This window comes from Colletotrichum karsti, assembly GCF_011947395.1.
Source record: "Colletotrichum karsti strain CkLH20 chromosome Unknown Scaffold4, whole genome shotgun sequence".
Taxonomy (NCBI): Eukaryota; Fungi; Ascomycota; class Sordariomycetes; order Glomerellales; family Glomerellaceae; genus Colletotrichum; species Colletotrichum karsti.
Genome location: NW_024065904.1, coordinates 1 through 249,603, shown reverse-complemented (window position 1 = coordinate 249,603; position 249,603 = coordinate 1). Strand labels below are relative to the sequence as shown.

Here is a 249,603-nt window from a genome sequence, read left to right as displayed (position 1 = left end):
GTGTTGTCGGTTGCACAGCTGAGCAGATGTCCCCCGAGTGGTGTTGTCCTCCTCCGACGATGATGGAAAGAAATGAGGCGACTGCCGTCATACGAAGCACCAGCACCAAAGAGGGGGGTGAGGAATCAGCCAGACTCCCGTTTGCGTCTCCACTGGGAAACAATTTCCAAGTTTCGGTCCGGTCCAGACAGACTTCTTCTTCTTCTCTTCCGTTATCCGTACAATCCGTTCCTCCACGTGTCGAACATGAGCATGAACCTTGGAGCAAGCAAAAGAGAAAAGGGTTCAGAAGCAGGTTCTTCCTCCCATGAACATGTGCGACGAGGAGGGGATAGTGGTTATGATATGGGGGAATGGATGGAAAAGTGGCCTACGAAAACAAGCACCACCTTGACGTGACGATGGCCACCTGAACCTTACACACCGCACGCCTTTACAGATATTCCAAGGTCATCCACCTCTGGACCGCACACCTCCCCCCCTCCTTGGCTAGGGACTGCCTGACTTGCAGGTGATTAGGGTGGGAAGCCGTCTAGATTCTGCATGGATCTTAGCCGTCCACCGCACTCGATCCCTGCAAGCCACACGAGACGGTGGGAATTCAAAAGAGCAAAGTCGGACTGCCCGCGAACCTCCATTTCCTCTCTCTACTCCGTATCACTGCAAAAAGTCCGGTTCCCCTACGTCGCCTTCAGTGGTCGGTCGTCGGCCTGGCACTCACTTTCCTGGTTCCTCCCGCCGCCGCGCACAACGACACCCGGGGCTAAGGCAGGGGTCCTCCACCCCTGATTTATGAGATGGGCATGTCAAAGAGGACGCATAGTTTTTAATCTTCATCCGGGGAACAGACAACAAAAGCCACATGGGACGGCCAGGCAAGACGCGGAACGGAAACATCCATGGAGCCACCTCCCGAACGACTGATGAATACGTACGATTCCCGAGGAAAAGAAGAAAGAAGACGGGCGGGCGGGCGGGCAACGACAACAACAGTCGCAATCGCTGACACTCTGCCCATTTTTCCTTTAATCAATTTGACAGCGGCGGTCGACCAGGGGGCAGACGACGTGCGAAACCCGACCCTGGCCGTCAACTGAAGCTCGTGAATGCTCGTCAAGGTTTCTAATGAATGATCTCTGCAGGCAATCGCCGGGGCCCCTGAGGGAGTGTGGAGGAATCTTTGCCTCTTACGGCAGAAGACGGTCTCATCGGGGATGATCAGCAACGCCATTCACTATAAACCCTGGCATCACAGCCATAATTCATCGTCGTCAACCACCGCAGACGGCAGCGATTTTGGGGGCGTTTCTTTGCAAATTTCCAACTTTGATTCAATGTCAGGTTCAGCTCGGGTTTCCAGACTTTTCGACGCCGGTCGCCATAGTCGAGGCACTTGTTGGCAATAGCTTCACCGGAGCATCGGGTGGCCGCACCCATGGCCAGACAACCACTAGTTTTGTTCCCTCGACAATCGCCCGGAACTAAGATCCGTGTTTAATAGAAGCAGAAGCGTACGCCAGGGACATACCCGTACCTCTCTATTCGCAGGCTCTAGCCGTTAGGGCATTGCTCCTTTGGCCGGCGAAGAGGCGTCTTGCTCGTCCGCTTCCGTCCTGGCTCTGTCTCAGAATTCCCCAGCATCGGCCGTAGTGGGCGACCTATCTTTTGAAACGGCCTGATGCGGGACGGCCAAGTTGCCAACCTCGGGAGATCCACCGTTTGGGAGGATGCCGGTGGTGACAGGTGTTGAGCTGAGAAGCCCGCAACCCGGTGGCAGCACAACATAAACAAGTCCTGTGGTATTATGCAAACGCTCTTCTCCTTCAGCAAAGATGGCTACGCACGAAGGCGACCCGCTGCCAGCTCAACATGTTGCTTCATGGATTTCCCGTCTCGTTCTGCGATCCCGCCCTTTCCGAACCCAGCAACATTGCGAAAGACATGGGAACAATCCACCACAGGTGGCCTTGGACGCCCCTGAACCTGGTCGATGACGGGGCCTTACGACTGCTCCACGTATTCTGGAATGTCTCTCTGGACGAGGGGCTAGACCATTGGTCTGCTCTGTGCCTCCGTGTCCACCGCCCATTTGAGCAAGTTGCTGGATTGCCAGGAGACGATGGCGTGGCTGAGATGCTTGCTCAGGACTTGGGAGCAATTTACGACTGCTCGCCAGTCTCAGTCGTACTGCAAGAAACAACCGAGTTTGCTAGTAGCAAGTACCCGCCAAAAGCAAGTCTGAGAGATGCCGCCGCCCAGCCTAACTTACCGGCGGACTGTTTGCCAGTTTGTGCTAAGAGTTGGGGGTGCGGAAAAGCAACTTCCCGATCGAATCGACCGCTGCGCTGGCGGCGCGCCGTTGGCGATGGAAACAGTCCATCATTGCAGCCCCCCAATGACTCGTTGCGTCGTCGAGTGCAGAATATTCTGTTTGGAGTTGAGTGGGAGGGGCAGCGCATCAGCAAAAGCAAAAGCAAACGGAATACACTCCGTTCTGCGACTCGCAGCACTTGGTCTGGCGTTGCTGGTGTTCGTCGCTTATTACAAGTATTACGGGCTTCATCCAGCGTTTCCACGTAGGCGGTCCAAATCGTCGGGTCTTCGCGAACAAGCCTCCTTTTGGACAAAAGGGACCGCCTACATTGGGTTAGGCGCAAGTCTCGTCTCTTGACCATTCGTCTTTGGGCGGACACGGACATCACGGCAGTGTCTTCTGCAGCTCACAGACCTCTCGGGGTGCATGTCAATTGATCCGCCATCCCATCTCTGGAGTGGTCCGGACGAAGCTTGCGACGATCTATCCTATGTCCTCACTGACGACTTTATGATATTGACAATAAGCTTCTCGCAACAAGGCAGAGAATCTGCAAATCGCATTCTGAATTTCCAATAGTCTTTGGGGAAAAGACCAGGAAGGGTAGAGTAGATCGCCCTCTGCTGGGGCACGACAAGGTATGTGATGACAGCTTGGCTTTCACCCACTTTGGCAAGAGCAATTCGGTGGGCATTGTGGGATTGGGGATTGACCTTGTGCCGACATGGTCGCTGGCACTCAAGGCTGCATGCAAGCGGCGAAGCCAAACCTCCACCAACCTTTGAGGTGGCTATTCCATGCTTGATGATGTATTCGGGCTGCCTTGGCGTCCGTGTACACTTCCCATCACGAGCCAGACAAGAAGTTTTGCCGAGGGCATCCTGGGTTGCCAAAGGAGTTGGCCGTTAAGAAAGCAGGGAACCATTGTCAAAGGCAGCCTCCCCGAGAAAACAAAATTGGACGCACCGTTCCTTCGCGGGCGTGTCATGCTCCGAGCTGAGGCCAAAGCCAATGGCGCCTCAGCCGGGCAAATATCTTGAAGAGACAGGGAACGTGCGAACACACCATCAGTATCCTAAGCCAATAGTCTGCGGCTGTCAAATTGTGCGACTAAGAACTCTGCGGTAAAGATTCAACCATATTTTCAGATAAGGAACTGATGGTTCAAACGTTGCGCAAACACGCAGCGTCTTCTTTCCCCAATGTGCTGACTTGGGAAGTCAGAGGATTCAATGGTTTGGCCTTGGGGGTCCCCTGGAGAATCGATGATGGGCCGCATTTCGCTTCTCTCGATTGTCCATCAACGGTGAGATTAACGACCAGAAGGGGCCAAGGCACCCGACCGGGATACTATGGCCACATGATTAAGAATTGGCCCTGTCAATAATAGTAGCAGCCTGTGGTGATGATACCCACATTGCCCCAGAGGAATCTGACCTGGCAAAGTGCTAACACGCCATGCGGTGAACGGGCGTTGCGATCTTGACAGCTGAACGAATTGGGGACAATTTTGGGATGCCCACGGTTCTCCTTTCAGACGGTCTATCCGATGGTGAGGCGCATTACCTGTCAACGATCTGCGTCAGTGCGACGACACGTCAAAACATCAGTTGAAATTGAGAGAGACGGACCTCGATTGTTGGGGGACCAAGCGGCCAGCCAACTTGATCACCCTCAGGGGCGGCGACATTAAGCATGAAAGCGACTCTCTTCCTCGTGCAGAGAACCTCGACCGAAAGAGAGAGACAAAAGAAAACGCTGGCAGGAGAGACACCTCCGTCGTGAGACAAAACTCGGATGCTGCAAGCGTGGCAAAGACCTGGAGACGGTACTGGAAAGTCTAATTCAACGCATCGCCCATGTCAGCTTTCGGAAGTCCAAAAGCAAATGTCTCGAGATATTTTATGGCCGGCCGGCAGCGGTCATCAGTTCGCCTCATGAACCGCCGATAGAAGCCCGTCGGACGGCTCCCGCTCGCCGGCTGAAAAGTTTGACGGGGCTTTGGCCTCCCTCCGTCATCGCAGCACGGATGGTCTCTTTTCCATCTTGGATTGCAACCTCTCCTCCCTGTTTCCCCCCGGCAGCTGCAACCCTTCGAAGAGAAGAAGAGTCGACGATCCAGATCCAAGCCCCGCCTACCAAGATCTGTAGTGGACGAGGCGAGCGTCAGCCCCATCGCAACGTCGTTTCGTCACCCTGTTCATCGTCTTTTTTGCAATATCGCCGATACACGATTCGTCCGGATCCCGCAGTACGGCCGCCAGGATTGTGGGTTTTCGCAATCAGGACTTGAAAGAGGCAAAGGCATTCCGGTAGGACACAGCCTGCCGACGCAGTAGTAGACGATCCTGCAGACCTGCATTGCAGTGCATGCAGTTGGAAGCGAGCTTTGCCTTCGGCAGCCGGGCTACTCAAATTTTTGCTTTTTCCTTCCAGACTGCACGAACTTGAGTTACTAGGCAGTCATCATTCGAATGTCGACCGGTCGACTCGATGAGGATCAGACGTCTTGCGCCGCAAAGTTTTATGCGTAAAGCAACGCAACGCAACCAACCTCCACCTCTTACAGTTCCGCCCCCAACGCTGATCCCCCAATGATGCATATGCGTATCGTTGCAAAAGCAATGAAGGTTAAGATAACCGCTCCTTGTGCCCCCAAGCCCCGGCCTAGGTAGCCAGGTTGGTCATCCGAGCTCGGTTCGCACCTTGCGCAAGACGCTTGTTGACCGTATCTTGTCCATATCCCCTTCACTTTTTTTCAGACCCCTTTGCTGCACCAGAACGGGTCTCTCTCATGCCTGGATGTAACAGAATTCGAGCATGCCCTGTCAGCCCAGCCCGCTTCGCCAGTCTGTTCCTGCTCCCCTGGGCCGCCTCTATCGGTCGATGTCCCGTCTGAAAGCTCCACCTGCAAAGGTCTGAGTTCCACGGCCCATTGCCAGTTATGTTGTTACACGTCCGTCCCCGGCTCTGGACGGTGTCTCATGAAGCATAACCGGTTTGCGGCATATTCGCCAGCATCTAAGCTGCCCGAGCACAGCATCTCAGTCAGGGCAAACAGCCCGGTGAGTCCTCATGCGAAAACAACCATCCGAAACGACGGGAAGTTCTTCTTCTGCTGTGCCACACAAGCGTGTGGGCAAGCCTCAGCGCGGGGGCTTGTTGGTCAGACAGGCCGCATGTAAGGCCCCCGCCGTGCGGCCATCGGTACTCCGGGAGATCTCGCCATGTACGATGGCTGATTGATACCACCCGACTCGACGCCGCCCGCTTTGCGTACCCCGGCCTCACCAACCAACCTCTTAGACGCTAGACGAGTCGAAGCAGTCCGCCCCCGCTCGCCCGCTTCATGGTGGGGGATCGAAGCGGCCTTCGACCGGGCTCGAATGAAAACTTTGAACGTCGCCTCGAAGCGCCCCCGCACCCGGTGTTCCAGCTGGCGGGGTAGATATCGCGAGAAGGGAGGCCGCGGGGAAAGTTGTCATACGAGAAGTTTCGACTTTGCCGAAGTCGTGGCCCAGCCGTTGGGCTTTGGCTTAACTGCCCGGATGCTGGGTGCCTGGTCTGCGTTTCCAAACTGCCTGCCGGTTTCCTTGGTTTTAAGCTTGATGCTTTCTTTTGTTGTTTGTTTCGACTGGCCCTTGCCGAGTCTGGGCGCAATGTAAGATGTCTTGCATACGAAATGGGATATGTTCCTTGCTGGTATCAAGACAGACCTCATTGCTCTTAGACCGCAGTTAGAGACTGCAGTTGGAGACCTATGATAGAGAGGCGCGAGGACGTCTACTCATCTAGACTCGGCAAATCAGCAGCGGTGACTTCCTCTGCTTCCGAATGGGCTCAGTGCAATTCTTATCTCAGCCAGGGTCCAGACGGACCAGTGACATCCTGACATGACTGCAGCAGTGCAGTGCAGGACGAGTTGTCAGTGGGGCGTAAGACGAAGTCGTCTTACTGGTCAGCTTCAACCTGGGCTCTCGTCAGCACTCGCCAGCCTTTCTCAACCGCATTCTTTGCTTCCTATGTGAGGCAGCTGACAGGCTTACGACGAGAAGCTGTCGCGATCTCCTTCTTGAGTACGCGAGCGCCGAAGTAGAACGCAAGCGACGACATGGCGGCCGTACCATATCAGTACGCCCCTCTTCAGCATCCGGAGTCGATTCGAATCCTTGTCTTGCACCCAGCGCCTGATAGAAGCGCACCGGTCGAGTGCACTTTTCTGGACGTTTGTCCTGTTTTACCACACATAAGAGAATGGAAATGCAGATCTGATATACCGTGGGATTGCTCCGCCGAATGCTTCGACGATGAAGGGTCCAGCGATTCTGACGTGGACGATGCCGAGTTCCAAAGCACCCAGGGCGATACTGAATCACAAGGTACCGAGGGCGATACTGCGCCGCAGAGGAAATGGCATGAGACCATAACTCGGCCTTCGGGTTTCCCAGAGTATGAAGCCGTGTCATACACTTGGGGGAATGCTTCAGACCTGGTACCCGTCGTATCAGGATCATTCAAATCCCAAGCCATGGTCACCCGCAACTGCTTAGAGGTTCTCCTGAGCCTCCGAAATCGAAACTCGCAGCGTTTGCTATGGATCGACTCTCTTTGCGTCAACCAAGAGAACGTGTCGGAAAGAACGTCACAAGTACGCTTGATGGGACGCGTGTATGCAGCTTCTCACCGCGTCGTCGTCTATCTCGGCGAGGAGACACCATCATCTCATCTCTTATTTGAAGAGTTGAAGCTGGCAATGTCCGCGCCTCGAGTATATCATACGCACTGGGGACAGTACGTGCCCGATCTGCCAGAGCCGGGACCCAAGGTCATCCATGCGATGGAAGAACTCTTCGAGAGGCCTTGGTTCAAAAGAGTTTGGGTTCTCCAGGAGATACGCAACTCGAGATTATCGACATTACCCGGTGCGATAGTCATGTGTGGCTCAGCTCAAGCACCCGCAGAAGTTTTACGTGCCTGTGCATTTGGGTACTGTGGGAATTTGGTTACAGCCAATTGCCCGTTGGCTTTGAGACCACTTAACCAAACTCCTTTGACGGTAAATCTGTGGTCTTCGCTCCTTTGGAGTACCCCATGCTTGGCTTCAGACCCCCGGGACAAGGTCTTTGCTCTTCGTGCTCTGTTCAAAGTGGAAGAGCACATCCATCCTTTTGAAGTTGTGGAGGATGTGGCATCAGAACTTGACTCGATCATCGACTATACCGTCACTACAGAGCAAGCCTTTACTAACGTTGGCCAATTCCTTCTACGATATGAAGTTGACCTCTGGCTCCTTACAGCCGTCGTTCGCCCTCATGGCATGAACATGCCTTCGTGGGCACCGAATTGGCAGGAGCCTTTGCCGAAATGGCGCCTTCCACATTGTCAGCAGAACGAACTAGAACCGGACAGGTTGTCATATCAAGGGAAAAGTTCCCACCTACGGCGATACGAGTGCGACTGCTGCAGCTGGGGCGACCACCTCGTCCTTCGGGTCACGGGCTATATGATATCCCACATTCAACATCTAGGTGCTCCGTTCTCTTTCGAGGATTTATCAGATGCAAGACAACAGATTGAAGAGATTCTGAGCATTACAACTTCGCACGCGGACGATAATTTAAAGTCGACCACAGTCCACCCAAGTCTCTCGACGCCAGTTCTTCAAGGTATGGAGGTCTCAGTCTTCAATACCGATTCCTTCAAGGTGCTGACATTTCCAGGCATTCGTAATTTAGAGTACAGCTGGGCTGACATATTGAATCTATTGCTACGGGTGAGACCCTTCGGAGTTACCCAACTTTGTGCTGCAAGAAGCTCACTAGACTTGAGGGCCCATGGTACTGGACTCCGGAATATGATGACGAAGTGAACGAGGTTCTGGCGGAATCACTGCAGGACTTTTGCCTCTTTCGAGATTCCAGAAATCAAATAGGTCTGGTCCCCAAAGAAGCACTTCCAGGCGACAGGCTGTGCTTCATCGTGGGCGCTTACTACCCCGTTCTCCTTCGACCCCGGCCTTCTGGTCATGGTATGTGGCAGTTTGTCAGCGGTTTCTGCTCAGTAGGAACAAAGGATCATTGGAAATTCGAATACTGTGATTTACCATCTGACGTGGAAGAGGAAACCATACATATTTGGTAAGGTCAACATTTGAGGAATAAGAAGATGTCGGACCCTGGAGGGTTGGTGGGAAGTTCTGCACGAGTCCGTCGGAACCAATTTGCAACTAGATGCCTCGTTAAAAAAGCAGCTTTTGGGTCGGCAACACTACACAAATTTCTCACCATTTTCATTAATGCAAACGTGATACTACGACTTTGATGCCATGCCTACATATTCACTGGTGAAAATGGATACCAAATTCGTAACTGAGCGCTTCATATTTTTCAGGCTTAGGCTTCGAAAGGATCCAACACATGGATGTTTGTTGATAAGACAGAGATGCGATCGATGATTGGCGATCCCTCGTGCACACCAACCGGCATCCCTTCAAGGGGCGTTCCGGCTATGCAGCTGGCCAAACACCCCGCATCAGCCGCGGGGTAGGGATGCAACACCGTTATCAGGGAGTGAGGCACAGGTGAACCTCACCTGACCTCTCACTCAAGACCAACATCATTCCAAACCGCGGTCGCGATGAAGTTCCAAACCATCAGCAGACTCACGTTCCTCGTTCAAGGTGCCTATTTGGCTACCGCGGCGTACGCGGACGATGCCCAGAAACCTCTCACATCGGGAGACTGTCTTCCAGCGCTGAAATACGCGCCGGAAATTGGAAGTCGCCAGTGTTTTGAGAATTTGCCCGGGTTACGAGCCTTCAGCAGAACGGTCTCACTGACACGGCATCATGATGTTGAATCCTGTGCTGAGTTGTGTGGTCGTCTTGGGTACTCGCAGGCCGGGATCAAGCATTTTCAGTATGGACAACGCGTTCTTCAAGATTTCCTCCTTCATGTTGCTAAAGCCATTCTAGAAACCGACTATGTGTCTGCGGAAATGAGATCAACATCAAGACGAACCAGATCGCTGATACAGAGAGTACTTGTGATGAGTCTGGACTCGAGTGCAAAGTGTCGCAGATACCATGCGACGAAGAAGATATGTGAGTCTTCCGATCTCATTCTCCCTTGTCAAATCTCGAGACGCACTTGGCCGTCGAATGCTCACAAAGTTTAGGATTGAGGTTTATGAGATTCGGAACCCAATTATCAATGAGAAGGCCGGTAGCAGTTTCCCGGATTGCGCGCGTGAACCTCTCTGCTCCCACGACGTGTGCGATGCGTCGCTCTCAGATAGGGATCGAGCCGCGGCGCTGGTGGCAGAGCTGACGATTTGGGAGAAGCTTGACAACCTCGTCAACGAGGCGCCTGGCGTCCCCCGGCTGGGTATTCCCCCGTACGAATGGTGGTCTGAGGGTCTTCACGGAGTCGCGTCATCGCCGGGAACGAAGTTTGCTTCGGAGGGGAAGTTCAGCTATGCAACTTCGTTTCCGCAGCCCATCGTTCTGGGTTCGTCGTTCGACGACGAGCTGGTTAGAGCTGTGGGGGATATTGTGAGTAAGGAGGCGAGGGCTTTCAGCAATGTTGGAAGGTCTGGACTCGATCTATACGTAAGTCACTCCTGGTTATGTACGGTTGGGGGCATGCAGCATTTTGACGAAAACTAGTCCCCAAATATCAACGCCTTCAAAGATCCTCGCTGGGGACGCGGCCAGGAGACACCTGGCGAGGACCCTTTCCACCTACAGAAATACGTCTCGGCCATGCTCACAGGTTTGGAGGGCACCGACCCTTCCAAGAAGCTCATCGCCACTTGCAAGCATTACGCCGCCAACGACTTCGAGAATTACAACGGCGTCGATCGTGCTGGGTTTGACGCCAATATCACCACCCAAGACCTCTCGGAGTACTACTTACCGCCCTTCAAGACGTGCGCTGTCGAGAAGAATGTGGGGTCCTTCATGTGCAGCTACAATGGGATTAACGGCACGCCGCTGTGTGCTAATTCCTACCTGCTGGAAGATATCCTTCGGAAGCACTGGGAGTGGAACGGGGAGGGGCAGTATATCTCGACTGACTGCGATTGCGTCGCGCTCATGGTCTCATATCATCACTACGCCCCTGACTTGGGACACGCAGCTGCCTGGTCGATGAAGGCCGGGACGGACCTAGAATGCAACGCGTTTCCCGGCTCAGAAGCCCTTCAGTTGGCCTGGAACAACTCTCTCATTTCCGAGAAGGAAGTCGATAAGTCGCTCACGCGCATGTACACATCCCTCGTATCAGTCGGGCTATTCGATTCCGCCAAAGAAGACCCTTTACGCTCGCTGAGCTGGGACGACGTCAACACCAAAGAAGCGCAGGACCTCGCGTACCGAGCAGCGGTCGAAGGAGCCGTTCTCTTAAAGAACGACGGCATTCTCCCGCTCTCGCTCGAGTCTCCCAAGAAGTACGCCCTCATCGGACCCTGGGTCACTGCCACGACGCAGATGCAGGGCAACTACTTCGGTCCAGCCCCGTATCTGATTTCTCCTCGCCGAGCCGCGAAGGATTTGGAGTTGGACTTCACTTACTTCCTTGGGTCGCGAATCAACAGCTCCGACTCGTCGTTCAAGCAGGCCATCAAGTCAGCGGAAGCGGCGGACGTCGTCATCTTCATGGGCGGCGTCGATAACACGCTGGAAGCGGAGACTCTTGACCGCAAGACTTTGGCCTGGCCCGAGCCGCAGCTGAAGCTGATTCGCGCTCTTTCAGATGTCGGCAAGCCGCTTGTTGTTCTTCAATTTGGCGACGGACAGGTTGACGACACGGAGCTTCTCGCCAACGACTCCGTCAACGCCATTCTTTGGGGTGGGTATCCTGGGCAATCTGGCGGCAAAGCCATCCTCGACATTGTCTTCGGTCGCGCGGCGCCTGCTGGAAGATTGTCCGTCACGCAGTATCCAGAGTCTTACAACGAAGCTGTTCCGTCGACGGATATGAACCTCCGACCTGTGCCTGGCAACTCCGGTCTTGGGCGGACTTACAGGTGGTACACCGGGCGGACGCCGGTGCCCTACGGATTCGGGTTGCACTACACAAAATTCAATGTGGACATGAGCTCCAAGATGGGACCGCTCGTCACGAGAACGGATCAAGCGGCCGTGATCGACGACGAAGAGGACGTTGCTGGTATTCCAAGCTGGCAGGTAGACCTGAATAGACGGGTCATTACCCTGACAGTCTCAGCTGAGAACGTGGGAGAAGTCACGTCGGACTACGTGGCGTTGATATTCCTGCGATCTGAAGCCGGGCCGGAGCCACGGCCTAAGAAGACGCTTGTCGGATATACGCGTCTTCGGGATATCAAGCCCGGCGAGACAAAGCAGGAGGATGTTGTCATCACGATGGAGCGGCTGGTTCGCGTTGACGAGCTCGGGAACCGGGTGCTGTATGAGGGTTACTATGACTTCTCGTTGGATATTGATGAGAAGGTTTCGCATGGGTTCTTGGTGGGTGGTGACCCGTGGGTTTTTGAGAAGTTTCCGCAACCAAAGGAGAAAGAGACGAGAGATGATTGAAGCTAGGCATTACTGTATTAGATGTGATACTCTCTACAAAATCAATGGCAGCTGTAGTAGCTTTTCGGTTTCCTTCACGGCAACTCAGATTTATACTGCATTGTGGTTCAGATGAAAATTACAACCACTGGAAGTAGGACTCAGGATTTCGAAGTAATAAGCTCACATTAATGCTCAATGTATCGTTTCTGAGACACGATATTCAAGAGGCATTAAGACATTCACGATCACATATGGGAAGAGACGTTTGTGCGTTGAAACCGGCAACTATATTCACAGAACCAGGGACTGAGAGCCCCTGGTGCCTTTGAAAGTATTTACAAGAATTGTGTACTTCTCAGTACTCTGCAACCTCGGGCGTAACCCTCGGTTGACAGCAATAGCGCTCTCTTCATTTCCACTGCATAGGTAACGAAACCACTTAGAAGGAGAGGGTCTGGCCGGCGGTGCCGACGACGGCAGCCTTGACCTTGGCGGAGCCAAGGAGGGTGTAGGAGTAAGAGGGCTTGGTGAAGGTACCCTTGGGGGCGTCGTTGGTGGAGCCACCGAGGTCGACGTCGTTGACGACAGCGTAGCCGGTGGACTTGGAGTCGAGGAAGGTGATGGCCTTCTTGGTGTCGGAGAAGACGGAGGACTCGATGAGGAGCTGGGCGCCCATGCGGGTGTTGACACCGGAGGTCTCGAGCTTCTCGGCGTAGTTGTTGAAGATGTGGACCTTGCCGAAGCGGACGGAGGGGTTGCGGGAGCCGACGTTGGAGAAGTGGTTGTTGGCGTAGGTGACCTCGAGCTTGCCGGTGTCCTCGGAGGCGTTGGAGTCGGAGTGGCCGACGAGGGAGCCCTTGTAGTGGTCGTGGAGGTAGGTGTTGGAGACGGTCACGGCCATGGAGGCGTGGGTGATGTCGAGCAGACCATCGTAGTAGTCCTTGCCGTTGTTCTTGTCGGAAGACAGGTCGCAGTGGTCGACCCAGACCTTGGAGGAGGCCTGGATGCCGATGGCATCACCGGCGTCGGCCTTGACCTTGGAGATCTTCATGTTGCGGACGATGACGTTCTCCTGCTTGTTGATGTACAGACCGACACCGGTGAGGGAGGAGCCCTTGGCACCGATGATGGACTTGTTGGAGCCGACCTTGACCTTCTCGGATCCGGTGATGGCGCCGTTGACGACGATGACCATCTTGTCCTTGGAGGTGGCGGCGGCGGTGAACTGGGCCAGGGTGGAGACGGTGGTGGTGGTACCGCCGGAGCCACCGGTGGTGCCGGCACCGAAGCCGACGTCGCAAGCGTCGGTGATGGAGGCACGCTTCTCGACGGTGCGGGGGTCGACGGCGGCGCCCTCGACGACGGTGGGGGTGGGGGTGGCGCTGGCGATGGAAGCCAGGAGGGCCAGGGAAGAGGCGATGCCGGTGAACTTCATCTTGACTGTTGTTTTCGAGCTGTAGCTTGGCTAGTTGTTGTGGTACGTGGTTTCGTTGAAAAAAGAATGTGTTGACGGTCTACGTCGAACGAAGGTATGCAGTGAGAGATTGAGGTAGGGAATGAATGCAAAGAGCGCGAGAGCTGAAAGACTGAAGAAGTGAAGCGGGATGAGGAGCAAGAGAAAAGAGTGGTATGAGGCTGGACGGAGGAGGCTCTTAAGTATTTCTCTGGACGTCGACGACGGAATCTCTTGGCTAAGCTTCTGCCGCCAAGAGCCAAGACCATCTCTGTAGAAGCTTAGGCACACCCTCACTGTCTTTCTTCCCGAAGACTTCTGTTTGGCTGGGCGCTTGCGCATGCGTGGTCTCCTTGGTCTTGGTCCGGGATCATGGTGGTGCCAAGCGGAACCATACCGAGGAGGCTCTTTGGGGCCATTGCAACGCTGTCTTGGCACTTGCGTACGTCCTGGACCTGGACAGGGCGGGCAAATGATGGTGATCCTTGGCGGGGGGTGAAGGGATGTGAAGGGACGTCGTCAAGTGACTTCACATATCACGCAGAAGTGGTGGTACATTGCATCGGTCTGAGGAAGATGGGGTTTGTACACTGTGCCTACGATCCCGGCGAGGAAGACTTGTTCGAAGGGAGGAACGTGTCTGTGAATGACACGTTGGGAACGAAGCGGTCTCCCGGGCCCCGATCTTGCTCGAATCGCACGAATGAGAAATCGAGCATGGGACGGAGGAATGGACATGTGGTACGAGATGATGGTGGTTCGTTTGTTTAGGGGAAACGAGACCAGGAGGTGTTTGTCGATATTGATCAGGCAGACTAGGCCAGTAAGAGCGAGTTGACGTTTGGAAACGGACCGGGGGCCAGGGATGTGGGCTGTGGCCAACGGCGAAATGAAGTCAGGGGATGAATGATGGGATGAGATGGCAGACATGGGGTTCCGAAAGGGCGAACGACCTCGAATAACAAGGATTCTAGACGGGCTGAGCCAGGGTCTCGCAGGAAAAGGTTTTTTCTGCTCACTCGAAAGCGGCAAAAGGGGGCGGCTCGGGGAGAGGCCCAGTACCACGGGTGGAGATGTTGCTATTGATCGAGGCTCAAGAACCATATCGGAAGAAGGCGATTTCGTTATCCGAGGGGCTTGTCAGGTGCGATGGGTATCAACATCATTGATTGCACTACAGCGGTCAGTCAATAGTACGCAATATTGCAATTTGTTGCGGGCTCGGAAACTCGACAAGATGGAAACCGGACTTTCGCAAAAGCAACTCGATTCTGTCGGTTTCTCCATAGAACCTCCCACTTGCCGCGGGGTTCCAGCACCAAAATAGCTGTCGCTTAACGATAATCGACTGCTACGCCGCCGGTTGAGCGAGTTGGGCGCTGTAGACTAGCAGAATCGGGAAGTCAGGTGTCCCTGTCGTGGCCGCTTCTGTTGCTGGCCGTCCACGTTCGGAGGAGGTCCCGGGAGGTGGTCCGGGTTTGGAGCGGTCGAGAGGTCGGGGGTCAGGGGACCGAACGGGAATGGCGGGTGGAGCCATTGCTCCCGGCGTATATTAAATTTAAAATCAGGTAGAGTTGTGGGGGCAAGGATCTGTCTCAGATAAGGTATTTTCTCCGTCGGTAGCGTCAACAACTCATCCTCTCACTGTTCGCCTTCTCGAATGTACTCTGCAGCGGTAGAGAGTACGGAGTACAGAGTACAGAACTGATTCAGCGGATAGATGACTCTCTGACGCATTGCCGATTTCCTATTGCTGCGAAATTCACAATGCGGGAGCCGCGTGGAATCATTTCTTTTCCCCAGATATTCAGGTTCAGGCCGTCGCACCAGTACGCGCCACGATGCAGGTTGAATGCATATGTCACAGCTGTCAGTCGGCCAACGCGGCGGCGGCTACGGTACACGACTACACTACACGTCTGCTTTCGTCCGTCGTTAGACGACAACGAGATCGTGGAGTTTAAGGTGGATACAACACGGTATTTCAGGAGATTTTCTGTCTCCCTAGCTTCCTGAGCGCTCGAAAGAAACCAACGACTGCCGGAATGCCGACTTGACGGCCGGATGCTGGGTGAGAAAGGCGCGCTAACACGATTGACGAACACTCAAGCAACCAACGGCTGCCGCAATTCCGTCTTTTGGTGGGAAAGACGCGCTAAAACGAACCCTCAAAGAAAACAACGATAGCCGGAAATCCGAGTTGATATCCAAAGGCTGGCGCTAACAGGACTTTAGAAGTTTTAACAACGACAGCTGTGTTCGGGGCGTTCGGAGCTGCTGGCCGGACCCGGAATACTGTGCTTCTGGCGGGAAGCTCTTTTCAATTGAGTTCAACTCCGCACAGTCCGCATTTGTACCTGATACCTTTGTTGATGATTTCTACCCTGGCTATTGTTGCTCCCTCGTAACTTGAATTGGTCTGCCGGTGCTTTCGGGGCGCGCTCGTTCTCGGGCTGCTTTGCAGCGCGCGCGTGGAGAGACGACACATTGCTCATTGGCGGCGTTACACGGGATTTGTCGAGCATGACGGAGCAGGGTCGGAAATTGAGGGGGGAGGCGAGTCGCATATTGCTACCGTCGTCACTCACGGTCAGGTACCAACAGCTTCCAGACTCGTGTAGTCCCCCCTCGAGGCTCGGCGGCAGAGCACTTGGCAACTGGGCACACCATTTCTTGGGACTATGGAAATCGGCACGGCAAAGTCTTGTCGTTTTCTTGGTCCCTGCCTACGCTACCATGGGCATGTTTCTGGGGAAAAAAGACGACGCAGCTTATCATCCCATTTGCCGGCTCCTGTCCAGGTACACTACCATAGCTTATTCTGGCGGTGGCTCCAACTTTGATCATCTTAAGAACGCCCGTTAATGCTCAACTGCGACAGGAGGCAGGCCCTCTCTCGCCTCGAATACATAGGGCGTCGCTCGGTACGTAGCCGAATGATGTTCCCTGACTGATGTTCATAGGACGGGAGAGCGCCCATATCTCCTCTCCCTCGGACTCAACCCACCGGCCCAAGCTCCACTATCCAGGGGAATATTGGACGACCTCCTCCTGTTCTCGGCCTGACATCAGATGCACCGGCTCCTCTCAGAATGAGTATGACTGAGGCGCGGTCGGTCAACCATCAGCATCGAATAAGGCGCTTCTTCCATTGCAATGCCATCATTTCATGCCGAGGTGCTTAGTTAGCCAAGAGAGCCAGATTTGATGAATCGTGAAACTTGGAAATTGTGCCATTTGACGACTAAGGTGATGGAACGTGCCCCTCTTTACGGAGTACTCCTTTATTATATCCCCAATAGTCATATCCGGCTCTATGCGCCGCCCGCCCTGCCCTGCACAATCTATTCCATCTAATAGTCTCTGTCCAATACGTAGTAGACATTATTACAAACGCAATACCAGCGGCGGAAAAACTAACGTGCGCAATTAACCTCGTGCTCCCGCCGCCTCTCACCGCCCCCACAAGTCTGCACACCACCACGCTTCTGAAGCTCTGAATGCAATGACACCCATCATCATCACTGCCGTGCCGTGCGTGTGTTTTCCCCAACATCATCGGCGCGTTCGACGGTCGTCGTTGGAATGATCGATGCGCCAAGCATTTCTGCCAAGACGGATATCTCGGGGAGTTGGCGGTTTCGACCCCTGGGAGTCCCAAGACCATCGAGAGCTGATCGTCTTGGCCCAGCCAAAAAACGCCAATCCTTTGAAGAACCGAAGCCCACGAGGCCCGCCAAGAATGCTCCCGAAGTGGCAGGCTGGATGGGCCTGGGCGCCAAGAAAAGAAAAGAACCCACGGCCAACAGACGGGTGCCACCCCCGATTAATTTTGGAATATTGGATCACGACTCCATGGTATATGGATGACTTTCTCCGTTCAGTGGCCGCCCGTATGGGATCCACCGGGGCGGCGGGATTCGGTTTGCGACATGGTGACGCTGGCTTTCGGGCATCGGAGCGCTGTTGACGAGAGCAGGTCTGTATCCGTATCCCTTGGGGATTCGTCATGGCCCCTTTTCCATTTCGAACTCTTGATGGGTGGAAATTCGATGTCCGTTGATGCGGCTTCCGAGTCTCCTCCTGACCGCCACGCATCTCATCCTCGTGATGGCCGATCTTCGCCCTGACAAAGTTCGATTTGCCCCAGGGCTTCCGACTACACGATCATGCTGCATCTTGAGAGCAGAAGTGTCGCTTTCGTCCGTGACGTGAGTCAATTATTCGTCTAATTCATGCAACACTGAAATCCAGCTCATTGCTCATCTCGCCGGAGTCTTTCCCTCCGGCGATGGCGCGCTCGATTTGTCCGTCTCGTTGTCGGTCATCGTGCCCGAGGTCTCCTGACCGGCCGCGAGGTTCGGGGTCATGTGTCCGGCTCCCGGGGTTTCGAGACATTGTGACTGGCGGTACTCCTCCTCGAGCTGCGCACGCTCTTCCATCGTCAAGTCGCTCTTCGCCTGCCCGATGCGGACGAGAGCGTACAGGACCAGCGCGACGCCCGCGACACCGACCGCCAGCCAGAAGGCCGTCTTGTAGCTCTGCTTCGTACCCAGGTGGCTCGTCTGACCCACGGCCACGTCGCCCATGCCGAGGAAGAAGCTGATGCCCAGGAACAGCAGACTGTTGATGAGTGCTCCGGCGAGGCCCTGCCTGTGGGCGGGTAGATTGGTCGTGATGAAGACGTTGCTGACGGTGTAGGTGATGTCGATGCCGATGGTCGCGCAGATCATGGACGGGAACACGTAGGCCCAGTAGTTGGGGTTGTCGGGAATGATGGCGAAGAGAAGCACACTGATCAGGTTTCCCGTTCCGGAGATGGCCAGCAGCACGCGGCCCGGCAGCAGGTGCAGCGTGAAGCCACCGACCGTACCGATGACGAGGCCGCCCACGATCATGGGGATGTACCAGACTGCCGTCAGCAGCGGAGACATGTGCAGCACCGTCTCGATGTAGAAGCTGGAGTAGAAGAGGAAGAGACCGAAGGTGCCGTATGCGAAGAAGAGGGCAACGGAGAGGGTCTTCATCGACTTGGGCGTGAAGAGGTCGGCGGGCAGGAGAGGGTTGGTGGCCACCTTGGCCTCGACGTACCACGCCGCCACCAGCAGGGCGACGCCGAGGACCAGAGTGACGATGATCTGGGGGCTCGCCCATCCCTGGGGTGCGTGCGAGCTGTCCGTGATGGCGTAGACCAGCAGCAACAGGCCCGGCACGATGGTCGCGACACCCCACCAGTCCATGCTCGTCTCCTGGCGCTTGTCGCGGAAGTCGTTGGGGATGGTCAGGAACGACACGGCGGCGATGATGCCGAGGACGATGCTGCCGAGCCAGAAGTACCAGCGCCAGTTGAGGAACTGGCCCGACACGCCGCCGATGAGGATACCGAAGAAGAAGCCGATCGGGGCGAAGGCACCGTACAACGCGAAGACGAGGTTCTTGCGCGGACCCGGGCGGTAGATCTTCCCGAGCAGCATGATGCCGGCCGGGAGGTAAGCAGCGGAGCCGACACCCTGGAGGGCTCGACAGACGATCAACATGAGGTAGTTGTTGCTGAAGGCGGCGATGAGGCACCAGATGAAGAACCAGGCCAGGCCGATGTTGAAGACGTAGTAGCCGCCGTACATGTCACCCAATCTGCCGAGCGGCAGCAATAGGGCGCCGGTGACGAGCGAGAAGACGCTCGAGGGCCATGTCTGCGAGGCCGCGGGAATGTCCAGCTCCTCGGCGAGCGGAGGCAGGATGATGTGGAAGCCACTGACGAAGTATTCCTGCGACAGGAGTCAGTATCGAGCCCGAGCAGCGGCTACTTCTGGGTGAAGCTTACAGCCATCAACATGGATCCTAACAGGGAAAAGCAGAAGCCGAGCTCGCTCCATTGCGACTTGAAGACGGCGGGGCGTTGTCGGCCGAGAAACTCGACATCGAACTCGGAGGCGCGGCCGCCGGAGCCGGCGTCCCGCTCGGTGTCGACGCGGGTCATCGGTGGTAGGGGTCTTGGTGAAGGAAGGGTTCGTGTATTCGGTATATCGTCCTATCTGTTATGACGTAGAGGGGAAGAAGAGTGTCTGCTAAGGTAGGTAGTCATAGAAACACAATCGTTGACAAACATGAAAAGGGAATCTATGTAGTATCCCAGCCGGAGGACCGTTACGGGACCCTCCGATGGCTAAATACTAACATTGCCGAGCAGTCGGCCATTGAGGTTCGAGTCACTGATGCAAAGAATTTCTAATCGGTCGCCATTGAGGTGGAGAAAAGAGAGCCAAGAGCGTCAGGATTTGCAAGACGCCCACGCCCAAGGCTGGCAAACCCCACGCCCACGCCGCCAGACACACGGGCCGGGATGGGGCCATTGACCCCATCTTCCGCCGGAGGAGAGAACCTCTGGCGCAACGGAGCCTCACAAGGCGGCGGTTGGAGTGGGCATGGCGTGTGTCTTGGCTTCCTTTCTCGGCCAAGGTGTGTTTGTCAAGACGCGTTTGAGAAGCACGTGTAAGAGAAGAAGCAGAAGCCGGTTGGCGTTGCTGTCTGCAAATGGAATCTGTAACACTAGATCTGTGGACAGTTTGCGGTCTACCAGCGCGGACAAAGGCGAGGCCGAAGGGTGATTACGAGAAGAGAGCAAGTTTCACCGCGTATTTTGCCTCTTTCGGGCAGCTCAGGGCGCCAAAGCGTCGTGGACTGAGGACCTGGAATGACGCCCTTTGTGATGACACAATGAAAATGGTGAATCTGGGGCATTTTGAAGCTCCTTTGATTCCAGACCTTTCCCGAGACATCTCTTTTTCTGGAAGGCGGTGGCTGATGCTGTTTTCTCTTTGGCTGTTGGCTTGCAGAAGTGGGGGTGGTGGATGCCGGAATCGGATTAGCCCGTGTAGAGGCGCTGAGCTAATTGGTCAGGACGCTTGTCAAAAACGTGACCTGACGAATCAGCCACCAACCCAAGACTTGGACCGAGCGTCAGTGTTTCCACCTTCGAAGAAATAATTATGGGGGCCATATGCACGTCTTGCTTCTTGGTTTCCCAATACGGCCTAGCGTACAAGCCACCGGACCGGGACCCACGACGTGCCCCGCGCTCTGGCGGTGCCATCGGCCGCCGAAGATTCCAACTGCTCTCCGATCCAACTGCAGTCCATCTGATTTTCTCGGATTCCACATCCCGTCACCCTCACCGTCACCGTCCGCCACTGTCAGAACGCAACGCTTTCTCTGACGACCTCAGCCCGATCTTTCCTCTCATGTTCTGACAGACTGACAGACGCCTACGGTAACGGTCTCCCGCAGATTCCACACACCACCCCTCGATTACCAATCTTGGACAACCCGACGTCGACCTGTCATGCATGTATTGATGGCTTTTATCTCAATCAAGGCACTATTTGCGCCAACCGATCCAGTCCCCGGTCACTTCAACGTCTGCCCATAGCTTTCTCATCCCTCAGCCTCTAACTATCTCGGTGCTCACCTTACCTTCCCCGGCCCTGCCTGCTTGTTACGTTATCATTACCACCGCAGTAACCTACCTTAATTACACCCCGTAGGCTCAAGCTGTGAACCTGCAGCACCTGAAAGGAATCTTGGTTGAGGCTGGGCGAGCCCCCAACCGAATCTACCATCCGTCGTGTCATCCATCCCCCCCCCCAAAACACCTTGATAGCCCGCGTCTGCAATGACCCGCATCGATATGCTGAATGCCCCGACAAAACCATGTCACAACTGCCGCCGTCGCCGCCTCCGCTGTGACCGCTCTTACCCGCACTGCCACAAGTGCACCGCGGCCGGCCAGGAGTGTCTGGGCTATGGCAAACTCTTCCGCTGGACTGAGGGCGTCGCGAGCCGAGGGAAGCTGGCCGGAAAGTCCACCATCACATTCTCCTCCGGCCCGGAACCGTCACCCCGCGTGGCTGAGACCGAACCACCCGCTATCACCACCGCCGCCGCCGCCGTCGCCGCCCCGGACATTCGGACCCAGGACACTCCGGCGACCTTCTCCTCCGGAGACAACAACGCCCTCGTCGTTTCCGCCGCCCGTCCCGGGCCCCAGTCGGCCCCATGGTCCCTCGTCGATCCTCTATTCCAGGATGTGGAGCTTCACTACCGCCACTACCTCTCCTACTGTACATCTCACTCCCCCCCGTCTCCTCCCTTCCTGACCAACCTCTTGGGACCTCACGTCCCGATAGAGCAGGCAAGCTAACCGCCTCGAACAGTCACCACCCGCGTCTGCAGGGATCTCGTCTCCTGGGACGTCCCGGACCGCAACCCCTTCCGCTCCCTCGTCCCGCTGACCAGAGCCCACCCGCTACTGCAGCACATCATCGTCGCCGCCTCGGCCGCCCACATGTCCAACCTGTCCCGGGCCGTGTCTTCGGATTCCGTCGCCGACCACAACGCCCGCCAGGCCCTCACCGACGCCCTGGTCGCGAAGCACAAGGCCCTTCGTCTGCTCTCGTCCGCCATCCAGGACATGGGCAACAGCGGTGGCGTAGGCGGCGATGTCGTGTTGGCTGCTGTGCTCTTCTTCGTCAACGTCGAGCTCATCGAGAGTGGCAGGAACGGGTGGAAGCCACATCTCGAAGGCGCTGGTCGGATCATGGCCTTTCTGCCGCCCGTAGGCTCGGCGGACGAGGCGTTGAGGGATTATGTCATGTCCGACTGCTTCATGTGAGTTTCCCGTGTGATTATTGTTGTTGTTTGGATTTGGTGTGTCTGATATTGGGTAATGAATTATCTAAGCTAAATCCTCTCGACCACAGATATTACATCTTGGCCTCGGCTTTCAACACCTCGCCGCCAACCGCCGCCAAGTCGTATTACCAATCCGTACAGGCGTCTTCTGTCCTTGGCAGGGCCGCCGCGAACAGCTATCTGTGCTGTCCGCCTGACATCCTGCAGATCCTACTCACTGCCTCGCAGCTGTCCAATAATGCCGGAGACGACCCCGAATCCACGGCTTTCGTATCCCAGGCCGGAGCACAGCTCCTGGAACAGGCCTTGGCTTTTGACATTGACAAGTGGGCGTACGAGCAGCGAGAACTCTCGTACCTCAAGACGATTCCGGTCGAAAGCCGCATCCACGCCGGCTCAGCGCATCGCATCGCCGCTTGCCTGTACATCCTGCACAGCGTCCCGGCTGTTTCCAGACTCGTGTCCGTCCGTCGCGAGGAACTGGACGCCGAAATGTTCTACCATCTTTCTTCCATCTCCGACGAGGACCCCAACTTCAAGGCTACGTGCTGGCCGTCTTTCATAGCCGGCGCAGGCACATCCGATCCCGAGCAGCGCGCGTGGATTCTCGATCGCCTCAAGAGGTTGATGGTTGCGACGCCTTGGGGGTTCATCACAACCGCCATGGACACTCTGCAGACCATTTGGAGTTTGGAGGAGTCGTACGACCCAGAGACCAAAACTGAGAGGAGTTGGGTGCAGAAGCTCAAGTCATCGGACCTGAACTTCCTTATCGTGTGAAGGGGGAAGATCGCGTCTATAGTCGGGGACTCGTAGCGACGGCGAACTGTCCACCGGCGTCGATGAAGTTGAGCTTCCTCTCACCGAGCTGCTTACTGCGAACCAGCGTTGGGGTCTTCACGGTGTCTGTGGTGGCCAAGCCGGTGTTGTAGCTGGCCGAGAAGCCCCAAGCACGCAGCTCGCCTTCCTTTGAAATGGTATAGCAGTTGTCAATGCCTGCTGCGACAAAAACGGCTTTCAAGTCTAAATTGCCGAGGTCAGTTCGAGAAGTCTCCAAGGCGGGACTGAAACACTTACCGGGAACGACAGTTGGCACGTTCAGCACGCGAGGTCGATCTCTGGAGTCGAATATCATATTCTGCTTCGGCACGTCGTCGAGCGGCAGCCCCATCTGTCCGTCGTCACATCGGCCCCACACCAGCACATCACCCTCCCGAGTACAGGCGATGGAATGATGTAAACCACAGCCAATTTGGGTGATTGAGTGCTTCTCGAGGCTCTTCACAACGGTCGGAGAAATGACGGTGGTAAATCCCGTATCCTCGCTGGTGGAAATGCCACACTGGCCGAAGTTGTTCAGACCAAACGCCCAGACTTTTCCGGCGTTGTCGATGGCGAAGCTGTGGTGTGACCCCGCGAAGATCTTGGTCGCCTTGTTCTTTGGCAGCCCTACGCGTTGAGGGACCAGGGTCTCGAAGCGCCGACGTGCCATGATGCGTCTCCCAAGCTCGTTTTGCTCTCCGGAACCCCACGCCAGAACGTTCCCGTCGTTGGTGAGCGCGAGGATGTGGTTCGAACCGCCGGCAAGCTCTTTGATGTCTTTGAGACCGGGTATCAAGACAGGCAAGCGCTCCGTCGTCTTGGGTGGCTTTTCATGGAGGAACCCGAAGTTGCCATCTCCGCCCTATCAAGAGTTAGTATGTGTGGACTTTTTCAAAATCACCATGGCTACCTACAGCAAAGCTTCCCCAGCCGTAAACGTTGCCGTCCGTAGTCAGGACAAAGCACGCGCTATTGGTTGCCGCGACTTGGGCCACATCGATGTCATGTTCGAAATCGATAATGCCCGGTGTACTCTCGAAAGCATCCAGCATAGGCTCGTCGTCGTCCTCCTCCTCTTCAGCTCCAGAAGGAGGCTTCACCCGCCCCAGCGCACCATCGTCGTTGACGCCCCATGTCAGCACCTTCCCGTCGTGGGTGAGGGCGACGCAGTGCATGCCCCCGACGGCAACCTGCACGACGCCCACGGACTCGGCGTCGAGGAGGTGGTTCAGGCGCGGTCTCGGAGCATTGGTCTGATTTGGGCCGAGGCCTAGCTCGCAATTTTCGCCGCTTCCGAGGACGAAGACGTCGAGTCTCGTGGTGGGTCGTTTCGTGGGTGCTTTGGTGGACTTAGTGTCGTTGTTGTCGGGTTTGGTTGGGGCTTTTTGCTTCGTGGTTTTCGTTTGCGCCTGTTTGGTGTAAGTCGATGTTTCATGCTGTTTGGGGGAGAGCATGTACCTTGGACCGGGATGGGAGGGAGGTCTCCATTTTTGCGTATACCAATCTTGACTTTAGATACTCTTGAACCGAAGCTCGGAATTGTGTGTATTGCAAAGAAATAAATGTTGCCTGATTTTCAGGAAGAATTTATATGGTTCTGATTTGTATGGCAGTCGCGGACCGCGAGACCTGTAGGCAGCTTATCTCAGCAGGCTTAGTCACATCTTCCCTTGTGCAGCTGGTGCCTGCTGGTGCCTGGACGAATTGCCCAATCAGCGCTTCTTCCTCTGCTGAAGGGTCTTGGTGCAGGACAACGAACCGATGAATTTGTCATCCATCACGCCTGCACTTGACAACATTACACAGAGGCCTGTCTAATACATAATCCTCATCAATTCACGTCCTGTTCTCGAGTGACGTGTTCTCGAGTGACGTTTCTGTGAACTGAAAGACTGGTTTCTGTGGTTTTATGCAGTTCACGACCTAGGAAGCTTCAAATCCAAGACACGTATAGCGTCAGCCGAGACATCACACAACTGGAAGATACCTATTATACTGCTTCAGATACATATGTTCTTCCCAATGCCCAGAGACAATCAAACACCAGTTGAAAAGTACCCAGAGTCCGGGACCGGCGCCCGGTCCAGCTTGAAATACCCCGGCTGCAACTTCTGGAAAACCTGCTGCGGGTCGTACTTGGCCGAGATGCTCTTCAGCTTCGCCTTGTTCTCGGCGCCGTAGCTGCTAATGACATCCTGAAACTGACTGGCGTAGTTCATGTAGATGTAGTTGTTGTCGACCCCCCGAGCCTTCGCCTCCGCCGTCACCTGCTCCAGGATGTCCGACATGAACCGGTACACCGTCGCGTCGTCCTCCTTGTTGTCCCACATGGCGCACAGCTGGAAGATATAAACGGGCCCGTCTTCCACATCGAGACCCAGCGGGTTGCCGCCGTGCTTCCTCATGTTCTCCTTCTGCGGTGTCGTGATCCCCTGCGTCGCGAGGACGGGAATCATCCCGGGTATGTCCGCGACCTTGTCCACGTTGTCGTAGAACAGATCCCTCGCGAACTCGAAGATCGCCGGGTCCGCCCTGGTCGTGATCATGTAGTACACCTCCCGGAGCCCCGGCGGGCTGTCCCCCATCGTCTCCCGGCCCCACTCGTGCAGCACCCTGTTCTTGGTCGTGTCGGCGACGGCCTCGATCGCGTCGAAGCCGGACCAGATGGTCGCGTTGCCGCCGTCGGGCTCCGCGTAGTACAGCGCCGGGATCGCGAACTTGTTGCCCCCGTCGTACGCCCACACCACGTACAGCCCGGCCTTGGGGTCCGAGGCCGAAGCGGCGAGGATGTCGGTGTACGCTTTCGAGACCGCCGGGAACTTGTCCTCGGTGTAGGTGCGGGAGCCGCCCCACATCAGACCGCCCGGGAGCGGGACGGTCCAGAGGTTGAAGCTGACGACGAGGCCGAAGTTGTTGCCGCCGCCGCGGAGGGCCCAGTAGAGGTCCGGGAACTGGGTGGGCGTGGCGCGGACGATGGCGCCGCTTGCGATGACGACCTGTGAGATTGTCAATAAGGAATCCATTAAGGGTTGGTTGGTGTTTGGACTCACGTCGAAGCTCTCGACATTGTCGCAGGCCCAGCCGTAGAGATTGGAGAAGTAAGAGATTCCGCCTTGAGAAGACGTTAGCACAGGTAACCACGGAGCATCTTCCAGGAGCTCTCACCTCCGGTGGTCAGTCCTCCGACACCGATGTTATAAAGACGGCCTCCCACGACCGTGACATCGGACTTTGTGAGCTCCGCAAAGACCTCGCCCCAGATGTTGCCGGGCTGGATGGAGGCGACCATTTTGTCGGCAGACAGAGCGACGCCTTTCATGTTCATGAACGAAATCGTGATCCCGCCCTCGATGTTCGAGGCACCGGCCATGGCGGCGTGTCCGCCGCTCTTGGCCGCGAAGGGACATTGCGTCAGGCGGGACAATAGGACCACGATGGAGACCTGCGCCGGCTTCGAGGGCTTGACGATGCAGTACGGCGTCACCTCGGCCTGGTTCGAGGACCAGTACGAGCCGGTGAAGTTGGCGAAGGACGCCTCGTTCCTGGTCTCGACGGCGTCGTCTCCGAAGACGAGCTTGAGTGAGTTGCACTGGAGATGTTGATTAGCAGAAGCACTTGCGAGGCGGCGAGGCGGATTGAAACTCACGGCGATGGAGCAGCCCAGCTCGGAACGCTTGGTGAGGTCGCTTAGGCCGGGGAGCTCGGCGACGTCGACTCCTTGCTCTAGGAGTGCCTCGGTGATGTTGAAGTCCGATGGCTCGATCACGGATGCGACGTCCGTTGGCTCTTGGGCAGAGACCAAAGCGGCGCAGCCCAGCGCGGCGAGGATGAGAGACTTTGGTGCTGGCATGCTGGCTGGCACACTATTCTTCACGAGCGGGAGAGAGGCGGGCAGTCAGAGCTGGCACGCACTGGGTCGTCGACGTTGGGATGCGGTCAATTTATCACGTCCCGTTGGACACCCGATGAGGAAATGTCCTGCAGCAAGGTTACTCTGCAGGGTCCCCCGTTTTCCCTTGTATGGAGCAATTACGGCTGGCATATGAACATGCAGGACTAGACAGAATATTGGTCTGGGGCTTCTGCTTCTAGCGAAGCTTTGCCAACATGAGCTATCAACCTCCACTGCTGTCGCGTTTTTGGAACCCATGGTGGGAGATTGAGCCGGGTGAGTGGTTTTCAGAGCTCGATACTCTGATACACCACGCCAAAATAAGTTCAGTTCTTGGTCTTGGTATACTAGACATGCCCTTCAAATGAGGCAAATTGTCCGTAGAGATTCCCAGCGAGAGCCGCTAATTGGAGCGCATTTATCATCAACGGTAAGATTGCAGTGTCCTCTTGAACTAGCAACCCGGTCACCGGAGTTCCTATCCGACTTCAAGGGTAGGGCCAAGACATGCGGGATCTCGGTTCTATGCGCGAAGAACCAACAACAAAGATATCGACGAATCGGTGCCCCTCGAACCATCACAATGTGGGGCCGGACTGGGAAGTCATTCAGGGGATGATACTTTCTTCTTTCCTTTGGCTTTGCTGTGGCGTGATTGAGAGGAGTAGTAGCAGTGGGAGGGACTTTGGTAAGCGGTCCAGAGCTCGCCTCGCTGCTGAGCGCGTTGTAGAAGGATGAGTATGTCGTGGACACTTACAACTTTTCGGATACGGACCGAACAACCTAATCTTGGAGCCCGGACCTCGAGTGGGCTGATGGTGGGTATGGGGGATGTGCAGAAGTCCATTACACCGGATCCAAGTCTTCACTGCTTGCGCATGTAAGCCGGGCTCAGATCGAGTCTTCGTTTCCGTCTGTACGGATAACTCAGGATGTCCCCTTCGACTGCCTATCACGAATACAGCGTGGTACTGGTGCGGCGGCAGACATCTCTTCAGCGATGCCAGGATGCACGAGGACAGGCATCAGATCCACCTCGACCCCGGCTTCCAGGTTTGCGTAAACCAACAAGCAAGATTCCAACTCGAGGATCCTGATGCCCCTGCTTCGTCTGCGACAACGGCAGACATCTAATCACCGCGGACGTGATCCATTGGTCCGCTAGACTGCTGTGCCGCCGACGAGCTCTAGTTTTCCCAACTTGTGTGAACTCTCTGTGCGATGAGATGCCAGGAGTCCTGGTAACCTCCTCCCCGGTGCCGAGACACAGTATCTTCCAAAAGAACCATTGGAAGACTTTTCGTAGATAAAGACAACGAGGAAGAATGAAAAAATCCGCCCCCGTAAGGTGTAAGGTGAAGTCTCGATACCCGTCCTGCTCAAAAACACTGCGGCCTCATGGACGACTCAAGACCGTCGCCCGTCTCGACCCCCGTGTCGAGGGCCTCAATCCGGAACACGGGCATCGCCCTCATCGTCCTGACCTCCATCGTCGTCGGCACCAGGGTCGTCCTCGCGGCCGTCAACCAGCGCAAGTTCCTCCCGGAGGACGGCTGGCTCGTCGCCTGCTACGTCTTCTTCGTGGTCCTCGCCGCCCTCTACCTCTTCATCGTGCCGGCCTTCTTCAGGATGACGGACATGGCCGCCGGGCTGACGGAGCCGTACGAGAGCTTTGTCGAGGACGCGCTGTTCATCCAGAAGGGGCTGTTCACCGCCTCGGCGAGCTTGTGGTTTTGTTTGTGGTCGGCCAAGTTCTCGCTTCTCTGCGTGTATAAGAAACTCCTGGATAAGCTGCCGTTTTACATCCGGTTGTGGTGGGCTTTGGTCGGGCTGTGTGCGCTGGTAGGGTCCCCCTTTTTTCGTCGTCATGCTGAGCGTGAAGGGTTGACGTGGTATTCGCTCTAGACGCTGGTCGGCAACATCATTTCGCTTTTCATGGCGTGTTCCAGTATGGAGGCCTGGTTTTCCGTCGGAGCCTGCACCACGCCTCGAGACGTCGTCGCCGCCTCCATCATTATGTGGTTTGCCTACATAGTAGACATTGTCACAGATCTTCTGAGTAAGGCAACCCCATCATTATCAATCCGCAAGAGATTGTGAAGATAGCTGACCGTGGGCACAGTCATGCTTCTTCCCCTCCGCCTGATCGCCAAGCTCCAGATGCCACTATCCCGAAAGTTCAGCATCGCGACCCTCTTCTGCCTCGGATGGGTCTGCATCGCCGCGTCGACCGTACGCGTGACCCAGATCGGTAACAACGGGCTCCAGCCCACGGTGCCGTGGCTCGCGCTGTGGGGAACAATCGAATCGGCAATTGGTAAGGACCTGCTTAGATCTGTCTGTCGCCTCGAAAGCGTTCCGCTGACCACGCGAGTGAAGCGGTCATCATCGTGACCGGACCGGGTCTCTACCGCACGGCCAAGCTGTACTCGAAGAGCCGACAGAAGTACTACCTCAACGAATCCGATTCCAAGGGCAACGCCTCGAAGAGCAGGAGTCATGGACGGACGATTGACGAACAGCAAGACATCCAGCTGAGGCCGTATCCACGGCCGACGACCATCTCCCGGACCGAACCGGTCAGCAGTAGCCAGGAGGAGCTGGTGTATCCGGGAAAGCTGGACGGGATTATGGTGACAAGGGCCGTCATGGTGGACAGATCGTCGGAATCTCGATAACACCCCTATAGAAAGATCAATCGTTCGCGGAGCAGCCACTCAGACTGCTCAAAGCAGCTAGCTAGCCCCCCGGCCAACATGTTTCCAGTACACCGCTTCCTCGAAATTGCCCCCGCGCCAGGCAGGGCGATGTCTCATCCGCAGCAGCTCGATTATCGCTCACGAAGGGAAGGCAAATCTCCGCTCGCCCTCGCCGTCGGTGATCCTGACCAAAGCCCTCAAGTTGGCATCCTTGAGCACGCGGCAAGCCGCCTTGTGACCTTTCTGGTTCCATCCCGTCGTCTGGCAGTCCTATTCTCCTAAGTCAGTCCCGGCCTCTCCTCATGGCCGCCGGCGGAAGGTGAGTACATTGACAACGTACCTTGTTACAATAGTAGTAGAACCCGCACCGTCCACATTTGACGAGGCTCGAATCTTGCTTCCCACAAGCATGACACTTCTTCGGCGACTCCCGCGAATCCCAGTAGGTGCAAAGCTCGTCGTTGACGCGGAACACCTCCGCCATCTTGACCGGGAACACCTTTATCGCACATCATCAGCCGATACACATACCAAAGAAACATAAACCTGTACTCACACGAAAGCTCTGCAAGTCCTCCACTCGAACACCCTGCGTCCCGTCGAGGAAGTAGTGCTGCATGGGGTACACCAGGGCGATGGTGTGCCCGACCTTGAACTGGCGCGTGTCGAGGCTCGCGCGGTCGGCGTTGTCCGGGTAGAAGGCGATGACGACCGTGGCGCCCTCGCGGTCGCGCGCGACGAGGCGGACGCGGAGGAGCAGCGAGACGTCGACGATCTCGGCGAAGAGGCACCAGCGGTCCTCTGATTCCTCGTAGAAGGGGTCGCCGAGGAGGCCCGCGTCCGGGTCGATTTTCTCGAACTCGGGGAAGCGCCAGGTGTCGTGGGTGAAGTTGGTGAGGCAGCCCTCTTCGGGGTCCTGTGGTGATGTGGTGGCTGCCATGGCTTTTATTCGTGTTGCGGTTGGTTGCGAGATAGTTAGGTGATAGTCGTTGATGTGGGATGCCCTTTGAAGGCCTCATCGACATGGGTGCGTTTGAAGGGCCCGTGCGCACGTTGGACATCCAGTCGCCGATGCCTGAGATGCATTACTTAAGGCTGCGGGGAAGAACTCGAGTGGTTTCCTGGAAGTCTGTGAGGATCGAAAGAAACGCAGTCCTGCCAAATTACCCAAAAGCATCGTATGGCTGCTTCTATTTTGAGTCTCCTGACCCGAGGCTGATATGGCAGAGGCCCAAGCTGCATTGGTTGACGCCGATGTCAATGAAGCTCATCCACCACATACTGTTCATAAAACAAGTAGTAACGTTAGTGCCATGACTTTCTCTGGTCACTCGTTGATATCAGAAACAACTCCTATAGGTGACATGAGTGTATTCGTTGAGCGGCTAGCGCTGTATAACCACACAATATCAGCTCTCAGCTACATAACTCTTTCGCGATATGAACAAACTCTCAACGCTGGCTCCAATCCCCTAGTAGTGGAGTGCCCAATATACAATGCACCTATGCCTCCGCCTTGCGACTCGGCCGGGTATCGCTGTTGATGATACTGTGGGTGTGTGGTGTGGTATGGTGTGTGTGTGTGCGAGTGCAAGCCGGACTCTATTTCCAGGACCCAATGCCCAAATATTCCGGGAAAACGCAAAGAAACAAAACCCAACCCCGCCTCCCGATCCTTTTATTATCCAACCCAGTTTTGTTGCTTTCCCCTTGTCAACCCCCCCCCCCCCCCGCCAACCGATTCTCGACTCCAGGACACTTTCCCAATCGTAAACAAAGCCTTTAAAAACGAGGTACTCAGGAGCGACGGACGACACCTAGATTAATCGTCGCGGTTCTTGCCCCTGGCTGACGGGGCTCGGTGGTGGTGCAGCATGGGCGACGATGGCCTAGACGTCGAGAGACCCATGTTGCGGACGGATTCCAGAGGGTCCAGGTTCAGCTTGGTCTCGTCGGTGGTCTGCGGGGTGTAGGCTGGGTCGACCATGGGCTTCTCGTAGCTCGCGATGGTGATCGGTGGTGGACGGCCCTTGCGGTCGGGGATGCTGTAGAGATAGGTCGAGGCCAGGACGAGAGCGGTGCCGGCAATGAACTGAGAGAGTCAGCATGCGCCTCAGAAGAGGATTGCGAGGGGGAGGAAATAAGAAGATGTAGGGGAGCTTACCGAAAAGTTGACCTTGAAGTCAAAGAACCAGACACTGAACAAGAAGCTGATCACGATGCTGATGCTCGCAGCAAAGTTCTTGGCAATGTTGTCCGCGTAGTTGATGCACAGCGAAGCCAACACGCCTCCGACGGCCTGGAATACGATGGCAGTCCAGACAACCCAGTTGTAGCCCTCAAAGAACCCGTGGCGGGCAATGTCCTCGCCATCCTTGAAGATGACTCCGGCAAGGGCGGGGAAGAGCGAGTAGAAGGACAGCTGAATGTTGCGAGTCCAGACCGACGCAGGGGTAGCGGAGTCCTTCAACATCTTCTCAAAGTACACACCAGCCAGTCCAGATGCGACAGCAGCGACGAGGACGGCGGAGAGACCAATTGAGTAGTTCATCAGCGGGGCGAGGTCCTGATCTTCCTGGATGCCCTGGTACGAGGCGGAGCGCTTCGCGATGACGTTTCCGACTTCCTCGCCGACCCCGGCAAGACCAACGGCGGCGCGCTTCGTCAATTCGCGGGCCACTTCGGCAGCACCCTCGGCGGCCTGGCCCAGCTCGTGGACGGACCGTGGGAAGAAGTGGTCGGTGGTGTCGTGGAGGAGGATGTTGCCTCCGACAGTCGCATCGCCGTGGCCTCCGGAGGGAGACTGGGGGAGGGAGACGATGGAGACGCCGAGGGTCAGGATGATGAGGGAGATCCAGCGCTTCGTGCCGAGGGAGCGGCGGAGCATCGTTACGGAGAAGATGGCGGTGGTGAGGATCTGTGGGCCGGGTGGTTAGTTTAGGAGAGTCATGACGTCTGGAGGAGGCAGAAGATCTGCGTACCTTGAGCTGGTAGAGCACCTGGAAGTGCACGGCGTCGAGGTTACCGACGGCGACATACTGTAATGTGTTCTGCAAGGTGTAGAGAGTGGCGGGGATGGCGAGCTTCCAGCCGTCGCCGGAGAAGACTTGGTTGTAGATCTGCTCGAAGATGACGGTGGCGGGGGTGGAGGGAGCCAGGGTGCGCGAGACCTCGGCGATGGAGCAGGTCAAGCAGATGGACAGCTTGATGACCTCATTGAGGAAGACGGCGGTGGAGGTGAAGTATCGGTGGTCGCTCACGGGAGGCATGATTCGAGAGTAGTGCATGATCTGGCAGGTCGGATTAGCTTGTGACGTCGTGGAAGCTGGGGATAGTGACGGGGAGGACATACCAGGATCAATGCCGAGTTTTGGAACGTCAGCTGCGGAGGAAGCCATTGTCAGTACAGCACTGCGCAGTGAGGAGCATCGTCGTGGCCTTTGCCTTTGCAATCGCAAAGCAGAAAGTACCAGAGAGCAGGCGGCGGGAAGAGTGGTCGCATACCGTGATGAGGGAGACCTGCTTCATGGACATGCCGAAGAGCGTAGGGCCCCCCGCCGGCGGCGTTGTTGCGTCGAGGAGAGCCATTGTGGCTGTCGAGGGGGGAATTGAGGGTGTCAAAACAGACAAAAATGCCAATTCGCGATGTTCAGGTTAAAAAAAATCGAGTACGGGCGAGAATGTTTTGTTCGGGGGGTGTTTGTGTGTGTGTGCCGCGCTTCGTCTCCTTCGCCGGGGGTCCTTCGTTTCCTCTGGGAAGTGGGAGTCTTGTCTCGTCGAATTCGGTCGCGTCTAAGGAGACAGGCGCTGCGACAAGAACAAGCACAAGCGATAGGCGATTGACTGCAGATAGCTGATAGCAGTACCTAGGCAGGTAGGTGGATGGATGGATGTGGATGACGGAGGGATGATGCGACGAGAAGCTTAGCTGAGCTTTCTGCTTCTCCCTTCGTTGGCCGTGGGTTTTTTTCTTTTTTCTTTTTTTCTTTATTCCCCTGTGTTTCTTCGAGTCCTGTCCTCCTTTCGTCCCTCGTCGTCGATCTGCTGTGAGCTATGCGTCAGGCGCGATCTGGAGGGGTTCCTGGTTTCTAGAAGCAAGGTATTATGTCAGGACTGAAAAGGGGGTACTCGTGATATCGTCGACCGGGCGTGATGATTCGTGTCAGAGTCCGCTGCAGATACACACGGATAGATAGGAAGAGGAAATAAGGATCACAAAAAAAAAGAGAGAGAAGGAAAAGGTTGCATTGAAGCCTTCGAAGAGGGTTCGAAAGTGTGTCGCGTTTCTCATGCGGCAAGGCCCCCGGGACTTGAGGTAAGGTACCTTCACAGTGAGTATTCGTACCTTAATATTTGTAGTATCACCTAGTATTCAGTATTAGTGACCGCTAAGTTGGGACGTTTCCAGCCCCAGTCCCCCCCGCCAAGTCCAGTCCAGTCCAGTCCAGGCCGGGTGTGTTTCTGTGCTGCTGTGACGCAGGTCCCCTTTTTCCCTGACTGGCCCCCTTGAGTCCCTGACGTAAGGGAGTACGTACCTCGCAGATGCAGCTTGCAGCTTGCACTCCTTCAACTGTGGCCCTGTCCTGCTGAAAAAGCACTGCAGCCTGAGAAAGTGCTGATGGATGCTGATGTGTTGTTCAAAGTCGACTGGTTGCTGAGCTGCAGCTTGTATCCAGCGTCTGTGTCCAATATCTTGTCCAGAACAACAGGAAAACCAAGTGCTCTGAGGCACTATCTTTATGCCGTATCCGTGCCGTAGTCCGGTGTTCCGATGTCCGTTCGCCGTGTCTCCCTCGAGAACAGCCAAACAAGAGATTCAAATGTCTCGAGGTAAAGAAGCACAAGACAGACTCGGAGAATACCTTATCAACCCGAACCTTGCGGATCGAAAGACGCCGGTACTCACAACTACCTGAGGTAACGCTCACGACGTTGCAGCAGCTCCAAGTATCCGTGACTTGTGTGAAACCTGACTGCCACCTCGGTTAGCATTGACAGAGCTTCAGCTTCCTCGACCCCCTATTCGCCCATCATTCTCGCCTCGCTTCACCTCATCTTCATCTTTTCTTCCCCTCCACACCTTTTCTCCCTCTTCGAACCAATCCTCGACTGGAGATTTGGAAACACGTACCTCGTGGCAGCATTCACCCTGCTCGTCCGTGGGAAAGTCGATGCGAAGGGAAACGCTCTCAGTACGGATATCCCAGCAGACGCTCACTGGCAACTTGTTTGCTCTGGAAACGCCAAAAGACCAAGTTCAGTCGCCCTGGCAGTGGCAGAGCCGGCCGAGAAAATAGCCTCCAGAACTGACTTCAGTCCGATCCACGAGCCGCAGAGACCGCCCGAGCGTGCCGCCGTCCCGCCCAAGCCCGGTGCCGTGTCAATTGCGCTGATCCTTCCCTCGACCTCTTCTTCTTGCTATGCCAACAACACACACTGGGCTCCGACCTTTCCGCCCTGCCGTTGCCCAGCTGTGCCGCGATGCCCAGACCGCGGGAGCGGGATGTTTGCTGCAGTCGTTGTTGCCCGGCCTAGAGGATCGTCCCAGGGGCCGAGAGCCACGGGACCACAGAACCACAGAACAGAATCCCAAGTGCTGAGATGAGATGCGCAAGCAAGCAACGCAAGCTCGAGAAGCACGCAACCCAGAACCGGGTCCCGGATTCCCCTGTGCCAGAACCTGATTGATCGAGAGGCCACAGAAGCCGACGATCACTGACTAGACAGATGCGGTTGACAGGGATCACCTCTGCTCTTGGCCCCCTATTTTTTTTGGCCTTGTTCCTGTCTCTCTTCCCCTCAGTGAAGATCCGGGGAAACTGCTGGATGATAGCTGTATGCTGGGCCGAGATCGAGGTCGAGTGGTGAGTGAGCTGGTCATGTTATACCCAACAGGCATAAACCAACTTGCTGCGGACGAAGGATTCGACCGTCTTTATCTTCCTTTCAATAGCACCTCTCACCGACCGCCGTCAACCCAACATCGAAAGCTCGGCAAGCTTCAGGCCAAAGGGCGGGGAAGCTCCCCCAGTTTCCGCGCCTCCATGCACAGTGAACTGTCCTGACTGGATCTGGGCCCAGCATGGCGTCACCGGTGGCACTTGGCAGAATCATCACCTCAAACCCTCTGGACCAAAATTCGATCTGGAACCGCCAAATTAGCAACAGCGCAACTCCCAATTATGCGAGAGACACTACTCAAATTCTCTCCCACCGCCTCTGCTGCCGCAAATCGGCGCTTGCTTTGCTCCTACTGGCTGAGATCTCCCGCTGCCGGTGCAGCCACCAAACCAACCCATTTTCGACCCCATGACCTGCGCAACCTGACCGCCTGTGGTGTACCATGCACGAATGCTGTGAAGAGTTGCACAGGTTGGTTGGGGTGAGGCGCATCACGCGCGTCTTCGGACGGCGCGTTGCCTTTTTTGATCTCATCGCGTCTGAAATTGTATCGCGTCTGATGGCTGTCTTTGAGTAGAGACGGCGCAACGTGGAAGAGGTAGGCGTTCACCTTGGCTTGCTCCCGTCTCTCAGCGCCCGGCCTGGAATCTTGCGTCGTTTGGCCTGCCAGATTCGTGTCTCTGGTGTGGATGGATGGTTGAGAATGTCTGTTCCGCTCCGGTCTCTTCTGATGTTCGGCCCGGTCAGTAGACGAAGATGAGTTGCGACGAAGCGAAATTTCGGGGTCCAACAGCGTCACAGCACTGCTTACATGTTTTTTTTTTTCTCAAAAGGGATGCTTCCATGCCTACTCGCTGAATCTCGGCTCTGCTCTCTATGGTGCACATCGTTTCTGGAGATGAATACTGTGAGATATCAAGAACGAATCGCTGGAATAATATTCACGTCTGAAATGCTCGAAAGCGCGGAATACGTACACGTGATACGAGTTGTATTCTCAAAAAGCCAGAACAAGTGTTCGAAAGGTCACAAAAGAACCCTACCAAAAAAGACATTGAAACCGACGTACCCGTTGACATCCATCAGACCGACACCTCCTTCGTCACCACTGTCCCAGCGATCTCTTCGCAGGCTGCCCACACAAATACCGTCTGGCCGGGGACTGCCTCCACGGGGAACACCAGCTCCTTGCCCGACATCATACTACCAGCACGTCCTCTCCAGAAGAACACCAAACGGCCATCAGTGGTCTCGGCAGCCAAGGTGACCCAAGGCACCGACTCTTTCCAGGCAGGAACTTCCAGATTCGTACAGCCCAGCATAGCTCGGACGACGAGACTTCGAGCTCCTTCTCGCTTGGGAATGTCGAGGGCGAGAATGAGGCGAGGGAAGTGCTTCAAGTTCCGGACGATCTTCTGACCGAAAGGCGGGTTGCGGGACATGATGCTCTCGATGTGGAAGAACTCGAGTTCGGCCAGTTGGCGGACGGTTCTGATGTTGTGGTTGACCAAGACCTCGACTGATTTTGGCCCGATGCCGGGTACCTGGAGTAGCTCCGTCGCCTTCCCCTCCTAGCTCTTGGAAGCGACGGCGCGCCAGGTCTCGAGGGTCCGTCGGAGGCCAGCGGCGTCCTTTCTCGTGCCCATAATGTCGGCACAGGCGCGGAGAACCTGGCCTAGGATTCTGATGATCTTCGGCTTGGTGGCCATGAGATCCTGACGGGCCATGAGGCTGAGTCTCTCGCCATAGTCGGCACCGGCGGCCTCACACTGGGCGATCAGGAAGGCCTTGTGCCACGGCTGGCTGAGGTTCTCCTTGATGGGCCAGCGTGTGGTAGGGTGGCTGTTGATGCCGGAGAAGGCGCCTCTCTCGTGGGCGTGTAAGTTGAAGGAGCGAAGCTCAGTTGCCGAGGAGGCACAGCGGAGGATCTCGTTGGGTTCGGCACCGCGGGGAAGGCAGACGAGGGCGCGGATGGTGGGAGGCGAGAGGGCGTACCGGAGCATTATGGCCTGATGCTCTGGGGCCAGATCGACGGTCTTGCGTGCATTTTGGCTCGCTGGCTGGGCAGCTTGCGAGGGGCCCGGAGAAGGCATGTTGGCTGTGCTGCGTGGCGTGCGAGAGGATGAGGTGACACGTCGGTGTTGGCGACGGCAGAGATGGATGGAGTTTGTTAGGAGAATTTTGCTGAAGACTGAAAATGAGGCGGACTTTTCGCACTTGCATTTTCGGTAAAGCCATGGTAGTACTTGCCTTCCATTGTCTTCTTACTCCCGGGAAGGGAAGGGAAGGTAGGTAGGTACCTGCCTCAAATAAGATATCGGGTGGAAGGTAGGTACGCCCTTTTGCATCCAGAAACAACAAGACCCTCCTTCGCAATTCTCTCCTCGCCTCCGATCGTGCTACCTGGGTGATTGGAGACACATTATGCTTTCCTAATCAAGCACCTAGCTAAGCCGGACTCCGACGACGAACACCAGGTAGGCAGGAGACATGGCGACAGACGCGAGAATGCGTGGACAGTGAGGCCAAGTGCACTAGAATGGCAATGAAGCTGTGCTACGATGCATCCAAAGCAAGTAAGTGCATTTTTCATATCTAATGCAGGCGAGCATCTAATGTATAGCGGAGATCAACTCGAACGCGTAGGTAGCAAACTTGAGCAGGTGGCAATAAGTATCATCACGAGTACAGTCCCGTCGCACAGCAGCCAACGGACCGAACCTTGCCTCCGCCCGGAGTGGAGTCCAGAAAACACGACTTTAGTACATTCGTCCCAACAAAGCGAGATTCAAAACATCGGTTATCGCAACATTTGGCATGGAGAAGGTTGTTTTTGTGCTTATTGATCTCGTTGATCATGGTGTTTCGGCCGATGAAACCCATGCCGGTCTGCCGTAGGCGGGACTTGAGGTGGACCCGGACTCCTGTGGGGACGGGGCGGCGGGATGGCCCGGGATACGCCGGGACTTGTTCGGCACTTGCCCCGGCGCCGGCGATGTGACATTGATCAGGTCTAAGGTCTAGACTAGGTAGCCACTGTGACCCTGGTGCAGCTGACACAAGGGAGTGGGTCCACGGTTTTCCCGTTCGTAGCACACCCAACTGTGAACATAGGTCGCTTTAGTGTTCCTGTTCTGCATCTTCTGTCCTCTACCCAATCTCAGACATGACTGGGAAGGTTGCACACGTGGGACAAACGACCGGCGTCATCGCCATGGCGGAAGCTTACATCCTCTACTGTCGACCCAAGGTCAGGTACCTGCTCAGATATGTCGCACCGAACATACTCTGACGCGTCAAGACGATGCTGCAGGATGGCACGTCGATTGCGTTGCGGTGCGCCTCTTCCTAGTTTTGCCAAGTATCAAATGTTGAGTGGCACACCAGCTATCTTACTGGATACGCATACGGATACATGCCACGGTATGTGGGTGAATGACACCTGCCCCTGTCCTTCAGCTATCCAAGGCATCTACCCAGCTATCTTGACTTGCCTGTCTTGCTCTGCGACTTCTTATCTCGTATCGCTCCTGGCTTTCAGGTTATCTGAACAGACATCAAACCAAGCGGCGAGACATGACGAAAGTGCAACCTCTCGCGCTTGACAAAGCAAGACAAACAGTCCAGCCCCGAAACGCACCTGTCATTCGAACACCATTCGCCCGCAGGTTTGACATGGCTTGCCCCGGTTGCCCAACTGGGGAGATGTAGCTGCATCTCAGTCTAGAGGCTGAACTGCAGCTTCCATGCAGGTCTCTATCGACTGCTACCTACTGTAAGCGCGCAGCCCGCAACAGCAAGAGCTTCCAAATGGACCTCAAGTGCACACTGCTGAGGCAGGTAGTGGCCTCCTCCTGTCATTATCATCCTGCTGTTGTCTATAAATCCAGGTCTCTGCCCTCTCGTCTGTTCATTTCCTCTTCTCTCCTTGTCCATCATCATCATCATCATCATTTACAATCCATCAGCGCCCCTCATCGTCTTCTCTCGTCTGTCCGTCTGTCCGTCTGTCCTTCTGTCTGTCCGTCCCTCTACCCGCCGTATATTCATCACCAGAACCACTGAATAAACCATGGACGGCCACGTCTGTTACGTTGTCCCTCCCTATCTCCTCCAGGGTATTGCAGACGCCGATTGCAATAGCGAACCCATCCGAAGTGCTGCCCGCAACGCCCTCCAATTGCGCGAGGCATTCGTTGCCCGCCGCATCGAGCGCCTGGCTCTGCTGTCTGCGCCCGGCACCCGGCGCTCGGCGAACCGTCACGGCATCGTCCCGGATACCTTACTCCGGCATATTGCCGACAGCGACGAAGTTGACGAAGATACCAGAGCATGTGCCCGTCGGGATCTAGAACATCTGCAAAGTGTTTTGGGTCGCGTCCAACAATCACAGCAAGCCGACGCCCAGCCCCAGAGTCTGTCATCCTCTTCCGCCGACAAGTCCAAGGTATACAGAGCTGTATACGACGCCAAAAACAGCGACAACGAGGCCACCCTGCCAGGCACTGTCGTACGGGTCGAGGGCCAGAAACCGGCCAAAGACAAAGCCGTCAACGACGCCTACGACAACATTGGCGAAGTCCTCAAGATGTACAAGGACAAGTTCGACTGGGTCTCTATCGACAACAAGAATACGGACGTCGTCAGTTCCGTCCACTTCGGCAAAAAGTACGAAAACGCCTTTTGGGATCCTGAGCGTCTCCAGATGGTCTTCGGAGACGGCGGCGAGTTTCTGAACAACTTTACGGGTACTGTTGATGGTATGGATATCCCTTTTCCCATCCTCGTGTCTCCCGTACGAGCTAATTGCCTCTTCAGTCATCGGCCACGAACTGACCCACGCCGTGACCGAGAACACCAGCCCCTTGACATACCAGGGCATGAGCGGCGCCCTCAACGAGCACGTCTCTGATGTATTCGGCATCATGGTCAAGCAAATCGTCGAAAAAGAGAATGCCGGTATGTATCTTCCCCAGTCGTCGTCATCATCATCGTCGTTGTCGCCGTTGTCGTCGTCGTCGTCGTCGTCGTCGTCGTCGTCGTCACTTGAGTATTCTAACCGGATACAGATGAAGCCGACTGGCTGGTTGGCGAAGGCTGCATCATGCCTGGCGTCAAGGGTGTTGCTCTGCGGAGCATGAAGGAGCCCGGAACCGCCTACAATGACCCCCGTTTCGTAAGTCTCTCCTACCGCTACCATTCTCATTTCTGTTTTCGATTCTGGCGTCCGTCCAAGCGATGCAAGGTTTATTGTTTCTTCTCGCCATCATGGCTCTTCATCATATCGGCTTCCCGTTCTCCTTTCTCCCTGCTATTTGCTATTCTTGTCCTTGTCCCTGTCCATTTCACCGTTTCTGCTCCCCGTCATTGTCGACATATCTGTTATTGCCTCTCGTCATCGCCGACGTATTTGCTAACAGTGAGGTACAATAGGGAAAGGACCCACAGCCAAATCACTTCAAAGACTACGTCCCCACCTTTGAGGATAACGGCGGCGTCCATATATACTCAGGAATACCCAACAAGGCTTTCTATCTGGCCGCCAAGGCGTTCGGGGGGTTCTCATACGAGAAGGCAGGTCCTATCTGGTGGAAGACCATGAACTCGGGCCGCATTCCCGCGCGTTGCACCTTCGTCCAGTTCGCCGACGTGACTGTCGAGGTGGCAGAGGAGCTTTACGGCAACGAGGCAGGCAAGATCGTCCGTGCTGCCTGGGACGAGGTCGGTGTCACTAGGAAGGGCAACTAGGAGCCGAATCCACCGGAAGGCTGCGACACCATGTAGACTTCAGCCACTACCTATCCTAAGATCCTAAGACTACCACCGACGTGGTCCGAATAAACCCACGTTACGAAGTATTCCCCAGTGCCATGTAGTGACGAGACCAGTGACAAGACCAAGGATTCAAATGCTGTACACTGTCTTAAGTTACGCCGAGATGAGTTCTAAATGATGCTCGTCGACACGCATACGAAACCAGGATCTGGAGACGTCTTGTAGGTTCACTGAGTAGGTATGACCATGTGCCCATAAGGTTGTGTATACCTAGTTGTGGTTGACTCCCGGCCCCAGCTTACGTGGACGCTGTCCCGAGGATTTCACTGATTGACCGACTACCTTACCCGCGGAAGTCCGGGCCCATAGTTTGCCTGCTGCCGGCTCGGCACCAAGCAGACTGATTTTGGCATCCCTAGTCTCGTGAAATGTAGTGAAAGAATGAATCAGAGGGTCCATAGTTATTACTTGCGTGGTATCTATCTCGCCACGCTATTGTGAATTGGTTTAGTCAGCCGGGTGAGGTGCGGCGGGGAACCAAACCCAACAGTAGAACGGAAGTTTCCCCAGTGACTGGTTTACCTCATGTGTAACAAGTACGAAACAACATGTGATATCTTGTAGTAACTTGAATGAAATCTAAACAGCTCTTTCTGAAAATATGTCCTATCTATGGTTTCTTAACAAGAAGTCATACGCCGAACAGTGGCCCCAGTTCACTTAGTATCCTACCTCGATTGCTTTCGAAGAACCCTCAACATCCATGGCGGTGCCCGATCTCTGAAGTTTCCCCCTTTGATTCTTTGCCCAAGCAGCCATTGTACCGTCATCGTGGCCATAGCGCAGTTCCAGACAAATGATACAATCATGCCCAAGGAGAATATCAAGGACGATGACAGCGTGTTAGTGCCGCAAAGAGTCATGATGCCGAAATCGTCGATACCGTCCGGAAGAGCGAAGCCCGATATCAACAGTATCGCTTGGCAAATCATGAAGTCGAGACCGTTGATCATCTTGAGTCTTCGGTACATGTAGAACGCCAGTTCTGGTCGCGAACTCAAGCGTCGCTGGTACAGGTAGAGTGGGATGGCGACGGCTGCAAGAGCTATGGTGATGTATCCAATAATCTGGGTTCTCCCGAGTTAGCCCACAACTGAGATCGAAACGTAGGCTTTTCTGAAAGGAGCTCCTACCCCGTGCTGCGTCCTGGCGTGTTCGGACGTCCCCATCGCGACGATCCCGGTAACCAACCCCACAACCATGAAGGGCGCAAACACAACGGTCTGAAATATCGTTTGCCATCGTTCGAATTTTGCCCTCGAGGCTTCCCCAAGAGGCCGGTCGATCATGATGCATAGGTTGGGGGTTGACGCCAGAACCAGGATGATGGGATATGCTAGAAAGAACGCAGCCGTCATAGACACAACTGACCGGCGGCTACACATCAGCTTACGCACTAGAAGCAACGATATTTCAACGTACGATGCACGTAGGTCAGCAGAACGAACGTATCCTCAGCCAAGCCGTTGACATGATAGGTGTGCTCCGAAAAGTCAATGGAAAAGGAGTTCCCAGAGCTCGTGATGTTGAGCGGCACACACGTCGGAATCGTGACGTTGTTCAACGGGTTCGCGGAGATGTTCCTCTGCAACAGCTCCCTCAGCCCCTTGACGCCCTTGATGATCCAGCAGTGGTCGCCGGTTGAGAGGTCATCCAACTGTTCTTGCAGGAAGTCGGTGATGTACAGCTCGTCCCAGGCTTGGAACTGACAGTCCCCGTTCCTCAGCGGGACGGTCGTGTCGTTTGGCCCTCCGCGGTGGACGCTGATTACACGGCTCGATCGCCGGAGGTTTGTCGTCGTGACCGGGCCGTTCGTCGCGTGAGCGTCGTGAGTATCCGCGGCCGCGACATCCTGAATGGGACTTACGTCCGTCGCCGATGCGGAAAGGGCGAGAAGACAGAGGAGGAAGGCTCGTGAATGCATGATCATGGCACGATGGAAGACTCGATTAGTGAACGACCAACGAAGCTAAACATGACTTCCCGTGGGGTCGATGGTAAATATGGAAATGTTGCCGCCGCTGAATCTCGCTAGCGTCGCTTTTCTCCCGGGAATCATAACATTTTGTTATATTAACTGACAGGTGGAAGCTCGTAAGCCAGGACGCTGATGATGCAAAAAATGGCTCGCCGCTGCGGCTGTACAGAGCATTAAGGTTTTTCGTCTCATCACCCGAAGGGAGCGCACTTACTCGGGTCTCGGTGGGGGCACGGCAGGCCGCGGAGGCCCGGATCGGCGGTGCCACGTAACCGGTGCCTCCGGACGTGCCCTTTGCGCACCTGGTATAATTTAAGAAGCGAACTTTGCGGATCAGTTGCGATGGAGGCGATGGGGTGGACTCCAACAGTCTGAGGCAGGTTACACGCGAAAACGCCGATGACACAGCGGCGATGCGAACATATATGGGAGTGGCAAGGGCTTGTTCATTGAGCGGTCTGTCAATTTTGTAGCTCCGGATTACCGTCCAACACAGCCTCAAGCCGCCGAGCCTCCGTTCGAGATACAAGAAAGTCTCTTCAAATTCCACAACACAGGCAAGTGAGATTCCACTTCCAGAGCCCTGTCGAGCGACGAGAACAAATAACTACAGCTAACATAAGAGCGAGAAGACATCACCTACTATACAATGTGGTCGGCGGCCACGTTCCCTTGGTGACCATTCCAGTAAACTTGATTAGAAGAATGACTTGAATCGTCTCTTGGGGTCGTAACGCTTCCGTAACTCAAGCAGCTTATCATGATGCTCCCGGTAAACCTACACATCGTCAGCTTAACGAACCGACTAAAGAGATTGTCATCAAAGAGTCAATGCTTACGGCCTGTACGCTGTGATAGTCGGGTTCAAGACCAGCAGGGTTGACTTCCACCTCATCAAGCTTATCCTGCAGAACATCCTTCGGAGCATCGACGGAGATCTGACGCAGTAGCTCCTCTTGGTCCTTCGAACCGTCGGCTGGGCAGCTTGCGATGAGCAGCAGGAGATGGTTCAAGTCAGGAGATCGTGGCCATGCAACTTCGGCCGTGCCTCCAATTGGCGGCCTCTGAAAGGAACATGTAAGTTGGAGCAGCCACGCAAACTAAGCTTGCTTGACTTACAAAAAGCAGACACTCAAACACAATTGTTGATATGTCTTGAATAGACTTGTCCAAAGAGCCGAGTCTGTCGTAAAACTCGACTGCTCTAGTGAGGATGCCTCGGTCTACATCAGCTAGGGCCATTGGCGCGTATAGTGTCTTCATTTTGCCACGAAGCGCAGCTGCGTTTCCTATGGAGAAAGACGGAAGTTAGCCTTCCTCCCTTGTTAGCCTTCCAGAAAGACTGACTCTGCATGTCGACTACCCCCTTCATGTTGGTAATCCTGGTTCGGTCGATTGCACCAGGCTTGTCAAGTACCCAGCGGAATGCGGATCGCCCGTGAGCCTCTCCAAGAGCATCGTAGACGTGGAAGATGACAGAGTCGCTAGCGTTGGGCTCTTCTTGTTCCAAGACCGTGTGCAGGAGCCTCTCCGGCATGATGTACATGAAGTAAGTAATCTTGGGGTGAGGGAATGAACGGTTGAACTCAACCATTTCATCGATCAGCTGCGGCAAGTACTTTCGCGGGACGAGAACGAGACCTGACCAGATATCGGTCGGATATTGGTGGGCTCGTAGAAGAACCTTGGTGATGACTGGAATCGTCAATTACACACGCATAGGTCATCCCGGGTGAGACAACTCACTTCCGAAGCCTCCACCGCTACCACGGAGAGCCCACAAGAGCTCAGGCTCTTGCGATGCCATAACCACCGTGCCGTCATATTTCACGACTTCAGCATCGAGAAAGTTGACGGGGTCGCAAATGCAACCGAACTCAGTCGACATCCACGAGAGGCCGCCGTTGAGGATGGTGCCCGCGACGCCGATTGAAGGGGTTCGAGCAACGGGGACTTGGTGGGGTCAGTTCGCGACTTCGGTGAGATGTGTTCTCCGGATGACGCTCGCTTACCCGAGTACTCTGGATCTATCTTCTCCATATATGTTACCACCTCCGACCAGGTAGCGCTGGCGCCAACCGTGGCGATCTTCTTGACTGAGTCGTAGCTGATGTCTTTGAAGTTCATCATGCTGACCACGACATCTTTGGCGGAAGGAGATTTGAAGCCCAGGCCTCGTATGGTGAAATCCAAGTCTGAGGCATACAGGAAGCGCAGGATTGTTGCTAGTTCGTCCGTGGAACTGGGGACGAGGACGACCGGCGGGTAGAGTTGCTTCTGAATGGCGTACGGTTCACAGTGAAATGCGTAGGTATCATGTTTGGAAGTCACTACGGAACCAGAACTGAGGTTTTGCATCAGTGGCTCCAAGGCCGCGAATGTCTTCGCATGAGTGTCGGAAGTCATCTTGTTGTTGCGCTCGAGGGATGAGGAGAAATGACGGTGATGATGATAATGATGATGAGACTTTGGGTGGAGGTTAAGGAGCGTCGTCGTCTTTTTGATGTTTTGATGGGATGAATAACTTGAACTTAGAGTGTTTCAGAAACTAGATATTCAATGAGACAGGGTGGAATATTCACCATGTTCTCGCTTGTCGCCACAAGTTTGGAAGAGCGAGCCTGGGTCACATTGATCATTACTGGCCTAGAAGCGTCGTATTCGATGGCATCTGATGTCACTGAATTAATCTGAGCGCAGTCTGTCTTACAATTGTCACTGATTTGTGACGAAGAGTTGACCACCGCATGTGTCGTCGTTGTGAGAAGCCGCTTCGGACATCGGCCTTCCAAGTATGAACTCTCACTAAAACTCCGAGACCGCTAAATGGCCGGTACGGACTCCAAATACTAGTGACGTACGTATAACGGAGACTTGGAATTAACTCGCGACGTTCTGCCCGCCGTTAGAAGTCCTTTTGATTCGGAGTAACCCCACGCTTGAAGTCCGTTCCGTTCCGACTTTCAACGTGATGTGAGAGGCCGAGGCCGGATGAACTCTATGACTCGCCTCATCCCTGCAATATGATACTGGGCCAGGCTGACGCTCTTGGTGCAGCGATGCGGAGTTTAAGCTTATTTCCTCCCGTCCCGTTCGGCACTCGGACACTAACGACTTCGGTTTCGCCTTCTTCGTAACTGTGGCTAATGGCGAGGCGGGTCTCGGTTTGTCATGAACGTATAGTGAAATTGCGTGACGTCTATCGAGTGATGTATCAGATACGGGGAATCGTAAAATCGGGGTCAGCTTCGTTGAACCGCTCCTATTAAAGAGCCATAACTTGACGCCAAGTCGGCACGGCGTTGGATGTCACATCCTATTCAAGAACGTGTATGCGAAGACGAACCTTCAACATGGCGGACCGAACCGAATCCAAGACTGCTTCTGCGACGCTAGAAGTGGTCAACCAAGACCTCAGGGGAAAGGTAGCGCTTGTGACGTAAGTTCTTGGAGGTTGCAACGGACTCGACCGACAGCAACTATCATACCTTCATGCCGGTCTTTGTTACTTTGATGGATGTGTCTATGCGGTTCAAAATTAAACCGAGCTATGACTGTGGCTGACTATTTTCAACTACAGCGGAGCAACTCGCGGTATCGGTCGAGCTGTCTCACTCAACCTCGCCAGAAGGGGAGCTTCTATCCTTGGCACATGCTCTTCTCCAAGCTCTATGCATCAAATCGAATCCCTGAACCAAAGCGTCAAAGACATCTACAGCTCCAGTGTTTATGAGGCACCCAAAGTTGTTGGTTTGGCGGCCAACACTCTTTCTCCCGACTTTCACGATATTATCGCCGACAAAGTTTTGAGTGATTTCGACGGAAAGCTGAACATCATCGTCAATAACGCGGCTTACTGTGACTTCCGCTCAATCGGCGAGCTCGACGTTGAATACGTCCAAAAGATTCTTCTGGGCAATGTTCAGTGTCTGATCATGTTGATGGATACTCTCTTCAAAAGGGGATACATCCAGCAAGATTCGCGCGTCATCAACATCTCGAGCGACGCCACTCGGGCTCCTTTGCCGTTCTCGTGAGTTCCTCTGGTCTGCGTAGTTTTCAGTTGCTTACTTCTTGAAGCGGCATGGCAGTTTTTGCGTCTGCCAAGGCAGCCATGGACAGCCTCACCCGGTCATGGGCAGACGTCTTCAGTCAAGACGAGAGAATCAAGGGCACCACAGTGAACTCACTGTCTGTTGGTGGCACTGCGACAGATGCCTTCATGGATTGCAACACGCCGGAGCTCCGAGCTGCTGCTTTGGCGGTTTTGGGAGAAACGAAGCCGCCGCACAAGGGGCTTGGGCGGCCTGAGGATATCGCCGGTGTGGTTGGATTAATCGCTAGTGACGACGCGTATTGGATCAACGGCAGTGTCGTGGGTGCCAACGGCGGCGCGGTTAAGATTCTTTGAATTGATGTCGTCTTTTACAGTACTACAGGGTCAGGTTCTGAAGGAAATTATCAGTGAAATGGACACTTTGAAATAGGTTGAAACGGAGATTGTGAGCTGCCGTAGACGTGGATTTTCAGTGTTCCCAGATCAATAGCAATGCATCAAGGTTCAGAAATGGACCTTGATGGAAGTTCTCCAGCGAAATAGAAATTTGACCTCCAGCTAAAGGAGTTGCCTCAAGGATCTTCAGCAACCTTGGTAGCTGAAAAGCTAGTCATTGGCACCCTCGAAACTCTAAGCCATTCAAAATCTACCTATATAAACCCGCCTTCGTCCAATCCCTTTTTCGCACCACCCTCCTCCATCATTGCACCTGATTTTACGCTAATTATTCACCCCGGGCGACGAAAATCATCCACAACAATGCACGCACAATCAGTGAAGATGCTGCCAAAGTATCAGATGCGTAAGTACACACAAGAACCGCCGGTACATCAATGGCGGACTCTTCCTCCCGAGATCCGGTTGATGATTCTCGAGCACGTGGCTAATCTACAAGTTCAGAAACGAGAAAGAGGGTCATGGCCCAGCGTATGCTGGGAATGGCTACAATTTTTCGAGCGCCGTAATTTCTCCAGCTTGAGGCTGGTGTCTTTCCCAGACATCCGGCTGTTCTCATCTCTTCTTACCAAACGTCGGAAGGAAATGCTACAGAAAGTCAAGTTGCACATACCTCTACCACGTTACGACTGCAGAAGTTGCAATAGACCCGAGGACGAGACTGAGATCAAAGTCAACAACGAAGCATTCAGCGGCCGCTTGCTTGCGCTTCTCAATATCCTGTCACATTGGAATGCAGGAGAAAGTGGTGGCGGCCTCACGCTTCAGATCAGTGCTGCCTCCCCTAGCGATACGGAATACTTATTCGCCTCGAATTCACGCGCCAAATATGGTGCCATTCCAGGACGCCAACCGTTCGGGATTTCAAGACGGAATTCGCCGTCAAACTTCTTCTATGAGGTTAAAAACCGTGCGCTTGGGAATCTACTTCAACTAGAGACGGAACTCGACCCGAACTGCGTCGTGCTCCAAGGCCTCGACGTAAAGTACGACGGACTCCAAGTACCGGTGATCACGGAATTCATCGTAAACAGAGATTCTCATCGGAGTCTTTCGGGCAGCGCGATTCGGAAGATACTGCCTTGCCTCACAGACCTGCGGTCGATCACCTACGAGCCCATGTCCAGCCTTCAAGTTGGGACACGTAACATAATACAGCGGGATCTCGCATGTCAAGAATTGCTTCGAAATATTGCACCCAAAGTACGAAGTATAAGTCTTTGGGAAACACAGATCGAATACGTAAACGAGTGGTCGCGCTCAACGAGTTTGCTTCGAGGCTTGAGAACCAAAATCACCAACCGTCTCGCTCTCAACCACAACATCGGAACACACTCCTTCGACTTGGCACCTCGTCCTACAACAAAAAAGCATATTGCTTATGCTGCTGTAGATGCATGCCGCAATTTGCAATCTTTTAGCGCTGCTCATGTAATCGACGCCGAGGAATACTTCCGGTGCTTTACAACAGCTTCTCTAGCGCAACCAGAGACACCCCTGTGGCCAAGTCTCACTTTCGTTTCGATCAAGTCTCCCGAAGTTATTCAGAGTCCCGAGATTGAAAATAAAATGCTTCTCGTGGCTGGGAATGCTGCAGCACGTATCCCCAATCTCAAGATCATGGAGCTCTGGGATTATACGGCAACCGCTGGAGTGATACTTCGATACGAAGTGCTTGGCACGGCAAAACTCTCGTTAGAGACTACTATAGGGTTTCCATTGGATGAACGAGTCAGAAAGACGTGGATGAGCGCGGCGGAAGCACATACTGGCCTTGGGCTTGGAGAAGTCATGACGGTTCTTGACATCGAGTTGGTGCCGACGGCGAAAAGCTTTTGCGAGCGCCTTCGACTGAAAGATCTGGTCGCAAACTGCTTCAGCCCAGCAGCAATGAAAGACGACGCAGATGTACATAGAAAGTAATAAATCAGGTTGCGTACAATAAAAGTGATAGTATGAGCTGGTACTGAACATGAACCTTTCAGCAGCATCGTAGATGCCGTCCCCGAGTTTCTTGGAAAATATACTGCAACTCACAAGTTCCTATTCTGCACGATGAGCACAGATCTTGCAAATACCTGTAGGCTCCTCGTTGGCTCATGGAACGATAAGGGTGGGGATTCCTTCCTTGCGCCACAGAAATTGTCAATACTCTACACGGCTACTCATTCTCAACCTGGGAGAGGAAGTTGTTGACCGTTTCTCTATACTACATGTCGACCGCGACAGAATGGCATCTGGCGCCTGAAGTTTAAATGAACACATGCATGTACCAGTAAGTCTTGCGCCAGATCCTTGACCGACGGTTCCTGTGTTCACCTGACGGCCATGCTCCAGAAAACACAAAACCGTGCATCAAACCAACAGACAGACCGTGGCCGCCAAAGGAACTGAACCAGCTCCTGTCCAATCTCAGAAAGCTACTCCATGGATTCCCATACTCATGGCAGTGAACCATTTGTCATGAAGCCAGCGAACTCCAAAAAGCAGCATTGACGTCTTTCGGTCGAACGCCAGGTGACCTGCCCAAACAGACTGATCGTGATCCAAGTTCTACACAATGTCAGCCGGTACTCGTCTTCCATATTTTTAGGAGAATGACTTACCATGAACGAGCATCCCTACATTGATGGTCACTGTTCTTTTCCTTGACACCGGTGACGTCCCGCTAGTCGCAGAGCTGCCCATGCCGAACAAGTCTCCGCCCAGATTGGGATCAAGATTCATCGGCGTCGACATCGCAAGTGTAGTCGGGATACCAGATGCCGTTGTGCCAATGAAGTCCAGCGCCGGTGTGCCTGTCGACTCCAATGTCACTCCCTGGCTAGGTGACGACGATGTCGATTGTCCGCTGACACCCACACTCATGTTCATACCAAAGGCATTTGGGTCTCCAATGGTACGTGTAATATAGTTGTCGATCTTCGAACCCCCGACACTCGCGTCGTCAGAGACTGGGAAGTCAGCAGGGTCGATCTCGGCGGTGACGAAGTCGGCAGCGGGGGGAATGATCACACCCCTCTGCTGCAGCACCCACTCAACCTCGTCCGCGTCGTAAAAGTCGCCTTCGAATCCAGGAACAGATGTACGGAGCGTCCGGGTGACCCTGGAATCCCTCATCTCCTCCGTATGCGCATCCCAAGGTCCTATTCCGTACAATGAGTCGACCTTTTGCCTATGCGGCTCAAGCGTGCCCTGGTTTCCCACGGGCCGCCTGGGGTTTCCGAAGCGCGGCAGGTCCGCCGTGTCCATCTCGTTGTGCATTTCATCAAAAAAGGTCCCGCCGCCGCCGAGGTGCAGAAACGGGAACCGCCAGTTGAACATCGTCTCGTTTTGGTTCACGCTGAGCCGGTTAGCCACCCTCTCCAAGATCCTCTCGCGGGGCTCGAATAGTAGACAGAAGCCGAAGACGGCGGCGATGCGGTGCGGCGGCGGGTTGGGCATGCGGATCAGGAGGTAGGCGCGCTCCAACGTCGACCGCTGGAGTCGCCGTCCGAACGTCCGCTCCTGGTACGCGTACGTGCTCGGCGCGGATAGTAGGGAGAAAGGAGACTCGGAGGGAGGTTGGCCCGACGAGTCAAAGAGGCCCGTCGTGTCCAGGCCGCTCTCGAGGGACATACCGAATGGAAAGCTTGCATTGTCGGGCGTCGGCTCCGTGACAATCTCGTAGCCTAGCGGAGCCTGGGACGATAATGCGCGGGCCCCGAGAGCCTGACTATCATGTGCCCATGATGTTGTGTGAACTGCGGCTAAGGCGTGAGTTCGAGGAATAGACTGTTGGATGGCGATGGGATCTTGGTCGACCATGTATCCTCCGTACAGAACTTGGTTCGATTGGGCGGCTTCTGGCGAATGGGACTTTTCGTTAAGCTTCTCAGGGTTGCTAGTTGGACTAGACTTGTGTCCTTCAGACTCTTGATCAAGACTGGCAGGTATATCGCCGTCTTTGCCTGGGTCTTCACTCGTCCTGCGCGCGAGAGAAACGAACTTCTCAGTCGTAGCTTGAAGCTGTCGGCCAAAATCCGGTGCAGTATCAAGCATGCCCTTGCTGACGGCGAAGTCATACAATGTCATAAAGGCCTTGCTCATTTCCTCATTGTTGTTTTTGAGTTGGTCAACTTGCTTTTCAAGAGTCTGAATTGCCGTTTCCTTGCGGTTGCGGTAGGCTCTTTGCGCAAGGCGGATTTGTGTGCGACGACGCTGTACGTGGTTAGAATTATGCACACATCTGAGTTGTGATTCAGAACGCAGGACATGTTGGTAGATTCTAGCGACCAAAAATCCATGCCCCCCCTCGTGTACTTACATCTTTGGCAGTTTCGTCGTTGGTGTCAAGCCTCGGTCTACCTCGGGACCGCTTCTTCTCTTCTTCTTCTTGCTCAAAGCCTTCAGTGGACTGAGCTTTGGTTCGTTTCCTCGACCGCCCAGACTCATCACCAGCTACGGCTTGAGACCTGCCAGGAGGCAAACTCCTCGGCGCGCGAAACCCTGCGCCTCCAGTGCCATCGTCGAAGGACTCGGCATTGAGTATTGATAATTCTGGGTTCTGCATGAATGAGATGGAATAAACACCAGGAAACTGCAAAACTCCGGGTTGTCGGTGCTGATGGAAGAAATCGTGGTCGTCGCCGGTAGGGATGAACGGAGCGGGTCCAGCAGGGTCCGGATGAGAGAAACCAAGAAAGGGCGGCTGGGGCTGAGAGATGTGTGCTGCCACTAGACCCTGAAGCTGGATCGGGACTAGATCTCCGACGGTAGGGGAAAAGTTGGGGTCAGGAGGCAAGTCGTAACTAGTTGCGGACGCCTCGTACTGGGCCTGGAGCAATCTGGGATCGTGGGGATGACGGAGGAAAGAAGACGAGTCCGACGAGGAAGAAGTGAGAGAAGCGGACTGGTGGGACTCAGGAGGCGATGTATATGAGAACGACGGTTGCTGTTGTTGCTGCGGTGGGTTCAGGTGAGGAGTATGCTGGGACTGATGGTACTGTTGGGGATCGTAAATGACTACTGTCTCCTCGCCATGCCGCCCTCTAAGATGATTATGGTACTGTTGTCGATGGGGTTGGTGGACATGGGTTGTAGACGAGGGATCGAAATCAAGATGTGAAAGAGAAGTGCCACTTTCTCCCTGGGTATCTGACGCTAAACCACAGAACTCATAGACGCTGATGTCGCCAGATTGGCTTTGTTCGTGCTGATTAATACTTTGGCGGCGGTACGTTGAAAGTCGTTGAGAAGGGCGTCGATTGAGCGCGAACGTCCCGCGTCCACCACTTTCAGGAGACCTGTTGATGAAATGGGTCTCACGGGAGTGAGGAGGAGGGTCGTCCCCGTCCTCGGCCGGCTCGGTTTGCGCATCCAAGGAGCTGGAACGGACAAGATTACTCATCTCTGCCGACGGTATGGTGGGTGCGCCAGCAACGATGGAGGATTGATCTAACAAAGTTTAAAAGATGCCGACTAACACACCTGATCTCGGAGTTGTCCGATTTGTATGTGAGGTATGCATGTGTTGGATGGATTTTGTTAAGGTCTGATAACCTCCTTCATCCTGTCATGCCGCTGAATCGATAGGGCGCATCCACCAGACCAGCCCATGCAATAATACAGGACAGCGCCCTGCAGATGGGCGACCGGCAGTTCGCGTAGTCGGCGACGGGATTGGCTCGTAGGACTGAAAGTATGAACGGAGCTACCCAGAATATAGTGTAAGAGAGGTTATTAGATATTTCGTCGTGAAACTTTTTCAATGGACTCGAGTAGCCTGGAGACGGTGGAGAATAAAGTACTGAAAGGGCCTGGCGAGCTGTATTTTGATACTCGTCACTCATGGATGAGACAGCACCTCAAACTTCGTGACACTTCTAAAGGATGTTATCTGGTGAAGGGCTGTATGTGATTTATGTGCAGTGCGTCGGAACAATTTCTATAATATCTGACGAAATTGAATCAATGAAAAAGAAAGAGGCAGAAGGCAGAGTTGCACCACGGCGCACTGGTGTGGGTGAATATTGCCATGATGCTGAGAATCCTCCTCCCTCGTCCCCAATCGAGAGAAGTGGGTGACAGCGTTGGAGCAGAAGATCTGCTGTGTCCAGCCCAGCCTCATGGTCGAGGCATGTCGAATCCGTTACATCGCCATTGACATGCGTCTCGTCACAGAGAGAAAACTAGGAGGAAAGCCACAATGCAGGGAATCCGGCGGCCCAGCTGTGAGGGATTGGCTCCTGAAGTCGGTCCGGGAACTCGACGAGGGTGTTCCGGCGAGCCTCGTTTTCTTCGTAGACCCCGACAAGCATGGTTGCCGCATGAGATCTGCGGTTTGCAGCTTTTCATGAGCATGGTTAACGCACAGAGAAATAATGTCGTCGAGAACGCCTCCCGCCCAAAATGGGCCAGGGGCGAGAATTGCTCAACCAAGAACTCTGTTATCGCCTTGGGTCCCGGTCGGCTGGTCTGGTGTGTGAGACTGCAAGTGATGGTAACCCGTACCCAGCAGCTAGGCACTTCGATTGGATCGGGGGCCAACGGCAAAGGACCAGTTCGAGATCAGTTGCAGCCATGTCCGCCTGGCAAATGTAACCGGCCTGGCCAGCCTCACTTTGGGGGTGGTAACTCCTGCGATCAGCAAAGATCGACGCGAACACGCCATATCCCACGCGGAGAATTCACGTCCTTGGAATCATCCAAAAAGAAGCAAGCTGGGAGCCTTAGTGCAGGCTCTTCATCCACGACTCTGGTGTGAAGAACGCTCGGAGACAGTAAGGGACCCTTGAATGACGTTCTGACCATCCCCGGCCGGGAGCCACGGTATTCTAGCCGCGGGCAGCTCATGCACCCGGAGGCACACCGGCCGGCTCACAGTGTAGGTTGGGGGCGCACACAAAACGTGGACTCGAACCTCTCTCCTCAGCCATGGCGAACACGCAGTGGCGGGCTCTAGGCGGGATTGATTGGACAATCTTGCATTGCGGCAGCCTCATGATCTCGACGTGGTTCATGGTCTCTATGAAATCGTCCAAGCAATGCTCGTGTCGAACAGTTCCGGCAGCGCGGCCCCGGAAATGTCTCGGTTGGCCGCCCGTGTTTGGCACAATGGATTGACCTGAGATAACTATGCAGCGCGGACTCGTTGGTGCAAGATCCCGCAATTGAATAAGTGTCTACTGAAATGATATCGTGTTTCAATTAAGACATTCATGACATGGCAATTCAACATGTCTTCCGAACCCTGTCAACCCCCGCAACCGCGGGGATGTCATCATTGTGACCACCTGGCCGGGGCTTTCTTCGGGTCCGATCTGGATTCTGTCAAACGGCAGAGAGATCGTGTCACTCTCCTCACTTTTTGGTGGTACAACTTGATCCTAGCTGCCCGCCTCACCTCGCGCGGGATACCGACGATCCTGGCGCAAATGATACAAATGGCCGGCTCGGGGGCGAATTCGTCGGAGATACGTATTCATTCTGAAGCTCCCTCTCAGTGTCGCGTTCTGGCGTAACCACAACCGTTAGATCATCGTGTTCCCTTCTATTCAACCCGCAATATATCCGTACTTGATATTTCCACGGAGTTCGACAGCCGAGCTGTTGCAAATGATGTCAGTTGATGCTCCGTTGAGACTTTGTTCCTTGGTCACTATTGACAGTTGGTTCATTGGTGATACGACTTTGGTATCCGTTTCTTCGTTAAATGTGTTAGCGCATTTAGCGGTGATACTAAGATCGGCGCGTCGGATGCGAGTCTTCAAGTCAGCGCATTGTGGCTAGATCGCCAGAAAGTCGAGAACCGTTAGTATTGAACAATGGAGCATGGTATTTGAATTCTACCTAGTGTCATTATGGCTTTTGTGGCAACAGCAATATGAGATTTGCCCTGGCAACAATCCATCTTCATCCAGAGCGATATTAGATTCTGCTACCATCTCCAGGCAGTCGCTTTTTTAAGCGACTGGTTATTAAATGACTGAAACTGCCATCAAAGATTCACATATCGTGATACTCCCAGGTTTTGACCGCGTTATTCAGAAAATTGAAGACAGAATAAGATAGAGAAAATGAACACACACAGCTCAGGGGCGGACTGGTCTGGAACAACCAGCGCCCCCGCACGGGATGGAGAGGGGCCAGATTCGGGGCGGTGCGCCGGAAACCCCGCTAGAACCGGTCGTCCAATGGCCCCTCAACCTCCCCCACGATCTGCATCCTCGCCGGGCCATCCTGACCACCGAGCTGACATCCCTCCCCGTCCTCAACAAACCTCAGCTTACGGCTGCGAACAATCCCATTGATCTCGTCGTGTTTGATCCCGTGGTCCAGGCGATGGCAACATCACGGCGTTGAGCGCGACACCTCATCGAGCGCACAGGCAGTCGGCGAGTCGCGAGATTGATTGACCAGCCTAGGAGAGGATCGCGACGCAACAATGGCCGCCGAAAATGTCGAGGCTGGTTGGATAACAGTTCACGGACAGAGCCAGGGGCATCCCGACCGTCTCCCGGCGGCTCTGCGCGAGCCCTACGAAAGATCCTTGATCAAGAAATGGGAAGCCTCGGATGGCCATTGGTCTGGAATGTAAGTTTAACCCCGTCGGTGTCGTCTCCGTCCAGAGATCACACGCCATACTTGCGAAGCTGACACTGGATCCAAATAGTGGCAAACATCCCGACTTCGTCGAATCTAAGAAGTTACATCACAAGATCGTCGCTCCCAAGGACAACCTACTTGGCTGTGGCGCATATGGTAGCGTCGAGAAGGTCACGTACCGCTCGGTCTGCCTTGCGCGGAAATGGATCAAACCGCGACGCAATCGGACCCTTGAAATCATACGCGCCGAGTCGCACGTTATGGAAAAGCTTGACCATGAGCATATTGTCAAGCTGATTGGCACCTATACCTTCAGGCAGCGCGAGCTCTATCTTCTGTTATGGCCCGTTGCGGTCTGCAACCTCAGCGAAATACTGGCCGACATCGAGTACTTCAGAAACGGAGAAGGTGACGGAGAGGACATCAGAAGACTAGAAGCCCTGGATCTTACGGACCTTCGGGCTATCAAAAGCAGGAACCGAGATGCTGCTGGCAACAAGTGCCCTCTGAATTTCCTTCAACGCATCATGGGTTGCGTTGGCCAAGCTGTTGCATACTGCCATCGCGCAAAGATCCGCCATCTCGATATCAAACCAACGAACATCCTGCTGAATCCGGAGAGGGTGTACCTGGCCGATTTTGGCATCGCTCGAGATGTTACAGACCAGGAGAGGACGACTACAATTGGGCATCAGGGGACGCCGAAATGGCGCGCACCTGAGATTTGCGATCCCGAAGATTGGTCCATGAGGGCTGCTGAGATCTACTCTTTGGGGCTGATTTATCTCAACATTGCCACCGCTGTTTACAACGGCAACTTATCAACCTTCGACACCATTCTCGAAGACCCAGCACCGGAATCTCGAGTAGAGAAGCTCCGTAACTACCAGGAGCAACTGGCTGTTGAGGCTTTGGCCACTCAGCAATTCCATGACTCCAAAGCCCCAACGGTCACGCCACGACATATTCTTGACCTGACTAAGCGGATGCTTTCGCCTGAGCCAGCAAGCCGGCCAGATGCGTTCCAGGTAGACGTGGAGCTCGTCGACCTCGGTGGCATCGAGCAGGTATATCATGGCCAATGCTGTCGTAAACCTACCAGACACGTCGCTAGTCGTATTGACAACAGGCTTTCAGCAGTCAAAAGTGAAAATTTGAAGCTCAAAGCTGACAATGAACGCCTCAGGAAGGGAAACGCGGCATTGAATGGCTTGGAAGAGACGTACACTATGCGCTTAGCAAACGAGAAGAAGGGGTACGATAAGCATATCAAAAGTTTGATGAAGCAGCTGGAAGAGGAAAAGAAAGAACGAAAGAGCTGCGAGGAAAGGCTGACGGAGATGGAGATGCGACCGAGGAGGCTCGGTCGGACGGGAATCTCTCGCGTGGAAAACCCCCGAGAAAGTCGAATCGCGCTCCCCAATTCCGAAAATGGCGGACTCGGGATCCGGACGAGGCCGCGTACGCACCCGGTACCGAATACCGCAGTGCAGCCACCTCCGCCAACTTCAGGCCCATCGTCTCCAGCCCCTTTGCGCCCGACCATCGCGGCGCGAGTTCCAACTGACCCAGTGAGAACTGCATGGCAGACCCGCAACCAGGCGGTGATGACGAGCGGTCCGGCTCCGCCGGCGTCTCGGCCCACAGAATCCCCGTCTCCGAATCCGTCGGCCCCACTACCTTCCCGCGGCTCCGCGTCTCGGTTGCCGATCCTGAAAACCCCGGCCACGCCGCGGTTAGGCACGCCGAAGCTTGCTCGTGATCCAAGCTTGACAGACAGCACCCAAGCCAGCATGTCTTCGTCCATATTCTCCCGCCGCAGCTTCGGGACCGCTACGGAAACCGCGCCGACTCCGCCGGCAGTGAGCCCTGTGGTCAAGCAGGCGCCTTTCGGTGTCACTGTGCGAGACATGGCAGCACAGCCGGCTCCGTCAGACGAGCCGTCGAGTCCAATATCATCCATCCCGCCATCTGCCACATCGGTCTTGTCCTCGCCGCGCACCACCAATGTGGAGATGGCGTCTGTTGCGGGTAGCGATTTGTATGAGGGACTGTCTCCGGTCAGAATACCCTCCTTTCAACAGACCAAGAGCTGGGCTGCTGTGGCTGGCGAAGCGAAGGGGTCTGCCAAGATTATCATCGGCTCGCCGTCGAAAGCAAGCGCCATGCTGCCGCCAGTTGCGACAGTTGCGACAGTTGCTGGTCGAGGGAGAAGTAGAGATAGGAACCTAGCTGGTTCCTGACTTCATAACGTGGATCACGACTTATGCATTAAAGCAAACATCCAAGTGTGATATCACGGTTGATTGAGATGATGAACATACAGTAGTAGCACAGAGTAGACCTCTTTCCATCGTTACTTCTTGATCGGATCAGGTTGCAAACCAACAAATCTGCTCTGCCACCTCTTTACCTTGCGCTGTTTGATACCCAGTCGTTTCTTCGTCTTCCTCGCCTTCCGATGCGCAAGGTACGGCTTAATCCTCTCCAGCTCAGTCGGTATAATTCTCACGCCGTACTGCTTGGCCTCCTCAACCTCCTGTGCCAGTAGCTCTTCCTCCCCTCTCACAGCTTCGACCAGCGTTTTCATCTTCGCCACCTCCTCTGCTCGCCATGTTGTGATCGAATTCGATAGGTGCTCGTACGAATCGCTGATGCTGTCGGCGTATTTGAAGGGCGGTGGACCATCGTTACGCTTCATGCTTTCCTCCTTCCCGGCGCCGTTTTCCCTCAGCGTCTCCTCGACAATCCTGTCCCACGTATCTTCCGACCGAGCTTCGAATAGCATGTCGTCCTTGAGGTCGAGCATCGTTTCGTCCAGCTTCACCTTGCGGGCCTGTTTGCGACGCAGAACGTGACCCACCGCAAGCGGCTGCGGACCTCTCTTGTGCCGCAGGAAAACATGCTGCGAAGCCGTCGCGATCAGGTGCGGGATCTTCCTGCGACCCTTGAAGCTATCTCTCGGTCGGGGGAATATCGGCGAGATGTACTCGGGCGGCTCGTCTGGTTTGGACACCTTTTGGAGGAGGGGTTTGTAATCCGGTTTGAGCTGGCGTGGCTTCCGTCGTGGGCGCTGCTTCGCTTCCGCTCTCGCTATCAATTTGTTCTTTTCGCGGAGGTAGGCAAGGATGTCGTTGTGCTCATTCGAACCCTCTGTTTGGGCGTTCTTGAAGAACGTGAGAAACTATCGGCAAGCGCGATACGTTAGCAATCACCAAATAGCGTGCCCAGAGACATAGGAAAGATTACCTTGTAGCCTGCCGACAGAGCAGCGAACACCAGCCGTGGGCTCACGTCTGCCTTGTTGCGCTCGAAGCCCCTCTTGACGAGCTCCGCGACGGGGCTCCTGCCTTTCCTATGTACATCCTTGGGTAGGTTTATGCTGCGACCCTCACGAAGAAGAGCACGAAAGAGAGCTATAACAGCAATGCGATGCCGTGAGCTGCGGGCCGGTATGAATTGTGATTTTGGCATGATAGAAGTAGGTCGCGCGTCGGGCGCATTCTGAAATTTAGAGCTCGCGGAGCGGAAGCCATCCGTTGACATCGGCGCTGGAGCCCGTGCACATGTTATCTTATCTTATCTCCTTACTCTTATCGCCAGGAAGGTACCATGACGTAGGTGCCTACTTTAGAACACCCTCAGCAATTGCTCCCTACCTTCATCAAGCAACATATTCAGGCATTGATTTTTTATCTTGTTTGATTCTGACTGGCATTCTTCGTTTCGAGGAAGTACCCCAACATATAATGGCGAACCTTTGCAAGACGGGCAAATTTGCGAAAGGTTTGGCTTGCCTAGTTGGTCGCCCTGACTCCTCAGTTAACGACCGAGAAAGACATGAGATAATGGTCACTTTTCGTCTTGAATGCAATATTTTACCAGCTTACGGGTGATCCAGAGCATTATTCTGTTATCTTGGGCAGACAACCAGTCATCAGATTCAATGTCTACTGCTGCGAACCATAAGGCCAAGTACATGCAAGGGGGAGGGGGGAATCAAGGAGGCGAGTATTCCCGACGCAGACTGGCGGAATGTTGCTGAAACAACTTGAGATTGAGGCATTCTCAGTCATTCTACAAAGTCATCCAGCAACGGCCGAGACATTGTCAGATTGTAGTGCGCGTCCCAAACAAATCCAGCATTCTATTTCTTAGAATCGTCGCATGGTTCTCGACCTCTTAGGGCTCATCTAAAGCTTCACATTGCATTTACAGCGTGTCAGAGAAACCAAGATGCAGAAAGGACTCGCCCATATCCTCGTAACTGCCGGCAACCTGTTAGTAGCGACACATGCTACACTTCTCCAAGAAGTCGCAATCCTCCCTTTCAAATACAGAAGTTGCGTCGCCATCAAAGACGATGAGTTCAGCATCATCTTTGACAGTTTGACGTCTATCTCAGGACTGAGTCCTAGTGGGTGCCAGCAGGAGTGTGCTAGGAGAGAATCACATTTCGCAGCCCTGGGACACGGGAACGACTGCTATTGCTCCTTTGGCACGGCAGGACACGAGTGGTTTCCAGTTCTGGCGCCTTCTCCGGAGGAAGACTTCCAGTATTGCAATCAGTCTTGTCAAAGCCTTCCTGCTTATGCTTGCGGGGGTCAAGACGTCTTTAGGCGAATTTATAACGTTTTCGGCGTCTGCGGAACTGCACCACCACCACCACCGCAGCCGACAACGACGACAACTACCACTACAACGACGAGTTCAAGCACAGAAAGCTCCAGTTCCACATCGACCTCTAGCTCCTCCTCAAGTTCCTCCTCAAGTTCCTCCTCAAGTTCCTCCTCAAGTTTCTCCTCAAGCTCCTCTTCAAGTTCCTCGTCATTATCCTCCTCCTCCTCACCCACCTCCACATCATCCACCTCCTCTTTATCTTCAACCTCAACCTCATCCTCCAGTTCTTCTATAATATCACCTACGTCAACCACCGCTAGCTCAACTTCAGCCTCTTCAACCCCGACATCCCCGAGCGCCTCGCCTGCCCCAGAAACAACCACGCCTGCAACTACGTCTACGTCTACTGTCACTTCAACTTCGAGCTCTAGCAGTGTCTCAGGTACCACTGGCACCATCTCTGATGCTGCCACAACTTCTTCAGACGCCGCCTCAAGTAGCTCAAATGCTGCAGTTGTCTCCAGCACCACATCTTCATCAAGTTCTGGTAGCTCTTTGGCCACCTCAGTGTCACCATCGCAAAGCATCAGTAGCACCAGCACTGGAGGCTCTATTAATTCTACATCGAGTTCAATTTCCAGCAGTCTCAGTCTGCCCACTTCCGGAAGTATTTCAACCGGTTAAAGCTTTTCCAGCTAGTCTACAGCTTTGAGTCAAACCTGGCAGTCTCTGCCCATGTCATCATCAATTTCCGGCAGTCAAATTTCAAGCTCCTCGCCCGCGAGTTTATCCAGTTTTCAAGCCACTCAGTCGGCCACATCATCTCCGACCAGTCAAACAAGCAGCAACAATCCTGTGAGCACAGGGCTGTCCAGCTTCTCACCCCCGTTTCCTTTAACAAACTCATCGGCGCTATCTGTCACCTCTGCTCCGCTGCCAATACCCGATTCAACTACGACATCAGTTGTAACCTCAATCTTGACATCTGCCAGCTCTGTAATAGCAACTAGCCCAGGTGCTTCTCAAACTTTGACGAGCCAAAGTTCCATCAGCTCCCCGGCCAGTGCGCAACTCAGCTCATCCCTGAACGCGCCGTCGGGTTCACCGTCAACTAGCACCTTGGTTGTCTAGATAAGCTCTCCCTCAACTACTTCATCAGGCGTTCTGTCAAGCTCTCAGGAAATTTCTCAATTAAGTCTACCAACTCCGCCGTTAAGCATTTTGTTAACTCTGATATCCGCACCAAGTTCACCGTCAAACCCATCACTAAGCACAGTTCCGGCATCAATCTCGACCTCGTCATCGGGAACTCCATCAATAATAAAAACGACCCCAGCCTCGATTACTGTGGTATCTGGGACATTCAGCTCAGCTACGCCGAGCATAGAGTCGCCGTCTGTTGCAGAGTCTATAACCATATCATCACTTGCCTCTGTGCCCAGTTCGCAGATTCTGGCTAACACTCCTCTTTTATTCACTATACTTCCTCGCCTCGACCCTACAACTGCGGCGTGATGGAAAAAGATGGTATGGCGAGATTTCGAAAAGAGTCAAAAAAGGAAGGGTTGCTGTATTGTATTGCCCGGCGAATTTCAAATGTCATAGGCGTGGGAACTTTGCGGAAAGAGACTGAGGTGTCAGCAGGCGAAAAAGGGTATTTAAGCTAGATGACCACATGCGCTGAGGGTCTTCCTTCGAACAACCATCGATGCCGTCTTATCAGACCCAAAAGGTGTGATCATCGCGTGGCACGAAAAGCAAAACTCTCGTATCATGCAACACCTTGAGAATAACTTCCCATACAACGCGATATAAGTGCAATACCCAGCAATAATGAGAGTTTATTTTCCAAGAAACCGAGAAGCAGTTGTTTAGTACGTAGCAACTGATCTAGCTAGATAAAACAGATAATTACAACCAGTTAAATAAATTACACGCTTACTGTCACAATCGAGTTTGTCTCTTGCATGGAGTCCATCAATCTGTGCCTTGGGAATTTGATGAGTGTTGGTCGTAAGCTATCGTTTTCACGCTTGCTGATGCTACCTTAGGGACGAAGCGCGCGTTGCAGGCAGCGCTGATAGTTGACGGGCCAGCTCGGCTAACACAGTCCAGCGCGCGGGTGCGTAACATAACTACAATACATCGCATCCTGAACAAGAGTGCAAGAGTGGATTGCAATTGGATTCAAGGTAGAAAAGGCTTCAGTATCCTGGATTTTGATGTTGCATTATGCCTGCACTGAACTTACGCGCCGACTTGGACTTTGGCGCCAACTTGGATTTAGGCGCCGACTGACCAACAAGCGAATGTCCAATTAAGGTAGCATCAAGAAACGGCGACCTGGGCAGAATCTAGCGTTTTCATCGCAATACCCTCCAAAAGGTCTTCTCAAGAGAGCCCGGCATTTGACTCACAGATGCAGCTGGATCTCCAAGGTAATGAGGTAGGTAGGCCTCAGCGCATCTTCCGCTCGGTGTCGGCGAGTGACGCAGAAAGCCTACACTGAAGGTACCGGTTCAGGGGCAGCTCCAGACGGCGTGAGTCAAAGCCACCACCGTTGGTATTTGGCCTCACCTTCCTCTCCTGCACTTCCCTTGGGAAAATGACATAAATAGACCTACGTCTTGTTGGTTTCCTAGTTTTTCTTCTCTTCAACATCCATCTAGACCTTTATCTCTAGAATTCCTCAACATCATTTCGCTTACGATGACCACGGCATCGACGAACAAGATGGCTCCTTCGCGGGAGCTCTACGACCTGTTGGTCTTGACGGACGCCACTGCGTCGATGAACAGCTATCTCCGGGCTCTCAATCAGTCACTTCCAGAGATACTCCGCATCTCCGCCTTGACCGACTGCTTCTCTCGCATAGGCGTCATGGCCTACCGCGACTATTCAACCGATCGAGTCACGGAGTGGTCTGGCTGGTACAGGAACGGAAATGACTCCGACAGCATCACCCAGTCCCAGCTACTGTCAATGGCCAAGAATATTCGCACCGCCTCAGGATATAACAACGTCGATTGGCCCGAGGCTGCGAAGACCGGCCTGGCCCGAGCCTACAGCGTCATGCGACCAGAGGCAACCACAATCGTCGTTCTCTATGCCGATGCCCCTCCCCATACTCCTGGCACCAGCACCAAGAACAGGGAGACCGAGATCAAGAACCTTTCCACTCCAGGGTCTTTCAATGGCGTCGGACACTTGTTCACCGATTGGATCTCCGGAGCCAAGGCTCTTCAAGGGGAGAGAAAGGCCAAGGTCTTCTCTGTCATCCAAGGCTCTGTCGCGGACACGATCTCCCCCTTTTTGTATCTTTCACACATGACTGGAGGCGTTTGCTTCAAGCTCGAGGTCGGCGACGCCAGCATCGCAACATCTGACGCCATATCTCAGCTGACAGCCGGAATTCTACTCACTTGGATGGGTGCCGGAAAGCAAAGCGCAACATCTGGTCAGCGTCGATTCGGTCGAGTATTGCAGTATCAGGATATCTCGAAGATACAGGATGCCGCCAACGAAGAGGACGAGAATGCCGCTACCTACTTTCCTCTAGAGAACACAACAGAAGCAGACCGACTTGTGAAGCAGAACATTACCTTCATCGATCCAACCCTCGATCAACTACATACGGTAATCGAATCACGGACGTCTCCGATCACCGATTTCTCAAAGAGATATCTTGTCGACAAAGATTACCGCGAGTTTGTGGTCGATCAACTCCAGTCCCTCGTCGAGGCCGACGTTGCTGCAATTGCCGTTAACCCTGTATTTGGAAGTCTATGGAGGACAGTGTAAGTTCCCAACTCACAGTAAATACAGACCGGTTGCTGACAACAACAGATGCAACGACCGGGAGAACCCAAACAGGGACGGTCTTATTCAGGCGTTTGGATCAGCCGTCGATCGTATCCCTGAGTCAGAGAAAAAGAGCCGCATGAAGGTCTGGCTGGAAGAGTCGTACGACTACGCCGCTGAGATTCTTGACATTTTTGACAAGGTTTCTGTAGAGGAGAAATACCCCTGTGTCTTCTTGGATCCAACTGAAATCTTCGGAAAGGACGACGGAGGCGAGCAAACGGACAACCGCGCTGCGACGGAGTTCACCCGAGACGAGCTCCTCGAGATCGGTCGATCATGCGACTATCGTATTCTTCGCAGACTTGGTCGAGTATTGACCCGACTAACCTACGTCAAGTCTGAGAGCGAATTGCCAGCCCACATCAAAAGTGTTTCGGAGGTACAGCAAATACCTATGGCACTTGCATCCGACAAGTACAACCGGAAGTTCTGGAAGATTTTGCTTCACTTGATTCTTCCGGGGACCATGTTGGCTGCCCGTCCAGGAGCACTGCTCGCCGCTTTGTCACTACGCATGGGAATGCAGCCTCTGAGGGAGGCTGCTGACGAAGAGCTTCTCTTCTTCTGCAAGAAGTGGAACAACTTGGATATCCCTGAGACATGGAACACGAGCTGTCTGTCGCTACTACTAGACGCTGACAAGGACTACGAGGAGCGAGTTGCCAATGGTATTACTCAACGCCCCCCTGGTGCTTGCATTCTACTAGACGAGGACCGCCGCCTGTTCTCGACTATTGTTGACTACAAGTTGCTTGACCTCAACCTCAACACAACGCTCCACGCCAAGATCGGCTGGCGCCCAGATAAGTCCAAGGTCGCTCTCGGGCCTGTAACCATTTGCAGGGCGTGCAAATTCCCCCGGTCGGTCACCATCATGGGTTCCGGCGGTGTTTGTGGCCTCTGCCCCCCAAGACATCAGTGCAAATGCAATATGTGCAAGGCGGCACCTGATTCGAATATTCGACGGAGGATGAACGTGTCCAACGGCGACAACGAAAAGACAGAGGGCACCTGGGTCGAATGCTTCACACCGACTTGCCGTGCTCAGTACGTCGTATACAACCCCGATGCTCTGAATGTACGCCCAAAGTGCTACTACTGCCGACACAAGGGCTCGACGGACGCGAAGAGCCCGACTGATGCACCTTGGGTGGAGTGCTCTCAGTGCTTCAATCGCATCATCTGGCCCAAGATGTATCGGCCAGCTGGTTTTGATGCGTCTGGCTTCAAATGTCCCGGCTGCGACACCAACAAGGTGACTCTTGTTGACCATGAGACCTCGGCGAAGAGTCTAAGTGGCGAGAACGGAACGTCGTGGCTTCTGCGCAACGAGAAGACCACTATTAAAGATCCGTTCAACGGCCGATCCCTCTTCCACACAATATCTTCAGTCTCAGAGCCCATTTCCTCGGTGCCTCTGAACGTCGAAATTCTCCCAACGCAGGAATCTGCTGCTCTCACCATCAGAGGAAAGATTGTGCATAATCAGACAGAGATTATCGGCTCACTCCGCGACTGGGTGGCTTCCCGAAGAGCAGAGGCAGGGGTTTGCAGTCTGTGTTTCTCCAATATCCGAAAGGCCGATCTTCGTCGCGCATGTGGTCGATCAGGATGCCAGCAGAACGTCTGCAGCGGCTGTCTCAAAGACTGGTATGGCATGAACGGACGTGGCAAGCTCATCAATATCGCCGCCCTTTCTTGCCCGTTCTGTCGTCGTCAGCCGACCCCCAAGACGATTTCTGCATTCGGCCTGCCTCAATTGGGAGACTTGGCTACTGCTGTAGCAGAGTCCGGTTCCTGGATTTATGCTTGGTGTAATGGCTGCGGTTTTGCTCGCCGCTACATTGAACGCGTGTGTGCCGCAGGCGCCCCTGCCGAGGTTTCGGGCTGGGACTGCGACGATTGCAAGGCGAGGACAACAGAAAAGACACTCCTGCGAGTCCGGAGGTGCCCAGGATGCGACACTCCAACAGAGAAAATGGGCGGTTGCGATCACATCACCTGCAGTGTGCCGGGCTGCGGGGCGCATTGGTGCTTCTTTTGCGGCGAAAATGTGGGATTGGACGAGATATATAACCACATGCAAACTCATGGTGGATGGTACGGAGGACGAAACGAGTGCGACGACTGCGACGATGATTAGGGCTTCGTTGATGGGTGTGACTGCGATCATTATGAGTAACGGAGCAAGCAACGGTGGCGGCAATGAACAGCGATAGTCAGACTTTTCCTAACGTTGGGCAATGTCTCTGGCAACGATGAAGAGGGATGAATGGGAAACAGACAATACATAACAGCAACGACGGTAGCGATAGCGAGCTTCTCTTTAGTAATACGTCTACTGCGTCTTTCACGTTCCGTTACATCAGGCGTCGACGACATTGAACATGTTATGAAGTCTTCTGCCACTTAGTTGAACGCCACGCTTTACTGTAGAGTTGACGTCTTCCAGATGTGTTAAACTTTCGACTGTATTCTACAGTTCTTTTGCGGAAAAGCTCCTCCAGGCAGATCGCCTTGAAACACACTGGGTGATGACCTGGACTTTCGGTAGGTGAAGGGGTTCCAGAGGCGGCTGAGATTGAACCTGACAGAGTTGAGCACATTTCCTGCAAGACGCTGCTAGGTAGCTTTTCGCTCGTTTCTAACATTCCTCTTTTGTGAAAATCTTGCCCTATCATTGCGAAATTAAGTAAGAAGGCTACATGGGAGACTTCCTAACGAAGGGCCACTTGGCTTTTAAGCAAGATCACCCGGATGCTTGTTCGATATCAGCTTAAAAGAATCTCCAGCAGATACACCAGATTTCTGATTGTATCTCCTTGTTGATCAACTTAATCTGATGGTCGGCGTACCTTTATGGTTCCATTTGATGTAGTTATTTGAGATCTACTACTTGCTAGAGTACCCTCATATTGTGAATGTGGCTTATTTGTGGCTATCGCCCGCCGTATGAGTCTACTGCGAAAATTCAAATCAAGCAGTCGGTTTACCTTTATAAAGTTATATGCTGTTACATGCTTATAACTGGCCCTTTCTGTTGACCTCGGACAATGAGGTGTCGGAACTAGGTCGGGTGATTTGTAGCCCAAGATGTAGCCTTGATCAGCCGTTATGCTCCTGTTCCCGTTGCCTAAGAGGTAGTGAAACCTCAATTTTCAAGTTGAAAACTTATTGTACTACGAATGGTCATACTCGAAGTTTTGATTACTGTCACACGGCTTTTCTTGGCCTCGCCCCTGAATTGGCCCGATGCCCGGCCGACTTGGTCCGCCGTCTCCTCATCCATTTGAAGTGGGGGAATTGGATCAGCTGTCGCATCCGATATCAAAACTGAGCTCCAGGTTTTCATGCTCCAACCAACGGCAACACCAACTCGTCTGGTTCCAATATGCCTTCATTGCCCGGCTTCTCAGATAATCAATTTCGCACCCGTTCTGACCTTTTGCGGGCGACGTTGGCGCTACTGCGGCCATTAGAGCCGTACAAGTCCGCCGGAAAAGCTCGTATCAAACTGGCCACAAACACTGCAGCTGGCTTCGATGAAGTTTCCGCACAGCTAGAAGGTTTTGCGCGGCCACTCTGGATCGTGGCTGATCTGCTGCAAGAAGATGATGAGGATGCCATCGCCGCAGCCGGCGTTGATCTCTCCTCATGGACAACTGGAATAAAATTAGGCACAGATCCTGAGTCGGAAGAGTACTGGGGCAACGTGGGAGACATTGACCAGCGGATGGTGGAAATGGAGTCCATTGCCTTTACGCTTCTGACCTCACCATCTGCGTTCTTGAGGTCATGCGACGAAGAGGCAAGAGGGAGACTGCGGAGTTGGCTGTTACAGATCAACGGAAAGCAGATGCCGCAGAATAACTGGCGTTGGTTCCGGATTTTTGTCAACCTGGCTCTTGTCAAGGCTCTCGGCGTCAAGCTCGAAGATGTTCGTCAGTTCATGGATGCTGACTTCAAGTTGCTGGATTCGTTCTACCTAGGCGAGGGATGGTCGAGTGATGGTCTATGGGGAGAAGAGAGGAAGCAGGCTGATTACTATTCCGGCAGCTTCGCCATCCAGTTTGCTCAGCTGCTGTACATCAGATTCGCAATTGATGACGAAGAGAGGATCGAGAGATATAAGCAACAAGCCAAGGACTTTGCGTCAAGCTATTGGAGGTACTTTGACACCAACGGTAAGATCTCTTTCCTGCAAAAGGTGGAATGGCTTTTATTGACAATTGATAGGGGCTGCTATACCATTCGGCAGGAGTTTGACATACCGATTCGCCTTTGCAGCGTTTTGGGCAGCAGCAGCAACGGCAGACATCAGTCTTCCTGCACCCGTTGACGATATTGGTGCCGTGAAAGGTCTACTTCTCCGCCATCTTCGTTGGTGGGCAAAGCATCCAGACATGTTCAACACTGACGGCACCCTGAACATCGGCTTCGTGTATCCCAACATGTATCTCAGCGAGGACTACAACTCTCCACAGTCTGTGTATTGGTGTTTGAAGAGCCTCATAGTCTTGGGACTTGACGAAGACCATCCGTTCTGGACAAGCGACGAGCTACTCCATCCCTTGGACATGTCCAGATTGGGCAAGGAAGAGACATCGAGTAAGGAAGCGCCAACACAACTCGCAGTAATTTGGCCACCGCGACAAATCCTCTGCAGCACCCCTGTTCACCACTTCCTCTTGTCTGCCGGACAGATGACAACAAAGACTTTCAAAGCGAGAGAAGCCAAGTACGGGAAGTTCGCGTACTCGTCCGCCTTTGCTTTCAGTGTCCCAACTGGAAACCTGCTTATGCAGCTAGCCCCTGATAGCACATTGTGTGCTAGCATCGACGGTGGCGAGAGCTGGAAAGCTAGGTGGGAGCCAGCGGATGTTCGAGTCGAGTCCATGTCGGTCGTCAAGAAAGATGGCGTGCCCTGCAAAGTACCGTCCTTGGTCAGCACTTGGAAGCCATGGAAACATATTGACTTACAAGTTGAGACAACCCTTGTAGCCCTGGAATGCTTCCCCGGCTGGCATGTCCGAGTACACCGAATCCGTTTGGGAAACCCAGCAGAGATTCCGCCTTGGATCGAAGACGTTCAACTGGTAGACGGGGGATTCGCTATAACATCTCATACATCTAGGGGCACCTTTCTGACCCAAGACAGTTATCAAGGGGCAACAGGTGATTGTTTTGTACAGGAACACCTGAAGGCCCTCGTTCTTTCAGCCGCCGGTGCGAGCGGAGTGTCTGATTTGTTCGCGGGGGACAATGACGTGGGGAAAAACGGGAAGACGAAGGGAGGGTCGAATGTTCGAAGCGAGGTTTTGGTGCTGAGGGCCGATCCCAACACAAACTTGATGTCGCAGAGGACATTTATTCCTGCTGTGAAGCACTCGGTTAGCTTGGGTCAACATGTACAACGACGTTCAGGAGGGACAGTCTCACTACACTTGGCTTCTGGGATCTTCGCTATCAGTCCAAATGCCCGGTTAGGAAGTGTTTCAATCAAGGAATTGTGGGAAGATCGTCCTCGAGTGGCAGTCAACGAAAAGGAAAGCTCTGGCTTCAGCATTACTCGAGAATAGGACGGTAGTTTTCTTTCCTAGTGACAATAATCTTTCAAGAAAGGAAATGCGGGCGAGCAATAATGTTAGCTGTAAACGGATGATTAGCACGACGTTGAACTATTCCGAAGTCATTCCATGCCTTGTTGACTTACACGAGGCAGACAGCAAGTACACAAGGCTGAACTAATGGCTCGGAACGAACGGGCCGTTTAAGGCTAAAATGTTATAGGTATTCTTCCATATAAATAACGACAGAGTTGACAATCATAAACTTTAAGACATTTCAAGGTTTGCCAAGTTCCAAGAAGCCGTTCTCGGATTTCCAGGGCCGTAGAAGCCTTAAACTCCAAACAACCTTTGATCTTCCTTGGCCCATCCTAGCCTAGAAATCCATACCGATACCGCCGTGACCGATGACTCCATATTCATGACGCGTGAAGACGCTGTAATCTGATTCTGTAGTGAATATCCACTCCCAATAACGTGCCGTTCCGCCCTGCTGTAGATTCCATCTGGAATAAAGACGAACCAAGTAACCACAACCTAAAGTACAATGGGCATGGCGTGGGCAATATGGTCTACCTGTAACTCATAGCTTCCCACCCCAATGACTTCTATTGGCCACATGATGAGCTCTGCCCACGGCGTGCCCATGAGCTGCTCTGAGATAGTCGATATCAGGGCTCTGGCCCACCCGCTCAGAAACCAACAGAAGGGCTCGGCCATACTGATGATCACACAGTAGTGGGCCAGAACAACCAAGGCCGCGGGATGGCGGCGACGCAGCATGTCCAGGTAGTCGCTGGACATGAGGACGGGCCAGAGGAACACTGCGCGGAACTCCACCGGAGCGGACATGGCGTTGATGGAGGAAACCTTGGCGATACTCTCGCTCAGGGCTATGACCGCGTTGTTGATAGTGTACTTGCCCTCGTTCTCGACAAGACCGATCTCTGCCAGTCGGGAACTGAGCCGAGGTAGCCGCTCAAACAGGGGTTGAAGGGTAGCCTCCACCGCCGAAGCCGCATCGCCGTGCCCCTTGATGAAGATTTCGCGCAGCGGGCCCTTGCGCAGATCATCATCGGAAGCGCGGAGAATGACGCTCATGCCATCCGTTAAAGTAAAGATGTCGAGCATACTGTCGATGGGTGAGAAGGAGGGGTTGTACTTCTCATAGCTGGGATAGGTGGCGAAGGCGCTCAGAGTCAGGAAGATGGAAGACGCGAAGAGAGCATGACAGTTCGTAGAGGATATTGTGCCAAGTAAGGTTCCTCTCATACCGTTGATGGCGTCATTCTGGTGTTGGGCTGCCTGCATGAGATAGGCATGCCGACAGTCTGGTTGAAGGTATGCGAGATGGTAAGCCGAGAAGGCAAGTAATTGGTGAAGAAGGAAGGGATATGATAGGGCTTCTCTGGGCACATCATACTGGAGCGTCTTCTGGGCCAGGTGGGAGTGAGAAAAGGTTCGGTACGACACCGAAGTGTAATGGTGCATAAGCTCAAGATCTGAGATCCAGCCGCTGGCCGTCTCCGTCTTGTTCAGATCGGTCAGGAACCGCGAGAAGTAGGGGAATGGATCAGATTGCGAAGAAGGAGATGTCTGCCCTCCTGGGCTTGACGCGCCATGAGCACCTCCGAGTGAACCGGCTGCAGACTGTGGCGAAAGAGACGCCGGTGACTGCGCGCTTGGCCGCCGCCTAACCGATGCCGAGCCCTATCCACCCCCACCGCGTTAGAACCGAGAACGAGGCGCCTCAACACCAAAGAGTGAGTTTAGTGACCAGAACTTACCCGCGACCCCGATCGTTTGGTTCGATGCGCTGCTGTTCCCGCCGGCGGCTGTGCCGATCCTTGGAACGAGCCGCTTGTTGACGCTCCCGCGTTCTCCAGACTGCACGGCAGCCCGTGGCGTACACAAGCGCTACAAGGCTTGTTTTCGTCACACTGCATCAGGAGGTTCCTCCGTTAGTTCCAGTCGCCTTGTTGGCAGATAAAGGGCCGAATACTCAGGGGCATTCGGGGAGTAAGGAGTAAATGGATGTTACCATGAACATACTTTGACTCTTCTTTCCTTGCACCTCAAGCACCCATTGCGAGATTTCCTATAGCCTAGGCGCTTCATGATGAGATGTCGGCGTTTGCTAAGACTCAACTGCAGAGTAGACACATTCAGAAAACTTGTAAGACCCGAAAACGACAACGACGACGAGATCGAGGACAAGGTCCAGTAAATAAGAACGAGCCGGTGGGGGTGGTCTGGTGCCTTGGTCGGAGTATGAGACCTCTGTATATAGTACCGGCCCTTCCTAGATGATGTGTGTTGTGGCCAAGAGTAGGTGTTGTTATGTTGAGCCTTGTCGAAGCCTGTCGCTCGCCGACTAAACAAAGCTAAGACGGAAGGGGAAGTCAACGGGTACGCCCAGTCTTCGTCCGATCTTCCGGGAGGCAGTCAGGCACATATACCTCACTCAGTACTGTAGAATCTACTGATATGTAGGGAACATGGAGGTACTTTAGAGATATGGATATAACATATGCGGGAATGCCAAGCCCTGAGTCTGCCATTTGGATAACTTAGCCGTCAACAATCTGATCACTCCGCCGGACGGGGGTCCGGGAAGGTAGATACCTGTGAAGTTTGGAGGGAGGAGGGTTGTTGGAGATGGGAGGGAAAATTGGAGAAGTGAAGCTTACTAGGTTCCTTGGTAGTCACGACCGGCGATTAGGGGTAACGGTGTCAGCGACGCGGAAACTGAGTCGCGCCAAGACCCTCCTCTCTCTCCGTCGTGTGAGCGGAGATGCCGCACCCCGACAGATACGTACGGTAATAGCCCTGGATATGGCACATACTATGTAGTGTATCTTCGCCCGTCGCTACGCCCTAAAGAGGGGCGACGCTTTCCGCGGGACAGACGGCGACCAGACGGCCAGTGGGAATAGTCGTCCGAGAAAGCCTTGAGCGTGTGCGTCATAGGGGGGACCCCTTCTCTCGTTTGGTACAGAGTGCTTCTATGAGCTTCCTAACCGCATTGATAGCCTTGCATGGACAGGCTGAATTTAGAACCAGTGAAACGTCTTCTGGTCGATGTGGCGGCCGCGGTAAACGGGACGAAGAAGAGACAATTGAATCAAAGTTGGGACTGAAGAAGGAAACGAAGGCGCAAATCGCCAAGCCATTTCGTTGGAGTTTCTGTATCTAGTAGAAAGCTTTTATGAATCCCCTCACGATTGTCAAGCCAAACTTGTGTCATTAAACCTGCCTCCATCGCCAAGACCAGGCTCAGCCCAACAGGTGGCATCTAAGCCTCAATATTGCGTCGCCGTGTCCAGATCGTCCGCCGATGTTCCGCGGCGGTCTCATCATTAGAGTTCTGAAAGATGGGGTTTTCTGAGTTAAGCCTCGATTCGGCGACTGCCAGCCAATTTGGATTGACAGGGAAACATGGCAAGATCTTGGCACTCCAAGAAGACGTACACGCGCAAAAAAGGGCTCACACGCGCAGCCCGTGCCCGTGGATTCCGTGGCTAGGACCCGGGCGCTCCGCGGCCCCTCTTGGGTCAATCCCCGGTCCATCCCCGGCCGGGAAGATTTTGATTCGGGATTAAGAATCCCGACCAATCAACATGCGATCCGAAAACGACAATACTCCACGACTTTAACCAGCATTCTGTATCGAATACCGTAAAAACTGATACGGGGGTAGGGACTTAGCTTCCCCGTCACCCAATGATGAGCGGCATCAGTCTGATTATTTCAATTAAAGGGGCGGAGGTCTCTAGTCTTGACTTACTCTAGTCTTGAGTAAGCCTAGCATCGTAGTTCTGCCTTATCCGTACCGCATGTCTAGCCCATCATTTGGGTCTGAATTCAGGGCACTGACAACTGTCAGTCTACGACAACTTGTGAGTGAGTACAGCACAGAAGCATAAACTTTCAAATGGACTGGAGCATATGGAATCTATGCAACTCGTATTATGAGCAAGATTTATGAATATATGGGGCTCAGTACACTACACGCCGGGCGCAGTGAGAAGGAGATGATTCAATCATGTTATCGTGGACGCCTCACAACACCACGTGTACCTCGTTTTCGATTTCTCTTTCGTACTTTCGTAAGTCGTATTATCATGAAAACACCATCGGTCATCTTACACGACCACGGAGGCTGAGCAAAGATAGCTTCATTCTAGTTTTCAGCTGTTGAGATGTTCTCCGACAGTTCCTAAATGCCGGGCGCTGACTTCCAGGTGGTCAGAAATGCATTTCATAAAGAAAGAAAATCGTAGTTTTGGAACGCGAAGTTCATATTTCTATAGACTGAACTCGAATGCCACAATATCGACTTTTTCGCCTTTGCGCCTCAGAAGTATCTTGAATTCCATCATCCGTTTTTAGAGACACCCGGAGTCCCAATCCCGTGCGGTCAGTTTCGCGACATCATGGCCAACGACTACTACCGCTATGACCCTTCTCTTCCTGCGGCAATTATCTTTGCAGTATGCTTCTCTCTTTCGGCAGCGGGCCATGCATATCAACTTGTGAAGGCCAGAACTTGGTACTTCATGCCATTCTTCATTGGTTGTCTCGGTAATCTTTGCCAACTTTACTCACCATGAAATGTCAAGTATGAAGGTGGCTAACGATCCAGTTTTAGTTGAGGTTGTTGGTTATATCGGACGAGCTATTGGCGCCACGGAGACACCCAACTGGACTAAGGGTCCGTACATCATCCAAGCTTTACTATTACTTCTTGGACCCCCGTTTTACGCCGCCTCGATATACATGGTCTTTGGACGACTAGTCAAGCTACTTGACGCCGAAAAGCATTCCCTTATTCCATGTAGATGGCTTACGAAACTGTTTCTTTTTGGTGATGTTGCGTCAAGCTTTGGCCAAGCGATTGGTAAGCATATTTGCTGCCATATGCTTCGAACAGCCCTTTGCTAACCTGATTAGGCGGTGGTAAGCTCGCAGGTGCCGAGACCCAAAAAGATAGAGACCAAGGCCAAATCATTATCATCGTTGGCCTGGGTATTCAAATTGCGTTCTTTGGATTCTTCATGGCCGTCACCATGCTTTTCCATCATCGTATCAACCGCAAACCCACATCTGCAAGCCTCAACATCCACACTCCTTGGCGTCAACTACTACAAGTCCTCTACGGAACAAGTTTTCTCATCATGGTCCGTTCCGTTTTCAGAGTCATTGAGTACGTCCTTGGCGAAGATGGGGAGCTTCAGTCCAAAGAGGTTTACATCTACATCTTTGATGCGCTGTTGATGCTTGCTGTCTCGGCAGTTTTCAACCTCTTCCATCCGTCTCGAATCATCAATCATTCCGGGGCCACTCGCATTCCCAACTCAGACTCAGAGAATCAGCTACGCTCTTACTCAATGACTTCAGTAAGCCGACTATCCCATCACAACGGATCACGGCTGGCAGCTTCTGGCCAACTCCACACAAGTTAGCAAATGCCCCTTGCCCCTGATGCCTTTGGCTTTGAGAAGCCGTCAGTGATTGGGATTCGTAATCACTTCGGAGAAGAAGACTTGACAACGCTAGGCAGAGTCACCCAATAACTAAGAGACAATACACAACCCTGAGTTGTCGCTAAATTCGATCATCAAATTGATAGTGTAATGTTACAGAGGTTGTGTTAGTGGGAAGTGGATATTAGTCTTGTTAGCAAACCTTGTGCAAGTTTAAAGTTACCTTGCAGATCAACCAACTCGACTGGACGCCGTTACCGATATCCAAGCCCTGCGTGTGAGCATGATATGCAAGTATGAAGTCCGCTCCTTAGTTGCATGTATTGGCTTGGGGGCACCAACATAACATGAGACGAAGTTTTCGAACGTGCTCCCATGCCAACCACCCCCCACGGCGGGACGTGTTGTCAGCTGCCCCCAAAGATTGTCTTTGCGGCTGAAATAAGTCTCCGAGTTCGTACGTTGTTGCCTTGGCGAATATCCATCCACGGTATCTGCCAGAGCATGCCGGCGGCCGAGCTCCTCGGCTCGAAACATTCTACTCGGCCCGCCAAGCATCACAAGAGCCTCATGAAAACATAGGTGACGCGGGGCATGCTTCGCAGGGATCGACGTCTAGGTAATGTGCATCAGATAGAACCTCATGTGCCCGTAGCTCTTCAGGGTCTTGGCTGCCAGGTTGAACTTGCTTTGGATGACAGGGTATTGACGTGCCGGACGCCGTGTGCCGAATGGCCGGAGGGCAGCTTCTAACTTCATCGTGAGCTCACGAGAAGGGATGCTGATACCAAGGATGAACCCAATGCGAGCTTATTCGTCACAAGTCGTGCTTGTATCTGGTGCACGCACAAAGAAACGCCAAGTCCACGTAGCTTTTGCGCTGTCTTGGCGCAGACCAGGCATTTTCACTATCAACGCGGTGTTATTTATAGTGCTTCTATGAAGGCATTCGGAACGGGCCGTTAAGCTTTCAGTCGTGAAACCCTTCAACGGGGTGGACCCTGGGATGACGTCGCACGCTTTGAACAGCCAAGCCCATGAATAACCTAACACTTTTCTCCGCCCATTAGCTCCTCTGGTCGGGCACTTTTGACAAGGAGACGAACTTGGGTGGAACGCAGAAGAAGTCTAGACATATTCGGCTCTTCAATGGCCACACCTCTGACATGCATATGATTTCCGAACCGTCGGAACCGAGTGCAACGGAGCTTTGGCTCTGCATGCTGATCGACGGTTCCCCTCCCAATAAGCCGAGCTCACCTTACCTCCGTACCCTCCAAAAGCCGGGATGGCAGTCTGGGATTGTGGCGCAAGACTGACAGCTTTGACCAAGGACCCCTCGTGTCCCTGCAATCAGCCTTGGAATGATGGCACAGCGTGGCAGAGCGGCCAGTGCCAAGACCCCTATCTATCTAATTTCGTACCCCAAATGTTTGATTCCCCCGCAACTGCTCGAGTAAGATTAAAATGAGCATTGCCTCCTCATCACATGAAGTTGGTCACCGCCGATTGCAACATCGCGAGGTCTTGGCATTTTTTCTTGTCTCTTGGCGCCAGCGCCGAAATTCCGGCTGTCGAGGTCAGGTCTTTCTCTACGTTTCTTGGCACCGGTGACTTCATGGAACTTCGGCCTTGTATTGGACTCAGTCAAGAAAGACTATGGGACTATCACCAATCCCCTCCGGCATGTTTCAATGAGCGAAGAGAGTTGACGCCAAGCCATCTCGACTTGGCCACAACACCGCTTTTCTCTTTCAGAACCTGGCAAGTCACGGAGGTCCCCAAAGCAGGATGCAGATCCGTAGCATGTCTATCGTGATTTTCTTGGCGATAATCAAGAGACAAATCTCGTTAGCACAAGGCAGACTGGCAATTGAAGGCCTGCTATCGTCCTCGGGTGGCGATGATCCCGGGGCAAATCAACATGTGAACGACAGTTGGACACACGATGGATTTGGCCTCTCGCAGTCGGAGCGAAGAATGGCTGCGGGCAATTGCTCATCAACTTCAACGACCAGCCAGTGAGAAAGTGCTCTTCGGCAGCACCGATGAGCCACGAGCAGGTGAGCGCGATGACTGGCTGATTCTCGCAAACTTGCCAAGGCATCATGACGCCTATGTTGCTTAGCCAAAACCCATATTCGAAGAATGCCTCGATGCTGAAAGACAAATTTCTTGGGACCAGGCTCTCAACCTTTATCACTTCTTTTGCCAAGAGGAAACCAGTAACGGCTGATCTGCTAGTCAATCACAATCGGCACAATTGGCACGCGCAGCAAGATACGCGGTTCATAATGAGGGGGATTTGCCACGCAGAAGGCGCTACAAAACTCGCATCAACTTCTCCATTAAGTTCCACCAAATGTGGCTTCAATCATGACAATGTCTTAGTAGTGCTTGTTGACTTTATCACTGTCCTGCTTATTTGGGGCTATCGCCCGCCGTATGAGTCTACGGCGAAAAGCCAAATCAAGCAGTTGACTTATCACTGCGGCAGCGCTTCTGCACGGCATTTCTGTCAAGAACCCCTGGTGCATACCATCAAAAACTAGCTTCAGATACAACGGATTCCGCCTTACGAGAAGGCTGTGAAGAAGGCTCGGCCTTACGTATATGTTGCCTACTGGAGTCGAGGCAATATGGCGCTAAGCCTTCGAGGTGATTAAAGGGCCTCGCCAATCTCAGAACCATAGATGGTTACTATTGTAGAGTTTCTGAATAAGACGTCAACTAAGTCGAAGCATTCGAAGAGTTGTCGTTCTCGTTATCGTTTTCGCACCGGCTGGGTAAAGATTGTGTATGCTGGTGGCTTGGTCAACAACATCAAGACTCCGTCATCAACCCTGAGGGATTCAAATAGGTACTTGAAGTAAAATTCGCGGGAAAGAAAGAATGTATGTTCCAGGATGTGAAAGGCTCACAGCGCGAATCTAAGTTTTTATGTACATGAAGATAATTGATATGTCCCAGCCAGCATTTACGTCAAATAAAGATACCCTGGATGTTCTTTACTTAGAGAACGTGGCCTTGATGACTTGAATGTGGTTGTTGTTGGTGAACGAAATGGTCAGAGTCTTTCCAGACTCGTCGAGGTATGGGTGAGCAACGCCAGCGTACACAAGGCCGTTATCAATAGGCTGAGCCTGGAAGATCTGGATATCGGGTGTCCAAGGACCCTCAGGGCTAGGAGCTGTCCTCAAGAAGACTGCACCGCCTCCGACGCCTGTGAGATCTGTTAGCATGCAACGAGCATAAGTAAGACCATCCGAGTGTACTCACCAAGATGAACGAAGATGTAACACTGATAGAAAGCGTTCCAGACAACTTGTCCCTGACCCGTACCCCACATGACGGCTGTCTCGGATGAGAAGGTTATCAAGCGATCCGACTTCCAGCCCTGCTGACGTCCCCACCAGTACTGGTACTTGGTGAAATCGAAAGCATCGCTGGTCTTGACGCGAACCATGTAAACGTAGTTGCTGTCAGCAAAGCCGGTGGCGGTCGTCGGTGGACCTCCCCAAGCGTAGATGTACTGGGAACGCGGGTCGCGGAAGGCCGCGATATCGCCGTAGCGAGGGTTGCTGTTGGCAGCCCACCAGAAGCCCTGGTCGCCGAAGCGTTGGGTAACTGTGGGAGTGCCGTTGATGACGTTGACCTTGGCGATGCCGGCGCCTTTCAGTCCATCGGCATTTTGGTTCTGGAAAGACTGTCAGTATCGATTTTGGAGTGTCACTGGGTCGGGACATAATGACTTACAACCAAGTAAAACACCGCACCGGTGCTGGTAGAAGCGTCAGTTTCTACCAAGCTCGTTCCGCCGAATCCAGTATCCTGCTTCTCTCCAAAGGAGGCGTTGAAAGGAATGAACTGGTTCTGACGTCCGTTGCTCCCGAGGTTCAAATCGTGCACAAGGAGTGGGTTGTTCGTCGTGGCGGACACAGCATCGCGGACCATGCCGTGAAAGCCAGGCGTGTCCTTATCGGGATCCGTCACACCCGCGTCGCACCAAAGAACATCTCCCCAGACGGCATAGTACTTGCCGGCAATGGCGCCCGTGAATCCGAGATCGCGATGGGAACAGCTGTTGTCGGCCTTTTGGAAGCCTAGGTAGTCAACCTTTGGCTTGGAAATAGGGTTCGTCCCGACGGACTGCGTGTTGTCCATTCTGCGCAAGAGCGGGTTTGCGTTGGCGAAGTTGCTGGTGCCAGCTAGCAGCGCCGCCGCGAGGGGTAGAAGCTGTGTCATGTGGGGAAGCATGATGGGCAAAGTCGATCTCGATTGTTTGGGTTGCAACCTCGGCTCGAGGGGAGTAACGTGATTGATGCACAGGGGAAACGAGAATGATCTCGTGCTGAGATTCGGTGGATCGGTGAAAGAATGGACGCCTGAATCAATCGGGCTTCAGAAAGAAACGACGAGAGTTGAATCTAGAGAGAATGAGTCGATGGTGCTGTGCGCTCCTTGGCTTGGAGAACATGAGATTGAGAATTTGGGCTCTCGACTTGATTAAGTATTATCACAACATCGACATTGTTAGCACATCGCCGCTTCAAATGCCAAATTGTCTAATCTATCAACAGAATGTCAGGATGCGGGCGATGGAATGCAATGGTCAATGGTGTGGCAATCCATATCGCATCACGGACGGGGCGGGTCAAAGATCCGGAACGCCGGACGGTGCGCCATGGCGCCGTAAAGCGGGGCCGGGGCCGATGGCGGGCTGAAAACTCATTGAAAGGAGCGGGCCAGAGCTTCTGTTGGCTGTGGAAAGACGGGTGTGGCGTCGTGGCTGGCATAGCGTTGGTAATTCCGATGCCTTGGAAGGAATCGCGTGGGTTCTCATGCATTGGGCTGTATCAAATCATGATTGAATGTCTGTTAAATGAGCTATATACTAGATAAGTAATCACACCTCTGTTGTCTTCGGAGACTAGGTAAGTGATGCGTTTCACTTGTTCCCTCGAAGTTATCAAATCAACACACTTCGCTGAGCACTGGCTATTCCTCCAACATGTTTCCCCCAGTTGGTCTTCACATGACCTCATTATCACGTAGCTTTTTGCCGCTGTTCGGTGAACGCCTCAATGCCGTCGTTTTGAGGATAATTGCAGAGATTACAGGTATCCGGCGTGGAGGGTTAGCTCCTCGCAAGAGAGTCTCCATGTCATCGATGAGATCTGGTTTTCACCATTTGCCTTGCTCATCCGACGATTGCGTAGTCAGATCGGACTTTCTCCCATATCGAGAAATCGACAGTATTCAGCATGGTTTCGTCCCTACGTATGTTTTTGCCCACGTGTTTGGCAACACGTATCACTGCCGCGGACGCCGGCTCGGGAACCGCCAAATGAAAACCACCCAGCTTTCAGGCGAAAATGCGGGCAGCTCCAGGCACATGCTGGCCCTCAAGTCGCCTATTGGTTGATACGTCCCTACCTTAGGCTGGCCGAGTCGGGAAGCTCGATGGTGCGGGGCAAACGGGCATCGGCAGTGGAGAGACCCATCAAGTTCATCTCCCCGGCGATTCCCCTCATCGCCGTTCGCTCCGGAGCGCCCTTCCTTGAAGTCCCGCCTCTAGTTTCTCCTTGCTTGCCGTCTCCCCTAGCCAGGAACAAGTTTGTTAGTTTTCAAAGTTCTTTTTTATTGCGTCCAACAGCTTGGATTAGCCCGTAGATTGCGGTAGCATTGCCATTCTCATCCCACGTGCGTTCACCTGGCCCACCCGGCCGGTTCGCCGGCGCAACTCAACCAGGTCTCCGTCATAACATGCATGGGTTGAGTACCTGTATGATGCCCGCAGCAACCCTACAAATACATCAATATGAATCTCCTCAATCCCTCCGAAAACTTTGCTGTTCTTTTTGCCATCCCATTGCGCATTAGCCCGGCCAATTCCAGTTCACGATGTCGCCCATGACCTCCATGGCCGTCAAGGCCGCCCTCCGTAAGCCCAGCTCCACCCAAGCTTTCCGGCGCAAACCCTAACGGAATCTTCAAGTTCTCCTGCCGTTCGCATCCGCGGCCTCCAACGACACCTACTCCCGTAACGGCCTTACCTGGTCCCGCGGCCTCCGCATGAACCAGATCCAGGTCGTCGGCACTCACAATTCGTACCACCGTGAGGCTCCTCTCGAGGAGCACCCTACGCAGGCCGGTATTCTTCCCTCGGTGGAGAACTACTACTATTCTCACCCGGCCCTCGACATTCAGGCGACATACCAGTCTATTCGCAACTTTGAGCTTGACATTTTTGCCGATCCCGAGGGCGGCCACTATGCCTCCCCGAAAATCCGCGAGTTGGCCAACCTTTCCACCACTCCCGATCCGGAACTTCAGCAGCCTGGTATCAAGGTCATGCACGTAGCTGACGCGGACTATCACACCACCTGCAAAACCTTTGTCGGGTGCTTGAATATCGTGAAGACATGGAGCAAGGCGCAACCTGACCATGTCCCCATCCCCTTCATGATCGAGTTCAAGACTTCCGAGGCGATGATCGCTGAACTCGGCGGAGCCTCCGTGATCCCTTGGAATGACACCAAGCTGCTTCAGGGGCTCGACGACGAGATCCGTAGCGTTTTCGGTCCCGAAGACCTCGTAACTCCCGACGACATCCGCAGAGGCAACTTGACCCTGGAACAGTCCGTTCTGCAGCACGGCTGGCCTGACCTGGAGAGTGCCCGTGGGCGCGTGCTTTTCCTCATGGACAACGGACCTGTCCACCCCGTCCGTGACGCTTACACCGCCGGCAAGCCCAACCTCGAGGGCCGTGTTTTGTTCACCAACTCCGCCCCGGGTGAATCCGACTGTGCTTTCCAGAAGGTTAGTGTTTTGTTGTTTCTTTCCGCCCGATGCGAGCTCTTGCTGACCAATACAGCTCAACGATCCCACCGGTACGGAGCAGGCCAACATCCAGCAGCAGGTGAAGGCCGGCTACTGGGTTCGCACCCGCGCCGATATTCCCCTCGACACTCTGCTCTCCAACGACACCACCGGCATGCGCAAGGCGGCCTTCTCCAGCGGCGCCCAAATCGTTTCCACTGATTTCCAGGCCTACGGCATGAGCACCCGCTGGAATGTTGACTACGCTGTTCGTCTTGCTGGAGGTGCTGCTGCTCGCTGCAACCCGATCACTGGAGGTGCGGGCTGCGATGATTCCAAGCTTGAGCCTGTCGAGTATGTTCGCAACTAGTATCTCGGCGTGAGGATATAATGCTGTCACGAAATTCACATGTCCACATAGAACAAGGTATCGAGGAGTAAGCGACTCTAAGCTAGAAGGCTTTAATAATAATAGTTCGTATTATGAGTTTTGGGTACCGAATCATATATATGTATCGTGAGCCGGGAGGCTTTGAAGTCCGCATACCCCTTTGTTTTGTTTACCATCTAGAGCTCTCTTCCCGGAGATCTTCAGAGAAGCATGTGACAAGTAGCCGTTCCTGAACTGACTCCTTCATTGTGGGATAAGGTTATCCTCAGATCCCATGTCATCTTCAAGGTCGGCTTCACCTCCTCTGCCAGCAATATATCGATAAGAAAACCCCGAAGCTCTAGTGTTTTGAGCCAGGGCATGCGGCATGTTGCTATCCTAACTAACAAGAATAGGTTGTCGCTAACGTTTCTTCATATCATCTATTGTGGCCAGAGGTTTTGCGCGTCAAATGTGTATGTGGAGTTGAAAGAATGCAGTCCATAAATGATTTGAAGTAAAGCTGCAGCGAAATTCATCATAACCCTAGAACCTTGCAATGCTTTCTTTATCGAAATCTCACGATCATAGCAACAGCAATAGCGATTAGCCACGCAGTAAAGTAATACATCTAACCTTTCTCTCATAATCATGACTTTCCAACTACCAGTGGAAGGATCCTCAATCAAGAACCAGTCAGACTGGGGTGCAAGAAAGGCACAAGCGTTAGGCAGCGACAGCCTGAATTTGCGCATATGCGAATCCGGCAAATTAGACTTGATAAGTCGAATCACAGAAAGAGTCAACCATGCGACGTATAGGTGCTGCGTTATGTCAGATTATGGCGGATTGAATACTGCAAAACTTGCAGGTTAGTGCAGATACGTCGAACCAAATGAGGAAGGTGGTCATTTATGAAATTCTTTCTACATCTATAGTAAAGTAAGCGACAGCGGCTTGCATCCCAATGACTATGCACCTTTGGCACATCATTAGGCTGACGTCGTGACAACACTTGTCTGGACTTGCACTTTCAGCTCGCACCATCGCCTGACATGGGTTTCTCGGAGCTGAACGTTTGGTCAGACTACTTACCCAATCAAAGCTACTATGATCGCCAGGGTGCTGAGCGGGTGACTAGGTCTAATGCAACATAATCAGCACTAAAATGCAACTTGGCCTTTAGTGAGATGATCGCAAGCTTGTTTCTCTTAAATTGTCGCGTGGTTTGAGGTTTTAAGGGATTAAAGTCCCGCTCCGCACCACTCCGATATTTTCTGGGTAAGAATCTGCGAGACTGCGATCATTATTGACCATCAACAACATGACAGCGGTGGGTGCCAAGGCCAGTGGTATCGTCACCGTTGTGGCCGAGCCCGTTGACCCTGAAAATGACGAGATTACGTCAATATGGCAAGAGGTTCAGGTCATGGTAGTTCGCATGGCTGGAGGCGACCCCAGCAAGATTGACAAGCAACTTGACATCGACGGAGTCATGCGTCACCTAGAGCAGGTGCAGGCGTCCGACCAGAAGGCTGCTGAGAAGCACGGCCAAGTCAAGAAAGCCTTCAATCGGACCCTCCAGTTCATTTCGAAAGTAGGGGGGATGATTGCCGATGGCGCTTCAAACGTGAGAAAGGCCCACCAGCTCTTCTCCATGAATCAAGCTAACAAGGTCTGTAGGCTTTTGGGCCTGCGAATACTTGCTTCAACGCTCTCACGTTTGTCATTGCAGCATGGCAGTCATATTCCGCGGCGTTTGAGAGCCTTGCAGAGCTGCTTGAAAAGTGCGCTCAGTTCTTCGAGAGACTCACATACTACAAGGCGATGGACGCGTCTCTTCGCAAAGTCATCTCGTGCCAATTCAAGCTCTTCATCAACGTATGCGACAAAGCTCTTCAACTTAAAAAGAAACGGCACAAGGTTACCATGTTCCTGAAGCACATGTTTCTGGATGATGACGACATCAAGGGACTGCTGGCTGCCATGGAGAACTTGACAGCTAGAGAACACGGACTTGTCTCTGCTCAAACTTTCAAGATCAGTCAAGACGCTGCAAAGGCTAGTCAGGAGGCTGCGCAAACTACAAAAGAGAGCTCAGTTAAGCTCGATACCCTGGTAGAACAGAACGCCACACAGAGGCAAGAGAAAGCCGAGCAAAAGTTCAAGGACAAAGTCCAGGAAGCCTTCTTCGGCAAGAACTCTAAAGACGCGATAGAGAAATGGGAAAGTCCCCTACGCAAGCACAAAGCTGATCTGATTGACGGAACTGGTCAGTGGCTGAACGATGAGCCGCTTTTCACCTCATGGATGACGGGCGACGACAACACAGATCCCATCCTGGGTATTGAAGGAGAGAAAGGCTCGGGAAAGTCACGTATTGCCACGCACATTATCAACCGACTCCAGAAACAGAAGACCGTGGATGGTTCAAGCACGAGATCAGTCTGTGCATATTACTTTCAGGAGGCCGATTCCAAGGAAGATGCCAACCAGGGGTTCCGGAAGAAGCATGTAATAGCTGGAAGGATCTCAAAAAGTCTGCTGTGGCAGCTCACGCAACAGGAACGTCCCTTCCTCAGGTCCGTCGCTGGGCTTTGCGTGACGGTGAAACTCGATGACCCAGTCCACGTATGGAAGCAATTTCTTCTCGAGAATGGCGATCGAAGCAATATCGAAAGCACTTTTTTCATCGTGCTTGACGGTCTCGGAGAGAACTTGGACGGGCTCACGACCCTCTTTCAGAAGTTGTCCGAGGACTCTCCTCGACTTCGCACCAGGGTTTTGGTGACCGGCACCAAAAGCACATTCGAGCAGCTCGAAAGTGAAGACGGTATCAGAATGAAAAAGATAACTCTGGGCACGCGAAATAAGAAGGACATGGAGCTTTATATCGACGCTCGAATGAACGACATGGAAATTCTCAAAGACTTGAGCCGGCCCGACGTTCCAGAAACGAGGAAGATGGTCCTGGAAAAACTTCTGGACTCCGCAAATGGCGACTACGATGTTGCAAGTACAACACTTGACAAGATCGACCGAGTCGACTCCCTCGAGGAAGTAAAGGACTGTCTTGAAAAGGCTGGCGAAACCAGGTCTAAACAGATTCTCGAAGAATTCAAGAGACTCGATGACATCATGAAGCCAAAGGAGATCGAGGAGATCAACGAAGTCATTCTTTGGGTGAAATGGGGACTGGAGTGGATGACGCCGCAACAGGTTGAAGCCGCTCTGGAGTTGAAGGCAGATCCAGAATCTGCTACTCGCCAAACTTCTCTCCGCTCCCTTGAATCCAAGATCAGGACCAAGTACTCCCCACTGTTTCGAATGGACGATGACACAATTGACTTCAAGGTCGACGAGATGTGGGAGGACCAAAACATTCCAGGGCCCAAGAATCCCGAATCGATCTTACCCGAGGAACTTTACATTGTGAAACATTACCTCACAACTGTCTGTCCCAAAGATGTTTATGACAAGTTTGGGTTCAAGGACTTCTTCGAGAGAAAGATGGAGCGCAAACAGAACCATATCTGCCAGGATTCGAATAATGCGCAGATCACACTCGCCCTAAGGTGTCTTCGGTGCCTGGTTGATCCACAGACGGAAAAGAGCCAGAAGCTCCTCACATACTCCGCGGAGTACCTTTACCAACACTTGGAGAAGACCGACCTCTCTCTGTCTAATCGTGATCTTAAGGTCGAGGCGGGAGCCCTCCTTTCTCGCTTGTTCGTCGAGGAGGCCGCTATCACTGCACTGATATCACGGAGTTACGGAAACAACTGGGAGATACAAAGCGCATGTGAAACCAAAAGCTTGCCAAGCAACTGGGGACCTTGGATTTTCAATGATTCGGGCAACAAACTACTCCAGAAGTGGTCCGAAGACTCCACGGTTCTTGAGCATCTGGAAGACAAGAACGCCCTGAAGAACGTGGCCAGCGGTGAAAACAACTGGTACCGCAAGGCCGCAAGGATCACAACCAAGAAACTTTTTGACCGAGTAGACCGTGGAAGAGTCATGCAAGATCATTTCACCTTACTCACTGGTCTCATCAAAAGGGTGAGTATAGTGAATTCGTGACTTGGGCGTTACTATTAACATTGAACTAACGCCACACACTACTAGTTGACTCAATCAACCGAGGAAACAACGAAAGAGTTCAGTATCGACGAAGACAAGCTCTGGCGACCTACGTTGGACGACTTCGACATGGTTGAGGCTTGGACATACGAGAACTTCGGCAAGGACGAAATCAGCGACGCCGTATGGCAAGAAGTGATGATGGATATTCTTTATTGGATAGAGGATGGAGAATTGGTCAGCTTCAAAGATGTCGAGGCCAGAGCGAGGAGAACCCTTGAGCTTCACCCAGATCACTGGGTAGCAATGTCCTACATGGGCGTCATCAGAGATTCTGCAGACCAGATTGATGAGAGCATCACAATGCTGGAGAAAGTCATCGAACAGCTTAAGGATGTGAAGAACGACCCAGAGTGGAGGTCGGCCAGATCGAACTTGGGCACATACACTAACGTGATTATTAACTTGGGTCATCTTTATTGGGAGAAGTCAGACGAAGCCAGCACAGAGAAAGCAGCGAAGCTATATCTGGCAGCGATCGACGAATCTCACTTCTTCATCGAATCCTTCGCTATCATCATCGTCTCCTACTTCGCGAAACGGAGCCTTTGGGGCCACATCGTGGCCTACTGCGAGAAGTTGGTTGGAACCACGACGAAGAACGGCACTACTGTTGCAGCCGAAGTGGTTCAGCACGCATCCAAAAACTATGGCTATTGGTTTTGGAACGACCTCTTGACCACCTGCCTCGAAACTGATCGATGGGATATCCTTGAGAATCTCTGGAAAGAAGGTGTCAAAAAGTCAGAGAGCCCAACACGTGAGCCATACTGGATAGCCCACATGAACAAGTGGTACAAGTGGTGCTTGGCTCACCGACCCGGGTACAAGAACGCTGGCATCAGTGCGATTGAGAGCGTGCTACGGGAAGAGTGGGTGCAAGACTGGGACGCGGAAATCCTGAACGAATTCGCCGCGTTTTTGCTCCCAGCTTACACCAAGCGGGCTTTCAAGGAAGATTCCACACCGGAGGCGAGAGCGATTGGTATTGAAAAGGTTAAGACCCTGGATGCGATATTCAGGTCAGGTCTGATAAGAGGGTTTGATTCGTCGCTCAGGTTTGCGCGGTTTTCCCGACTCAACGGCGATATCATGACGGGAAAGAGACTGCTGCGGGATACCACGGCCCAGATGCTCGAAATGTTGTCAGATGACGACGTCGAGAATGATTGGAATTCATTCCGGGTGCTCGCCCAGATCTTCACCGCCATGAATGATGAGGCCAATCGCCAGGCCTGCTGGGAGATGATGAGCTACTCGAGACAAGCTGAGATGAAAGAGTACGAGCGGAAGCTGAAGGCGTGGCAGGACTCCACAGCTTCGACGTCGAGGCCTTCGGATGAGAATGGCCCTGCTGAGGAAGTCATTATTGCCACCGGACAACCTGCCGAAGAGGCTTTGACGACTCCAGAAAGCGACACCACCACACATTCAGATCCGATACCTGAACATGTTGAGGCCGTGGCTGACGGTAACGAGACTACCAAGACTGAAGAGGAAACTTCCGGCAATGAGGAGCCGGAGGCCTCAGCCAAGGATGACGCTACTGCTGAGAAGTCCGCCGATGCTCCCCTTCAGAAGCCCGAACTGCCTGTGAAGTGGATATGTTACTGCCGAGGCGGCTGCAACAGCTATCCAGAGATTCCAGACAGAATTTGGGTTTGTGAGGACTGCGTCGGTCATGTTTATGTCGATGATGCCTGCTATATCAAAGACGGGCCCAAGGCAGTCAGAGACCTACACTGCACCGGAGACCACAAGTTCTTCCAACTGCCCCAATGTGATGAGGCATGGATCAAAGACATTCCCATGGGCAACATAAGAGTCGGTGGCAAGTTCATCCCCATGGAGGAGTGGAAAGCGGATGTCAAGGCCAACTATGTGGATTGTGTGGAAGCTGTCACGCCGGAGGACACAGACATTGCTGAATGATTGGGTTTCGTTACACATTATATTTCATTATTTGCGCTTATGTTGATATGTATTCAAAACAAACGTGGATTACATGCCATTTCAAACTCAGCAGACGCCAGTGGGGATCGTGAAGCCATTGCGGCGGTTCGAGGAGCTGTAGACGGCGTCGGAACCAAGGCCACGCTTGGCAAAGGCTGTCCAGATCTCGCACTGGTTGTCACCACCAGTAAGAGCAGTGTCGGCGTCGAGGATGGCGTCACGGGCCTGGATGAAGTTGGGAGAGCAGGGTTGCCTAGGAAAGTCTTAGCCAAATGTGGTCATCAAGTGTTCAGGAAAGAGGCAACTTACAGAGCCATGGCGTCGATGACGAGCTTGAGAGTGAGGTACTTTCCGTCGGTGGGGACACCGTTGGCGTCGAATGAAGGGCGAGGGCCGTCATTCTTGCCATGCTTGTCGATCAGGTTCCAGAGGACCTCGTACACTGAGATCCGTCAGTTTCATGTCGCTGTGAGACCTGTAGGAAGATGATTGAACTTACGCATCACCGCCCATGTGGTTCCAATGGCATGGACAGAAGTGAGGCCGTTGATGGTGGAGTAGGTGTTGGGAGTGGTGGTCAAAGAGGTGGAGTAGAGGACAGAACGGATACCGGCGGGGTTGTTGTTCTGCGACGTGTTAGATCAGGCACTTGTTGAATGTTGAAGATAGCGACACTTACAACCCAAGCTCCCATCGAGTAGTCCTTGGCACGAGTGTCGGCAGGCTTGAGGCGGATGGCGGTGGCCATGAAGTCACCCCAGCCCTCACCCATACCACCGGATTCGAGAGCGCTCAAGCAGCCGGAGTTGGCCGGGCCACCAGTCAAACGAGTTGACAGGCCGTGGGTGTACTCGTGGATAACGACACCGGCCTCGAAGCTGCAGTCGCGGCGGGGAGTCGCGGTCGTCCAGAGGTACATCCTCATGCGTCCGGGCTGTCCATCTAAGCCAAAAGTTAGCGGTATGCTCGAATGTGCGGTACGGCCCCACCTCCGGAACGGGTGGCACGTGCACCTGCCGGTAGTCTCCACTTCATACGGCCGGGGCTCTACAACTTAGATAGACTTACCAGGAGGCGTAGCGAAGTTCGCGTTGTTGGTACCGGATCCATCCTGGGCGTTGAGGATGACGTAGTCGTTGCCGGCGCCGCCTGCACCGTTGTTGTTGATCTCAAAGTTGCCAGCCCGCTCGTTGAAGCCAAGCTCGTGAAGCAAGTCGTGGTAGTGGTTGGCCGTGTAAAACAACTGTGCGATCGATGCATCAATGTAGGTTGACGGGGTCGTTAGGCTCGTGGAGTACTCGTAGTCGAAGTTGAGGGAAGGGCTGTTGGGACGGTAGTTGTTGAGGTAGGAGCTTCCGCCGCTTGGGTTGGACTGCGCAATAGCGTTGTTGCCACGGGTCGTCGTGTAGTTGGATCCCGGGCCGTCGCTGTGCCAAGTGAACTCGGAGGCGGCGATGTCCCAGGGATCGGTAACAAGTGAGCGGCTACCTTCGGTAGGGTCGTTAACGCCCCAAGGGTAGACGCGGTAGTTCGCCAAGTCGGAGACATAGTCGACAACGCCTGTCAAATGATTAGCTCCCGGACTGTGACTTTTGTGCTGCTTGGGGACTCACCGTGAACTTCACCGCTGGTCTCAGCATCGACGTAAGTCAGGAGCCAGTTGTCGACAATGTCAGTCTCAACACGCCAGGTGAGGGCAAGCTTGCCATCACCCTTGACCAAGTAGACGAGCTTGGCCTCAGGATCAGCGACAGCACCACTTGTTCCCTTGATCGCATAGATCTCCTTGCCCTCCTTGGCCTCGGCGGAGGCATCGGCGGACTCAACGGGCAGCTGGAGAACATCCTTGGCGCCGTTAAGAGCTGAGACGGGGTCCTTGAACTCCCTCTTGTTCAGTGGGCTGGCCTCAGGGATCTCTCCGGAGAAGAAGTTGTTGCCGAAAGAGAAAACCTTGCCATCCTTGCCGATCTGTCTTGGTGTAAGCTTCTCGTTATGTGTAATCTGGAGGCGTGTCCACACTTACGTTAACGTTGAAGTCGGCGTTGTCAATGTCGAGTCCGTGAGCAGTCTGCTTGAAGTTGACGTGGGCAATGCCATTGGTGCCAACGTAGTGATCTCCAACGACGCGGAACTCAGCGTTGGGAGCGAGCTTCTTGACAAGCTCAGTGGCCGTGTCGACGTAGCTCTGACGCTTGAGAAGCGCGATGGGCGGGCTCGTCTCCGTCTGGGTCGCGTTGGTGTAAGAGCCGAGCTGGGGAAGACGGAACGACTCGATGTCAACGCCGCGGCGAGCGAGCGTCGACTTATGACCGCTGGCCGGGTGGGCGTAAGCCGGGGCCAGAAGGCCAAGTAGGGCCAGGGACTTCATTGAGCGGTACATGGCGGCGACTGGAGACGGGAGGGAAGGGAACGAATGGCAGGGAAAGAAGGGACTGAGGGCTGGGGACTTGAGAGTGCCTGCTGAGCTCCTAGAAAACGGGCTATGGGGGAGGTCATCATGGGCTTTAAGTAGCCCATGTTGTTGAGGCCTTCAACGACTTCTCCAGTCGAAGCTCCATAAACAAAGAGCTTCCTTTTCAGACCTGCATCCTGCACGAGACCCCTGACCAAAGGGGCATGGAAGTCGATTATGGAGTTGCCATTATCGTCTTGGTTCTGCGGGTGAGCCCGTCCAACAGGACTGGAGCATTGTCAAGGAGGTTGATGTCGATATCGGGATACGATGCAAGGTACCAATCGACAAGGAGGAAGAGGAAGGGCCAAGCAGGCAGATTCAATCCAAATAATGAATACCATGAAATCCCGGCTTAGTGCTATTCCTCCTTGTGTACCTGTGGGCGAAAATGTAAAATCCACAAAAGTCCAAGAATTAAGCGTGTTCCTTCTCAGAGCCTGGCGGAGAATGGATTGGAGAACGGTTGGTCGTGCTTGCGTGATGCGCCCTGTTCGCAGCCCAATACCGTAAGTCGAGGTTATCGTTCCCCTACAGAGACAAGAAGGAAGGTCATTTGCCTACATCCTTGGAAGTCAGCGGTGGGAGGGTTACAGTAATGCTTCGTTTGCGCTGTTGGCGCCTTGGCGTCGGCTTAGCTGGTGGTGGAATCTTGGCGATATGGGGTCTTCGGTAGTCTTCAACAGGCGGTTCGGATTGCTCCAGGTTTGTCGCTCCAGGGTCTTTGATTGCGTGATGGAGATAGCTGCCCTTAAGGACTTGGAGTTGGGAGGTTGGAGGAAGAGTTGGCATGAACAAATCCAGAACATAAGCTTACTTTAGAGTCTTCAATAGCTTGAGAACTGAACTATTTAGCTCAAAATCGCCCGCATACTAACAAGCCGAGTCATGTCACGGAAGGGAATGGCAGTCCAGCGTGTCGGTCGCGTGCTACAAGACGGTTCCGCGCGATAGAGGCAATCACGTAACAAGTAAGCCTGCAAATCATTTCGGAGAAAACACTGAAGGTCCACATATCATAGAGTCCACAGCGGGATCGATACCTTAAAACTGCAGTTGGATAGCGCCGCTGGAGCCTGGCGGAGGATCTCCAGAGTCTCGTCGTTCCGGCGAGTCATTGACACCGTGACTAAAATAAACTTAAACGGGTTTGACTTGCCTTACACGGACATTGAACTTTTGAAGCGAAGACTAGGGGATCTCAGTGCCAGGTGGAATGTGTGTTGATTTTGAGCAGGTAACATTGATGGTGCTGCCGCCATGGCATGCCGTTTTGCTGGGCTCGTAATTGACTCAGTTGCCTTCTCTGGCCAACTCAGCGTCGCAATACAGAAGTTCTCATGAGGGTCAGCAAAAACGCCATGATGCAGGAACAGGATGCTCAACACTCAGACAAACACAGGAGGTCGCATGTCCCCCTTTTACCACTTGCTGGAATTGGACGCACATGGCCAGATGATGGGCGGTTACTGGTGTAAGCGGCATAATCCACACGTGTGAAGATGAGATGCCAAGGGCAACACCACCATCAGGATTCCGATTGAGAGATGTCGTGCGCATGCTGCCCAATTCCTTCGTGCCTTCCCCAACCTTCAACTCCCGCAGCTCCGAGAACTAATACGATGATGAGGGAGAAGGTAGGTCAGCATCGGTACGGGGTTTACCTCCCTTGCCCGCGTGATGGTCTCGGCAGATGACGCCTGTGCCCGGCGAGCCGCAGACCTGCCTGATTCGGGATGGCCTGCCGAAGCGATGGGACGACCTTATCGATCCGGGGTTGATATCCGACCATGCCACGCCCACCGCTCAAAATCCCCGCGGTTACCTCCTTCCCGAATTTGAGAAATGCAGCGACTCTCGGTTAGTGATTATGGGGAAGCAGTATGAGCGGAATTCGGGAACGAGGCGAAGTCGAGTTCAATGCAACTTTGTGGTTGAGGAGGCTATTCTTCCCAGCTCGGGTCATCTTTGGACGTGTGTAACCCCGACTCTTTCGAGAAGGTGTTCGGATACTGCGTCTAACCTGGTCACTCGGATGGAGAATTCGGTCCGTTCCGAACTTTGTATGACGACTTGATTCATAACAAACGATAACACAACTACCTAACATAGAAACACGATATGCAAACCGTACAAGCGATGGAAACAAATAACGGGTGGTGTGCTCCGTTCCATCTCAGTCTGACACCAAGATTCGACTAAGCAGACTAATCAACTCCCCAGCAGAGTCAGGCGACACCTTGGCCGCGGAACCAAACACTCCGATATCCATACCCTTCTCGTTGACTGATGCCTCAATGTCCAGGGCATCCTGCGAAAGTGTTAGCTCAGTTGTGGACTCTGAATGATGCGGATAACTCACTGGGAACGCATCCCGAACTGCATTGTCCGATAGCCATTGAGATGAGCAGCTTGCGGAGAAGCTTGCGACGTCCAACTTCTGGCTGAGACCTTCGATTTGGTCCCCGTTTGAGACGAGCTCAAAAGACACATTGCCTTGCTGGAGGGCATCGGTGTTTCCATCACCTAGATGAAGAAAGTTGACAAAGCAGTCAATGTCAATTCCAGTCCAGTCCCTGACCTCCCATAATCCCACCGTGGAGTGAGACGAAATCAGGTGTAGGTCCTGTTGCACCTGTTTTGCAACAGAAATTATGCTGGAATTGTTCTCAACTTGAACCTTCAGAGGCACCAAATTGAGCGTCGGGAAAGTAGGTTCCAAGTCTTCGGCCAACGATCTATTGGCATAATAGATGCCAAAGACGATCGAGGTCGCGCTCGATGACGACGAAGATACCTTAGACGACTGGAGTGCTTTTGCAACTGCCGCGAAGAAGAGTGCCGGTAACCCTACGCCCACACGTGAGCAGGCATCTTGAAGTTTTGCTACTTCTGTGACAGCTGAGCATTTGAGAAGCGAGACACGCTGCAAAGACGTCGCATGCTCTTCTGGTTTGGACGATTTAGCGGGCGTAACGCCTTCAAGGTACTTAGTCCAAAACGTCCTGTTGCGTCTCTTGACGTCCTCGGTATGGTGTGCTGCCAGAAACGATTTCCAAGCATTCAGCGCCGGCTTTGCGGCGGATCTCGTATTCTCTATCCTGGACAGCAGCTCCTGCAAAATTGCTGGAAGACTGAAGCCGTCGTACAGAGAGTGTTGAACTCTGAGTTTAAGGAGCCACGAATCTTCGTCGTCTCGTGTTGCGATGAGCTGCACCTGGGGCCAACATTGGCCTCTCTGAGTTTCGAACGAGGGCTTTCTTGAAGAGACCACCTCATCATCCACAACATGACGATGTGGTCCGTCGTAGGTAGGTTGAAGAACGACCTGGACGAAAGGCAAAGAACGGTCTCCGGTTGCTATCAGACAGGTCCGCAAAATCGGCTCCGAGTCAACCACGGCAGCCCATGCCGACTGAAGTTGCTCTAAGCTGACGGATCCATGAAGCCGATAGAAGAAGTCGGGGTAGAAGACTCGGCCCTCTGAGTTTTGCCAGGCTGACATCATGTAGACCTGCATGGGCAGCGGAGGGAGAACTTCAACCACTTGTGAACCATTGAGACCGGCTTTCAGAAGAAGCACATCGCGGTCGATGGAGTTTGGCATTTCGTAAGAAGCTGAAGAGGGGCTAGTTGTTTGAGAATGCTCGCCCTTACTGATGCTCTGAGCTTGTTTTGCCATATCTCGAATCGAGTTTGATGTCAGTAAAGCGCGTACACCAAGCTGGAAACCTTCTTTACGGAGAAGTGCCGAGACCTTGATGGCGCTGATTGAATCCAGACCCAAGTTGTAGAGAGTGTGACTTTTCCGGACTGACTGGATGTCCACTCCCGCTGCTGTCGAGAGGACTTTTCGGAGAACGCTCTCTGTCTCGGTCCATACTGTGTCTTCGTCTCCGGGCGCGATCGTTTTCGACGGTCCAGTAGGGCCTGTCTTTCTGGCCTGGAATGAAGGCAGTTGACATATTGAGACATTGTCACCGTCGAAATTGAGAAGATTTCCGTCCGGCGTTCCGATAATGTATTGCAGAGCCCGGTCGAGTTGATGTAACAGCTGATGCGTCATCTTTTCAGAGACGTACGCTTGTTGTCCTGCAATACGCCAGATGAGGCTTTTAGATGTGACCTCGAGCTCTGCGCACACGGCAAACTCAGTTGCAGCAGAGCCTTGAACCGACCTCATTAGAACATTCTCGGGTCCAGATTCGGGATTCTTCTGGAGGATGAAAAGGGTGTTGAAGAGACGTCCTCCTGCTATAGCCTGCGCCTTCCTGAGAGGGTAGTTCTGAAACTCGACGATGTCGCCCATGGTCTCCTGGAGGTATCGCAGGAAGTTCGTCGTGGAGCCGTGAAGAACACAGCGCACTGCTACGGTATTCATCGTAGGGAACATGAGGGTCTGGGCCCGTTCCGAGTCACGGCCCGCGAGCACAACACCGAATGAGACTTCGAGACTCTGGAGTAGGGTTGCCAGCGTCGATGCCCAACAGGCTTGGCCTAGGACTTGCAAGCTGATGGCATGGCGTTTGCAGAACTCGGTGACTCTCTCCAGACCAACAGTGGACACCGCTTCAGATCGGTAGGTTGCATCTTTGGAAGATTGACTGGATGCTTGTTTCTGAGGTAGCAGAGATGGCTGTGAGTTGGCGAGGTACTGAGACCAGAACTTCTTTGACTGGTCTGTGGGCGTTTTGACTAATCCCTGAAGGAATGGCTCAATCTGAGGGCGTTCGGTAAGCTGGTCTCGATAAGCGGCGGCAATATCGTGATGAAGCAGAGACAAAGACCACCCGTCGTAGAGAGCGTGTGAGATTGACAAGACCAAAAGTGACTTGGCCTCAACCGGAATGACAGAGAGCTGAATCAAATTGGAGCCGCCCTGAGCGTCGCGCGCAAGTTGGGTATGCTTGTCGATGACATCTTGTACCTCAGCCACGGCACCAGATGAGAACTTGTTGATTTTCGGAGGATTCGACTTCAAAATGGCTTGGGCGAAAGTCTGTTCCACGCTTGGATCCTCAACTTGAACGAAGATTGTGCGGAGGATTGGTGACTGCTCGACAACTTGCTGCCAAGCTCTCTCAAACTTGTCAATGTCCACCCCATCAGCCAACTCCAACACGTCGTGATTGAAATACTGCTCGAAGTCTGATTGCAACATATCGGCAATCATGGACTCTTGCAAAGGTGTAGGTGGCAGGACGGCCTCCGCCCGCTCAAGATCAAATTGTGTCAATTCTACAGCCTTCCGTAACTTGGCTTTGAGCTCCTCGTAACTCGACTGTGAATCGGAGTCTTCAGAACATGACCTGGTCTGGTTGAGAATCGTGGACATTGCGGCAATTGTTCGAGACTTCATGAGCTGAGACAAAGTGAGGTGGTGACCGAAGTGCTTCAACCGGGCAGACAGCTTGACGAGGTCGATGCTGTCAAGTCCTAGCTCAAGAAGAGCCATATTTTCGGTGATGCTCTCCTCAGACGCGCCCGAAAGAGCTGCGATCTCCCTCCTCAAGACAAGAGCTGCGGGTGTCCACTCGAAGTCCGACGTGTGCAGAAGTTCTTGGTCCTTGAAATCGCCATCAATGGACTCGGGCCGTGAAGTCAATGGTGTTCTGGGTGATGCAGCCGTTGAAGCTTCGCGCGAATGATTCGCACTGACGGGCAGGGAGTACGTTGCCCTCGAAGTAACATCCACCATAGCCTCGTCAATCTCCTCAAAGAGAGAGTTCATGGTCGCTTCATCGGCCACGTCTCCATGAGCAACGATCTGGACTCGCAGCTGGCCATCTGGTGTTGCGGATGCTTCAAACGCAAGAGGGTAGTCAGACACGCTGTAGTCGTCCATGATGGACCACATGCCGGAGGGTTCTGCTGGCCCAGCTGTCTCAACCTGGAAAACAAATAGGTTTTCAAAGATTGGGCGACCTTTGGACTTTGTGCACCACTTCTGAATGTTTCGAAGAGGTACATGCTGGAACTGCAAAACGGCTGTGTTGAATTCGTGGCACTTCTGAATCAGAGACAACCAGGTATCTCCCTCCTTGAGACCGGCGTAGAACAGCAGTGTGTTGAACAGGGGACCGATGGTGTTTTCGATCTGGTCCATGTCGATCGAGCGGCCTGATACTATTACGCCGGTGCCAGCGTTGATGGGGAAATGCTTCTTGAAGACCGACGTCCAGAGTGCGAGGACGACGGACTGCAGGGTAACGTTGAGCGACCTGCGCAGTGTTTCCAAGTTTCGAGCCGAGTATGTCTTGGTCCGGGTGATAATTGTCGTAGCATCGCCGGTTTGTAGTCTCGGGATGGTGTCGAACAAGCAACTGCTAAGATGCTCGACCCAGAACTGACGACTAAAGTCGTAGTTTGCGAGTGGACCATGCGCAAGAGTCTCCAAGAATGACGGAGCAATCGCGTGCTCCTTGTGAGAGTATTCTTCAGAAACCCAACGAAGCATTGTCTCAAACGTCACACCGTCGTACAAGGCATGAAAGATGTGGACGACAAGGATGGTCTCCTTGCCGAGGCGTGCCATGATCAACTCCAGAGGATTGGACACACATCGGCTGTTCTTGTGTATCAGGTTCGGCATTGCACTTGCAAGTTGCGACTCGACTTCGGCGTCGTCAAGGTCTCTCAAGTCTCGCCAGGAGAGTTGGATGGACTTCAAAGCGACTTGGGCAAACCCGGCTGGCGTCTGGATGAAGCTGGTTCTGAGAATGGCATGGCACTGCACCAGGCTCTCGCACGCTGTCTTGAGCTTGTCGATGGAGATTTCGGGTGCAAGCTTCAAGCGGAAAGCGGTGAAGTAGGCGCCCTCATCTTGATCAGACATGAATCTTGACAGCATGCCTTCTTGCAGTGGTGTACACGGCGCCACATATTCGATGTCTCCGTCCCCTGGCAGCGAAAGTTCTTGGACGGCCAGAGATCGGTATCTATGACCAAAAGCTTGTATGAGCTGACGTGCTTCATGAACGCCGTTCCCTTCCTTGGCGGAATCACTTTGCTGTAGTGCCTCTGCTAAATCTCCCAACTCAGGGTTTCTCAGAATCACCCTGGGCGCAGCACCAGAAAGCCCGTTCTTGCGCATGAGTCGCGATAACCTGAGAGCTGAGATTGAGTCGACTCCAAGATCGAAGATGTTGCTGGACAAAGAAACCGGAGTATCATTGTCGAGGAATTCTTCCATAGTTGAAAGGATCTGACGCTGCAATTCATTGGTCGGCTCAGCTGAAGATCTGGATGAGGGTGACAGTTGCACCAGCTTTTCGGGTGTAAGGGTTTTGAATAGCTGGTTCAGCTGCTTGACATCTGCCTTGTTGTTGGGGGAGAGTGGGATACGTGAAACTTGGAAGATGTAGGACGGCACCATGTAGCCAGGCAAAGTGTCTCTGCAGGCCTTCTGCACAGAGCGAACAAGAGAAGCCGTGTTCGTCTCATTGACGACTTGGAGGTCTGCCTTGGAAGCAGCGGTTGATTTGCAGCTGACGAAGGACACCAACAGGTCCTTATCCAAGCTCCCGTGCTTCGTGACCAGAGTGGCAACGTCGGAAACCTCAGGAACTCGTGTCCGAATGGAGTGATTGATCTCGCCGATTTCCAGACGCTGGCCTCTCAGCTTGACCTGATCGTCTGCACGACCAAGGAAGTCAAAGCATCCATCATGAAGTAATCTGACAAGATCTCCGGTGCGATAGACACGCTCGCCAAAATTGTCCAGGTGAGGGAACCGCTCTTGAGTAAGTTCAGGCCGGTTGAGGTATCCCTTGCCGACAAGCTTGCCTGAGACGCATAGCTCGCCGACTGCGCCTTTCATCACAGGAATGTTGGTTCCGGGTCGGAAAACGTAAGATCCCACGTTGTCGAACTGCTTGCCGATGTTGGAGGCTCTGCCGTTATGGGGAACGCGTTGATACATAGTGACACCAATCGTGGCTTCAGTTGGACCGTATGCGTTATATATGACGCCGACGGGGCCCCAGACGTCGAGAATTTCCTGCTTCAAGGCTTCTCCGCCGGTGATGAAAACTCCGCGAGATAAGCTTGGGACCTCTGCAGGATCCAACAGACGAGCCAAACTGGGTGTCAAGTCGATGTGAGTGATCTCAAGCCGCCGGATCGTGCCTGCGAGATCATCGAGGATGAGATCTCTGGGCGCGCCCACCAATGTCATCCCGACTGACCAACTCCAATACTGTTCCAGGACTGAAACGTCGAAGTGAAACGAAGCAAACTGCAGCCACTTAGAATTATGGTCCCAGTGACCCTCAAACAGTCTTTGAAATGCCTTCATGGCCTGAACGGCGCTCTCATGGGTGATCTCGCAGCCCTTGGGCGTTCCTGTGGTACCAGAAGTGTACAGACAGTAAGAGTTGTCTTGGATGCTGAGCGATTGAGGGGTGGAAAATTCCTTGGAAACGTCGTCAAGCAGAGCCTCTTCAACGTGAAGAACAGGCTGTTCCACAGTAAAGTCAATATTGGTATTGGTCAAAAGCGCCAGGGCACCAGAATCCTTCAGAATGAATTCCTTTCGAGCCTTCGGGGCTGAGGGGTCCAGAGCTAAGAACGCACACCCGGACTTCAGAATGCCGAGAATGGAGAAACACGCCTCGGGGCACTTGTCAAAGTGAATTGCAATGACATGTCCAACCTTTGAGTGTGGAGCGAGTAGGTTGGCGACCTGATTGCCCTTCTCATTGAGCTCTTTAAAAGTCCACTCCCTGGAAATCGGATCTTCGCCATCGAAGCCGGTGAGAAACTCCAAGGCAGTTTTGTTCGGGTGAGACTGGGCCTTGGTCTCAACAAATTGATGCAGGAACTGTTCTTCCGAGGCAATATTGGGTTCCGCTGGAGGTGTGATGGAGAAAATGGAAGCGTTCTCAGTCCACAAGTCGTCCTCCTTTCCGGATGGACTATGGGCGAGGTGTTGAAGCACGGCATCGAATTGGTCTAGCATATGACGGGCCTGAGGCACAGGAAGAACATCTGTCCGGTGTGAAACGCGGAGCTGAATTTCTCCTGTAGATAACGGCTCGACTTCCAGAGACACGGGATAGTCGAGGTTACCTTCATCGCTAATCGTCTGCCAAGGGAACTTTTCATTGTTGTCGTCAGGCATACGTTGATACACAAGAAGCGTATCAAACACTTGGGAATTCGAATGTCCAAGCCACCGCTGAATCTGGGCAAGAGGAGCATGCTGGTGCTTGAGAAGCTGGTTGTGGTATTCCAGCATTTGTTGCAAGAGTTCCGAGTTCGAAGACCTGCTGTGTGCTACCACAGGAACGGTGTTGATGCAAGGAAAAACGGCGCTCTTGGTCTCATCATCGATTCGACCGGATAAAACGACTCCGAAGACGACATCTTCTTCGCCGAGGTATGCAGAAAGAACTCGCGTCCAGGCTGCTTCCAGGATGACTTGGATGGGAACACCAATTTGTTTGGCTTGATCAGTGAGCCTTTTGAGAGTTGTGTCGGTGGTCTTGGTCATCGAAGCAAGCTCTGGAGATTCCTCGGACAGCGGAGTCAAAGTTGGAAAGCGGTTGACGATAACTTCTGACGACTTCTGTTTCCAGAAGTCTTCCGAGTCTCCATTTTTGGTAGCTGCCTGCAGAATCTTGGAAAGGGCCTTGTTGAGCGGCGGGTGTTCTTGAGGGGCATTGTTGGCGAGCGAGGCAGCTAGGTCTCTCAACATGAGTTGCAGTGAGTATGCATCGTAGAGAGCGTGATGCATAATGATTTGCATATGAACGCCTGTTTGCCTGCTCTCAAGTGCCACTGCCCAGGGAGGGTTTTGCAGCGATTGTAGAGCGCTGTGTGCGGTATCAAGCTTCCACTTCGTGACGTTGAAAGAGTCCGCTTCGTTGTCATGTGTAGTGAGTGGCACAGTTGAGCCGGCAGCAGGGTGTTGAATCATGGCAAACGAGGCATCACGGTGTTCCGTCGGCAAGAAACCGGTTCTCAGAATCTCATGATGGGAGCATAGCTTGTTCCACGCCCTCTGAACTTGTGCTAGAGAGATGCCAGCGTCTAGAGCAAATGACATATAGTTCAAGTAGTCTTTGCCGCCAGATTGGATGAAGTCGTTCAACATGGCGCACTGCAGAGGGGTACAGGGCAAGAGCTTTTCAGCACCATCACCGGCAGAAGATCGGTTGATCTCTCGCTCGAATTTCGAGAAGTCGTACTCCACAATCTCTTCCTCGACTGAAGTCCCGAGATGGCTTGCCATTTTGGCGCAGGTGGGAAACTCGATGACTTCCAGGGCGGAGAGCTGCAGGCCTTGCTCTCGCATGATCGCGGCTAGTTGAACGGCATTGATGCTATCCAGACCAAGTTGGAAGATTGTTGTGTTTCGACGGATCTTGGAGATTGGGGTCTCTGATAGCTCGGCCATAATAGACCTGATTTGTTTCTCTGCGTCGCTCCACTCCTCATCTTGAACACTGTCGTTGTCTAGATCGACCTGGCCATCGCCGTCATCGGCAGTTTTTGCCACAACAACGTCTTCTAGTGCTCGTCTCAAGTCATCGGGGAGGTTCTCCCTTGATGGGACGCTTGCTGCGGGATGCTTTGCCGTGTCAGCAACAAGATGTAAAAACACTCGAAGCAAGCCCGCGAGAATCTCTTGCGTTATGTTATGGCCGTTGGAGTGGAGCTTGACTGAGACAAAATCATCGTGAGGGTTTGGGATAACCTCGCACACCAGAGGGACATCCATAGACCCGTTGTCTTCTATCAGCTCCCAGACGGAGGATACACGCTCCTTCTGAGGTTGCTGTAGCAGAAGAAGAGAGTCGAAAAGTTGCTCCCCACTCTTCGAAACTTGACTTTGAACTGAGCGAAGAGGAGTGAACTGGCGCTCCAGGAGACGGGGGTTGAGGTTTTGTAACTTTTTGAGCAACGTGGCGAATGAAGTTGATGGCGGCAGCTCGATGCGCACGGGTAGAGTGTTGAAGCATGGTGCAACCAGGCGATCGATTCCCTCGACGTTCAATGCTCGTCCGCTGACAACATTGCCGAAACAGACGTCTGTCTCATTGTATGCGAGGCTCAGGAAGGCAGACCAAACTGTCTGGAAGAATGAAAGCATCGATACACCAGTGGATTTGCAGATGGACTGGAGATTGCTGAAGGAAACGTCAACCAAATCTGTGACGACCAGTGTCTCTTTATGTCCAACGCCTTCTGATAAACGGGAGGAGATCTTGTGTTGTGCAGATTTGAAGCCGTTGAAGTGGTCCTTCCAGAAAGTATCCTTGACATCACGAGACTCGAGAATCTCGAGGAGGATTGGCAGATGATCAACCGGTGGCTCCAGAGACTCTCCAAGAGCGAGACTTTCAACCTCTGAGAGTAGAACATCAATTGCGACGCCATCGTACATCGCATGATGACACACGAAGGAGAAGTAGGTCTGCCCATCTACCTTGATGAAAGCCAGTGACACTGGGGGTACCTTTGAGTCGAGTGGGTTGGTCAATTCGTTTGCATGCTGGTCGGCTGCTTCACGCAAGTTGCTGCACTCGAACGTCCGGCATGGTATCGACCAAGACTCAAGAACTACCTGCGCAACTGCCCTTTTCGAGTCTCTGGTGGTGATGAAGCAAGTCCTGAGAATGCCGTGCCGGTGACACATTTCTTTCCAGAATTTTATCATGTCCGACTCAGGTATGTGGAGCTTGAAGAGAAGCTGATTCGAGTAAGAAGATGTGGCCGTTGACGAAAGCATGGCTTCCTGAAGTGGCGTACAAGGTAAAACAGCCGATACTGGCTTCCCGGCTCTTGCAAATTCGTCTTTTACCGCATCAACGTACTTCGAAGGAAAGAGGGAATTTGTAGGATTCACGCTTTCGCTGTCGGCCGTCGATGTCTGCGACGAGATCTCCTGTGCCAGACGAGCCACACTTCCACACCGCAGAATCAAGGAAACGGGAATCCTGCGTTGGAAACTGCTCTGCAGAGCTCTTGCCAAAGATATGGCAGAAATTGAGTCAAGTCCTACAGCAGCAAACGGTTGCCAGCGAGAAATCTCTTCAAGAGGGACGCTCAAGACTTGAGATAAAGCCTGTGCAATTGTCTTCTCCTTCTCAGACCATGCGCTTTCTTCTTCTCGTTGCCCAGAAGATCCAGCAGCGAGGCTCAAGTACTCTTGAGAAAAGTCGCGGAAAGATGATTGCAACTTGGCTCGATCGATCTTGCCGCTTGAAGTAAGAGGAATGGAGCTGATGGGGAACAGATAGGTTGGGACCATGTAGGCGGGGAGTCGAGACCGTAGGAGTCCAATGAGGGTGTTGTTTGCCTCACCAAGCTTCTCGTCGATAGGCAAAATCTCAAAATCGGCTCTGCTTCCATTCGCCGGGACATAGAATACAGCCAGCTGTGTAGCTGGCGAGTTATTGCGACTGACGATAACGGCTGCGTTTGATGTGGCAAGTCCAGATGTGGTGATGATACTGCTGATTTCGCCGGTATCGATGCGTTGGCCGCGGAGCTTGAGTTGGTCGTCCATGCGACCCAGCACCATCAGAGAACCGTCTGGAAGCATGCGTCCCATGTCTCCAGAACGATAGATTCTGCCGAGTTGGGGATGGTCGATGAACTTGGAGTTGGTGAGCTTTGGCATGCCCAGATAGCCGGCGGCAACCTGGTCACCCCCAAAACATAATTCACCGGCGAATCCGACGGGAAGGGGACTGAGGCTGTGAGGACCAAGGACGATTGTCGAAGTGTTTTCAAACGAGAAGCCGAGGTGGTCGATGAAGTCGCCGGGGTTCATTTTTCTGACAGTGCAGATATTCGTAGTTTCAGCAGGGCCGTACCCTATTGATTGTTAGTATTGGAATGATGTTGGATGCCTCGTTCATTATCCACTCACCCTGGTAAAGATATCCAGTCCATTTTTTGGCCACGACCGCGGTCATCGGCTCGCCTGCAGTGACGAGGAACTCCACGCCGGGTACGTTGCGAGGCTCAACCAAAGAGGCAACAGTGGGAGTCATGCTGAGATGAGTACATCCCAAGAAGCGGATGGCGCGCTCCAGATCTTCGAACAGGGTATCATTGGTGCCGGGGCACAGGCAAGCGCCAACCTTCCAAGTGAAGAAAATCTCAAAAACCGAAACGTCAAACGCCTGTGAACATGCTTGGAGGAAACGGGAGTTGCTGGTGATAGGGTAGATTCGGGATAGAACGTCGAGGTTGCCCGCGATGTTCTTCTGGGTGACTACAACGCCCTTAGGCTGGCCAGTGGTGCCGGACGTGTAGATCACGTATGCTGGTCGTTCTCCGTTGGGAGCGATGCAGACGTTGTCGCGGGGTTGTGTTGAGGTGTCGGCTGAACGGGTGTCAACAAAGTGACAGGAAGGGAGATCTGTCAAAGCAGCTGAGATTTGCTGGTCAGCCACGCAGAGGCTGACCTCTGCCTGACTCAAGATAGCCCGTATTCTTTCGGTTGGTGTTGTTGGTAGAAGAGGGAGGTATGCGCAGCCAGCCTTCAAGATCCCGAGCATTGCTGCGTAAAGTGGAATCGACTTTTCCATAATGAGACCGACGATGTCGCCTTCCTTGGCTCCTTGTTGCTGCAGGTATCGCGCAATCTGGTTGGCTGACGTGTTCAAATTCTTGTATGAAATCGACTCGACCGCGTCGTCCTTGAGAGAATTCGCAAACCTTATTGCAGTTGCGTTGGGTGCGAGGTCCGTTGCCTGCTCGAAAATGGCAGCCAAGTCAGGTACTGTCGTGAGAGTCGACGGGTTGGCGTTGAAGACGGACGTCAGCTCCGGGGCAAGACAGTCTCCAATGGTATCGAGGTTAGCCTTGGGTTGGTGGAGGAGATAAGACACGACAGATTCAAGTTGATCCACCAACAGCTTTGCGTGTTCGTCGGAGATGGCATTCGTGTGGTGAGTGACGCGGCAGCTGGGTCCGTCGGCCAAAGGCTCAATCTCGACAAGTAAACAAGTTTCGAGAAAGTCCTGATGTGCTACCTCTCTTACTTGACTGGAGTTCCGGGCTTGGCTGTATAGAGACTCCTGGTAAACGAAGAGAACGTCGAAGATTGAATCCCCGAGACTGAGACCACACAGCTTCTTGATCTCATTTAATGGCAAGATGCCGTGTTGGAGGACCTGACGATTGGTGGAATGCACTGCGCGGATTAGATCAGCGATAGTCGTCATGCCTTTGAGATTGACTCGTAGAGGCGTCGATGAAATGAACGGTCCCATGATTCGCTCGACGTTTGTAACTGGGATGGTTCTTCCCGAGGAAACGGAACCGATGGCGACGTCGGATTGTCCCTGAAGACCTGCCCAGAGCCATGCAAGAGCCGCTTGAAAGAACACTTGCGGGTGGCACTGGAAGTATCTGGCACTCTCGTCCAGATCAGCCCGTGAGATGTTGAGCTTCTTGGTTGCGGTATGAACTGCTGGTCTGTCTGGAAGACGGCCCATGAGGCGCGGTAAACCATGCCTTTGCCAACCGAGCAAGCTTTCAGCCCAGAACGTGCGAGCTTCGTCCATGAGACTCTTTGTAGAAGGGTCACTGAAAAAACTGGCAACGTCCTGGAACTGTGGACGCGGCTGTAAAGATTTTCCCGCTGCCAGATTCGAGAGGTCTTCCAGCATCATGTCGGCGGACCATCCATCGTAAAGAGCATGGTGCAGTTGCAACAGGACGAGAACACCCCTGTCTGAACCTTCCTTCTGAATCTGCACCCTGAATGGATGGAGGAAGTCCTCGTCAGACTCCAGGGTAAAGTCTCTGTCCAAGTGCGCAACATGTCGAATTGAAGATCCAGGTAATTGCCGAAAGATAAGTTGCGCGAAACCCCGTTCAAAGGGGAGAAATCCGGATCGAAAGATGTCATTAGTTATGGCAACTTCGCGAATCCAACTTTCGACAGCTTCGGATGTGGACCCGGCCGGAACTTCAAGCTCGATCCAGTTGCAGTAGGCTTGGGAATTGACGGAAGTCTCAGCAAGCATAGCATTTTGCAGCGGCGTGCACCAATGAACAGCCTCGATATCATTCTGAGTTGATGCTAATTCTGGTCGGCTGTTCAGAATCTCGCCGATCGGAATATCCGAGTATTTCGTGGGATTCTCTTGGGTGCGTTTCGTGGGATCTGACGTAGCTGGCCGAAGCCGAGAACACAACCCTGAAAGATTTCTTGACTCAAGAACATCCGTTGCCGAGATGGCAAAGCCCTTTTCTCTTAGTGCTGATGCAAGTCTGATGGTCATCAGTGAATCAATACCAGACGATCCGAGATTCGTTGATGGTGAGACCTGAAAGCCGAGAAGATCCGACACAACTCCCGCGATTTCTCGCTCAAAGGAATCGATCGGCTCTGCAGCTTGTGTAGGCTGATGCTGTCTATTTGAATCGTAGTCGCTTTTGAGCTGTTTTCGATCAACCTTCCCTGATGGTAGTCTTGGAAAGCTCTTCATGAGGACAACGTCGCCAGGGACCATGAATGACGGTAACCACTCGCGACAAGTATCTGTGATCTCTTCCACCTTGGCATCTGAGCTTGAATCGTCGTCGATTGCGCAAAACATGACCAGGATCCCACCAAGAACCATGGCAACAGCGCTGTGGCAACCTGTGGTACGCATTGCTGCTTGTTCCACTTCACCGAGCTCGATTCTCTGACCGCGAAGCTTGACCTGGCCATCTGATATTCGACCAAGACATTCCATAGTTCCATCGTTGTTCATCTTGGCCGTGTCTCCGGTGCGATACACACGGCCATACGGGGTATCAAAGAAAGCGGCCGTGGTTTGCTCCGGTCTGTTGAGATAGCCATTTGCGAGTTGGTGTCCTCCAACGACGAGTTCTCCGATCTCGCCGAGCGGGAGAATCTTGAATTCATAAGGACTGCCTTCTTCTGGGATGCCAGTCACAAAACATGAAACCGATTCAAGAGGAAAGCCGATGTTCGACGAAGGGCAGTCCGTGGGATATTGTGGTCGAAGGGTACTGCACGCTGTTAGTCTTGGCCTGCGTATTGCGGAGCGGTGACTTACCAATGAATGGCCGCTTCTGTCGGACCGTACATGCCCCATAGTATGCTTTCAGCCTCTTCACTACCACCAAACTCGTTGACAACCGACTCCGTCAACATCTCGCCGATCGTCAAAAGTAGCCTCAGGCAAGGAGCGTTCTTTCGCGACCGCAGCAGACTACCAGCCACAGTCGGCGTCAACTCGCACGCATCGACTTCTAGTGTCCTGATGATGGCCGGCAGGTCGTTGAGCATGCGGCCACGGTCGCAGGTGACGAGGGTGGATCCGCGGAAGAGTGGGAAGAAGATTTCGAACACAGACACATCAAAGGTCGGGGATGCGAACTGGAGAAAGCGCCTGAAGCTCGGAATGTGCTTGTTGTGAGCCAGAAGGCTCTGGGTTGCGGCATCGTGAGAGACGCCAACACCCTTGGGCGTACCTGTGGATCCAGATGTATACATGACATATGCCAGGCGTTGAGGTATTGCCGCCGGCTCTGATGCCTCCTCAGGTGCAGGCAGCTCTTCTACATCATCATCCCCGTCCACTATCAGGATGGTCCTTTCCTCCTCATCTTTTGGAATCTTGGATACCAAGTCACGGGTGACAACGACAACCTTGGCACCGACGTCCTGGAGGATGAACCTCACTCTCTCGGGAGGCGCGTCAAGATGCAAAGGGCAGAAGGCACCACCTGCTTTGAGGATAGCCAGCATCGATATGTAGAGTTGTGGGCATTGGGGGACGAGGACAGGCACGACGAACTCGTCGTCCCTAGAGCGGCGTCCTCCTCTTACAGCAGCAGATATCTTCCGCGCCAGAGCGTCTGCGGCACGGTGAAGCTGCGAATACGACCATGTCGACTGTCGTCCCTGGGAATCCAGAGAGTGGATTGCTGGCACCGAATCATCTGATGTGGAATGCACGAGCTGGTGAAGGAGACGAGGTCCGGGGATCCTCTCCGGGTCTGGGTTCAGTATCGAGAGTCTAAGCTCGGTCGTAGACTCGGTGTCGTCCATGATGGCTGAAGGGAGAAAAAACAGACTGATGCTATTCCAAAGCTCGTGAGGTGATCCAGAGAAGCTCCCTGGGAGCTCGAGGAGGAGGGTGGTTCGATGTGTGTAGCTCTGTACGTTAATCTCGTTCCATTACCAACGAAAGAGACTCACGTATTAGTCGGGCCCTCTTTTGAACGTGCGGAAACAGGCACAGGTACAGGCACAACGGTCCATGCGCCCCGGGACAGATCAAGACGGACCTGCAGACAAGAGGTCCAAGAGACGTCGAACAACGCGTCCCTTGCAAGGTCGGTGGACCAATAAGAATGATGATGATTCACAGATCTGGTGGCTGCAACGGCGTGTTTGCTTATTTGGGTCGCTGGGCAGAATGCCACGGGGCCAGGCGAGGGGTTGACACGGGGTCGGCTGTGGGCTTCCGGACCTGTAAGATTGCAGCAATTACTCAGCTGTGGACGCGGCGTACAGCGAAATTCTGCAGCGGGAATGGGTAAAGTGCAGAAAGGGTGTCTGTCGCCAGAGCTTCGTGTAGTCGATGATGAAATATGAGATCGTTCATTCGCGGATGATGACGGCGTGTTGGTAGAAGACGGCCTAGTTCCAAGACGGCTCGGCCCTGTGCGAGGTGCCACTCTTGACCTGTGCGTATGTCTGGCAGGAATGTGATTCCGGGCCAGGGTATGTCTTCGTAGCGACAGAGAGATGGACGGACGACGAGGCGCTGTAAGTCAAAAGAGAGATATGGACTCTGGTGATCTACCGCAGATGCTACCGTCGAAGCTTTGGGATGGGACTAAGAAGTCGTGCAGAGGGCGGGTGGGCGGCGGGAAAGACGGGACATGGAGGGGGCTAAGGGAAACTACTACTGTGACTGGATGTTACGCTTGCGCTTGCAGCCTGGCTACTATTCCCATGCTAATAAAGACCGAGAGGAGCTCGGCGGAAAGAAGCTGACCATGAGCAACGTGGAGGAGGTGGCAGCTGCGGAAGGGATGGCGTCAGCTGCTGGCGGCTTGGGCGACTACTGCGGTAGTCAGCATCTAGTGTATTGGCTGGCTGCCTGTTGAGTTGCTTCGAGGCAAGCTGCTGGGTTGGGAATATCTGCGTTGGTGTCCCTAGTTCACGTGGCGACTTGGCTTGTGGGATTCACCCATCCAACACGCATCCTGCTCCGTCCCATCCCACCATCGTTGGACCTGGCACGCAACGCAACGCGCAGCTGGACACCGAGTTGGGGCCGGGCGAGCAAGCAAGATGCTCCATGCCCACCGGCGGCCTTGGACCGAACGGGGATCCAGGGCATGAGGGGCAGATCCGGCGGCGCTTATGGCGTCATGACTAAAGAAATGCGCCGCCGTCACCGGGGAATGGCACGGCGTTGCGGGATAAGCTTCGGCGGCCCGTCCAGAGCCTCTTTGGCACATGTGCCATCTCATGCCGGGCGAGAATTCCGATGACCTGCCGTCCAACTGATGAGAGACGTGCAACGCAACAAAACATACCGAGCAGCTGCCATTCAAGGATTGCAGTGGCGAGCATGCATGGCATGAAGTAAGTAGGGTAAGGCGAAGGAGCATGGCATGCCGATGGCCGGCAGCCCTATCCGATCTTGTGGCCGGGAGAAGTTCCTGACAGGAGCTGCTGCTGTGAGACGTGGAGCGTTGTTGGATCGCTCGACATGCATCCCCGTCCGTATTTGTATCAAGGCCGATCATAGCTGTCCCGACGTCTCCGTCTCCGAGCTGCTGATTTAGAAGAGGCTTTCTTGAAAGAAAAAGAAAGGATGAATCCGCCTGACGGCAGTCTCCGGGCAGGCGACGCATGATCATCGAGGCTTAATTCGAAGGGTCTCCATAGGTGATCACAATTGAGTTCCGAATCTCCAACGTCGGAAAAAGGGCCCAAAGCAAAAAGTCTCACTTGCTGGGGTTCTGCAGCGTGGCGGAATCCGACGGCGCATCCAGAACAGGCCACTCTCCCCCAGATGCCACGCCATGATCCGCATCTTTGTTCATCACTGTTCGCGGCGGGTGGCCGATCTCGTCTGACTGCCGGGTAACGGTTTCTTGAATCGGCAAACTCTCCGAGGAGTTGCCCTCTGGAGGGCATCCAAGATGTGGTACAGTGTACCTCGACGCGGGGCTCTTTTGGAGAGCCACTCGCCATCACATGTGGAGGTAGGTACTTGGCTCGAGATGTTGATCAGGGTCAAGAGATGGTGGGCATGATGCATCTCACCTGCCCGAGCCAGATGTTGCGGAATGGAAAGGTCTGGCTGATGTGGCATCAGCCATAACTGCGCGCCGGTGGGATGGTCTAGTGGCCTCAATGGTTGAAAGCCAAAGGCTCTAGACCACGGAATGTAGCAACATAGGAGGGATGTTTTCATGTGCTCGCATATAGACGAGCTCGGCCGTAGCAGATTGACACCGTTCGCCTCTGGATTCTTGATGGATGCGGCGGGCGACATTGGAGAAACATCCATCAGGAATGCTAGGTACTGGCAGCTGGGAGGCAGAACAGCGTGGGGACCTGTCACATAGTCGTCGGTCGTGTCACCTCTGCGGCCCGTCTGGGCATGCCGTCGTAGGGGTTGACGGAGTCGAGGTATCGTCGATTCACCCAAGGCGGCGTGGGAGAGTGGCCCAGATGTGGGGGTGACTGAGTCGAACGAAGTACGTAATCCCGCGTGGTTTCTGCGTGTATGGCGTCTATGAACGATGTCTCTTGTATTCTTTAAGCCCGTTTGAGAGGTGTCTGGACGGTCTCGAATGTTTCTTGCTGCGGTGAGTGCGCGTCCTGGACTGAATAAAGACAAGGTAAGGTGGTCGAGATGTTGCGGTCAGTAGTTTTGATACTCGGCGAGTCGGCGCGGCGTGCTGGGAGAAGCCTCTCGACCCGGCAGACCAGGAGGTTCTTTTCGGGTTTCCAAGCATTTTTCAAGGGATCCATCGTCCGTCCCCCTCCATGGGAGGCACAGGGACGGCGTGGCATGGCTGGGAGTGGTGGAGGACAAGGCAAGGGACGGAGCGCTGGGATGATGTCGGTGGATGCCGCCAATGTGCCATGATGGATGGATGGATCAACTGGAGCATCGACTGGATGGGTAGAAGATGCGTGGGACGCAAAGAAACGAGGGAAAATGCGGGCTTGACGCCTTGGATGTGGTGTTTTTTTCTCTGGCGCTACAGAACCGAATCGTTGAAGGGTGTGAAGAGTGTGACGGAGGAGGGGGATTCCTCATGGACATGGACAGGGATCGGTTAGTGAGGGGGAGGGGAGGCAGAGGCAGAGACAGAGTGACAAGAGTGACAACAGAGGGAGTGAGATGGAGGAGATGGATGGAGATGGAGAGAGATTGATGGAGAGAGGATGGAGGAGGGTGGGAATGGAAGTGAAGAAATTTTCCACCTTCCCTGTCGTGCAGCGGCCGGCGTCTGTGTGTGTGCCTCGTTTAATTCCTGTGTTATGTATCCAATGTACTATGTAAGTTACCCAGCATGTAAAGAATACTGTGCCTGATGCCCGCCGTACATGTCGAGGTTTCTTCATGTGCGTGGTTTCTCACTGGTAGACTCACTCATTCACTCACTCACTCACTCAAAGTTCCTCTCTCTCACTCACTTCCACTCACTTACACACAGCCCAATGCACGCTGGTGGATGATCGTCAGTGGATGTCAGTGGGCTCAGGCGCTAAGAACAGGACCATAGCAGGGTTGAAGGGCCATTACAGGGGCGTCAGCTATGGCCATCGTGGCATCGTCACTGGGCCCAATACAGCAGGTACGAACGCCTTACCTAATTAGACCCGGATCTTATCAGATTTAGATAATCAGATCATCAGATAACTCGTCCAAAGTGATGTTCACACCCGAGTAACACCATCAAAATTCCCTCAAAAGTGCCCACCTCCGCAAGCTCCGACGGATTTAGTCTGCCTCTTTTGTCCTTGTCGATGCTGATTTTTTTCGTCTCGTTTAACCGCTCAGCCTTTCCGTACCCAGCCATCTCTTCTCTCACTCCGTACGAATACGCAGTGAATTACGGATATCCTCACTCACTCACTCGGCTTGAGACGGCGGAGCCGGCACTCACTGCCGGTCGACCTCCGATTTCCGTTCGGCCTGATCGGGTACCCGACGGGTGAAGTATCTCGTCTCGGGCCATGTGGAAATGAGGTACATGTGAAAACACAAAAGATTATCTGATCCATCTTGTCAGATTAGATCCTCACCACTCACTTCTTTAGCGGGGGCAAATCCTGCTGCTAGTCTACCAAGGACAACCGCACAATACGACCCCGTCTGCTGTGCTCTATTTTTTTCTTCTTCAGAGAATCGACGCTGGCAAGTCTGGTACTGCATAGAGACTGGTGGATGACTGGCGTCGATGATGGCACAAATGTCACCCACCCTGCTCGCCCCCCCTGGAACCCCAATCCCGAGGTCTCTTCGTGAACCCCTGGTCCTTTTGCCCGCTCTCGGAGCAAGCTTTGCACGCCTCGACTCATGTTGTTCTTAGTGATCCTGCCGCCTCCACACCAAAAGGCTCTGCATCTGCAGAATGCAGTTTTTGATCGCAACTGCCCCGGTTCTTCCCATCGGCATCAAGCCGCGTTGTGCTGCGTGCTCCTCTCATATGCGAGTCTGAGACGCAACCTGCCGCTTGGTTTTGTGTATCCTCGGGTTCTTCAAGTATTGTCGACTGGTACAGCGCGGTACCTCTCTCGACACAACTCATCGCCCTTGTCTTAGCTGAACCCGGCGCGTTTAGCGTACGAGTATGGATACTTACTCGTTCTTGTACCTGACACATCTGCGACCTTCCGTTTAGGCTCCTACACCGAGTTAAGCTCGTTCGGTTTCTCGCTCCTCGTCCGGGCTGCTGGGTGAATGCCTGAGACGCTGGTGACAGGACGAGATTTGATCTTATCAGATCCGAAGATAACCCCGAAATCGCACCATGGCCCCTCCGTCACAACTCCACTCATCGTGCAAACTGTTCATCGTTGACGATTTAAATTTTTTTCTCCTTCGCTTCTTTTTTTTGTGGCCTCTCGTTTCACCCCTCCCTCCCTGTATTTTTCCCACACATCGTGTCGTCTCTCTTGCATCTGGTCCCGTTCGATTTCTGCATCGCGACCAATTTGGAGTGGGCCTGCCCAGCAGCTGATCTGCATCTTCTTTCCAAGTGTCGGCGAGAAGTCCTCGTAAACCGACGGGTTTGGGCCTGACGCGGTCCGTTTACTTGACCGAGAATGTACTATACTACGACCCGGTCCTTGATGTTTCGCCTTGTCGATGCCTACGTCGACGGCGACGGCATCAGCCAAGAGCCTAGTAGAAAACAAAGGGCAACGGCCTCGACAAGGACAAGGGGCTAGGACTCGTTCTATCGAGTAAAGATAATCTTATCAAGTCACTCAAGCCACCATCAATCAGATCAGAGACACGGGCTCTGCAGCTAAAATCAAACTCGGAGACATACCTTCCAGCTGCTGCGCCTCACATCATCACGGCAATGAGCTTCAGGGTCCAGTCTCGATCTCCCCGCGTTGGGAAATCTGTTCGTCAAGTCGTCAGTCCGCCCGCCCAGGAACTTTTTTTTTTGCTCTCTCTTGTCTTGTCCAATTTGTCTTCTGTGCCTCCGGTCCATCCCTCCCGTCCGCTCCACTCCTGTGGCCCGGCACATGCAAACGAGATGCCAAGTCCTGCGACCGCCGCCCGCCGCCGTTGATGCTGCCAGACACCACCACCTTTTTGGATGTCAATCACTCACTCTATTTTTTCTATTCAGCACTATTTGCCTCATCGATGGCATGCTGCAGCGTTCTTTCTCCGTCAACCGAGGCGGAATTCCCGCCCGTAGTCTGTGTGTTCACACGTACGGACGCTTCAGAACGAACATATGCACACCCACAGACAGACGGCGCCGGCAATGGTACATGAACATGGCCTTTTAGTATGGTTCCAGTCGAAAGTCCCCCAATCCACCAATTCATTCGCCAAGTTTCCAGTCCCCATTTCCATTCCCATTCCCATTCACTCAAACCATTCCCAGTCTTGGGACCCAGACCCAGTCCTTCAAGGTCAAGGGCGTCCCCTACTAGCCAGAGCCATCTCTGGAGTCAGCCCGTTGCGACTCTGTCCCTGGCCCCAACCCCTGGATGTGGAAAGGCTTCCGTTGTGGATGGCTTCTTGCTTTAAGCCGAGCTGGCGCTACCGCGATACAAAGCTGTAGTAATAATACATCACCTCACTCAAGTCACTCCCCCCCAAAAAGGGCACCAAAGAAAGCCCAGTCTGCCCAGCTGCTTTGCAAGGGTTCGAGCGCAGGGCCGCAGGCGTCGTCCGGCAGAATGACAGGATCGCGGCATCGACGTTGCCCCATTTGAGCGAAGAACCGAATGTTGCAATTTGAGTAGACTCCTCCAAATGCGTGTAGTTCCAGTCGCAGCGCCCCAGTCGCGATCCCAGGTTTGGGGCGAGAGGGCGTGGATGTGGCCATTTGGGAACGTGGAACTTGTTGATGCGACGACACCACACATGTAGGTATTCGTAGGTAAGGTACCTTGCTCTATCTACTCTTGTACCTTACCCATCTCCATCAGACCGCAGCGTCGTCCGTCGTCGTGTCGAAGCTCCGAGGATGAGGGACGAGGGTCCAGCAGCTGTTCGTCTCTTCGTGCTGCTTCGGTCGATCACGTCGCCGCAAGAGAGATGGAGGTTGCCATCGGCCTCCATCCGTTCTACATATTAGCCCCTCGATGCCCCTCCTCCTCCGATCTGCTCCTGTTCCTGTGCTTCTCTTGATTCTTTCAACTCACACTCGGTTTCCCTCTTTTGCCCTCTCTCTTAATCCGCATATTCAACCTGCGGCTTGCATCTCCCTCTCCTCCTCCTCCTCCTCCTCCACCACCAAGGACTAGACCAGACCCAGAGCGCCACTCGATTTGCGAGTCGATGACGAAGAGTGTGGCTTGAATCTACCTCTCATCTCACCTCAATCACAAGGGAAAAAACCGGCACCAAGAAAAAAAAAAAAGAACCCCAATTATACCCCCCGCACTTTCGCACCCGCATCCCGCATTTACACCGGGCATCGTCTCTTTTGAACCGTCTCAAAAAGTAACGGAATCAAGGTCAGTTGATGCTCCCACTCCCCTAGGAAAGCGACAATGAAGGTATATGGAGAGCCATGAAGCTGACGTTTTAAAGCCACCGATCTGCCCTCCCAGCAGCTTTGGCATTAGCACAGAATCTGCACGGAATCTTTGCCTACCTTAATCGCACCGCGCGCGAGAGAGCTCTTATTGCGACCCGACTCACACACACACACACACACTCACTCTCACTCACACCCACATCACATCACATATCCCCCTCCACCCCTCACAATAACACCCCACCATGTCTCCTCACTGCGACTCGCCGACTAACGGCTCCTCCGACTCCGTCAACGGCTTCTCTCAGTACAATGGCAGCTCCAATGGCTTCACCAACGGAAACGGAGCCGTCTACCAGAACGGCAACGGCGTGAACGGCCACTCCAACACCTCCCACATCCAACAATCCCCCTACCTGCGTCCCAGCGAACACAGCGAGATCCACGACCTCATCGGCGTGGGCTTCGGCCCGGCCTCTCTGGCCGTCGCCGTCTCTATGCACGATGCTCAGGAGGCCGGCCGCCAGCTCACTGGCCAGGCCTCCCCCAAGGTCCTCTTCCTCGAGAAGCAGCCTGCCTTCGCCTGGCACCCGGGAATGCTCCTCTCCGGGGCCAAGATGCAGATCTCCTTCATCAAGGACATGGCCTCGCTGCGCAACCCGCGCTCCCAGTTCACCTTCCTCAACTACCTCCACAGCAACAACCGCCTCGTCGAGTTCACCAACCTCGACACCTTCCTCCCCGCCCGCGCCGAGTACGAGGACTACCTCCGCTGGTGCTCCTCCCACTTCAACGACGTCGTCGAGTACGGCCGCGAGGTCGTCTCCATCTCCCCAGACCCCCAGACCGAAGGCGGCGTCAAGACGTGGACCGTCAAGTCGCGCAACATCAAGACCGGCCAGGTCTCGTCCTACCAGACGCGCAACGTCCTCATCGCCAACGGCGGCCAGCCCAACATCCCCAAGGTCCTCCCGGCCAAGCACCCCAAGATCATCCACTCTTCCCAGTACGCTCAGCTCGTGCCCCAGATCCTCAACGACAGCACGAGGCCGTACCGCGTCGCCGTCATCGGCGCCGGCCAGTCCGCCGCCGAGATCTTCCGCGACATCCACCGCGCCTACCCCAACTCCAAGACGTGGATGCTCATGCGCAGCAACTTCCTCAAGCCCGCCGACGACTCGCCCTTCGTCAACTCCATCTTCAACCCCAGCTACGTCGACGAGCTCCACCCCAAGAGCCACAACTACCGCCGCGCCCTCATCAAGGAGGCCAAGGCCACCAACTACGGCGTCGTCCGCCTCCAGCTCATCGACCACCTCTACGAGATGCTGTACCACCAGAAGCGCCTCCTCGGCACCGACGAGCGCAAGTGGCCCCACCGCATGCTCTTCGGCCGCAACATCGTCCAGGTCAACGAGAGCAAGGAGACGGAGCGCCTGCAGATCCACGTCCGCAGCATCGAGCACGACGGCCTCGAGGACGGCTTCGTCTCCCAGCTGCCCGGCGACGAGATCCTCGACGTCGACCTCATCGTCGCCGCCACCGGCTACCAGCGCAACGCCCACATCGACATGCTCCGCGACACCTGGAGCCTGCTGCCCCAGGTCACGCCCGCCTCCAACGCCGGCGACCGGGAGATCGTCGACGGCTGGGAGATCGCCGAGGGCGACGCGACCGCCGGCTCGAGGAAGCTCGAGGTCGGCCGCGATTACCGCGTGCGTTACGCCCCCGGCACCGTGGCGCCGGAGGCTGGTGTTTACCTGCAGGGATGCTGCGAAGCGACCCACGGAGTAAGTTCTCAAAAAAACCCCTCCCCTGCTTTTTCACATGAGAAACCCACAATTATGACGAACACGACGACTAACAATAAATCAGTTGAGTGATACCCTTTTGTCGATTCTCGCCGTCAGATCGTCCGAGATCGTCGACTCCATCTTCTCGGCTCCCAAGGCCAAGACTGTGTCCAACTAGAGAAGACGCAGCTTGTTGTTGTTGTTGTTTTTTTCCTGAATTTTCATTATCCCCCATCTTGTTAGAGAATGTGAAGCATTGATGCATAGAAGAGAGTGGGATGACTTGTTCAAACGGGATTATTGTTAAAGGGATCATGGAATGATGTGCTGACGACATATCTCTTTATTTTGGATTGTGTGTTCTCATCATTTCGAGTCGGGTTGAAAAAGACATGGCGCGGAGTTCAAATTCATTTCGTCTCTCTTGATATCCGAAGAAAAAAATAAGAAATAAAAACACTTTTTGATCGTTCAAGGTCGGGGTTGTCTCTCTCTTATTTGGAGCGAATGTCTGAACTTTATCTTGTATTTGTTGACGTCTTGGGTCAAATGAGGTAGTTATTATTACTGTATAGTTGCAAATCATTGTTGTCAACCCACGTCGCCAGCTGTCGATAGAGGGCGTCGCCTTCGGTTACTTGGCGTAGACCCGGCCCCGGCGGGAATGTCTGCTGCTGGTGCGTCTGGTGATGGATGTGAAGACGGTGATCTCGAGGGGGCACGTTCGTGGGCGTGCTGCTGCTGCTGCTGTTGGAAAGCGTCATGTCCTCCGCGAGGCCTGGCGTGGATGGTGCCCCCGGGATGCGGATGGCTTGTGGAGGGGCCAGGCGAAGCCGCTGGATGAGCGAGTTGAGGTCTTTGAGGACGGTGGCGCAATCGATGGCGTAGTTGCTCCCGGTCTTGGCCTCCTCCTCAAAGACGCCGATGGCGAAGTTGACGTCTTCCAGGCCCGGTGACGGAGACGGCGGCGGCTGTTGCTGCTGCGGGGGCAGCAGCTCCTCGAGCATGAGTATGATGGCGGCGTTGAAGACGTAGTGCAGGCCCGCCTGCAGGAGTTTTCGGGTGCCATTGGTGAGGTCGATGAGCCAGCGGGCTAGATGGATGTTCCGGCGGGCTGCCTCGGAGCACGAACGGATTCGGGAGGTGTGGTGCTCGATGTTCCACCGGCGTTCGGTGGTGATGTAGCGCTCGGCAAAGGCCTTCTTGACGGCGATGAAGAATATGGGGCGCAGGAGGAGGATGAGATGCTACAGAACCCCAGTCGATCAGCAAGGGATGCTTTTTTTCGTTCCCTTCTTCGTATTCCCGTTCGGGGAGGGGGTAGAAAACAGCCATGGAAGGGGAGGGAACGTAGAACAAGCCGGACCCGGGTCGAGGGAAGCGAGGGGTAGGGGAGGAAGAAGCTTACCTGATTGTATCCCATATGCAGGAGACAGCATGCGGGATCGGTACTTGTTAGGTCGGCGGGCATCTGCAAGGCAGGGGGTAGCGAGGCAAGCCAGTCCTGGAGCATCTGCAGAGCTCGCTCTACATGGCGCGCCGCTCCGCCGGGATGGTAGTCGTAGGGGGCGACTCTATACGTGTTGCACACAATGTGGCCCGAAATGCGGGCCAACTCGACGTGGGCTCGGAGGCCGGCTGCAGGGGGAAGGGAACTGCATGGGTGAGGCGCGCGGAGGCCGTCAAGTCAGACGAGGTTCGTTTGTTGGTTGGAAGATGGGCCGTCATCGGAGACGTGCCGGTCGGTGTAGGACGGGAAGAGGAGGGGGCAGGGGTTTCGGGTAGGACTTACGGAGCATCGTTTGGTAAGGGCAGACGGACTGCGTCGTCCGAGATGGTTGGCGGACGGCCCATGAGACAGCTCAGCCATCGGTCAAGAATGTAGAGCGTCCAGAAGACACGTTTGCCTCGTTCATCCACCCAGCCGCGGTGGGCGCCGTGCATCATGGAAATGTGCATGGCGTTGCTGACACACATGTAGGCAGCATCGCGGCGGTTCATCTCAATGAGATAGAAGCCCATGAGAGCGAGCACAGCAACATCGCTGATGGTCCATCTCGTGATATCGAGCGGGTTGCCGAGGAGAACTCGGGCTCTGGCGAAGAACGTCTGGCTCAGGTCCGGAGGGTTCGGCATGTGAGCGGCAGTCGTATTGGCCTGGCAGGCGACGGCGAAAGCGGTGTGATAGAAGGCGAGGTGACGGTACTTGTCCCAGATGTTCTGCGGTGAAGTCCCGGGCGGAAAGGAGATGGATTCCGGGACGACGGGGACGGTACTGAGGTCGCCCCACCAGTAGATGCCGCCGCAGGGAAAGGTGCCGTTGCCGTCTTGGATGAAGTACCGCAGGTCGTTCAGACTGGCCAACATCTCGGCGCGAGACGGCAGGGCTAGGGGGCTGACGTTGGCGTCCTCGTATATGGGCCGGGAGTCGTACGTCTGGTACTTGCCGAGAGACGCCAGGAAGGCAGAGCCGTTATTTGGAGTGGGCGACAGCCATGGCCGATTGAAAGCCAGAGGCGAAACGGTGGACATGAACTCCTTGAGGTAGTCTAAGAAGGTGGCGCCGGAGGTCTCGCCGAGAAAACGGGAGTTGCCGTCCGGATCAAGCAACATACGGCCGGCGGCGGCGGTGTCGGCCTCGTCCTCGTTTGGTGCGTCGCTCGGGCCGCGCGTCGACTGCTGCTGGGACTGCTGTTGCGGAGGAGTGAAGGATGAGCTGGAGCCGGCCCGGGACCCTACCGGATCGCCGCCCTCTTGCTGCAAAAGTTGCTGTCTCTCGGCGGCATCGGGTACCTTGATCTGCAGAACCCTTTCGGCCGCCTCGCATCGTCTCTTCAAGTCATCCAGCTCGCCGCGGGTGACTGAGATTTTCTCGACCGGAGCGGGATAGTGGCAGTCTCGGGATGAGCTTCGGCACTGGCGACATGGTTTCTCGCCGGAGCACTTGATGCGGCGAACATTGCAGCTATTGCATCTGCGGAGAGGTTCGTAAATAAGCTCATGGGTAGCAGTAGGGCAGGCAGGGCGATGAGTGAGCGTGGGTGAGATATCAGGTCGGCCCATGTGAAATGGGATTTAGACCAATGAGATGCGAGGATATGAGACCATAGCGGGATGAGAGGTAGATGAGATGACGAGACGGAATGGAATGGGATAGGAGATGATATCACTCACGCTGTGGCGACGCGCTTTCTCTGCTCCGGGGCTACCTTGTGTCGCCGAGGATTGACAGGCAAACGGCCGCCTCCACGGTTTGGGGTTTCCGTCTGTTGCTCCTGGTGCTGCTGCATCCTGGCGGTGCGAACCAGTGAGACGGCATGTCACCGTCGCCGGGCCGCGATCACGGGAAGAGGATGAGACGTAAGACTGGATGAGTGAGAGATGCGGGTGAGAGCTCTGGCGGTGGACGACGTCGGTGATGGCTGTTGGTGCTGTCGCTAGGTAGGTGGCCGAAGGCGTCGTCAGTTGGCCTTGATTGACTTTGGCGTCTGGTCGGTCTATCTCGCTAGTTGGCGGCCGGGGTATGAAAGTCGACGCCGGTATGAGCCGCCCTTGAGTAGCAACCACTATTGACTGTGCAGAATTCGAGATCAGGGTACTCGGCTCTGGTGTCTGGACGTCGTTGGTGAAGTTGGCGTCGTGTTGTCGTCGATTGTCCTCGTGCTGTCCGCGTCTAGCTGTGTGGACGCGAGATTCAGATTCGCTCGCTTGCGCAAAGGGCTGTTCCAGGGAGGAAGATTGGTTGAGGACGTCGGACGTGGAGAATCGAGATTTTGAGAGCGTCGGCTTGCCGTCGCGAGCGCAAGGTAACGTAGCGTTGGTAAAGAAAAAACAAAAATAAAAATAAAAAAGGGTACTGCTGGGGGGTCATGGGCGGGAAATGCTTGAGGGGAGGGAATGCTTGCTCATTGGGGGCGGAGGAAGCTCCGTGTTAGTCTCCAAGGTGTGAGATACACATATTTCACTAACACGAGCTCGACTTGGGGGCCAGAGCTATACCTCTACATACCTCTACAGGTACGCGCAATGCTACTGTGTATTATGCTCTGTCGCTTTTTTCTTCTGTCTCTAAGGCATTTCCCCTCGTCTGCCTATTCATCGTCCTCCTCTCATTACTCTAAAGGTGCAACATGCAGCCTGCAAGCTGCAAGCCTCTCGGTGAATCACACAAACACCAAACACGATTCACAGGCCATTCATGGTCAGTGGAAAAATGGCCAGCCAATGACCCCGGCCCAATACCCCAAGGCGGATTCGGGGGCCGTTGATCATTGATTCAAACCCCTGGGACTGGGCTGATTGGGTTGTCCCTAATGCCTAACGTACCCGGGCCAGCCCTGGCTAGAGGAAGACATGGACATGGACACCATGTGTTGTGAACGGTGCGATGTAGTATTCGATTTTCTCTTCATGAGATGGCTGACCCTTTCAACCCCATCAAAACGTCTTGTTTTGCCGAGGACCGCGACTGCCAACGGCCAACCGTAAATCGACGGCCAGGCTCAGGGAAACGGAACAAACCCCCCAAGAGTGATTGGTATGTGGCGGCGCTCTGTCTGTCTTACGTTGTCCTCCGTCGGCTTCCCAAGACTGGAACTTCACCGTGCCGCCTCAGCATGGGTTTTCGCCTCAGAATGAGAGACGAGAGACATCAGACATGCAAATCGCTAACATGTTCACCTCATGTTCCACATATTTCTGACAATCTCGACGGTCAATGCTTGCCAGAAAAGCCAACAATTGGACGCCCCGGAACGCCTGACCGGCGGCTACGGCTACGCTACCCAGACAGGAACATTCGCTTAGGCGGGAGAAGGCCGCTAGTGGTGATCCAGACTCATTCAGTTGGCAGTTCACAGTCAATCCTTCGGCCGGTTGTGCTCGGGTCGGTGGAGAAGTTGTGTTGCTGTGGTCGACTGTGTGCGGAGGCTCTCGTCTCGTGTGATTCACTTCCGTTTCTGCTGAATTCATTGATGTTGTTTTGTCGATCATTCTCCCTAAACACAATATCTGCTCTCGAGACAGAGGCTATCCCTCCATTCGTTACGGTCGGATAGGTACGCAAGCTGGGTTCCTCGGCTCGGCTAAAATGCTGGTGCTACAGAGTTTCAGGGGCCACATTATCGTATTCCCATGCTCCCCCCAGCACGTCTTCAAATTCTATATGTAAAAGCTATCTTATGTACAGGAAGAAGAAAAGACTACACCACGATACCAATTACCGCCTGTTGGATAGCATGCCGACGGCGAAAGACCCAGTCAACAAGCCCGTTCAATCATCCCCCAATTTGTACGGCCATCCCACGGTCTCTGAAAGATACATCCCTTCACATGTCCTGATGATCGCTTGGAAGATGCACCAATCATGGCTGCTGGGTGTGCAGTAGACCGCCTCGAGGTCCAACTTGTCCATGTCGCACACGGGTATGTTGAATCGAACAAGCTCCTGGATATCGAAGCCTTCGCGATTGGGGTCCTGTCCGATGCTGAGGAGATAGTCGGCCATGGTGTTCGGGTCCGTCGATTTGAAACCGCCCGTCTGCTGTTGCGTGCGCTCGGCGGAGCGGATCACCTGTTCTGGCGTGAAGTCAAAGGTATCCAGGCTCTTTGCGTCTTGGCCAAAGTTCCGCCAGAGGTCACCATCATCCCTCAGTTCCTTCGGGTGCTCGATCTAGCACAAGTCATCTTGGTCAGTCATGTGTCCATCTCATCTATGTGTGTCATCGGCCACTCACAATCAACCAGTTCGTGTTCTCGTCGAAGCAGATTTCGTGCTTGGCGACGTTTTCGTCAATCCCTTTGCCAAAGCAGGGGTCGTAGTGAATGTCGTTATCGCGATTGTCCTTGAACTTCACCTTGTCCTTGCCGAACTTGACAGCAAAAACCCGCTGACTGTTCCACATCGCCGTGATCAGACTTGCCGTGAGCATTCTCCGCTGCACGCCCGTGTCAATCTCGGTCGAGCCTGTACCGATGTCCTGGCTGGCAAAGGCGCCGGACTTGAGGAGCAGAGCTAGTTCGGTGCCCGCCTTCTCGTCGTGGTCCGGGGGCATGTCGCGAAGAAGCTTGTTGTATTGGGCTGCGAACATATCGCGTGCCATTTCCTGCGCCTTGCCAAAGTCCGCTGACAACTGCGCCCAAGTATCGAATCGGGGATCAAACGTCGGATCACTGGAGGAGCCGGCGATGGCACTCGCCACCGTCAAAAGACCCCCGAAAAAGGCGCCGATCGGACCGGTCGCCGGTATAGCGACTGCCGAGATCGTGGTTGCGAAGCCAGCGGCGAGAGTGAGCCATGCTCCAGCACCCATCGAGAGGTCGCTGCCGTACTTGGAATTGATGAAAGTGGTAGACAAGAGGGGCAGCTTAAGGGCTGTGTTGAGCCCTTCTATGGTGATGGTTTCAGCATGAAGTTGGCGGAAATGGGCGTAGTTGGCCATGGTCCACAGAGCGAATGAACGACGCCCTCTGCCATGACAATTGTCCAGGTAATCAGACGAATCCAAGCTACATTCGCCCGTGATACTGGTTGCTTTTGGTTAGTATGGTGTTTCTCTCGGTGGGAGGCAGCTTCTAACTCACTCTTGGCACTTTTGTCCGGGCCAGTTCAACCGTCGGTCTTCTGTTCGCAAATTGAACCAGGCCATCACACGAGGAACTCCTCCGTCTTCATTTTCCGCCAGTCGCGGCCATCCTTCCTCGCTGTTGGCGTAGTATCGAGTCCTTTTGTTCAGTCAGCTTCCAAACCTCTTACTGCGAAACGTTCTCTCAGCATGCGACTTACCTCTGCTCCAGCCAAGTGCCCATACCAAGCTCGTTCCAAAGAGCAGGATTCCTGAGACTGGCGTTGGAGTCGCAGAACGCATCAGCCTCATCGTCGGGTACTTCGGGATCATCCTCTGGGGGTGCAGGCGTGTACTCGGGGAGGTTAGGGTCCGACTCGGCGTCATCGCCTCCGCCGATGGTACACATGTTGTACCATGCCCAGCCCTGATTCCAACGTCAGTAACAGAGAGCATGCAGCTGATGAAGAAAGATGAGGACTTACATGAGCCGTCACTGGATTGACCTCGACCATGTCTGCTCGCCCTTGACCTCCCAGGTTCGGGAAGTGCAAGTTTGGGCCTCTCGATGACCCGAGGTAAAGAGCTCCCTTCGGATCCCAATGAAACTTGCTGCCGCTCATCCGCTCATTTTCAGGAAGTTCCCTCATGTTTTTCCAAACCTTGCCATCACCGGTAAACTTATCGGTCCAGATGAGGTCAGCTCTGCCGTCGCCATCGACATCGGCAAATCGGAAGTTGGCTCTGTCAAGCTCTTCGCTGAACTTGACCTGACCGACGGATCGCAGAGTCGAATCCTTGTCATTCATCCATCCTGTGACTCGACCGTCAGGTTCCATGCAAAGATAGTCAACTCTGCCCTCGCCACTGTTGATCAGGAGAAATACGTCAATCTTTCGAGAATCAAAAAAGACAGCAAGGACATAGAACTTACGTGATGTCGGCGAAGTGGTGACCGTTATCAAAGTACCCCACGCCCCATCGTTGCTTGCACTTGTCGCTGCCTTCGATGGATTTGCGATCGAACTTGAAGTCAGTGCCGCCGTTCCAGCGACTGTACCAGACTGTGAGTGCACCCGATGCCTTATCAACGCCAATGACATCGTCTTTGCCATCGCCGTCCCAGTCGCCGATATGGAGGGCACGGCGGTCCATGCCAGTCTCGAGGGCGCGGATAGATACACCCCAAATGCCACGCGTGGCGTCCTTGGTCGTGTCTTCTTTCGTGTTCTGGTTCGGGAAGACATTGACGACACCATTGGGGGAGATCCAGATGTAGTCATCTACACCTCTGCCCCTCATGTCGCCCCAGTAAGCTCCGTCTCCTGTGTTCATCCCGTTAGTCGCGATCAAGAAGTTCAACCATAAGACTTACCCTTCTGGAATTTTCCACCAGACCCCTGGTTCTCCCAAACATTGATGTCCCACGTGCAGAAGATCATTTGCGTATTGAGATACTTCCTGCATCCACTCTTGTCGATGAACGCGTACTGTGAGCGTTTGGGTCAGTTTGGATCAAACATCTCGACGACAATTCACTCACATCAGCACGGCCGCTGCCATACAACCGGCCAAACTGGATGAGGTCTCGAGAGCCGTCGTCTTTGACATCAAAGCCACCGCCGTGTCCAGCAGCAGCTTCAACCCAGTGAGGAATCATTCCCTTGCCCTCACCTCTCTGATTGATGAAGATACGCGTCTTGCCAGTGGTATCGATCCACACCCAATCATCGCGGTTACTACAATGTCAACATCAGTAACACATTGCAGAGCTAGATTGATCTGAAGACACTTACTCTCCGTTGACGTCCACAAATCTTACACCTCTGATGTCACCCATGCCTTTGGCCAGGAAGACGGGCTGACCTGATCCCATGTCCTGCCAGTACTCGGGCATTTTACCAACGCCACCGTTACGCCAGCAGCGAATGTTGCCATCGTCGCCAACAACACAGTAGTCGAGTCTGCCGTCGCCATCGATATCTATGCATCCATTAGCGTTCAGGGTTCTCCACGACTCCCAAGCCCGCCCTCTTCGGCCTACGAGCTGGAATGATCTCAGAGTCATAACGTACCTCCGAGTCTGACATGTTCTTGCTTGTATCCAAGAGTAGGACCTCTTGCCTGGAGATTAGGTGTTGTAAGCGTATGATCTGACAATGATCGCCACACGGAAGCGAATTGAGTAGACTCTTACCTGTCCCAATGACTCAAACTTGGGCGGGTTTCCTCCCATGTTCCTTGATACAAACATAGCGCCGTCGGGGGCGATGCAGATAAAGTCATCCAAGCCATCATTATCCTGTAATACTTGTCAATCAAATATCACTAAGAAAGCAAGTAATAGCCATGACTCACGATGTCGCCCCAGCGAATTCCTATGCTCTTTTGTCAGCAGCTGTCAGAGAGAATTGACAGGACATGGCTCACCTCTGGGTATGCATCCATCTGAAATGTCCAACTTAACACCTTCGTCAAAGGTGCCATCTCCCCTGTTCATGGCCATGGAAATTGTTCTGGAGCCACTCTCGTGCAGCGCAGCAATGACCAACTCATCCAACTCCCCGCCACGATCAGCACCTTGGTTGACAAGCTGAGTAAAATAGAACTTGGTCGTCTCGGGCCAAAAGATGGGATGGTCGAGTTTCCCCCTAGGAGTAGACTTGTGCGTGTACGTTCCGTCATCGCTGATCAACGGATCGGCGGCGCCGAGTACCTGCCAGCCCGCCCGGCCTCCGGCGTTACCACTGCCATACTTCTTGTCGCAGGTTGTATCCGATGCTCCGTCGTCAAAGTCAACGTCGCTGCTTGGCCGGGTGATGTTCCCCTCAGCTCGGTTGATGGCTTCGTGCCACACGGCCGCCATCTTTCGGCGACCTAGCAGCGTGGGATGAGTTCCGTCGAAGATGTCGCCTAAGGTGATGAAACCGTCGTCCATGTTCGCCAGGGAGATGCGATATCCTGGGACCTGTTCAAGCTTTTTGACGAGCTTGATCGTCTCTTGGTTCATGGCCTTGATTCGTTCCGCTGCCTCGGGCGTGCTGCTGTGAGGCAAGAGAGTTGAAAGAATGATGGTTGTCTCAGGCACAATGGAGAAGAGTTCTGTGATCATTTTCTCCATCCGGATGTGTGACTCGCTCGCGGGCTCAGTATCGCGATTCTGTGTTGCGTCGTTGGTGCCGGCATTGATGAGGATGAGATTGGGCTTCCACTTGCGGACAGTGTCTCGGGCAAGCGAGTGAATCTCGGATATTCTCCAGCCTGGGTGACCCTCGTTTTGCTGATTGATTCCGTCAGTCTATCTTGGTCCTCATCTTGTGGTCAGTTTGGGAGTCATGAGGTCTGGTCTTACTCTATCACTCATTGTGCCCCAGTCTTCCACCGAGCCGACCATGTTGACTTCCCAGCCATCCTCTCTCAGTCGATCACGGAGAGGCTTTCGGTATCCGTTCTTTTCTTGGTCATCCGGCGGAGCGGGCTCTCCTTTTGTGATGGAGGCACCCAGAGGCATGATGCGCAGGTAAAAGTCCTTGGCTCGACGTTCCAGGCTTGATCGCGGGGACATGGAAGCACCGTAATGTTCGGTTATGTTGATATGGGGCAAATCATGGTCGAGAAATCTTCTGTTGAGGTCTCCAGGAAGCGCTGGCAAGGCCACCGCCCACTCAAGGAGCAGGAAGAGCCATAAACCACAATACATGGTTGATGCTGAATGCCACATGGCGTATGGATAACGAGTGAAAGAACGCGCCTTGAGATAACAGTCAAAGACGAAGCGCTCACGGTTTCAATGTGGGAGGGCGTTTAGATATTCATATTAATACAGCGCGAACCACTGGTAATTGCTCCGAGGCTCTCGTAATTCAACATACCGCGGCGTTCTCCGCCATGGCACCAGGCCGATGTCCTTTTCTGTCTTACTCAAACTACTTGATCATTCCATGTCGCCAAGCTTGCACTTGAGTGCATCCACAACGCGATCTAGAACGAATTCCAGAAGTACTTTTGCAGGCATGTCACGACTAGCCGAGCTGGAGGCGGCCGACTGTCACTTAGTGTTCACCATCCTTGTCGTGCTTCCACTTGGCCTTTGCGGATTAAGCTGCGTAGTCACAGCTTGATCTAGCCACCAATGTAACGTGAGCATCGAAGTTCCTTCTTAATCAGCTGATGAGATTCTATTTGAAGAAACTATTGGAGACATCATCTGAACCTGCCAGATCCGTATTGGCCGACAGCTGCAGGGCTGCATCCATCTACCCTAAAATCAACAACCATCAGGACAACCTCCGATAGTAAAGAGAGTGAAAAATGTGAAATTTCTGTCATCTGATGTGACGAAAACTAGATAACCTTGCAGTTAGTGCTGCCAGGCAGCAGAGTTATCGAATCCTTCACGTGTAACCAACCCCTGTAGTGGATTCCTCACATTAAGCTTAAGCCAAGAAAGCTAAGCCCTGGAAAGCCTTCGTTGAACATTTGTCAACTCTTGCCAGCAACCATAGTATGATTAGTCTTACTCCTGTCATGCTTTTCGGTGGGAGGATTGGCTATTTTTGCTAGTACAGAGTGTAGTGGACGTTTGGTGTGCTTCTTCAAGTCTACATATTGCCAAGAGCCAAGACGGTTATCTTCTCAGTTATCCGCGAGACGGGCCGTATGTGCCTACCCTGCAGATCCTTCAGGAACGCTACCATGCAGCATCTGAAGACTCATTGGTTTAAAGTCCGAGTCCCGACTCCCAGACTTCGGCAAGTTGTCAACCTCCCTTGAGTTCAGATATCATATTTGCAAAGAGCCAGAGAGGCCGGGTTACTTTTCAACTCGTAGCACCTCCGTGTCACGATGATCTCGTAGCCTTGATCTCCCTCTGGGAACAATTTCCATTCATTGTCAAGAGACTTGAATAATTTTATGTCTCATTGGAGGTTTATAAATAGACGCTGATGGGTTCGCAATCACTGAAATCGTCGCATGGAATGACCGATTGAACCTGGACGGCAGACCATCCTTGCTTTCCGATGCAGCCACAAAGAACACAGTCTTGATATTACCTCCATGTACGGAACGATCCCATCCGGCAATCCCGCAGGTCCCGGGAACCCTAGCATGTGAGATTCCGAAGCGGAATGGTGAATAATATGAAGCCTCCCTGTATTTATCAATACCTTGTCTGGTCTGTTCATGCCTGCTCGTCAGCGTGTCTGAAATACTGGTGCCTGGTGTTCGTCTTCTGTGACTGTCTTCGCCGCGGGGGCTTCAGCCCCGAGTTCAGTCGGCATCTTGTAGCCTGCTGGCTACTTGGTATTATGCACTTGCCCTTATTGTAAGCCAGTACAGGTCTGTCGAGACAAGAAGCGTAATGCGTCTCTTTAGGCAGTGCCTATCCTGCAGGGTTAATGGCAGGCATTCATACCTTCGCTATTTTATTGGTGCCCTAGAGACCATGTGAACTTATTAAGGGTCCTTGAGAATTGTTCAATTGTGTATCCGTCTGCATGTTGGATAAATTGATGCAGGTCTTGAACCATGAGTTCCATGTGGTTATGTAGCTGTGACGATGAACCCAAGACAATTTCAGCAGAAACCAACATTGACCACGATTTACTGGCATCTCCGCTTCCGCTTCTGCCTGGCCGTGGCGACTATTTGGAACTTTGGTAGCCCGCTATTCTCTCTCAGTCCCGTCGGTAGATCGTCATCTGACCTAGCTGCCAGATGTGACTTCATTGTCTGGGAACTTCTCCTAGGAGCCTGGAGCAGGGTTGTGGAAGCAAGCCCCATAGTATATGAAGGAATCTACATAGAGCTGAAGGAGAGATATGAATATTTTGCACAAGGGCCAGTATGAAACCGCTTTTAGAGCTGCCTTTTAACTAGCTTTTCTTATTACCTATCCAATTACCCTCATTATGCGTTGTCACTGACTAGATAAGCATTTGACCAGGAATAATAATGTTAGTGCGGTATGTATATTATGCTCCTCTGAAGTAGCAATGATGCATTGTTTATGACGTTGAGTACTGGGCCGTGTGGCTCTATGATCTGGAAGCCGCTACGGACGCTGCCTCGCCTCTATAACCCTGGGGCAGCCTCAACTCCTAGAAGGCCAGTCAGTCTTTTCAACGGCACAAAACGTCTGCAGCTTTTCAAGACGTTACATATCACGTTTAACGTAGTTTTACTGTGATTGATTGTCGCGTTTGTCCTATTAAGTATCATGAGTCCCGATAACAAGTGTACAGCTTTCAGGTTTCGACACTCCAAACTCGAGGACAGTCTTATGGGCTGTATTTTTAGGTCATTAACCTAGCAGTCGTTTAAGTTAAATTTTTGACAGTCGACGAATGTTTCACGGCTTTACTATTTCATAGTTCATATAGGTTTACACTGACTGCAACTGTAGTTTGTGAATCTAGCAGTTATATACAAGTATTCTTTATTGAGTTTACTGATCTCAATACGTAATAACAAAAGCTGGGCGTCTTGAAGATCTTCACTAAGATTCTTTTGTATTTCCTACTTCCCTCAATAAAACAAGATTTTCAGGAGCGTACTGGGAGCTGTCGAGATATTTATGCCTCTCTATGTTGATTCTTGAACGTTTGTGGCAAGAGGGTTTAAAGATGTTTCCAGTATCGAACAACTTCTCTCTCTCTTTCTGCGCATTCATGTTACTTCGTGATACATGAAATAGTGTTATGTAGACTTTCCACTGAACGTTCATCTTGCGAGCCCGTATTTATTAGCCCTGTTGAGAGTTCAGCTGTTGCTATGTGGCAGCTGCGGCCAGCTGGCAATCCCGGCCAGCCAATTCATGATTTCCGTCCGTGCCGGCCGAGACTTTTATGATGACCTCATAGTCAGTGTTTCCTCGGCCGGAAGACCACGCGACGCAACGGCATCAACCATGCACCAGCCGCGCTAGGGCCATTAATCACAGACATCAGAACGAGAATCAAGAGTAGATGAATTGAACAAGCCGTGATGGATTCAGCGAACAAACCCATGACCCGACGCACTGTCGTGTCGTCCTTCATCTTCAAGTTTCCGTCGGATGGAGGGCCTCAGGTCGCATTGTTCCGGCGCAGCGACAGAGTGAGAACTTATCAGTGAGGCCGCATCCCTTCGTGGTCCATCCGATTCATGCTGACTAGCTGCCACAGGAACCGTCTCGCACCTGTATCTGGCAGCGTTGATAAGGACGACCCTTCACCATTGCACGCAGCATGGCGCGAGATCAAGGAGGAAACGGGACTGACGCCGGCGGCTCTTACGCTATTCCGCCAAGGCAAAGACTACCGTTTCTCTGACGAAAGCATTGGTCGTGAGTGGATCATCCATCCTTTCGCGTTTCGGTTGAAGTCTCCTGAAGATGAGGGACGGATTCAGATCGACTGGGAGCATACGGGATTCCAATGGTTTGATCCAAGGGAGGTCCGTGACGTTGATGAATTCGGGGGAGTGCCAAAATTGGCGGAAAGTCTTCGAAGGGTCTGGTTTGAGATTGAACTAGGCGAGAGAAGTGGGAAAGTTTTGAGCGAGGGGTTGCTTGCGCTCCAAAGAGATCATGAGAGCGGAGCAAGGCAGTTGGCGGGAAAGGCACTCGATGTGCTTGTTGACGTGATATCAGAAGGAGATGAGTCGTTGGAGATATGGTGGCGGAACACGAGGCTTGCGGCGTGGCATTTGTGGAAAAACGGAAGGGAGAGCATGGGTGCTGCAATTCTGAACGTGCTGACAAGGTCGCTTTCTATTATCGACGATGAGGTGAAGAAGATTGACAGGGTGTCTCAGGAATTCCAGGAGACAGTTGCGCGGAAACTACAACAGTACGCGCTGTCAAGGGTCGAGTCCGTCGATGGCATCTGGAAGTCTTTCGAAGGGTTCCTCCGAGAGAACCACGATTCAGGCGACCCGATCCGCATCCTCACATTGTCGTCAAGTTCAACCATCTTGGAATGCCTGCACCGGGCTGTCCTTGTGTTCGACTCCGAGTTCGACATCCGGATCCTCGAATCGCGGCCCCTCTTCGAGGGCGTCTCCATGGCATCGAGACTTGTCAGCCGCCTACGAGAATCGGGCGCTGAGAAAGGAAAGAAGGTTAATGTCTCGATATTCACCGACGCTTCGGCCGCAATCGCGAGCGATGGCATAAAACTCGTACTCATTGGCGCCGATTTGATTCGCAAGGATGGTTCGACGAGCAACAAGACCGGGTCACTGCCAGCGGTCCTCTCGGCTAGATACTGTGCCCCCAACGCCAAAGTTCTTGTCCTGGCTGAGAACGAGAAGATTTTGCCGTATGAACCGCCTGGCCATGAGGAGAACGACATTGACGAGGTAGTGGTTTCTTGGAGGCGAGAGGCCTCCTTGCAAGAAGCCGCAACAACTGTCCTGAGGTATTCTCAAGTTGAATTACCTGAAGAGGAGGGTCTGAAGGCGAGCGTGAAGAACGTGTACTTTGAATGGGTTCCGACTGACCTCATTGATGGCTACATGTTCGAGGATGGGCCGAAGTATGCAGAGGATATTACAGAGCTGGCAGGCCACATTGGGCGCGAAGCAGATGCCTTCTTCGAAGATATTTAGCTATTGACGTAACCCCCACTTAGACAGACCCTCGTCAAAGACCATAGATGAATGTCCACTTCGTGTCGGCATATCGTGTATTGTCAACACGTTCCCTCTCGATGTCTTCTTGGGTTTTATGTCGCATTATCTGAATCTTCTTGCGATTGATAGACACCAAGATGAACCTGAATGAAATATATCCAACGAGCGCCACCGCCACGAAACCCAAGGTCACGTAGAAGGGTAATTTGTAGTTCGGCTTGTAACGATCGCGGTACAGCTGCGCGCCAATAACGCCAGAAAGGTTTCCGAAACCGTTTACGCCGAGGATGAGGGATCTCTTGCCGGGTTCTGTTGAACGCTAGGTTAGTCAAGTGATCTTGATTCTTCAAAGGAGTGAACCCCATGCGTACCTGGATTGTTTCCGCTTAACCAAGCAACTGTCAAAGGCGCAGCAATATAGCTACCAAGGAGGAGCACACAGAGCGCCGCGTATTTTCCGGCGTGTGACTCGACGGTGACCGTTGCGATTAAGCCAACAAGTGCAATGACAATGCCGCCCACGATATGATAGCCACGTTCCTTGCTATCCAACTGTCAACGGACAAATGCCAAGTCTGGAATGGTCTGGAAGACGAACTGATAGTCTGAGCTCAGTGCAAATAAGTATAGACCGAGCGCGCCGCAAACGTACGGTGGAACAGACATCTGTCGAACAGTCAGTTCCGATATCCTGCAGATCCGATTCCTTCAACATACCAAATTTGCTTCGATGGACGAGTATCCGAGCCCCTGGACGACAAGCGGGAGAAACACCGAGAACGCCTGCCCCGGAACGCTGGCGCAGATGTTAAATACTAGAACATACCAAAATTTCCAGTCTCTGAATGTTTCGATAAAATCTCGCTTCTTCAGTCTATCGTTCTCGATTCCGTTCTGGCCGTATGTGTGCTCGACGAACAATGCGTTCTCCTGTCTCATCCGCTCCGCTGCGAATTCGCGCTCTTCCAGGGTCAAAAACCAGGCTGATCCGGGACCAGATGGCAGCAGAAACCATGCGAAGAGGCCGAAGAAGATTGTCAGAGTTCCTTCGATTATGAACAGATATTGCCAGTTTTTGAAAGGACCGTCGCGCAGATGGAAGACTCCGTAGGCTATTCTGCGTCAGCACGAACATCCAACCTCTCAGGGCTTCACTTCAACACTCGTGATTCTGTCAAAATTTCTGGGGTTTGTAGCGATGGTTCTCCTTTCGTGGTCATCGAAGAAAATGCCGCGAAACGCATCGTGAAACTGTTGCGGAACCACAGCGACAGAGATTTTGTCAAATTTGTCAACGTACCAATTGCCCCAGAAAAAGCACCAGCAACCGCATATTGTCCGTAGAAAAGACCGACTCGGACAGCAAGATCGTATCTACTGTAGAAGAAAGAGAGGTAGGCCACAGCCGTAGGATAAAAACCTGCTTCGAAAGCGCCGATCAGGAGGCGGGTGGCAATGAGAGCGCCTGTTGACGCACGCGGATTAGACAATCCCCATAGTCAATAGCAAAAATGACATACCTCGGCCTTTGATGAATGCTTGAACCAAGGTAATGAATCCCCAACATATCTGTTCGTTCGTTAGGGAATTTGGGTTCGGGTTTTGGGCTTGGTTCCTGCTTGTGTAACCAACCATCATTATGGGGATCCAGTGCTTCGCCCCCAGCCATCGACCAACAGCTGCGGAAGGGGGCTGAAACAAAACAAAAGTGATGAAGAATAGAGATACTGAGAGGTTGAGATCATCTGGAACAGCTCCGATGTCCGTGGTAAAGCCTGAGGAGAGATGGTATGTTAGCAATTCCAAGAGTGATGTGACTTAGTTCAAGATTCATGTCGCGGAGGCTCGCTTCAACGCACCTTGAGTCTGAGCATTTCCCACGTTTCCTCTGTCAAGGCCATTGAAAAGATAAAGAAGGGAAAGAAGAGGGAGTAGCGCTATGTCCATCTTCCGGTTGATACGTCGATTCATGGCCGGCTCGCTGACCGGTTCAGAACCGATGACCTCCTGGACTTGGATGGCCTTCCCGCTTGGAAACGAAGAGATGGTCTCCTGGGGGTCGGGACTGCTGAATAGTCGGCTCATTTTGCTTCCTTTTTTCCGTTCCGTCGACATCGGTCTGATAACTGCATGTAGCTTTCTAGAGGGCCCCAATACCCCTTGCTTCGAAATGACTCTTTATAGCTAATAGACTCATGGGTGTACAGTGTTCCAGAACACCTCCGCGTATTGGTGGAAGACCGAGTACCATGAAAACGGATTTTGAGCCTCAATCGCCTGCGTGGTTCGCCATTCGACCAATTGATGTCATGCTAACAGTCATAAGGCAGCAGCTGCGGTCATGATTTCCTGTCCTCGGCCCTGAGAGGCTGGCCGGCTGGGATGGCACCAAAATAAGGAATAGGTGAAGGGTGAGTGGTTAAACGAAGCAGAGAGTGTACCGCGTAAGCAGTACAGAGCCGAGCCGGTCTTCCACCAGTCCGCGTTGACGCATTCTTACTTTTATGGCGTCTTTCCCCCTCCTCGACGGCGAGGAACAGGGGATAGGAATTCGGTGAAGGGAAGGAAAAATAAAAACCTTGCCCGGCCTCTCCGTCAATGATTCCAAACATTTTCTCTCGAGAAGGCGTTCTACTGCACAGTACTTCTCGTCTGACTGGAGACTCGGCGTCAAGGACTCGAGACGGGGTCCTCACCAATTTTTGGCCCCCAGGGGCATTTGATCCGTGTGGGACCACGGCCGGCCAGAGTCACCCTCGCACGGCGGCGTGTGCGCCATCCCTCCAGCTCCGAAGGGGGGCATTAGCCTCTCACACCGTTGTAGATTTTAGTCTTTGGACGGACTTGGGGCTAGTGAAACGGGGGAACGAAAGAACATGGGCAGAAAGGCAAAATTCAGAGTGGAGGGGGTGGGCAGGCGTGGGCAGCATCATCACTCAACTTGACATTTGACGTCCATGGATCAGGGGTTTACCTGTTGTTGTCCAATCCAAAGGCTGTGTTGGTATCTTGGCTATGTCATGAGGGGTGTGAGCTAGTTGCTTGTGGGCGCCGGCCGGCCGGACTTGACGAGCATTGATTGAATAGGGAACAGGAGACCTCCGCTGTTGAGCCACAGGGGCTTTCTTATTCGGAAAGTTGTGCCGCGCAGAGAGTTATTTCTCTGTTGTTTTCAGATTGAACGAACGCCTCGATTTGCACGTTCGCTGGTAAGGATTATACTGGTCAGGCGACCTCCCGACGGTCAACCTAGCCCGGTCTAGCTCAGCCCAGATCGTGAGCTTGAAAAAGTCCCATGCAGAGTCAGATCTGATGGCGGCGCCGGGGGTTTGGGACGTGGACCAGGCGGTATGTGGGAGCAACTATCAGCCCTGTTTTCTATACTACAACAAGTCCCAGATCCTAGGTCTTCGATTGGGTGTGCTTCCTTCGGCGCATGTCTCACTTATCTCCCGGGCGCTCGGTGCCGGTCCCCTCGTGCATTCACGGGGTACTCGATATGGCAAGAGGAGGTGAGACTAGCTCTGATAGGTTGGAAGTGCCAAACCTCCAAATGTGAAAGACGAGATTCACGATCATGAACAAGATCTCCCCAACTTGGCAAGAGGTCTGTGAGCGAATATACTTTGGAGGTCGGTCTGCCTGCCGAAGGTGAACCCCTCGCAGTTTGATACTAGATACCGAGGAGAAAACGGGTGTGTGCGGAGTGGAAGGAAACTCTCGTTCAGCTTAGATCTTGCCCAGCCGCGATGGCGCCTTCAAATTCCGGAGATCATGCCCGGCTCCGCGGGTCGTGAAGGTGGCTGGCAAGCCCTGAGATTAGTAGTGTCAAAGAGCCGGACTGATCCGTCGTTCTAGCTGGGGAACATGTCGTCTTTAATATGTAGCGTCGCAGCGCGCTGAGTTGACAATTTGACCTTCTTCATTTGCTATTGGTATGCCAGCTGTCGCTGCCTTGTCGTTCTCTTTTCGCGCAAAATGGTACGATATTCAGTTCAACCCATCTTTGAATGACCTCGCCCACGTGTCCTCAGAGGAACAGGCTTGTTCAACTGTCTACGCTGTTCCGGACCCCTATCTATTCAATCGGTTGAATCGGATCATTGGCTGGTGTTGTGGACATCCTCCCATGCCAACGCCGGTCTTTGTGGGCTTCTTCGGCAGACCGTTTTCTGTCAACTGAGCTTGTGTAACCTAACCCACCTCGGGGCGCGTGAATGTTGCGCAGGCCGATCGAGCCCACACGATGTCGGAGCCACTCCGACATCCACTTCTTCCTTGTTCTTAAGACGTAAACATTTCTTGTTGGTTGGACTTTGACACATCAAATCTGCGTCTTCAACTCCAGAAACATCCCCTCTCTCAACAAAGCAGAACTACTTCTTATCTGGGGTTACATTCTGTCCATCTGTAAGTACATCACGTCTTTCTCATCTCTCTGTGTCAGCCAGCAGAGGCCGAGCAGGCCAACCGCTCTATCCTGATGTCGTGTAACCTCCACAATCTATTCCTTTCACGCACAGAAGCAAGCCGTTCCGAACATTGCACGATGTCCAGCGCCCTGCAGATCACGATGAATTCGAATGACCACCGGCTGCCATCGGCAGACTCTGGCACATCAACCCAGACTCACCTGATTCATACCGCCCACCGCCTCACCGCTTTCGGTACTGATCGCCACGTCAACGAGCTCGACGCTACTGTCCTCTTCTGTTGTCTGCAGTGCCACCACTGCCGCATCCTGACGCCGGTGCGGACTGCCCTCCGGCCCTTCGATGCGCTTGATCCTCTGCGAGGTTACGGTAGTGTTGAATACAATGGAGCCTGGGAATAAAACGGCGAGCCTTCGGCCTCGGCCTTGATGTGCGACTGGTCCATTGCCTGCCGCGGGCTGCGAGGGCACCTGTTCCGGACCAGGTCGCTGCTCCAGGTCGCAGGTCTCCTCTTTTCTTGGCGCGTATGCGGCGGCAGCTCCGCCTGACGAGCAATTTTTGCGATGCTCCCTCGCGCTCTATCCTGAGTTTCTCTGCTTGTAACATTTGAAAACTTATGTCAGGATCTTCGTAGTAGTAGGAGCCTAAGAGTCTTGTCACTTCTAACAAATCATCTGGTCGATCCTTCTTCCAAATACCCAACAAAATCTCGAACCGGACGGACGAAGCTTTAGCCTGGAAGTAAAGAAGTTGTAGGACATTACCTTGTCTCGCATGATCACCTTCGCAACTCCACATCAACCACTGGGTGAGCTAATTTCGGGCGGTCCATGCAAGAAACGCATCACTAATGTGTTGCTGGGAACGTTGCTGGTATCTTGTGAGGGCGATGAAGATGTCTGATCTTGAAGGAAGCTGTCACGAGTTATGACTATCTACCTAGTTCAGTACTCCGCAAGTGAAGAGCATTGGCAATCTACCTAGGAACACACCGACATCTTCCCAGTATTGTGGCCACTCACAGTTTCCCATAACTTCGAAGCAAAGTGATCGGCTTCTCGTCCGCTCAAACCTGCTGTATTCGGTTTCGGAACCAGCATTTGACTTGACTGGTTCTACTTAACCAAAATCCCTGTCCGGTTATTCCTCTGTAGCCGAGACAGACCATGCGAAGATGACCTGATGGTCGGTTATCAACAGCCGTCTCTGCGACTGAACTATCTCTTGGTACGTCCAGCCCCTCTTGTTCCACAAAGAGCGGTCTACTGCCGCTATCGAGCCCTTGATTCGACACCACGTCCTTCTACTTCTGGCTGTCTTGGTGTTCTCAATGCCGAAGAGCGCCGTGTTCTCGGCCGCCCGCAAAATCCTGGTAGCCCCGTTCCTGACCGGCCGTGCATTGCTGCCGGAATCACGAATGTCTCTTGTGCTAAGTGTTGTCCTCGTTTCCAGTCTGCGCCGGTCAGAGGGGACTAATTTTCCCCGAACAATGTAGAATTGATAGAGCCCCAGAGTTATTGTTCTAAACTTTCAATGGCAAAATGACAGTCAATCGGCTTTGACTATGGTATGCGGAAGCCGGGAAACCTCTAGTCCGTATAAGCTAAATCGATTGGGGTTCAGACTCGTCGCCTTCTGACATACAACACAATCTAATATCGGAGAAGCCACCGTCATGTCTGATTCTTTAATCTCTCATTCCGTATCGCCGATGTCAATGGGTCTCGAGCCGAGAGGCATGCCTGCTGGCTGGCACGGTTTTGACGAGAACTTCTGTATCCACAGGAGATAACGGTCTACCTTGTGGCCGATCCGGGCCACACATTTGTCCCGTGATGGTTTTCGTATGTCCCTACGCATGACTTAGCCAAGTCTAGATTGAAGAGAAGAGCTCCCCTGTGCGTGACTTCTGTCAACCTCACAGCCCCCGCAATTTCTCTCAAATAGCGCAGCAGATACGGCGGGGATGCTGTGAATAGGGGTTGCCTTAAAGGATTCTCGTCTTGAAAGCGCTTTACATCAAGTGGTTCTGCGGACACTTTCAGGGAGACTAATTACGGTAAACCGATGATTTCAAGAACGATCCCAAGTATACTGCCCCGGGATAGTCTCGCAGCTCGGAGCATGATTCCTGAACTTCCTGCCAACGGGTCATCGCGGAAACACATCAAGTACTTCCGAACCGGGAAGCTAAGCGTCACCCGGGTCTCTGATGGCCCTTGGTCGAAAGTAGGAAGGAGCCTAGATTTCAACGCCGAGTCTGAATCTCTCCATTCACCATTTCGTGATATCCCTTCAGTCTGAACTCAGCTTAGACACTCTGAAGTTGCCGACGCGACATACGTCAGCTTTCTCAATGGAAGATATTGCACGACAATAGGGCACTCCTGAGTCTTTGGTAGCATCCAACTGCCTCCATCCCTGACGCGCATGGCAGAGCTGGCAATTCCACGACTCGACTTCGCCTGCCATATTGGTAAATGGCGTGACACACGACTCAACCAGCAGTCTGTCGCCCCTTAGTGTCGCGGGAATCTCGCGAACGCAAACTCGAAGACGCAATCAGGCTGATTGAAAGCGCACATACGTTGTGTGGAACCAAGGGGAGTCTCTTGGCAACACGGTGGTCAAGAATCTGAGCAGACTATGTACGATATATGTGATGAGTCGGTTTGGAAGAGGGACCCAGGCCCTGCTGCGTGTAATTTGCTGTGCAAAGTGACGTGTCAAATGATGCAACGGGCGCTTAACATGCCCAAGTTAGTATTTACTAATGATCTGCTGGAATCTCGTGGGCTACGGAATATAGGTTAGGGTCAGCACTCCCACTGAAATTTGATTATGCGGCGTAAACGGCAGTGTTCAATCAAGGAAACCAGCGAAGCTATCTTGCTGACGACTGAAACTAGAATCTACACGTTCTGTCAAAGAAATTCGACCTCACAAGACCATGTAATAGTCAAGAAGCTGTTGTTGCGATCGTGGAAGATGTCGTTCAGGCAATACACGGTTCAAAGCCGATAGCTTGATAACACAGCACTATCTGGTGAAATCGAAGTCAGCATCCCCGACCTCCACTCGCTACATGGTGCCATCGCTTCCAGCTTGTCGTTTCTCGCCATCTCTTCTGCACTGAAATTGTTGCTTGATCTCTTGCCGCCCTCCTCCTCCTTTGCCCGCATCGCGCGAGATAAGTATCAGGTATGTTTTTTGTACCGAAAGAGAGGCTTCAAATGATCGTTTTCCCGTATCCTTCATACTGGACATTGGTGCTTCTCGTTGGTGTATGTTGATAGCATCCCTCTGGTGTACTTCTACCTTCTCAAGTGAATCGGTCAAGATGCAAATCTCCTCCTGCTCTCCCCAGTAGTCAATCAAACGAACCATTGATTTTTTCCTACTTACTCGGGTCCATCAAAGTAGCGCCAGTCTAATTCAACCGGTCCAGTCCTTCGCATGCTCCTGAAGCTGCTTTCCACTATGTTGGCAGGTATGTATGTCGTTCCACGGCTACCGAGTCGGATTGATAATTTTCTTTCAATCCGTATCAAATGAATCCACCATCTTTGCGATACGTACGTTGGTTGATGCCACCAGGGTAAGTGTGAATTTGTGGAAGATGTTCGTTTCTTCTTCATCTAATTGACTGTCTTACATGCCGGATATATCTCAACGCCAAACCCAACTCCCTACCATCGTGAAAGAAACAACATGCCCTGGAAATATGTATCTCTTTCGCATCCAACAACCGATGTGTTTCTGTTCCCATGTTGGAAAAAACATTTCAGATGTCATTTTGACACACTTGCTTGTCATTAATCATACATATCGAAACATCTAAACCTTGCGGTAAGGATCCGAGACCGATGAACCACGGCTCGTGTCGATCTGCGGCGGCATGGGCCCCAGCGGGATTTGGGGAGCTGCCGCTCTCTTGTCATCCTCCACGACGACCGTGCGCGGCTGGCGACTGCGACGGAATTCGCTGACGGCAGCAATCAAAATCCACGACACGCCAAGAACGGCCGCTAGGACAGCATAGGCGATCTTGAACTCTCTCGGTGAGTTGGAAATGTACAGACCGAGACCTCCGTTAATGATGCCAAGGGGGATCAAGACGCGACCGATAACAAGGTGCAGGTGAGACCAGAACTGGCGGCGACCGTACTTCTTGAACTGGACATGGTGGATATATCCGAAGATGGGCTGGAAGAAGAAGATAGCCAAAAGTACAAGGCCAATGATGGGGTGGAAATTGATAGTGTTGATCTCGAACTAAATGCAGGTCAGTCATTGGAACCGCATACAAAAAGCTGGTAATACTCACCAGACTTGTTCCGCCTAGCCTGACCATCTGAGTGAGTTGAATACCCAGCGCGGCGGCAGCGATGTAGAGAACGAATCCGGCCATCTGGATGAGGGCATGCACGATCCAACCGAAGCGTCCCGGGACGAGCCTCATCGCAATCGAGCCGACGGGGAAGATGATGACGAAGGCAATGGTTCCCAACACGCCGTGTGTTCTCCGAATCTGCATCGCCTCCTGGATGTTGAAGCCCACAAAGTTGCCGAAGTTCCCTCCGAAGCCATTTCCAAAACCGTTTCCATCGCCATTCCCATTTCCATTTCCATTACCTGGAAAATTTGGGAACTGTTGGGCCATTACTATTGAGGCTGATGCAATATTAGTCAATGCTCACTGTCGGAGAAAATTGGAAAGCTTACCCAAGGCCACGAGGCCGAATAATGTGAATGTTGTTGCCCCCATGATGTGTCTCAGGCTGTCGCAGGATCAATGATCTTAAAAATCGAAGAGTTTGTGTGTAAGCCAACGGCTAGACTTCAGAAATCGAGAAAAGCCGGGAAGATGACAGGCGGCGTCTGTCATTTAACGGAACCATCGACATGGCGTTCTCTCCTGTCGGGCTTGTCTCTTGCGTCTGTCTTGCATCTACGGAGCTGTGCTTGGGGATGTGCGAGCACGGCCATGGAACGGTGACCGAGTGACCGAGTGGCCGACGAACGAACCAATGGCCAGGCCGCCGATGTTCAGTCGATCTTGGCCCGCGCAAACGCGGCATGATTGTGTCATTGGTGTCATGACAGGAACTGATGCACAGCACGTGTGGTGACTGCAGCGGTGGTCGATCCGAACATGCTGTTTCTTCTAATCTTTCGTGGAAAGTGTCATGGTCCGACGTGAGGAACGCTGACTGCGATGCCGGTTGTGGCTGAAGGATCCGAGGGTTCAAGCGTATTCTTGAGCACGTCCGGTGTTGCTGACAGGAATGATTTCGCCGAGATTCACAATTGTGTAATGCGTATAATTGGCGAAGGGAAGAAACAGTAGGTTTCCGTCGCTGACCTACTGCAATCGGACCGTTGAACGTGTCTTGTTCTCTGGACTGGCTGTGAATGACGCGTCTGGTGAGGCTCGAGTTGGTTTGATGTAATCAAGAGGCGGTGTGGGTGGTGAAGCCGTCCCGGGTGTGCATGAAACACGGTTCCTGCAGCAGTCGGCGAAGAGATAGAATGACCGGATTATTTTAATGCTGCTTATGTTAGTAGCTTTATCTGTGGCTGCTAGCGACAGGCCGTCACAATGAACGGGCGGGATCGATGTGGTGACAGACAAAAATGCCGTCTAGATTATTTGGATTCCTAGTTAATTAATTGCTGCCCAGCCCCACGCTGACTATGATGCATCGGCATCGTTCCGCTGAACGCTCGCAAGTTGGCTCTGTAGACCACGTTTGCCAACCTGCATCGCCCGTTCAATCTCGCGCTCCTCCTCCCGCAGCCGGGCCTTGCCCATCTCTAGACTCCGTTGCTGCTTGCGCTTCTGCTCTGCGACCTTTTCCTCATGCTCCTGCAGTGCCTTTTCTCTCCTGTCCCTGGCTTCCTTAGCCTTTCGCGTGGCCTCATCCTCTTCCGCTGTCGCTTCGCCTTCCGGTGGTGGGCCTAGAGTCTGGATGTACGCCTCAATCAGAGGATCCCTGACCTGCGGCGGTAAAGAGATGTATCTGATGTCAACAAGCAGCTGCGGCGGCAGGCGCGACAGATTCGTCTTGTTGTTGAGCGCAGGGAGTGGCAGTGACTTGAGAAGCGCAGCGAGGTCAGTCTTGAGAGTTTGTTGGGGCATCTTGAGACGATTGATGTGCTCCCGGTACCACTTCTCGCGGTCCTTGTCCTTGACGTAAGGGTCCGTCATGGCCGGTTCTTTGCGAAATTTCCTCTTGAACTCCTGCCAGTAGAGCTTGGGCGATGCCTTCTCCTGCAGTAGCGTCATGTACGGTATCCGAGGGTCCTTCTTCTCTTCCTTTGCCCGCAGCTCTTTGATCTCTCTGATCTTGTCCTTGGACCACTCCTGCCATGCCTCTTTCCTTGCTTTCATGGTGTTGAGGATTGTGTATCTCGGGTCCTCGATGATGTGCCCGTCCTCGATAAGCTTTTCCCACGTGTTGTATGGGTTGATGTTGAAGTCGTCCAGAAGGTCCCTGAAAAGTGCAACGGCATCATCCTGGGAGAACTCCACGCCCTCTGCACCCTCGGGCCATTCGTCCATATTTCCGTCGTCATACTCCCCAGGGTCGAGTCCGTACGCCTCGCCCATTGCTTGTAATTGGAAGGCAATATCAGCCTCGCTGAACTCCACCGGTGCGTCATCGGCCGGATCTTCTGTGCGTTGTCGCTTCGAGTGGTGACCGTCCTCTCCATCCTCGCCTTCCGCCTCGTCGTCTGTGACCTCGACTTCCTCGTACTCCGAGCTGTCGTCATTGTCGTCCTGGGGCGCGGCCTCGCTAACATTACGGGAAGGCTTCGGCTGCGTCGTGGGGGTCGCGTCTTTGCTCTCAGACGCACCGTCTTGGATGCCTGCCTTTTCCCGTATCCTGGCCTTGTCGAGCTCCAGAATGCCCGGCATGAGCTTTTCGGGGATGCGCCAGTAGCTGGCATTCTTGACAGGATTGTAGACGAAGCGCCGGCTGTATTTGGTTTCGACGAGAATCCATGGCTCATGGCCGGGGATGGCAGTCTTTGACTTGGGCTTGTCTATAGGCTCCGGACGTGGACGACCACCGTCCCGACCACCCCTGCCTCCATGACCGAACCCGCCTCGCTGCGCGGCGGGTGGCTGATTTTGCGCATTGTACTGCGCCAGGTACGCGTTCGCGACGTTCGGATCGGAGAGTTGAGGAATCGTCTGGTATTGGAAGAAGCTGGCTGAGGCCGACGGTACTGCGGGCGATTGAGCGGCGGCGGCGGCATCAGGCGCGCCGGGTCTGGTGTATGTCGATTCTTTCGTCTCGGCGTTGTAGTAGTACTTGTGCCCTGTCGGCGCCGTGTGCTCCGTCCATCCGGGAAGAAGAGGCGGCGGCGCCACCGGCGCGTTCGCGGAGGGCTTGTACGTTGACCGGAGCATGCTAGACGGACGACGCGATCGTCAACAACCTGTTGTCGTCAATGCCTAAGAAAATTGGTTGTTGATTTTTGGAGGTTGACAGCTTCCCCCAGTGACGAATCAGAGGCGGTAAAACTTCGGCTGCCGATAAGATAAGATCCCTACCCATCTTCAGGTAGGAAGGTCCAGCCCAGGAAGCCTGGGCTGCTGCTCAGCTGGCCCAATGACCCCTGTATCTCCGAGCCGTCGCAGCTCGTCGAGTGACCAGCTGTCGTATCTTCCAACTAAAGACGCCACATACTCAATCCAACGCTGAACACCCCCTTGAGCTTCCTCCAGCTTGAGAGATCATTGGTTCAGGGACTCTGCAATTTGGTCAAGTGACAGTTCAAGTCGCTGTTGCCGCCTGGGAGCCAGAGTCCAGGTTGCCCATCCCGCTCTGCACATTGGGCGGTTCAGCCGAGCTCTCTGTCACATCTCCAACTTCCATTCATCAATACACGAGTTGTCGATGCATAGAAGTGTTGCGAACTTGCTTGGTGAACTTTGAACGTTCCCTATGGCTCCTGGACGTGCTGGGTCCAGCGGCAATGCTGTTGCATCCGCCTTTTCCAGATTTTGGAAGGTTTGTTTACCTTCAATTGACAACAGAAGACTTACGCCTCATCTGACTGTGATACTAGAGAACCCATGCTCCGGATTACCTGGGCTTCGCCATCCTCGTTGGTGGTTGGATGACCGTACGTTGTATACGCCTCTGTTTGCCTCGCACAACTCACGAACCTTTCATTTAGATGCTGGTATTCCTCGAGCCGTTTCATCGCATGTTCTTCATTAACGACCTGCACATCTCATACCCTCATGCGGAAGTCGAGCGCGTGCCAGTCTGTGAGTTCGTCCAATAACACCAACCAAGAGATCAAGCGATACTGACAGACGGCAAAAGACATGAACTTCGTGTATGCTCTGTTTGTTCCGTTAGCGGTCTTGATTGTCTACAACTTGATGACCAAGGCCTCGCCTCATAAGCATGAGGTTACGTACTTGAGTCTCGGCATTTCAGTCATCATGACCTCCTTCATCACGGACCTTGTGAAGAACGCAGTAGGCCGACCGCGACCCGACCTCTTGGCTCGGTGCAAGCCAGCAGCTGGCACCAAGCCCGACGTCTTGGTTACGATTGATGTCTGCACCGAGAAAGCGCACCATCTACTGCACGACGGTTGGAGATCGTTCCCGTCTGGTCATTCATCCTTCTCTTTCGCCGGTCTTGGATTCCTCAGCATCTTCCTTGCCGGCCAATTGCACATCTTCCGTCATAACAGCGGTGGCCGCGATCTGAGCAGGGCTCTGGTATGCCTCTTGCCTCTCCTTGGAGCCGCTTTGATCGCCATCAGTCGGTGCGAGGACTATCGACATGATGTCTACGACGTATGTGTTGGGTCCCTGTTGGGATGGGTCGTTGCGTATTGGAGCTATCGACGACACTGGCCGAGACTGAATGCCAAGGACTGCCATGAGCCGCATCCATATCCGGGTTCGGAGCCAAAGACGGGATGGAATCGATTGCGGGACGAGGAGGAAGCTGGGGATTCACGACCCGACGTAGGCTACGAGATGACCCAGCTAGACAGGCAGAGACGCTAATCACAGGGAGTAGGGTCCGCCGTAGAGTTCGAATGAAACAATAAGGTATCGTCAGTATCGTCACCAGCATCAGCACCGGCATCGAAACAGCGCCAGCCAGCACATCTAAGCTTTTCTTGCATCGTTTTGTACCATTATCTCGTCTGCCTCTGTTATCATTCTGCGCTTGCTTCGTCTGTTCTGGTATGATTTCATACATCGCTGTAATTGTCACAGTTCTCTCATAAGGATACCAAGGATACCCCGGCAACGCATGGGCATCTTGGCAGCGGTCTGCCTGGGTTTGGGGGCATCAGTTCTATTGGTACATCAGGGTAAAGGGCAACCATCACGCCCTATCTATGTTTTGATCCTCGTTATGCCATTATTTGTCCTCCGTGGACTCGTCCTTCGCCAAGTCGTGCTCCTTGAGCAGTGCCTTGATCTCCTCCGCCGTCCAGAGGCGGTGGTAGATCTTGCCGTCTTCCGTCTGTCCAACCGTGGCGAACTCGACTGTCGCAGGTGATCAGAGCATGCATGAAGTGTCAGGGGTAGTAATGACTTACGCTTCTCGGCGCTCAACTTCGTTGAGTCCATTGTCTTGCTGAGAACCTTGACCGCCATTCCGCACGCCTCCTTCAGGGTGCAATCCTCCTTGTAATCTTGCTTCAGCAAGCTCTCGGCGCTCGCTCGGTTAGCACCAACAGCCGTCGCCTTCCATCCACCGTAGTTGCCCGAGGGGTTGCTCTGGTACAGCTGGAACTGTCTGCGGGGATCCCAGCCGGCATAGATGAAGGAGACACCGAAAGGTCTGAGACCACCGTGTTGTGTGTAGCCTTGCTTCAGATCGCACAGTCTCCGAACAAGCTGCTCGCAGGGGATGTCTTCGTTGTAGGTGAGGAGGTATCTTTGGGCGGCCTGGCGGGCGTAGTTGATGAGGATGTTGGCGTCGGCGGTCATTCCAGCGACGGCAGCGAGCATGTTGCTAAAGAGGGAAGGAGCGTCAGATTTGGACTGGTGTGTTGTTTTCGAGAACGTGACCTACTCATTGACGATGTAGAGCTTCTCAGCCGATGTGTCTTGCTCCAGCAGCTTCGACGTCACCTTGCGCTCTGCGGCGAGGACGATGCCGTCCTTGGCCAGGATGCCAATGGCGGTACCCGCGTGGGAGATGGCCTCGAGCGCATACTCAACCTGGTAGAGACGGCCCTCCGGAGAGAAGATGGTTGTCTAGAGGGAAAAAGGTATGTGAGCTTGCTATTGCTTGGTATATGGTAGACCCAGTGGGCACGCAGGCAAGGGAAGAGCGGGGGACGGGATGGGCATACGCGGGAATCGTAACGGCGAGACATGGCGGGCGAAAGACCAAATCGTCGTCAACTGGTTCCGAGTGATGTGTTGGTGGTGCAAGTTAGCTCGGGTTGAGGTCGACGACACGGACGATTTGATGCGAGGCGGAATGGATTGTTTGTCGATTGCAGGGAAGGCTGTCACTTTGGGTGCAGCTTGAAGCTCCAGGCAATCGATGCACGCGTTAGCTTGCGCCTGCCCAGCCAGCCTGGACCCCAGCTGAGGTAAGGCCGGGAACTAGGTAAGCTGCGACGTGATTGGGCCGAGCTTTAGCCGAGAGCAACTGCGGCCCTGCCTTTCACCGAGAGCTTTCGGTCAAGCCCGAACGGTCAGTGTTCTTGTAATTCACGCCTGAGGCAACATCCATTACTCAGCCCCGCCACCCTGCTGGCGCACGGGCCATTCCCAGCATCCGGGCAGGAACTGAAGGTGCAGGCCCGGCGGCCCTGGCTTACATAAGTAACTCCAATAAGTGGAGGTGCTTCGGCATTTTCCCCCCAACCTCGCGCCGTTTTATCGCATCGCACGCCAGCCCACTCGCATCACCTCCACCTTTGCGCAAGCTCCCTTCTTGCAATCCACCTCACGCAGCCAGAAAAAAGCGGCACGCGAACACCTCAACAACCATATTGGACCCTGATTCGGTTGTAGCAAACTCAATTGCGCGACAACTCTCTGTCCGTCTTGTACGCACCGAGCCTTCGACGGACTGCTGGGAAGGGAAACCGCGTTCCCGGCGCTCGCGTTGAGCAACAGCTTTGGGACCTTTCGCGGCGCGTGGTGGATGGGTCACATATCTTAGCTCTTTTTCTCGTTGTGAAAAAACCAATGCATGCTTAAGAGAGAACCACCCTTCCTCGCACCGAATCGACATACAGATTAAAGCCCAATTTTGAAAGCCACATCCCCGCGCCACTGCATACCTTAGCTAGGTAGCGAAGGGAGCCAGACGCAATACAGCTGCCCTTCCCGCTTACGACAAAGCGAACATGTCCGGTAAGTATCGCAGCTCCCGTCGCGCAACCCCGCCTGCCACCTTACCTCGCCAATCCTTTCGCGCCCTCCTGTTCCTCAGGATTCACAAAACTGTTGCTACACTTTCAAGTCGTCGTCGACCACGAGAGACTGACCAAGATGGTGCGCGCAGAACCGGAACCCCGCCGCTCGGTGCGCGCGACTAAGGGCCAGCATACCAAGGCCTTCGACGACCAACCGATCGAGCCTCCCAAGAAGCGCGGCAGAAAGAAGAAGCAGGAAGAAGAGCCCGAGGATGAAATCATTCGCTGCGTCTGCGGCGCCACAGAGCAGGATGGCGACTCCGAGGAGCCCTGGATTGCCTGCGACAAATGCGGCGCCTGGCAGCACAACGTTTGTATGGGGATGAGTGTCTTCTCTGAGGACCTCCCTAAGAACTATTACTGCGAGCAATGTGCGCCGCAGGATCACAAGGAGCTTCTGTCCGCCATGGCCAAGGGAGAACTTCCTTGGGAAGCGCGGAGGAAGGCCTACGAGGACGAACAAGCCGAGAAGAAGAAGAAGAAAAAGAAGGGCGGCAGGGTTGGGAAGCGCGCCAGCGACCCCAGGGAAGACTTGTCACAGGATGCCAGGAGTAGCAAGGCCGAAGACTCCCCCGCGCCTTCAGAGACCAACCAGAAGAAGGACAAGAAGGATAGTGGCGCCAAAGCCACCACGGGCAAGCGTAAGGTTCGAGATGAAGAGAAGGAAACCAAGGTAAGTGGCAGTATCGCGCCCTTGAGTAGAAAATTGCTGACCCTAGACCACTCAGATTCCTGCCCCCAAGATTCGCAAGGTTGCCGAGCCCGAAGCCCCCATTGTTGAGTACACAGCGCCGGCGGATTTGACCGCCAAGGTCGCGGACCTCCCGGATGATCGCAAAGGCTCTGCCCAGCTTCTCCAGAAGGCCCTTAGTGCTATACTCACGGCTGCCGTCAAGGACAAGAGTGTGACACTGCCAAAAGATACCACCGTCGCGGCTAAGGCAGAGCGTCTCGCCCTCGAGATCGAACGTGCGGTTCACGATACGCATCCCGATCGTAGCCACTACGCAGCCCAGGCCAGAGCACTGTACGCCAACATGAAGATCAATGCTGATTTGACGAAACGATTGGTGAAGCGCACCTTGTCGCCTCCAATGTTGGCCACGATGACCGCCGATGAGCTGGCCACGAAGGAGAGACAGGATGCCAACGCGCAGTTGAAGGCCATCTCTGAGAAACAGTCTATTCTCATCACCGACGAGGGTCCCCGAGTTCGCCGCACGCACAAGGGCGAGGAAATCGTCGAGAACGACTCTTTCCAGCAGTCTGACGAAGCACGGTCGTTCATCAGGAGGCCTAGTGGCCGGGAGGGAGGCGCAGACAAGACAGACGGCGAGCAACGGTATGACAACTCTGTAGAGTTGCCTGCGCATGGAGGTCTTCAGATCGACACACAAGGAGCTCGACAGTCCCCGAAACACCCCGACTTCGACATTAACAAGGTCTTTGCGAAGACACCTACGGGGTCCCACACTCGTCGGCCATCGGCACCGCTTCACGGGCCTGGCGTTGACCCCGATGTTGACAGACTGCTTCAGGACGAGACAGACTCCCCTCCGTACTCGCCGACGGACGAAACTGATCCAGATGTGGTTTGGCGGGGCCATCTTGTCATGAGCTCCATCGCCGACTTCCCGGCCGCTGCCAAGTATGTTGCGGGGGCCAACCTCTCGAGAGCGATCAACTTGCCCTGGACGAGCTTGATTCCGAAGAAGCTAACGGTGGCCGGGCGCATTGACGAGCAGAAAGCTATCGAATACCTCTGCGGTTTGCGATATGCTGACTTGACCGATATCGTCGTCGTGGCACTGTCACCAGCCTCTGACACGTTTCGCCAGGAGTTCCAGACCCTCTTCGAGTACTTTGTCAACAAGAAGCGCTACGCCGTTATCGGTGACAAAGGCTTGGGCAATGTACGCGACACATATCTCGTCCCGGTCCCTGCAGGTGAAGGCAACGTACCCGAGTTCTTGTTGAACTTGGCGGACAACTTCGTACCGCAAAAGCGAACTGAGCCTATGCTCTTGGGTGTGTTCGTTTATCGGAATCCTTCTAGACCAAGCCAACCGCCAGTGGGTGCCACCCAGTCACCGGTCACAAATTCCCCAACGCCAACACAGGGTGGATTTCCAAGGCATCCTTCGATATCAGGCCCCGCCTTCTCTCCGACGGTTCCTCAGGGACCGTTCCAGCATCCAGGTCAGCCTCCTGCCGGACACAACGCCCATGGGCCCCAGCAGCATCCCACACAGGGCGCACACCAAGCTGTGCCCCCGGGTCAACCACCGGCGGGTTACACCGCGGACCGAGGCCCGGAGGCCAATCAGGAACGTCGCCAACGCGAGGGTCAAGCTCTGGCTCATGAGGTATTGGGCCCCCTTGTCAATAGCAGGACTGTTCCCTTTTTGATGCCACATGCTCACGCAATGACACGCACAGAATGGGAGGTGATCAAGGGCATATATGAGAGGGACCCGAAAGCCAGAGAGGACTTGCAGCATTTGAGCCAGCTGCTTGAAAAGCAGCCTCCAGTCGCTGGCAAGACTGGAGGTGTGCCAGCTGCGGGGCCTCAGGGGGTTGCGCCGCCAGCTTGAGTTTAGCTATCCTTCATTTTCAGTCTGCGGTATCCAGAGTACATATTTTGTGTGTCGGAGTATTCACATTGGAGTTTCTTGAGGTTGGAGATACCACTTCCCGTCGTGGGAAACTCGGCCGTTGAGAAGCAAAGAGTTTCATTGAGTGTTCATACTATTTTCCAGGCAGTGTCAGAGTCACAATCCAAGGCAGGCTTCTCTTTTCGGACCTTTGCAGCGCAATGAGACTTGAGAACCAGTGAGACGTGTGTCGTGCCAAGGGAACTGGTTCAGATTCAGGCCCGAGCCGCTTCAACTTAGAGTTGGGTTTTCCTGCGTAACTGGATCGTCTCTGGTCGACCGGTATGCTATTGGTCGCAAACAATTAAGATTTTGACCATGGCGGTGAGCAAAGTATTGAGTAGCAATGCCGAAGTGACCGCACGAGTGTCGAAGACTTGAAGTTGATCATGCTATCCGTAGGTAGGTATCGCAAGACCCTGCCAAGATCTCATCTCGGTCATCTCCAGCACTGGAGTCGCAACGAGTCAGCTAGAACGCTGACGGCGCAGACAGCCCAGCTCACCCTTGAACGTCACTCCCACCTCCCGGTTCCCCCTACCCACCTGGCTGTGTACTTCGTGCATACGATAGAGCTTCACTGCCACTGGTTGGCTGTGCTAGAGGCTAGAAGCGTCCAGTCCAGCCAGGTCCAGTTCGACGACGACGAATTGCTGCTGTTCAGCCACACACTGAGCGAGCTGCCCACTGGTCGCCGCTAACTGAGCTGTACAGGACCCACCAACATGACGACAACTCCTGGATTTAGAAACACGGGACCTTGGGGATTTCAAGCAGACGAGCAGCGACAAGCATTTTATTTAAGGCTGGTCCCCCCGGAACCGCTTTTTTGTGTTCCTTTTGGGAAGCATTGGTGTTGTGCTTAATTTACCTTATTATTCCGTCTCAGAAGCGCTTTTTCCAACTTCTCCCCATCACACTTCAACGTCCATTCCATCCAGAGGCAACTTTCGCGTTCTGCCCTTCTACGCCTATTGTGAGTTGCTGACGTGACGTCACTCCACTGATCCCCCCCTATTTCGACGGTCGTGATCTAACGAACATCTCCAGAACAATCACTCCATAACCGATTTACACAAACTTCACAATGGCTTGCGGATCTGCTTCTTCCGGCCTCGTCAACCGTAACGGACCCGGCAGCGCTGCCACCTCCATTGTCGGCAGCATCGTCAAGCCCGCCGAGGCTACTGGCGGAAAGACCAAGTGCATCGGTAAGCTCAATACTGGATGCCACAGATCTGGGAAGGGGTTGAGGCTAACCGACTTTTGATGCATAGAGTGCGATGGCTACGAATGCTGCTGCATCCCCATTCCCTGCACCGTCATGTAAAGCGTCACCGATGAATCTTTTGGGGGGTGTGCTTGGATCTGATGAACGGTTCGTTCGATATTGATACCGTGTTGTAGAGCCTTGTTATTGGTGTTGGCGGCAACCACAGCTTGCCTGATATGAGTTTATGAGTTGCTTTTGAAATCTTCTATTCCCATTCCAATGCACGTGATCGTGAATGCCAAATGTTCCTCTGCCCCGTTTTCAAATGGGTATCAAATCCAGCTGTCGCCCTTACTGCCCAAACAACAGTGATGATTTGGTAGTTCCGTCCCTTCAAGAAATTTCTTTCCATCCAACCGGTTAAAGGGACTATCTGGCACTTGATTGCCAGCTGCACTGTTCGCCGACCCTGACGCTGCAACTTCCTCGTGGCACCATGCCCGGCACCGTATCTGTCCTGTTCTAGAGAAACAACGCGTCTGCGGCATCCCAAACTTCGTGTTCTCGTACCGTGCCATAACTCTTGAGCTCCGTCTGTGTTAGCTCTCCCTCGAGAGTCGATGCCGTCGCTTGTGGGACCTTGGGGGTGTCTAAGCTGCCCAGGCCCTCGAGCACACGCTTCGCCTTGTCCACTTGTGCTCTGATTGCCGCAGTCTCGGCTCGTGTACGGTCGAGTTTGGACTGCATCATCGCAATGGCCGATTCGCGGGCCTGATGGGGTCGGTATTCGTTGAGGACGTGATGGAAGTTGATGAATAGGGTGCGGAGGTCATCGATTTTGGCGGCCGCCTGTCAAACGTCAGTAATGGATTTGGTGGGTTTGGTGAGGCACAGGGAGGTGCTTACGTCGTCTGGCATAACGGCCATGACGCTGACCAGCTCAAGGAAGTTGAGGAGTAAAGACTTGGCCATTTTCTTGAGCTCGAATGCACGGTCGAGGTGCTTGCCATCCTTTTCTTCGGAATGTGCTGGCACAAGCCGTTTGATCTCTCCTTCCTCCAGGGACGGTAGTTTGTCGTCGAGCTAGGCAGAGCGTCAGCTAATGGCCATCGACATGGGCTGGGACAGACGCAATTATACCGTGTAGTTGCCTCCCAGGACCTTCCAAGTCCCAGTAGCTGGCTCGGCTGGAGGTTGGAGGTGCATCAGCTCCTCGGGAATATTCGGCAGGCGAGCAGGTAGGTCCTTGACGGCGACGCCATCCTTCTCGGCCTGGGACTTGCGCAGTTCTTCGATTCGTCCCACGTTCTCGGCCGTGAATTGCCGCCAGAACGGGGGCGGGTTCGGGAACGTCGAAGCCAGCGCATTCTGCGACGGCTCGTCGGGGTTGTCGGCCATGGTAGACGGCGTCGTAAGGTGGCACGGAGGGATCCGGTCAGCAGAAAGCGTAGAATGAGTTCAGCCCGGCGGAGTTGTCATCGTCCCCCTTGCGCACGTCCAAGGTGAATTACAGACTGGGTTGTCTGTCTCTGCCTTGGAGGGAGGGGCAAGATTGTCGACGTTCAGCAGGATGGTGATGGTTTTCAGTTCGTCAGGCACCTTTACGGATGCGCGACCCGGGCAGGTGCGGCAGCAGGCGGCGCCAGGGTAGCGTCGGCAGGTCTTTCCTTTCAGCCCACCTACTCCAGATCAGGCTTAGCGCAGCATGTCCCACCTCACCTAGCACCTGCACCTTGTCACCTCCACCTCTCCAGCAGAAGAATAGCGCTACGTCGCTCTGGCGATAATTAGCTTGCCGAGCGATGATTTCATCCCCTTTCCAGTTCTTCAGCAAACGAGCCATTGAAACCCCATACTACCCTTTGAGACCGCGAGACTTAGCCCTACGCTCCTTGGCGTCCGGAAAGACGCATTTATTCTCAGCATGGCCGACGTTCGCTCACTTCTCCGCCAGCAACGCGCTGCGCGACGCATCGAGCATCCTCATGCAGCTTACTCGGATGCGGGCAAGCTCCTCTGCACCCTCTGCCATGAGGCTATCAAGTCCGAATCGCTCTGGGAAGGCCATATCAGAGGACCAAACCACACGGCGAAGCTCAAGGCCACGCGGGAAGCTGTCCCGAATGCCACGAATGGTCCGGTAACCGCGGATTCCGCTCCATCGAACAAGAGGAAACACGATTCGGACGAGGATATGGCAGACGGCGACGACATGGCCGACGCCGTGCGGAAGAAGAGGAGCAAGACCAATATGAGCACTCCTGCTCGCTTGTCCGCCGGCGAAGCGGACCGAGACCTGAAAGATGCGACACTCACGCCGCCGTCGCTGACTCGTCGGACCTCGACCACACCGGTCCACGGCGTTGAGATTCAAATCCCCTCGCGGCCCGCAACTCCTGCCCATAAAGATGGCACGTCTTCGAATTCCACACCTCTCAATCATCCCGTAGGCCCGTCGCCGTTGATTCCGCGGGAGGCTTCACCCACACTGGCGAGGGCGAAGGCACCTCCACAGCAGAACGGCACTGCGGCGCCCCCCGCGCCTGTCGGGCAGGTAGACGAGGACGAATGGGCTGCCTTCGAAGCGGATATCGCGGCGACTACTGCGCCGTTCTCCGAGGACGCGGTGATTTCGGCGCCGGCGATGACGGCAGAAGAGCACGCGGCGGCGGCAAAGACGGAGGAAGAAGAGCAGCAAAAGCGGCGGCTCGCTGCGGAGAAAGACCTCGAGGATGAGAAAGAAGAGGCAAAGCGTCATCTGGAGGAAGAGTTCGAGGACATGGAAGAGCTGGAGGCCAGGGTGCGGAGGCTGAAGGAGAAGCGAGAAGCCTTGAGACAACAGGGTGATGCCGGTACCAGCGCAGCTGCACCTGCTAAACCTGTCGAGGCGACTGGAAAGGAGAATGTTGCGGATGTCAATGGGGAGGAAGGCGGCGATGACGACGACGACGACGAGGATGAGGACGAGGAAGATGACTTCATGGGCTTCCGGTATCGTTCATGACATGCCGAGTGTGATAAGTTGTCTCTAGCCCATTTCAAAAGGAGCAAACGGTTGATTTTGAGCGGCGGTGGGCGGCGTCCTGTTTCTGTATAATATTACTGTATATCACCTTCTCTTCAGGTTCATAAACTGTGGACGTCCAACAATGCTCATTACCAGTTTCGCCGGAAACCATTTCTCGAGTTCTAGACGTGTTTGGTAGAAGCCGGCTACCTTGCCTGAAAACAACTTGTGCCTTTGGAATGCTCCTCCTTTCAGACGACTTCGCCTAACGACATGGCTTGTGATTGTTGGATTAGCGATTATGGTGTATCGCGTCTTCGTGCTCGTAGGTCTGACGGGACTGGTACGAAGTCGAGCCAATTTGACAAGGTCAGCCTTTGCAGGTCTGCCTTAATAGAAGCTCGTCTGTCACTAGGAAGGGTTGCGTCGTTAGTTGTGCTGCCTCCAACGGCAACAAGTTCGGACTTTTCTGCCATTGTTTCGCTCGGTCGTAAAAGACATCACCCAGGCAGGGGAAATGACTTCTGTATCTCGAGAGGTTCAACTTTTGGACCATAGTGAATGAGGTAGAAGTCAGTTGAAGTTGCATTTATTCATACTCGCCTGTTTATGTTATTCGCCGATGCTGAAAATCCGAGGGTCCTCCCACACTGGGGGATTTCGACGAGAATTCGACTGTATTACTATAGAAATTATTTCTGATTTTGTAACCATTACTTCTGCCAGATTATCCTCATAAGAGGAAAGAAATAGGGCCGCCCAATAATTATCTCGGTACCAACTCAAGACGTATTCCAAGTGAATCGAATCAGTATGCGCCCACCGCAGTAGGCGCGCGAGGAACGTTCGCCTGTGCCGTCGATGATGCCGTCCCAGCACCACTCTGGTAAACGGTCGCAGTGACGGTGTTATACACAGTGATGAAGGCCACGGAAACAGGGCAAATTGAGCCTGTTGGCCGAGCACCTCGGGTCGTAGTAGCAGTGACAAAAGACTCAGAGGCGGTTGTTGGCTTGACACAGTGGTTGCCGTCCCAGTGATCGCAGTGGTGTTTGCTTGTGGTGGGCTCGGGTGGTGAGCTGCTGTCGTCGCCGACACTGCTCTGTGTTGGCTTTTCGCTGGTCTTTGCACTTGGGGCTGTAGGCTTCACAGACTGGACTGTTGTTGCAGAGCTCCTAGGAGTGGTGGTTGCCGTATTGTCGCTGCTCGGCCCAGATGGTGCTGTGGGCGTGCTTTCGTTGCTGGTTACCGCAGGACTACTCTCAGTCGAGGTAGAGTCGGGTGTCTTGGTGGTCTCATGATGCGGGGGCTTTGTCTCCGAGTCGCTGTCAGTTCCGTAAGTCTTGGTGTGCTCGTCATCCGATGGAGGGATTGTCTTCGTAGTGACCTCCGAGTTGCTCTCAGGTCCGCGGGTACTGGTGTGCTCTCCATCCGAAGGAGGTTGTGTCTTGGTAGTAACTGATCCATCAGGCTTCTCGCTGACAGTCTCGGTGCAGGTGACTGTGACCGTCTCGCCTGGATGGTCCTTGCTGATGTGGACCGTCTCGGTGACTGGCGGACGTACGATGGTCAGAGTGAGAATCTGAGATTCTGTAGTGGTTTCCCTGATTGCTGGAGCTGTTGCCTCAACCGTCTCAGTCCTGGTAGCCGTCGCAGTAGTAGTACTAGTGACGGTGATGGGTTCCGGTGCGGGCACGCATGGGCAGGTGTTGGTGTCGGGATAAGTGCGTCCCCTCAAGTTCTCAGGTCTAGCACTGACCAACGTAGTGAAGGAGAGAACGGACAGAGCCAACAGGCTACCTTGGCTGATCATGGTGAATATGCGAATCGAAAGTACCGTAGTGAGGCGGCGAGTAGATTGACGGCTGTGTGAGCGATTATGAGCGTGAGCAGAAGCGGTGATGACGGTTGGCCTGATATCTTAATGAGAGAAGTCGATGCTAGTGAGGGGAAAACATCTGGATGAGCGAAGGTCGCAACATATATGCAGCCCGACATTGTCAGTTAGGGTATTGCAAAACCAGGAAGACATGTCTACTATGGTCTTGCTCATCTTCATGATCTTCCAGGGTCGGTGGAATGACGATGCCCTGTATGGCGTCCTAGTGCTCCGTGAGCAGCAATAGAGCCTCCTATGATCTTCTAGGAGCAGGAGATAGAACCCTCACAACGATCTCAAGAGGGATGCGAGAATTGCGTAACATTTTCGCGCATCATGGCTGGTCACCCAATTAGATGCCATTCTTTAGCCAAAGAGGGCCATACAGAATAATCTGGGGGCGAAGAAATGGTTTCATCGAATCAATAGTCTGACAAGGTCAAAACGCCTGAAGGGATCAGGGAGAAAATCAATGTTGCGAAAAAGACTGACATCAGTCCGGCGATATTGGAGTTTGCGTTCCAAGGGAGACATCATCAGCCCTCTCGCCGATGAGATAATCCGCCATGACCAAGCATGGAAGTAAAAGTGATGGCGATGGCGATGGTAGGTCGTAGCTTTGTTCTATTCTGTGGAGATGCCGTTGCTATGTCAAGCATCGCAGCTCCGGCCGAGTACGTACCAGCAATGCTCGGCGACTGTCCGATGACGAGAGCAGGTGAGGATCAGTTCGGGATGGTTGCAAGGTCCAGGTTCCAAAGACTCTACCGGGTCTTTTTCCAGCTGTCTGGAAATTCGTCCCAAAAGCTGCAAACTCGATGGAGCTCGGCGCTGGCCGACCCGTCCCGCTGTGGATCCATGTCCGGCATCTGCGATTCTCCGATGCCGTCATCCGACCGCCTGCCAAAATGGGAACGTCATTTCATCGTCGCAATCTTACGATTTCTGCCAGAAAGCATCACAATCACAACACACGCCATCAACCATAACCTGAGCCTAGCGCCTGCCTATCGTTTCGCAGCACGAGGCCCGGTGTTACAGCTTCGTCCATTCTTTTTTTTCTATGCGATCTTTTTCTTAGCTACGGCTTCCCTACCGCCGCCCACGTTCCGAGGGCCGATTCTTTCGCCGACGACAGCGTTTCGCAGCTCGACAACGTCGGGCCGCCGCCGGATCACTCGATCGCGATGGGTGTTTGTGCGTCATGTCTCGGGCGGGGAAACAAGGACGTGTATGACGAGGTGGGTTGTGTTAGCCCTTTGCGCACTCGCAGCGTAGCATGCAGCGGCGACTGACAGGCTGTCTCTTTGCACCCCCTTTAGGACGAAGAATCTCGACTCCTCTACGACGACCCGAACAATGTGCACTATGGAAGCTTCGCAGAGCAGAGCGTGAATGGTCAGGATGACCCGATGGAGGTGCAGCGGGAGACTGAGGCTCTGCAGCGAGTCGTGGCGAAGACGTCCGAGTACGTACTGCGCTCCCCTCCGACCCAAGCTCCGGGACGGCGGGCTTGTCTTCATGTCCCTTCCGGGAATGCTAACATCGGTCTTCCTAGCAATATGGTCGACATCTTCGAGATTGCCCCGCAGGATCACGCACAGCGGCCTGCGCCAACTACGTTTGCGTATGCAGGGCAGGAAGCCCGCATCGTGCGGTACCAACACTTGTTGTCGAAACTGACTTCCAAGGATGAGGCCCCGGCAGGCGTCCAAGTGGATTGGCTTCCCCAGGAAGACGACACAATCGAGATGCAACGCGGCGCCCCTACGGTCAAGGCCGAGTCGAACAAGCCCCTTGTTGGCACCTTTGCAGATGCTGCGGCCGCCATGGCATGACATACCTTTGGTCATGAATCATTCCCTTGTCAGTTTTGTCGGTCTTGGATTTTGTTCCACGGCCAGAGCGGCTATGCGTTCCCCTCTGTTTTTCTCTTTTTCATCCTTGCATTGCCATCAAAATTCGGATTGGTCAACACAGGGGCCTGGGTCCTGTCGGTATCACGGCAAACAGGGACAGACTGCTTGGAGTGACGACATTTTTTTCCATCCTATTTTCCCCTCGATACCCCTCGAAAGCAGGCTACACTATGCAGCCAGAAACTCACACAGCGTCAAATCCACACATTCACATAAGCACCCACACTCTCTCACATATCGCTTCCTCTTCACTATGTCAATCCCCTGTACTTGGTCGTCCACCCCTGTATAAAACGCCTGGGCAACAACGAGGTTATGAGGAAAGGTGGACACGATGGGCCCGAAGTACCATGAATTAATCAATGAAAATTCCCTCCATCCCACTTTGGCGGCCCCCTGCCTCGCACCATGGCGGGCCAATGAATGCGTCTCGAAGATTCTTCAGCAGCAGGCCATGGGTAGCTAAGCCCATTGAAATATGGCCACGTGCACATCCGGCTCATGTTTACCTTTTCTAGTGTGGACCCCTTGACAAGGGACGTTGCATCCTAGTCTGCTTCATGGTTGGAGACGTCTTTTTAACGATTTCCACCGGCCTTCCGTACAGTAGGATTGTTGCTCTTTTGAGTCGAGGAGGGAAGTATCTGGAGGCTCATATATCGACTCTCATGCCCGCCATTCAGGGTTGTGCGGGAGTCTGTGCGGTTCCCGTGTCTTATTGGCGGAGAAGGGACAAGGAAATGGTGACTTGAGGTGAAGTGGGATGGACGACATGAAGAGGAGGGGTGATGCTGCGGCCGAATGGGGCGGTCTCCCAGTCCCAGTCCATCAAGCCCGATACAACCCACCACACCTTTTTATCGCCCGTTGCAGTCTCCGTTCCCTCACAGTAGGCCCTCCCTTTCTGCTCCTCCCTCCACTTGGGCCTTGAATCAGACGACAGGCACGCCTGCCAGTCCGTCTCAGGATAGTCAAGATGCGAATAAGGGGTGGTAAAAAGAAGGTCTTGTGTCTCATCCAGGGCCGGGGCCGCTTCGCAATGTATGCTTTCATTGTGACACGTGAGAAGCGATGACGTTTCTTTCCAATTGACGCTAATAGACCGCCTCTGTCTGTTAAGAAGCAGGGGTGAGAGCAATGGCTCGAGGAACGCAGACTGAGAGCCTGGATGAGGTCGAGGAGGGGCTTCCCCTTGGGCATATCGACTCGTTCTATACCTCGGCCAGATCGCCGCAAAACCATCTGCTGTCCTTCGCCTCTAGTCATCGGAATGCCGCTGTAATTCGTCGGCCGTGACCGCTTTCTGCAACGTTTTCTTGCCTGATAAGCACGCCAAAACCTGCTGGATGGGCAGCTGTGCAGGAAAAAGTGGGAGGACTTTTTTGTCACGACCCCTCAGTCGCGTACTGAGGCAAAACTATTTCGCCGCTTTGTTGGTCTCATTCGACTTTACAAGTTTCTGGCAATACTTGTGGAGGCAAGCTTGTAAGTTTGCAGTAATCGTCATCAGAGCAAGCTAGATCATCAGCACCACGGGGATGAGGCGAAGGAGGAGGACGTAGCATGAAGGCATAGGAGTTGTCTCCGTTCTACCAAACTCCTAAGAGGGGTCAGGACCCTGCTCTCGTCCCTGTCACCATCTGGGCGGCGGGCCGGCCTTCGCGACAAAATAACATAGACGAGCACTGATTCCGCCTTTTGCGCGCACGCACACACAGAGTCCACCAGATTCTCGCGCACAAATTAGCCTTCCAGAATAGCCCGTCCTGTTGATCCATAATCCATTGAAGTGATACAATAACAACCCTCCCAAGTTTTACCCTCTTCCTCTCGAATGTGAAAGGACCGTCCCGAGAATAGCCACACAAGGAGACCAAAAAGCAAAATAAAAACATGGTGAAAACTCAGCGAATGAACGGCCGTTACGTGGTTGAACTCGGAAAACCCCCAAGCTGGGGTTACCAGGAAAACATCCTCCCCAATCCTGCAGTGCTCGTCCTTTCCTTTCCCTCCCATTCCGGCATTCGACGTTCTGGCTTCTTGGCTCCTTGCTCGCTTTCCACATTCGTCTTTTGTGTATTCCGTATCGGATATCAAGGGCCACTGATATAATCACATTAGCAATGGCCATACCCGACTCGGTTTACCCCTGAGCAGCTTTCCACCACAGACCCCCAAATCACTTGGAGAGGAAGGGGGGAAGAAGAAAAAGACGCAAAATTCCATTTCGTCAGGAACAACGCAAAATGGCAGGCTAGCAAAAGGTAAAAATTCGGAGGAGTTAAATATTCAACTTACCCATTCTGGAACCCCCGTCTTTCGACGTCGACCCTACGGCCACAAAAACGACAATCATATCGTTATCTCCCTATTATAGTGCGATGTCCTCATCTCCTCGATCTGGCGTTGGACCTCACTCATCTCGGCGGTCGTCCGCTCGATAGTTGCCTTGCGATTCCCTTCGCGGTACCACCGGTCAATGTCTCTTTGCATCTTGTCGAGCCGGCGGTACTTCTTGTCCATGTCGTAGCACAGCTTGCACCTGTCAGGGTCTTGGATAGTATCGAAAACCAGCTTCAGCCCACAAGTCTCGCCTGTCCGGTACTCCTTGTTGCACTGCTGCTTGAACTGGCCCCATCTCCAATACCCGCAGACCCAACGTGTTTGGTAAAAGTAGCACATCGTTTTCTTCTTTCTTCTTCCCCTCTTGGTTTTTTTCTTTTTGGCTTCCCGTTTCGGCGGTTTATATCGTCTTCTCGAAACCCCTTTTATCTCGTCGTTCCGTTTCGTTTCGTTCTATCCCGTTTCTTTTCCTCTTTGTCTTCTGTCGGGGCGAGGTTTTATTCTCCTTGCGGGCCGATCCGTCTCGCTTGCTGGGCAAGGTAACTAGGTCGTCGATGCAGGTAGTGGAGAACTCGATGGAGGTTTTAAAGATGAGAGGGGGGGAATGGAGGAGGAGGAGGATGAGGAGGAGAAGCAGCAGCAGCAAGCAACTAAGAAGAGTAGAAGTGGTTCGTCTCGGGGGTCTCGGTGCGATATGAAGTCACTGATGCTGGGACTGGACAAAAATGAAGGGTTTGTTAGCCATCTTCTTATTTATCTTTTTCGATCTCGTTTATTCCCCATCATCACGCCCTCCTCCCACCCCTCCTCTCATCATCGGCTACAATATGCAACACCATGCGGATACAATGATGTCTTTTGACACTTGTGCCCAATGATGATTCCTCCTTTTCAGGGGTAGCTCTTTTTTTGTTGTCAAGGGGGTTGAATTGGACGCGGGATGGACAAGAAACTACAACCAGGAAATCGAGAGAGAGATGGGAGGGGGAGGGGGTGTAAAACAGAAAGTTTTGTTGAAAGTTGACTGGACTGACTGAATTGACTGTCCGGTGGTATTATTGAGAAATGGCCGCAGGAAACAGCGGAAGCGGCCAGCAGCTCAGCAGGAGTGACAGCGGTGACAGGCCGCGGTGGTGGCAGCAAGTGGCAGCGCGCAGCAGCCCTTTTCGGCAGAGGTAGAAAACTCGTTCGCAACCGCGATCGAGAAGTCTCTTTTTGGTGTTTGGCTCGAAGGTGGTTGGGCAGCAGCAGCCGGCAGCAGCGATTTTCCCAGGCTGTCGTTTGGGTGTGTGGATAAGGGGTGTGTATTCGTCCAGAACGGCTCGAGGTGAGGTTGATTCGTTTCCTTCGTTTCCGTTTTGTTGTTCGTGGACTCGGACGGTTCGTCTACTATCTTTGGATTCCCGTTTTGGTGTTTTGTCGAGAGAAGGCTTTGCGTTTTCGGTGTTTGTGTCCGCCACCACAGATCGTTGGCTATTTACAATTTCTTTTCTTCATCCTGACTGGAGAGGGATTCAGGGCTAACTTATACTTTGTGAAAAAAGATCATGATCAATCATTGGAGACCCGCACGATGTGTTGTCACGACCGCCTCAACGTCGAACCCATCCCATCCCATACGTTGCCTCCATACCTAGACACACACTACACCGCACTACACTCTACACTGCACTCGTACATACACACTTACGCACACATCCATACGCACATGATGCACGAACCAGGGCGCCAGGGCGTTTTGTTCGACGACTGTTTCTGCTCAAGGCCTGGGAGAGAAAGATCCAATTCTTTCTGGCACCCTCCCAGTTTTCCGGCTGCAGCCAACGAAACAACTCCATTCTCGATCCGCTCGTCGTCCGCGAATTACACATCGTAGCAAGAGAAGAAAAGGAAAAGATGTACATGATATTGCATTGGCGACTGGTGGTTTGGTCACGGCTCCGCTTTGGCTGGATGTCCGTAGACGTCAAATGTGTCCCTGCAGATACAAAGAACGGATATCGGACGACAAGATATGCCAGAAACCGTCCCGGACAAGGCTAGCATCCATGTTCTTCCCCTCAGCAACCTCCGTCGAACACCATCTACCTGCCACGTCGATGCTAGGTTTGGATCACTTCATTCAGGGGTCTGGAGGAGAGGACGACCTTGTACCGACATTTTCTCCACCTTCAGAGGCTCTCAAAGAGGGAGGAGTACTCTTATGTTGTCATAGAACGCAGACGTGTTCGAGAAATATTACAAGGGTCCATCCAGCCTGAACAGAAGCATGTGGTTGTTGGACTGCAGCTTAAGACTAGGGGGACAAACGAAATATCGTCAACGATGTTGGCATGTGTGTGTGTGGGCTGTGATGGAAGAAATGGGTTAGGAAGAAATGCTACGCCTGTGTCTTTCGAACTCAGGTACGAGATGATGCATACGGTGGGTAACATGTGCCTCCCATTTTGTTGCTGTCGTTCATTGGGCTGCGATTTTGCAACCCGCGCCACCTAGTTCATCTCTACTTCAGATAAACACTCACCATGTATTATTTCTTTTCGTTTCTTGATATTCCTTTTCACCCTGTGCCAACCCGTCTGGGCCGCTATGCTTCCATGCAAGGGAACGCACAGGTAAGGCGGACGGAAGACGGAAGCGCTCCACTACTTACGAACATGTATGTGCGCACTGCAGAAGTCTTGCAGCTCGAGATTCCAGGAACAACCCTGGAAACGGGGAAGAAGGGCCTGGAGGTCTCCCGTTGCGACCCCGGCCAGCGACAGGGCCAGATTAGCCTCCCGCTTCGAAGCAAGGCTTGCGTGCGCGCGGACCATGTGGGGTCTTCGTCTTTCCGTTTTGACTATTCTCATGGTTCCTCCCGCAGGAGACAACTGTCAGCCCAGGGTGGATGTCAAGGGCCGAGGCGATGGTGGAGATCAAGGGTGTTCGGTCGTTGTTCTCAGGGGCAGCGGGCTTGGCGAGAGAAGGACGCGAGCCGGCATGAACCATTTTATGCCTGATGTATAGCCGTGTTGGTTGTGGTTGTGTCTCACCTTTGTTTGCTGATGGTGGGCGGGAGAACAACGAGAAGAAGTCTATTCAGAGGAATCGGGGCGGCGTCGAAGAATCGGACAAACCGGCATCTCACCACCACGCGTGTTTTGCCTGCCGGAAACGTCATCTGCGTGACATGGGCTGCAAGGTTGACATGGCCTCGCCACCGTACATGGAGGTCAGCGTCGGTCAACTTGAGCCTAATTGAATCCGGGGTCAGTCAGTGACCAGGAACGAGAATGTCAAGCAAGTCCAAAGTCTTGTTACCCTGGGGGGCATTGGGCAGCAGAGACGGACGGACGGGCAGAATAGTGACCATCCCAGACGACGCCAGCTCAACATGCAGCCAACACCGATCTCAGCGAGCCAGGTACTCGAAGCCTCGCTCCCCAGAACCAGGCTTACCAGAGCCGGAAGCCCGTTTTCTGAGTTGGACATTGACGAATGATCGGAGAAGATGGCCATCCATGCCAGATGCATGATGTCCTTGCCTGGATGGGGGTGTTCCTCTGGCCTCGCCTCACCGGGGATGAACCCCCCTTTTTGAACGGGGCCGGAACGATGGCTATCATCGCCATGCGGACCACTGCGTATCCAGATAGACCGTTTATGGAACTAGGAAATACCGCAGGCCGTCCTCCTCACATGAATGCTTACGCTTATCCCGATAAGGGCGTTCCGTCTCCCTCGCTCGCTCACCGGGCCGGTCTTGGGCTACGGTGGGCAGATGAGTCGAGAACGGTCTTGACGAAGCCATTTGGGCGCTGGCCGCGGCCCTGGGCAGGGCAACGTGGCGACCGGCCGCTGGCCATGGCCGGATGTTCCACACTGCATTGCATTCGGTTTGCATCAATAAACATGTGTGTGTGTGTACATCGGCTGTACTCGAAGCCGTTGACTACATGCTTCGGATGGACCTCTTCGTACACTCCCCTCCACGGGCCAAACCTAAGGTCGTGTACTCTATGGCTGAGTTGCCGATCAAGCATGCGGGATCGCGGTTTTCATCTGCTCTTTAGCCGTTCTTGCTAATTATTCAACAGGTGGCTTTCCGCGCTCCACCGGGCAACAGCTTCCGGCGGCATCCTATTGACTGGGCTACATGTCACCACCATCCGCAGCTCACATATTGACAGGCGGGAGGTTTCATTGGGGGAACACAACGTCCGCTCCCCACGTCGAAAAGAGCACTGTGATTGAGAACGAGGTACGTGGACGGCAGATCTACGGCCACCATCAGCGGCCGCGACAGGGCTTTGATCGTCAGGTATAACCTCGCATGAGACTGGCATGAGCTACATGCCTCGCTGGAACGACAGGCTCAGGGCGCGTCAGGCTCTTGCTTTGGCGACCTGACATTCTTAGCACAGGTAGGCCGAGGCGGGGGTTTGATCTGATCCTTCAACCATGTCTTGGCACGTGGAATGACAGGAACGACGGGCGTCTGCGCACGCTAAGCGGCCCCGCGAACACCTCGACATCCGCTCGACCCTGGCGACGGTGACCATTGAAGGGTTCTTGAGTGAAGGGTTCCCTGTGCAAGCCATTGATGCGTTGTCAGGCTATAGGCTGCCCTTCACGCTGCCGGAAGTTCAACGGCGTCGGGAGGTATGCAGTGCTCATACCACCAGTTCGTTAAGATCCGTGGACTGATAAACCGGCCTTTGAGGCCGCCAGCGGGGTACGGAAAACTCTGTCTGAAAGACCGTGAGCGTGTACATGGCCAGAGATAGCGGCCAGGCTCTGGTGCCAGGCCGACCGACTCGTGTAGGGGTTGGAAGCGACTGTCACCTGTGAGGTCGGCCATTGCCCGGCCACGCCTGAATGGTGACCTTGACTTGAACCGGATGGACAAACGGGCCGTCCCGTTTGCCGATGGCAAGATTTCCAGCAAGCTCCCGTTGAAAAGAACGAAAAGAAAACCATACGGCGGAAGTTGTGGGAAGCGAGGAAGCTGGTCATGTCGTGTCACAGGGCGTATGCCCACGAGAAAGATGTCGCCACTTGGACACAAGACAGTAGCAGTTCGGTGGTAGGATGGTATAAGGGACTCCTGCAGATTTAAGACCAATCAGGTCTGCCGAGATCCCAGAATACCTCCACAAGCCAATCCGAGTTGTCGGGATTATGCGAATCATGCGTTGAAGAATCGACGCACCTTTCTCTGAAGCATGATTCGACACAGCAAGTGAAAAGAGACGACATTAACGGCCAATTGCGGGCGCTAGAAAAGCACGTCAGTCGGCCACTGATGAGGCCACGGCACAGCAGCATGGAAGCTGCGAGCGAGTGACCGGAGTCGCGTCCGGGAAACGGTCTAACCCCACGCACGTAGCCGTCCCGGAGCATTCAAATCAGATCATATCCCATACCAAAGGGTGTGAGTAAGCGCCGTCTACGTGAAAGCGATGATGTGAATGCCAATTGCGACAATTCAGCCATGAACAAGACGGGAAAGAAAGGCTCCAGGCGAACAACGAACATGACGTTCCCACTAGGGCGACGAGGGACGTTGGCCGGGGAGGCCAGACGTGTTTCTGTTGCAGCCGCAAAGGATGCCGTATCGACATCTGATTGGTTGGGGTGTAGCTGCGAGGCGTTGGGCCGGAGAAATGGGCCGCACCACCATAACATGGTTGCTGAGATATTGACAACACGCCGTGGTCTTTGAGAGCCGCTACGGTGGATGGGATAGAAACTCATAACGAGGGTGAGGGGCTTGACGGGAGTTGGCAGAATCTGGTGTTTCTGTGTCTCGGAGAGGTAAGTTGGGCTTCTCGAGCTGCCTGCCCGACGTCGATACCGTGTCAGTCTGTACATCCCATGTCGTGTGACGATGCGGTGGTGACGCATGTCGATGTTTTTGAACGTGTAGTTCATGCAACGGAGAGATTGCAGCGGGTACCGGACCGGATGCAGCCTTGTCTTGGTGTGCTTGGAAGTCTTCTGGATACCGTTGAAACGTCAGTCTGCAGACTGGTAATGTGGATTTTGCACAGCAGACAGCGCAGAGACTGCGCTGTTCATTCTGGACAGGCATGGATGGAGTCGGAGAGGGAGGTGACGTCGCCGACGACACGCCATGGATCTTGGGATGAACGGCAATGAGGGCCAAGTCAGAACTTGTCAGCGGAGTCACACTCCGTCGACGATTGGTGGTCAAGGTGGGATATGCGTCTCTCGCAAAGGCTTCCAAATCGGTCAGTTCATGACAAAACAGCAAGAACGCCGAGGCCGGTTTCGCCAGGCAGGCGCATTTGTCAGTGAATAGAATGCCCGATGCTCAGTCCAAGGAAGTACCGTAAAGCAGGATATTGTAGGTTTCGGTAAAGCCCAGCGTAGATCGGGCAGGCGAAGCCAGGTCATGGATGTGATGAGGTTGTTGACGGCCTACTCTGAGACCGCGTCTGTCCGACTCGACGGCCACGCCCTGCGGTCAGGGGCGACGTGCAGCAGAAGTGTTTTCCGCCACTATATTGGGAAAAAGCCATGGGTATTGTGAGCGAAAGGTTTCGTTCGGGCGATGAGCTTGAATTTTCACAGAGGATGCCGGCAGCTTCACTGCGAATTTATCGTGGTAAATAATTGAAGTCGGAAGTTGAAGTCGCGGTTGAGCATACCTTAGACCCTGGACCCGCGTCCGTAGAAAGGCGGGTCCGCCGGAGAAACGGTTAAACCCACACCACTCTCGGCTAGATTTACCCGACTAGCCCGATCTAAGAAGGGACGGGAACTTCGAATTGGAGTTGTGGAAGGTGCAAAGGCAGAGTAACCGGTCCAATCAGTGCACCCAATCCTGCGCTGCGTCCTGAAAGTTGGTCGCGTTAGAGTTCCCGTCGTCCAGACTATCGATTGAAGGACACGAGGTGGCGGCACTGATGCATTCTGAGGCACCGGCTCCTTTGTTGTTGAAATAGAGCATTGTTGGTTTGTTTCCAGAGCGATACTCGGCGCCGATTTAGCTGCAATCGAGAGCTAAATTCATCTCGAGATTTCGAGAGCGGACATTTGCAAAAATAGCTGCAAAGATGCGGCGGCAACTGTCAGGTACTTTACGGTGTACAGTTGAGATATCTAATGCATATCCTGAGATATCCGATATGCAGAAACATAAAATGCACAAGCCCCGCTCCGAATACAAAGATACGTTCCTACCGAAATAAGACAGTGCGGGGTGCAACGGTTGCCCCAAAAAGAGACTGCGTTTGTTGATACGCACTGTCCATATTCTGCTGGTGCCGTGTGACGCAGCCTGGAACGATGGAGGCGCAAGCTGCAATGCATCTTACACTCACGCACACGCACCCGACACGCACACCACGTCCATATCCACCACGCCCGCGCCTCACCGAAGCCGCCCCTGCCCCCCACACCTCATACGCATCGTCACGCTCTCAGGTCACCGTCGTCATCTCCCACCGAGCTCGGGCAGAAGGCACCTGCGATCTGGGGAAAACAACAACGCCGTCCAGTGTGGTTTTTTCTGCCTTGGACTTCACCATTGACCTCATACTGCCGTCCCCGTCATCTAGTCTCGTCTCGTCTTCCGCCTTGCCTACGGCTAGATCAGATTCTCTCCCTTTCGCCCTGTCGCGGGGTCTATGGAGTACATCTCCCCTCATCATGAAGCTTTTCTAACCACCTTCCGACACTAGCTTGGTCTTGACTTCACATCTCTGTCGCCGCCTGCCTCCTGGCCAGCAATATTCTTGATACGCTACCATATATCGACCCATCTCAACGGTCGCAAGTTTCCGAGCCGTTTGGAATTCGGCCGGGTCTCGGACGGCCAACGGCGTCTCATTTCGCGCGCGCAAGCAAGCACCACTTTCACTCGAATATTCTCTGTTTCAATCAGAACCGCGCGGTTCTACGTTCCTCACCACCACTTCCATCACTTCGAGACAAGCGGACTTGTCGCGTACGGCGCATCTTTCGCGGAAAACCAGCAGCGCATGCCGCCTCGACTACATCGGCTCAACCGCTTCGTCTCTCTCTCTCTCTCTCTTAAACGCCGTCCTGCTGCTCTCTTGTCCAGGCCGACTCTGCGGCAGCGCCTCCGCACGCGACCTGTTACGCAACCCAGGTATCCGCTTGGCAGGACCCCGGAAGAGGCTGCGGGTATCACCGGTCAACCTTTGACGCCCATCGACCTTTCGTGACGACTTCAATGCGCCCCTCGCTACTATTGTCGCTGTAGCTGTCGCTAGCATAGCAGGCAAGCGAGGGAAATCAGAAAACCTTCTCGGCGCTTCTATACCCTCTTCGTCAAACCATCTCGTCTTGCAGGCGACCGAGTCAGCCCCATGGACGCAATGCACGACGAGATGGCCGCCCCAGACCAGCTCCTCTCCCCGACCCGCCAGCTTGCCATATCACATCCGCATCACTCCGCTCCAGTACACGTCGGCCATCGTGACCTTGGCCCTGCGCTTCACCCGCCGATCGAGCCCACGTCCTCAGCGGCCACTGATGCCCGACCATGTCCACCACCACCACCACCACCACCAGCGCACCGTGGAGTTTGTGACGAGCAACCGCAGCAGCAGCAGACTCTCGTGACTGCTTCGTCCTCGTCGTATTTGACGTTCTTTCAGCGGCCGCAACGCCCCGCGGCTGCTGCCAACGTGGTTCTCTCGGAACTACCCAACGAGCTTTTACTTCACATCCTCGGCTACCTGGATGTGAACGATCTATTGTCCACTTCGAGGGTAGGCTTCCTTCCCCCACGTATCGCGTAGCATCGCACCAGTGACGGACCTTGATCTTTGTTCCTACGTTTACCATGTTTTGTCTCTCCCACCAGCCTGAATTTTCCGTCAGGGTTTTGTCCAGTATCGCCGCAGTGTGGTCCGTAGCTTGTTGAAGAACTCTGCTGATGGCACAGACCAATCACCACCTGCGTCACCTGTCCCTGTCGCCCATCCTCCACCATTATCGGCTCCGGCACACGCGCGCCATCCTGTCGCCGCTCCTCGCCTCCCCCTCCCGTCCTTCTCTGGCGGAGCTGATCGCCCGCTCCATCTTCCTGACTCACACCTCCGTCGTCTCCCGCCGCCTGGCCCGGTCCCTCGTGTCCATCCGGCTGTCTCGCCGCCTCGCCGCCAGGCCCTCGGCCGAAGCCCTCGTCGAGCGGGCCGTGCTCCCCCCGGAGTGCGTCCCGGGCATGAGCATGGTGCAGGTGGCGCCCTCTCTCGTGGCCAAGAGGCGGGCCATCGAAAAGGAAAAGGTCAAGGACGGGCTGAGGAAGTGGGTTGAGGGGGTCTGGAAGGGCGAGGTCCGCCAGAGGGAACAGGGCGTCAGGAAGTGGGAGGAGAGCAAGGGCGTCGGGAGGGTCTGGCGGCTGAGGCGATTCTGGGAGAGGGTCTCGAGAGGGGACGGTGTCGGCTTCCGGTAGGCGACGGCACGGGCGAGAGGGATGGGACGATGTATACGATTTATGGGGTTGCGAATGCTCGGCTTTGACGCTCCGCTCTGTGAGCGGGCTGGATGGCGCAAGGTACTGACCTGGTATGATATGTAAATGAGAACATGTGCTATGATGAACTGAACGTCATTGCCTGGAAACCCCAAGGGTGCAGGTCTTGGTAGATTACCAGCTGCACCATAGCTCACGAACGTCAACAAGGCTCGATATGGTCCGAATGGAACAATTCAGAAGTCTGCAGGCGTATTACTGGTATTAGGGTGTTCTAAAACTACTTGTAATTGTGTCTAATCGTGCATGTTGCCTTCCCGTATTTACTACCTTAGTCCCTGTTCCAGGGGGCCGCTGAGTTCGTGATGCGTCCACGCAGCACGAAGATTGCAAGAGTCAACACCACCACCTCAAGAAGTAACCATATCGTCAAAATCGCCGCAATGTATTTGAGGGTGTTGTGGTGACGTTTGTCGCCTGGAGGATTGAACGTCGTGTCGCGTTCGATATCGTGATTGGACTTTGGTTCGGGTTGCTAAAGCGGAGGACGAGAGCGTCAGTATGGGAAATGGGTAGAGTAAAAGATGTACTTTGAGACTTACAGGTACAGGCTGGGATGGCTGGGATGGCTGGACAGGTGGCCGATTTGCAATCGATTGGCGTCTGCACTCAGGACAGCCGGACAGGCGGGGTGGTGGAAGACACTGGCAGCACGTCAGCTTGGTCGATATTCCCGTTCGTGGGGTGCAAGAGAGACTAACCTCATCGCAGTACATGTGACCACAGCTGAGAGGCTGGCAGAAGGATGCCCGGCACTCTCTGCACTGGTGGCTGTGGTCTGGCATATCTTCATGTGCAGGTGCAGATGCAGGTGCAGCAGCGGTGCTCTTGGGTGAGGCAGACCTCGCCGGGGTGCTCGGCTCCGTCCTCTGCTCGGCGACGGTAGACAGGTCTCTGTCGCCGCGGGTCGACTTGGGCGGTGAACCAGCGAGGGCGACGTTGCTCATCGTGAATCTAGGTCTCCCGTTCTCGGATGTGTCGAATGTTGCGCGTCGTCGCTCTGTGAGGGTCCAGAGAAGGCGTTGAGCGAGGGAGGGAGAAGATAATTTTGCAAACGACAGTAGAGGATCGTGGACGTAAAGAGGTGAAGACGGTGGCTTGCTGTTGATAACTCTGAAGCCAAACTTCTGATATTGTCTTGTATGTAGTAGTTGTTGGATGGACAGAAATGGGAATGGAGGTGTTTGATCGAAGTTGGGAGGACGATGGTGGGCATTCTTGGGGGTGTTATTGACGACATGGAAAGGGACGGGCGGGGAGTCAAGGAAGGAATCATGCACAGAGACGTGGTAGCTTCCTTCAAATTGGTGATGCCTTCCTTTTGATGTCCTTCGCAGAGTACCTGCCGACCTAGATAGGCATACAAGCTTAGGTCGGAAGGCACCGGGCACTCGGGCAGCCCCTGAAGCAGCAGTCGCATGGGAAGCTCTTCCCCAAATCAGAACAACTTCCCAATTGTTTTACCCAGGGCCTTCCTAAAGACACTTGATTCATCGCTCTTGCCCAAATGCCCGTTAACTCCTTCCATTTGACTTCTACCTACCTTACTTAAGATAGCGTACCAAGGTAGGCACCTCGAGACATGCGATTGGGATGGAATGAACGGCCGGTGTCCTTTCCACCTCGCGGGCATTAACAGCTGCGAGTGCTGGGACATTGGAAAGCCTAAATTCCCTTCACCTTGAATACTGCCTACCTGTCTGTACCTTCCATTGCAAGAATCACAATCGCTGGGTATGAAAGACACTCCCGCCAACAGCCGACTCGTTGAAGGCCACTGGCGTGTGAAATGTATCACCATATGGGAATCTAATTACTTTGATCACTTTCATGTAGGACTGTCTCAACTATCCATGCTACTTACGGTAATTCTCAGACAACTCAGACACCCCCGGTTTAACCTATGGTTTGCTGCCCGGCGTGCCACTGCCCTGACACTCGCCGCTGAACGAACATCCCGTCTGCTCGCCCACCCCTAGCCGAGTGACCAGCTAATTACCGACTATGAAGGTAATTCCATGAAACTTATCACTAGGTGTCCAGAGATCCGTACAGGCCATGGAATCGGACGCCTACATCAGGACATCTCAACGCTAATCAATATTACGGGCATCGCCACCAGTAGGAGGAGCACTGTTTCCTCTCGAAAGCCCACCCGTTCTTTCGTCGCCCTGCCTCCGGCCCGTCAGGAAGTGCGCTTCGAGCTGTCGAGTAGAGTGCAGGAACAACGATCCAGAAGCGACAGTGGTATGAACAACAGCAGGCGCCCGAGTAATGGCTCTGTTGTGTCTTGCCAAAGAAGCTAGGGGGTTTTCGGATGGAGGAGATCGGGACCTCCGTTGCATCTGCCTCCGTCGTTCTTCGAATGATTCCTGCGAAAAGGCCTGCGTGGCGTCGTCCGAATCGTCTTCGCCAATGCCGTCAACATCTGCATCAACGTCGTCGTCATCGTCATCGTCCTCGCCAACGTTCTCATCAGGAACGTCAGCGACGTTAATTTCCCACCCGTGGAGACGCCAGTTGCATCTCGTCTCCCCTATGCTCTCCCCAGCCGCCCGAGCTCTGTCGTCTTGCCCCTTTCTCCAGATGGCCCACGTCCTGAGCTGTTCGAAGTTATGCCTGATCTTTCCTAAACCGTCAACATACAACGCATACCAGTTGGCTTCAACCAAGGTGGTAACTCACCATTACTGAATGCTTCAGAGCGGGCTTTATCACCCCGCCAGAGAGTCTCGTTGGGCTCGAAATACGTTCCTTGCACGTAGGACATTTTCCAAGTCCTGCCTGGATTTGAAGATTGCGAGTCTCGCCGCTGAGGAGCTCCTCGGCGCATTTCATGCAGTAGCTGTGTCCGCACGTCGCCGTGTACATTCTGTCGAGCAGTTTCCAGCAGATGCCGCATAGACTCGCCTCCACCATTTTGTCCAGAATTTCCCAGGCGTTGATGGTGCTCTCGGCGTCGTTGCCACCGCTGGCATGTGTGCCCTGGGGCGTCATGGTCTCGGCTTTCGTGGTTTCTCGCCTGGTGTCTCGGTAGTTGGGTGTTGTGGAGGTCTCACTGCGCTTTGTGCTGATGTCTGCCAAGGATTGCCGCGATGATGTGCATGGGAAGACTTTTATCGCAATGTCTCGGTGCAACTGAGTTTTTTTAATAATTATCCAGGTGATCCAAGATTAGGTTGCCTCGCGAGAGTTCGACGGAAACCTGGCGAACTGGTCGCTTCAGCGACCTGGATGCCCTTCTATGCCATGCCGCTTCTTTGCCGCACCACTGTCGAACCTACCTTTTCGGAATTGTTCAGAATAGACCGCACCAGGTAATTTGCAATTACCACGTCGTCTCCTTCGCAACCCAGTCGCTCGTTTAGTTATGACTGATCGGATGCACAGGTTGAGCTACCGCCGCCGCAGCAAGGAGTCATTAGCTCGTCGCACCAGTCAAGTCCTCGAGATCGTGATGTAATTCCATTGGCCAACATTCGGGAAACAAAGAATCCCACGATTCTCCCAAGCTATGCTATGCGATATGATGCTGAGTAATCATGTACAGCCAAGACCAGATGCGCCAACTACCAGATCCTCTTCGCAACCATTTCATACCGGTAGACGCCGTTGTAATCACCCTCTGGCGGCTTTTCCTGCTTTTGCACGCGCCCTTTACCACCTTTCAGCCCCTCCTTGTCGTCTGCGTGAATCCATCTCCGTCTGTCCTCCGTGACTTCAATCTGCCCGTACCCGCCAACACGCTTCCCCTTGGCGTCGTAAGACTCACGCTCCTCCTGCCCCATCGCCACCAAGTGCTCCTTACGCTTCATCTTGGCGTATCGGTTGCGCGAGTACCGCAAAAGGACCATGCCCAGCAGCAGCTTGATGATGAGCAAGACGAGGAAGGCGATGAAGAAGACAACGATCATCGTGACGGCTGCAATGACGTCGTCGCTTGTCCAGGACCACCACGACCGCGCCTTGAACGTAGGGGACCCGTGGGGGTAGCCGTAGACTGCGCGGCCGAGCGCATCGCGAAGAAGGGTATCGAGGCGGTCGAGGGCGGCTACCATGACCGGCGAAGACGGCGTGGCAGACTCGACGGAAAGAGACGTCTGCGTTGATTCCGGGAGCGGTGTGGGAATACGAGTCGAGAGAAACATGTGGTATGTCTGCACTGAAGCGCGGATGAAGAGACACGAAAGGGGGATGACGGCAAGGCCGAGTCGTCGAGTCAAGGATGGTGTGACGAATGCCTGGCAAGAATGTCAGCGGAAGCAAGTAGCTGGGGAACGGAAATGCTTACATTTGTGTAGTAGTCCTTGCACAGGATATCAAGGATACGGCTGTAGAATGTTGGCTTGATGTTGTTGAACTTGTTGACGTAGGCATGTTTGATGGTGTCTACAAGCATCTCGCTACCGATGACGATGAGGAAAGGAGACAAAACCTCGCCGGACCAGACCCAGGACGGCAGGACCGTGAAACTGAAAGGCAGGATTGAAGGGCTGTGGAGAGGCATAGAGCCACCGCCCATGTCGCTGCCGCTCTCGGATCCGGCGCCAGGTACAGAAAGACCACCGACTTCGACGATGTTACGCATGCCGATAATCAGCAACATGATCCATAGCTGAAAACGCTCGACAATGTCCGCACAGGTCAGTTGAAATAGATTGTCCTTCTCGAAGCGCTTGAAGACGGTACTCTTGATCTCGACGAACTGATTCGAAATCATCAGAGTCAGGAGAGCATTGGAGTACGAGTTCACGGCCACGTTGAGCGTGATGACCTGGTAGTACAAGGAGACGGAATGAATAACGTTGTAGGCGAGAGCAAGTGCGAACATGCCCATGGGCAGCAGCACCTTTGACCGTCCGGAACTGTTTCGAGACAAAGTTTCGGAGCTGAAGAGACACTCGAAGATATCCTGTCCGAGGGCGGAGAGAAGACGATCGCCGACCTAGGAGTGTGTTAGTAAAACGAACACATGAAATGTGCTCTACGGACTTACCTCGAGAACGTTGTAGATAACATAGAGCTTGATTCCATCCTGAGCTCGAATAAAGTGGTACATACGACTGGCGTCCAACTTCATGAGAAACAGCGAGCTGCACAAGATAACAGCACCCTGCAGTAAATCGGCCTTGTGGAACGAAGACAGGTTTGAAGGTATCGACTTTGTCCGCCTGTGACGATGTGTTCGATGCCCAGACATGTGTGGAGGATGATGACCGGCAGGGCCATTCACCTTATAAGTGACTCCGTGTCCGTTACCATTCATCTTGACCTCCTGCTCTATCACGTTGCCTCCATTTGTCTTGACGTCCGAATCAACACGTACGGGAGGGACATCGCCAGGAGGCCGCACGTCCACAGTTTCCATGGGTATTCTCCTTTCCGCAGGTCGGCTCTGGCTCCTATCCCGACTGACGAGGTGGTCGGGATTCTCGTGTTGGGCGGACGACATAGCCCTGGACCTTGGCCGCCGGGCTCTTGCCCATACTCTACCCAGTCCGTACCAGACGAAGCCGATCATCCAACGAGCCTCTTTGGCAGCGAGATAGCCCCACCATTTGACCAGCACGCTCAACGCAATGCAAAACCTCATCGGCAAGATGGTAAAGTTGTAAAGCCAGGCATCGAGACACGCCAGCGCCCCAAAGTACAGTGTCCGCTCGAGAAAGGTCGGGAGCATGAGGACGTTTTTCAGCCTTTCCCACTTAACGGCGTACGACTCGTATGGAATATCGTTGGTATGTGAATGGTGTATGTACAAAGGACTCGGCCGTTGAGCTGCCAGTTCCAGCTGCAGGTGCGTTGGTATGGACATGGGTGGGAGGGGTATCGAAGGAGGGAGAGGCGACGGCGGAATGGGGTCATTTCTCGTTGTTTTCGGCTGCTGCAACGACGGCGGCGGCACTTGGATTTGCGGCAGTTTGCTCTGAGTCGGCGGCAGGGGGCTCACGGCGTTGAAGTGAGTGGCGGCCTCGAGATTTAACGGTGGTGGCCTGGCAACGGTGTAGAAGGAATTCCGGCGGGGCGATGTCGTTTGAGACTGAGATTGCCGCCGGTTCGTCGGCGGCGTGGAGAGTGTTCTTCCAGAGGTCGGTCGGCGCCATTCATCGTGTTGTCGCGATCTACTTCCTCCGTCTGTGACAGGCCCATTCGACCGCAGAGAATTCGGCTGGCTGAGAATCGACTGTCGGATAGCTTGCAGCTGCTCCGCAATCTGAACCGGTCGATCTTGGTCGTTGGCTGCGCCGTCCAGGACAACGGCGATGGGTAGAGCTTCGGGCGCCTGCAGTTGCTGTATCCCTGCCGCCGATAACCTCCTAACATGATCGTGGCTCTGAGATTTGGATGCAGAACTGGATCCAGTCCTTGCTCTCGTCTTTTGTGTGGCATCTTCTTTCGGATCGGTCTCCTTTGTGTTCGAAGATGTCGCCGGCTCGGATGTGGACGACGAGTTGGATGATTCCTGCCGTTCGGGCTTGCTGTGCGTCGAGGAGCCATCGGAAGATTGTTCTTCATCGGAGTGACCGCCGGGGATGGTAGGGAGGGTCGATGTAGGCGGTGCGCTCGAGGAAACGGTGGGCAGCGGCGGCATAGGAATGTGGGAGACTTTGATGTCGCTTTTCGGGTTTATTGCACTGTCGTCGAAAGCTTTGCCCTCGGGAGGGAATGCTGGCATGGCCGGGAAGGCCTCGACCGGCTCACGAGACATGGTGGTAGAGTTTCCATTCGATCCATGATTATCGTCGGCCCCGCGATCTGTATCCTGTTCGCTCTCCGACATTCCCAAGCCCTTCGCTATCTTTCCTAGTCGAGAGACGCCGGCGCCATTCGCTGTTTGTTGTAGGCAATTCGTTGGATCGCAAGCAAGGCTGGTCGGGTGGGCGAATAAGAAGGTGAGCCGAGGTCAAGAACGTTGTGCCAGAGAATCCAAGCAATTAGCCTCGCAGTTTGCAGTTCTTCGCAGCAGCAAATCGCGGGTGGGGGGAAAGACTGTCCGACGGCGGGATCTCCAAGAGGGTGCGCCAGCTCGACTGCAGTGAGTGTGGAATTACAGGATTGGTGGACAAGGAAACCTTGGCCACGAGAGAAGAGAACACAGTGGAGACGCTAAACTGCACCGAGTGCACCTGTGTTTTTTTGGATTTGGACACTGGACACTGGATGCGGATGCGGATGCGGATGGAGCCACGGCCAGGAGTGACGTAAGAACAGAGTCCGTGCGTCTCTGTCTGTATCTTATCGATAAGAAGGGCGGTCTGAGTCAGCACGGATTTACGGAAATACTGCGGGTCTTCTCTCCGCTTCCGGTGACCCCAGGTGAGCTCCCGTCACCTTCCATGATTCACCGAGACCGGACCTTCTACCATTCATGCAATTATGAAATCATGACGTCCGTCACCGCCTGTGTAGCCAGCTGTGCCTTGCACTAGCATTCAAAAGTCCCGATGTCTGGATCTGAAGGTGACGATCGACTTTTAAATTCCGAACGTGCGGAATCAGAATCCCAGAAATCGGGGCAGTTTCCACCTGGACCGGCACTGACAGCCACAATCCAGGGTCACTTGAAGATGGCTTCAATCTAACCCCGTGTGCCGATCGTGGAAATCTGTCCGTGACGGACACCTCCCGCCTTATATCCGCTACTGCCGCGCTGTATGCCGCTTCGGGACCGTGTCGTGTCGTGTCGGCCAACGGAGCTCCAGCCGTCTCAAGTTTTCATTTCACCCTAGAAGCCGAAGCAACGCGCGGGAGGTTCGGTGAAGTGGGGATTGGAGATTGGAGCTTGAAGAATGGCTCCGAAAGTCTGTGTCTTCATCCGTGTGGTGTATTGTCTCATCAAGAGGGGCAGCTGGAGGAGACGTTGAGTCCGAGTTACAGACCTCCTCAACCAATTGACGTGCTACGGCATCATTGCATTGGATCGGATCGGATCTCGGCCCACACCTTTCCCCGTCGAATGTCCAAGAAGGCAAAAAAATGTCCCGTCTAGGAGGGGCCAAGTCGCTATGGGAATCCAATTGCTTGGTAATGCCTCACGTCAACGCTTCGGCCTTCTTGATCCGCGGATCTAGGAGCCCCTCATAGCTCTGCAACCTCCGACTCTTAAGCACGCCAACGCCCTCCTCGTTCCAGAACAGCCCAATTGATTCTTCCACTCTGAACTGATCCTATCTCAATCAAATATTATCAAAATGGCCTCCAACCCTCCCGGAAAGTGCTGCACTGTCGGCGTCAAGCACGAGTACGTAAGAACCGAATCATGACCCCGCCGGTTTACCCCTCCCCCACTTCACAAAGCTTGATTCCCCGAGTCCGGCATCCAAGCTCCCGTTCAATGCAGGCATTGCGATCCCGATGTTGCGGTTACGCTTCTTTGCTAATCAACTCTTGAACACGCAGAGGCACCCCTCAGGGCAAGAAGATCTCCGTCGCCGGCAAGTATGAGGGTTACCTCGCCGAGGCCCCCGCCGACAAGGCGCACAAGAACACCGGTATCCTCTTCGTTGCCGACGTCTTCGGCATCTGGAACAACAGCCAGCTCGTCGCCGACCAGTTCGCCGCCAACGGCTACACCACCCTGATCGTCGACCTGTTCCACGGCGACCAATTGTCCCTCCCCATGCCCGAAGGATTCGACATCATGAAGTGGTTCGCCGAGGGCAGCGACGGCAAGCACCCCCACGGCAAGGAGAGCGTCGACCCCATCATCGTCGACTCTATCAACTACCTCAAGAAGGAGCACAACATCACCAACCTCGGTGCCGTCGGCTACTGCTTTGGCGCCAAAGTAAGTCTTTCTGGAAGCCGTAGTACGGAGTAATGCTAATCATTTTGGGGTAGTACGTCGTCCGCCACTACAAGGACGGCATCAAGGTCGGCTTCACTGCCCACCCCAGCTTCGTCGACGACGAGGAGCTCGCTGCCATCTCTGGCCCCCTCTCCATCGCCGCCGCCGAGACCGACAGCATCTTCCCTGCCCCTCTGCGTCACAGGTCCGAGGAGATTCTGCAAAAGACCGGACAGCCTTACCAGATCAACCTCTACTCTGGCGTCGAGCATGGCTTCGCTGTGCGTTGCGACATTAGCAAAAAGGTTCAGAAGTATGCCAAGGAGCAGGCTTTCTACCAGGCTATTTCTTGGTTCGACGAGCACCTTTTGTGACTCAGTGAAAACGAAATGGGGGACTGTCTGAAGCTGTAAATAATGCTGAGCTGCGGGCTCACGAATGCAGCCGGTAACGAATATAATACCAAATCATGACCTTAACGCATCACTGGACAAGGGCCCATTGCCATGACAGATCATTTTGCGGTGGAACCTCTGAAGTCACGGCCAAGTGAGACGTCTCAAGCCTTTTCTGCCCACCCAGACTTCACAAAATCGGCGCACCTTTCTGCAACCATATAGACAGCCGCCACCGGGTGCGCACTCGTGTTTGTTGGGAACACACTAGCGTCCGCAATCCGCAGATTCTTGACGCCGTGAACCTTCATGTCTTGTCCCACGACACCTCCATCACCCTCTAGCGCCATACGACATGTCGAAGTTGGATGATAGAAATTGACCGTTTGCCTTTTCAAGTAATCATCAATCTGGTCATCGGTCACGTCCCTCCAGCTGCCTTCCCCTGTCCCTTTGGTGACTCCCGGGGCCAGATGCCATGCAGAACTGTAAGGATACTTGGTCTTGCGGAAGGTGTCGACATAGTTCATGGCAAAACGGGCTGCTTTTCGTGCAACGACCATGTCCCGCGGGTCCTTGAAATGCTGGAAGTGAAATCTGGGCAGGGCTAGAGGATCCGAAGAAGCTAATTCGATGCGGCCTCTGGAACACGGCTGGACAAGCGTGGCCAGGAATGCGCAGTATCCTTTCCATATCTCAGGGTTATGTGCTGCGTTGACGAAAAGGACTTCGACGTCTGGTAGGTTCTCTGGCAGGGAGGGGTCCGTACCACTTTCACATGACTTCACCCTCATAGTTGAGTCGTCGATATTCTTGCTCTGTACGAAGGCGCAAAGTCTCCCACCACACGTTGAGAGAATTCCTATCCTGTAGAAGACGAAGAGGAAGAGCATCCATATTGCCACGAGGGGGTTCTGGAGGCAGAGATAGGAGTCCGAGAAGCGGACCTGGAAGGAGATGCCGAAAGAGACATGGTCATGTAGGTTTGCGCCAACTCCGGGAAGGTTTCGAATTAACGGGATCTTGAGATCTTCGAGGTGTTGTTTTGGACCAATGCCGCTGGGTATGTCATTAGTTCACGGTCTATTATGAGGGGGGGGGGCACATGCCTTAACATGAGGAGTTGAGGAGTGAAGAGGGAGCCGCAGCAAATGATGACTTCTCGTCTGGCGTGGACCAAGCATTCTTTTCCCGACTTCTTATTGAGGTGATCCAAAACATAGACGCCTTCCGCTTCACTGCCGTCTTCGCTAAAACGGAGCCTAGTAGCTATTCCCCCACTGCAAATTGTAAGTCTGTTTTGACGCTGAATCACAAGCGACTTTGGCAAGTATGCAGCGACGGCCGAGTGGCGGTATCCGGACTGATCGATCATATGCTCTATGGTATAGAGACCTTCGGGAGGAGCCTTCGGGTTGTTCATGTCGTTACGAACAGGAAGATCCATGTCCCTTGCTGCTTGTTGAATGCTATCTGTCTGATTAGTCCACAACATTAGACATCAAGAAGAGGGCATTCGTACTATGCATCGATCGAAGTCACCGGCGGATCTTGCCTTAGATGAATTGGCCCTGGCAAAGTCAGCGCAAGAGCCTCCACCAACGAGGAGAGGTCTTCACCGACGCTTACCATTGTGACCACGATAAGAAGCTCCCGGCTGGGACGAAGCGTTCTCCAGCTTCTTGAAGTACGGCTCGCACTTTTCAAAGCTCCATTGGTCGTTTCCAAGAGCCGCCCACTGGTTATAGTTGCTCGGCGGACCACGCGTGTACATCAGCCCGTTGAGGTTGGAGGCGCCGCCGAGTGACCGAGAAGTGAAGCATCTGACTTTGACACCATCCCATTGCTCATCGGGCTCGGAATGTATGGTATCGATATCAGCGCCACGATTCTCTCTCGCGTTCCCGACTATAGGAATACTGTGTATCCAACTGTCTTCGATCTTGCCGTTGCAGATGAGAAGGACGCTGACATGAGGGTCTTCACTCAGTCGAGAAGCGACTGCGCATCCAGCCGTGCCGCCTAATGAGTGTTAGATTTCATTTGCATCCAAATCTTACGTGGTTTCGTCACCTCCAACGAGGATGTAGTCAAAGGTCTTGCCCTCGACATCAGTGACCCGGCACTGCGGGTATGTGACCCCAAAAGGCCAAATCATTCTGACTTCAGTTCGCTGGTGAAGCGATGTGTTGGAAGATATGTCAAAATTGAGCGCCGACTCTAGAAGACTTCGTTCTTCAAGTCCGGGCGAGCCGCTCGTCGCGAGACCGAGGTGAGGGGTTGCCTGTCATGACAACTAGAGGAACCTTGTGCGAGGCGTCTCGAACGCTTCGATAGTGATACATCATTCAAGTCATCGTAGTACAAAGAGCTTCATGAAGAAGCTGGTAACACCATGAATTGGGTCATCATTCATGGCAGACACTGTTGGTGTACTGGTGAAAAATATTTGGGTGTTGACGTGTGACCGAGCGCCGGCTGTCAGCTCTCAACTCTACCCTTAGCCATTACATGAACTCAAACTCATCAAGAAAGGAATTAAGCCGAGGAGATTAATGAGTGATGATTTTGTGGTTGAACACGTTTTCAATTGAAACAGGCGTCCAAAACCTCTGGCCCGGAGTGGCTGCGAACGGAAATCGGCAGCGAGGTGGACTTCAAACAGTGGATAAGAGAGCGCTAAGACGGGGAACTAACGATCAGATGGGAAGCTTAGCCATCGGGATCCAGCAATGAAGCTTTCGTCCGGAACTGCCACGGCTTGCCCTGCACTGCCCTCCCGCTCCGGGAGGCCCTCCGTAATAAATCTACTTATTTTGCACTGACGTACGGTTCGAACGGCGGGCCGCTCCTAGTTCTGCCCTGGCGAACCAGTTCCCGCCTGGCATCCATTCCATGTGTAGGTACGGATAGGTATGTTTGGACGAGCGGTTCAAGCTGCCTTTTCTGCACTGCCACTGCGGGACGTTAACATCTTGCCTTCTTCCACGTCAACGTACATGCTGCGCTGCGCTGCGATGCACCTCTGCATCGCCAACTCCGGGCTCGTCTTGACAACTCGTCGTTCTCCTCAATGAATGCCGCTGCCTGCTGCTGTTCCACAAACAAGACCCGGCAACACTGCAAAATAGCGCCAAATGAGCCACGGGCTAGCGACAGATAGGGCTGGCTATTGGGCAAGACATGGGGGTACCATGCCGGCGGCAGGGGGACGTTGTCTGTTGGTGATGGGGCTCGGCGTCCCTTTCTGGAGAAACAGGATGGCTGGGCAGACAGGCTGACATGAAGCGTCGAAAGTCGCTTCTACGAGTAGGTATGCGTTCTCCTCCCTCGACGCTCTCCGTAGCGCAGCTGGAGTCAGCCCATCGTACTCGTCCTGTCCATTCAACGCTTTCCAGACCGTCCACTCCCTTCAGACCCTTCCACTGCCAGCGGCTGCGCCGCCGTTGCGCGCATTAGCTTGTCGTGCAGCCTCGCCTCGCCCTACCCTGCCCTGCTCTACGTCAACTTCGACTGGACGACACGCCTGACACTGCAGGTCTCCTCCTGGGCCCCTCGAGCTGAGAACGTCAGATTGATCTGCCAGGAGGATCGGCTCCCTCACACCTCCTTCGTCTATGGCTCGACGACCATATCTCTCCTCGACCCCGATCCCTCTTGACCTCCGCGAGCGAGTCGACCCTTCGAACGAACACACACGATTGTAATACCATACTCGAGAGAGCCCTGCAGAAGGAAAGGCACGGCAATTGGCGGCATAACCTTACCTCTTGGCCCGCGGTTCCTCCTGACCGCCAGCATGACGACGGGCATGGATGAAGCGCAGTTCAACAAGACCCTCGACCTGATCAACAACAACATCAATGACGACGACAACGAACTATGGGTGGCCATTGCCGCCCTGGTCATCTCCGTTGTCGCTCTCCTCGCGTCCCTCCTACAAGTTGCCCAGCAGTACTACGCCTCTGCTGCTGGCTACTCAAGTTGCGACGAAAAGGCCATAGGCAAATGGTCCGAGGGGAGGCAACGAGTGCTGAAACCCTACGAATTCCGCTTCGAAGTCCAATTCGAAGCTCCCGTCATATTCCTGTGTCCACCAAAAAACGAGAGGGGCCCTGTCAAGAACGCCGACATTCTCTTCATTGATGGATCCCCAGAAAGCCTAGAAAAGACGCGGACGGCTCTGCCGCAAGCCCCTTCCAAGGATTCAAGTCAATCAAGTCAAGCCACCGAAAAGGAAATCAAACGAGCAGTTCACACGGCCGATAATGAGTTGGCATCGTGGGTGACGCTTTTGTCCGCCCTCCAACAAATGGAACACGAATCCAGGGAATGGCAGCAGAAGAAGTACGATGTAGACCTGAGACCAAGGGAGCCTCCAAAAGACAACACCCAGATCAACTCTCCAGAGGACACCAAAGGAACTCTCGCTAAGGTGGCTGGAAAGTACAGCTTGGCCGTAGCCTTGCAGAAGAAGGTCAAGAGCTGGGACACAATGCCTTCCAGCGTGAAGAAGCCTTATGCCACTACAACCTGGTGTCATATTGTCGAAATGCTGGCCTTGCTTGGTATATACTGGGTCGAATTCGATAGAACTAACGACAGGTACCGCGCCGAAGGAAACGGGTACACAGTAACTGGGTCCAAGGTCAGCGAGCTTGGGATAATGTTCACCTTCCAAGTCCATGGACGGAATCGATTTGGGCCCAATCGCGTTGTTCCAGTTGACGAAGTCAAGGAGTTGTGTTTTGGCTTTGTTCCGACGATTTACAAGTCCAAGTCAGACGAACGGCGACTGAAGCTTCCCATCGACGAGTCAAGGGACCTATCAACGTTGAATTTTGCGACCATGAACGAAATTGCGGAAACGTTAGTGTTAATCGGGTGCAACACCAACACTGTCAGATATTTTTCCGACAACAAGACGACCACGACGGTCAGCCACGTGTTTCCTGGTAAGTTCCGCCCTGGACAGAAATGGCGCTGAATAGAGGCTGACAGGGGGTACCTCAGTTGCTTTTGAGATTGTGGGAATGTTGGGACAAACACTGCACATTGAGAAGAGTGCATTTCGTTTGCTCCCGAACCCAACTCTTTTCCGATGGGACACGAAAAACTTCAGCCTGCCTAGACTGCTAACGGCATACGAGTACCAAATGAGGAAGCGTTTCGGCCGTAAGGACACCAACGACATGAAGGAGAAGCCCAGCGAATTCAAGGATGCCCGCAACAACGTTCCAATCACCAGCAACGTGACGAGGCAGATCTCGAGACACATCAAGATTCTACAAAAAGAACTTTTCAAGCAAGCTTCGCTGCCGACAGACCGCCGCAGCGAGTTGAGCTTGTCGCTAATGGATGCCTTGCACACTGCTCTGGATGATACGGATGAGATCCTGACTTTCAGAAGAAAGGAAAATCGGCCGGTCATTCACAGAGAGTACACAACTAAGTCGAAGCTTCTGCGACAGGTTTCCGAGAAAACAGGAAATGTTGCAGGAGAACATCAGGAAACGGAGCTTGAAAGCGACCGGCGGGAAACGGTCCGCTTTGTGCTTCGTAGTCACATTCAGGAGGTCTTGTCCGGCTTCAACCCCAGACCTGGAAAGACAACGCCAGAAGCCACCGGCCAGAAAACCACGACACCGCCGTCCAAGCCCAAATTCCGCTTCGAGGATATCGATTCGGCGCCTCCCGAGGTCAAGCAAGCCAAGCTCATGGAAGTTTATTTCCGAACGGTCCGGCAGAAGGTCATTGACGAGTCACAAAAGTCGACAGAACGGCGAGACGAAGAGCTCACGAACCCCAAGTCTGCGCCGCCGGCACCAGAAGAGGGATTTGCTCTGAAGCGCGCACAGACAGGGAAAACTATTCGCAGTCCCGTCGCGCCCGAGTCGTCGGGTGGAGACTCAGAGCAGGACATACCATTGGAGCGTTTGCCTGAGATTGACGATGATGATGAACCGATCGACTTGTTGGATGAGGATTATTTCTATGACACCACTCATGAGGACATCTGGTGCACGCTGGTGTTCCGGATGATCTGCTGGCTTATGCTTCATGATTTCCACAAGAACGACGTTCAATTGCCGAAGAGCGAACTGTTTGGTAGCCGATTGCCGGTGTATGTTGCTTAGGTGGCATTGATAAGATGACATTGATACTCGGAGGCCATCGGCGGACTCCTCCTTCGCCGTGTGCCAGGTGGTAAGCCTTTGGAAGTTGGCAACGATCGAGGTTGAGGGTACCATTCTCTCCGCATGATAGTGTTCAGCGACTCTCGGCATGATCACGTACGGTTGCATCTCACATAGATTTCAGTCCTAGTTATGAATGAATGATGATTGCATATGATAGCACCGATGCTCTATGAGCTGATGGCACACTGGCCCCAGACAGGAACCTTGTCAACACCGTGACATGTGTTGAGGACGGCCCACCCAGGGCGTTTCCAGTAACTACACTATTGTGGCCGCTTTCGGCAGCATTCGTCAAAAGCTGTCACTGAAGCCGTCATGATTTGAGAATAACGCCCGGGAGGCAATGATGGGGAGCTTTGATGATTGGCAGTCTTCTTCACATTGGACCTGAGGATATCTTATAGCTATCACTCTGTCCCCATATTTACACAAGCTTGAAGGCTTCCAGATTATCCCAAAGTCCCTTGAAACCTGCTCCTACACTATAAGCTTCATAGCCTTTAGCCCGGAGAGTGGATGATGCAAGCTTGCTGGCATCACCGTTGTAGCACAGAAAGATGATGGTATGCCGGTTTTCCCGCGCACTCTGCATCAGTTTTGACGCATTTGGCTTGTCGAACGCCCTTTGTATCTGTGTCCAGATCATATGAACAGACTCCGCATCCCCGAAGAGGTCGCCGCCTGCCAGACTAGACGACAATCCTTCTAAAGGCATCGAATATGAGCCTGGGAGGTGTTGAGTTCTGAAAGAAGCCTCGCTGCGAAGGTCAAAGGTCAAGACTGACGGGGAAAAGGTGTTATCTGAGTGACCTGGGCAACACCTAAGTCTTAATCGAGGATTTTCTGGAAAGAGCATGGTGAGGAGACGTGACAGCCAGGAACGACTTGTCGATAAGTTTTGAGCTGGAACGGGTTCGCTCAATTCGATCTTTTCCTCGACGATTTGGGTCGTTGACTTCTGCGTTGAGCCAATGTCAATTGGACCAAAGAGCATTGCGGCGACCGTCTGTACGTCTAGTACCCAGGTCTCATCATGCCTGGTCTGGTCACAATGCAGCAGTATCTGAGTTTGAACGCATTCAGTATGAACTCGCAACTCTTCGAATTGCGACTCACCTCATTTTCGATTCGAGGGAATTCGTTTGCTTCGAGCTTCTGGAAGTATGTGGGTAAATATTGGTATGGTAGATCGCTGCATGTGAAAACGCATGAGATCTCTCCCGTCGTTTTATCTCTTAGTTGAGCTATATCCTCAAGCTTGATGAGTTGCAAGATGTACTCAAGCAAACCATGAAGAGCCTCTCCGGATGATGGACCGGCAATGAGTCCCTCTCGAGAAAGTTGCATGGACATGCGGTATGAGTCAACAGAGGACACCTCGATACGGCTGTCGACTGTGCCTTGCCATGGAAATCCGGATGTGTAGAAGCCGTGGAAATGTCTAGGCCCAGGAGTGGGATCTCCGAACTTGTTGAAAACACTAATCCAAGGTGAGAGAATGAAAGATGTAAACGGAATATAACAAGCTTACCCGACAATCTTTACCTCTGGCTTGCGAGATTTTAGATACACGCCTGTACCTGTGATTGCACCTGGTTTCCGTGGTTAGCTAGGTAAAAGGAAAAGAAGATGACAATCGGTCACACCTCCAGTGCCAACCGTCGAGCAAAAGACGTTGATCTGGGGAAGCTGATGAAATACTTGAGGCCCAGTCCATTCCTCGTGAGCTTTCCAGTTCTTGTCAAAGTATCAGCGACGAAACCTCATGTGAAAGGTAAGGAAACCTACATTTGGATTGTCGTACTGCCCAGGGTACACTACTTCCTCACTCTGAGCAGCTCTCCGCCGCAGTCTGCACATGATGCCTGTAGGATCTGTGGGTTCCTGTTGAGCGAGACCACCGTAAAGACACCTGGTGAAATAAAGACGTTAGATACTGAAAACGAAGAATGAAATCCGCAGATGCTCCCAGAGAGTCGTACGGTCGGATACCGAAGAATCGAAGCAGGTTCAACGACTCTGGGGACTTCTTATTTGTCACATAGGCATCAACGTCTTCATTGCCCCAGAGAACCCGGGCGATAATGCCGAGTGACAGAACCGTGGAACCTGAGCTTGCTTCAACGATCTTTTTGCTGTGAGCATCGGACTCGTTGCGCAACATCTTGAGGGCTAGTAGAGTTGCTTGTCAACGTTTTAGTTGTGGTTCGGTTTGAAGAACTGCACGTACCGGGCAGAGACTTGACATTTTGGGCCGGCAGACAGGTAAGCATCTTTGCGTATATTCTCACACCATCTTCTCTAAAGGGGTTTAAGCGATCCGGAATCTCAACCAAAGGCAGAGGGGGGGTTTTGTCGGGGTCGAAGTAGTCGGCAACCGATCGGGGGCCGCTGAAGACGTTGTTATGATCTGACATGATTACAAAAGAATGATGACCAGGACCTGCATTGGCTGCGGCCAAAGACTGAGAATAATACGAATATGATGCTAGAGCGCTGCTTGCCTGGGCCCAGGACGTCTGGTTGCGGGCTCCGAAGAACCCATATACTATTTGATGACGGCCCCAGGCTGAGTATCTGTGTACAAGCAGTGTCCAGTATCATCACGTTAAGTTCTTCAGCGAGGATCTTGTTTGCTTGCTCGGATTAGCCACATATGTCACGAGTGATGTGTGAACCTTTTCTCCGTTTGTAGGGATGTTGCAGCACAGTGCACGATGCCAAGAGTAAGAAAGCAACCCTCCGAGGGACTTTTTTAGAATGGTGTTCCGCGGCTAATATTAACTTGCTCAATGGTGCGCGTGTTGCACCATCCTGCAGGGACGAGGAGAATAACTTGCTCACTTGATGTCCTTGGCATCGGGGCATACCGAACCCTAGCCTAGACTTGAGGAAGTTCCATGGGTGCCCGACGAGAAGCTCCGCCCGTCTTTTGATAGTGCATCGTGAGCAGAATCAGATCTGTTTATATCATCTTTGACAGACGTGATAAGCACACAACGTCACAATCAAGCCCTAATTACGCACTTTGAATAACAGATTCTCGTTCAGTATCAACTTGCCGTCTTGATTTTGCTATTCATCAAGCAGCGAAGACATACGAAATGATCGGCTTGGATTGGAATCTAGTCCTCAAGGCAGACGAGAAGCACGGTAATTATGATATATCATGATTGACATTGGTTAGTATCCAGACTGACCTTGAAAACATAGTGTCCATGCGGGCTTCTCAAACAGCCGCAATGCTTGCCAACACCGAGGATGAGCAGCGCCATTGGTATCTAGACCTTGAACAGCAGGCAACAGCTGTGTTTTCTGGAGACTCGACTTTCGTCATCGATTTGGACGATAGTACCCTCGCGTCAACCTGCAAAACCTCGGTTATCACTTTGCTGAAAGATCTCATTCACCAAAGTGTGGGGCATGCCACCATCGCCCGGCTTGCTTTCTCAGAAGAGGCAGGTACTGTTATCAGGCCAGATTTCCTCTCATACAGGCTTCAAGGCTACGAAGAAATCTGTCTCTTAATGAGTTTTCTTGGCCCTATGTCTCGTGTGGAAGCGGCAGCTCCAGCTCAAGCAAAGAATGTCAAGACGGGCAACGATTTTCTCTCTCTATTAGAGACTGCAGTTGGCGGTGTTATCGCTCGGGCAATATCTCCTGAAGACGCCACCCAAGCTCTCCGCACTCGTTTGGACGACGAGTTGACCAAACGTCTCTCCATTCCATGGACCGTTCCCCAAACACTTACTCGAAAACGCGTGTTCTGGGTTCAAGGCCGCGCCAATATCGAGGCAAGTCAACAGTTCTACAAAGCGGCACAGGCTCTAGGCATCGCGCTTGTTGTACTCGACGAGCCTGGCCACTGGCTAGAGGATGACAGCGGTCCTTACGCTCACTATCGCGAGGCGTTTATTCCTGTCAGCATCGCGGGAGATGATGGTCTCACTCAGCGCGTCGTAGATGCCGTGCGTGCATACCAATATCCTGTTGATGGTATTGTGTGCATTAGCGATGTGAGACTGCCGCTGGTTGCAAAGGCCTGTGAGATCTTGGGACTTCCTACTTCACTCTCTGCGGCATACGCAAGAGCTGGTAACAAAGGTGCCTCAAGAGAGATTGAGTCTGCTGCAATAGGGGATGAAGACGGGTTCGTCATCCAGTCGGTGCAGGATCTTGACGAGACATTGGCGCAAAAGGGCAGCAAGCTGAGTTACCCGCTCATCGTGAAGCCTTGTACCGGTTGGAACAGTGATTGCGTAATCAAAGTGCGCAACGAGGAGGAACTGCGTGCCGGCGTGCTTCGTGCGTCAGAGAGACACGCAGCTTCGGCAGCAAGAAGCACCGGTGTGGTGGTCGAGCCGTACGTCGATGGGCCTGAAGTAGATGCCAACTTCATTGTGCTAAATGGAGAGGTGCTCTTCTGCGATATTACCGACGACTTCCCTTGCTCGGGTGACCTTCCAGGAACAGAGAGAAACAACGCAGCCAACTTCATGGAGACTCTCATGGACGTGCCGTCTGCACTACCGAACGAGGAGAAGACCATGATGCGGAACTCTCTTGCTAGAAGCATTTCGCGGTTCGGTTTCCAGTCTGGCGTCTTTCATTGCGAGGCTAGAGTGCGTGGATCTCGCGCTTACTATGATCTCGATGCTACCGACGGAATTCTCGACTTGCATATTCGGGAAACGGCCCAAGCTGAAGCTCCATCTTGCTTCCTGCACGAGATCAACGCCCGCCCGCCGGGGTACATAAATTGTGTGGCGGCCTTGCTTGCCCACGGCGTCGACTACTACGCCGTACGGTTGCTTCTCAGTCTTGGATCCAAAGAAGACGCTCGCGTACGAGCTCTTTCACAGCCTTTTCTCCACGGAAAACCACAATACGTACTGGGAATCTCTGTTCTGGCTCCTACACGTTCAGGTATCATGGGGTCAGATGATGCCGTTCAAGACTTCCTTGAAGCGAACCCTGATCTCACGCGCCACGTTGTCCATTTCCAGACGGTCAAGGAAAAGGGTGATGTAGTACAGGGACCGGACTCGAGTGAATTATGGTGCGTCGGGTATGTCATCGTTGCCAGCAAACAGGGGCGTAGGGACTGCCTCAAGCTGGATCGGGAGGTCAGAAGGCGATTCGATTACAACCTAGTAGATGATTAGAAAATCTGAAATCGTACCAAAAGTATTTCTTAACTCGAATTAGGCGAAGATACGTTAATCAAATGCCTCCCGCGGCGCCTGCTGCAAAGATCGGTTTCTCTGACTAGTGGGTGGTTAGGCAGCGTGCATGTGCTGCAGCTGCGTATTGAGACCATGGAAAGTATTGGTTGGGATCAGATGAGAAGCTGAAGTATGAACCATGATACCGGTATTAAAGATTAAACGTGTATATCGACGATCTAATCACCATGCAAACGCCTCGTCCACCAGAACATACGGCCTGCTGATGGAATCTGCCCTCGCCAAATCAACAACCGTCTTGCGCACATCATCCGCCATGCTCGGTGGTCCGCAGACGATGATAGCCAGAGGACCACCGGATGCTGGAATCATCTCCTTGGCGAGTATAGTTTCCAACTTCAGCCTCTCCCCCACAACAGTCTCGACAAGGACACTGCTGGGAAGGCCATTGAGCACAGGCGCGAGAGCTGTGACGAGACCTTGCTGCCGGCTGGACCAAAATAGTTTGACCCTGCCAGAGACTGAGCTATGGCGAACAAAAGGTAGGCAAGCTGTGATTCCGACGCCGCCAGCGATGCATATCATATCTTTGCAGTGGGCGAGCTGGGGAGTTGTGTGACCTGAGTGATGGTAGGGACCTTCCAGAAGTACGCGGACCCGGACAGAAGGCGATGCCTTTGTGGCTAGAGCTTTAGTGATGCCGCTGCGAGTTCGGGAGTAGAAGACTGTGGCATTGATGTTTTCCGGTGCATCGCTGCCATCTGAATTCTGGGAGGCGCTGGTAGCCTTTTCCGGATCGGTTTCCGTAGCCAGTGGCGTTGAGGTCAATTTGTCATCCCGGTTAGGAGTTGAGACTGCAAGAGACTGAGCCTGGGGCCGGGTATTGATGATGCCTGACCCGGAGTGGGCGACGGAGAAGGGATGAGTCTCCCAGAATTTCCAAGTGAGGGTCGGGAAGCCAAGATAGAAGACGCCGCTGTCGAAAGACTTACCCTCCACTAGGATACGGATGTATTCGCCATCGGCGTCATCAACCATGGTTACAGTAGCCCATTGAAGACCTTGCAAAAAGGTACGGACAAGGCGAAAAAGACGGTCGGCGCCCCAGATACCGCCGGCGATGAAAATCCAAATCTCGTAACCCCAGTTGTACTCGTAGACGTACCAGATGTGATAGTAGTAGCCAATGATGAAAAGTAGAGAGAGAACGATGTGAGAAGCGAGGAAGAACTCGTAGAAGCGCTGTCGCACCCACAACAGAGAGAACGGAAGGATCGCGCTTGCGGCGACGGTGCCAACAATCCCCCAGATCCAGTACTTGCGAAGTAGCTCATCTTCGTAGGTTCCCTGCAAGATATAGTTGGCCAGTAGCATGGAAGAGTGTACGATGGTGTGAAAAATAGTCCAATATCCCAACCAACGGTGAAGGAGGAGGTAAGTGCTGTAGCTCCAGTCTGTGACATGAAGTAAAACGCTGTTGCGGGCGGCGAAAAGAAAGAGAGCCACGGCGTTTCCCATAGCCATCACACCAGCACGGTTCCCAATGATGCTGATGCTCTGCATCTTCAGGGAGGTAAAGCTGGCTTGAGGCTGGTGTATCGTGTAAGGGCCAAGCCAGAGGAGGATATTGAGGATGCTGATCAGGCAAATATACAAGGCCTGCCCGCGCGTTGGGATATTGCCAATGCCAGCGGCGGGCTCTCGGTGACGACGACCGAAGACAGCTGGATGAATCAGCAAGGACTGCCAGAATGCCCAAGCATAGCTCTTTGTGAATCCGGGAATGAAACGTAGCAGGGAAAGTGCAACCGGGAGAAAGACGGCGACAATGGTGATGACAATGGTCACGGTAGAATGACCCGCTTCGTTTACTTCGAAGTCGTGTAGGTAGTTCCATTGCAACTGCCACTCAGAGGGACCGACAAAGCTGGTCACGTTGAGCGGTTTCGAGCCGCCGGCTGCCTTGGGCAAGGGGCTGGAGACGTTGTAAGTGACCAGGCCATCAGGAACCTCGGAGTGCGTGCCGGAACTGTGTTGACGGATCTTGAGACTTTTTGCCCTCGCCTGCCTCTGATGAGTAGTGTGCTCTTCTCCTCCAGAAGACGAGGAGTTGCCGTTCTGAGCGGCGCGGGACTCGTCCTTCCGGGCGGCGGCAAGTGCCTCTTGATACGACATGACGGGGACATATTTATAGTTCCCGAGTGTTCCTGTTGCCAGATGAGAGGCCCAGTAATCTTCCAGCTTGCTCATCGGTGGGTTGTCGCTTAGAGGGCAATATGTGTCGATGCAGAGGGCCATGGTGAGAAGGAAGGCGTGGTCTTTGACGAAGCAGTCAGGTGGTGTGGTGACAGGGTTATGTGCTGTGCCGTGGTTCTCAGTCGAGTCAACAGGAGTACAAGAAAGCTGTTGTTTTCTAATGACGCTGCGACAGGCGAAGGGACAGGTCGGATCGTAGAGTGTCTTGCCCCAGCCTATGAGGCCGATGCCATCGCCTTGGACGCCAGTGGCATACAGGGCCACGGCAAGGCTTAACGAGAGCAGATGGGATGTCTGAACCATCTCTCCAGGTTTGTGGGGTTGGTGGTGTTGGTGGCAGAGATGCAAGTAGTGTTGAACAAAAGCAGAAAGGGTTCGCGAACAAGGGGGGTTGGAGATTGGAGCGGAAGGAACGATGGACATATATGTACTCTTACATGGATAGAGCCTTGCACACTGTTATCAGAAGTCAAACCTGACAACTATGACTGTCATGAAAGTGTCCCGGAAAAATGAAGGTGAGGGCTTCGAATGGCTTGGCCAACACGCCACCGAGAGCAAGTTTTCTCAGCTATCAGAGAGCGATTGGCTTCTCATACTGTACACCTAAAGAAAAACATGCCTGCCGCTGCGGTTGGTTGATGTGGCTTTCACCCAAGAGCATCAGAAAGGGTTAGGAAAGTAACGTACCCCCATGTCTGTCATTCCCCGCTGGTAGTGGGAAAGCAGCTCGCCTCGATTCAGTCATGGCCAACCAAAGATTTTGCATTTGATATTCCTCTAACCTGTCTTTATGACCAGAGAAGTCCAAGCAATGCTTGGTGGTACCGCTTTACCAAACTCGGGATAACGAAGTGTTTGCCCTCATACTTCATCCAGCCGACAGATGATTTCCGTACATATTAGAAGTCTCCAGCCGTCCTCGGCATTTATGAATCGCTGCATGTTAGCGCGCAGCACATCGATCTGTTCCGCTGTGTATCCGAACTTGGCGGCAGCCTGACGATACTCAGAATTCTCATCCGCGAGAATATCGAGCATCGAACCTGCGTACGCGAACCTCTCCTCCGGCGTGATGTTTGACAACACGCTGGCTGATGCCGTGATTTGGTCCCTCCGAAAGCCAGCAGCCAAGGCCTTATGAATCAGCTGGCGGCCGGTCTGCGTCTCAAGCCCGTTCATCCGGTAGATGCGTTCTTGAAGCTCCGCGTTCTCCGGACACGGCGGCCATAGCACCTGTGACTGGGTGTCACCGTCGCGGCAGGCGACGATGCCGCCGTTGGGCTTAGCCAGCGTTCGCATCTTCTTGAGTACCGGCGCATTCTCGGGAATGCAGATGAGCGTCGTATGCTCGTGGACCACGTCGAACTTGGTCTGCATCTCTTCTGGAGTGAGAAACGTCTCCGGCTTGAGAACATCGCCTTGGCGAAACTCAACGCGAGTATTAGGAGCGAGTGCTTCAACACTGGCACGGTTACGATCTGTCACCTCGGCGCTCTGGTCAACGCCGATGATTTTGGCCTGAGGGAAGCGGCGCGCCAGGTCTAACGTGATGCTGCCTGGGCCGCAGCCGACATCCAAGAGTGAGAAAGTTGGTGGCTGCGACTTGAGAGTTGGAAGGAGGTACTGTAAACACGTCGAGACATTACGTAGCTCAAACAGTTTGATAGTCCCCTTTTTGAACCCAATGTGATAACTGGATTCGTTGTTGGATGACATGGCTGATGTGATGTGGTGAAGACCGTCGAGATTGCCGCAGAGCATGCCATCACTCACGGTCTTAGCCCAGCTTTCTATGAATAAGTACTCTGCGTAGTAGTCCTCGTGAGTAGGAGCGGAGAAGAAATCATGGCTCCGACTGGTGATGGTGCGCAAATACGCGGCACGGAAACCATCCCCCGCCTCCCTTCTTCGGTTCAATGTCTTCTCGTTGGGTTCCATGCTTCCGTGACTTTTTGCCATGTGGTGATTCTTTTCGGGGCCGCTGAGACATCGCGAGCACATTTGAGAGCTTTTCTCACTTTAAAGTGCTTGGCATATGCGCCAATCCTGTACGCCAAGATACACCCCTGGCCAGAGATGGCATCCCCAGTCTTGGCCACAGCATTCCGAATACTTGCTCACATTGATTCGCACTGTGAATGTTTGGGGATGGAATTCAGACCAATGAATATTTCGTTTAAGGTACTCGAAAGCCAGCTGCTTACATATCATGGGCATTCGATGGTGCAATGAGTGATCATCTGCGTTCACCTGTTTGCACGAATAGGGGCTTGGATCTTCGGCTTTGTGTAGAACAACAGAATCAAACGCTTCGGATTTGACAGAATGGGTGTCATAGAGAAAGTGAGCTCACCGCTTGAAGCAGAGGCCATCGATGTCTCCCCTCGAGATGCAACCGACGACGAGATAGAGAGGCTCCCGCATGTTGTTGATAAACTCCCTTCTGCGGCATGGGCGGCCGCATTGATAGGGGCTTCGGAAAGATTTAGCTACTACTGTTTTGTGTCTATCTGGCGTAAGTTCTTTCCTAAGCAACTTGACCTTTACAACACAAGTCTGGTTGCGGTATCAAAAGCTGACATTGGTGTTCATCTCAGAAAATTATATGCAGAATGAGAGAGGTTCTCATGCTGTGCCAGGAGCCCTCGGGCTTGGTCAGGCGACGGCCACAGCAATATCCAATGGCTTCTTCGTCTTCTTATTCCTAATGCCGAGTTGCTTCGCCGTTATCTCTGACATATGGCTTGGACGCTACAAAACTCTCTTGTTGGGACTTGTGTAAGGATATGTCCTCCAACTAGATATTCAGTTGAGGAAATATACTAACAGAGTCTAGACTGTCTCTTTGCGGCTCGCTTGTGATGTTTGCGACAGCGTTACCCTCTTCTCTAGACAAGGGCGGCGGTTTCCCTGGCCTCATCATCGCGATGGTCCTGGTAGGGCTGGGCGTCGGGGCAACTAAAGCATCGGTTTCGCCGTTTATCGGTGAGAGGGACCCTCACGAGAATGAAGTTGAGGGTGACAACTTGTCTGATGTCTAATTTCATTCTATCAGGCGATCAGTACCATCAAAAGAGCCCCCAGCTTGTTAGGCAAAAGGATGGGAACCTTGTTGTGGTCGATGGCACCAGAACGCTACAGTTTCTGTACAACGCGTTCTACTGGTGATTTTGTTTCCAAATTGCTTTCATTATTGACCTAAATATCTGACCACCAGCAGGTTCACCAACATCGCTTCACTCTCATCCATCCCAGCGACGTTCTTGGAAAAGAAATTTGATTTCTGGACAGCCTACCTTATGGCAGCTATTTCCTTAATGATTGCCACGAGTCTCCTGATTCTTTTCAAATCGCGCCTCGGTATGCGAACTATGTCGATGTTAGGAGGGAATGCCGCTGACCAAGTGAATTTCAGTCAAGGCCCGACCGGGGGTAAATAACCTCCCTAAAGCCATTAAAGCCATGACTATCGCAGTTCGAAACGGTTTCGACCTCGACCATGCGAAACAGGCATATCAATTGGAGTCGCGCGGCAAGTCTGTCGAATGGGACGATAAGTTCATAGACGAGTTGAAGCGTGGCCTTCTCGCTTGCCGTGTCATGTTCGTTGTCATCCTCAACTCTAGCCCTCGTTCTGTTCTGATACCGACATTTTACCAGCTTCTCCTTCGCCTTTTTCTATCTCGCGATCACTCAGATGTTCAATAACCTCATCTCACAGGCTGGTCAGATGCAGCTCCACGGTGTGCCGAATGACATGCTTCAGGCCATGGCCGGCGTGGCTTGCGTTGTCTTCGGCCCCGTTATCCAAGTCTTATACAACTTCCTCGCCAAGCGACGCATCTCTTTCAGGCCCATGGCCCGTATAACGACCGCTTTTCTGGTGTGTGGGGGCGGCATGGCCTACGCCGCCGGCCTCCAACAGATCATCTATAACGCGGGCCCCTGCTACGAAACTCCTCGCGCCTGTGCCGCCTCCAATGGTGGCCGGTTGCCCAACGAGGTGAACGTCTGGGCCCAATTACCGGTCTACGTGGCTCTAGCAGTTGCTGAGATCTTCGGGCTGGTCACTGCAAGCGAGTACGCATACTCCAAGGCGCCCAAGGATATGAGGAGTATTGTGCAAGCCATGGTGCAGCTAAGCGCCTGTCTTGGGTCTCTGATGGCCATGGCCCTCAGTCCTGCAGCAAGGGATCCTAATTTAGTCATCGTTTACGCCTCAATTGCGGGTGCTATGGCGATATGCTCAGCACTTTTCTGGTGGAAGTTTCGCAAGTATGACAGGCTGGATCGCGAGTTGAATAAGCTGGACCGGGAGGATTAGCCATCTGAAGATCCTATCAAGGAGAAACAAAGCCAAGACCTTACATGAGCCGGATTTCATATGTAGGGAATGTTTGAGGCCGTGAGGGGTGTGTCATATTTGATAGGACAAATCTTCTGCAGCTGCATTGCCTGAAGGAACTGTCTGCGGGCAGCGTTCTGTTGATAGATCATTGGTTGGCTCGAAGCGTGCATGGGGACAGGTGCCTAACCAGCCCAACATGGCATTCCTTATCAAGACCAAGTAGTTCCGACTTTCGTACGTTTACTGAAAAGTCTATTCTGAGTTCTGATTGCATTTCGCGGTCATGAAGACTGAAACGGGACAGACTGCGGCCCAAACCGCACGGAAGGAGCTTCACGCGTTTGCTAAGTTGCTTTCCCTACGAAGCGGTCGCCAATTCGAAGACAAGACCTCCTATCGAGAGCCCGAAGACGAGCAATCCGCGGATGGATCCGGGGCCCGGGTCCTCCCAGAACTTTCCCCTTGGTGATCTTGACTTGGACACCTTGCGTCGCGAATTTCTGGACAGGCTGTCTGAGACGATTTCCTCGGCGAAGGGGGGCCGTTATGTGGTTGCCAGCCATATGTTCTACTGGCGCGATCAGGCCAAAGTGTTTATTGCGATAAACTCGGGGTTCGTTGAAGGTGATGAACTGTCCAGGTTCATGGGCAACTTATGTACCGCGCTGAAGAATATTGCTTCGGCTCCAGGTCTGAACTGGACAAACAACACACTTGGAAATTACCCATAGTTAACACAGTTTCAACAGAAAATCAAACCGAAAAGTACGAGGCCGCGCTCTGGGATTCAATACTCCGCCACCAGCTCCCAAGACTGAACGACAATGTTGCCGAGTTGCGCCAAATAATGAAGAACAGCTTCCAGCACTTTCTTCCACAACACCACTGTCTTCAGGACTTGAAGAGTGACGGTGTGATTCCAGACGTGGAATTATTTGTGCTTGACTTTGAAGAAAGCCTGGAACTATTAGCTGTGTTGCTTTTCAGTGATGGCTACTCGGACTCGGAAAGACACCATAATCTGGTGGACTTTAGCTACGATTTATACCGAACATTTCAAGTTGAGCACTTCCATGCTCTCGGTCGAGGGGGGTGGCAAGCTCCATAAAGCAATCGGCTTCTTGGGCCGCCTTCGAACGTGCTTTCGCATCCTTGTGGCCGCTTCGAGACAAATATCCGAGTTCAATAACCTGGTACTGGTCCCCATGGTTGGACTGAAGACTCGTAAGAGCCCACTCAGCGGGGAATGGAGTCTGGCAAAGACTTTCCAGGAACTCAACCTTCAGCTCAACGATGTAGAGATTGGTAAACTCATGGAGTCATCGAGATCTCGAGCGAAGTGGACGAAGAACAAATTGCTCACCGACTTTTCTCGATTGAAGTCCCCAACCTGGGAAATACACGCTGAAATCCAGCTTATCCTGTTTATTCTCGGCCATCCTGGGGAGGTTGCCAACGGGAAAAGATTTGATTACATTGGCTGTAGCAGATACAGCTGTCTGTTGTGTTCGAAATTTCTTCACTTCTTCCAAGATCTGAGAACGCGTGGCTGTCATGGCAAGCTTTACAGCCACAGCTGGACTGTTCCGATAGGAGACGACCTAGGGAAAGATGAGCAGCATATGCTGTTATCAGCTGTGATGAAGGTTGTCTCATGGATGCAAAGGGAGTTGACTACGAGCAAAGTTTTGCCAGAGCCCGAGCCAAGGAAAACGGAGGTTAAGGAGTCAACAGTTGGCCACAACTCTACGATCATCGCAAGAAGGGGCCAAGAACATTTCTACCAAAGTCATGCCATATATGAGCACCTTCATCGACAACGGGCTCAAAATGCTCAGGCACAGCACAAGAACGAAAGGTGGGCTTCTTGAGTTCTCGGCGAAGCGGTTATCACTATTCTCAAAATCTACAGAAGTCATGCTGATGTTATTGTGTACAGTGCTATTCACCCCGTTGAGCACGAGGAAGCCTCGGAAAGTCAACCTCATAATGGAATGCCCAGAGAAGACACCGTGGAACTTTGCGCCGGCTGCCCCGAAGAAACGACTCAACAATGCTCTCAATGCGGAGGAGGCTGGTCCTGTAACAGAGCCTGTGGACAACAAATGTCGCTGGCAGACCTCCTCAAATGCAATGTGCGGCAGGTCACTTCTGCCGACTATCTTCACGAGGACGTTTGCATGGATGACATTCCGACAGATCCACGAGTACAACAGGACTATTGGTTCGACCGATGTGAAAACCATAAGGAAGCGTCGCACCTATTTGGGGTTTTTATTGGACTTTTCGTCCAACACCCCAACCGTATTACACGCGAAGAGCTACATCAGTGGCGATTGAACACAGGCGGCAATCCTTACCTTGTGGCCAAGATAATCGAGAAGTACGAGGAGTTACCCACCACTGGCAGGGAAAAATACTTTCCTTGGTTTCTCAAACACCGTGCCCGTTTTGAGCTATCAGATGCACATGAGCTGATTCCTCGAGCCCCGAGCCCTACGACTCAGATGCGGAACATGGAGACCAAAGCACGGAAATACTTGGCCCCAGAGGATCAACTTAAGAACGTCGAGGACCTGGATCCTTTTGCAAAGAGGCATTGCTTCATCTTTTATTCGATGGCGGTAGTGAATAGCTACCCGCCACTTATGAACTGGGAACATTGTCATTGGTTCGACTTTGGGTTCGTTGTCACCCGCGATGAGTATGAAGAAAGACAGCTGGGATCAATGTACGCGACCATGCTATTCGGAAGCCTTGCTCACGAGGATTACATGGCAAGTCTCGGATCCCCGGCCAGGATGGAAACGACGAGAAAGAAACTACCGGCGTGCAGTTTCGACGAGTTCTGGGGGGCGTGGGAACGAGGTAAGCTCATGGCCTTATTCGACAAATGCTGGCCAGCCTCAGCAAACACATGGTTCATGGAGAGTGAATACGACCTCCTTGCCCGGTTGCATGTCTTCCTCAAGGCAGATGCACCCCGTCCGTCCATCTGGAGGCTGCGCCACTTTCTTGCCATGGAGCATTCAATCGAGTCTGTCGTGCCCGTCGCTGCCTCAGCGGCGCGAGAATACGGGTTTTCCGAGCGGCTCGACACACTGACCAACATGGAGTTGAGGGACTATTATGTGCGGCTCCTCAAGAAGGCGGAGCCGTTGGCTGTTCATGGAGAAAGGATGAAGGGCAATTTGTTGCAATTTGCAGAGGGTTATGTTGGCACTCCAACTCCGAGGGTGAAAGAAGTGCTTCGGGGTCTTCTACAACTCAAGACATGACGGACTCTCTTACAATTTTCTCTTTTTGATAGTTCGATAATCACATTACGAACACTGTCAGGCGGCAGGTCCGCCAATTCTCCAAATGAGATGCAAGTGAAGTAGACCTTTACGGGTCACGGCGAAGGCGTCTCCATGAGATCTTTGAGACATCGCTGACCGATTCAGTTCAGCAAGTATGAGCCATGAAGTTTTACCTGTGATCACTGAGCGATGAGCATGACGGCCGGAGTCTCTGGTCGTTGAGTCTATCGTTGGGGCAGGATTGTGGTTTGCAGAGACCCGATTTTTGGTTCCTTGTTTTCGGCGTGCGGCCTCCGGGATCGGTGAGCGGCGCTTTTCCGCGCCGCTAGGCAGGATCGGGGCGGCGGTGACAAAGAGGGGGCGGGCGGGCGGAGCACCGAGCCAGTGAAAGCGACAAAGGGCAAGGAGGGAGCCAAAGAAGGCGCATCCGTAAGAGTTTGAAGCTATTCATCCGTGCCGCGAGATCTGAGGCAAAGGATGCGAGTGCGGCCGGGTTGAAGTTGCTTACGAAGTCTTTTCTTGTCCTTGATAGTTTGATGGCGTCAGAATTCTGGTAATGTGTTTGAACTGTCGAGCAAGTGGTTTGTCAGCAGAGATTATGGTACGTACGTACGTGGAGAGTCTTTTGAGCGCCGTGATTGAGACGCAGCGCTGTGACGTTGATGGACATGAATGTCACGCGATGGAACCCTTCTCCAACGTGGAAAAAAGTGTCTGAACCCATCCGTATTTGGGGGTTTACTGGTGTGCAGGCAGTGCCGATAGTTGGATGCATAGTGCAACTCAATTTCCATCAGCGTACAGACTTGCAAAGTGATCTTGACAACATAGGTGTGGAGGGGCAGAGATGATTCCCAATACCCGAGACCCCAATGGTGCATCTTCGCAGGTCAAGAATGTGTATAGATGCAATGAAAACCAAGTTATTGAATGATTGTCCAGTTGCCATGCCTTTAGAGGTCTCATTGATACAGCGTCAACGTTGCCGAGTTGTCTCGCGACTGTGTCCCTCCAGCGATGAAGATGCCGGCAGACATTTATTTTCACCGATCAGGATAAGTAAGAGTGAAAAGCCGTCAATGTGCTAGATAGAGATAGCTGTGTGAGACGATTGAAAACGGGGATGCATTGCTTGAAACCCGTTCAGGAGGTCGATAAAACGCGGGAGACAAGTTGTATAATGTAAGCATTCGCCAGGCAGACGCGATGTCTCTGCTGCAATGTCAGATGTGGTGGTTTGAAGGGAGGCATACGAGTGGTGCGGGCTTCGCGGTAAGAATCTTTTCAACCAAGTCCAGGTACCTACCTAGCTCAGCTACGCGGGGCGCCAGCCACGGGGCGTCATCCGTCAAGCATGTCAAAGGCAGTGCAGAAGGACCAGTATGGTGTCTTGACGCGAGACGAGGACTTTACAGAGGATGGATCGGACTGGAGCATGGAAGGGGAGCGGGCCGAGGGGCTGGGTGAGTGACGGAGAACAAGGGGCACAATTGGGGGACCCCTGGACTCTTGGATGTGTTGTTGGAATGGGGCAGGTTATGGGTTCGCGTGTTTGAGAATCTCCATTGTGCAGAAAACAACTCGAGACGACGAATAATAGGGGGAGTGGCGGCGCCTGGAGAATTCCAGGTTGGCTGAATTCGTGGGGATATGAGGAGACAAAGGGACCCTACCGACTTCCAGTCAGACCGAATGACGAGACTGACGGCAGAGGATGAGGTATGGGGGAAACAGAAGAAGAAGAAGAAGAAGAAGAAGAAGAAGAAGAATTGTTCAGTGACTTCATGTAACAAGGCCACCCGCGTTCCAGGTCATCGTCGTCTTCGATTTTCAGTGCGGTAAGGTAGTCCACGCGAGCAGACGCCTGCCACTGAGAGAAAGAATGGACTGGACTAGCCGGTGTACATGTTGGAGGCTGAGGTATTTTCAGGCGTGAAATGGCTTGAAAAATACCTTTTACTCTATCATTGGCCTCGGTCCTATGGCGAGGGGCTCGGGAAGAAAGAGCCAATGACAGGAACGCACTGATCGCGGCGATGGTGGAAGGAACCTGGAAGCAACCTGGAAGGTGGAAGGGACGCTGGAGCGGCGAGCGGAAGGTGACGAACCACGGCGGAAGGCACAGACCTCGACTGCTCCACCTCGATCCCCACTTCCATCAAACGGGCACCACGACCTCACGCCTCAGACTTCGGTGCATCGCCCAGGGCAAGCGCGGCCAAGCAGCGGGGATTTTAAGAGAATACCTTGGAGGATAGAAGGGAACATTCAGCTGTATCCTCACATTCGAAAGCAAGCACCATCCAGTTACATCACTCGCTTCAAAAGGCAGGGAACTTGATGTCGATGACAAACTATCTTGACTCGGACGTGAAAGAAGGACGAGAACTTTGTTTGGCTACCATGTTGATAAGTGCAATCACGAGTAGTATGTACTTTTCCATACAAATTAGGCGTGGTAGTACTTGGGTGGGTAGGTTTGTTTCTTTTGTTTTTATTTCGTGTTTTTCGATCTGCCCGGGCTGATGTAAGCAGGAAGCCCTGTTATTCAGGTACCTTAGGTACCTGCCTCAGACTTCCAGCCTGCCACTGCACTGCGGGCACCGCACTGCTTCCATTTGGTCTTCCGTCACAGCCATTCCACCCACCGCCGCTGTCACTGGCATTCCCGACTCTCTCACTGCCAACACGCAAACTACAATGAGATACTGAGTACGAAATACGTATCAAGCTCTTCAACCTGCATTCTTCATCCCTTTCGACTTGGACTCGACTCGACATTCCTCCGTCCCCGGCATTCTAGCCCTACCTACCTTACCCTAGACCTCGTTCTCGACCTTGAGACTTGACTTGACTGAGATGGAGTGAACTGAACTGAACCTGAACCGAACTGATTTGGACCCCGTCTGTCTCTCCTCGCCGCCATTTTCACCTCTTGTTACGCTTTCCCCCTTCCACTTACGTCTGCGGCTACATTGCTCGAAATTTAATACCTAAGCCCTTTAACCCGTTGCTGCGTTGCGGTGTGCTGCTGGATTGCGTCGCGCCTGAGAATACGTCCGCTAACTGGGTCCTTATTCGCGGCAGTGACACACACCTCACCTCAGTTACAGCACTTTTCACAGTCGCCTGCGCGTCTACCTCACTGAAAAAAATTGCGAGTCGTGTTCGCCCTTCCTCACCTTGTCGCGCTGTTCAGTGTCAGGTCAGGGCTGCCCGTACACTACCGGTACCTTACCCATCCCCGTCCGCGCTGTATCCGTACCCGACCTACGCTGCACGCAACCGCTCCCGCACCGCTCTCGCGACAAGGAAAGTGGTGCCTTGCCCGTAATCCCGCCCGCCACCTTCTTCCACCCATCTGGAAAGTCCACCCACTCTCAAACCTGGGACACTCACAGAACACAACCACCACCACCACCACCACCACCACCACCTCCCGTCTTCTCCATCCACCTGAGCCGAACCCTTCGTTCCGCCTCCCCTCCCGACACTTCGACATCGCCGTAATACTCTCCCTGCTATTCCTCTCCATCTAACATTCGCAACAACCTCTCGACCGTGTCACCCGCCATGACGCCCTCGCCGGGTCCGCCGTCCAACGCCGTCGAGGTTCATCGGCCTCGATCCAGCCAGACCGTTTCCTTCTCCGTCGACGAGAAGAACAACATGACCGCCTCCGACTCGTCAAGCCTTCAGTACCACGTCTCCGAGTGTATCGAGACCACCACGACCACAACAACCACCACCACCAAGCGCACTTTCCCTCCCGTCTACCTTCGCGATGTGAGACCGCTCCACGAACTCGACTCCAAAGAGTACCCTCTCGCCTCGAAACCTCTTCCTCCCGAACTCGCAAACTTCTCCTTCAGATTCTCCGCCCCTTCCTCCTCCGATGCCACCAACGACGACCTTTTCGTCCCCACAAAGGTATTTGCCGTCTTTGTCTCTCCTTTTTGCCTCGCCTCGCCTCCCTGAATGCTGACGTTTCGTCTTTTGCAGCGCAAGACCCCCCTCGCCGCCGACAGGCAATCCGCCGGCCTCCTGAAAGAAGACGAGTCGAGTCAAGAGTCCCCGAGACGCACCGAAAAGTCCCCCTCAGACGCGAGCCAGAGGAGATCTCGTCGCTCTGCTCCTCGAGACACTTCGCCTACCTCCCACACCGCGTCCCCCCTTCCCTCAAGGCCGTCCAGAAACCCAAGGTCAGCCGCCCTGTCCTTCACCGAGGATACATCACAAAGACTTCGACGCCACCTCTCCAGAGGCAAACAAACCGGCTGCCTCGCCACCCCAGATACCTCCGAGATTGCGGCAACAGGCTCCGAGCAACGGCTCGCCCGTCCCCGTCTTCAAATCTCCCGCCAGAGCCACACCCCGGAGTCTGGTCCCAGCCAGACGAACCTACACGACGCACCGAGCCCCATAGGCAGCGATGCACTCACCGCCTTCAGCAGCAACGTAGCGACTCCTCCCATCACCGATGCCGATGCCGAGCCCTTTGCTGATGCCGACGAGTCCCTGCAACAATCCATCCGTGCCGTTGGCCACCGGCCATCCATCGACGCCGTGGCTGCTCAGGATGCAAGCCTGCCTAGTCCGAGACTTTCGCCCACACTCGCCGCCGCCCAGCTGCACTCCAGGGACTCCGACGACGAAGAGGAGGACTCGACCCAAAGCAGTGCTCTCACCAGACGAAACCCCAGCTTCAGGAACCAGTCATGGCTCCACGAGTCCCAGATCACCGACGACGGCGGCTATGCCTCCGATCTTTCCATGGTGGCCGACGACAGCACGTCCCAACTCGACAACCTTGACGCTCACACCGCCATGCTCGACGCACGCACCATGATGGAAAGATTCGACGCCATGCCTGTCGAGATGAAGAGTTTCATCATGTACAACTTTCTTCGCCGCTGCCCCAGAAAGACACTTCGCCTCGTCTCCGATGTTGTTACTCCGGCCTTGAAGTGCGACTTCCTCAAGCAGCTCCCCCTCGAACTGAGTTTCCACGTGCTGTCTTTCCTCGACCACCGCGACCTTTGCCGAGCTGCCCAGGTATCGAAACACTGGCGTAACATTGTAGACACCAACGAGACGGGCTGGAAGGAGTTGTTCGACCGCGATGGCTTCACGCTTCCTCCGGGTGAACTCATGAAGGCCATTTGTCATGGCTGGGGATGGCAAGATCCTGTCGGTGTCATGGGTGCTGAGGTTGACCTGAGCCGTACGAGCCGGTTGAATTCCGCGGATAGCGAGTTGACCAAGGCTGTCGTCAAGCCAGACCCCACGATCAAGCTCCGCAGCTCGAAGCGCAAGCGGGGTATTAACATTCCTGGCAGTGACCGATCGAAGCGCAGAGTCAGCGGCCAGGACGCGGCCCGAAACGAAGCGATGCAGGCGGAAGTCAAGCAGCACAAGTCAGAGGGGCCACTCTCGGCTGCTAATGCCGCAGCGGCTGCCGTGCCCAACCCGCAGCTGGGCATGCCCAGTTTGCAAAAACTTCACCTTTTCAAGTCCCTCTACCGACGTCACTACATGATCCGTCAAAGTTGGACCAGCGGCAAGGTCAAGCCTGGACACGTCGCCTTTGCGGCCCATCCTCGTCATGTCATTACCTGCTTGCAGTTCGACGAAGACAAAATCATCACCGGTAGCGACGACACTCTCATCCACGTCTACGACACCAAGACCGGTAAGCTCCGTAAGAAGCTTGAGGGACATGAGGGCGGGGTCTGGGCCCTGCAATACGAGGGAAACATGCTGGTTTCTGGTTCCACCGATCGATCCGTCCGTGTTTGGGACATCGAGAAGGGCTTCTGCACCCAGGTCTTCTACGGCCACACTAGTACTGTGCGCTGCCTGCAAATCCTCATGCCCACCGAAACCGGGAAGACACACGACGGTAAGGCTATCGTGGCGCCCCAGAAGCCCTTGATCATTACCGGATCTCGCGACAGCCAGCTCCGCGTCTGGCGCTTGCCCGAGGTTGGCTCCAGGAGGTACATCCAGACCGGTCCTCCAGCCAATGACACGGACTGCCCGTACTTCATCCGGACCCTCTCTGGTCACACTCATTCTGTTCGCGCCATTTCTGCCCACGGCGACACTCTTGTCAGCGGAAGCTATGACAGCACCGTCCGAGTCTGGCGCATCAGCACTGGCGAGTCTCTTCATGTCCTCCACGGCCACTCTCAGAAGGTGTACAGCGTCGTCCTGGACCATGAACGTAACCGCTGCATCTCCGGTTCCATGGACTCGCTGGTCAAGATCTGGGACCTCAACACCGGTGCATGCCTTCACACCCTCGAGGGACATAGCCTTCTTGTCGGCCTGCTCGATCTTCGCGACGAGAGGCTTGTGTCGGCGGCCGCCGACAGCACCCTGCGCATATGGGACCCTGAGAATGGCAAGTGCAAAAATGTGCTGACGGCTCATACGGGCGCCATCACATGTTTCCAGCACGACGGCCGCAAGGTCATCTCGGGCAGCGAGAAGACGGTCAAGATGTGGGACATTCGTACTGGCGAATGCGTGCAGGACCTTTTGACAGACCTCAGTGGAGTCTGGCAGGTCAAGTTTGATGAGCGACGGTGTGTGGCTGCTGTCCAAAGAGACAGTCTGACCTACGTCGAGGTATGTATTTCCGCGTCGTCGAACGAGTAAACATCACGCTAACTGCCCGATTCCAGATCCTTGACTTTGGTGCTGTCCGCGATGGCAAGCCACCCGAAGAGCTTGGCCAGCGCAAACTTCTCAACGAACCAGAGGTCCGCGCGCTGTTAGCCGAAGACGCGTAACGAGCAACGAGGGAGTTATATGGAAGGCACAACGGGAGCTTTTACGAAACAGTATATCACGACGAGAAAACCACAGCATTACAAGGGCAAACCTCACGAGTGCATAATGACATTGGTAGGGAGGGTTTGGATGGGAACATTCATCATCAGGTTCGCGGCGTTCTGAGTTGCGTCAGGTGGGACACGAAAAAATAGGGGGCGTTATCTTTTGTCTGCGCAGAGCGCATATACCACGTCCTTGTATGGTTTAATGTAAATATCGGGTGAGGCGGTCGTCGACTGGACAGGCTTATGGTATGCTTTTCACGCGTTTTTATCTCCGGAAAAAAAGGAAAAGAGGGAGGCTTTTTGTCTTACACGGCGTAGTATGTAGAGACTGGTCGTTGCACATACAACTTTCTCCACACTTGAAGCAGGCGTGATGTTTGCGAAACTCGAGGCCGTGATGCTTCGTAGCAGTCACGACAACTCAGCGAACCGGAAGAAAAAAACGGCGTGGAATAGAATGCAGTAGAAATTATGCACGACAAAACTAAATCGTCAAATATTAGGTGGTGGCTGAGCGATTTTCGACCATCTCCTGCTCGCTCTGTTGAACGGACTGCCTAACCCGGTCGGCGTTCTCGATGGAGTCTCGGCACGCTGCTTGACATCCCCCTCGACTCCGAACCCGTATCTTTCGGTGCTGCCGGGGTTGATGTCCGTCGGCACAAGACCATACCCCACCCTGGCGCCGGTCACCGGCCGTTGGTCGGAGCCGGGCACCGTTTGGTTCCAAGGCAGTTTCTCGAGTCCGGGTCCGCGCGTTGCCGCGACGATGCTACTGAAGCGCGTGTTCCGGACCAGCCCCTCTTCCCACACAGCTGTGACACCAAAGCCTACACCGACGATTGCTAGGAGAATGGCAACAGAGTATACTGCCCACAGATCTCCGACGCGATAATGGTACCGGTTATCGGTCCGTTCAAGGGTGCAGGGGTGGGCGGTATCGTCACCGAGGTTGTGTCCTGTGACTGAGCTTGTATTCCCAGCCCAGACGACAGCAAGGAATCGAGGGTTGCTGAACATAGACAGGATCACATCCTCGTAGACGGACATCATCTGGGTCATGAGATCATTGACGCCCAGGTAGTTATGTTGATCGATCAACCTGGTTTGGAGTGCTTTCGTGTTGGCTATATTGTTGACCTTGATAATTGTACCGTTGATAAATTGACGGAATCGGTAGGCGCTCGAGTGATAAGCCATCGCTCTGCGGTAACGCTGTACTTGCGTTGGCAGGATATAGTTGGATTCGGGGGTGGCTGTTGTGTTGTCCTGGGTTCCATCATCAGGGCCAAAGACGTATTGGGTGTCGATGACTGGATCCAGATATGTGCGGTTCTTGATAGTTGTGGCTTGGACGAGATTGATGTAGTTGAATTCAACTTCATATTTCGTCTCGTAAAGCACGCAAGTAAATATCTTGGGAGTATAGGCTGTGTCCCAGCCCGGCACGGAAGAGTTCTCGGGCTGCGGCTCTGAGGTGTTGTCGACATGGGCGTAGCCAACCCATAGAACAGGTTCCGTACGAAGGGCACCAAAGCTTCTGTGCCACGGTCCAGGCCTTTTCGGTACTCCGCCGGACAGAGTTTCATTGATCTGAGGGTTGAGGTATTCACCACGAGTGGCATCGACCCTGTACGAGAAGTTGCCGTATGGGACGATCGAACTTGTGTTGAAGGGGGGCACCTCGCCATTCACTTCTTTGAGGTCTGTGCCGAGGCCGTTTGCCACCTCCTGACACTTGTATCCCGGCGCCGTGAAGTTGATCGTGAAAGTGCAATTGAAGCCCAGGCCGCAGATCTGCGAAGCCGCGTTGGAGCGTTCGACTGGTTTCTTGAGCAAGAGAGCGGTGGTGGCAACCTCGTCGAACTGGTCGCTGGATGCGGCGTAATAATCGAAATAGTTGGGATCCGACACCTCCTCTCTAGTCTTGTTCCATATCGACAGGGAGAGCTCACTGAGACCTTTGATCTTGGTCGGCGTTCGCCAGTTGTTGTTGTCTTCCTTGGCGAAGTTAAGAGTGCGAACAGAGGGGCACGTCGTGTTCTTCGTCATCTTCTCGGGCTGCACGGCGAGGGTATCAGAGGTGAGGATCACGACGAGGGGTGTGCACCAGACGTAGAGAGCCAGAACCATGGCCACCCGGGCCTGTTTGAAGACTTCAAAATTGAAGATGGCCGACATGTCTTCCGCCGCGGCGAAGAGGGAGTCGACGGCGGCTAGCGTCAACATCTTTCGGCGCACCGTCATCCAGACGCGCTGGCGGAAGGCAAGGATCACGGCCGATGCGAGACTGGCTTTGCTGAGGAATGCGAGCGCGGCGCCGTACCGGAGCATGCGGAGTTGTTCTTTGGCTTCAATGCCGTGGAGGCCTTGGTAGAAGAAGTGGTGGCCGAGGGCGAAGGCGACGCCCGCGAAGAGGAAGAAGTACATGTTCCATGATGGATGCCAGTACTTGTTGTAGAAGGCGATGTGGCCCGGCGGGTGGTATGTATACGACGCCTGTCGGTTCGTCGGCGGTGGCGGCTGCCATGGAGGGGATCCCAGAAGGGCCGAGTGCGAGTCGATGCGGACTTGCTTTTTCGGCGGCAGGCCTCCGGTGTACGGCGAGCTGAAGCCCGATTGCGACGGTGTGTAATTCGAGTACTCGTACGAATCTAATTGTAACGGCACGGGCCGCGGCCGAGTGTGGTCGACGTACGGGCTGGAGGTCGGGGCCGGGAAGTACGCGGCGGCGCCGGCCGCCCGGTCTGAGAATGAGGGTTGGGGGGATTTGACGGAGGGCGTCGAGGGGGTTCGCGAGTGTCCGTGGAGCGGCGCGAACGGGCTGCCGATCGGTGCCGGCGTCGTCGGTGTTTGGGGGACCGGTTTTCGGGGTAGTTGACGAGCTGGGTGCCATTCTGTGGATGATATTAATGGTATCTCGGAGTATTCCTGCCGTAGACCGAGGCCTTGGTCTTTTGGTTGATTATCCATTTGGAAAATTAGGTATTATCAGCTGGGTAATAGATTCAGGCTGGTGGTTTGTCCACTCGGTAGCGTGATGCTACATGTATGTTCGGCGAAGAGGACGGACGCTGTGGGCGTCGCAACGCATCAATTAGGATATCGGAGGCGATGGATGAATACCGTAAGGACGGCGAAGACTATGCAAAACTGAACGAATGAGGCGGCTATTATGGCATCTGAAACAGACAGACGCCTTGCGGATTGAGGATGCAGTATGTGGACGTCGGTTTGCGGGAATGTGAATACTTCAGCGAGAGACAGGGCTTCAACCAGCAATGATCAGAAAAGGGCAGCAGAAAAGTGGGAAGGAAGGAAACAGTGAAACTAATAAGATGACAATTTTGCGCTCCCTCCCGCCAACGGCGCTGGACGGGAAAGACGACCAACATTGATTTCCGGAGGGGTGGTACATGTCCACAGCTGTGCGTTCTCCCCGGCGTCTCTTCGTCTTCACTTGTGTTGGTGCGATCCTGCTATACCTTGCCCGGGGGCCGTATGCTCGGGGCTGTCACCGGCATCTGCAGCCAAGTTGGCTCAGCTGGAGGTGATGGCGCAGGCCTGGCGTCGGCCGTCACCATCGTTCTGGGTTGGCCGAGGGTTTGAATGCCTCGTGTGATTGGCGTCGCATGGGTGTGGCGGCTGGGTATGCATCTCGATACATGGTAATTCGGGGGCCTGGTCTGCGGTCGAGGGCCAGAGCCTTCTCTGGTCGTCTTTGACACAGGGACAATTCTTGCTGCCTTCGTAGCAATTGCGACCATTGATGGGGTGGGCTTCTCGGCTGTGAAGCTACGATATGACATGGGCCTCGGACTCGGGACATCATCCCAAGCATCCCGTTGCGGTAGGAAGGATGGCCGGGTTTCTTTTGCTCCTCGTGGGGCCGAGGGAGAAGGATGGGTAAGACTGAGTACGTGGCCAGGGTTGTTCAGATGCAATGCAGGGTTTGTGATGAGGTGAGATGACGGAAAAGAGATTTGCGGCGAAGGGGTCCAGCTGTAAGACTGAAGGGCTGCGACGCCTTTCTCCATCGTGTCGGCATCGAAGGTTGAAGAATCCATCCCAATGTAGCAGTGATGGGATGTCCACAACTCCTGCGGCTGCGAGGTCTGGCCTGTTCGAATAACAGAAACATGAGTTCGTCGTGGATGCGGCAAGTTTGAGACCAATTAAATAAAGTCTGAGCTGATCCCAACATCGCGGTTCTTGGGACCGGGTGATGCGGAGAGGGATGTAGCCAGCCGAACAAGATAGATGAGACAGTCGATGAGAAACAAAGAATTGTTTGACATGGAGGGAACCGGCCCAAGGCAGGCTGGGCAGGTTTGGCAAATAGTTTGGTGTAGAATGCATGGTGTGGCTACACTGCCGAGAATTAGTGACTTTGCTAGATGGCTGTCGGCGTCGGTAGCCAGTACAAAGACAGGATGAGAGCGGGAGGAGCTGACATGCATCTTGTGTGCCATATTCGTAATCTGATGCCAGTAGAGCCCTTTTTTGTCTTTCCTCTCGTAGAGGAGGGCGTGTGCTGCGAGGATTAGTTGAGCAACGGCGGCGGGGCTCGGCATCGACTGCATGATTCAACCCGCCCGAACCGTCTTCATCCTCATCCAGCCCTACGCCGCTCTCTCAAGCTGACGATGTGTCGCATTCAACCGAGGTGGCCTTAAAGCACTGCCACCCTGGCGTTCAAATGCAGGTTGACTGACAGGTTGACTGACAGGTTGAACATCATCAGCTTGCTGATCTCGAGTTCTCCCCAGATGATTTCAAGCATGCTCTGACAGATGGACGTAGCCGGTGGTAGAAAGACAATAAATCTTATGTATGCTGCGATAATATCTACCAAAATGAAATTGATGTGTGATCGCTCTAGTTGATGTAACAATTGTTTGTAGGTACGTGTGACCTTTCTGATGATGTTCCCCCAAATAATGCAAAAGAAACCGAGGAAAAAAAAGCCCAAAAACGAGAGCACGAGGGCGAGTTAGTCCAGTCATACCCTGTGCTTGTCCATATCCATTACAATCCCAACTCCGTCCAGGCTGGGTCACCGCCCTAGCCGAATGCATCGTTCTCTCTCTTCGTCGTCATCTATATCGTCTTTTCTGTCGTTTAGTTGGTCGTCTTTCATAGTCTCGTCATCTTAGAACACGAGAGCGGAGACTCTCTCATCTCTTTCCCTGTGTTCCTTCTCCTTCTTCTTGAACAATGACCTGAGCATGTTGTTCTTCTTGGGGCGCGATGCAAGCTCGATGATCTCGTCGTCCTTCACACTCTTGCCTTCCTCAATGGTCAACATCGACACGCGGCCGGTCCGCTTCGACGCCGAGCTTCGGTGACTGCGGTGGCTGCTGGCAACGCTCTCAGCGTCACCCCGCTCCGATCGCGCGATGCTGCTCTTCCGCTCCGGGATCTCCGACTCCCGCATGCTGGCACTGCTGCGGTGCGACCTGTGTGATTGAGTCGAGTGGTGCGACCTCTCGGTCCTTGAGCTGCGGTGCGTCTTGGCAGTGCGGGTTGTACGGAAGCTTCGCTCCGAGCGGGTGTCCGGGTCGCCACGGATGGACCGCGCAGCCTCGGGGCTGATGAGTTCCATGTCGACGCTCTCGTCCTCGCCCATGGGAGCGATCCCGCGGCGCCAGGACTCGATGGAGCTTAGCTCCTCCTCCAGACGCTCATCGAGAACGACGGCCTCTTCATAAACCACGCTGCCCTCACGCGGCTGTGCGTACGGGTCGTATTGCTCGTAGGCGTATTCGGTAGGAGGCGGCAGCGGCGCGGGCTGGGCTTCCATGGCGATGGCATTCGCCATGATGGCCTCCCTTTGGGCCTTGGCGTCCTTGATCTGCTGCACAATCTTCCAGCCACCGAACATGACAACCGTCATGCCGAGAGTTGCACCGGCCGCGATGAGAAACTGAGGCGAGGCGAGGAGGGCGAAGACGGCGGGCGAACCTCCCTTGATAACGGAAAGGAAGGCGGGGGACATGCCCTTCAACAGAGTGGACAACTCGGCGAGAGTAAGAGCCACGGCGGCAGCGGCATCGGGGTTCTTCTGCAGGTGGGCGATGGTGGCCGTCGCTGTGTGCTGGATGCAGTGGGCTTCCTCGAGGAGTCCCTCGACACGGGAAATCAGGCTCTTCGCCTGGTCCTCCTTGGGGTCCAGGTCGGTGCGCTCGGCCAGATCCGGGGGGATGTTGCCGTATGCGAGGTCCATGTCTATTTCCTTCTTCTTCTTGCCGCCCGTCGGTACCGCGGGCGAAGACATTGTGCGGGGGATGTTGGCGCCGCGAATCGTGGCGGAATCGGCGAGACTGTCACTGCATGGTGGGGCGGTTGTGTAGTGGTGCATCGTCGGGCGGCTCATGGCCATATCGCGAGGAGCTGTCTCGGCATAGGGGGAGCGGTATACGGCGGGAGGCGCCCTCGAGGGAGTGACGCTCGACACCTCGGAATGTGTCTTGAGATTGTTCTCGGTCAGGGCTGGCCTCGCGGGAGGATAATACTCCTGGTCCGGGTAATGGGACCGCCTGGAGCGGTAACTCCTGCGGGAGCTGGCGACGGATTGGCCATCATCGTAGGAGAGTCTGCGCTCGAAGGCCTCGGGAGGAAGATCGCGGGATGTGTCGAAGGTTTGGGCTCGCTTGAGTTCGCGGTCGGCCCTGATAGAGGCCTTTTTGTCCTGGTAGTGTGCTTTGGCTTCTTTAAAGATGCCAGCGAGCTGTTTGCCCTGCAAAATCACAAAAGGTGATACGTCAGCTTTGGGCCTCAACGGTCATCTTGGAGTTGTAGTGCGTTTGCATGTTGCAGGTCGAATGTTGCAAAACACGCGGCCAGGCGAGGGCTGAACTTGGAATTTGAGAGGGGCGGTGGGGGGAAATGCAACGGGTGTGAGCCAGAGAGAGAGACTTACGGTACTTATAATCTTTCCCGAGTTGTTGATGATTGTGACCGTCTGCGTGAGGGCCTGCGGTGCCATGATGTTTGAGTATCTGTCACTCGTCCGGTGACAGACTTGACAGAGACTTGTATGTGTAGAGTGTGTGTGATGTCGAAGAGAGCAAAGGTGTGATGCACTCACACAGGCGGTGACCCAGTGTGGTGGTGTTGGTCTTGTCTTAGAGGTGGCACTAGCCGATTTTTGAAGCTCCCGTTCCTTCAAGTGACGACAGGGAACCCAGGGCGGGAGGTTGGTCCAAGAGGGAGCCCGTCCACCGCCAAAAGTCTCTTCACGCGGTGATCGAGGTGCCACTTGGGGGCACTCGGGGCAGTTGGCGGTTCTGGGCGCCGTTCAAGGCAGGGTTCCTCGCTGTCGACGATGCGGTGAAGGAAAGGAGGCCCCTAAAACAACTCCACCGTCAAAGGTTCAAACGGAAGCGAATACCGACTTGGGTGACAGGGGCGGCGGCAGCGGAACGGAAGAGCCCAGAGGAGGGACGGGCGTTGCAAATCGTCTCCACCTCTTCTCTCAAGCCAGTGGAAGGATCTTCAGATCAAAGGCTCCGGGATGTTGGAGATGAAGCTAAAGCCGATGCTAAAGTGGACGACGGCGACGGAAGCTAGCCGGACGGTGAGGCCGTCCCGAGATGTGGAGGTCAGAGAGGTTGGAGATGGAGATGTCGTTTACGACACCGACAAGTAGACAAATGACCAAATGGGCAGATGACGGAATAACGGTGTGAGCATATGAGTATGGGTATGGATATGGATATGTGAGGGTATCGTAAGGTAAGGTAAGGTACGTGTATGTTCCGTATGCGCCCCCCGATGACCGCCTCGATGTGTTGGTTGAGATGGGAGCAAAAGAGCGGGGAGGAAAGTGAAAAAAAAGAGACGCGGAGGAGGGGGGTAATGAACGGGGGGGCTTTTTCGATGAAATACCTGGCAATTGGACATTCATTATGTTATCACTAGATGCGAGCCAGTGAGAATCACCAGTGAAAGAGAAACCTCTTACGCCCAATCGATGCCATTCCGTATATCAACTTTGAGTGAATAACTTCCAGCAATCAGAGCGAAACTTTGAAAATCGTGCCGTGGATTTCCAACCGCAGCCGCGCAGTCGCAATCACAGTCACAGTCACCTCCAATTCTCTGAAAACACCCCTCACTCTCACTCCCCCTCCCCTGAGGAGACGCCGGCCCCTGGCGGCGACAAGACCAGGCCAGACCGTTCAAGGCGAGGCGAGATGCCAGCGATTGGCCGTGGTGGAAACCCGCGACGCCCCTTTGCAATGTTTGGGCGCCGTTGCAGCTGGAAGTTGGCAGCTGGGAAGCTGGCCACCGCCGGAGAACACCTCAGAGTCGACTGGAGTCTGTTCTCGCTCCAGTCGCGGTTGGCTCACTCACTTGTCACTCACTCAATCAATGAGCTTCTCACATGAGATGGGCCAGGCCCACTCACTTCTCAGCCAGCTCACCACTCACCTCACTCCGCGCTCACCTCGCCTTCAGTCCCGGTCCTTGTCCATCTTGTCTCCGGCTTCTTCCCGCCCATTCCGACCAACAGCTTCCCGCCTTCCACCTGGCACCCCTTCACCATCATTTTGGCAATTTGCTGCCTCGGCCGCGCTTGTCTCGTGCCTTTGCCGCCCCCCATTCACCCGCTTTCCAGCCCTCCTCACCGCATCGCGACATCTTCCAGCGCCAGCAGCTCAGCTCAGGGGCTGACATGGCACAACTCACGCGTTTCTTTTCTCAACTGCGTGTCGTTGCCGGTTGGGCTTGGCTTGGCTTGTTAATCCCCGATGGATCCTGCCTGTCCCTGCTGTCCCGTCGCGGTTTCCGCTTTTGGGGTCTTCCTTTCCCTTCTCCTGACCTTCGATATTGTGGTGCGCTGTCTCCTGCTGCATGACGCACCACGCACGATGAGGTCGATGAGGTCGTACAGCTTCATTCCAATCTGAAATCAGATAGCCCTTCCAACCGCGTCCAGCAAGGTACTGCTCACCATTGCAACCTAGCACCCAATGCTGCGTTCCTGACGTCGCGTGTGTACAACACCGACAGCTTGGCCGCGAGCCGTTAACCGTCGAAAATCGTCATGGTGGATTGACTTGCCATTGACGATGAACTGACAGCGAGAACGTGGGCGAGCGGGCGGGCAACTGCGGGGCGGAGGAAACGCCCGAATGCTCCTCTCGGCATCTTCTCACTAACACAAACGTGTCTCCTCCATCTCACTCATCAAACAGCTCACCTCATAGTCGGGCTCCCAGCTCACTTCAACCCACCAGTTCATACCCAGCAATACGGACAAAAAAGCCAAACCATTCCCCTCACTCGCCTATCACCATTAAACGCCAATCTATCCTCCCACCGCGGCTCTTCCCATTGGGTTCAAGTTCCCCTGTCAATCCGCATACTCATCACCAAACCCATCAACTGCAGCCGCCGATCCTGCCACACCACCATCGGGCTCTCCCATACTCTCCATTGGGCTGCTATGCACCCGCGACACCCCCAACTTCACAGCTTCACCCGCCGCCCGTGGTCTCGGTCCTGGTAGATCACCTGTCCGCCGTCGCATGTTCCTGTTTGCCCGTTCTCGCAGCAGCTGAGAGCGCGACACGACAGCAGGTGGCAAGTATCACCTCGCGCGCACAGTCGAACTCAAAACCGGCTTTCCGCTGCGTTCGGGAGTCAAGCCTGTGAGCGATGCAGAAAGCCTCCGACGGATGCTGTTGGTAGACTGCAAAAGTACTTGGCCGGGCTCTTCGCGAAATGTGGTACTGTCGGTCCTCTGTCCTCTTAGCAACCGCTTCACCATATTGGATCCCCGTGGGCCAAGAGGAGGAGCCCTCCATATTGATGTTAACACACATCGGGAGAAGTCTCTCTGTCTGTTGCGCGGTTGGTTGAGCTATGCATATCCCCGCTAACCGCCCATACTGCGACCAGCCTCACGCCTTGGAGCTGGGTCCCGTGACTGGTTTGGAAGATGATAATTGACAGGCTCATGTCACTGCGCCATCGTCCCGCTTCCATCTGGCACTTCCATTAATATCTCAGGCGCCAATGCCGCGACCTTTTGCGGTTGCTTTTCTAAAAGAACGCGCGTGTGCCTTCAATTATTCTCCCGCTTCTGGAGGGCTTGCTGTTGTCATTCGGACCTTTGCCTTCAATGATGATCGCCGTCGCGCGTATGAGGACTCACTTCAATCGATGTCTGAATTGTTGTTTTACAGCTGCAGGAATGATCGGGCCTTGTGGCTTTATCTCCGCTCTGCCGTTCCTGCCAATATGTGCTGACAAACCTGAAATCCTGCGAAGCACCGTTCGCGGTTAGCATCTCACCCACGTGAGATTTTGGCTGCTGTGCTTGAGGTCGTCTTACTAATTTAGCGTCTTCGTCATCTCTCCGATTGTGAACAATTCTATCGACTTTGTAGACTGCAGTGCTGGCTAACGTCGTTGAAGTTGCCTAACCGCGCTTTACTCCCGACTGTATCTAACTTGCACATTGCGCTCTAGCCATGGATCTTGATACTGCATCAGACCTCCTGAACTTCAGTTTAGAGCAGTCCGGTTCATTGGTTTCGTTTTGTAGCATCTGCAACAAACCCTTCAGTCAAGGTTTGCACCTGGTATTCGAGACTCTGAAAGAACTCAGTACTTACCGACTGTTTGACAGAAGTTGCATTCAAAAGACATGTTGCATACTGCCGGAAGGCACGTAATCGCCCCCGTATCCGGCCAAAGCCTTGCACAGAGTGCAAGGCAGCCAAGAGCAAGTGTAGCCTCCAAAAAGGCTGCACTCGTTGCACTCAAAAGGGACTCGACTGCATTTATCCTGATAATCCTCGTGCGGAATCCAGCTCCAGTTCAAGAGCCTTGACAAGAACCCCCCTTACAGTTACACCCGACGTATTATCCACAGGCAGCTTGCAACATGTTCCGATTGAGGTGTTTGAATCTATCGGAAACGATGATCAGTTCTGGACAAGCACGGGTTCGCAAGCATTGGAAACTCCCAACGATCTGGCCCTCAAAAGCAGCACTGGCTTCTGCATTCCAAATACCATCGGGGTGAACATGAATCCGATTCCAAAGGGGAGCTTTCAAGAGGTTGCGCTTTCGGGTATCTTCAATGATACCACAATATCATCGATCTGTCAGCTTTCATTCCCACTCAGCCGAATCCGAGACCTCAGCCCGGTTGCAGAAAGCAGCGCGAGTCTCATCAGACAGTCACTATCGGCGTACCCAGAAATGATGCTTCGCCGATCGACCTTTCCGCCATTCATACATCCTCATCAGGACAAGAGCCGACTCCCAGAGCCATTGGCGAACTGTATGGCAATTGCGGTGCTATTTGCGTCGAGAAATGACGATACGCGGCCTTTCCTGTGGAAATCTATTAGAGAAGAGCAACAGAGATGTATTCAAAAGGTAAACAATCCCATCTCCATTACAAATGCGAGTTAAACGTTAACGATATGACAAAGATGACAAGCTGGCCGAAATATGATGTGTTTGCAGCCATGCAAGCCCAGTTGATTTACATCACTATGCGTGTCGTAGATGGCTGCGGGAAGACTGCACAAGATCGCGAGTACAATACTGACTTGCTGATGGCATATAAGGTTTGGAGAACACAAGCCATGTGCGAGTTTGACTGCTAATTCGGGACAGCTATTTCGGTCACAACTGGTAATGATGGACGTGGCTTCCTGCAGTGCGAGCCCGGAAGTCGATAGCCTTGAATGGCAAGACTGGGTTCTGGGAGAGTCCCTCACAAGGTTTGTCAAGTACCAGCTTCTGTCACGAAGTCTCTAACCCTTTCTTAGGATTGCATGTGTTTGGTTCCTTGTTGCTCAAGTAAGTTCCGTCAGGATGGGCATGACTTGTTGTATCCTAGATTCCTGGAATACTCTTCAGCTTCCATGTCACAAATCATTATGGACCGCCACAACACCAGAGACCTGGAAGGAGGAAGCTGAGGCGTTTCAAAGGCAACAACATCGAGTAAACAGACCCGTTACTTTTGGCGAACTCTACCATTTGCACAAGAGTTCGCACCCGAAGGATATCACGGACAGGCTCAATACCTGGAATGCAGGAGTGGATAATGTTGGTATGTTGTTGAACGTAGCAACCCAAATGTTGTAGTTTGTTTTACATTTTTATGAGAAGGGAGGGGGGCTACGTTTCGGGTGCGGCACGTAGTCTTGCGGTGACACCTATAAATCGCCTATATTTGCGAGGATATGTAATTTAGAGGAACTTTACTTGCTTGTGTATGGTTATTCACATGAAAGGCAATTTTGAACAAGTGTGTATTGATAAGCTACATTCTGTTCTGTTCTTCCCCTTAGAGCTTTGACGAGAGTACATGCGCAGTGTCAAAGCGAGTCCTTCACCTCCACTTACCAAGCAATACCACCCTCCCTGTTCGAAAAGGTTCCGGTGACACCACCTGGAGCTGCAGTCGCAAGTTGGACAATTCGCTCAGCTCCTATCTCGACTGGGGTACCGGCTTCAATGAACCCGTTCATTTTGGTTCGGACCAGGCCAGGGCAGATGGCATTAGAGACCCCACCAAATGGCTTTAAAATGCGCGCGTAGTTGACGGCGAGCATGTTGACGGCGGCCTTACTAGCATCGTACGCCTTGTAGTCGATGTTGTAGAAGGGGGTGTTCGGATTGCCCGCGAACTCCAGAGATCCCATGGTGGAAGAAACGAAGACAACACGGGGGTGGTCGCTCTTCTGCAGAAGGGGTAGAGCTGCCTCGGTCAGGGCTACGGTGCCAAAGACGTTGGTGTTGAATGTCTTCGAGAAAAGATCGCGGATGGAGGTGTAGGCATCTTCGGAAGTGTCGATGAGAATGCCGGCGTTGTTGACGAGGACGTCAAGCCTGCCGTGACTTTCAGTTATTTCAGCCATAGCTTTTACGACTGAGTCATCGGAGGTAATGTCGAGCTGGATGGCAGTGACGGAGTGACCCTCCTGATTGAGAGAGTCGGCGACCTTAGCACCGGATTCGAGACTGCGCGACCCGATGATGACATGGAAATTGGGGATTTTGGCCAACTGGCGGACGACAGCCTCGCCAATGCCAGCGTTTCCTCCGGTGATAAGAGCAACGGTCATTTTGAATGTTGGGGCGTAATCGAAAGAAAAAGTAGCAGTAGTTGCACTGGAGATTTAAACTTGGTTAAGGCGATGAATTTGCTTTGCGTTGATGATGAGGGCAAGAAGCCTGCTCAATGATTGGAATACACTCAGTGTTTTATTCTTTGTCCTCGACGTGTAAGATTACAAATGACAAGACCAATAGCTTACAGATTATAAATGAGTTGCGGCCAACGTGGAAGTTTAGGCCAACTTCGCCGTGAAGGCTTCGATCATTGCACTGAGCACCGGCGAATTTGGGCGGCGCCAAGTGGGGCGCCGTCCCGGCAAAGCGCCGGCGAGTTTGGCCCGGCCGGGAATTTTAGGCCAGCCACCGGGATGAAAATGCTCCACGGGCATCCGGTATGAGTAATACGTAACTCTCGCACATGAAGGAGCTTTCGTTGACGTATTCTCATTTCGAGCAGAAAAGACGCGTATTCAATGTACTAAGCGGTAAAATGTGCACGCTCTGGGCTCCAACTTACACGTGCACCCGAGGACCCAATCATGAGGGCTACCCGAAGCAAGAAAATTCCGAAGCAGAAATCTGGAATCTAGAAGCATGCGCATCGAGGATCAAATTTAAGCCGATAATGAGAATGAATTTACATAAACATAGACGTGATATATTCAGGGTCTAGAGGAACTTTAAAGCTAAAGTTGAACATCAGATACCTCTCCTTAGTGAAATCTATGAGGCCGAACCAAAATTTGGGGGTTAAGGTCAAATAAAGCTTCCCCGTGGTATCTATCAGACGCACAATTGTAAATCATCCTGATTTGTCAGATCTTGAAGGCACTTGACCACTCATAGTTTGGGTACGAGTTAATGCGACGCAGATGGACCAGAGGACTGGAAACGGAATGTTCACACAGTGTGCTACGCGTATTGGTAAGGACCAGCTACAAATAGACGGCATAATGCGCACGTTATAGAAGAGCTTGATTCAGCTGCTATCGTGTACTGCAAAAGAAACCAAATGTATTAATGTAAAGTCAGGAGACCTGATTCAAACTGATCTCCAGCAGGAAGTGTGTTTGGAGATTCTCAGAGTAGCAACAGCATTTCAATGGAGCTTTTTTGGTCATCAAAGTTGATTACCCGCTACGTCTCGTGCGGAGGACTCGCAGGAGTCTGAGAAGCAGATGTACCCGAGCCAAATTCAAATCAAAACTTGCCTGGACTCGACGTTGCCGTCAATCGGTAGTTGACGACAGTCGTCCGGAACCGAAGCCACCGAGCGAAAGGACACACGGCGTCTGATTGAGGTTGCGTTCTGGGACAACTCCATTTGCGAACATTGTCTGTTGGTCTTGACAAATATCGTCATTGCTACTGATGGTGTGACAGGCACTGACACGTCGTCAGTAAGCTGAGACACCAACGCAGGGCCCATGTCTATTTCAAAGTGCTGTGTTTAGAGATGCGCATTCGGCTGCATGCACGAGCCTTTCCGCGGCAAGCAAATTTGTCAATTAGATCAGATGAACCCGCCTCTCTAAGGTACTGACAGAATCGACTGACATTCCTATCAAAGTCAGTGCTACACCCTTAGCTCCCGCTTCCTCTGCTGAGCCTCCGCCTCGATCGTCAGCTCGGAGGATCCTTGCCATGATGCAGTGCACAGACGGGGATCTTCAGAGGACGTCGGCAGCGATTCCGGTCAAACAAATCTCGAGACGTTTGGAAGGCATTCCTGTTGTATTTGAGAGAAGCTGCATCCACGTGTACACGAAAGACAGCCTCGGCTTTCAAGAACGGAGCGAGTATTCACTTGAACTACTGGCTACAGATCAAGCTGGCCTGCAGAAACTAGCTTTTGTTCAGTTGCTCCACCTCTATAAATGACGGGAGCTCCCAATACGACTAGTTGGTGTTCGTGATTCGAATCATCATCACTCGTACACATATCGAGTTTGAACAAAGAACCGATCCACCTCAATCATTCGATCACAGTACTGCCATCATCATGCGTGGACTCGCCATCGTCGCTTCCGCCTTGTGCGTTAGCTATGTCTCCGCGCAAGGAGCTGTATGCTTCGACGACCTGGACTGCCTACTATCGGTATGTTCCAACCTCCCTCATAGGGAATCAAAAACAAGTCACTTACCATTCATTACAGGGAGGGCAAAATGCGAAGTGTGTGAGAGCACAGGCCGGAGGGCTGACTGGGTAAGCTACTTCACTTGACATCCGACCTGATTCATGAGCATCACCCTCTTTTGCGTCCATCATGCATTTCAAGTCTAATGATGAGAGTAGCAACTGCGCTGGCGGCACAGCTGCTGGTGCACCGGCTGCAGGAGCAGCCGGTGCTGCCCCGGCCAAGGGCAAGGGCAAAAACGCCGCTGCCGCCGATCCTATTGGAGCGCTCCTTGGTGGTCTCACGGGAGCCAAGGCCAAGGGCAAGACAGCCGGTGCCGCCGCTCCGGCTGCTGCTCCGGCGACTGCCAAGGGCAAGAAGGCAAAGTCTCCAGCCCTCGGTGCCAGACAAGCTGCTACGGCACCGGCAGCTGGAGCTGCACCGGCAGCAGCTCCTCCCCCCGCTGCTGCCCCTCCCCCCGCTGCTGCCCCTCCCCCCGCTGCTGCCCCTCCTCCCGCCGCCGCACCGGCACCCGCAGCTGCACCGGCTGCGGACCCAATCGGCTCAGTTCTTGGAACTCTGACCGGCAAGACCAATGGCCAGCCTGCTGGTGGGGCTGCCCCGGCCGGTAGCCAAGCCGCTGACCCTATTGGCACTGTCCTCGGAACTGCTGCTGGTGTTCTTAAGGGGAAGGGTGGCCAGCCGGCTGGTGCCGCTGCTCCTGCTGGCAGCCAAGCCGCAGATCCTATCGGAGCTGTTTTGGGCACCGCCGCCGGAGTGCTTAAGGGCAAGGGACAACCTGCTAATGCTGCTGCTCCCGCTGGTAATGCCGCTGCCAACCCTCTGGCCGCCCCTCTGAACACTGTTCTCGGCGCAGCTGCAGGTGTCCTTAAGAAGAAGGGAGCGGCTACTCCTAATGCTGCCGCTCCGGCCGCCGGTGCTGCAGCCCCACCACCTGCGGCCGCCCCGGCCCCGCCCGCCGCATCCCCGGCCAAGCCTGCACCCGCCGCCCCGGCCGCTCCCGCTGGATCAAAGCCTGCTGCCGCCCCGCCCGCGGCTCCAAAGCCCCCGGCTGCCGCTCCTCCGGCCAACCCTCCTGCTGCTGCGCCCAAGGCACCCGCAGCTGGCAGCCCTGCTCCTCCCCCAAATGCGGCCCCAAAGCCAGCGGTACCTGCCCCTAAGCCTGCGGCTCCTCCTGCTGCAGCTCCTCCTCCGGCTCCCGCTGCTAGCAAGCCTGCTCCTCCCCCGAACGCAGCTCCTAAGCCTGCGGTACCTGCTCCTCAGCCTGCTGCCCCACCGCCAGCTCCCGCTGCCAGCAAGCCGGCCCCTCCCCCGAACGGTGCCCCTAAGCCCGCCACACCGCCTGCTGCTGCCCCTCCTCCGGCCCCGGCCGCTGGTAAGCCGGCACCGCCTCCGGCCGCAGCCCCAGCACCCGCCCCTGCTGCTCCCCCCGCCGGACAACCTGCCGCGGCTCCCCCTGCTTCTCCCCCGAAGCCTGCTGCCCCTCCCGCCGCTGCACCTCCACCTCCGGCGGGCAAGTTTGTGCGCGTCCGTTTCTAGATGTAAAGATAGTTGATTCACTGGTTTTGAATTTTCTGGGGATGAGGTTGAATGCTTAGACACACTGGTGTGCAAAGCGGCAAATAGGTTGGGCGTTAGAGATTGAATACAATGAGACATGAACCCTTTCTACTCTGAGTACTAGGCAACTGAGTGCCTGAGGTTTTTGCCTGTTTTTGATTGTTGATAATGTGCTATGTCTCGTCTCTATCAACACCTAAAGGTTGGAATGTGTATTCCGAAACGTTAGATATCAGAAGGCGGTTCCTTCTTCCACGCTACGAAAGCTGTCCAAGACTCAGTCGAGGGAGCAATTTTCGGTAAAAGGTCAGCATTGCCAGCAGCCATTTGGCAACAAGCAAGGCATTGTGCTGTTAATCTAAATTGGATGAGATTCAAGTAACTACGGCAACCGCCCAAAGACATGCTCGAAATCGAGACTTCGAACATCAGTCAGCAGACTTTATATGTGAAGTCCACTGATGAACGACCTGCACTATTGTCTGGGGCTGATCGTGAGGTGCAATGTGGCCTGCCTCATCAATACTAACAACTGTCAAGTTGCCACTCCTCTTGAACTCTCCTATATGAACTTTGAGTTTCTCTGTGCGCTGTTTGTAGATTGGCGTATATGATCCGGTCAGAAACTGTGCTTGTCCTGTCCATATTATATCATCGTAAGTTCTCTTAATGCCTTCAGTGTTTCTAGTTCAAGTGTTAGCTAATAACACTCCCACAGGCAGAACGTAACCAAACCGCAGGCATCAGATTCGAAATGGAACTTACACAATAATGTCGTTGTTGCCGTTGATGACTAAAACTCGAGTATGCTTGATGTCTAAAACGGCAGTTATCTCACGGCTGGAAGGAATGAACATATCGGCCCCATTTGACCACTGCTCGTTCAAATCCATATTCACTGTTTCGTAGTCGATTTTGTTCTCGAGCCCGATTGCTCTTTGCACATTATTCAAATTAAGAAACGACGTGATCTCTTCCATTCCTGGTTTTGATCAATGATGCATCCTTCGACCAGGAAATTTCAAGGCTGCTTACCCAGATGTCCGCAAAGAGGAGGTTCCACACAGTCCTTTCGATCGTCGTATGGGTTGAGGCCGCCAGGAATAACCTTCTCCATAACAACATCCTGAATGGGCCTACATGCGTCGTATGCAGCAATGCATGCCTCACTTTGATATGTAGTGTCGCACAAGCGGCTGGAGCGGTAGCAGTTTGGGTACGCGGCGGCCATAGCTGTGCAATCGGTTTCGTTGAAATGCTTCAGTGTAGCTGGCGTGTCAGGTTTGGAATCCCTGTCCGAAGTGCAGAAATGCTCGTAGAAGCCCATCATAGACTTCGGAAAGCTGATGAGAGCGTTTGCAAGTATGATAGAACTGAAACTTCTTCTCATCTTGCTGACGTAGTGAGGCACGTATTGACCTCCAAAAGACTCGCCCGCGAAGTGCATAGGTCTACCCAGTAGATTTGGGAAAAGCTCTTCCAGGAATATGTCGAAGAACTTGGAAATGTCGTTTTCTGCCTCATCCAAAGTTTTTGCCCAAAGGCTCGAATCATTGGTGAAAGAAAATCCAACGCCAATAGGCTGGCTGGGAAATTCAAGAAGTCAACACCAAAAAGCAGAAGGAGGGCTCATGGGATTGCATTACGTACTCAATGAAGAGAACATTTGCAAAGTTTGTCCAACTCCAAAGATTTCTAGACGTGCTGTTACCTGCTCGATCAACTTTGCATGGCCCGATTTCGAAGAAGGCACCGAGAAGAGAAGAGCCCCCGGGGCCGCTACAAACATACCGAAAGGTTAAGACGGAGGGCTTCAAGGATTGAGAGAAAAGAATTTGGAGAACGTATGATAAAAGCTCACCCATTAACCCAAATAATCAAAGGGGCATTCTCAGGTTCAGTACGACTTTCAAAATACCCTAGACCAGGTTAGTCAACGCACATAGATGACGATAGCACGGGAAAAACCACTAACAAAAGAACATTTCTCGCGTGGGATTGATAGGAACAAACCCGGTCCACTGTTTGGATCCTGCATCGCAGAGACTGTCGTTTTGCTCTACGACTCTGGCTTCTCGTCGTACTGGCGCGGCAGGTTGTCCGCCAAAAATGAGTTGCTGTTGTGCTGAGGCGTGGGGAATGGCATGTGCTAGCCAGGTCTCAATAGAGAATATTACCAGAAAGGTAGCGGTCGACCGTATATAGCGCATTTTGTAACGGCATATGGAAGATGAGTCTGGAAGATTGAGTTGTAGGGAGACTTGAAGCAGCGTCGTTTTTAAGGTGTGTGGCGTGACTATGATTTCCTATTCAGGCAGTGAAATGCGCGCCAATCGAAGCAAGTGCGCCGCGAAGCCAAGCCTGCAATCACCAGAGCGTTGGTGGTTAGGTACGGCGCCGCGAAGAATTATTAAACTGAAGTGAATGGGCACTTTCACAAACACGGATTTCAGCATTGGGAACCTTGAATCTGTTGGGCATCTGGCTTGTGAAATTAAAGTTGCTATCGGCCGTCAAGAAACCTGTCAATGCCGGCTTGGAAATCATCACTCAATCAGTTGTGTCTTATTCTCTGAATGGGTATGAAGATAGACAAAGATGTCGAGTTTGTGCTTTTACGAAGCGGCTGCGCCTTTAGTTCGTGTCCTGATTTGCTGACTTCTTCAAAACTTGAGTTCCTTTTGGTGGCGGGACCACTCTACCTGCTACTACTACTATCAAACGATTTCTCTGTCCTTAAGGAGTACTGCCGCGGATCACATGATCACGCGTGACTGAAACCGCCCATGTCGAGGTGTACTGTGCTATTATGATATGCCTAAACGGGGCATCCAGGTTCGCAAGGAGATTACCCGCAGTCTGGAAGCCCCGGCTTCTCTTAGGCCTCCGTTGCTAACTCGAACACAAACTCCTCCACTGCGGATTGTGTCACGTACCGCTAAATCTACAGCAAATTACATGATATTACCGCATAGAGCTTTCCTACCTGGGCTTCATGATGGCTCAGCCTGCTGACAAGTCCGTTCCATTTTGGTGAAAAAGGATGGGGTCCAGTGAAATTGCACGTTCTCTGCGGATGGATCGCAAGCCAGGAACATGAAATATGAAAATGGCCTCACCCTCTTTGCAACCACGTACGATCTGTTTGACATCGCCTTCAACCAAACGTTCCGCCCATCATGGCTGCCCATCGTCTTGCAGTAGCTTTCTTTGCCTTCGTCGCCGTCTCCCACGGAACTCCCACCGTGCAAATTCGAAATGGCACCTATCGAGGCGTCTTCAACTTGGATTTTGAGCAAGACTTCTTCCTAGTAATGCCCTTTGCTCAAACACCCGTCGGCGATTTGCGTCTACGTATTCCGCAATCCCTCAACACTTCATGGACTGGAACACGGAATGCCGATGCCTACTCATCGGCATACATTGGCTACAGTTCCCCAGGGAATGAGCTGGTCCCAGAAGAACAGATGTCAGAAGATTGTCTGACCATCAACGTCATTCGTCCTGCCGGCATTCTCCCCAACGCAAGCCTGCCTGTGGCCGTTTGGATTCACGGCGGTGTGCTGGTGGAAGGCAGCTCCCGTGAACCTAGCTACAACCTCTCTTTCATCGTTCAAAAGTCGGTTGAGATGGGTTACCCGATCATTGCAGCTAGCATGAACTACCGCCTTTCTGCTTGGGGATTCTTGTACGGCAACGCAATGGCTAAAGAAGGAAGCGACCACCTTGGCTATCGCGATCAGCGTCTCGCCCTGCACTGGATTCAGGAGAACATTGGTGCTTTTGGCGGAAGCTCCCAAAAGGTGACCCTATTTGGCAAAAGCGCGGGTGCATGGAGTGTCGGTGCACAGCTCTTGGCCCACGGAGGCCGAGACGACGGTCTATTTCGTGCGGCGGTGTTGCAAAGCGGCGCTCCTATCTGGGCTGAGCCTGACCATACTTTCACTGCCAATAACTGGGAACCCATTTACCAGACTGCAGCAGAGAGTGTCAAGTGTGGCAACATCACTGACACTGTGGCTTGTCTGAGGAATGTCCCGGTCCAGCAACTCAGTGAGGCTTTCAGAACGTCCTTGGCAGCTTTGAGCTTTGATCTTGGTCATTACGTCGACGGCGATTTCTTCGAGACCTCTACTCAGGTTCAACTCAGCCAAGGGGCCGTCCCCCGCGTCCCAATTCTTCTAGGCACAAACTTCGACGAGGGTGTCGGCTTTGGTCAGATCGGAGTCAATACCACAGAGCAGTTTCTTGACGCTATTCAGAAAAGCCAGGCAAGCAAAGCCGCTGCTCTGGAGATCGCCGCTGTCTACCCTGAGGACCCGGATGTTGGTATTCCCGCCTCGCTCCAGCACCGCCCTTCCGGCAACCTTACTTATCTCGGAGCCCAGTATAAGCGCATGGCGGCCTACGGGGGCGACTTGATGATGCACGCGCCGCGTCGTTTCTTTGCCCGCGCTTTGGCAGCTTATAACCATACAGTTTATAACTACCACTGGAATGTGGTTACCGGAAGCCCTGAACAGGGCGCCAATCATTTCGCTGAAGTTCCGGTTGTATTCAACGATGTGTCCCAGTTCAAGGAGCACCCCAAATTCAGCCAATTTTCACGGCATGCGGACACCATGTCAAGTATGTGGGTAAGCTTCTTTATAAATGATGATTCAAACTACAGCACAGGTATGTATCACCTTTCTTTCTCTGGAGTTCCGTTTCATCAACTGAATATTGGTTGTAGTAACCTGCCAGAAATGGCCAACGTACCGGGTAAATAACATGAAGAACTTTGTTTTTGACGTCAACATCGATGATTTGGTCCATGATGAGCCCGACGACTACAGAGAGGCTGCAATGAGGAAGCTGACGGGCATCATGTTTTCCATCACTCGCAGACTAAGCACGTGATAGCTCTCTGATGCGCTTGCTTTCGGGCTTGTTTCTCCTACATGGCTTTTATTCTATTAAATTGCACACTTTTGGCGGCTCATATATCTACTGCTATCAGCTCCCAAGGATAGATGTTGCATTAATTTCGATGTGGCGCCGTCAGTTGTTCTCCAAAACATCATTTCGTACGGGTGAAAGCTGAAGCCAAAGTGCTCTGTCTCTTGAATTGGGTCAATGAGATGAGGGAACCCCATGCCACAGAATGCTTCGTGACCAGTATGCTCGTGGAAGGGTTTGACCAGAACATCTATCTCGTAACCTCCTGCCGTGATCATGGCGGTAGCTCCGATCTCGGCGTGAGCTGCCTTATGCAAGTTATCATAGCAGCCGCTGAGCCCAACAAGATCCTCAGGACCGCCAAAGACGGAGTGTGCACGGCCCAGAGTCGAGTCGAGGAGGAGTTTCATTCCGGTCTTGTCCGTTGCCCACATCATTGAAGGAATGTGAAATTGTGGCCAACATTTGACTGTGGTTCCAACGAGCTACCAAGGAATGAGGTCAGCATTGAACATAGATGTGTAGAGACGTTGAAAGATGCATCCTGCCCTCAAAGCATTATCCAAGAAGACCCAGGAGACAGCAAAAACAGGCCATCAGCAGCTATCACGTACCTTCACCGTGTCTGTGATTTTAGCCAACAGTTTGTCAGACCAACAGCTATCGCTCCAATGCGGTAAAAATGGGCCTCTTGAACTGGCATTGAGGAGAATAAAGTAATTGTAAGAGGTCCATAGACCATCCTTCTTGAGAGTTTCACCTATTCCCCCCAAGTCGGAGCACGTGATGGATCTCCTAACGATAGTAATATGATCTTCAGTTGGAATCTCGTTGTCGGCATCTGTCTGGCCGCTGAGCACGAAAATGAAATCCGCTGCATTGTGCAGCCCGTGCTGGACGAAATATTTGAGATTCTCTCGCGCGTCCTCGGATTCAGAATATGAAAAAACGACCAGAGTTTGATGGACCTGTTTGTTGACCGCTGCGTTGAAAGATGCTGATGTCGGTGTAGGTGTGTTGGCTATCGCAATTGACGAAAGTCTAAAAGTATCGGACTCCTTTGGGCTTGCTGCCAGCCCCTCCGCAACGACATGTTGGGCAGCTGAGGTTTGATGCTTGACGTGATGCAAGCTCCGTGGAGTGAAGAATAGCCAGATGGCTGCCAGCAAAACGAATGGAATCCAGCGATAGTTTGTTGTTCCGAAGATCATCTTGACACAAATTCTGTGCCAGCGGCGTAAGAGGACTGCAAACCGCTGCCTCGCTCGATAGCCAGCATACAGGCTTATATACTGGGTACGAGGGCAACAGTCTAAAATGGACTTAGAACAATGTATCTATCTCCATTACATTCCCCGACATCCCTTTGTGTCTGATGTGCTGGAAAATAAGTCAAAACACTCAGACTGGAATGCGGACCTGTTGGGCGCCATATAGGGGAACCTGGCCCGTTTCTTGCATGAGATTGCGGATAATGAGAAACTGGAACAGGGTGTCTCAGCTGACTGATGCCAGTGTTTATCATAATGGATTCCTACACATGGAATCACCAAATGACACGAGTGGCTGAAAAGGGCAAGTACGTACCGTTTGGTTTATTGCGTGGCTTACGCTTCGCGCAGCTCTTGCATCTACCCAGTATAAAAAGCAGTAAAATATGAGGTATTGATAGCATCTCTGACCCATGGGGCAAGTACGTACATACTTGAGACGCCAGTGGCGCCGAAGAACTGCATTCCTGGGCGTGAACCACCACGCGTAGCCTCCATTCATGAGAACGGGTTCCCATTCTTCCAAGTTAAAGTGCTTCGTTCCCTTGAATCCCGCGCCGCACTTAACTTCGAAATAACTTCAACTTGCAGTGGTAAACCTGGATATCTCCCCGCTCAATACTCGCTCTTTTACGTGATCGACCTAGAAGATCGCCGATGCCAAGTTTATGATCGCCACTGAGCCTCAGCTCCAAGGGCCCGGGTTCAACCTCAAAGATGGGTGGACGGGATTTTATTCAGACAATGGCGCTGGAAACTCCCAGTTGACTGGCATAGTTTCTTTCAAGCGTAGGTCCCAAATCGCCCGTTTGTTTTTAAACATACCATTCTACGGTGCATGACGCTGGAAGCAGATGACGAGCACGGGAGAAAAAGAATAGCGTGCATGAGCTTGTCATGAAGTTCACCTATGACATGAGAGAACGGCCGATTGAACAGCCGTGATGGTCCAAGCTGCCGTCTTTCGCAAGGAGTAATGACCGGCCGGAACGATCGGCCGGGACCCTCCGCTGCTTCAGCAGAACACTGTGAAAGCAATAAGCCATTCAAGACATCGGCGCTGAGAAGACTCATTTTTTGGTCAGTGACAAACCAATGAATCTGGGCCGATCAGAGAACAAGCTAGTGTCCCACAGGTAAACCGCCACCAAAGATAAGGATTCAGGTGCAGGAGGCGGCTGCGGGAGGCGGTAGATGGAGATCGCTTGCCGGAGATGTGGGGAAGTAGAGGGAGGCACGGAAAAGCAAGGGACGGCGATGAGATGCAATGCAATGTGCGGGCTTTTCGCAACCGCCGGGATGTGGGTTGGACCGGCGCGGGGTCGGAGGCAAGGGGATCGATCCTGCGTGGAGTATTTGCTGGATCCCGTGAGTGGGACTGAAGTCGAATTAAGGAAGGTAACATCTCGGTGACCGGCTATGCCCGACACTCATAAATATAAGCTTGATTGAGCCAATCCCCATCCAAAGAGACGCGGTCAACATCGAAGGCCAAGACCTTGGCCAAGACTTGTAGGTGGGAATCAAGCGCAAGTAAGCTCAGCTGTGCGTGTTGCTGGCCAATAAACTGGCCTGAATTGGCGCAAAAGGCAACTCGATAACCAGGTGTCGCTTGGTCTAATCAGACGGTTGTGCAAGATACGACTGAGAGCATGGAAATGCCCCTTTCTTGGCCACTGCCACCGTCTTGGCATTTCCTGAACCATCACAAAAGCCGCGTTTTCTCTTGGCATCTTAAGATATGCCGGCCAACCGGCTTATCACGTCAAGCTTTTGACCGGTGTCGTCAATTGAACTCGATGTGACCTGACAAACTGAGCAGGTGCATTCAACATGACCATGAATCAACTACCCAGTTATGGAGAACAGGACCACTCGCAATTGCATGCGCGGAAACGACCGCTGCAATTGATCCAGTTTGCATGCCACAAAGCTATCCGCCGCAATGTGCTAAACCTTCGGCCTGGTCCGTTTAAGGAAGGTTGAAAGTGAACATGCTTTGGGTGTTGAGATATGGCCTCGAGCATGTGAGGTCGGTGATGGAGGCAGTTCAGAGTTATATAAACTGCTTGAATACCAGCCATCAAGGTGTTCTGTCACCCTCATCCTCATCCCAGTCTTCTCGGTCAGGTTCTCTCCAATCAGGTTTTCGGTCTTTCCTCCAAGATGCAGTTCAAGACTCTCGTTTTCTCCGCCCTCGCGGTTGCCTCCGGCGCCCTTGCCCAGCGCTCTTGCGGTACCCCCTCTCCTTCCCAGGAGCAGATCGAGGTTGCCGAGCGCTTCCAGCTCAAGGAAGAGAACGCTCGCGTCGCTGGCAACTCCTCTCGCCTGGCTCCCATCACCGTCAACGTCTACTGGCACGTTGTTGCCACCTCTCAGTCTGTCAGTGGCGGGTACCTTACCCAAGCCACCCTGGACAAGCAGCTGGACGTCATGAACGACGCCTTTGCTCCCCACGATGTCCAGTTTGCTCAGGCTGGCGTTGACTGGACCGTCAACTCCAACTGGGCTGCTGACAGGGCTGAGCTGGCCATGAAGCGTGCGCTCCGCAAGGGTACTTACGCCGACCTGAACGTCTACTTCATCCCCGGCACCCCCTACCTCGGGTACGCCTATTTCCCCCAGACTGTCACCTCCGGCTCTTCTGCCTTCTACTACGACGGTGTCGTCATTCGCTCTGCCGCTGTCCCTGGAGGTAGCTTGACCCAGTACAACCTTGGCCACACTGCTACTCACGAGGTTGGCCACTGGCTTGGACGTAAGTGACATGGAGATCTACATGACTTACCCAAATTGTTGACTTACATGATCTAGTGTACCACACCTTCGAGGGCTACCAGTGCGGTGGTAACGGCGACTACGTCTCTGACACACCCTTCGAGGCCGAGGAGGCGTACAACTGCGAGATCGGCCGCGACACCTGCCCCACCCTTGCTGGAACCGACCCCGTCACCAACTACATGGACTACTCTGATGAGTAAGTGACCCTGAATCCCACGATTACTTGTAAAGTTCTTGTGCTGACATTTGGACTCAGCTCTTGCTTCACCCACTTCACTGAGGGCCAGGAGACTCGTATTCACTCCTACTGGGACAACTACCGTGCTTCCTACCAGTAAGCGCAAGCCTTCATACACGACAACTACATGTGAAGGTGACAGCAGGAGGTCTCGGCATGGCAGTCCCATTGTATCACGACAATTGACAAGAGATACCTCGGGAAGACGGATTCAGGATGAGAGAGCGAATGACTGGGGACGTAATATGTAATTAGCCAGTAGAGATTAATTACTAACCACACTTAACTGCCACTGGACTGAATGCGGATGTGACTTGAGGGTTAGACAAAAACATTGGGATTTCTAATGGTAGAATACTTCACAGATAACAGACGGCTAACGTATCACACCGAGCCATGATAGTTTATTTGCCTAAGTTGCTCGAATCAACAAGAATATCATGTCACCCACGCGTGGCTGTGTTCATTCGAGCGCGACATTCTAGTTATAAGTCCTTAAATGGGGGCAACTGTTCTAAAGGCTACGAAAGGTTCATAAGAATATTTCAGAGTCATCTCAAAATCACTCAAGTAGCAATTCAGAGACGCCAGAATGCACAACATATAATGACTTCGTTGAACCGCCTGTTTATTTAATAATATAATCAGTAAGATTGAAGATTAACATTCACGACGAGTCCGTCTTTACCCCTGAGAAACAGTTAGCTCGTATTAAAGGCATAGAGGACAATAGCATTGTTGAACAGCTTGCAAACCTCATGAGAAAGATTAGAGCTGAAGAGTGAGGTTCTTAGATTTACAAATTCGATGTCTTTTCTTCTCCTCTGCGTTGTATCATTAGGCTGCGTTTCAATAGAAATCTATTGTGAGTTCCTATTGCTCACTTTGAAGATGAGTTTGATTGATGGCGTTCAAGCAGCAACAGTACCCACTTTGGTCCTTAACCGACTGTTTAGATTCAGAAATTCCTCACCGTAAGCCGTTGCAGGAACTGGCGTTTACGCTGGCTGAAATTGTGCTTCGTCTCTAATGCGTTATTACGCCATCCGACGTCATGAGGTTAAGTGTTTTGGCGTAAAACAACTTTATAACTCTAAACATGACAGCCCGAACAAGGGAATAAAGCATAAGAGACTCAAAGGAGATACTGAGAGAATAAGGTCAGTAATCTACTTAGACGCGGCTTATACACTGAGGGGGATAGAAATCATCTCAGGCGTAGCCTAAAGAAACCTGTCAAACTTTCCTCAAGATAGACATAAGTGCGATTTAAAGTCGAAATCCGCGTCCTTGCTTGCCAGTTCCACTGCTCCATTCCAATCCTCACTGTAGACTAATGTAGAGGGCAGTCAAGATTACTGGATCTACGTCGGTATTGCGGACCGCACAAATGGAAAAGTGCTGCTGAGGAGTTTACGAAGGTAAAAGCTTATTCAAGTAGACAAGGACTGGTGAAAAGGGCAGCTGACATGGGAAGAGCTCTTCGACGAACTCCCTACGAAAGCAGTGTTACAGGACCGTACATCTTGTGGTGCACAGGCTTCCTTCCGGCTCGACATGCGTCCTGGCTTTGATTGTACGTTCCATCATAAGCCATAGCAACACTGGCAAAACACCTCCCGGGGTAGGAACCACCGTGATGCATTTCATCTTATGTACTACAGGATCCAGATCCCCCATTTTGGTTTGCACATCAAACCCCACGTCGACAACCAGCCGAACCCTTGAACCGAGCATGCTTGGCTTGATAGCCCCGCCTTTGTTCATTTCAGTGATGATGATGGTGTCACGTTCTTGTCCAACAATATTGCCATCCAGTGTTGTTCTCACATCAATTCGATGAAATCGACGCCTCATTTCTGCCTTGAACCCCGGTGTGATGATGTTGGTCCCGCCAAAAAGAACAATGTCGAGATCGAGCATCCAGGTGTTGTGATACACAGCCAATACTTTTCTCAGCCCATCAACAGCAATGTTACTGCGTTTTCCAAGTCTGTATTCCTCGATATGCTTCGTTTCCCAGATTATATCCATAATCTGCGCCTCGCACAGATGTTGTGGAATTGGCCGCTGGATCAAAATTCCGTGTACACGGGAATCTTGGTTTAACCTAGTAATGGTTTGGTTCACCTCCTCAATCGATGCGTCTGGCAGTACTTTGTGCGTTGTGTACTCGATGCCGGCCTAAGACTGATTCAGATCTCTGAACATTGATACAAGTTATTGATACACAAGAGAGGAACTTACTCTGGCAGCCACGGCAGCCTTGATGTGAAGGTATTCCTTGGCATCATCGCCAGTATCAAAGTACAAGACTGCTAGTCTGGGGAAGACACCGTCGCGTGCTTTGTTGTGGCTAGAGCACCACCGCTCCAGTTTCCTGACGACAGGGTCTCCGAGGAGAAGTCGTGACTGGCTGAAAGAGCCAGTTTTGTGGCAAGTGTTATTCATAACAGTCTCTTCTGTGGAAACTGATGAAATGATGTGACGTACGTGATAACAACCTTTCCGGATGGCAGAAAGAGACAGCAGATTGATTTATGAGTTTCGTGGTGTTATGAGCACGGGGTTGAACGACCCCTGAAAGCGGCGTGTCTAATTGATGTCTTGGTTATGTGTGGCACGAGGTGCATCCAAAGCGGTGGATACCAGGTAATGTACCGCAGTCGGTTCACCAGAGCTCCCTGCGGTACACTTGCTTTTGGGAACGTGTGGAACAGCAGCCGTCCTGGCAATCCTCACTGTTTTACACCTTGATCAGCCCATGTAGCTCGGTTGCGGAGGACGTCGCCAAAAGATGAGCGGGCAGTTTTGGAGTGCGACATTTGTGTCAATGTTTTCATTGGTATCCCCGACCCCAACAAATGCAACATGCCGCGCAATATAATGCAGCCACCCTTATAATCTGGTCATCAATGAGAACTAAGCTCAACGAGTCAACAATGTTCATGCAAGTATGGACGTCTTTGAAAATTTGGCATCAGCTCGCCCCGCAGGGAAGCCACAGCCGCCGGATGCTGCATGAGTGTTATTACGAATGCGGACTCTTTGCTTAGAATGGTACCGGAAGTGAAACATTCTGGAAGCCTCGAGTTTGCGATTAGAACAGAGCTTTCGCCGACGGCTGCGCTTCTCATGGGTACTCTGAAACTAAAGGAATTTCTAACGACGTGTTCCTGCCGGGATAGCAATGTTCACTGGAGGAATCCCTTGACTTGCACGTTGCATGTCTTAAACCCGCTGTTTATGGCTGCCATATGCGTGGCGGCTGTTAGAATGGCTCTAGAAGATACCTCCCAACTGTCACGGAGTGCGGAGAAGCCTTGTAGTGACCAATAAGATATTGACAGTTAAGACGGCAAAGCTGACGGTTGTGGTGTTGCCTTGTGAAGCTTACCGCTATCCTTCTGAAGAGCTATTGCCAGATAACATTCCAGGACATTTCGATCGACCCCCTAAGGCATGAACAGCGAGGTTAATAATGAGAATGGGAATATTGAATTCGTTTTGTTTGGATGAATTCAAGGCATCCAGCCCGAAGACGTGACTTTCATCGGCCCGCTGCCTTTCATGAGAACGAATTTTCAGTCCGAACGAGGAGGGAATATCACTACCGGGCTCCCTTTCCGGTAGTTCTAACATGACGGCATGGTTCTATGGCACGAAGGATGTATCAGCCTCGTGCCGTCTAGCCCCAGGGGCTTCTTCTAACAGAACCGAGAGCAAAACCTTGTACGCAGCATGTGGCTTGAGACATGGCCCGCTTTCAAGTTTTCATCTCCAAAAATGAACCCGCATTTCTCCCAGGATGCCTACCAGCGATAATCCGGCCGTCAGGCATCCCAAACCCTTAAACTCACGCAACCATTCGAAACTTTTTGTATCCGGCGACTTGGTGGTGAAGAGTGACCGAAACAGCAAATTGAACTACAATGAGCTTGTTAAGAGACGCAGATTATGAACCAAGATAAGAGAGTTGCGACTCCCGAGCCCTTTCGAAAATGATACGGCACAACTGCATCATCACAGCAAGCAGAAAGTTCATTGAAGGTCACAAAAGATTCTCTTCCCATAACCCAAATGTTATCCCAAAAATTTCTCTGGCTGTTGCCTGTTACTTTGCGGGCTGTGACCGCCCGCCCCTACGTCGAATCATCGACGAAAAGGGACGTTGATCCATGGAACCGAGAACTTCAAGTCAAATGGGACTTTGACTTCCAGGTGGGCATTGGCTACCATACCATCGAGGGCAAAGTTTCCGACCAAAGTCCCTTTGAGCAGAGCTCGCTCTCCATGCCGCCCATCATCGGCGGTGGCCAGAGCAAGTTCCAATTCACCATCATCAATGACTTCTCGGACGTGAAGCACGCCATGTCTGTCTCTTTGTCAGCTGGCGTCCCTGTCGAGGGCGGCACAGTCGATCTTTCAACGTCTTACACCCAGAGTTCGGACTTTTCGGATACTCACAAGGCGGCGTATCTGAGTATCTCGCAGATGGACCAGACCACAGTGCTTACTGCTGATCCACAACTGACGGCCGATGCGACTGCGCTCCTCCAGAATGATCCTTGTCAGGTGAGTTGTTACTCACAAATGTGTCCCATTTCTAGCTAATTCGAATAGTTTGACGACCAGTACGGCTCATATTTCGTGGCCGGCTTCATAAGCAGCAGATACATCCAAGCCCTCGCCGATTTCCGTGCCACAAATGCAGCAGAAATGTCTGATTTCACTGCCAAGATCTCTTATGCTGGTCCGATTCCTGGCGCAGGCGGTGCTTCCAACCCGCCCAATATCGCCGGCAACAACTCGATTGAGGGCCTCAACACCGTGACAAACGACCAAGCCAAGAATATGGCCGCGTCCGCTAGTCTTGACATCAAAACGTCGAGCGTCGAGGACCAAATCACGCTGAGCATCACCGCGGAATCGCTGGGGCTCAAGAATGCGCCCTCCACCATCTCCATCGACGAGCTTTACAGTCTATGCGACAGCTTCAACGACCCCGACAACCAGCTGCCAGTGCCTACTATTGCCATCCTGCGAAGCTTCCGCTCGCTCAGTACCCAAGCGGCGGTCCCAGGTGACTGTGGCCCACAGGGCACTGCAACGCAGTCGGCTGCTCTTGGCGCCGTCCAGGCGCAGATGTTCAACCTTCCCAAGCCGCTGGCTGAGAAAGTCACAGCCATGTCGCAAGACCTTGCCTCACAGTTGGTAACCATTGCTGCGATGGACAGCGCGGATCCTACGAAGGCCACGGAGCTTTCGCAATGGGACACCCAGTTCGCGGCTCTCAAGACCGAGGTGGCTGCCATACCGCAGCGGATGGATTTCATGGTACGTGTCAATCAGAACTTTGGAAATGCGCAGTCGGAGTGCACCGACGCGACAGGCGACCAGGGGCCAGGCTGCCCGATCCCGTATGACGACGATCAGTACGGCATCATCAGCAAGGCGCCGTACTTTTGGACATGGGGTGAGGTGACGAACACAAACATGGGGCTGGCAATCCAGAGCGAGCTGCAAGTTAGCGATGACATTGTAGATCGCGATTCGGTATCGTGGCCGTCGAGGTCACATCACTCTTCAGCGTTTGGCGATCCCAACAAGGTGATTGTCGGTTTTGAAGTCTTTTCGGACTGGCAGGACTTTGGAAATGGATGGTGGCGATTAGACGGACTTACGCATAATAGTGTCAGCGTGCAATTCACAAGCGACGTTGGACGGGATCCAGCCTGGCGGCTGAGGGCTTGGTATGTGGATGCGTCCTTGTACAGATTCCCAGGAACATACTAGAGTAACGTTGTGGAAATGGCTGCATTGTGTTATTCTAGGCTTGCAAAATTTCAGTTTTCGGTGAAGGTGAAGGGGAGGGGACTTGGGAAGCTCGGGGAGTCAGTTGTAGAAGCGTAATTCGCGATATAATCATTACCTTAGTTGGCGACAAACCTGCCAATCCGCCGCTTTGTGCTAAGTACGTTAAAAGATGACGTTTGGGGCTTAAAGAGATGTGGGCGCGAAGGTGGTGGGTTCACGATGTTGGGCGGTGACGGGGCCAAGTTTCTCAACCTTGTGCTGAAGCGATGGTTCTAATGTTTCCTTTATATTCGATTCCTCCATTTCATATCTACGATACGGCGTCGGTCTCCGTGACCGAGATACGGCTGCGGGATCAGCGGTCACTCATTGAGGAAGGCTTCAACTCCCTCTCAGTCTCCAGTAGCCTCTACGTGTAAGTTGGGTTGCTCGAGGTGAAACAATTGCTGCAACGAATGTGCCGGAGCAGCATGACATTTAAAGGGGCTCGAAGCCAACCCGCCCGCCTCGATATCTCAAAAGCCCATGCCCCGCTGCCGTCTCCTTGCCTAGCTGCTCCCGAGCTAGCGCCTTCACTTCATCATCCGTCATGGTATCGGCCTGCTCCAGCATGTCCATCGTGCTATGAGAGACCATCTGTGCAAGCGTCTGCCAGGCGTTGTCCACGGCCGACATGCGTGTGCGCGCGAGGAAGTACGCCGCGATGGCGCACGCGAGACTGATCTGCACGGCCACCAGCGAGCCGGCCAGGATCACCCCGAGCCACCGTTCAGGCACGAGCGCCGGCCGCGCGAACGAGGCCACCGCCGTGTAGTTGTACGTAGCCTCGGTGAGGCTTATGTAGAACCTCTGCTGACTAGACATGGCCAGTAACGCCTGGAGGCCCAGAACCACGCTCTCGGTTTCCCTCATTGTGTCCATGTAGATCTGGGACTGTGTTCTATGCAGGCTCAAATCAGTATCAAGTCTTGCTGCGATTTGGACAAATCGTTCGTCTCCATGCTCGAATGGCATATTCTATGCTTCCGCCCATAGGAAAGCCCGAAAAACTGTCTGGGTCCCACCGGAGCTCCTCCAGTGGAGGTAGGTTGTCAATTCTGGTCCAGGAAAGGAGCTCTAGGAGGCCACGATCTTGCAAAGACCCTGGACTTCGCGAAGCTCCTAGCTGGCGTCTGGCGTCTTCCGTGTCCCATCTTCCCTCCCGTCGGTCGTAGGATATCGAAGTTTCAAAACCACCCGAGTGCCTCTCCATCTGCGTGTCAAAGAGAATGATTTCCTCATCGGAGAAGCATGCTGATATGTTGATGCTCGGGCTCGCGCCTTTGACACCCGGGAATCGGGAGACTGTTGCCCAGGGGTGTTCTTGACCGACAACGTCGTGGTCTTGCTCCAACGACATGGCGATAGAATTCTTTATGCTTTTAAAGGTGGGACCTCGACCAGAGGCAAAGGTATCAATGACAATGATAAACGGCAATGATTGGTATCTTTCTGAAAGGGACGTAAAGTTATGTGGATGCATGCGGGGAACGTCCAGCTTTAACCTCGGATAGTTGCAGATAACCCTAACATACCTTCCACAACGGACTCTAGTAGAGTCCATTGAAAACCACACGTTAAAAAAAGTGGAGTCAATAAAGACATAGGGTAGAGTCCATTAAAATAACAGGGGGTAGAGTCCGTTGAGGTTTTCTACAGTAAAATCAGTCAAACCAGCATACAATAAAAGCTAAGAGTTAGGCTAATTTAGATATCTATTTATCTTCTCTATACCACCTCATTTCAGCATTATCTACTCATAATTGTTTTTACACCTAGTTCTCATGAGGCTAGTCTAAGCATAGAAATAGCTAATTAGTAGATAGACATATTAACCTCATAGCTTAGCTAATTAGATATTCCTTTTAATATTATATTACATTATTGCTTCTTTCTATTTACTCACTTTCCTCCCTTATCCCTATAGCCCTCTTCTACCTAGAAGATAGAGCTATTCACTTTTAATACCTAGTATTCTCTTTATATATATATAATATATAAGTTTACTATTATTACTAATAAAGTAGCAACCTATTTATAGACTTAACACCCAGCTATTACAGCCCAGAAGCGGGCTCAAATCATCAGCACTATCTTAAATCTCCTAGGAGTTACTTACAGCTAGGTCGAGCTATCATAGATCCAGTTCCCAAGCCCAGCATCTACTCCAATCGAGCATCTAGCTAAGCCACAGACAAATAGCATTCAGTACCACAGCTACCACTATATCTACCGGCAAGTCCAGAGAATCCAAGAGCACTACCAGAAGGAGCATAGCTAGAAGAATAACTAAGTAAAAGGTAGCAATATAAAACAAAAGACAGAGCAGCTTTAGGAGGTACTATAGACAACAGGCGTTCTCTACCAGCAGTTCTTCCCATCCCAAATAGGCAGCCACTAGTTTAAGGTTAGGCGAGGACTACTAGCTGCAGATATATCACCCAAACAGACAGCAGCTCAACGGGCCGCCAGCCGCATCAATCAGCTCTAGGGAGCCCAAAAGCAGTATATAAAGACCAGCCACAAGGAGCTTATCTAGGTAACATCCAAACGGCTTAAACCCAACCCATAGCTACACCATGTCAGCTAGGCAGACCATCTACAAGGACTCAACATAGGTCAGCTACAAGCAACAGCAGGCCTAATTCAGGAGGACGAGGAGGTACTAGGGGCCATGTGGAAGGCCATCGACATAGTGCTAGATACAGCACGGGCCGTGTCAAGCCCAAACAGGGTTGGACACGCTATACTCTTCAAGGCGCAGCGCAAAGAAGCCCACATAAAGCCGGTAAGGCCGTTCAACAACCATATAGAGGACAACACATAGGCGAGGTACAAGGACGTATAGCGGGTCTTGCTGTATATCTAGCACTGAACGCAGGAGATGGACGACAATAAGAGACCGCCATATAAGCTTACAACTAAGCAGGGCAAGCTATAGGACAGCTTCAAGCAGACAGCACAAACAGCCATAACAACGCCATCACAAGAGGACAAACTAGAGCGCGCCGGCTTAGACATGCTCATCAGCATACTAGACCACCAGCTCAAGGGAGGCCAGTATAAGAACGCGCTTATTAGCGCTCTAGCCGTAATAGGCATCACAGAGGATAGAAGTTAGATCCAGATCACAGACTACACAACAAAGTACTCAGCCGTTATTAAGGTAGTAAGGATGCTCATTATATCCTAGGCCGTTATAGAGCAGCGCAATAAGATATTAGGACTGGAGGAGGAGATGGGGAAGGATGAGGCCGCAGAAAAGGCCACAAGCTTATTCCAGCACGTACAGTCTAAAGTGCAGCGGTTTATAACGCAGACGTCAGGCAATAAAGATGCAGAGCCAACACCAATAGATTAGATTTTCAACACGCAGACGTACGGGATGCATATCCAGTATAACACGCCAGCAGCAGGCGTCATCAACTGGGTAGGCAACCAGGTCTCATTCCGCCATATGCGATTCACTATGGGCCAACTGTCGGACGCGCTGCACGAGCTCGCCAGGGAAGGCAGGGAACTGCTGGACGAGCTAGCAATGCTGCAGCAGCCAGACGGTCTTGAAAGAGGCCATCTTCCAGCCATCCCGTGGTCGTCCATTAAGGACGATCATAGTGAGACTAAGGTTAGGTACTTATTTCTCTTAGACAACCGTAATAAATAGGTATAGAAGGGAGATAGGTAGGTCTTCTACTAGTTAACGGAGTTAGTAGAGACACAGCAACAGTAGGGGCTCAACTTAGAGTCAGCAGCAGCAAGGCTCAACGAGCAAGCAGTGCAGGACTACAGCCACACAGCCAAGCAGTTCAGGGAGCGTCTATAGATATTGTTGCACACGCTAGGAGGATAGCCCAGGCGGGCGATAGAGATTAGGGGGCTACAGACGGTAAACATAGCTAATAGCAAGGTACGCAACATTTTCACCCACAACAAGATAATATACTTTATGACGGCGTACCATAAAGGGTACTAGACAATAGGCTAGGCTAAGGTAATCCACCGGTATCTACCAAGAGAGGTGGGCGAGCTGCTAGTGTGGTATCTATAGCTTATACTCCCATTCTGGCAGGAGGTACAGGGGATCAGTTAGGAGGCCAGCCGGTATAGCGCGTTCTTATAGGCGGATGAGACGGTATAAGGGGCCATCTCAAGGTCCCATAGTAGAGGGGATAATAACAATAACGGAGAGGAAGACGAGGATAGCAAGATAGGCAAGTAGACGTAGAAGGAAGAGCAGGTATAGACAACGGACCGGGCACAGCAGATCATGCAACAGCATAGCACTAAGGTGTTAGGAAACCAAGTCAACGTCAGTATATAGCAGCATATTGCTATTGGTATTACTAATAGGTACTTAAACGAAGCGTTTGGGAAGCAAGCCAAAGAGAGCCAGGCAGCTAACAACAAGGACAACGAGGTCGAGGACAACATATGGGACTTACAGGCTAGGCACAGGACGCAGCTGGCGGGAATGGTATACGCGCGCAAGCTGATGCAGTTCGGCTCGGGGCTCGCAGCCAAGCAGCAGAGGTTCCACAAGGTCAGCCAGCAGTAGCATCAGTTTCTGGGCTTTAGGGTAGAGGACTCAGCAATAGTAACAATAAAGCAGAAGGCAGAGCCGCACGACAACTTACAGCTCCAGGCACAGCTGAGACGGTTCAAAAAGCTACAGCTCATCAACATAGCCAGGCAGCTCAAACAGATAACGGGAGACAACAGAGCCAAGTTCCGCAGCAACCAGGAGCAGGTACTCCAGGCTATCGTCAACAGCCACAGCCCCATCGTCCAGGTCATAGGCACAAGCGGGGGCAAAAGCTTGTCGTTCATGCTCCCAGCGTACTGCTCGCCAGACGGGGTGACAGTAGTAGTAACGCCGCTCGTAGCGCTACGTACAGACATGGCCGCAAGGTGCACCCAGGCGGGGATCCCATCGCACGTGTGGCAGAGCCATAAGAACAACCAGGCGGCGTCAGTAGTATTTATAACGCCTAAATCCACTATAAGTAAGGGTTTCTAAGACTTTATGGCGCAGCTAGAAGCAAGGCAGGCGCTAGACAGGGTCGTTATAGATAAGTATTACGTAGTGCTAGAGGGAACGTAGACGTTCCAGCCGCAGCTAAGAGAGCTTAGGGCAGCAGTCAGCAAGTTTAGGGTACAGCTGGTCTATCTAACGGTAACGTTAGCACTAGTAGACGAGGCGGCGTTCTTTAGGCTTATAGGCATCAACAGGGTCAAAGTTCAGATATTTCATGCAGTATCTACACAGAAGAACATCACATATGAGGTCCAGGCGGTTATAAGCAAGGGAGTAGGGCAGCCAGAAGAGGCAGACGCAATTAAGGAAGAAGTATATAAGGTAATTAGAGAGTAGTTAGATAGAAAAGCAAGAGGGAAAGCAATTATATACACAACTTCTATTAGACAAGTAGAACAGCTAGGGACAATGCTAGCATATCCAGTGTTTTATAGCGACGTCAACACAGCACAGGGCAAAGCCAAACAACTTAAGACATAGCGGAAAGGAGATGGAGCGGACGGGGGTATTATAGTGGCAACCAACGCACTTAGTCTCAGGATCAACATACCAGACGTGCAGCTCGTGGTGCATGCGGACATGCCGCAGGAGCTACACAGATTCATACAGGAGAGCGGGCGTGGCGGGCGGGACGGGCTCAGCAGCCGGTCGGTCGTGGTCGTGCAGGGAGAAGGGCAGCGGGAGACGGCTTACTCAGCATTTCTCCACAGCAAGGAGTATCGCCAGGTAGTGCTCAACCGGGTAATAGACAGGCAGACAGACCAGTTCAGCTACAAGGCAGACGAGGAGACATATAATATCTATTTAGCATCAGGGTTAGGGTTAGAGGCAGAGACGGAGAGGTCAGGCTCAGAGGCGGGGTCAGAGGCAACAAGAGCAGCAGCATTCAAAGCAGCACAGAGGGGCAATATCATCCAGCAGTGGCAGCTCAAGAGGCAGCAGATAACAGAGGCGGGAGAGGTCAAGGGCTTCTTACATCTTTTATAGCAGAGCTACAGACAGTACGTACTTTATCTTAGATAGGGCAGTAGGGAGGCAGAGCACAAGTTCAAGAGGTACCCAGAGCGTAAGAGCGGTAGTAAGTAGGAGATAGTCCATTATAGCATAGAGCAGACAACGCACAAGATATTCCATCTAAGGCGGTTAGAGGACTTCTCAGTATGCTTTTACTACGGACTACCACAGGAGGTATACAAGCAGTAGGAGGCAGAGGCAGAAGATAGGGGCCAGTTCAGGGCCCAGGAGGGAGTATAGTGCCAGTATAGTAGAGGGCTTATAGAGCTATACGCCATAGGGCTTATACGGTATAGGGCACAGCAAGTAGAGGAGGTTTTAATAAGCTTGGGCAAAGCAGACGGGCAGGCCAGCTGAGGGGGCGTATTAGAGGATATAAAGGGATAGTATATATAGCTTAGTGAGCGGATTCAATGGGGCGGTATAGAGAGCAGCTAATTATGCTGGGTAATATATAAGCTATAGTATAATAATTAAGAGAGAGTAGTAAAGAGAGGAGATTCTAGTTATAAGTAGATATAGGTTATATAATAAGAATATTAAGTAGAAAGAAGGGAAGATAGAAGGGTTAATATCTATATTATAATAAGCTTAAAGTAGTTATTTATTTTAAGAGATAACTAAGTATATAAATTGAGTAGCTAAGTAGTAGATTAATATGGGGGGGGGAGCTATACTATTAAAAAAATAGAATTTCTAAGAAGATATAGAGGTTAAGGGAATATATAGTATTATTCTAATATATATTAAAAATAAAATATTAAACTATAAAGTAATAATAAGATAATAACTAGTTATTATTAAATAATTATAAATAGTATATTTAGCTACTATAAAAGTAAAAAGTAGTTATACTTAAGTTACTAGTATAGTATAAAAGAATATAAACTATTAGCTAAAGTTAGGGTTAAGGAGTTATAAGATAGGGCGTAGGACTTATAAGCTGGATATAGTACGTAACTAGTAGGTATAATCTACGCGCGGGAGCTTATACAGTTCAGCAGCGGGCTAGCAGCAAAGCGGCAGTAGTTCCATTAAGTTAGCTAGTAGTAGTATTAGTTCTTAAGCTTTAGCATAGAAGACTACAGGACAGCAGGCAGCGGGATAGGGATAAAGCGGAAAGCAGAAGTATATAACGGACCGCAGCTTAAGGCAAGGCTCCAGCAGTTTAAGCAGCTAAGGCAAGCAGACTTAACGGGATAACTAAGGTAGATAATAGGCAATAACTTAAGCAAGTTCCACAGCAACCAGCACAAGGCGGTACTTACCATCACCAACAGCCACAGCCCCATCATCCAGGTTATAAGCATAGGGGGCGGAAAGAACATATCATTCATACTGCCAGCGTTCTACTCACCAGACGGGGTAATAGTAGTAATTACACTATTAGTAGCACTCCAGACAGACATACATATACGCTACGTCAGGGCGGGCATCACATTGCACGTATAGTAGAGCTAGAAGAACAACTAAGCGGCATCAATCATATTTATAACGCCTAAGTCAGCCATAACAAAGGGGTTCAGGGACTTCATCACACAGCTACAGGGAAGGCAGGCGTTAGACCGTATCGTCATAGATAAGTACCACATCATATTAGAGGGGACATAAGACTTCCAGCCGCAGCTAAGAGAGCTAGGCCAGGCCATCCGGGAGTTTAGGGTACAGGTAATCTATTTAATAGCCACGCTCCCACCAGCAGACGAGGCAGCATTCTTTCAGATAATAAGGTTCACAGCAAGCTAGGTAACAATATTCCAGGCGCTAATAACGCATAAGAATATCAAGTACTCCATTATTATAGTTAATAAGGGTGCAGTTTATAAGGACCAGCAGGAGGAAGAGAAAGGGCTAGACGGTCTAGAAGTCGAGGTCTGCCAGCTTACCGCGCGGTGGGCCGCATCAATTCTCGCCAACAGCAGGCAGGGCAAGGCAGTAATATACGCCAGTACAATCAAGCGGGTGGAAAGAATAGGCAAAGCACTCAGCTACGCCGTGTTTTTTAGCAGCGTGGATTCAGCCAAAGGCAAGGCGGCCCAGCTTAAGGCGTAGCGGCAGAGCAACGGGGCCAAGGGAGTGATTATAGCCAAGAACGCGCTTAGGTTGGGCATCAACATCCCGGACGTTCAGCTAGTGCTTCACGCCGACATGCCAACGGAGCTACAGCGGTTTATGCAGGAGAGCGGGCGCGCAGGACGGGACGGACGACCAAGCGCGTCAGTAGTAGTCCATACAGCAGGTAACATGGCAGGACGGCGAGAGACAACGGCGGAGGAGTATCTACAAGGCATTAAGTGCCAGCGGGTGGTATTAGACCGCATAATAGACAGACGGATAGACCGGTTTAGGTATGAGGATAGAGAAGAGCCGTACAACGTCTGCTGAGTGTGGTCTTTAGATAAAGAGCAAGACAATAAAACGGACAGCAGTAGAGGCAACAACACAGCAGGCCAGGCAGCATTTCACAGACAGGAGCAACAGATACAGCTTAGGCAATAGCAGCTATCTAATAAGATAATAAGGGAGAGCGAGGAAGTTAAGAGCTTTCTACACAGGATATACCAACAGTGCGGAAAGTGTTTATTATGCTCTAGAGGGGAGGAAGACAGCCACAAGTTCAAGCAGTGCCCACAGAGGGAGGCGGACGAGTGGAGACAAATCCAGGAGAGGGTGCGGCTGGTGGAGCGGGAGATGTTCAGTAAGAAGCGGTTTGAGCGGTTCTCAGGATGCTTCAACTGCGGTCTTCCACAAGACGTATGCGCGCGGTGGAAGGCAGAGGCAGAGGATAGAGGCTGGTTCCATCAACTCAAGGGGGCAACATACCAGTTCAGCCATACGCTCATGGGGTTGTTCTCAGCCAGTATAGCCAGGCTGCCGGAGGCGCAGTGGAGCCGTGTGATAGAGGAGGCGATAGAGGCGGAAGGGGTCAGCTTTAGAGAGCAAGAGGATAAGGGCCAGAGCGGGTTCTACCAATAGCTCAGGGGCCGTATACAATGGGGTAGGCTTAAGAGCAGTCAGCTTTACCAGTTAACATACTTATTATAGTATGAGCTAGATAAAGAGCGAGAGTAGGCTTTTTAGATATATTGCTGAGAAAAGGGCTTAGGAGGGAATAATAGATAAGGAAAGGAAAATAAATAATATAAATAAGTATAAAAATAAAAGATAACTAAAGACTTAGGGTTAGTTATACTATAGTAAGGGAGAATAAAAAGTATTAGATAAATAGAAAAAGTATAACTAATTATATATAGATAGTTATACTATAAATAGTAAAAAGAAAT

At 53.2% G+C, this 249,603-nt stretch overlaps 64 protein-coding genes across 64 annotated transcripts; 28 read left to right on the top strand and 36 right to left on the bottom strand.

Annotated features, from left to right (window-relative positions):
- Nucleotides 1-8,950: 8,950 nt before the first annotated feature.
- On the top strand, nt 8,951-11,873 carry CkaCkLH20_01619 (glycoside hydrolase family 3 protein; the record flags this gene model as incomplete). Its single annotated transcript, XM_038884338.1, has 5 exons — nt 8,951-9,231; nt 9,288-9,416; nt 9,491-9,923; nt 9,981-11,484; nt 11,542-11,873. 5 exons carry the CDS (start codon nt 8,951-8,953, stop codon nt 11,871-11,873), a joined length of 2,679 nt encoding a protein of 892 aa, XP_038750038.1.
- Nucleotides 11,874-12,294: 421 nt separating this feature from the next.
- Nucleotides 12,295-13,290, bottom strand: CkaCkLH20_01618 (pectate lyase; the record flags this gene model as incomplete). The annotated part of the gene is made up of 1 exon (XM_038884337.1): nt 12,295-13,290. The coding sequence occupies one exon, from the start codon at nt 13,288-13,290 to the stop codon at nt 12,295-12,297; it is 996 nt and encodes a 331-aa protein (XP_038750037.1).
- A 4,280-nt stretch (nt 13,291-17,570) lies between these two features.
- Nucleotides 17,571-19,288, bottom strand: CkaCkLH20_01617 (major facilitator superfamily transporter; the record flags this gene model as incomplete). Its single annotated transcript, XM_038884336.1, has 2 exons — nt 17,571-19,076; nt 19,133-19,288. The coding sequence occupies 2 exons, from the start codon at nt 19,286-19,288 to the stop codon at nt 17,571-17,573; spliced, it is 1,662 nt and encodes a 553-aa protein (XP_038750036.1).
- A 1,707-nt stretch (nt 19,289-20,995) lies between these two features.
- Nucleotides 20,996-22,779, top strand: CkaCkLH20_01616 (uncharacterized protein; the record flags this gene model as incomplete). Its single annotated transcript, XM_038884335.1, has 3 exons — nt 20,996-21,428; nt 21,522-21,975; nt 22,068-22,779. 3 exons carry the CDS (start codon nt 20,996-20,998, stop codon nt 22,777-22,779), a joined length of 1,599 nt encoding a protein of 532 aa, XP_038750035.1.
- Nucleotides 22,780-22,795: 16 nt separating this feature from the next.
- CkaCkLH20_01615 (RAN exchange factor prp20 pim1) lies at nt 22,796-24,309 on the bottom strand (the record flags this gene model as incomplete). Its single annotated transcript, XM_038884334.1, has 4 exons — nt 22,796-23,022; nt 23,077-23,683; nt 23,736-24,230; nt 24,280-24,309. The coding sequence occupies 4 exons, from the start codon at nt 24,307-24,309 to the stop codon at nt 22,796-22,798; spliced, it is 1,359 nt and encodes a 452-aa protein (XP_038750034.1).
- Nucleotides 24,310-24,857: 548 nt separating this feature from the next.
- CkaCkLH20_01614 (FAD binding domain protein) lies at nt 24,858-26,671 on the bottom strand (the record flags this gene model as incomplete). Its single annotated transcript, XM_038884333.1, has 4 exons — nt 24,858-25,817; nt 25,872-25,933; nt 25,987-26,410; nt 26,468-26,671. 4 exons carry the CDS (start codon nt 26,669-26,671, stop codon nt 24,858-24,860), a joined length of 1,650 nt encoding a protein of 549 aa, XP_038750033.1.
- Nucleotides 26,672-28,111: 1,440 nt separating this feature from the next.
- Nucleotides 28,112-29,391, top strand: CkaCkLH20_01613 (uncharacterized protein; the record flags this gene model as incomplete). The annotated part of the gene is made up of 4 exons (XM_038884332.1): nt 28,112-28,555; nt 28,619-28,772; nt 28,836-29,030; nt 29,093-29,391. The coding sequence occupies 4 exons, from the start codon at nt 28,112-28,114 to the stop codon at nt 29,389-29,391; spliced, it is 1,092 nt and encodes a 363-aa protein (XP_038750032.1).
- A 159-nt stretch (nt 29,392-29,550) lies between these two features.
- On the bottom strand, nt 29,551-30,352 carry CkaCkLH20_01612 (uncharacterized protein; the record flags this gene model as incomplete). The annotated part of the gene is made up of 3 exons (XM_038884331.1): nt 29,551-29,682; nt 29,753-29,911; nt 29,969-30,352. The coding sequence occupies 3 exons, from the start codon at nt 30,350-30,352 to the stop codon at nt 29,551-29,553; spliced, it is 675 nt and encodes a 224-aa protein (XP_038750031.1).
- Nucleotides 30,353-31,234: 882 nt separating this feature from the next.
- On the bottom strand, nt 31,235-33,000 carry CkaCkLH20_01611 (nucleotide-sugar transporter; the record flags this gene model as incomplete). Its single annotated transcript, XM_038884330.1, has 5 exons — nt 31,235-31,504; nt 31,577-32,329; nt 32,394-32,702; nt 32,765-32,794; nt 32,917-33,000. 5 exons carry the CDS (start codon nt 32,998-33,000, stop codon nt 31,235-31,237), a joined length of 1,446 nt encoding a protein of 481 aa, XP_038750030.1.
- A 3,395-nt stretch (nt 33,001-36,395) lies between these two features.
- Nucleotides 36,396-36,824, bottom strand: CkaCkLH20_01610 (DEAD/DEAH box DNA helicase; the record flags this gene model as incomplete). The annotated part of the gene is made up of 1 exon (XM_038884329.1): nt 36,396-36,824. The coding sequence occupies one exon, from the start codon at nt 36,822-36,824 to the stop codon at nt 36,396-36,398; it is 429 nt and encodes a 142-aa protein (XP_038750029.1).
- Nucleotides 36,825-36,884: 60 nt separating this feature from the next.
- On the bottom strand, nt 36,885-37,406 carry CkaCkLH20_01609 (uncharacterized protein; the record flags this gene model as incomplete). The annotated part of the gene is made up of 1 exon (XM_038884328.1): nt 36,885-37,406. One exon carries the CDS (start codon nt 37,404-37,406, stop codon nt 36,885-36,887), a length of 522 nt encoding a protein of 173 aa, XP_038750028.1.
- Nucleotides 37,407-39,385: 1,979 nt separating this feature from the next.
- CkaCkLH20_01608 (uncharacterized protein) lies at nt 39,386-41,061 on the top strand (the record flags this gene model as incomplete). The annotated part of the gene is made up of 4 exons (XM_038884327.1): nt 39,386-40,073; nt 40,132-40,272; nt 40,383-40,489; nt 40,747-41,061. 4 exons carry the CDS (start codon nt 39,386-39,388, stop codon nt 41,059-41,061), a joined length of 1,251 nt encoding a protein of 416 aa, XP_038750027.1.
- Nucleotides 41,062-41,816: 755 nt separating this feature from the next.
- CkaCkLH20_01607 (uncharacterized protein) lies at nt 41,817-43,078 on the bottom strand (the record flags this gene model as incomplete). Its single annotated transcript, XM_038884326.1, has 3 exons — nt 41,817-42,215; nt 42,282-42,514; nt 42,571-43,078. 3 exons carry the CDS (start codon nt 43,076-43,078, stop codon nt 41,817-41,819), a joined length of 1,140 nt encoding a protein of 379 aa, XP_038750026.1.
- A 745-nt stretch (nt 43,079-43,823) lies between these two features.
- On the bottom strand, nt 43,824-45,532 carry CkaCkLH20_01606 (cysteine desulfurase; the record flags this gene model as incomplete). The annotated part of the gene is made up of 6 exons (XM_038884325.1): nt 43,824-43,904; nt 43,966-44,190; nt 44,246-44,415; nt 44,474-44,821; nt 44,873-45,079; nt 45,139-45,532. The coding sequence occupies 6 exons, from the start codon at nt 45,530-45,532 to the stop codon at nt 43,824-43,826; spliced, it is 1,425 nt and encodes a 474-aa protein (XP_038750025.1).
- Nucleotides 45,533-46,479: 947 nt separating this feature from the next.
- CkaCkLH20_01605 (short-chain dehydrogenase reductase sdr) lies at nt 46,480-47,537 on the top strand (the record flags this gene model as incomplete). Its single annotated transcript, XM_038884324.1, has 3 exons — nt 46,480-46,565; nt 46,707-47,159; nt 47,207-47,537. 3 exons carry the CDS (start codon nt 46,480-46,482, stop codon nt 47,535-47,537), a joined length of 870 nt encoding a protein of 289 aa, XP_038750024.1.
- Nucleotides 47,538-50,100: 2,563 nt separating this feature from the next.
- On the bottom strand, nt 50,101-52,596 carry CkaCkLH20_01604 (BZIP family transcription factor; the record flags this gene model as incomplete). The annotated part of the gene is made up of 3 exons (XM_038884323.1): nt 50,101-50,192; nt 50,246-51,839; nt 51,946-52,596. 3 exons carry the CDS (start codon nt 52,594-52,596, stop codon nt 50,101-50,103), a joined length of 2,337 nt encoding a protein of 778 aa, XP_038750023.1.
- A 3,468-nt stretch (nt 52,597-56,064) lies between these two features.
- CkaCkLH20_01603 (uncharacterized protein) lies at nt 56,065-58,468 on the top strand (the record flags this gene model as incomplete). The annotated part of the gene is made up of 6 exons (XM_038884322.1): nt 56,065-56,213; nt 56,293-57,292; nt 57,802-57,960; nt 58,018-58,087; nt 58,148-58,245; nt 58,310-58,468. The coding sequence occupies 6 exons, from the start codon at nt 56,065-56,067 to the stop codon at nt 58,466-58,468; spliced, it is 1,635 nt and encodes a 544-aa protein (XP_038750022.1).
- Nucleotides 58,469-58,581: 113 nt separating this feature from the next.
- CkaCkLH20_01602 (uncharacterized protein) lies at nt 58,582-59,699 on the bottom strand (the record flags this gene model as incomplete). The annotated part of the gene is made up of 2 exons (XM_038884321.1): nt 58,582-59,409; nt 59,475-59,699. The coding sequence occupies 2 exons, from the start codon at nt 59,697-59,699 to the stop codon at nt 58,582-58,584; spliced, it is 1,053 nt and encodes a 350-aa protein (XP_038750021.1).
- A 275-nt stretch (nt 59,700-59,974) lies between these two features.
- On the top strand, nt 59,975-61,276 carry CkaCkLH20_01601 (uncharacterized protein; the record flags this gene model as incomplete). The annotated part of the gene is made up of 3 exons (XM_038884320.1): nt 59,975-60,025; nt 60,974-61,128; nt 61,177-61,276. 3 exons carry the CDS (start codon nt 59,975-59,977, stop codon nt 61,274-61,276), a joined length of 306 nt encoding a protein of 101 aa, XP_038750020.1.
- A 2,278-nt stretch (nt 61,277-63,554) lies between these two features.
- Nucleotides 63,555-66,852, top strand: CkaCkLH20_01600 (dihydroxyacid dehydratase; the record flags this gene model as incomplete). The annotated part of the gene is made up of 2 exons (XM_038884319.1): nt 63,555-64,642; nt 64,692-66,852. 2 exons carry the CDS (start codon nt 63,555-63,557, stop codon nt 66,850-66,852), a joined length of 3,249 nt encoding a protein of 1,082 aa, XP_038750019.1.
- Nucleotides 66,853-68,100: 1,248 nt separating this feature from the next.
- On the top strand, nt 68,101-69,809 carry CkaCkLH20_01599 (uncharacterized protein; the record flags this gene model as incomplete). The annotated part of the gene is made up of 3 exons (XM_038884318.1): nt 68,101-68,893; nt 68,946-69,652; nt 69,711-69,809. The coding sequence occupies 3 exons, from the start codon at nt 68,101-68,103 to the stop codon at nt 69,807-69,809; spliced, it is 1,599 nt and encodes a 532-aa protein (XP_038750018.1).
- Nucleotides 69,810-70,813: 1,004 nt separating this feature from the next.
- CkaCkLH20_01598 (C6 zinc finger domain-containing protein) lies at nt 70,814-71,587 on the bottom strand (the record flags this gene model as incomplete). Its single annotated transcript, XM_038884317.1, has 1 exon — nt 70,814-71,587. One exon carries the CDS (start codon nt 71,585-71,587, stop codon nt 70,814-70,816), a length of 774 nt encoding a protein of 257 aa, XP_038750017.1.
- A 3,125-nt stretch (nt 71,588-74,712) lies between these two features.
- Nucleotides 74,713-77,081, top strand: CkaCkLH20_01597 (rta1 domain-containing protein; the record flags this gene model as incomplete). The annotated part of the gene is made up of 4 exons (XM_038884316.1): nt 74,713-74,860; nt 74,928-75,176; nt 75,230-75,561; nt 76,833-77,081. The coding sequence occupies 4 exons, from the start codon at nt 74,713-74,715 to the stop codon at nt 77,079-77,081; spliced, it is 978 nt and encodes a 325-aa protein (XP_038750016.1).
- A 1,689-nt stretch (nt 77,082-78,770) lies between these two features.
- Nucleotides 78,771-80,019, bottom strand: CkaCkLH20_01596 (uncharacterized protein; the record flags this gene model as incomplete). The annotated part of the gene is made up of 3 exons (XM_038884315.1): nt 78,771-78,985; nt 79,042-79,459; nt 79,519-80,019. 3 exons carry the CDS (start codon nt 80,017-80,019, stop codon nt 78,771-78,773), a joined length of 1,134 nt encoding a protein of 377 aa, XP_038750015.1.
- A 1,647-nt stretch (nt 80,020-81,666) lies between these two features.
- On the top strand, nt 81,667-82,954 carry CkaCkLH20_01595 (acid phosphatase; the record flags this gene model as incomplete). Its single annotated transcript, XM_038884314.1, has 3 exons — nt 81,667-81,706; nt 81,761-82,584; nt 82,640-82,954. The coding sequence occupies 3 exons, from the start codon at nt 81,667-81,669 to the stop codon at nt 82,952-82,954; spliced, it is 1,179 nt and encodes a 392-aa protein (XP_038750014.1).
- Nucleotides 82,955-84,278: 1,324 nt separating this feature from the next.
- Nucleotides 84,279-89,029, top strand: CkaCkLH20_01594 (neutral amino acid permease; the record flags this gene model as incomplete). Its single annotated transcript, XM_038884313.1, has 3 exons — nt 84,279-84,584; nt 84,638-87,016; nt 87,083-89,029. The coding sequence occupies 3 exons, from the start codon at nt 84,279-84,281 to the stop codon at nt 89,027-89,029; spliced, it is 4,632 nt and encodes a 1,543-aa protein (XP_038750013.1).
- Nucleotides 89,030-89,116: 87 nt separating this feature from the next.
- CkaCkLH20_01593 (extracellular elastinolytic metalloproteinase) lies at nt 89,117-91,430 on the bottom strand (the record flags this gene model as incomplete). The annotated part of the gene is made up of 7 exons (XM_038884312.1): nt 89,117-89,303; nt 89,360-89,492; nt 89,550-89,676; nt 89,730-89,992; nt 90,119-90,610; nt 90,664-91,018; nt 91,074-91,430. The coding sequence occupies 7 exons, from the start codon at nt 91,428-91,430 to the stop codon at nt 89,117-89,119; spliced, it is 1,914 nt and encodes a 637-aa protein (XP_038750012.1).
- Nucleotides 91,431-93,678: 2,248 nt separating this feature from the next.
- On the bottom strand, nt 93,679-108,534 carry CkaCkLH20_01592 (peptide synthetase; the record flags this gene model as incomplete). Its single annotated transcript, XM_038884311.1, has 4 exons — nt 93,679-93,813; nt 93,865-104,327; nt 104,383-107,489; nt 107,537-108,534. 4 exons carry the CDS (start codon nt 108,532-108,534, stop codon nt 93,679-93,681), a joined length of 14,703 nt encoding a protein of 4,900 aa, XP_038750011.1.
- A 7,411-nt stretch (nt 108,535-115,945) lies between these two features.
- Nucleotides 115,946-117,671, top strand: CkaCkLH20_01591 (L-ornithine 5-monooxygenase; the record flags this gene model as incomplete). The annotated part of the gene is made up of 2 exons (XM_038884310.1): nt 115,946-117,490; nt 117,576-117,671. The coding sequence occupies 2 exons, from the start codon at nt 115,946-115,948 to the stop codon at nt 117,669-117,671; spliced, it is 1,641 nt and encodes a 546-aa protein (XP_038750010.1).
- A 367-nt stretch (nt 117,672-118,038) lies between these two features.
- CkaCkLH20_01590 (fungal specific transcription factor domain-containing protein) lies at nt 118,039-120,556 on the bottom strand (the record flags this gene model as incomplete). The annotated part of the gene is made up of 3 exons (XM_038884309.1): nt 118,039-118,740; nt 118,902-119,148; nt 119,286-120,556. The coding sequence occupies 3 exons, from the start codon at nt 120,554-120,556 to the stop codon at nt 118,039-118,041; spliced, it is 2,220 nt and encodes a 739-aa protein (XP_038750009.1).
- A 2,209-nt stretch (nt 120,557-122,765) lies between these two features.
- CkaCkLH20_01589 (putative carbohydrate esterase family 3 protein) lies at nt 122,766-127,777 on the bottom strand (the record flags this gene model as incomplete). The annotated part of the gene is made up of 14 exons (XM_038884308.1): nt 122,766-123,164; nt 123,229-124,018; nt 124,076-124,216; nt 124,278-124,483; nt 124,542-124,923; nt 124,991-125,381; nt 125,432-125,546; nt 125,600-125,795; nt 125,853-126,039; nt 126,132-126,180; nt 126,254-126,358; nt 126,415-126,434; nt 126,487-127,336; nt 127,409-127,777. The coding sequence occupies 14 exons, from the start codon at nt 127,775-127,777 to the stop codon at nt 122,766-122,768; spliced, it is 4,200 nt and encodes a 1,399-aa protein (XP_038750008.1).
- A 3,287-nt stretch (nt 127,778-131,064) lies between these two features.
- Nucleotides 131,065-132,648, top strand: CkaCkLH20_01588 (translation initiation factor eif-2b subunit family protein; the record flags this gene model as incomplete). The annotated part of the gene is made up of 2 exons (XM_038884307.1): nt 131,065-131,168; nt 131,223-132,648. The coding sequence occupies 2 exons, from the start codon at nt 131,065-131,067 to the stop codon at nt 132,646-132,648; spliced, it is 1,530 nt and encodes a 509-aa protein (XP_038750007.1).
- A 34-nt stretch (nt 132,649-132,682) lies between these two features.
- On the bottom strand, nt 132,683-134,757 carry CkaCkLH20_01587 (major facilitator superfamily transporter; the record flags this gene model as incomplete). The annotated part of the gene is made up of 7 exons (XM_038884306.1): nt 132,683-132,981; nt 133,044-133,216; nt 133,271-133,338; nt 133,390-133,784; nt 133,973-134,137; nt 134,193-134,447; nt 134,532-134,757. 7 exons carry the CDS (start codon nt 134,755-134,757, stop codon nt 132,683-132,685), a joined length of 1,581 nt encoding a protein of 526 aa, XP_038750006.1.
- A 6,185-nt stretch (nt 134,758-140,942) lies between these two features.
- CkaCkLH20_01586 (uncharacterized protein) lies at nt 140,943-141,873 on the bottom strand (the record flags this gene model as incomplete). Its single annotated transcript, XM_038884305.1, has 3 exons — nt 140,943-141,380; nt 141,433-141,779; nt 141,831-141,873. 3 exons carry the CDS (start codon nt 141,871-141,873, stop codon nt 140,943-140,945), a joined length of 828 nt encoding a protein of 275 aa, XP_038750005.1.
- A 927-nt stretch (nt 141,874-142,800) lies between these two features.
- Nucleotides 142,801-144,525, bottom strand: CkaCkLH20_01585 (ff domain protein; the record flags this gene model as incomplete). The annotated part of the gene is made up of 1 exon (XM_038884304.1): nt 142,801-144,525. The coding sequence occupies one exon, from the start codon at nt 144,523-144,525 to the stop codon at nt 142,801-142,803; it is 1,725 nt and encodes a 574-aa protein (XP_038750004.1).
- Nucleotides 144,526-145,063: 538 nt separating this feature from the next.
- Nucleotides 145,064-146,151, top strand: CkaCkLH20_01584 (pap2 domain protein; the record flags this gene model as incomplete). The annotated part of the gene is made up of 4 exons (XM_038884303.1): nt 145,064-145,129; nt 145,188-145,244; nt 145,299-145,392; nt 145,451-146,151. 4 exons carry the CDS (start codon nt 145,064-145,066, stop codon nt 146,149-146,151), a joined length of 918 nt encoding a protein of 305 aa, XP_038750003.1.
- Nucleotides 146,152-146,515: 364 nt separating this feature from the next.
- On the bottom strand, nt 146,516-147,482 carry CkaCkLH20_01583 (proteasome subunit alpha type-4; the record flags this gene model as incomplete). The annotated part of the gene is made up of 4 exons (XM_038884302.1): nt 146,516-146,643; nt 146,697-147,115; nt 147,176-147,360; nt 147,411-147,482. The coding sequence occupies 4 exons, from the start codon at nt 147,480-147,482 to the stop codon at nt 146,516-146,518; spliced, it is 804 nt and encodes a 267-aa protein (XP_038750002.1).
- A 1,132-nt stretch (nt 147,483-148,614) lies between these two features.
- On the top strand, nt 148,615-151,893 carry CkaCkLH20_01582 (SPOC domain-containing protein; the record flags this gene model as incomplete). The annotated part of the gene is made up of 3 exons (XM_038884301.1): nt 148,615-149,211; nt 149,267-150,566; nt 151,688-151,893. The coding sequence occupies 3 exons, from the start codon at nt 148,615-148,617 to the stop codon at nt 151,891-151,893; spliced, it is 2,103 nt and encodes a 700-aa protein (XP_038750001.1).
- Nucleotides 151,894-152,927: 1,034 nt separating this feature from the next.
- Nucleotides 152,928-153,803, bottom strand: CkaCkLH20_01581 (RNA polymerase ii mediator complex protein; the record flags this gene model as incomplete). Its single annotated transcript, XM_038884300.1, has 3 exons — nt 152,928-153,254; nt 153,312-153,488; nt 153,546-153,803. 3 exons carry the CDS (start codon nt 153,801-153,803, stop codon nt 152,928-152,930), a joined length of 762 nt encoding a protein of 253 aa, XP_038750000.1.
- A 526-nt stretch (nt 153,804-154,329) lies between these two features.
- On the top strand, nt 154,330-155,409 carry CkaCkLH20_01580 (zinc finger protein 830-like protein; the record flags this gene model as incomplete). Its single annotated transcript, XM_038884299.1, has 1 exon — nt 154,330-155,409. The coding sequence occupies one exon, from the start codon at nt 154,330-154,332 to the stop codon at nt 155,407-155,409; it is 1,080 nt and encodes a 359-aa protein (XP_038749999.1).
- An 811-nt stretch (nt 155,410-156,220) lies between these two features.
- Nucleotides 156,221-157,225, bottom strand: CkaCkLH20_01579 (uncharacterized protein; the record flags this gene model as incomplete). Its single annotated transcript, XM_038884298.1, has 1 exon — nt 156,221-157,225. One exon carries the CDS (start codon nt 157,223-157,225, stop codon nt 156,221-156,223), a length of 1,005 nt encoding a protein of 334 aa, XP_038749998.1.
- An 884-nt stretch (nt 157,226-158,109) lies between these two features.
- On the top strand, nt 158,110-159,129 carry CkaCkLH20_01578 (uncharacterized protein; the record flags this gene model as incomplete). Its single annotated transcript, XM_038884297.1, has 4 exons — nt 158,110-158,207; nt 158,373-158,532; nt 158,614-158,759; nt 158,850-159,129. The coding sequence occupies 4 exons, from the start codon at nt 158,110-158,112 to the stop codon at nt 159,127-159,129; spliced, it is 684 nt and encodes a 227-aa protein (XP_038749997.1).
- Nucleotides 159,130-161,562: 2,433 nt separating this feature from the next.
- CkaCkLH20_01577 (uncharacterized protein) lies at nt 161,563-161,892 on the bottom strand (the record flags this gene model as incomplete). The annotated part of the gene is made up of 1 exon (XM_038884296.1): nt 161,563-161,892. The coding sequence occupies one exon, from the start codon at nt 161,890-161,892 to the stop codon at nt 161,563-161,565; it is 330 nt and encodes a 109-aa protein (XP_038749996.1).
- An 8,003-nt stretch (nt 161,893-169,895) lies between these two features.
- CkaCkLH20_01576 (F-box domain-containing protein) lies at nt 169,896-170,986 on the top strand (the record flags this gene model as incomplete). Its single annotated transcript, XM_038884295.1, has 2 exons — nt 169,896-170,300; nt 170,477-170,986. 2 exons carry the CDS (start codon nt 169,896-169,898, stop codon nt 170,984-170,986), a joined length of 915 nt encoding a protein of 304 aa, XP_038749995.1.
- A 352-nt stretch (nt 170,987-171,338) lies between these two features.
- CkaCkLH20_01575 (uncharacterized protein) lies at nt 171,339-172,014 on the bottom strand (the record flags this gene model as incomplete). The annotated part of the gene is made up of 3 exons (XM_038884294.1): nt 171,339-171,542; nt 171,610-171,711; nt 171,769-172,014. The coding sequence occupies 3 exons, from the start codon at nt 172,012-172,014 to the stop codon at nt 171,339-171,341; spliced, it is 552 nt and encodes a 183-aa protein (XP_038749994.1).
- Nucleotides 172,015-173,160: 1,146 nt separating this feature from the next.
- CkaCkLH20_01574 (uncharacterized protein) lies at nt 173,161-174,151 on the bottom strand (the record flags this gene model as incomplete). The annotated part of the gene is made up of 2 exons (XM_038884293.1): nt 173,161-173,691; nt 173,753-174,151. The coding sequence occupies 2 exons, from the start codon at nt 174,149-174,151 to the stop codon at nt 173,161-173,163; spliced, it is 930 nt and encodes a 309-aa protein (XP_038749993.1).
- Nucleotides 174,152-174,636: 485 nt separating this feature from the next.
- CkaCkLH20_01573 (eukaryotic membrane protein family) lies at nt 174,637-177,776 on the bottom strand (the record flags this gene model as incomplete). Its single annotated transcript, XM_038884292.1, has 4 exons — nt 174,637-175,308; nt 175,359-176,012; nt 176,064-176,228; nt 176,301-177,776. 4 exons carry the CDS (start codon nt 177,774-177,776, stop codon nt 174,637-174,639), a joined length of 2,967 nt encoding a protein of 988 aa, XP_038749992.1.
- A 1,483-nt stretch (nt 177,777-179,259) lies between these two features.
- CkaCkLH20_01572 (dienelactone hydrolase) lies at nt 179,260-180,229 on the top strand (the record flags this gene model as incomplete). The annotated part of the gene is made up of 3 exons (XM_038884291.1): nt 179,260-179,309; nt 179,468-179,855; nt 179,909-180,229. The coding sequence occupies 3 exons, from the start codon at nt 179,260-179,262 to the stop codon at nt 180,227-180,229; spliced, it is 759 nt and encodes a 252-aa protein (XP_038749991.1).
- Nucleotides 180,230-180,414: 185 nt separating this feature from the next.
- Nucleotides 180,415-182,408, bottom strand: CkaCkLH20_01571 (GMC oxidoreductase; the record flags this gene model as incomplete). The annotated part of the gene is made up of 5 exons (XM_038884290.1): nt 180,415-181,309; nt 181,366-181,719; nt 181,773-181,821; nt 181,880-182,272; nt 182,324-182,408. The coding sequence occupies 5 exons, from the start codon at nt 182,406-182,408 to the stop codon at nt 180,415-180,417; spliced, it is 1,776 nt and encodes a 591-aa protein (XP_038749990.1).
- A 1,641-nt stretch (nt 182,409-184,049) lies between these two features.
- On the top strand, nt 184,050-186,387 carry CkaCkLH20_01570 (modin; the record flags this gene model as incomplete). The annotated part of the gene is made up of 2 exons (XM_038884289.1): nt 184,050-185,205; nt 185,264-186,387. The coding sequence occupies 2 exons, from the start codon at nt 184,050-184,052 to the stop codon at nt 186,385-186,387; spliced, it is 2,280 nt and encodes a 759-aa protein (XP_038749989.1).
- A 1,703-nt stretch (nt 186,388-188,090) lies between these two features.
- Nucleotides 188,091-188,867, bottom strand: CkaCkLH20_01569 (uncharacterized protein; the record flags this gene model as incomplete). Its single annotated transcript, XM_038884288.1, has 4 exons — nt 188,091-188,177; nt 188,239-188,362; nt 188,433-188,622; nt 188,681-188,867. 4 exons carry the CDS (start codon nt 188,865-188,867, stop codon nt 188,091-188,093), a joined length of 588 nt encoding a protein of 195 aa, XP_038749988.1.
- Nucleotides 188,868-189,692: 825 nt separating this feature from the next.
- CkaCkLH20_01568 (uncharacterized protein) lies at nt 189,693-191,615 on the top strand (the record flags this gene model as incomplete). Its single annotated transcript, XM_038884287.1, has 1 exon — nt 189,693-191,615. One exon carries the CDS (start codon nt 189,693-189,695, stop codon nt 191,613-191,615), a length of 1,923 nt encoding a protein of 640 aa, XP_038749987.1.
- Nucleotides 191,616-191,858: 243 nt separating this feature from the next.
- Nucleotides 191,859-194,195, bottom strand: CkaCkLH20_01567 (ferric reductase transmembrane component 4; the record flags this gene model as incomplete). Its single annotated transcript, XM_038884286.1, has 1 exon — nt 191,859-194,195. One exon carries the CDS (start codon nt 194,193-194,195, stop codon nt 191,859-191,861), a length of 2,337 nt encoding a protein of 778 aa, XP_038749986.1.
- A 561-nt stretch (nt 194,196-194,756) lies between these two features.
- Nucleotides 194,757-195,854, bottom strand: CkaCkLH20_01566 (methyltransferase- family protein; the record flags this gene model as incomplete). The annotated part of the gene is made up of 1 exon (XM_038884285.1): nt 194,757-195,854. One exon carries the CDS (start codon nt 195,852-195,854, stop codon nt 194,757-194,759), a length of 1,098 nt encoding a protein of 365 aa, XP_038749985.1.
- Nucleotides 195,855-197,357: 1,503 nt separating this feature from the next.
- CkaCkLH20_01565 (oligopeptide transporter) lies at nt 197,358-198,219 on the top strand (the record flags this gene model as incomplete). The annotated part of the gene is made up of 2 exons (XM_038884284.1): nt 197,358-197,497; nt 197,556-198,219. The coding sequence occupies 2 exons, from the start codon at nt 197,358-197,360 to the stop codon at nt 198,217-198,219; spliced, it is 804 nt and encodes a 267-aa protein (XP_038749984.1).
- A 6,899-nt stretch (nt 198,220-205,118) lies between these two features.
- Nucleotides 205,119-208,342, top strand: CkaCkLH20_01564 (WD repeat containing protein pop1; the record flags this gene model as incomplete). Its single annotated transcript, XM_038884283.1, has 3 exons — nt 205,119-205,475; nt 205,548-208,178; nt 208,235-208,342. The coding sequence occupies 3 exons, from the start codon at nt 205,119-205,121 to the stop codon at nt 208,340-208,342; spliced, it is 3,096 nt and encodes a 1,031-aa protein (XP_038749983.1).
- A 540-nt stretch (nt 208,343-208,882) lies between these two features.
- On the bottom strand, nt 208,883-211,286 carry CkaCkLH20_01563 (uncharacterized protein; the record flags this gene model as incomplete). The annotated part of the gene is made up of 2 exons (XM_038884282.1): nt 208,883-211,033; nt 211,089-211,286. 2 exons carry the CDS (start codon nt 211,284-211,286, stop codon nt 208,883-208,885), a joined length of 2,349 nt encoding a protein of 782 aa, XP_038749982.1.
- A 2,256-nt stretch (nt 211,287-213,542) lies between these two features.
- CkaCkLH20_01562 (uncharacterized protein) lies at nt 213,543-215,378 on the bottom strand (the record flags this gene model as incomplete). Its single annotated transcript, XM_038884281.1, has 2 exons — nt 213,543-215,129; nt 215,313-215,378. The coding sequence occupies 2 exons, from the start codon at nt 215,376-215,378 to the stop codon at nt 213,543-213,545; spliced, it is 1,653 nt and encodes a 550-aa protein (XP_038749981.1).
- Nucleotides 215,379-220,767: 5,389 nt separating this feature from the next.
- On the bottom strand, nt 220,768-221,493 carry CkaCkLH20_01561 (short chain dehydrogenase family; the record flags this gene model as incomplete). The annotated part of the gene is made up of 1 exon (XM_038884280.1): nt 220,768-221,493. The coding sequence occupies one exon, from the start codon at nt 221,491-221,493 to the stop codon at nt 220,768-220,770; it is 726 nt and encodes a 241-aa protein (XP_038749980.1).
- Nucleotides 221,494-223,487: 1,994 nt separating this feature from the next.
- On the top strand, nt 223,488-225,162 carry CkaCkLH20_01560 (uncharacterized protein; the record flags this gene model as incomplete). Its single annotated transcript, XM_038884279.1, has 3 exons — nt 223,488-223,583; nt 223,642-223,691; nt 223,782-225,162. The coding sequence occupies 3 exons, from the start codon at nt 223,488-223,490 to the stop codon at nt 225,160-225,162; spliced, it is 1,527 nt and encodes a 508-aa protein (XP_038749979.1).
- A 3,200-nt stretch (nt 225,163-228,362) lies between these two features.
- On the top strand, nt 228,363-230,085 carry CkaCkLH20_01559 (uncharacterized protein; the record flags this gene model as incomplete). The annotated part of the gene is made up of 2 exons (XM_038884278.1): nt 228,363-229,812; nt 229,919-230,085. The coding sequence occupies 2 exons, from the start codon at nt 228,363-228,365 to the stop codon at nt 230,083-230,085; spliced, it is 1,617 nt and encodes a 538-aa protein (XP_038749978.1).
- A 3,476-nt stretch (nt 230,086-233,561) lies between these two features.
- Nucleotides 233,562-234,514, top strand: CkaCkLH20_01558 (metalloprotease; the record flags this gene model as incomplete). Its single annotated transcript, XM_038884277.1, has 3 exons — nt 233,562-234,153; nt 234,210-234,372; nt 234,433-234,514. 3 exons carry the CDS (start codon nt 233,562-233,564, stop codon nt 234,512-234,514), a joined length of 837 nt encoding a protein of 278 aa, XP_038749977.1.
- Nucleotides 234,515-238,494: 3,980 nt separating this feature from the next.
- CkaCkLH20_01557 (uncharacterized protein) lies at nt 238,495-240,210 on the top strand (the record flags this gene model as incomplete). The annotated part of the gene is made up of 2 exons (XM_038884276.1): nt 238,495-238,989; nt 239,038-240,210. The coding sequence occupies 2 exons, from the start codon at nt 238,495-238,497 to the stop codon at nt 240,208-240,210; spliced, it is 1,668 nt and encodes a 555-aa protein (XP_038749976.1).
- A 498-nt stretch (nt 240,211-240,708) lies between these two features.
- On the bottom strand, nt 240,709-241,152 carry CkaCkLH20_01556 (uncharacterized protein; the record flags this gene model as incomplete). The annotated part of the gene is made up of 1 exon (XM_038884275.1): nt 240,709-241,152. One exon carries the CDS (start codon nt 241,150-241,152, stop codon nt 240,709-240,711), a length of 444 nt encoding a protein of 147 aa, XP_038749975.1.
- Between the last annotated feature and the right edge of the window lie 8,451 nt (nt 241,153-249,603).